This window comes from Rhineura floridana, chromosome 6 (assembly GCF_030035675.1).
Source record: "Rhineura floridana isolate rRhiFlo1 chromosome 6, rRhiFlo1.hap2, whole genome shotgun sequence".
Lineage (NCBI taxonomy): Eukaryota > Metazoa > Chordata > Lepidosauria > Squamata > Rhineuridae > Rhineura > Rhineura floridana.
This window is the reverse complement of record NC_084485.1, coordinates 77,673,443-77,911,755: the sequence shown is the minus strand read 5'-3', so window position 1 is coordinate 77,911,755 and position 238,313 is coordinate 77,673,443. Positions and strand designations below refer to the sequence as shown.

General features: G+C 42.3%; 6 protein-coding genes across 31 annotated transcripts; 3 read left to right on the top strand and 3 right to left on the bottom strand.

Annotated features, from left to right (window-relative positions):
* Positions 1–15,196: 15,196 nt before the first annotated feature.
* AMIGO1 (adhesion molecule with Ig like domain 1) lies at positions 15,197–24,259 on the top strand. 4 transcript variants are annotated; one of them, XM_061632565.1, is made up of 3 exons: positions 15,197–18,412; positions 21,644–21,741; positions 22,627–24,259. In XM_061632565.1, the coding sequence occupies exon 1, from the start codon at positions 16,469–16,471 to the stop codon at positions 18,044–18,046; it is 1,578 nt and encodes a 525-aa protein (XP_061488549.1). In that variant the 5' UTR covers positions 15,197–16,468; the 3' UTR covers positions 18,047–18,412; positions 21,644–21,741; positions 22,627–24,259. The 4 variants fall into 4 exon arrangements, with proteins under 4 accessions (XP_061488549.1, XP_061488547.1, XP_061488551.1 ...); XM_061632563.1 differs by having other exon boundaries at positions 15,197–19,871; XM_061632567.1 differs by lacking the exon at positions 21,644–21,741.
* A 26,890-nt stretch (positions 24,260–51,149) lies between these two features.
* Positions 51,150–60,745, bottom strand: LOC133387553 (probable transmembrane reductase CYB561D1). Of its 7 annotated transcripts, none has more exons than XM_061632561.1 (3): positions 60,689–60,745; positions 54,114–54,151; positions 51,150–52,240 (listed from the first exon to the last, which is right to left on the bottom strand). In XM_061632561.1, the coding sequence occupies exons 2-3, from the start codon at positions 54,123–54,125 to the stop codon at positions 51,737–51,739; spliced, it is 516 nt and encodes a 171-aa protein (XP_061488545.1). In that variant the 5' UTR covers positions 54,126–54,151; positions 60,689–60,745; the 3' UTR covers positions 51,150–51,736. The 7 variants fall into 7 exon arrangements, with proteins under 7 accessions (XP_061488545.1, XP_061488539.1, XP_061488541.1 ...); XM_061632555.1 differs by lacking the exon at positions 60,689–60,745 and adding an exon at positions 60,479–60,680; XM_061632557.1 differs by lacking the exon at positions 60,689–60,745 and adding an exon at positions 60,415–60,470.
* Positions 60,746–67,000: 6,255 nt separating this feature from the next.
* Positions 67,001–93,515, bottom strand: ATXN7L2 (ataxin 7 like 2). 8 transcript variants are annotated; one of them, XM_061632548.1, is made up of 11 exons: positions 93,270–93,515; positions 89,636–89,704; positions 87,278–87,382; positions 84,820–85,024; positions 83,140–83,438; positions 81,725–81,807; positions 79,589–79,833; positions 78,894–79,086; positions 78,305–78,426; positions 73,266–74,136; positions 67,001–67,144 (listed from the first exon to the last, which is right to left on the bottom strand). In XM_061632548.1, exons 1-11 carry the CDS (start codon positions 93,508–93,510, stop codon positions 67,130–67,132), a joined length of 2,448 nt encoding a protein of 815 aa, XP_061488532.1. In that variant the 5' UTR covers positions 93,511–93,515; the 3' UTR covers positions 67,001–67,129. The 8 variants fall into 8 exon arrangements, with proteins under 8 accessions (XP_061488532.1, XP_061488531.1, XP_061488534.1 ...); XM_061632547.1 differs by having other exon boundaries at positions 73,266–74,139; positions 93,270–93,514; XM_061632550.1 differs by lacking the exon at positions 93,270–93,515 and adding an exon at positions 91,916–92,397 and having other exon boundaries at positions 73,266–74,139.
* Positions 93,516–102,190: 8,675 nt separating this feature from the next.
* Positions 102,191–122,624, bottom strand: SYPL2 (synaptophysin like 2). 5 transcript variants are annotated; one of them, XR_009763512.1, is made up of 7 exons: positions 122,290–122,619; positions 122,012–122,083; positions 117,894–118,018; positions 111,606–111,810; positions 110,747–110,938; positions 108,374–108,940; positions 106,770–106,853 (listed from the first exon to the last, which is right to left on the bottom strand). XR_009763512.1 is itself a non-coding variant. In XM_061632538.1 (6 exons), the coding sequence occupies exons 1-6, from the start codon at positions 122,347–122,349 to the stop codon at positions 106,707–106,709; spliced, it is 801 nt and encodes a 266-aa protein (XP_061488522.1). In that variant the 5' UTR covers positions 122,350–122,624; the 3' UTR covers positions 102,191–106,706. The 5 variants fall into 5 exon arrangements, 4 of the variants coding, with proteins under 4 accessions (XP_061488522.1, XP_061488524.1, XP_061488523.1 ...); XM_061632538.1 differs by lacking the exon at positions 108,374–108,940 and having other exon boundaries at positions 102,191–106,853; positions 122,290–122,624; XM_061632539.1 differs by lacking the exon at positions 106,770–106,853 and having other exon boundaries at positions 107,052–108,940.
* On the top strand, positions 122,624–162,106 carry PSMA5 (proteasome 20S subunit alpha 5). Of its 4 annotated transcripts, none has more exons than XM_061632545.1 (10): positions 122,624–122,712; positions 147,279–147,345; positions 150,144–150,270; positions 151,715–151,782; positions 153,105–153,212; positions 153,321–153,379; positions 156,666–156,768; positions 158,078–158,164; positions 160,291–160,375; positions 161,829–162,106. In XM_061632545.1, the coding sequence occupies exons 3-10, from the start codon at positions 150,222–150,224 to the stop codon at positions 161,882–161,884; spliced, it is 615 nt and encodes a 204-aa protein (XP_061488529.1). In that variant the 5' UTR covers positions 122,624–122,712; positions 147,279–147,345; positions 150,144–150,221; the 3' UTR covers positions 161,885–162,106. The 4 variants fall into 4 exon arrangements, with proteins under 4 accessions (XP_061488529.1, XP_061488526.1, XP_061488527.1 ...); XM_061632542.1 differs by lacking the exon at positions 122,624–122,712 and adding an exon at positions 144,910–145,154; XM_061632544.1 differs by lacking the exon at positions 122,624–122,712 and adding an exon at positions 145,221–145,514.
* A 6,818-nt stretch (positions 162,107–168,924) lies between these two features.
* Positions 168,925–230,178, top strand: SORT1 (sortilin 1). 3 transcript variants are annotated; one of them, XM_061632536.1, is made up of 20 exons: positions 168,925–169,347; positions 197,768–197,827; positions 200,759–200,832; positions 205,864–205,966; positions 207,102–207,266; positions 208,641–208,714; positions 211,369–211,418; positions 212,219–212,346; positions 213,214–213,358; positions 213,877–214,032; positions 217,718–217,824; positions 218,501–218,603; positions 218,826–218,994; positions 219,598–219,788; positions 220,496–220,685; positions 222,416–222,532; positions 223,244–223,352; positions 224,086–224,192; positions 225,511–225,622; positions 225,941–230,178. In XM_061632536.1, the coding sequence occupies exons 1-20, from the start codon at positions 169,168–169,170 to the stop codon at positions 225,953–225,955; spliced, it is 2,355 nt and encodes a 784-aa protein (XP_061488520.1). In that variant the 5' UTR covers positions 168,925–169,167; the 3' UTR covers positions 225,956–230,178. The 3 variants fall into 3 exon arrangements, with proteins under 3 accessions (XP_061488520.1, XP_061488519.1, XP_061488521.1); XM_061632535.1 differs by having other exon boundaries at positions 212,216–212,346; XM_061632537.1 differs by lacking the exon at positions 168,925–169,347 and adding an exon at positions 169,486–169,561 and having other exon boundaries at positions 212,216–212,346.
* The last annotated feature ends 8,135 nt before the right edge of the window (positions 230,179–238,313 follow it).

Sequence of the window (238,313 nt, the reverse complement as noted above, 5' to 3'; positions counted from 1 at the left end):
TGGTTTGTTGAGGGGGGGATGGCCTAAGGAGAGTTCCAAGGGCCAGAAAGGCATGGGGAACCATCTTTCTGCCACCCTCAGGCTACAGTAATATACATCTGAATATAATGGGTATTTTGGTTCTCATAAACAGAGCAAGCATCAGTTTAAATGTTGGCAAGGGCAATAGTTTCTACATACAACAACCCCCATTGCTTATACATGTTATACCTTATACAATGTTCAAAATAAAGAGGCTACTCTTGATAGTCACAAGGGATTGCTGACAATCTCCCATTCTAGCCTCTTCACATAGCCAGAATCTCAGTTGTGCTTAAGGATACACAAAGAAAAATCCCCATTCTAGCTCACATTTGTACTTCCTTCACATTATAGTTCAGAGCACTTCGTCTTCTAATACTCTGGATTCATGTGTTCCTTGCAAAATAATATAAAAACAGCCAACTTTCACATCCCTGCATATTTTGTGTTTTTTGTCACCAGAGGGCAGGGGATTAACCGAGGGAGTAAGTTAGAGAGCAATGTTCTGATTCTTCCTCCAGTAATTTCTGGTCCCTATCAGGGCCGGCGCCAGGGGGTGGCCAGGTTGGGCTATGGCCGAGGGTCCCTGTGGCCCAGAGGGGGCCCTCCTTAGGGTGGGAGGGTAGCGCTCCCATTCTGTGATCCGCAGCAGTGTTGGCTCTCAAGGAATAGGCATGGTGCAGCTACTTTGCAAAACGCCAGAGGGCACCAGGGAGCTTGAACTGAAAAATTGCCTATTTGTTCCAGCATTTAAAGATAATTTAGTAAGTGCCACTAAAATAATGGAGCTTGGAGGTGACAAAGTTTGCCAAGTTTTAGACCAAGAAGAAGTGTGTTGTACTGCAACATTTAAAAATGGACTTTTGCATTTGGAATATTTTGAAACTATGCATGCAAATACAGCCAAAGAAACCAGTCCAGATGCAATTATTACATTCTATGATGTCTAAAATTCTTAAACACATTTTTATAATTTATTATATGGATGGTACACCCAGTGTTGATTAAAAATCTGGTTCTATAATCATCATTCTTTCCATCAGATACATGGTAACTGGAATGCTTCAATTTAGTCTGGCCATGTGCTTTTCTTTCAGCTTGCCTTTGTTAAAAATCAACTCTTTCTCCTGTCTCCCTTCTATGGCAATCTCTTTGAAGGTGATTAGGAGATTTGCATTTGAAGCACCTCTTCCTTTGTTTTTCAGTACCTTGCTGTGGCTTTACTGTAGGCTTTGGGGTATGACTCATCTCTCTATCCTGCCTTTGGTTGCTGTTTCTGCAGTCAGTAAAGTTTGCTTTTTCAGACAGCACTGTCTCTCTAGAGCACTGATTCTGGCTAAGCTTGCATGTCCCATTCTTCTATGCCAAACATGTAAACATCCAGAATCAGATCGAAAATCCACCAGTGGAAACATCTTCTACTATGGAGATTCTGTGATTACCTGGGCAAGTAAGAAACAAGAGACTGTAGCACTCTCTTCCACAGAAGCAGAGTATGTGTCCACTTCTGAAGCAAGCAGACAGCTGACATGGCTACTTGAACTGTTCAAAGATTTAGGCATCTCTATACCTGAGCCTGTCGTGATGCTTGAAGACAACCAAGGATGCATCAGACTCATGGAGTCAGAAGGGGTGAGTTCATGAACCAAGCACATAGACGTGAAGCACCATTTCATTAGATATACCTACCACAGAGGACTACTCAAGATGGAGTATTGTCCAATGGAAGACATGACTGCAGACACTCTGACGAAGGCATTGGGCAAAGCCAGATACTGCAAGCTACGAGACAAGATGAACCTCATGGGCTGAACCAAACACCCTTTCAGAAGGGGTGTTGGAAGTGGGGCAAGAGCAACTCCTGTTTGGGTTCTTTTGTTTGCATTCCAAAGGGAAGATAGAGTTAAGGTCCTCCAGCTGGCTAGGCTTGCCTACCTTTACCTGTGCTGTTCTCTACCTAACTTCCTTCCATTGTAAACTGGTATGTTCAGGGAAGCTTATTTGCCCCTCCTTCCTTTGTCTTCTTCTTCAACTGTCCAAGGAGAGAGGAGACATCTTTGTCTTTGCTCTCTCTCCTGAGCCATGAGGGCAATACCAAAGTCTGGGCATTGTGCCTCCACCTTAGTTAGTTAGTTAGAACTAGGTATGCCTTTCCTATCTACTATGTATTTCTATAAATAAAGTATCTGTTTTATTTTACTGAGTCTTAAGTTTCAGTGATCTAAATACAGGATAAAAGCCTGCTACTTAGGTAAATACACACACTGGCACACACGCATCTCTGACTGCTGACAATCTCTGCATACACAAATTTCCATAACAAGAGGCTTCCCTAAGGGGCTGATGCCCCTGCTGCCATCTTGGTTGATGGTAGGCATGCTCGCAGAGCACACATGTCATTTACAGGAGCAATAGAGATAGGTGGGATACGTGAGGGGTTGCACTCCAGTGCCACGGGCCCAGGGCAGGCTGGTGCCCAAGGGCCTAGGCATGCCTGGTGCCAGCCCTGATCCCTATTAACTTTGCATAATCCATCCTCTAATCCAACTTGCTGAGCTGCACTTTCTCGTTATCTATCATCAGCCTTACACACACACACACACAATGTGCAAGATACCTGTTTTCTTGCCGAAATACAACATACAGGAACAAGGATTCCTGTGTGATGATAATATTTGTTGAAGTATTAAAAGATGCTTTCAAACATAATCCTCCCTATCTTGATATGAACATTGTCATTTTATTTATTTATTTATTTAGAAATTTAATTGCTGTTCTTCACAAAACTCAACCCAAAAGTTTAAAAGTTGTATATCCAGAACATGAATATAAAATACAGTGTTGTAGCCCATACAAGAGGCTACAACATCAAAAGCCCTCCGAAAACCCTCCAAAATTAACAGCCAAATCTGAGAGAAGATAAATGTTTTTGCCTGGCACCTAAAGATAGATAATGATGGTGCCAGGCGTACCTCCCTAAGGAGAGTGTTCCATAAATGAAGGGCTATTACTGAGAAGGTCTGTACTCGTGTTGCTACCCTATCCTTTGCCCTATCAATAGTAATGAAAGTTATTCACACACACTCCAGAAAAAAGATTAATTAAAACCTAAGGGCAAGGGACACATCCTGAAGGATGCCTAACATAAAATTTAGGTTGAAATGTGGATTCCAATGTTTTTGAATTGTGTTTTGAAATGGTGGTTGGAACACTGGCTAAGATCCACCGTCTGGGCCTGCCCTTCTATATAGCCACACAGTAAAAATATCCCCCACATAAGTAAGAATCCAGTTGTGCTGGGGAAGATGGAGCTGAGTCAGAGGAACAAGGATCAAAATGCAGAGTCTTTTCTCAACTCTGTGAAACTGTAGCATTGTCAATAATGGCAATGTATCAGTCCCCTGGAGATGCACAGCAGTTCTTCTCCTATCCCAGCTCTGTGGCAGATCCTCTTGCTCCAGCTGAGTGGTGATCAGGGAGATAATTATCTCACTGTTATTTATTCAGTGCACTAATCAGGAGCCTGCTGATAACATAGCATGCTGAACAACAGGCAGAGTGAGAATCCCAGGGGCTTCCTTTGGTATCCAAACAGCTTAGAAAGCACAGAAATTTAAGGGTCTGGGATTTAAATTTAAGGCTTGGGAGTGGGGGTGAGAGCCAGTGTGCACTCTGAAGATAATGTGCCAGCCCATTCCTAAAGCTTCCCAGATGACACACACGGGTTTAGTCAATATTGATGAATGGCTTTCTCCTCTCAGTTTGTTCTGCTTCACTGAAGGCAAATAGTCTCATTCAGGGCAAGCTTCAGAGAAAGTACCATTTATTAGACTGCAGAGAAGGGTGACCTTGAAAGAGGAGAAGAGATAAAGCTGTGGGAGAAGAGATTAAAGAAAAATAAGGTTTTAGATTAATCACAAGGAAGGGCAAATAGAAATAGAGATACGTGGAGCCCCAAAGTAGGAGGTTCAAGAGAAAGGGAAAGGGGGGCGATGTAAAATGAAATAGACGAAGGAGTTAAAGAGACAGTGAGAGGGAAATATAGAGCTAGGGAAAAGAAAGTTGCAGAAGGGGAAAGGGGAAAAGGGAAAAGGAGGATAATGTGAAAAGATGGAAGGAAAAAGCAGGAGAAGGAACATTGGAGTAGGAGTGAGGAAGCCAAGGAAGAAATTATGGGAGGAAAACTAGAGCCACGCACAGGAAAGAAGGAAACAAAAATCTGAAAAAGAGAGAAGCTGATGTTAACCAGAGTTATACCAAGTCATCTGAGCAGGAAAAAGGCTGCTGGGATGATTCATGCTAGCATTTCTTGACCCAATAAAAGCAATATTAATGGATCCCTTCATACACTTGTGCACCTTGGACCTGTGCTGCGTACCCCACATAAGAAGAGCCTTGCTGGATCAGGCCAAAGACCCATATAGTCCAGCATCCTGTTCTCACAGTATATTTTCCTCCCTCTAATGTTGAACTAAAACTTCAGAAATACTTGCATCTAAAAAGAGGACAGAGATCCAAGGGCAAAAGCAACTTAGTGGGGAAAAGGAGGCAAGACAGACAAGAAAGAAAGATAAAGGCTGTGCACACAAGGGGATTGTTCAGCAGACAGACAGTCAGCTAAAGTCATGTGAATCACTTTATGTGAATGAGCAGCTGTGCTCTTCATGCTCCTGGGATTGCTGTCTGTTCTCAAGTTCCTAACATCTGGTTTCAGATGGTTCCCTGTTCATTCATATGTGTGTGTGCATGCTGCATTATTTATTTGATTTTATTTTTAAAAAGTATATACCACTTGAATGCAAACACCTCTAAGTGGTTTACAAAAAAATTAAAATTATTAACTAAAGTGGTTAAAAACAAGTAATTAAAACATATTTAAAACAAATAAAACAGCTACTAACAAAAAAAATAAAACAGATCAACATCTATCTGTCTGGATAGGTTTGCCTAAACAAAAAAGTTTTAACCTAGGTGCTGAAAGGAATACAGTGAAGACACCTGCCTGATGTCAAGAGGCAAGGAGTTCCAAAGAGCAGGTGTATGGTAATTTAGTATAATTCTTGGTCAGAGTAACAGCATCCCTGCTGTGGAAGTTTCATTGCCTTGATATAAAGTTACCATCCTGCACAGTTTGTATCCATATGTTCTTCCTCCTCCATTACATCACTAGGTTCCAGCATTGTATCAGGAGCATTGTATCAGTGGCATGAAGAACTAAGTAATATCATAACTGCTTATAGAAGAACCTCTAATCAGCCCCTCATCATCTTAGGTACAAGAAAATTGTATTTGTTTATTTACATACAACATTTATATGCTTCCCATTAACAAAGAGTTATTTGGGTGGTTCACATATAAAAGTTAAAACCATGAAGTATTTAAAAAAAAAGCATCAGAATAAAAAGGAAAAGAAGTATTGCAGAGAACTCTGAAACAACTAAAATTAAAAACGAAGAAGGCTGGGACACTTGATACCAAAAAGACAACAAGGTAGATGCCAGGCAAACCTCTCTAGGGATGGCTTTCTACAGCCAGGGTGCCACTAGTGAAATGTCCTGTCCCTAATAGCTGCCTGCCTTACTTCATTTGGCATGGGGACCTAGAGAAAGGGCTTTGACAATCATCTTTAGGTCCATGGAGTTGTATATATGGAGATGATCCTTCAGCTAACCTAGGTCCAAGGGCTTTAAAGGTTAATAGCAGCCAGTTGACAACCAGTCTACGCAATCATGTTGTAGGCCTTCCTGAACTTCTACCACTTCAGAAAGCAAAGAACTGTTCTGAACAATGCATTCCAGTCAGAAACCTGCATTTTACACCAATTCTAATTTCTGAGTAATCTTCCAGGGTAGCCACTTGTCAAACACATTGCAGTAGTCTAATTCAGACCTACTATGGCATAGACCAGCCTTTCCCAACCGGTGTGCCTCCAGATCTTGTTGGACCACAACTCCCATCAGCCTCAGCCATTGGCAATGCTGGCTGAGGCTGATGGGAGTTGTGGTCCAACAACATCTGGAGGCACACTGGTTGGGAAAGGCTGGCATAGACAATGCTTGCCAGGCTATTTTTGTCCAGAAAGAGCTGCCACCAGCACACTACTTTAGTTGGAGAAAAGCACATTGTGCCGCAGATGTTATTTTTGCATCTCTCTAAAATTAAGCCTGGTACTAACAGCACCCCCAAATTGTGAACTTGATCCTTTAGGGGAAATACAACCTCAGCCAGAATAGGTTGAATACCACCTCCTTGATCAGACAAGCCACCCACTAATGGCACCTCCGTCTCATCTGTATTGATCTTCAATTTATTAGCCCTCATCTAGTCCATTATTGACCCCAGTTTAGCATGTCTGTCACCATCACCTGCACTAGATGAAAAGCAGAAGCAAAGGTGGGTATTATCAGGATATTGATGACACCTCACTCCCAAACCGCTGATGACTTCACTCAGATGTTTTATGTAGATGTTAAACAATATTGGGGACAAAACAGAGCCCTATAGGACCCTGTAGTGCAAATGTCATGGGACAGACTAATAGTCCCCCAGTAGCACCACTCAATAGGAATTAAACCTCTGAAGCATAGTACTCCCAATGTCCATTCTGGACAATGGTCTTTGTTAGCATATACCACAAGTAATTTAACTGAATTCAAAAGAAGGCCCACCCTGTGGCATAGGATAATATGTGAACAAGGCCTTGTTTCATCAGAGGAGAAACCAGATGTTGGGACTGGAGAGTCCAGTTAAATGCATGGCAAGGGAAAGTATGGCTTATTGTGGAAAGAACCACTTTCACTTGTTCAGATGACTTCTGGGACAGACACATTTTTAGCCCTTCCAGCCAACAATTCCAAGAACATAGCAAGCCCACGCAGGCAGGTATTAGCAATTACTCCTAATGCAATTAAGTGTTCAGCCTTCTATTGCAGGGTAACCATTTCAATTATCTTTAAGCGTGGTGTTTCATTTAAGATTATTTTATGGTATGCACAGCAGCACCAGTAGGTGGCATGCACACATATGCACATTTATCCATTTAGCAGATTTATCCAGCAGTGGGTCAGCAGAGCACCACCACCTGCTGTCAATCAGATGGTTCAGGCTCTTTTAATTCCTCACTCAGACACTCCATTGCAAAAATCTACAAGGGACAGCAAAGATTAGCAAGGATTTAATACAGGGAATCATCTGTCAACAGATGTCCCTTCTTATTAAAAGATCCTGGGGAGTCCATTGCAGTGATTAGATCAAAGACAATCACCACCTAGTGTGAAGGACAAGCTATGGCACAAACTATGGCGATTTAAATATCCATGCTTTAAGAGTTTGGGAATCTATGGTTCTCAAACCATCCATTGAGATAGGGGGGTGCAACTGGAGATGGAACAACAAAGATTTTGAGAACCTGCTAATAATTTTCCTATTCGGAGGGGGCTTATGCAGAAGTTGAAACAACCCTCAGTATGATTAGGCTTATAATTGTTGTTGTTATGTGCCTTCAAGTCGATTGCGACTTATGGCAACCCTATGAATCAGTGACCTCAGTCAGTAATAGCATCTGTTATAAACCACCCTGTTCAGATCTTGTAAGTTCAGGTCCGTGGCTTCCTTTGTGGAATCAACCCATCTCTTGTTTGGCCTTCCTCTTTTTCTACTCCCTTCTATTTTTCTCAGCATTATGGTCTTTTCTAGTGAATCATGTCTTCTCATTATGTATCCAAAGTATGATAACCTCAGTTTCATCATTTTAGCTTCTAATGATAGTTCTGGTTTAATTTGTTCTAACACCCAATTATTTGTCTTCTTTGCCATCCATGGTATGCGCAAAGCTCTCCTCCAACACCGCAATTCAAATTAGTTGATTTTTCTCTTATCTTTTTTCACTGTCCAACATGCACATCCATACACAGAGATTGGGAATACCATGGTCTGAATGATCCTGACTTTAGTGTTCAGTGATACATCTTTGCATTTGAGGACCTCTTCTAGTTCTCTCATAGCTGCCGTCCCCAGTCCTAGCCTTCTGATTTCTTGACTATTGTCTCCATTTTGGTTGAGGACTGTACTGAGGTATTGATAATCCTTGACAAGTTGAATGTCCTCATTGTCAACTGTAAAGTTACATAAATCTTCTGTTGTCATTACTTTAGTCTTCTTGATGTTCAGCTGTAGTCCTGCTTTTGTGCTTTCCTCTTTAATTTTCATCAATATTCATTTCAAATCATTACTGTTTTCTGCTAGTAGTATGATATTGTCTGCATATCTTAGATTATTGATATCCCTCCCTCCAATTTTCACACCTCCTTTATCTTGGTCCAAACCTGCTTTCCGTATATGTTCTGCATATAGATTAAACAAATAGGGTGATAAAATACACCCTTGTCTCACACCTTTTCCAATAGGGAACCAATTGATTTCTCCATATTCTGTCCTTACAGTAGTCTCTTGTCCAGGGTATAGGCTGTGCATCAGGACAATCAGATGCTGTAGCACCCCCATTTCTTTTACAGCATTCCATAGTTTTTCATGATCTACACAATCAAAGGTTTTGTTGTAATCTATAAAGCACAGGGTGATTTTCTTATGAAATTCCTTGGTCCATTCCATTATCTAACGTATGTTTGCAATATGATCTCTGGTACCTCTTCCCATTCTAAATCCAGCTTGGACGTCTGGCATTTCTCGCTCCATATACGGTAAGAGTCTTTGTTGTAGAATCTTGAGCATTACTTTACTTGCATGGGATATTAAAGCAATAGTTCACTAATTCCCTGGAATCCCCTTTCTTTGGAATTGGGATGTATATTGAACGCTTCCAGTCTGTGGACCATTGTTTTCTTTTCCATATTTGTTGACAGATTTTTGTCAAAATTTAGTCAGATTCAGTCTCAATAACCTGTAGCAAGTCTATTGGTATGCCATCTGTTCCTGGCGATATCTTTCTTCCAAGCATTTTAAGAGCAGCTTTCACTTCACATTCTAAAAATTCTGGTTCTTCATCATACAGTTCCTCCGTGAATGAATCTGTCATCCTTGCATCTCTTTTATATAGTTCTTCAGTGTTCCATCTTCCTTTTATTTTTTCTTGGTCAGATAAAACAAAACATAAACACCCAACATAAAACCGATGTCACCTTACAATAATTGATTTTGAGTTTCAGTGTTTCAAAATAAAATATAATGTAGAAAGAAATTACAATGTACCATTTGTAATTCAGTAATATGAGACCATTGATCAGGGGTCTGATTATTTTTGCAAGGCATTGTAACTGTATTAAGTGAAAGATATATTAAAAAAAACAACCATCCCAAACCCTAGACATTCTGAAACAATTTACCATGAGCGAGATTAGTACTTGTATTCACTGGAAATAGAAATATCAGCACTATAGAGTATTGAGGTAACATATCCCCTTTTAATGTTTTCAGTTGGGGGGGAATTAACAAAAGAAAATTTAAATATGGGCTGATTTGTGCACTGAGTGCCCAATATTTGGAGGGAGGGGCTAGCAGACCTGCTTGACTAGCTCCATTTTGCTATGCCTTCTACCTAATAATACCTGACCTGAGTCCCACATATCTCAGGGACAGCTTCTCCATAAATTGTCCTTCTCTGGTCCTGCTTGATGTATCTGCTGGTCATAAGGTAAGAACTGTAGCAAGAAGCAAGGCCTTTATATCAGTTGCCCCAAAGCAAAAAAATTAACTTTCCCAAGGGCTACTGTTAGAGGCTGGCATAGTTAGGTACCCACTGAGGGCCAGATACAAAGAACGGGCCATAACTACCCCGTGCCTCAACCTCCTGCTGCCATTAGTACCATGGCATTGCTGCTGCTTGTCACTACCAGTCACTCACCTCACCCCTACCCTCTCCTCCCCACAGATGTGTTTACCTGGAGGCAGCCAAGCCAACACTCAGTTCCACAGCACAGTACACAGCTGCCATGTTAGATTTTTCAAGATGCAGTGCCCAACACTGACTTCAGGTATTGCATCTTGGGGGCTCTAAAATGGTAGTCTCCAGACATCGTAGACAGCCAAGCAGCAGCTCACCTCCCATAGTAAGCACAAGCAAGAAAATACATTTGTGAGGAGGTTGTTGGGGTGATATCAATGATTGGCAGCAGCTGCACCATACCACATGGGGCTTCTGATAGCATTGGTGGCAGCAGTACCATGCAGGGCCCCAGGTAAGTGCTGGATAGGGGCCTAAGGGCAGCACCCTGACAAGGATCCACTAAAGTCTGACACCAGTCCTAAAATTCCCCTGAGGTCTATCACTCCCCCACTCTAGTGGCCTTTCAGAGGGCTTGCAAAATGCATTGCTTTCCCTTGGCCTTCAGTTCACCAAGCTAGTATGTTTGCTTTATCCGTGTGCTTTATTTTGTTCTTTGCAGATTTTTATAATTCTTTTATTTTTCTTGTTCATAGTTTTGGACATTTGGAAAAGTGGCCAATAAATTATTTTAACAAATTTATGATAAATCATAACTACTGGTGATGTTTTCACATGTGGTGAAAGGTGCAAGGTAGAACACCTGCTCTTTGCCTAGTAGCACTTGTTCTAAATTCAGCTCAGAAGCTGTGGCAGTGGGAACTGTTATAGTGAAGACCTGTCACTCCCTAGACTGGAATAGGAACTCTTATATGTAATGGTTGAGAGACCACTTCACACATTATGCTTACGTTTTTGCATTTTCAGCATCCACAAATCAAATGAATATTTGACAAGAACATTCCATTTTAAAATAGCTCTCTACTCCTTTCTATACTTCTTAATAATATTTAGCCATGACACATCCCAGTGTGAAAGCCTGGAGAATTGCTCAGTGTGGACAAAAGGCATTCTTAAGAGTTATTTGTGAAAACACCCAGTGAGATAACACTTATCCTCTTTTCTGCTATACAATCCTAATACTTTCAAGAGATGCTAAAGGCTGATTTACACATTACATTACACATCACCTTTACTGCTGTGTGACATCCATGTGTGCCACAGTAGGCAATTCTACCTGAGGCAGGAGGACCATGAATGACACTTGTGATGGCCTTTTGTTGCATGCACTTCGCTCTTCTGCATGTATGCATTAACACATTCTGTACACTGAAAAAAACTAAGGTGAGAAGTAGCCCTTGCAATATACCATACATTTAAAGCATGTGACATCCCCCAAAGAATCCTGGGAACTGTAGTTGTTAAAGGTGCTGGAAATTGTAGCTCTGTGGTATAAACTGCAGTTCCCAGGATTATTTGGGAGAAGCCATGTGCTTTAAATGCCATTTAAATGTATGTGCAGCCACAGTCTTTTAGTCTTGAAGATATCACCCATTGGATTTGCTGATTATGAATAAAAAGTAGGAGAGTAACAAACTAAATTAAATGTAGCCACCACCACCACCCTGTATTGGCTTATACAGTGCTATCAATGTATCCAGGGCTTTATAACTTAAGCAAAAAGAAAAAGACGAGCAAAGTCAAGGAAGCTCTTAGAGGCAAAAAGTCTTCCTTCAAAAAATGGAAGTCTTGTCCGAATGAAGAAAATAAAAAAGAACACAAACTCTGCCAAAAGAAATGCAAGAAGACAATAAGGGATGCTAAAAAAGAATTTGAGGTGCAAATTGCTAAGAACATAAAAACCAACAACAAAAAATTCTATCAATACATTCAAAGCAGGAGACCATCTAGGGAGACGATTGGACCCTTGGATGATAAGGGAGTCAAAGGTGTACTAAAGAACGATAAGGAGATTGCAGAGAAGCTAAATGAATTCTTTGCATCTGTCTTCACAGTGGAAGATATAGGGCAGATCCCTGAACCTGAACTAACATTTGCAGGAAGGGATTCTGAGGAACTGAGACAAATAGTGGTAACGAGAGAGGAAGTTCTAAGCTTAATGGACAATATAAAAACTGACAAATCACCGGGCCCGGATGGCATCCACCCGAGAGTTCTCAGAGAACTCAAAGGTGAAATTGCTGATCTGCTAACTAAAATATGTAACTTGTCCCTCGGGTCCTCCTCCGTGCCTGAGGACTGGAAAGTGGCAAATGTAACGCCAATCTTCAAAAAGGGATCCAGAGGGGATCCCGGAAATTACAGGCCAGTTAGCTTAACTTCTGTCCCTGGAAAACTGGTAGAAAGTATGATTAAAGCTAGATTAACTAAGCACATAGAAGAACAAGCCTTGCTGAAGCAGAGCCAGCATGGCTTCTGCAAGGGAAAGTCCTGTCTCAGTAACCTATTAGAATTCTTTGAGAGTGTCAACAAGCATATAGATAGAGGTGATCCAGGGGACATAGTGTACTTAGACTTTCAAAAAGCGTTTGACAAGGTACCTCACCAAAGGCTTCTGAGGAAGCTTAGCAGTCATGGAATAAGAGGAGAGGTCCTCTTGTGGATAAGAAATTGGTTAAGAAGCAGAAAGCAGAGAGTAGGAATAAACGGACAGTTCTCCCAATGGAGGGCTGTAGAAAGTGGAGTCCCTCAAGGATCGGTATTGGGACCTGTACTTTTCAACTTGTTCATTAATGACCTAGAATTAGGAGTGAGCAGTGAAGTGGCCAAGTTTGCTGATGACACTAAATTGTTCAGGGTTGTTAAAACAAAAAGGGATTGCGAAGAGCTCCAAAAAGACCTCTCCAAACTGAGTGAATGGGCGGAAAAATGGCAAATGCAATTCAATATAAACAAGTGTAAAATTATGCATATTGGAGCAAAAAATCTTAATTTCACATATACGCTCATGGGGTCTGAACTGGCGGTGACCGACCAGGAGAGAGACCTCGGGGTTGTGGTGGACAGCACGATGAAAATGTCGACCCAGTGTGCGGCAGCTGTGAAAAAGGCAAATTCCATGCTAGCAATAATTAGGAAAGGTATTGAAAATAAAACAGCCGATATCATAATGCCGTTGTATAAATCTATGGTGCGGCCGCATTTGGAATACTGTGTACAGTTCTGGTCGCCTCATCTCAAAAAGGATATTATAGAGTTGGAAAAGGTTCAGAAGAGGGCAACCAGAATGATCAAGGGGATGGAGCGACTCCCTTACGAGGAAAGGTTGCAGCATTTGGGGCTTTTTAGTTTAGAGAAAAGGCGGGTCAGAGGAGACATGATAGAAGTGTATAAAATTATGCATGGCATTGAGAAAGTGGATAGAGAAAAGTTCTTCTCCCTCTCTCATAATACTAGAACTCGTGGACATTCAAAGAAGCTGAATGTTGGAAGATTCAGGACAGACAAAAGGAAGTACTTCTTTACTCAGCGCATAGTTAAACTATGGAATTTGCTCCCACAAGATGCAGTAATGGCCACCAGCTTGGACGGCTTTAAAAGAAGATTAGATAAATTCATGGAGGACAGGGCTATCAATGGCTACTAGCCGTGATGGCTGGGCTGTGCCACCCTAGTCAGAGGCAGCATGCTTCTGAAAACCAGTTGCCAGAAGCCTCAGGAGGGGAGAGTGTTCTTGCACTCGGGTCCTGCTTGCGGGCTTCCCCCAGGCACCTGGTTGGCCACTGTGAGAACAGGATGCTGGACTAGATGGGCCACTGGCCTGATCCAGCAGGCTCTTCTTATGTTCTTATGTTCTTATGACAGGTCCCTATTACCCCATGGATCTGGCAGTCTGAGGCTTCACAATGAAAAAAAGAACAGAGGGGCTGGGCAGAAAGGCAAAGGCCAAAAGGGATGAATGTGAATAACTACAGGCACAAGTTCTACTGTGTTTGGAAATGAAGAAATTCTAGCCAATGTAAGGTTTATATTTGAATTGTAAATGTGGGAAATGCAAATCCAATTTAAGCATCACTTGTGAAAAAAGCCTTAACCCTTCCTCTCACCTAATCCCCATGTGTGTCTGTTATAGGAACAAAAAATCCAGGTATATGTTAGAAGTGTATTTTAAACGATTTAGAAGTAGGTGAATAACCAGTTTGGATAGGGTTGCATTTCCCCTTCACAAGCAGACTTACTGCTTAGGGGTGCTCTTGGATCAGGCCCTAGTCCTAGAAGCCAAGTTGTAGTGGTGGCTAGGAAAACCTTCAAGTAGGTGAGCCTGCTGACCCTATTCACAGAGAAACCACATTTGACCTTGGTCATTTATGCTCTAGTCAAGGGATGGGAACCCTGTAGCCCTCCAGATGTTGTTGGACTGCAACTCCCATCATTCCTGGCCACTGACTACACTGGCTGGGGCTGAACACCAGGTTCCCCATCCGTGCTCTATTCACTTCTGGGCTAGATTGCTAGTATGTATTCTATGTAGGGCTATCCTTGAAGGCAGTTCAGAAACTTTATTTGGACCTGTCAGAGGTTTGATGGAGAATGTAGGCTGGAACATTTTTTTTCAAGTGGTGAGAGGTTTCTGGGCTGCTGTTTCCTTTGAATAAAGTCATTGGAGGCTTACTGGAATTTTATATTTGTCTTTGTCTATTTATTAATATTCAAGTTGAGCATAAGTAAAGACTCGCAGCTTAAACAATTCTAGCACTGCATCTCATTAGGTTGGAGAGGGGGGGGTCCAGCTCCTCCAGAGCTCCCCAGAAATCTTACAACTGACCTTTTTTTCAGACGATTGGGGGGTGGGGTTCTATTTATTTGTGCAACTCCACTTTCCTAATACCTTAGATTCGTCCCACAAACCAGAGCAAGATGCCCCAGAGAAAGAAGACTGACCTATCGAAGGTCACATAGGAAATCTGATACCGCGGGAAGCGATCCAAGCAACCCCTTTTAACGGCGCCATCTGTTTGCACTTTTGATTCAACTTTTCCCAGTACTTCTCTAAGTTCTCATCTTTCTCCGTTTCTTCCTTGTAGGTCCATGTTAACAAGACCCTGTGATAAACAAGCAACGATTTGGTTGTGAGGACTATTGCATCGGAGACTTTCTGCGCTCCTTCATCGCCAGTAACGCAATCTGCCGGGTTTTTTTACCGACAGTGGATTCCCCAGCATGTTACTAGTTAAAAACCTTCCACACTTCATTGGTCGGACTGCTTCCCTTCAACCCTATGAACGCGCGCGTTGCCTGCGGCAGCGGCTAATCACTGGTCCGCTCCTTCCTCCCTGCACCACCCCTGCCTCAATAATATAATGGTTATCAAAACAATAAAAACGAGCGATTAAAATAACTGTCGCCTGGTTTCTTTTCTGAAGGAAAGAGAAGTTCTTCCTCCAGCACACTTACAGGGCCTTGGCAAGGCAAGAGCTGGGTGTTCTCCCTCGGCATCTATACCGTGCCTGCCAGGAAGACGTTTCAATTGGACACTGGGGCTCTGCGAACAGCCAAGGAAGGTGGGAGGGCTCGAAGGTAGAGCCAGGGCACTTTGCCAGAAGCCTCTCTTCCCCTTGCTACTCTAGGATACAAATCACCGGCGCTGCCGAATATACAGCTTCTTCTGCGTTGCTGCAGAGAGAGGCGTGTGAGAGAGGGCTGTCGGGCAGCGCCAAGCCCAAGCAACCCATTCCACTGGCTGTCTCGCCGGGCCGGCTTGCTCCTCCTCTGCTGACAGGCTGTGGGTGGGTGTGAGCTTGAGCGTGCCAGGAGCTGGTGTGCAGGAGCATCGCACGCTCCTATTGGACGCGCGCACAAACACGCGCGCACGCAGCCTGCCTGCTTCCCCTGCCTCCCTCCCTCTCTCCCGGCAGCCAGCCTGGCTGAGCCTTTCCTGCTAGCCGAGCCTTTGCTCCACGGTCCGACCCTCCCCGCACAGGAAGCCTGAGGCTCGGCATCCAGCTCCAGGAAAAGCCCCAACAGGGCAGAGCGCTATAGTCGCGGGACGGCCCCTCGTCTGTCTCCACCCGCCCGCCTCTGCCCCCCTCCGTCCCCACGAGTTTGCGGCAGCGGCGACGGGGCAGCGCGAGTTCCATCCATTCAGAGCAGCGGCTGTTTCAGCTTCCTCCGCAGCCCGGTCTGATAGCTTCTTTTGCGGGCCAGAGAGACCCTATGAGAAGCGAGAAGCGAGAGCTCTGTGACCCGACCCGCCGGGATGGGCTGAGCAGGGGAGGAAGAGAGGAGCTTGTTGGCCGGCGAACGAGTGAGTGAGCGGTTGGTTGGTTGGCGCTAGCTCTTGGGGAGGCTGTTGGTGCAATGCAACACCGCGTGGCAGCCTGCAGGGCTTGGCGGACATGCTCAGGAGGGGAGGAGCGGACGTGAAAGCAGGAGCCGCGCTTCGTTTGTCAATGAAAGGTGTCCTTTCCACAGCGGGGCTGCAGGGAGCTGGCGGCAGGAGCTTGGCCTTCGCCTTCCACAGCAGGTGGATCCTGCAGGCGCGGCTCCTGGGATGAGCACAGCAGTCGCCCTGCCTTACTCGCCTGCTCTGCGCCACGTTCCGGCGAGCACTGCTAGGATCGGATCCTGCCCCCCCTTTGGTGCCCTGATGGTTCCCGCCCGTCAGTTTCTCTCTGACAGGGAGGTGACCTTCCCTGGCTGAGTCTTACAATGTGGTTTCAGGATGCCTCAGCGTCCCGTCAGCGTCTGGCGCCGCGGGTAAGGGGTGCTTGGCTCTTGGTGCTGTTGAGTTTTGGCTTTGCCCGAAAAGGCGGGCTGGCTCTGAATTGCCCCAAAGAGTGCGTCTGTGCCAGCAACATCATCAGCTGCTCCAAAGCTGAACTGAAAGTCTTCCCCTCTCATCTTCCTCAGTATGCAGCAGTCCTGGACTTCAGTCATAATGAGCTGAAACGCCTGCGAGCGGAGTGGACTCCTTCCTCACTGCCTCACCTCCACTCCCTGTTCCTCAGCCACAACAGCCTTTCCTTCATCTCCACGGAGGCCTTCAGCAATGTCCCTCACCTCAAGTACTTGGACCTCTCCTCCAACGCCATTGGAGAACTCGGGGAGAACCTCTTCAGTAAACTGAAGGAGCTGGAGGTGCTGCTCCTCTACAGCAACAAGATTTCCAAGATCGAGCGCTCAGCTTTTGAGGAGATGACTAATCTCCAGAAGTTGTACCTGAGCCATAATGAGATTTCCCACTTCCCTCTGGAGCTGCTGCAGAAAGAAGAGACTAAGTTTCCTGAGCTTGCCCTGCTGGACCTTTCTTGCAACAAGATCAAGAAGTTGTTAGTGGATGAGGTGAATGGGCTCCCAGCCTGGGTGAAGAATGGCCTCTATGTTCACGGCAACCCCCTCAGCTGCCACTGTGACCTCTACACCCTCTTCAGCCACTGGCAGCAACGGCAGCTGAGCTCAGCCGTGGACTTTAAGGAGGACCTGAAATGTTGGGATCAGGCAAAGAAAAAAAAAGTTAAAATTTCCAGCCTCAGTGACCCAGAGGTCATGAACTGCAGCAAATTCACAGAGCAAGCCCTGGAAGTCCACCGTGGGGAACAAGTAATTATCAACTGTGACACGAGGCAGCGAGGAGTGACAATCAGAGAATGGCTGACACCCCGAGATGAGCGTGTTTCACAGGAGGAGGAGAACAGCTCCATGACCGTGCTGACAAATGGAAGCCTTCAGATAAAAAACATCAGCGTGGATGATATGGGCCCATATACCTGTTATGCAGTAAGCCAGGTGTTCAACGAGACCCTCTATGTGCATGTCACAGTCCGTAACTACACCCTGCATGGAGCCCCAGACACACTCAATACAGCCTACACCACGCTAGTGGGCTGTATCCTGAGTGTAATTCTTGTGCTCATCTACCTTTACCTGACCCCGTGTCGTTGCTGGTGCTGTGGCAGTGAGAAGAAAGCTAACCAACAAGAGGACAGTATCAACTCCTCAGTGCTCAGCACCACTCCCAATCACAATGCTGAAGTGGCTGGAGGCAAGGAAGGATTAAACCGGCACATGGTGCCAAGCAACGCACAAGGCCAGAATGGCAAATGCAAGCCCAACAGCTCCCCCAAACAGGCAGCTAAAGGGGCCCAGAAGGCAGAGAGGAAAATGTCAGACCCAGATTCTGTCAGCTCGGTCTTTTCAGATACTCCTATTGTCGGAGCCTCACAGAGTGAAGGTGGGAGAGGATGCAACAGGGATAAGGCAGGGGCTGAATTAGTGGGACTACTGTGATCATGATGACTCTGGAAAAGATGAGTGGGAATAGATCCACATCCTTAAGGCATAATGACCTTCTCTGGTACTATTCTCCAATCTGCCACAGTATGTAATAGTGTTGCTTTGCTATTCTCCTCATCAAGCCCAGTGTCGAAAAGCTAACATCCCAACTTGTTCTTGAAGCACAGCCATTCCTGAGCCCTCCGTTTTTTGGAACAATGTGATCTTTCAGCTCCCTCTCATTGGAACTTTGCAAACATCTCACTGAGAAAAGCAGAGGCACAATGGGAACAGACCATCAGACTAACTTTGTTTTCTGTGTCCTGCTATTGCATTTGCATAGTACCCTGGATGGGACTCTCCTCCCAAGAATCTGTGCAGGTATGAATTCCAGAAGAACAGCCCTATTCATCTGTTGCAGCAGAAATGGTAGTGTCACCTTAAAAGTGACAATATTATGGTGGCATAAGCTTTTGTAGGTGGCACCCTGCTTCATCTGATGTACAAAGTGGGCCTAGAAACCATGTTTTAAGTTATCCTTCATGCAAATTAAACCATATTCATCTCCACAGTAGCTCCAGCCACAGCAGTAGCCCCAGTTAGCTATGGCATTGGGGAGGGTGTTACTTTTTAAAAGTGGCTTAATAATATTTTTTATATGTAAAAAAATTGCTACAAACAATTATTTATTTTTACAGAAAACGAGGGTTCCCACCACACCAGGCTTTTCAGGACATAATTCAAAGCACTTTCTAGCAAGTGGGCAGGCCTGTTTTGGAAACCTCTTATGCTTTTATTGGACGATGACAGAAATTAAAAGTGAAATTTTAGAAACACAACGAGAAGGGGGTAGTTACGTAGTCTTCCTTTACTACTCTTGTAAAAAGGAGCAAAACCCAAACATTTTAACCCTCATGGCATCAAACCACAAGAAGGAGCCAACGGTCTAGGGAACCTGTAAGCTGGAATGCCACATCTGCCACCCACACCCACCCTGCTTGCTCCAAAATGCAGACAAGAACATAGCATGGCATGACCCAAATCAGCTGCTTTTCCCTCAGCTGTTTGCTTGGCAGCTTTTAACAATCAGATTCCCATTACTAATTGCAGTCATCTAATTTGTCAAGCCAGTGGTCCAGAGCATAGCTCTTCATCCTTACAGAACTTCAGCGTCTGGAGACTCTGGGAGGCTGTATAAATCTGGGAAATCTCAAAGCAATTTGGCAGCCTCCTCATCCTCTTGAAGGTTTTCTTGTTAGGCTATCTGCTTTAGAATACCAAGCATTTGACAAACTCCAGGTGCTTGGTGGGGAAAAAGAGGCTTCCCAGCATAGCAGCTAAAATGAAGGAGCCACTTTGGTCATATCAGTGATCATGTGTAGGAGCACTTTCAGCTGAAGAGAGGCCTTTCTGGAATGTGCTTGGTCTACATTATTGTATGACTGTTTTACAGTGGGTTTTTAAAAAATCTATTTTGAATTTCTTCCTCTCAGTGGGGTATAGAAGGGACAGAGAGAAGGACTGAACTACATGAGCATTCAAGAAAAGTCTGTATTAAACATCTGTGATTGCTCCAACTGATCTCTTTGTGGGGTACATTATCAGTTCAGCAGTGGTCATTTTCAAGCAATTTCAGTGAGAAGGTCCTTGTGCGAGGCATGTGACTTGCTCCTATGCCCATTCTCCAGGGACTTAACAGAAAAGGATGAACTCCACCTGCTCTGTCCAACTCAGAATGCTCCATTCAAAATGGGTGGCTTGGAGAAGTCGAGATTGCCAAGGAGAGGGTGCTATCAATGGAAAGGCCCTTTTGATATTACCTTGGATTCACACTCCATTGGTAATCACAGTTGATTTATCTGTTGCCTGCAGGGGGAGAGTGGGAAATGAAAGGGGAGAGCTCAGTAGGTCTGGGATGTGGGTGGGTGTGACACAATAAACCATAAGAATGTATTCCACAGAGTTGTGAATGGGTTCAAAACAGCGATAATTCTTAAAGAGCACAACTCTGTGCTATAGCCATATAAACCCTGCTCACAGCCCTGTGGTTCTTTGCCATTAGGGAAACAGCCAAGAACTGTCAGAACTCCAAAGTGAAGACTAAGCCACCTGTGAGAGGCAAATTTTCTCAGTTAACTGGCTAGCACTGGGATTTCCAGTCATTTTCCCTGGCATATTATTAGGAAGCATCAGTCCTCTAAAACAAGCATGCAGTCCAAGTGAGATGCCTATAAGCCAGAAGAGGAAGAAAAAGTAGAGGCTGAGGCATTAAGAACAACAACAAAAGGAATGAGGTGAATGAAACAAATTGCATGGGGGATGGTGAAAGCAGGGAAGGTTTAGTAATAATGGACTAGGATGACTGAATTTTGTAAATCTGGTGGTTGAATTCTGTTTCATGTGGAATCGTGGAGGTTGCTATGTTCTAACCAGCCCCCAGCCCCATTTTCAGATCTTGGAGTAAATCTGCTTTCTAAAAAATTCTAGACACCAGGAGCAAAATTAGAACAATTAGTTAAGAGGAAGGACAGGTCAAAAATTTTCCTATGCAGGTTTACCGAGTGAGGAAATATATCAACTAGACCTATTGATGTAAATACAAAAGAATTGATGATCTTGTACTGGAGCAGTATAGGCTACATATTTATTCATGCCAGGGGATTTAATAGCTGTGGAGCTCTTATATTTCTCTTGGGGGGGTGGGATCATGGACTGTGAGGGTGGGAGAGCTCCCTTTGCTACCTGTTGGCTTAACTGCTGTTTAAGCCCTTTGCTTCTTTGACTGGAAAGAGCCATGCTGCAGATAATAAAAGATTTCATAGATGGCAGTTGTAGCAGAAAGCTGTGGGGAGAAATCCCACATAAATATATATAGGATGAAAGGAGAAAGATTTGCAGCCTGAATGTCTTCAGACCTCCCTGGTCAGCATCTGACTGAAGGCATATGAATACATAATGCAGATGTATCAATATCAGCTCTCTCAGGTGCACAGCATGTATCTGTCAAATTTAATGGGTGGAACATATGAAATTGCCTGGACAAGACCATTTGTCCATCTAACCAAGTATTATCCACTTTGGCCAACAGGGACTCTCCAAGATGTCAGTCAAAGATCTTTCCCAACCATGGTATCTAATATCTATTCGCTAAAGATGCCAGATATTGAACCTGGGACCTTTTGCATGCAAGCATGTATTCTCTTAAACAGCAGCTCAGTGCCCAGTTCTGGTTCAGTGGAGCTGTGTGAGCAGAATGCTAATGTGAGTGGAAATGAGGATGTAATCAGCCAGTAGATGTTTCAGTATGCCCATGTGTGCAAGTATGTATTTGCATTCATGGGTACCTACATTTGTAAACCCATGCTCAGTACACCTTCTAGCTTCTCATGTTATCCTAGAAAAGCTTGTGCTTAAGTTGTGCTAGTGGCAGAACTATCCTCCAGAAGTTTTCTAGGGAAAAAGTACACAAACCAGTAGGATTATCTTTGCATAAACAATTTGACATAGCAAACCCTGAGCATGTTTTAAATCCCGTTTCTCACAGAGTGTGTAACTTTTAAAGAGCCATAAAACCTTTACTCGTTACTAGAGTAAGCCCTCTTGATGTTCCAGGATTCCTCAGTCCACCAAAGAGACTGTGACTATTACTTTAGGAAGCAGAGTAGAGGATTCTGGGATATCCCCATATCATGAAGCAAGATCTTACTTTGGTGAGTTTACTCCTCCACATGGAATTACCCCTGGCAGTGTGAGACAGGGAGCCCAAAACTTTAGGCCCCAGTATATGTAACATGAGCAGGCCATGCTGTGTCATTAACAAGGAATCAATTGAGCAACCTTTGAATTTTTTAAATGGTTATAGGGGAATGTGCAGGAGAGCACTTTGTGATCCTGGGGGAGTGAGGGGTGTCAGGGGTCAGCTTTGTTGGGTACTTGCCAAGGCTCTCACACCAGCAGGGGCCCATTGCTGACTTCCAAGCCTCCTGGCCCTACCTCTCCTCCTCTTTGCTGCATCACTACCTGCTTTCCTATCCACTATGAGCACATTAGCAATGGCTAGAATGAACAGATTGAGGAGTATCCTGCACTGGGCTTACATTCGCCATTGGGGTGGTTGTGTGAATTGAGCCTAGAGGAAGAGAACAGGCAAATGAACAGCAGTGACAATCTTGCTCAAACTCACTGCCCCTGCAACATGGTTGGGAGTAGATAATCTCTGAAAGGCCCAGTGCAATAATCCACTGGGACCGACCCAAACATTACCTGATCTCACTGGAGATAAGTAAGCATGACAAAGAAAGTAATTGGACCATTGACAATTTACTTGTTTCAAAGCAGGTCATCTTAATGCAGATGCAATACTTCCATGCCTTAGGCCTGGATCCAGCACTCCCTCCCATCTCTCCTGTGTTTACATCTGATTTGGTGGTATTTCTGCACCATCCACCCTAATCCTGGAGTGATAGTGCTCACCCAGTAATGTAATTGTGATATATTAAAAAGCATATTTAACCCTGTTCTGTCAGATAGGAACATCAAGATACTGTATCCTAGTAAAATTAGATATGATATTTTCTAACTCTTTGATTTCATAGATGCACTCTTCTTATGCTGTTCGGGGACTGGTTTGGGGTCTTAAGAGTGGAAGAACCCCTCATCCTATTCCCTAATCATTCAAGTCACAACTTGTATCCTTTTTGGTTGAAGCAGTGAAGAAAGGAGCTCTTCTTGCTCCTGTCCCACAGATGAATATTGTGCCTCGTCAACAATTACTAAGGCAACCTTTTTATTCCATCTAAACTCACATAGTCAGAATGGAAGCCACCCACATGGTTTCCCTGTTGTAAACTGATTACTTAAAGGAAGGATCTGCCTGCTGTCCACGTGGTGCACCAGAACATCTCCTCCCTCAGCAAACCACCTGCTTGCGTCTGCTGTCTGTGCAACGTGCCACAGGGTCCCTGCTGAGAATCTAAATATGATTTGAGTTCACATTAAGCTGCCAGGAGAGAACTCTCTTCTTCCCCTTACTGGATACAGCACCCAGATATACATTTAATGGAGGTAAGAATAAGGAATACAGCTAGAAATAGATCTGCTGTGGTTACTGAAGTACTTCCTAGGATCATGACTGAATCTAGTATTTGCTTTTTGTTTAACAGTAGGCAGTGCTTGATGCTAATGGAAAAGAATCCCCTGCACCCTGATTCTTCATCCCAACTTTTAAAAGAGTGTGTGAATGAGTTGCCCCCAGATCCATAATATGCCATACACTCCTGTAGTACAGCAGAAAACAAATAGTCTTTTGCCCATTTAGTTTGACTCTATGGCTTGCTCATTAATGATTGCCATCTCTGAGGGCTTCTAAGGGTCATGTACGTTAGGCTATTTTAAAAGATCCATATATTTAAACAAGATATGCAAATTACCTCTTTTGGTTTTATTTGCTGATTGCTCCTTCTCCCTGCTTCCCACCCTTGCCCCCAGTCAGCTAGCAACATTCCACATGAGCATCTTGAACAAGGGAGTCGATACCTCACAGATGAACACTGCACTTTCAGTTTTGCAGGAGTCAAATGTGCACCTGACCTGTATGATTTGTGCTGTGCACCTGCCCTGAATCTGTCTGCCTTGCTGATAAGGTTAAGTGTAGTGTGTCAGCACAGTGGAAAACTGCACAACACTGCACAATTCTCATTTTAAAAGGAACCATTGGATGTGCTTCCCATTCCTGATGCCTTAGTCGATGCATGAGCATGACAAATGTGCAATGCAGCTGCAAACATGCTTACAGAGGGAAATGAATGGGGAGCCTGGGGCTTAGACAGAATGGTTGGAAGCAGATGGTTTCTTAGAAGATTACTGGAAATTCCTACCACTACCACCTGAAAATCAAGGGAGGACATGTATTTATGCACAGGATAAACAACAGGTACCCTGTTACTGTACCTTTCTGAATCCATACAACAAAGCAAAGATAGCTCCTCAAGCTCCACAAAGAAAGGTTACCCAATGCTTATAGTACAGCATGGCTCCCTCTCTTACTCCCCCATTCTGTGGTTTGCAGGTCAAGCAAAATGTTAATCCAACCTGCATAGGATACATACGTGCTTATCTGTTTCACGCAGAAATAACAATCCCAAAGAGTACCTGGGCTGCATTTCTGTTCGGTAGTCTGTACTCTCCAGCATAGACGTAGTTTAAAATAAAACATGTTTTACAAATATGCACCTGCAGGATCTGTCTCCTTTTTCCATTTTTCATCAGCATGGTTAATAACAGCTTGAGTGTTTTCAAAGTGGGCTCAAATGCCCCAAACGATACAGAAGCAAGCCTTGGCCATGTATTTTCAGTAACCTTTCACCACAAGTAAATGTGGCTAAGATAAGATGTTTCAGGACAAGCTGTGGTTCATGGTGCGGTATGACACTGCAAAGGGAGACTGAGAAAGAACTGCCAGGTTTGGGATTGTTCAGGTTATTCTGCAGAACAATTAATGGTAAAACCATTTCAATTAATGGTAAAACACAAAAGTGCACTCAAAATCCACAGCCTAAGAGGGCTGAAAAGAGTAGAGCTACCGGTATTCATCTAGATAAGGTTCCTGTTCCTTTAGGAACATAGGACGCTGCCTTCTACTGAGTCAGACCCTGGGTCCATCTAGCTCAGTCCTGTCTGCACTGACTGCCAGCAGCTCTCCAGGATTTCAGGCAGGAGTCTCTCCCAGCCATACCTGGGGATGCTGGGGATTGAAACCGGGATTTTCTGCATGTAAGGCAGGTGCTCTACCACTGAGCTACTCTCCTTCCCCCTGCAGCTTTCAAAGCTCTGTAGTGCTCAGGGCGTAAATGGCTGTTGCCTCTCTTGTTGCACTGTTAACTTCACCCACCCTCCTCTCATACGTCTGCTACCTGCTTTGGGCCAAAACCAGAGTCGTCCTTGCCACAAAGACTGTCTGCTGTCTCTGGGTATAGATGTGGCACCCTTAAAGCACATAGGCAGTGAACCAGAGTGTGTTTTATTTTCAGGGTCAAATATGGATCTCATGGCAACTTCTCTCCTGTATATCACACAAGTGCTACACACTGAGCCCCTGCTAGTAAGATGCAGCACTTCACACACCCCAGAAGCATAGTGAATTTGTAAAGCAGTTCTAACGTATCATTCATTGACGGAGCATATGCTTTCCATGCATAAGGTAACAATTCAGTTCACAACATCTCTACATGAAAGTCTGCTGGGAGTGAACTTTGAAATACCTGTTTGAGACCCTTAGGACCGCTACTACTTTTGGTAGTAGAAAGGCAACTGGTAAGGCATCCCCCCTATATCCTTGTATAGTGATATAGCATGCTATTCTCCATCCCCACAGAAAGGTATCATGCATCTGAACACAGCTGAATGCATGGCAAATCTGGGGTTGCTGCCTTTTTTTCTGACAAAGACTCAGTGCCTTTAAGAGGTGCTGTGAGAAGAATTTCAACAGCTCCAATTTACCACATTATTGCACAGCATGCAGCACCTGCTGGTCCCATGCAGCACCTGTTGACATACAGCTGTTAAAGGCATAGAGCCGTGAGCAAAATAAAATATGGCAATCTGAACCTAGGCACAGAGGGCTAAAACTGGATATAATACAAGGCAAAGCAAAATTGTTTCCATTATTCAAAGCATGTAATCCTTTAAGAGCAAAAAGCTCAAGCAGAAAAACACACCTGATCTAAATTGCGAGCAAGGCTCACCCAAGGGGTAGTTGCATTCATTCATGCATGAAAGCATGTTTCGCAGGTGGTCTATTGTGCTCGCCTGGGCTTTCCATCAGTAAGGTACAAACAGCCACTAACGTCTGTTCAGAAAAAGCAGCTCCTTTTCCCAGCTAACAGACCAGATTGAACAGACAGTAAGCTATCTCACTGAAGGAGCTTTCATGGCTGGAGGTTGCCATAGGCCAAGGAGTCGGCACATTTTTAGTTATCTGATTTTCCACAAAATGGGTAAACCTGTACTAAACAAATAAATATATGGGCTGATATTTTGATAACATCATTGTGTGGGGACAGTGCAAAACATGTACATGCATGAGCAGCACCAATTACATAATAAACTCCTATCTGGAACCACTCTAACAGCTCCTTGTTTCCTGTGCTCCCCACCATGGCACCATTTTGGTCACTAGTTGTTCAGAATACCAGACACTATGTCTGTGTTTACCTGCATGTGGATCTGTGAAGATGCTGAATAGATACAGGGCAATAGTCTTCAACCTTTCCAGAACTAGGCCCCATCTTTAATCCAAACATGCATTTGTGGACCCACTTCTTTTTTTTACCATATACTGATATGGTGGTAGCAGTGCTGTTGCAACCCACCATAGGTCAGGCTGTAACCCAGCAGAAGGTCCTAACCTACACCAGCTGAAGACCAATAATACTAATATCTGTTCAACAGATCGACACATTTCTCCCCCAAACACCAGCTAGTCAAAAGAGAGGGGAGCAACCTTATTTTTCTTACATAGCATCTACATTAGACATAGTAGATCAAAACAAGATGAGAGCTCATGAAATTTAAATTAGTTTATATAGGGGTGGGATTCAGATTTAGTTATACTTAAAGTAGATCCACTGAAATTGATGGGACAAATTTGACATTACTAACTTAAGTCCCTTGATTTAAAATGAGTCTACTATAAGCATGATATGTATGTGGATGTGTGTGTATAGGTACTGTTAAGTAGATTGTGCAAATCTCACATTTATGCAAGGGGACTTGAAGCTTAAAAAGCCAGGTTTCTCCTTGGTAAACACTTATGCAGCTGAGCCTAACTTCAATGTCAAAATGTGCTTCACAGTACTAAGATGAAATTGTCTCTCTTTGCAATTCCTCCTTCAGTCATATGCTGACTTGAAAAGTAGCAGCTCATTCTTCAGATCTCAACCCCCAACATTTTTAATTATTGCTTTGTATTGCATTCTTATGTTGCTGTACCCAGCCCTGATGGTTTGCAAGAGGGCAATATATAAATGCTTTTATAAATATTTACCTGTAAAAATCAATATAGATATGCATTTCACACTCAGGTATACTTAGATGTTACTATTACCTGAGTACTCTGTCAGTTAATTCCTTAGCTGCTAGTTTGCATTAAGCAATCTTAAGAGTGCTTTCAGACAACTTGCTTATTGAGCATTTACTTTCATTTGTTTGCACAGAGAGCTTAGATGACGTTGGCTGTTTACGGAGCATTTATTCTGATTTGTTTGCAAGGAGAGTAGATGGTGTTGTGTCAAAGCAAGCATTATCCTACATTTTCCCATCACTTTCCTTATTGCAAAAAGTCTGATATTTTGAGGAAATGGGTTTGTTGTGCAAGACCCTTCAATCAACTATAATTTCACAACCTGAATTTGCCACAATAAGGTTAGTGCCCATTCCCCAAAAATGACAGCCTGAGAGCACCCTAAGCCTTCATGAAAACCAAGAAATAAAGCTCAGAGATTAAAAAAAACAGGTACATGTTGGCTTGGTACAAGCACGCATGAGCACACACCAATGTGATATGTGCATCCACTGACTTTGCAGTGGTGCCAAGCAGGTCCAACAATCTAATGAAAAGGCATCCAAATAGGTGGAGAGGCAGTTCAAATAGCACAAGAAGAAGGTGAAGATTTTGCAGGTATAAACAGATAGGAGGCATATATTTGCACTTAAGTTGGCAGGAAGGTATGAAAATTCCCAGCAATGGGCTGAGTGGCTAGCTGCAAATTGATAGACAAAGACCTTGATAAAAATAGATCACTGTAACATATCCAGTAATAAGATTATATTATTTGTAGACCATTGCTAACTGTTGTACATGCTTGCTGAACATCATGTTCCTGTACCTGTCAAAAGGAGAATGCAGCCTGTTAGTTTGGGGCAGCAGGTCTGGGGATATAATAATAATAATAATAAAATTTTATTTCTGGGTCGCCTATCTGGCCGGGTCAGCGGCCACTCTAGGCGACGTACAATTTAAAATTAAATACAACAATAAAATACAACATAAAAACCAAAACATCAATCTAAAATTAATCGAAAACATCCACAGCTGTAGCAAGATAGAATTAATCTACTCCCGGGATCTTGTAGGCCTGCCTGAATAGCCAGGTCTTCAAGGCTCGACGAAAACTTGGCAGGGAGGGGGTATGGCGAAGATCATAGGGCAAAGAATTCCAGAGGGTGGGGGCCACAATCGAGAAAGCCCTCTCTCTGGTCCGCACCAGCCTAGCTGTTTTTACTGGTGGGACCGAGAGAAGGTCTTGAGTGGCCGATCTTGTTAGGCGGCATATTTGGTGATGTTGGAGGCGCTCCTTTAGATAAACTGGGCCGAAACTGTATAGGGCTTTAAAGGTTAGTACCAACACCTTGAATTGGGCCCGGTAGACAACTGGTAACCAGTGTAGATCTTCTAACACTGGAGTGATATGATCACGACGACGGCTGTTCTTAATCAATCGTGCCGCCGCATTCTGTACCAGCTGTAATTTCCGGATTATTTTCAAGGGTAACCCCACGTAGAGCGCATTACAGTAGTCTAAGCGAGAGGAGACCAGGGCATGTACCACTCGTGGGAGAAGATGGACAGGAAGGTAGGGTCGCATCCTCTGTATTAGATATAATTGATACCAAGCTGCCCGGCTCACTGCCAAGACCTGAGCCTCCATGGACAGCTGGGAGTCAAGAATGACCCCGAGGTTACGGACCTGGTCTTTCAGGGGCAATTTCACCCCATTAAGCACCAGGTCTACATCTCCTAACCTTCCCTTGTCACCCACGAGCAGCACCTCGGTCTTGTCAGGGTTTAGTTTCAGCCTATTGCCTCCCATCCATTCACTTACGGACTCCAGGCACTTGGAAATGGTATCCACAGCCAACTCTGGTGAGGACTTGAACGAGAGATAGAGATGGGTGTCATCTGCATATTGGTGACACCGCAGCCCAAATCTCCTGATGATGGCTCCCAGAGGCTTTACATAGATGTTAAATAGCATGGGGGAGAGGATAGAGCCCTGTGGCACACCACAATTGAGAGGCCAAGGGTCTGAAACCTCCTCCCCCAATGCTACCCGTTGATGCCTGTCTGAGAGATAGGAACGGAACCACCGTAGAACTGCCCCCTATTACCATTCCCTCCAGGCGATCCAAAAGGATACCGTGGTCGACGGTATCGAAAGCCGCTGAGAGATCCAGGAAGATGAGGAATGCATATTCTCCCCTATCCAACGCCCTCCTTAAATCATCCACCAGTGCGACCAAGGCTGTTTCAGTTCCATGTCCAGTCCTGAAACCCGATTGGAACGGATCTAATAATAAATTAATAATAAATTTTATTTCTAGGCCGCCTATCTGGCCGCACAAGCAACCACTCTAGGCGGCGTACAAGATAAAGTAAAATACAACATACAAACTACATAAAAACCCAAGAACTACAATATAAAACGAAACCGAACCCACCCATAGCTAAAACCAATAAAAGAAAGGAAGAAAAAAAAGACAAAAACCCAGGCCACCTCAGCCAGCCGGCTTATGTATCCCTCCAAAGAGGGACAGGTGATGGAAATTAGTCACAGCTGGCTGGGTACCTGGGACCTGGTCCTGCAGGAGGCACGTCTGCCAGGCAGCAGTCCCACTGGGAAGGGTGGTGGAGGTGGTGTTCCAACAGCAGCAGCAACAGCAGGCTCTCCTTCCCTGGGTGACGATGTTCTCCTTCTTCCTGCAGGCACTGGGTCCTAAGTAATCTGCTTCCTCCAAGTATGTCTGTAATTGCTTGGCCACCACTCGTTCGATCACCTTGCCCAAGAATGGTAAATTAGAAACTGGGCGAAAGTTGTTCAACTCTTGGGGATCCAAGGAGGGCTTTTTCAGAAGGGGTTTATTACTGCCTCCTTGAGGGCTGGTGGCATTGCACCTTCTTCAAAAGGAAGCATTCACCACCGCCATGATCCCTTCGCTCAGTTTCTCTTTACAGCTCATAATGAGCCATGTGGGGCAAGGATCAAGCAAACAAGTGGTCGGCCTTACAGTAGAGAACACTTTGTCCACTTCCTCAGAGGGAAGAGGCTGAAACCGATCCCACCTGACCGGATTGCAACTGGCCAACTCTGGCCCACTTCCTGTATCCATGGCATATGGAATCGTGTTCTTCAGGCGCTCAATTTTATCAGCAAAGTGCTTAGCAAATACGTCACAGGAGGCTTTAGAATGTTCCATGGGTTCCTGCGCAACTGGACCGACCAGGCTTCGGACCACTTGGTACAACCTCCTGGGACAACACTCTGCGGACGCAATAGAGGCAGCAAAGAAATCCCTCTTTGCTGCCTTTGTTGCCACTTGGTAGGCCGCTATTGCTGCTCTAACCAGTGTCCGATCGTCCTCGGAGCACGATTTCCGCCACCGGTGCTCTAGTCGTCTCACCTCCTGCCTCAGACTCCGCAACCGAGGTGTGTACCAAGGTGCAATCTGAGTTCTATTCAGGGGGAGAGGACATTTCGGAGCCACCCGGTCTATTGCCCCGGTGATCTCCCTATTCCACTCCGTCACCAGGGTTTCAACCGGGCGACCTTCAGGCAACTCCAAATTCCCCAGCGCATTCAGGAATCCCTTAGGCTGCATCATGCGTCTGGGATGGACCATCCTAATAGGTCCCTGTCCCCTGCGGAGGGTGTGTGGCATTGAGAAGTCCATGTTTACCAGATAGCGATCTGACCATGACACGGGGGTAAAAGAAACAGCCCCCATTTTCAGAGCACTCCCTCCCCCTCCCGAGACAAACACAAGGTCAAGAGTGTCCATTAACCTGGACAGATAGGCGACCAATAAATAAAATTATTATTATTATTATTAAGAGCATGACCGGCTACATGGGTGGGCTCAATATTACTAAGGTGCAGTTCCCAGGAAGTCATGGTTTCCATGAAATCCCAAGGAGCTCCTATGAGAGCCGCCTCGGCGTGCAGGTTAAAATCCCCCAAAACCAATAGGCTGGGGGAAAGGACCCACACGCCCGAGACGACCTTGAGCACCTCGGTCAGGGAGTCTGCTGTGCAGCAGGGTGGGCGGTACACAAGTAGGATCCCTAAACTGCCCTTTGGGCCCAACCTCCAGTACATGCAGTCAACAAACTTGGTCTCGTGGAGAGGTGGTCTGGCAAAAATCAAAGACTCCCGATAAATAACTGCCACTCCCCCTCCCCGCCTACCAACCCTCGGCTGCTGCGCGTACTGGAAACCGGCTGGACACATGGCCTCAAGTACAGGAGCTGAGGCCTCATCCAGCCAGGTTTCCGTGATGCACATCAGGTCTGCATTCTCATCCACGATCATATCGTGGATGAGTGTTGTTTTCTGTACCACAGACCTGGCATTACACAGCAGCAGTCAGAGGTTGGATGGAGTCGTGCATCCCCCAGTTTTCTTCTGGCTATGAACAGGCCCGGAACAGGGAATGGATATTAAGCATCTATCCCTTGTTCCCCTAAACTGGCGTGGCCTGCCACCCACACCTTTCCAACATCTGCCGCCTAGCCTCTTAATACTGTGGCCCCCCACCCTCCCCACCATAGCCCTTCCCGATATGCACATGAGAGGGCAATGCAGTATGGCGATCCTGGTGTTTAGAGAAAGGGCAACAGCCTTCCTATGTCTGAAAGCCTGGCAACAGCAGCTGCCCCTCCAACAAAGGCATTCAAAGAGTCAAGCCTACCGTTTGTTCATTGCTTTAAACTACAAGTGAGTCCCTGCACAAAAATCCCCAGAGCATATAGCTAGGTATTAGAAGGGCTTTAGATCCATCTCCATATTAATGGGGTAACAGTTTTCGGTTAAAGTATTAACACCTACTTGTTCCTCTCTGAGAGCTTTATGCTACTGCTTGGACTTTAAGATGGTCAAACCATGCAGAGATACCTTGTGAATTAAAAAGCATTGACTTCCAAAACCTCAGCCCGTAAAGAGAAATAAGAACTTGCCCTTCAACAGTATGTACTAGAATACAATATTGTACCTATAATTTGCTAAGAAGTCATATGGAGAAGGGGCAGAAGCTTGGCTAGCTCAAGAGACAAACTCAAGTGTCATAAGGCTGCTGCATTAGTGAAGATTCCTCCTGTTAGTGACGTTTTCTGAGTCCCACTACTGATGTTTTTGAGGTGTACTTGTGGGTCACAAGACCTACAAAACCAGAGCAATTCCTGAAATATCACGATGTCAAGAAGCAACAGCATGTGTGCAGTAGTACTGTAGGGGACCAGTTCCTGCTTTGAATCTTCACATTTCACTTTGGAATGCAACTCACCCGACGCATGCACAGACATACACACTTCCACTAGTTGTCTCCAGAAATAAACTTCAAACACTTTTCTCTTCCCAGGGACTTCTCTTGGGTTCTAATTTCTCAGACTCTCCAAGGTCCAAATTCAATGTCACAGAGGAACTTGTGGCTATCACTTACTTGCATCTCTTCCATTTCCCAATAATGTTTAGTAAAAGAAAAACCAGATGTCATCACATTCAGTGTTTCTTCACCCCTTCCAAACAGCAGCCAATGAACTGGAGCAGGGACTGAGAACAATGGTCTGGTTCAGATGCAACAGGAAACCATGGTTTATCACTATGGAAACAAGCCTTGAGTTCATACATTTCCCCATCCTTACTCTTTTAATGCCAAAGAGGAGATTGGAAACTTTTGCTGTCAGTTTAAACAAGCAACATCTTCCCATGTCATGCAAACTCAGCAGTGGTGGTATTTTTAAAACCTATGGTCAGGATCAAACCATGGATTCAGATCCTGGCTCATTCTTCAACCAAAGTTTGAACAAGCCACATTTCCCAAAGTCATGCAGAAGATGGAAAGTGAGGAGTGCTCAAGCCACAGTATGTTTGAACCAGACTACTGATTGCAATAATAGCTGTATTGTGAATATATTTTCATGAGATATTATCAGGGAGATTTGAGGGAAAGACGTGAGGATATTATCTTTTTAGGCCTTAAATCTGGAGTGGGGATGTGTGGCCCTCCAAATCCTGCTAGACCACAGCTCCTGTCAGCCGCAACCAGCATGGCCAATGGCAAGGGTTAATGAAGTTGTAATCCAACAACAGCTGGAGTGTCATGGGTTTCCAGCTCTTACCCTAAACAGTCTAGAGCTCAGGAAATATCCTTACTGGTGTGATCACCACTGTGTAGTTTTAAACAAACCAGTTGTGGAAAGAAGGGTATAACTCCTCGGAATTCCTTCAGATATAAATTCTTCTCCTGTTCACAGGAACTGTTAAGTAGTGACCAGCACCAATTCTCTGCCGCCTCCTTGCTGTGCAGCCTGCAGAAGTGCCTCAGCAAGTAGTCCTTGCTCCCATCCAGAAATGTGCAGCACTTTCTCAAGATGTCAGAGGTACAGGATCTTGCATCCTACTTGTGCTTGACATCCTAATTAACTCTTGGATTTCAGAAGTTCAGTGTAGTCCGAGATGTGAAAAGATGATGTGAAACAGTAACATTTAATCGTGTGAGAATCAATAGAAAGGTTGGTGGGTTTGGAATTCCTTTTTGAGAAAGCTGCCCATGAGATAGACAAATAACCTGTGTGCCCGGAACTCTCTCCCAGAGCCCTTTCCTCGATTCCCATCAAGGTTGTAGCTACAGCTGTGCCGAATATATTTAAAAAAATCTTTTGGGAACAATTTTTGGGCAGGTGGTAAACTATCCCCTCCTGAAATACCATGGAAAGAGGGAATTTTCTCCTTCACAGATGAGCAGGGTTTGGAACTCAGCTATCCCTAGTCCCTTTCACCACCACCACACACAGAAATCAGCAAAGGTGTGAGGGCGGACAATGGACTTGATTGGTATCCACAATTACACACCACCACTTTGGTTCCTACAGATTACTGTAGGGCACATGCTGATATGGAGCAATTTATTCTACTGTCCCTGCAACTGTAGTAACCACATTCCCATAGTCACTTATAATAATTAGGAAACACCACACACTGCAAGCAGGAGTATAATGACTGCACCATATAGAGGGACTATGATGAACTGATGTTCTATAAGAAAATAGATTTTTTGTCTTCCCAATTCTAATTAATCTAGAGGGGCTAAATAAACAAATACATAATTAAATTCTGAGAAACAGTCCGCTTTTAGCTGCACTTCAAGGTAAGATACCCTAACTTTCCTCTGGGTGGCACTGGTGCTCCAAAATCCCCTTCTATAGCAATGTTTTTCAATGGCTATGGATCACCTGGCAAAAATATTGAGCAAGAAAGACTGGTGGGCTTTCAACCAAAAAGAAGAAGAAAGGTATATTCCTGGAAAATAGGCCAGACCATGATACAGACTGGGAAACAAAGCAAGAGCCTGAGGTGGCAAATAGGCTTGCTTAAAGTTTTCCTTGCATTCCTCCCTCCCAAAGGAATAGTGACAAAACCTTCCATTCTCTGTGGCTGGAGAAAAAGACTTCTTACAAAGACACCAACTGGGAGGTGGAGAGAAGAGCCAATAGAGCAGCCAAACACAGGTGAAGCCTCTCAAGGTGAAATAGTGCAAAAACAAAAAACACCACACCCTCCCACCACCACCACCACACACAGAAATCGGCAAAGGTGTGGGGGCGGACAATGGACTTGAGTGGTATCCATAATCACACAAATTTTCCATGAACACACATCTGAGGGACTGGAAAATACCACAGCAAGGCCTTCAGGCTTGTGCCAGAAACAGCCTGATTACCACCAGTCCGCACAACAGCATGTGGCACTTGCCAGTTCCCAGCATTGACCTTAGGCAGTTATTTTTGCCTTGACTTGCATCCTGTCCTCCTATATGGGGCAAATGTGTATTTTGTACCCTGTAAGGCACTTCATGAGAGCCAGTGTGGTGTAGTGGTTAAGGTGTTGGACTACAACCTGGGAGACCAGGGTTCAAATCCCCACATAGCCATGAAGCTCACTGGGTGACCTTGGGCCAGTCACTGCTTCTCAGCCTCATGAAAACCCTATTCATAAGTCGGAATCGACTTGAAGGCAGTACATTTACATTTTAAGGCACTTCATATTTGACCTAACACACACCTCTCTTAGAAGCATAGAGCATTGTTGAAGACACTGGTGAAATCTGTCGGTATGAGAAATAGGAGGAAGGATTCCAAGGACTCCTGTTGGACATTTTATTTATTTATTTATTTATTACATTTATACTCCCACCTTTCTTTTCATGATAGAACCCCAAGGTGGCTTACATATGCTTCCCAAGCGGTCTCCCGTCCAGGCACTGACCGGACCTGACCCTGCTTAGCTTCAGTAGGGTGCTAGCCTCATGTGCCTTCAGACCATAGCCTGGGACCTGGGATTTACAGGATTTTTTAACTGAATAAAATATAGTCAATTGTCTCTCCTCTGCCCAAGGCACAACAACAGTTTAAAAGACAGGAGATCCAGTGCCTGCAAGGGAGGAGGACCATCACCGCCCAGGGAGGGAGAGCCATCTGCCTGCTTTGCTGCTGCTGCTTGGCCAACATCTCTGCTCTCTCCTTCTTGGGCTCCTGCTCTGCACGTGGGCACCTTGCAGGACCAGGCTCCAGGTACTCAGCCAGCTGTGCCTGATACTGTTCCACCTGTCCCTTCTTTGGAGGGGATATGTAAGCCGGCTGGCTGAGGGGGCTTGGGAGACCCACTGCCTGCAAGGGAAGAGGACCATCACCGCCCAGGGAGGGAGAGCCATCTGCCTGCTTTGCTGCTGCTGCTTGGCCAACATCTCTGCTCTCTCCTTCTTGGGCTCCTGCTCTGCACGTGGGCACCTTGCAGGACCAGGCTCCAGGTACTCAGCCAGCTGTGCCTGATACTGTTCCACCTGTCCCTTCTTTGGAGGGGATATATAAGCTGGCTGGCTGAGGGGGCTTGGGAGATCCAGTGCCTGCAAGGGAGGAGGACCATCACCGCCCAGGGAGGGAGAGCCATCTGCCTGCTTTGCTGCTGCTGCTTGGCTGGCGTCTCTGCTCTCTCCTTCTTGGGCTCCTGCTCTGTACGTGGGCACCTTGCAGGACCAGGCCCCAGGTGGCGCTTTTCCCGGGAAGAAGAACGGTTTGAGAGCTGCGTTGGTGCGCATGGAGCACGGGACTGTGGTTGTTGTGTAGACCTGAATGGAATGAGTGGATGTTTGTATGACTGTATGTTGTGAGTGTGTGTGTATTTTTATTTTATTTTATTCTAATTTTATTTTATTATGTGCCTGGGCGGGAGGATAGGGTATTGGGAGGGGGGACCAGAGGGGGCCCCTGTTAGCGTAGTGACGGGTAATGGGAGGTATGGCGTTGTGAGGAGGACATGCCGGTTGAGGGGAACTCGGCCCAGACAATTGGTGGCTGTACCGTGTTCCGGTCCTCCCCACATCCACAGGATTGCTGGTAGTTCTATCAGCCAGCTCTCGGATCTCCAGTTGCTGCTTCTTAATGCCAGATCGGTAAATAATAAAGCTTCCCTCATCCATGATTTAATTGTGGATGAGGCGGCCGATCTGGCGTTTATTACTGAGACATGGGTGAGCGATCTGGGAGGCATTAATCTCTCCCAGCTGTGCCCACCTGGGTACTCGGTTCAGCATCTGGGTAGATCCGAGGGTCGGGGAGGGGGAATCGCTGTGGTCTATAGAAGTTCCATCCCTCTCATTAGGCACCCTATCCAGGTAGCTAATGGTCTGGAGTGTCTCCATATTACGTTGGGTCAGCGAGACAGACTGGGAATACTGTTGGTGTACCGTCCACCCTGCTGCCCAACAGCCTCCCTAACTGAGCTGACAGAGGTGGTCTCGGGTTTGGTGTTGCGATCCCCCAAATTTATGGTATTGGGGGATCTCAACATTCATGCTGAGACCGCTTTGTCTGGGGCGGCTCAGGACTTCATGGCTTCCATGACAGCCATGGGGCTGTCTCAATTTGTTACTGGCCCTACGCATATTTCGGGGCACACTCTAGACTTAATTTTTGCTACTGGAGCAGGGGATGGTGATCTGGGAGTGAGGGATTTTACATCTATTCCTCTGTCATGGACAGATCATCGCCTATTGAGGTGTAGGCTCACAATGTTTTCTCCCCTCTGCAAGGGTGGAGGACCAATTAAGATGGTCCGCCCCCGGAGACTAATGAATCCTGAAGGTTTTCAGAAGGCTCTGGGGAGTTTTCCGGCTGATAAAACTGACGCTCCTGTCGAAACCCTGGTCAATCTGTGGAATACGGAAATGACCCGGGCAGTTGACACGATCGCCCCGGTTCGCCCTCTCCTCTGCAGAGCTCAATTGGCTCCGTGGTTTACCCCGGAGCTAAGAGTGATGAAGCAAGAAAGGAGACGGCTTGAGTGCAAATGGAGACGAACTCCCGATGGCTGTGGTCTTGCACTTGTGAAGATCTCTACCAAGCTCTATGTGAAGGCGGTGAGGGCAGCGAAGAAGCAGTACTTTGCTGCCTCCATTCAGTCATCTTCTAACCGCCCAGCGGAACTTTATAAGGTTGTTCGGGGACTTTTACACTCTGGTCCTCAGAACGCAATAATACCATCAATAGCCCGCTGTAATGAGTTTGCGAGACACTTCCAAGATAAGATCACAAACATCTGCCGGGACCTTGACTCCAATATTGTAGCAGTTGAGCCTAATGAGGTGTCCGGAGCACAGTCCTGTCCTGTTTTATTGGATGAATTTCAGTTGGTTCAGCTCGAGGACGTGGACAAGGTGCTTGGACAGGTGTGGGCGACCACTTCTGCTCTGGATCCTTGCCCCTCGTGGCTAATAAAAGCTAGCAGGAACGGAACAGCCGGATGGGCCAAGGAGGTGATCAATGCCTCTTTACGAGAGGGAGTGGTACCACTCTGCCTGAAACAGGCGGTGGTGAGACCGCTCCTAAAGAAACCCTCCTTGGACCCTGAAAATCTTGACAACTATAGACCGGTAGCAAATGTTCCGTTCCTGGGCAAGGTTTTAGAGCGTGTGGTCGCTCACCAGCTCCAGGCTCTCTTGGATGAAACTGATTATCTGGATCCATGTCAATCGGGCTTTCGGCCGGGGTTTGGTACAGAAACAGCCTTGGTCGCCCTGTATGATGACCTCTGTCGGGAGAAAGACAGAGGGAGTGTAACTCTGTTGGTTCTCCTGGATCTCTCAGCGGCTTTTGATACCATCGACCATGGTATCCTTCTGGGACGTCTTGCGGACTTAGGAGTTGGAGGCACTGCTTGGCGGTGGCTGTGCTCCTACCTCAAGAATCGTCTCCAGAAGTTGGTGCTTGGGGAGCATTACTCGAGTCCCTGGGTACTCCAATATGGGGTCCCACCGGGTTCAGTTCTGTCCCCCATGCTCTTTAATATCTATATGAAGCCGCTGGGCGAGGTCATTAGGAGATTTGGAGTGCGTTTCCAGCAATATGCTGATGATACACAGCTCTACTTCTCCTTTTCATCTTCTTCAGGTGAGGCTGTTAATGTACTAAACCACTGCCTGGCCGCGATAATGGACTGGATGAGAGCTAATAAACTGAGACTCAATCCTGACAAGACTGAGATGCTGTTGGTGGGGGGGCTCTCTGCCCAGATGGTTGATGTCCGACCTGCCCTAGATGGGGTTACACTCCCCCTAAAGGAGCAGGTCCATAGTTTGGGGGTCTTATTAGATCCGCTCCTGTCACTGGAGGCTCAAGTAGCCTCGGTGGCACGGAATGCGTTCTACCAGCTTTGGCTGGTAGCCCAACTACGACCCTATCTGGATAGGGAGAACCTTGCCACAGTTATCCATGCTCTGGTAACCTCTAGTTTGGACTACTGTAATGCACTCTACGTAGGGTTATCTCTGAAGACGGTTCGGAAACTTCAGCTGGTGCAGAATGCTGCGGCCAGAGTTCTTACTGGGACAAAAAAAATTGATCATATAACACCTGTCCTGGCCCAGCTGCACTGGCTACCAATATGTTTCCGGGCCAGATTCAAAGTGTTGGTTCTTACCTATAAAGCCCTTAACGGCATCGGACCGCAATACCTGGTGGAACGCCTCTCCCGCTATGTACCTATCCGGTCGCTGCGCTCGACGTCGAAGGCCCTTCTCCGTGTCCCAACGCATAGGGAGGCACGGAGAACGATAACTAGAGCTAGGGCCTTCTCAGTGGTGGCCCCCAAACTATGGAACGCCCTCCCTGATGAGATACGCCTGGCGCCTTCTTTGTTATCTTTTTGGCGCCAGGTAAAGACCTACCTCTTCGCCCAGGCATTTTAAAAATTTAAAAATTTGAATTTAAAATTGAAAATTTGTAATTATGTTTTATTGTCTATTGTATTTACATCCACTTGTATTTTAACCTGTTTTATTATGCTGTACACCGCCCTGGGAGCTTATTGCTATAGGGCGGTCTAAAAATGTAATAAAATAAATAAATAAATAAATAAATAAATAAATAAAACAAACAGGAATTCATTAAGAAAAGCATTAAATCAACCAGTCCCTGCTCAGAGACTTTAAGAAACTACAAAAAGCCTGGCTAAATAAGACCAAAGGCCCATCTAGTCCAGCATCCTGTTCTCAAAGCGGCCAACCAAATGCCTTCGGGAAGCCTGCAAGCAGGACCTGAGTGCAACACTCCCCACCTATGATTCCCAGCAGCTGGTACTCTGAGGTATACTGCCTCCAACAGTGAAGGAAGAACATAAAACATTGTGGCTAGTAGCTATGGATAGCCTTACTCCATGAATTTGTCTGACCTTCTTTTAAAGTCTCCCTAAATAGACCAGTTATTTTCCCCCATAGCAGCTTGGGATGGGATGGGGAAACCTGCCCACCACCCTTCCCCTCCTCAGGATCCCCACCCCTTCACAGAATTCAGTGACAACCATTGCCCTTCTGCAGGAAAAAGGACATGGCACTGCTTGCTCCCCCTTCTATTGCGCTGGCAGTGTTTGCAGTATGCTAGACAATGGAAGGGGGAGGCTCCAGAGCCTGAAGGGCAGGAGGACCCAGCACACACCAGAATCACAGGCGCCAAAATGGCTTTTTAATAAGATGTGTATGCAGCTCCTCAAATGAGGTGCTTGGATGCTTCCTTGCCATTTGGAACATGCTGTACTTCCCTGTACTTTCAAACACAACCAGCCTTGTCAGCTGTGCCATTTTTCTCCCCCCTCCCAATTTACAGTGATTTGCCAAAGGCCATGCACTGATCCTTGGCACAGGTGAGACATGAACCTAGGCATTCCAGTTCCCTGCTAACAGGCCCTTGGAATGAAAGCTACCTTTGATTCCTTTCAAAAGGCACAATAGTCAAAAAGCTGGGAGAGAGCATCCAGAATGCTCTCCTCTGTACTCTCTATAGAAGAAGAGACAATAAGGAGGCCTTGGACAGGAATTATCTCATTAGGACAGAGAGCAGAGGGGCATCCCATCATAGCCTCAAGCCAAGAAAACGGGATGCCAGGGCCCAGAACTCCATTTGAAAGAAAAGGAAGGCAAAGCACACAAGCAAGTCCCCCCCTCCCCAATTCCTGAATGGGCATGAAAGCGATTCAGGACTTTCCAATGAAATTCCTTCAAGTCCTACTCAGGAGTCTACAGGCTGATGAAAGACAGCCAGGACATACAAGAGAGACTAAAAGATCAAAAGCGCAAGAGGCCTCCTAAGTATTACAGCTTTAATTCAAAGCTAAATGACTGAAAAGAAGTTAATGGGCAAGCACCAGTCACTTATGGGAAAGGCCCTGCTGAGCACCATTGTCTGGCCATCTGTCATTGCTGTATCCACCCAGGGTAACATGCTCAGTTGAATTCCCATCTGACCTCATGCTTCATGAGGCAGCTGCAAGGCAGGCTGATTCCACAGATACTAAGAGAGGGGAAATAGTAGCCCGTTATAGGGGTGCATGTAGGGGAAAATAGAGATCTTTGTGAATGGGTGTGAAGAAATTATCTCCTAAAATATTAAATGGACCCAGTATATTATCCCTCAGTACTTGGCACCCATCTTCAAAGGGTTGTACAAAAACAAAGGCTTTCTCATCTTTTCTGAAAACCTTTAGGACAAACGTAGGTAGGCCTAACTATGGAACATGTTCCACACTTTGGAAGGTGGTGGAAGAAACTATGCAGCATTATTGTAAGCTTTCCACTGCTTCACTCTATTTCAGAGTGAATAAACTGAGCATCAACTAAGAAAGGAAGGAGCGTGGTCTCTACCCAGCACCCTCACACTGGATCATCCACCCAGCAGCAGCCCTATTTCATTAGAACAGGAGTGGGGAACCTCAGGGCTGGGGTCTGAGCAGCACTGACTCCATAATGAAGCACACCTACTTTATTATGCAAATGTGGGCTTCACTCAGCTATATTAATCATATCTGGTGATAAACTGAGACATGGATCTGCACCCTATTTTAAACTTTAAATTGTTTTAACACAGCCACACAAGGTGTATCAAGACATCAATTATGAGCTCGTGTCTTGATCCTTGACTGCCTATTACTCCCCTAAGGCTGAGAAAGTAGTTGGGCAGTTCGCTGCTGTTACTAGAACTCCAGACGAAGATGGAAGACATAGCTAAGTCCTTCAAGAATAAACTAAGCTGGGGGTAGTTCAGCTGCTTGATTTTATTCATTCTACTGACAATATCCCCTCTAGATGGAATATAAACGTGGTGGCTCCTTTCCATAAGAAGGGCGATAGGAATTCACATTTCAGTTCTAGACCTGTTCATTTGACTGACATTCTAGGTAAATTCTGGACCAACAACTTCAGTTCAGTGCAGGTGAGTCAGCTATCAACCACTGCTTTGTCCTTCAGCATCTAATGCACAAACACAAGAATGCCACCTTGTATGCTGCTTTTCTGTCTTAAGGAACCTTTTTGACATTGGTGATAGGAAAAGACTTGGGGAAAACTTACAATGACAAATATAGACTCCTGATAGTTAAAGCTGATTAATTAAACTCTGATATAAGAAGCAATAGGTTTGACGGCTAAGTTTACTCTGTTGATATTTTGACCAATGTCATTCCTGTTAGTTGTAGGTAAAACAAGGTAGAAGTATACCTGCCCTTTTTCTTTTTAGTTTTATAATCATCATAGGAAAACTTAGATCAAAGATCATCCAGCCACCACCACCCCTCATGCTATGGGTAATAAAAAAAAGTTATCCATCTTAGGGTAGAAACACACTCACTGTTCTGCCAGTTCCAGTGGGTTGAGCTGGTGGGATCAGCTCAAGTGCGTTTTTTTAAAATTCAGCTTCAAACAGATTTCACAACGGATCAGCAGATCAACCTGTTGCCCCCCCCAAGGGTGGCCAATAGAAACGCTTTGCTGTAGACAACTAGGGTCTAAGAGTAGAGACACACTTACTGCTCTGCTGGTTCCAGTGCATCTCCATCTCTCTCTTCTGAAAACAAGGGCACAAGACACTAGTCAAACCCCACCCTTTTCCTACAAAACCTGGTAGGAGCAGCTTGAGTGTGTGTTCTTTTTTTAATCCGCTTCAAAGAGATTTTGCAACTGATCGGCACATCAGCCCATTCCCCCTCCTGATGTGGCTAATGGAAACACTTTGATCTGGCAACTAGTGTGTTTGCAGCCTTGATCTATACTGGCAACATTGTCTTCCCTTCTTCAAGTAGGTTAATGTAGGTTGTTTGCCGCTTCGGGCTTTTTTTTTTGCAGCAGAAATTAATTGTGTGCAAATGACAAAACAAAAGTAGATGTTTTGGGACAAAAAGCAGCTATTCACACATGGCAAGTTGACTTACATATGACTGAACATGTTAAGTCGTATTGCTCTCAAGGAGTTCTGTTTACTAATTTTGGTAGCTGGAATACCCCCCTTGACTAAGCCAAGCAATAACTGATCTATTTCTGGTGTCTTGAGATTCTTGAAACAGGTGGGAAGATCTTTGGGAGGAAGCAAGTTTTCTCAGTCTTTGATATTCTGGAATCTAAATAGTATCCCCAAATATTGTATGGAGGGGAAGCTTGAGGTTTACAAACAGGAACTGGAAACTTTCTAAAATAGAACTTATATTCTATAGTTGCAGCTCTAAAGGATATCTCCACAGTTGGATTAAGCGCTTCCATGGGACTTCAAAGGTGTGTGATAAAGGAACACACACACACCTTTCAGATTTCTAAATCAAACTACAATTTCTGTCTGAAGCTAGCTTACCTAAGAGTAGAAACAAACTCAATGTTCTGCTGGTTCCAGCGCATCTCCACCTCTCTTCCCTTTTTACTGTAAAACCTGGTGGGAACAGCTTGAGTGCATTTTTAAAAAAAATCAGCTTCAAAGAGATTTTACAGCTGATCGGTAGATTAGCCCATTCCCCCTCCAGGTGTGGCTAATGGAAACACTTTGTTCTGGCAGCTAGTGTGTTTACAGCCTACAAAACAACTGCATATAAATTCCCCAAACTGATATCAATGGTAGAAAAAAAGCAAAAATCCCACAAACTGACATATGAAAATGTTTGTCTTTTTTTCCCCTGTGAAATTAAGCCCAATGCTGCAAACAGGGGGGGGGAAAGAGGCAATGACAATTTTTTATGCAACAGGATTGGTCCCTTGTATCTCCAAGATGGCTCCATTTTCTCTCATGATAAAAGTTTCACCATGGATTTGAATACTGTTGAATGGAATCTCTGTATGTTTCCATTGGAGAAAGCCTTTACTTTGCCCAAATGCTGGCAGCAGTTCAAGACCAGTGTTAACACGCTTATTTTAAACACTGCAACTGTCTTTGCAGAGAAGGTGTCATTCCCATATTAAAATGTTTAATTGCTTCCTCCCCAAAGTACTGAGATACGTGTTTTCCTAATTGCTGCTGGGACAAGCGCCTTGGTCCAGCCAACAAAAATTATATTTGCTTGTAATACAAGCAAGAGGGCACAAAGGTAATTTTGCCCTGGCGGCAAAAAAAAATCCAAGCTCCTTCACTGCTCATGTTGCAAACAGTAAATTGCACAACTAATTTCCATGTTTTACTGGTACCTGTAACGTTCCTCCCACTGGCACCACTTGTCAGGCTCCCACCCTTGGCTACCAGCAGTCAGAACGTTAGTTTTTATTTTTTCTTTAGCTCACCCTAGCACAGATCTCACAAGATCCAACTGCTAGGAAGCAGCACCAGCCACTCCTTGTTTCACAATATTGCCTTGAGACTTTGCCTTAGCCTCCTTCTGGCTTATTGTTACTTTGTGTCTGGGTGCACTTGCAGGCCACAATCCCCCTGTATCTTTGTGCTAGTAAAGCATACACCCCTGGGTTGCTCCGGATACCTGATGATACACTATCTCTTCACTGCTGCCACCATTTGATACTGTTTCTCCACCTTGGTAAATACCCTGCCCACCCCTCTGGTCTGTGAAAGCCCCAGCCAAGGATCAAGATTTTGGTAAACCAAGAAAATATTTATTTATAAACATCAGGAAATAACAAGATTATGTAAGGTATGTCTAACAAGCGTATGGTTTCATATATTGTGGTACTCTTTATGTTTCTGGTAATATATAATTTGCCTAAATCTCAGCCAAATACAATCCAAGCCTCCCTCAGAACTCTGCCAACCAACTCCCACAAAATAACTCTCCACTCAACCAACCAACTCCCACATCAACCCCTAACTAACTGTCATCCTCTCATTTATACCTTCAGCCATTCAAACACTCAGCCAATCATAATTCAGCATTCTCAAGTTCTAGCCCATGTACTCCCCCCTCTCACTCAATCCATTTACCATATATACCTTAACAAACCTGCACTTACCATATTTACTTTAACAAACCCGCACTTACCATATTTACTTTAACAAAATACAGGGGCATCACAGTACCCCAGCTGCTTCACGGTACATCTGACTTGCATGGACTTTCAGATCTGGAGAAGGCTCTCTCAACACAATTTAGATGGTGTGTCTCACAACAACTACAGTAGGTTACAGCAAAAACAGAAATCCCAATTTCCACGCTGTGAATTATTCCTAGTGGATTTAAAATTCTACCTATAGGAAGCCTTTGCAAATGGCTCCCCCTTGTGGAATTTTTAATTAGAATAATACACTGGGTTGTTCTGCTCCCAGAGATTCAGGAGTTAATATGATTAATACATTCAGTGGCACCTGCACTCTTTATCTGAACATTCAAACAATGCTGCCACCCCTTGTGGCAGTTGAGGAGCACAATATATAATACTGCAGAGGCATGAAATCAGGCATGCATTGTGGAGTAACGTTAATGAGGTGGCAATAACACAATCTGCTATGCATTGACTCTAGCAGATCTGTCTGACACAGAATGCCCCCAATGGTTTGTGAGGGGCAGATGCTGTTTTTCCTAAAGCTGTTTCAGTGTGACTGTCAGTTTCATCAGATTTCATATGCAATCAGTTTTCACCAGCAGAGTCTTTAAATGTGAGCCTAGAAAAATGAAACCACCGTTTAAGCATCTGCACATCCCTACTGGCACATGCAGCTCAGTTAAGGGGGGGTTTCATTTTGGATTTGCTTTAAGGTTCATCAATAAAGAGATGTATTTAGTTTAACACTACTAGTGGATATTTTTGCTCGTGCTACTGAGCGTCCCCTGATCAGCCACATGTAATTTAGGGTAAGCAACTGCAAAGGAAATGCTAGACAAGTCAACAATTACCCAGTGCTGGCTTATGTGTGTTTTTCCCCCTCACCCTATGCAATAATTGGCCCCATGCAAGTAACCAGTCGTTTGTGATCTTCCAACATTCCTTCATGTAATGAAGTGGCACCTCATCACCCTGACGTAAACATCTTCTCAAGTATCTCAAGGAAATAGCTTTATCATCAGCCCAATTTCTATAGATGGGGATATCCACTCCTCCTAACCTTAACAAAAAGCACAAAACTGGTCACTTTCAATAAGAATTCCAAAGGTTCCTCCTCTACGTTTTGGTAGACCCTACCATTCTAGCATCCGGAACAAAACATCTCCCAACATGCCATCTTTGTTCAGATTTTATTTATTTTCCTCTAAACTTAGGGTCTTCCCCCACATATCTATATTTTGCTTTTCCTCATTAATGAGTTTCTCATCCCATACTTCTAGCAATTGGCATCCAGGGATCCCTCTATCCTATTAATTAGGGGGCTTTCCTCTCTTGCGCCCAACCTGGACTCTGCTTTTCCACAGAGCAGCCTTTCCCAAGTTGGTGCCTTCTAGATGTTTTGGACCACAACTCCCACCATTTCTGTTCATTGGTTATGCTGGCTGGAGCTGCTGGGAGTTGCAGGTCCATCTGGAGGGCACCAGGCTGGAAAAGGCAGCACCCCCCCTTCCATCCATACTGCATTCTTTGCATCTTCATATGAAACCCATTCCTTCTTAGAGGCTCCATTGAGATCAGCCATCTTCACTGTGCAACCTATACATGTCTATCAAGATAATGGACTTGCTCCAAGGTTTGTTTAGGATTTCAGTCACAGCTTCAAATACTCACTTGTACAAAGATAGCTGTACTCACATATAACCCTTCCTGTAAACTTGAATGCATACAGATATACACACTTCATGTACACCCACATACCATCTGGATGCCCAAAAGGGTACACATAAGGGCAGAGCTGGTACTGAGTAGGCTTTCATTGTTAAGACAGGTAGTCAACTAATTTGCTTCAGAGCAGTCTCTTGAAATTAAATACAAAACCCACCACAATTACAGGCCAAAAATGCAGAGAGATGGTAGAACATCCTTTCCCGAAGAACAGTCATAACAGCTAAATGAAAGTGTGAAGCAGGGAACTGTAAAGGGAAACATCAGAAGCAAATGTGCAAACCAGAGAGATAGGATTCTTTCTGCTCTAGTTCACCTGTAATCCTTTCGTATTTTAATTAGTGTGTTTCTAAAGGAGTGTAAATTAGGCTTCCAGCTCAAACATCTATAATCAGAAGGGCTACTCCTTTTTCCATTTTCAGAGTCCTGGGGTCTGCACTCTGCAGCCTTCTCAGATGCCTGTGCTTCAATTAAAGGGAAGACATCATGAGGCAACTCCTCCTATGGGGCTTGTTCAGATCAGGAACACAGGCAACTGGAAACTGCAGAGAAATAGATACTGGAAAGACACAGACATACACAACACCCTTGGCTACCTCAGAATGACAAACGAAGCTCAATAGTGCTGAGAATGTGGCAGATAAAATGGAAGCCTCCTTTACAGAGGAAGAAACCTTTTGAGAAATTGGACAGATTTTGTCACAGCACTATCTGCTTACTTCCAACTGCTTACTTGTGCATCTACAAAATATCCTCAGTCAGCTGAAATGCAATCTTTAGCTTTTAATTAGAAATGCAAACAATCTGGAAGAAGTGTGTTACTATTTAAACTGCTAGCCTGAAGCTGGAATACCATCAAAAAGGAAAATATTCAGCCTCTGATTTTCCTCATTTTCTGATTTCTGTGCTAATGTGTCACGAACTTGAAAGCCTCATCACTACTTCATTCACTTACCAGAGCAAGGAAAGCCTCGTCAATTACCCTGCACTCCTGCAGATAACGTCATCACTCATGCTCTGAAAAAAGTCCTGGTGATGAGTTCTACTACGTGTCAATTAGCTGGTGACACAAGTTACAAAACATTGCTGTTTAGTGATGAGAAAATAGGATATCCCTACAACATATATGCAACCATTAAGGGAAGACATCTAGAGCCTATTAAACAAGTGAGAAACAAATCTATTGATTGTGCAAAATATTGATAATGGAATATAACAATATGGTAGCCTTAGAATTTATTAGCTACACTATTCTCTGCATTTTATTTGTCTTGTAAACTTGCATATCAAACATGCATAGAAAACCTATAACCTGTGCCTAAAAATCGAGCTTTGAATGTTATTAAAATTTTCTGTTTCCAGAAAACTGATCAAGTCACCAATTTTTCCATCTATAAACCTGTTGCATGATGTAGACCACCCTGATAAGGTTTCTTCCTGGCTAAACATGTTTACCTACCTAGTCTCATTCAAACTACAAAGAATTCCTCCAGTTGTAAATCCTGGCAGCAAGTACATATATGATTGTGAGTGCTAGTAGTCTAGTGCTCACCTGTGAGACAGGTCAAGAACGCTGAGAAAGCAGGACTGAGGCTGGCTGAACCCTGCCAATGGCTTTTTTGAAAAACAAAAAGTTATTATAGCACATGTGATGGCATGGACAGTTGGCTGTGGATAGCACTAGGTGCTCACACAGAGCAAACTAAAAACTCCAAGGGGATTTTAAAAGCTTTAGTGACCAGTGGGCAAATCCAACAACACTCCTCCTGAGCCTTAGGAGAAAAACTATACAGCTGTAGAACTGGTCTTACCAAACTTTGGGGAACTTTCTTACCAAGCCCCAAGACAGAAGCAAAGGAGATTATAGATGCTCCTACCTAAAGTGTACACTTGGGGTGAGGAAGCTTTTTCAACCCAAGGACTTGCATTCCCTCATTGGGCAACCTTCTGGGGGCCACATGCCAAGGATGGGCAGGGCCAACAGATTCTATTTGTCCAGAAGCTGGTAATCCAACAAATTCAACTTTGATCTTAGTATACCAGATGACAATCCAACCATGCAAAAACAAGCAAACAGTGATTTCTACACACACACTCATCTCTCCATCCAGGGAAGCAAGAGGCACCACAGTTCAAAGACACTTTCCCGCAGCCTGGCAAAAGCACTCAAGGAGGTGTACACCTCCCTTTGACTTCTTTAGCTTATTTTTGAAAGTATTTGAGATCAAAAGGATTTCCTCCTAGATGCCTCAGGTAATCAGTGCAAGTGCTGCAATTTGCACCAAATGCATAAATCATCTGAGGATTTCCCCCCCCCCAAAAAAAGAATGAGAGAAGACGACAACTGCAGGGATCTCCTCCTCCTCCTTCCACAAACAGACTGAATAGGTAAGAGTAGGAGTGAAACCACAAAATGGTTGACCTTTGTTTTTATTGTATTTTAATGTTTTTCCTGTACATTTGTTTTGTTTTGTTTTGAACTTCTTGTAAGCTGCTTTGATGTTTTAAAATGAAATAGCGATATACAAACATGTTTATAAATAAATAGTACATTCAGGATCTCTGAGGTCTTAGACCCCTTACTTTTTTTGGGAGCAGGGTTCCAATATCTCCAGGTTCCTGGAGCATGAAAGGGGAGTATGTTGGCCAGTGAGAAGAGTCTTCTAACATGCTTCCTTGTCCTTTCCCGCTGATTGGAGTGAAAGGAGATGAGTCAGCCACTGAGAAGACCCTTCTCAGTAGCTAACACTGTCCCCTTTCATGCTCATTTACTTCTAGAGATGTCTCCAAGGATCTCATTCTCAGTAAAAAAAAGAGGGAGGAAGGGGTGTGACTGTGACTACCAAGAAGCGACCCTGCACTTCTGAATTTGTGACTATACTACTATATTAAAGAACCTATTTGTACCTTCTGCTTAACATGCGGAGACTGGGGACCCCGCCAACAGATGTGACCCTGCTCCCAACTCCACAAGTTCACTGGAGATACCACGTATTGAACCCGGGACCTTCTGAATGCACGTCATGTGCTCCACCACTGATTTATACAGCTCATCTATCCTGCTTCTTGATTCTAAGCAGGGAGATGTTGCAGTTATACAAAATACTCTGCAGATGCTCAGAGGTACTCAAAATATTACAGCTCTCTATTTATTTACTGACTGATTTGGGGCTCACCACTTAATCCTGCATTTCAGGGTTCTATTGGAGCAGTGTCCTCTAATTAGTATAAACACACATCATCCCTTAGTAGCCTTTTCCAGACAAACAATCCACAGTGATTGGAAGGTGAGTAAATGGCATGTGCTTCTGTGGAGGGAAGAGGTGAGAGACTCACAACGGCAAAATGTTCCTATATCTGGGAAAGATACTGCATCTGCATAAGCCACACATAGGCTTGTCTGGACAAGTAGGGACCCAGCTGTTAGTTTTTGCAGTGTTCCCTCTTATGCACACACACTGCTGAATGCATTACCCATCCTATACAAACCTGAAACTGAATTGTAGGAGCATGGGTACTCTGCTTGAATCAGGCTATGCTTCATAACAGGTGGAAAGGGCACCACTGACCTAAGTCGTCTTGAGACTAAATGAGATGGGCAAGCAGCTGGAGGAAAAACAGTTTCAAAGAGGAAACAAGAAGAAACAGGTGGGAGAACAGAGCACCGTGGAGAGAGTACAGAAGCTGGAAAGGTGAGGAAAAAGTAGTTCAGAAGCAGAAAAACCCAGTGAGCATAGCCCAGGAAATTCCTAGCAGCCAATCATTAGACCTGTCTGGAAGCAACCAAAGTTAGCTTTTTATTATTATTAACTATTTTTATAGCCTGCCTTTTCTCCAAGGAGCTCAAAGCAGCATACCTGTGTAACCAAGGCTCAGGGAATCTGGGAGGTGCACACTGAACCCAGGGAAGCACTTCAGACTTTTTTTTTGGGGGGGGGGAACCCAATTACTTTATTAAACAAACCCCTCACAAACACTGAGGTCTCATAAAAGAAACGGAGTCCTGAATAAAGTCCTGCTGTTTGATCCCTCTGCTTCTGCAGGGCCCTGCCTGTTGCCTCAGTAAATGAGATGAATATGTCTCTTCCCTAACACTTGAGCTGCAGGCTGCCAGATCCCCTGCTCCTCATAGTCATTCTGCCCCATGCTGACTCTACCTTTCTATCTCCCTTTCTTGATTTTCCCCCCCAATCTCCTCCTCAAAGGGCAGCTCCAACTCCCTCTCTACAACCAACCTTTTCCAACTGTCATTCCCCTCTTCCCCATCATTGTAGTGTCCATGGCAACTGTTGCCATGAGGATAACATATAGTTTTGCTCCCCTCCATTTCATCCTCACAACAACTCAGTGAGGTAGGTTGTGGGAGAGATAGTGACTGGCCCACAATCACCCAGAGAACTTTGAGTGGAGGCTTGAATGCAGCTCTCCCAGGCCTCAGTGCAATACTCTAACCACTACACCACACTGGCTCTCTAATCCAGTTTCCTGCTGGATTGCTCAATTGTCCTACCAGAGGAAGTGTTCCTGCTGTTATAGCCTTTGTATTTAGCCAGAAGAAGTTCAGTGTTGTTTTTAGTGGAATATCCATCAGTAGTTCCAAGTTCCGAGGAAAACAGCACTGAAGGAACATTGCCAACAATTCTGGAATACAGCGTATCTAGTTATAGTCTTTTGTTCAGATGTAGATATTCTGCAGGTCTACTGAAGGGTGTGTAAGATTTCAGAATCTAAAAAACATTGCTCAAAGCCCCACTGCTTCTTTAGAACTATTTTACAAGTCTTCAAGCCCCACTGGAGACGCACAGCAAAACAAGCTGGTGATCCTGTTTTCTGTATCAGGAATAGCACCACAGATTCAAGAATGAGGCCCAGCTAAGCACTTGTGTTAACCTGATCAATGAGCTGAAAAACTGAATTGGTGTCTTTCCAGAATGTTGAAGTACATGTATTAGCATGTGCTAGAACTCAAAAAACTAAACAAGGAAATATACTATTTTGACAAATCAAGTCATAGTACACTCAACAGAGAGCAAAAGAAGCAGGTGTGGACAGGATGCCAAACCCAGCTGTAATAAATACTAAAAAGAGGGGAAAAAATGGGAATGAGATCTTTACTCCTGAGGGTTCCAATGAGACCCAAACTCAAACATATTGTCTCTTCTTTGGCAAACGAGTTCTAGTAATCTGGTTCATGATAACCAAAGCTGGACAGAAAGGCAACACCAGGCAGAAATACCAAGCCACCCCTTTAATTTGGGCTTGAAACCAGTCAGAGTAAAGGCCCAGTACCACAGTAAAGGTGGCTAGCAGATAAACTGTTAGTCCATATGTCACATGGTAAAGCTGGAGGCGAGCCACTGACGAGATCCTCAGCAGCTGTGGAAAGCGAAGGCAAAATCCAAACAAAACCTGCCCACAAGTGGCCAGAAACGTCAGGAGACCCAGAATGCTATGCCAGGAGACAAAGTGGGGAAGCTCACTCCGGTTCTTGCTGGAGACAATGAAGGCCAAGCCCAGTGTTGCAGCCACAAGGGCCAGTGTTTGGGCAGTCCAGTGCAGTTGCACTTTCACTTTGTGGGAGCAGGAGCAGAAGAGAAAGCCCTCTGGCGAGAAGATCAGGATGGCTTCAGTCAGGCAAAGGCAGAACTGGGAATAGAGGAACCCATTAGCAACACGGCACTTAATGTCATCTTGCCTCTTAAATAATCTTGGGCTGTACTTGAAAACAACAAACGCAGCCAAAGCCTTAGAACCGGTTATGAGGTATACATCCTACACATCTGGTTTCCCTCTTATTAGGCATTCGGGGGGGGGATAACCTGCTTTCCCCCCAGGATACTTTTTCTGCATTTCTGGTTGTGCACTATGCTGAATCTGAAGTGCAGACAATGTCATATAGACCTGCCTTTATCAATGATCATCCTTGAACAGCTGAAGTTTCCAGGATTTTTTTTTCTTAAGGAGAAAGTTTGAAACACAAACCAGGAGTTGCATATACAAACCCTCTGCAATTATGGTCTTTATGTGAAACCCAAACATTATTGGTTCCTTGCTAAGAGCAAAAAGTTCACAGGCCAGCTTTAATACAGGGCGGCACTTTCATTCTTGGCAACAATAGGCTTCTTTGACTCTTCAGATGCAGCATAATCTGCTGAAGCAAAACTCAAGGGGCCAAGCTGGGAAGTGCATTTTGCAACAAAAGAAAGTGCATGCAACAGACTAGCTTCTGAGACCCTATATGACTCCAGTCTGGGGTTTATTTATAAAACAATTTTTATCCCACTTTTTTCTTCCAATAAAGCCCCCAAGATAAAAAATATATACACATATAATACACAAAAATTAGATACATAAAAATTTAATATTATGAGTACAAGTACAGAGACTATCTGCCAGTGAAATAATAGAGGCAATCATAGGCTATCAACAGCTAATCACTTTTTCTGGAGAATGGGAGCTGCTTCTTTCCTTCTTTTTTTTGCTCTACAGTGGTGCTACTGGTGTCACCATCGTACAAATGTAAGGCAGCGGGGAGATGGAAGAAAAGCCTTGGCAGGCATGTGTGCCTTTTGCTGGAGGAGAGGCATCCCTGCAGATGCCCTCTCTATAGCACTGGAATGCACATTCATATTCTTTAAAAATACTTTTGTAAAAAGGTCTTGAGGTGGCACATGGAAAGCTTTGCAGAGGTTTTTTTTCTTTTTAAAAAGCACAATTACCAATCAACAACAGCAGGTAAGTGTTTGTCCTTCATAGGACCAAAAGAAATGTTACTGTGAAAACAACCTCTGCAACTTACCTTTATTCTGCTTGACAGCTCAACACAATATAACCTAATCACCCCAACATTTACTTATATACATAGCACATACTCCATAACCATGCAAAGAAAAAAGTGACTCATGCTCAGAAGTTAAAAAGACTACTACAAAAGAGACCTAGGAGTTGGGGAGGGGAACATGAGGGGAGTAATACCGACCAAACTATTTCATTGCAAACATGTGAAAATCTTAAAAGTATCAAACAAACAAAAAACCAGAAACGGGGAACCTGTGGCCAGCTGGACTCCCAACAGTACAGACCCAACCAGCATGTCCAGTGGTCAGGGATGGTGGAAGTTGTAGTCTAGCAACATCTGGTAGGTCCCAGGTTACCCATTTCTTCCCTAAAGAAAACCTCACCAAGCATGGGCGTATGAGAGAAGAAGCATGTGGTCATATCACTGCATTTCTCCAATACATGCCTGGATTACTGGAACATTGAAAACCCACGTCTGTTTAGAAGTGCTTCTGCAGAACATCTGAGGTTTCAGCAAGTACCTCCTGATTCACTTGTCTGAAAGATGCACTACAGGGGAAACAATTTTGTACTCCCAGCTGCAAAAGGAGGATAGATGCACTTCCACTTCTCTAAAAGGCAAGTGTCTGTACACATCCCAAGGCTTTATACTATATTATCCATAGGCAACCCCCCCCGACAATATTCCTGTGATACACTGAATAAGCAGAGAATAACTTACTGCTATTGACATGAATGCAGGGTGCCAGGAAAATAAACCTGTAAGGAACAGAAAAAACAGTTAACCAAAGCAGTGTTGTTGCTATCTAAAAATAAAAATGGCTTCAGTCACTGATTTGAAGGTAGTATCTCATCAAACTTGGAAGCTTAATCTATGATAAACCTGTGGCTGCAGTCAAAGAGGCAGCCCAATACAAGCAGGCAGAACTTTCCCATTCTGTAGGTGGTGACAGAATTCCCATTGTCTGCTGAATACAGGGCTCTTTCCTATCAGTAACAGCCTGGGTATTCTCTAAAACTGGAGAGAAATGGGTGATGATGTAACAATATATGCTATGGTTTAAATTTTATTTGTGGCAATGCCCTTCTCCAAAGGCTCTGCGCCATATTTGGCTAAATTCTTATGGTAATGGAAGCCTGTGCAATGATTCCCGCTTGTGCAACAGGACTTCCTCCCCACCCCAATCTGCTCCGGAGAGTGAGGAGTACTCCTAGAACAGTATGTGGGGGGAGGAGAGGGGAGATTGCTCACTTGGACAAGTAGAAATGCTTGTGCTGATAGAACAAACTCCTTAGTGCTATGTTGCTTGATGCAACCCTCTATGTTTAACATTAAATATTAATTTGCATGTATATACAATTTGTTTCAAGAATGTTGAGGAGTTTTGAATTTTTTTTGGCAAGGGGGGAGATGTTGGTAGGCTTCTTTAAGCAGATGTCTTGGAGAATATGAAACCCTGGGGAAGACCAAAGGGTCTTGCATTGTGCTGCATTCCTGTCTCCTTAAAAGCAGGGGGGAAACCCCTCTCGTCTATGCTGCCTCTACAAACATTTCTTTTTGCCTTTTAGCAAACTCTTACCACATTTTCAATATTCTTTTCAAAAGCTTGAGAGCAACCATCTTGGCATTTGTATGTTGTTTTAAGGCAGCAGAAGTCAATGTACTCAGGCCTCTAAAATGCAACTACACACTGCATGAATGTGTTACTATGGGCCTGGAAAGTTTGCTGAGAATTGAGAGTTCCGTGGGATTTACTCCCCTGCCATCATGCTTAGGATAGGTGAAACTGACCACAGGGGATGGGGGGAAGGGCAGAGGAGAGGAGGGGGTTGGGAGCAGGCAGGAGGCGGAGGAGAGGAGGAGGGCAGGTTTGAGCATTTGCACGCTTATTGAGTTCAGTGGGATTTACTCCCATGCAATCATGGTTAGGATAGGTAAAACTGACCATGGGGAGGAGGGGAGGGCTGGAGTGGACAGCGGAGAAGGGAGAGTGAAGAGGGGAAAGGTAGGTCTGATCATCTGCATGCTTACTGAGTTCAATGGGATTTACTCCCATGCGATTATGCTTAAGATAGGTAAAACTGACCATGGGGGGGAGGATGGGAGGGGGAGGAGGGGCAAAGGAAGGGGGAGGGGAGGGGCAAAATGGAGGTGATGGGAGGGAGGAGAAGTGGAGGGCAGGTCTGATCACTTGCATGCTTTTTGAGTTCATTGAGATTTACTCCCCTGCAATCACACTTAAGATAAGCGAAATTGACCTGGGGGAGGAGCAGGGAGGGGAGGAAGAGGGCAGACAGGGGAGGGGAGGAGATTGGGTGGGTGGGCACTGGGCAGAGGGGAAGCCCCTTTCCTTTCCAAAGGAAAACACTGTGAACAGTATCATTGTTTTTCAGCATTTCCCCCAACTTTTTATTCTACAGCAGGCACATGTAGCCTCCAGTCCAATAAGCTGTCCCTGGCCACATCCACATCAGACCTTTATTTCACTTTAGACAGTCGTGGCTTATCCCAAAGAATCCTGGGCAGTGTAGTTAGTGAAGGGTGCTGACAGTTGCTGGGAGACACTCTGTTCCTCTCACAGACCTTCAATCAGAGTGTCTGACTGTTAAACCAGTCTGGCCACTGGAGCTCTGTCAGTGGAATAAGAGTCTCCTTTCAGCACCCTGCACAAACTACACTTCCCAGGATTCTTTGGGGGAAGCCAGGACTGTCTCAAGTGAAATAAAGGTCTGGTGTGGGTATGGCTCTCTGATTAGCCAAGCCAAACAGTTGTGAATCTGGCTTTTAGGAACACTGACAGTTGGTTCTTACTGAGCATGCCCAGCCTTAGCATTGAGTTCAATGCAAAATTTCTTAAATTAATTAAAAATCAGCCAGGCATGTTTTTAACTTTTAAACAGCAGAAGATGAAGGCCAGAGTGTGGGGCAAAGTCAGTAACAAGATTACATGTACTCTGTGAACATGGCTGATTTTTAATTAATTTCAACAAATTATGAGAACTCTGACAGAAAGAAGTCCAAAAGGGCTCTGTTTCCCCCCTCTTTTTACACTTTAAACTCTTGATTCTCTCTGACTATTTTGTGTAACCGTGAAAATTTAGAGGGTTGTTAAGCAAGTGTTTCTGTGTTCAGGACTATAAGTTTTGTAAGGTGTTGTTTTGAAATGAGCTTATTGGAAGCATCAGAACGGCATGGGGTATTTTCAATTTAACATTGAGGAATGCAAAAAATCCATGCTAGCTATAATATACAGCCACTCTCGTGGTTGTATTAAAAAATTGGTTTGCTAGAGGACAAAATGGAACTATTTGTATCTCAGCTCTGTTGCTCCAATTTTACATTTAATTTCCTACATTCCCTCAATTCCTCAACATCCATTCCTTACAACAAATAGAGTTCAATTCTTCAGACAAGTCTAGAGATTGAAAGCCTAATATCACATGACCAACCTGCTCACAGTCAGGCACCTTCTCATCCTGTCTGTATGTCAAACAGGAAAGGCTTGCCTTAATTGTCTACCATATTACAAACCACGATTCTGCTCATCACTGCACGCCTTCCAAACAAAGGTTAAATTGTGGGGTGTGAAATTGTGCCTTACACAGCTTGTTACAAATGATCCAGATGATATTTTTTTGCCATAGCCTGGGCCAACCAAATCACGATTTATTAGATGTTCCTCAATAAATAGTCAGTAGTGGCAAATAAACTTTTCTGATAGGCAGCTTATCCACCACTACTGATCTCACCATGCCAAAAGCAGCCCACAAGGGAGCACAAAATGCACATTTAATTTGTGCAGGATGAGAGTGAGACTCAACAGGCCTAGCCAGAACTCTGTATCAGTGGAATATGTGTCCTTGAAGATACCCAAGAATGCTTTGTGACAGTCAGGGATTCTGTGGCAGGAGTGCACAACTTCCTAAAAAGTCAATTGAATGTGGAAAGGGTTCTCCAAGCTTACGAAATGTTAGAACTTCTACTCTATAGTAAATGGATTCACCTGCTCTCCCCACATTTGTGTTCTATTAAGTTTAAGACTAGGGTTAGAAAGAAGGTGTTGCAATTCAAAAGCTTGACAGAGGATTTTTCATAATGAAAGGCTTTCTCTTCTGAGCAGGCCTCAATTATTCCATTCTAGTTTTCAGCTGGTGTACATTCAGGAGAAACAATCATCCTAAAATACAGCACTAGTCACTCAAACCCAGTACAAACTGCATTATGTGTGTTAATAACATCAAACACAAGCCAGCACCACAGATGCCCCTGTTGATTTCTGTTGAAGAGTCAGGCATCTGCTTAATTTCACTGAAATCTCTTACTTTAAAAGTGTTTAACTATGGCTGAATCATGCCCAGTTAGAAAAAGCATTTTTTTAAAAAAGCTTAAACTGAAAGCTGTTCTAAACAATGTAGCACAGACACAATAGGACTGCCAGATCAAAATTTCAGGAATAAGTGATTCCAGAGATCTGGTGTATCTGCCCTGTAAAGTTCACTGAAGCTGTTGGATTCTGAAATAAGAAACATTCATTATGTACTATAGAGCTGTCATGTTCTAAAATAAGACTTCCAGCAGCCATAACTGAAGATAAAAACCATTCCAGACTTGACTAGAAAGGACTCACAAGAACACCCACACTGGCTATTAATAAATTACAAAAGACAGCATAGGGTTTAAATGGTTGCAGAAAACTAGGCAGACTATAATGCTGTGTTAAAATATATAGAAACAAGCTTGACTAGCTGTACTGCACTACGTAAATGTGCCTGGCAGAGTAGAAAGCTTGAAAATACCACCCTACCCAGTATTTTAACTTTCCATTGAAATAAATGGTACTAAATTGCTCTGTTAAATACTTAAATCCAACACAGGGTTAGTCGTTCTTTTCCCTCCTAGAACATGTATATCAACTCCTTACCCTCTTACATGGTTGCACAATGCAAAGTCTCAACTAGCTTTTGCACCCACTTGAAAAAATTGTAAACTCCTATTTTCCCATACAGAAAAAAACATGCAAAAACATGTGTAAGCTGTCATATGCAACAGTTGAGTACATTACTTTTCCCGGCATCTATAATACCACACCTTTGACTTCTTGGTACAAGTACACAACAAACAATGAAAAGATGCACATATTATTTGTCACACATGCAAATCAACATGGGGTTTGTACAATTTTACCTACACAAAATTTTTACATAGGTTAGTAACATTTGAAAAAACTCCATGAAGTGGCTTAGTAAAGTTTAACAGAGTTGGAAAATGCTCTTTAATCCCACAGTTTTAGAGCTCATCAGAGAAAGCGATAGGGATACTCTGAAGCAAGCTTTGTTGGGATTTTGTTTCAGTAAACTACTAGATAATGCTCAATTTAGAGTTATCTATGCATTATTAAAATACAGATACAGTTAAGTCTCTGGAGAAGACTTGTGTCGGGGTCATGTGTCCATTCAGAAGTGTAACATCACAAATGGAACAAAGATAAGGTCCTACTCCTTAATTACTACTACAGATATGCCAGTGTTGTATGCACATTTGTTTAATGCTATTTTGGTGGTGATGGGTCTCGTTTTGATTGCATGAGGAGGCATCCTGTTCAACATCCTTCAGCCACCATGTTATATCACTTGTTCTCTATTCATTATAGCATTAGTTATCAATCACTAGTTTTTACAAAGATTAGAATCCCCACCACGAGTATAGAATGGAACGGAAAGGAAAACCCATGCTTTTACACTGCTTAAGCTCCCAGACTGAGAGAACACAGTGCTTAAGGGCACCCAAAGTGTTACATGCTCAAGAGAATGTTCCATACTAGAGGACTTAGGGCACAGTCACCTGAAAGGCAGCAGTCCTGTTTTAAAAAAACATTTTCTCCCCAGAGAAAACATACTGCATGCATCTACATAACCAGATACAGTCTTTCTAGATTTCCATGTGGCTATCATCTTCTGAGCTTCATCTTCAGGAATGCTTTCTTTCCATTTCACAATTCACAATTTGCTTATATTGTGAAATACAATAGCTTTTTTTAACTCCTCAAAAAGAGGCTGCAGCTTCCTTACAATCCAAGTATGAAATGGGATAAAGTATACTTTAATTGCACAGCTATATGCAATTTTCTAGCCTTACCAGCCATTTGCATCATCCACTCTTAATGTGCAGCTGAAAGAAACACAAGCTAAAATAGGAGGCAGGAGAAAAGGAATGAACTCTGAATTATCAGAGGGGCTCACAGGGAGGCCTCTTGCCCCCCCCCCATTTTGCACACTACTACCTTTGTTTTTGCACTGAAGCACAAGGTTTTAGTATCCCATAATAACCCTTTAAAAAGCTTTCCCTAGAACCTTGTAGCTTACCCAATAATTCACTTCCCTTTTCTGCATCTTGCACTTACTAGATTCAAGATTGTTTCATTGCTTTTATGCCATCTGCTACCACTGCCTTCCCCGATAGCACCCTCCCAATGCGAATCATCAGCCATCATAGCAAATAGGTGGGAGCTGTAGTCCACTAACATATGGAGGGCACCATGTTGAGGAAGGCCATCTGCCTTGAAACTCGTGCAAAAAGGTAGGTCATAAACCAATAAATAAGATGCTTGCTCACCTACAGTAAGTTACCATGCCTCAGGCACTATATTCGGAATGCTCCCTCCCAATGCAAAAGAAGAATAACCCACTGATTTGTGTTAACAGCTGTTAAAAACAGAAGGGTTGTATCCAATCAAATTTTTACTCAGAGTAGACCCATTAAAATTAATGCACCCAAGTCAGTCACGTCCATTAATTTCAAAGGGTCTATTGTGAGCAGGACCAAAACTGGATGTGGCGGTTTCAGCATAACTGATCTGTATAACAAAAGGCTAACTTTGTTGAAAGCGAGCAATGGTGTCCAGCGGTGGAGCTCACCAGGTACCCTAAAAACGTGGCCTGGGGCAACGGCCTCCCCTCTGTCCTAAAAGGAGCATCCTGGGCAAGGGGAGGAGCCCTGCGGGGCCCTTTCTTGGGACCATCACCTCTCCTCCGTCCCGTCAGGTCGCCTTGGGGAGGAAAGGGGAAGGGAGAGACCATGTCACTCACTAGTACCAGGCCTGGAAAGCAGCAGCAGGACAGCCGTCAGGCCCAACGCCGCTAGGTGCGCCAGGAGCCCGCAGCCGCGCCGCAGCCAGCGAAGTGCGCGCAGCTCCGCACTTGCAGGGGCCTCCGGCATGACAAAAAGCTCCTCCTCCTCAAACTGTTGCTATCAGAGGGAGAAGGAATAGACGGGGTGTGATTTGCGGCTTCACACACCTGTCGGGAAGGGGTGGAGCCCGGGCCGCGGCGGGGGAGGGCGGGGCTCGGCGGCAGCTGAAGGGGGGCAAATACGCAGGGAAGGAGACTCGAAGGAAGAACCGCTGTGGACGCGGCGTTCATTTAATTCCGCCCATTTCACCTTGGGGGCGGTCAGACGAGCTGGCTCTCCTTCTTTAGTAGGGCTAGAAATGCCTTCAACTAGACATCAACGGGGCTTAAGGCCGGAGCCCCGAGTTAGTCTGTGCGGAGTTCTGTCTCCGCTCCCTACTTCTGGATAACTACACAAGTGGCTCTATCCACTCCCCTACGGTTTTCGGGGTAGAGGATGGGATTTTTAAGCAGGGCCATCTCCAGAATACCTCACATTAGGAATTTAAGCACCTGTGTTACCGTGGGGAGAAAAAGGGGTCTCCTGCTGCAGGGCCACTTCTAACGGCCTATTTGATTTGCATTCAGACTAATTTGGTTGCACAAAGGCTGCTGGTAGGCTAGAAGACACTGGCTGTTTCATCAGCATATGTATCCTGATTTGTTTGTGGAGAGGTTAGACGCGATGTGGTGTTAGGTATGTACTGCCTTCAAGTCGATTCATACTTATGGCGACCCTATGAATAGGGTTTTCATGAGGCTGAGAGGCAGTGACTGGCCCAAGGTCACCCAGTGAGCTTCATGGCTGTGTGGGGAATCGAACCCTGGTCTCCCAGGTTGTAGTTCAACACTCTAACCACTACACACTGGAAGGGGCAAGTAGATGGCACTGTGCATAGAAGTTAGAGGTGGCAGGGAGGAAAAGAAGGTATGTATGTTTTACGTCTCCCAAGATGTTGTCCTGGCTCTATTGATACCTTCTGAACATTTATCCTCATTTGCTTACACCAAAGTTTGCGGGGATATTGGATGATGTTGGCTATTCAAGGAGCAGTCATTCTGTTTGTGGGGAGGTTAGACGACATTGCATCAAGCAAATGTAATCTCACATTTTCCAGTGCAGTTTCCTGTCACTATTTATAGTGCAGTCTGGATTTTTTTTTATGGGGGGAGTGGGTTTGTTGCACAAATGCTCCAAATCAACTTTAATTGCACAGCCTAAATGTATGTGAACCAGTTGCACCTGAAAACAGCACCACCATTTGGGATAAGGAAAGTGTCAGGAAATTGTATCAGAGTGTCGTATTACACTGGAGAGTGTGGGATAACCTTACATTCCTGCAAACAAATGAAAATGAATGCTCAATAAGCATGACTAGGATTGGGCTGTTAATGTGATGTGTACTTTACAGTCATATAACTTCCCAGTTCATATATGTAAGCAGCGGCATGAGTGTCCACTTGAAATGCAACCACATTGAGGCTATTCCAGGTACAAGCAATTTTTATTTATTTATTTATTTATTTAATTGCACTTTTAAACCGCACTATAGCAACAAGCTCTCAGGGCGGTATACAATTTCAGCCAGTTTTAGCATTTTCCGCTACACAATCACAACCAGATTTTTAAAAAAACTTTATGCTGCTTTGGTAGCAAATGTTAGTGTGGGTAGGTGTAGCCTTAGGCTGAATTTGCCAGATGGAGCAATCTCTGGTCTACCCACGTGGCAGTATGTATGAAGTGAGCCCCTTCAAGCCTGTCCTGCAGAGCAGCCCACTACTGTTTTTATTTATTTTAGTTTAACAAGAGTTTTAAATTGCTTAATCAGTGTGTGTGTGTGTATGTGTATTTATATATATATAAATAACACATTTTGAAGATATTGGAGAGAACCAAGCGCATTTCCAGACAGAGGTCTATTGTGGGATCAGTGCTGCTCATGCACACTAGTTTTTTGCGCTGTCCGCGTAAGATTGCCATCATCAAAATGCCAGTGGGTACTTTTTAAATGTTTTAACATTTAATCTGGATTTCCTCGTACCATGGAAAATTTGTTAAGTAAAAATAATGTGTTAGATATCTACAATTACTGAAGATGTGAAAACTCATTAGCACATTTTTTGGGACAGCAGGCAGTTTTTCTTTATGTGGTGATTCAGAGGGTGGTCTCTCAACATATCCTAACATCCATTTGCTCCTCATTGGAGCACAACCTAGCCATTTTGTTTCTGATGGCCTAAACAATACAGGTTGCATATTTAAGCCAATTGGTGCGTGCTGAAGGCACAAGGGAATTTCAGCAACCCAGTTCTGAGGAGCCATTATCTCAATATCTAAGCACATGTGGGGATTACCCTGGAGACCATAATCATAGGACTTGTAAGTTCTGTGTATTAATAAAAAAGAAAAATGATGTTGTCCCTCAGTCTAGACCACCAAAAGTACAACCTTCCATTTTCCTCATGTCAAAATAGAAGGGGCTAGTAATGTTTGTTCTTGTGCACAAGAAAAGTAAATTGATGTTGTAAATTGATGTTTCTGTGAGTTTTTTCAGGTGTGCACAAGTATAGAAATAATCTGTATGCATATAGTAGAGGGTAAGGGAGTAGTGGTTGAGGGGGAAATGGCACAGAAACAGTCCATCAAGGGTTGCCACTAGTATGGAGAGAGAGTGGAATACCTATGAAAAATCGTAAGACTAATAAATGTTGTGTGTGGATTGTGTGCCAATTGCGCACATAGAAAAATTAGATCTGAATTAGATCATTTGTGACATAAAGTCTTTGTCTGGAAGCACCATGAGGCTTAATGGCACAAATCCATGGAAGAACCAATGCACATTTTCTTTTGTAGACTCAAAATATAACAGGTACCAGATATACCTGCAGTGTTAGCTACTGTGAATGGCACATGAAAATGTAAATGGCTGGATTTCACTCGCAACAAATACTGAAGCGTGAATCTGATTCTTTGCCAGTCACCATTTTCATGTTTATTACAGGGTAAGTGACCATTTAAACATGTGCCATTTGCAACTGACAACACCACACATTATTTTGCTCTTTAAACAAAGCTTGTACCAGAATTAAAAATACAAAGTATGATTCAGCTTTAAATTAACAGCAGGGAAAATACACCGAGACAATGCAAGAGGCCTGCTTTACAAAACCAGTGGGTGTATTGTGTGGTCAATGCAGTTTGTCATGTAATGGAAGCTGCAACCCTAACCGTATTTATCTAAGAACAAAAATGCATAAGATCTTGTTATTTTCTCCTCCATGCTATGGGAGAATACAGATAAGTGACCATGGTGTGGATGTAGCCCTAGGTTCCTCAGTGTGATGCATGTGGGCACCACAACACCCTCAGACATCTCCCTTGGGACTCATCAAGGACACCTGCCCCTCCCTATTTTTATTTTTAAATTTAGCTGTTTTGGTTTGGGGGTGATGACTGCATTTTTAAAATATGGGTTTTATTTTATTTGTTGGGGGGTGAATATCACCAGTTTTTCTTCTATGAAATGGGTATTTGTGTTGTCTGAATATGCCCCTGGCCTCAAAAAGATTGGTGTTCCCTGATGTAATCACTTAAACGTGTTGGGTTATATGTATTGTGCTGCCACATGGTTAGAACTGTGTAACACTTCTGCACCTGATTAGGGAAGCAGGAGACTGGTATGGTTCTTCTACTAATGTAGGAAGGCAATACAGATGACCAGCTTTCTAAGCGCTCATAAACACACTTAAGCCACCACTTGGTAAGCTGTCATATGCTCTGGCCTGGCAAGTGACAAGGAGACTCTTACTACACTTTTGCACATGATCAGAAATCCTGTGGCCCTCCAGATGTTGCTGGACTACAGCTCCCATCATCCCTGACCATTGACATTGCTGGGTGGGCTGATCAGGGCTGTGGAGTCGGAGTTGTGGAGTCGGAAGCAATTTTGGGTGGAGTTGGAGTTGGTAGAAATGTACCGACTCTGACTTTGGCTTCAAAATAAATTTTGTTTGACAAATTTTTTAAAATATGAATTCAAAATGTCAAAGAAGCTTCCCATGAAGTCAGCTGTAGTTGAGCATTTCACCATAACTCAAGATGGAAAACATTTTGTGTGTCAGTATATGACACAGGACCCAGATGAAGACAAATGCTGTGATGCCAAGATCAGCGTATATTCAGGCAGCGATAAAAATGCTCCTATGAGAGCTTCCAATTTAAAAAGACATTTACAGCCCTTTCCAGGGCTGTGGAGTTGGAAGCAATTTTGGGTGGAGTCGGACAGTAGAAAAATAGAGGAGTCGGAGTTGAAGGTTTGGCGTACTGACTCCACAGCCCTGGGGCTGATAGGAGCTGCTGTAGTCCAACTATTCAGCTGCACCTCTTAGCTCCCCATCTTTGGGCTGGGGGCAAATGGCTGCTTGGCCACAGCAATTGCCCTGTGTCTTGCCCATACTCCATGGTGTTCTACAGTGCCCTACAACAGGCAGGCACCAACTGAAATGCTGCAGAGGCATGCAATAGCAATCGCTCCTCAATCAGTTTATGGGCAGGACTCCACTCCGATTCATCAGCTCATGTCACTTTAGAAGCCATCAAACAGCATGCAGAAGCAGCAGCCGCAGCCAGAGCCCACTAATGCCAACAGTGCAGTGAAGGTGCTTAAGTATTACCTCAAGCGAGTTCCCTCAGTCCTTGATGGTTTTCCCCACCTTTTTAAAACCTCAAGCTCATTACCAGCAGCTGTACAGTTGTCCTCTCCTCTCAGAGAGGCAGAGCAGGCATACAGGAGGAAGACGGCTGCTCTCAGCTTTTACACACTGAAGGGGTGGGAGGGAAAGGAGAGCTGCTTCCTCAGGGGTAGAAATAGGCTAACGGTACTACTGAGGCCTACTCTGTGTAGTAAAAAACATGCCAACAGTACTACTGGCAAATGGAGGCGGGGGCTAATTGCCTCCTAATGGAGTGTGAGAAGAAGCAGCCCCTTGTGATGGTGATTAGGATGGATGTTGGCATTCTGTAATGAACAGCTTTGCAAGTTTGCCATCTTGAATAAACAGCTCAGATCTCTCCTTTGGTGGAAGCTGGAGGTCCCAGGCTATGGTCTGAAGGCACATAAGGCCAGCTCTCTGCTGAAGCTAAGCAGGGTCAGATGTGGTCAGTGCCTGGATGGGAGACCGCATGGGAACCATATATGTATGCTGCCTTGGGTTTCTATCATGGAAAGAAAGGCGGGGTATAAACGTAATGAATGAATGACACCTCAGCCTCCAGTGCAATTTTAATTTTTGTTGCATTTGCACTATAGGCAACAGCTGTCTCGAGCATGACTTGGCGGAAAGGCAAGATACACATTTAACAAAATAAAATACTACAAGCTCTTTCAAAGCTAAGAGGTGGAACAAAAGATGCAATTTCATCCTCTAAAGTATTGTTCTTAACCATGGGTCCCCAGACGTTGTTGGGCTACAACTCCCATCATCCTTGGCCATTGGCTAAACTGGCTGGAGTTGATGGGAGCTGTAGACTGACAACATCTGGGGACCCGAAGTTGAAGAACAGTGCTCTAAAGCAACTATATGCTGTGCACACCTTCTAGTGCGATAGTAGGGATTCTGCTTCTCTCTCTTCTAGCCTTAAGGGGTGAGGAACCTTTTTCAGCCCAAGGGTTCCCTTCTGGGCCTGTGGTGGGCAAGGCCAGAGGCAAAAGTGGGTGCAACAATGAATGTAAATGTTACCCTTGTACAGTAGGCTAGTTTTGATATATCCACACCTCTCTCAGTTTTCCATTCAGGGAAGCAAGAGGCATGATCAGAGTTCAACGCCAAGCAAAAACGCTCAATAAAGGTGCAAAAGCAGGACATTGTAGGAAGTGTGGCTGGGGGCTAGGGAAGAGTCCTGAGGGCCAGACAGAGAGACTGAAAGGCTGCATTTGGCCCCCTGGCCTGAGGTTCCCCACTCCTGCTATAGAGCGAGTAGGACTTAAAGGCCAAATGAGAGACAGGGAGAGCCACTGTACAAAGCCATAGTGAAGTAGCAAGGAAAGGCAGCCCAGGTGAATGGATCAGGGGAGTAGGCAATCGCCACACGGGAATATTTGCAAAGCTGTGTTAATACCCAGCAACATCCCTGAGCAGATGCGAAGATTTTGACACTGCCTCACAAACCCTTTCAGTTTGGGGCTCCCCCTCTTCGCCATCCCCTGGAACACCCATTTCTCTCTGAACACTACACGCTGTCAGGAAACACTTGTTTAAAAAATCCCAATTTCATTATGGTAAATGAAATGGCTTCTGGCCATTCCATCTGCAACCAAATTTACAAGCTGTGAACTGGTTTCAATTCTATCAGTTTTTCCTGTGTTCAGTTTTTCTCTCCTCCCTGCCCCCTCAACCCCCTTTGTTAAATTAAGCACAAAAAGAAGAGTAGGAGTCTTGAGGTATTTTCAAGGGTTTTTTTCTTTAAAAAAATACTATAAAGTTATAAAAAAAAGCAAAGAGACTTTGAATCGGGCCCGGGGCAGAGTTCTCAAAGGGTTGGCTCCTTCTGCAGAACGCAGGCACTTGCTGTTAATGCGCTTTTGACTGTAAAAGAGAAGAGAGAGGGTGTCAATGCAAAGGATGACAGTTTATGTAGCACCAGTCACAGAAAAGTGTCTATTACAGCCAGTGCTGCAACCAGAACCTATCTGAAGTTACAAAGAGCAGCAGCCATGCTCATAACTTAATTAGAAGGATACTTACATGGCAACCTTTTATTAATCAGAAATGGACTTTGTATGGAATTGTGTGGCACCATGTAAGCTACGTTCTGCCTCAGTATGCTGCTGAATGCCAGTGGCTGGGGATCACAAGTGGGGAGAGCACTGTTGCACTCAGGTCCTGCCTGCAGACTTCCCATAGGCATCTGGTTGGCCATTATGACAATAGGATGCTGGACTAGATGTGCCACTGGCCTGATCTGGCAGGGCTCGTCTTGTGTTCTTAAACAAGAATCTGTGTATGCAGGCTTGGATGTGCCAAATTTCTAAAAAAAGAACTTGAATATTACACTTCCCTGGATAAAGTGAACAGATGGTGCCATCCTATGGTAAATAGTGTATTTCTCTCTGCTGCCCCTCCTTAGAGATATACAGTGATCTGCAAGAGCCAGGGTGGTGTAATGATTAGGGTGTTGGTCTTGGGAGACCAGGCTTCAAATCCCCATTCAGCCATGAAGCTCACTGTGCGACTTTGGACCAGTCACTGCCTCTCAGCCTAACCTACCTCACAAGGTTGTTGTGAAGATCAAATGGGGAGGGGAGAACCATATGTGCCACCTTGAGCTTGTTGGAGGAAAAGTGGGATATAAATGAAGTATAATAAAAGAATGAACCAAAGCAGAGCCCCATTATACACTGGCACACAAATTAGTTTCCATAGCTTCTCCCCATGTGGCTGCATAAAACCTAGTGAGCAGTGCCTGATGTGTAAAAGCAGTATACCACCTTAAACAATCATGGCTTTCCCCAAATAATTCTGGGAACAGTAGTCTGTTAAGGGTGCCAAGAGTAGTTAGGAAACCTCTACTCCCCTCACAGACCCCAATTCCCATCATCCCTGACCATTGGGCAGACTGGCTGGGGCTGATGGGAGTTGGAGTCAGGGCTGTGGAGTTGAAAGCAATTTTGGGTGGAATCGGAGTCGGTAGAAATGTACCAACTCTGACTCCGGCTTCAAAATAAAAACTTTCATAGGAATTTAGGAAAGTTTTCTTGTTCAGAAATTTTAATCAAATAAATATATTTTATGTTTTATCAATCTAGCCTGATGATTCACGTGGTGGTGATGAAATGCCTTGTGCTACCATTTTACTACAGTACATTTGTTATTACTAGTTAATATACATTTGCCATTTATGAAGGAGTCGGAGTCAGACAGTAGAAAAATAGAGGAGTCGGAGTCAAAGGTTTGGCGTACCGACTCCAAAGCCCTGATTGGAGTCCAATAACATCTGGAAGGCTACAGGGTTAGTCACCGTAATCTATCAGCAGTTATCAGTTATAAGAGCTCAGTGGAAACTCCATTTCAGGGGCACTTTCTTGCTGGGTGCTAAATGCTGAGGATGACCACCTTGATCATGCCTACTAGTCGTCATAGCTATATACTACCTCCAGGCCTCTGAATTCTATTCATTGAGGAACAAGTACAGGAAAATGCTGGTGTGCTCATATCTTGCTTGTGGGCTTCTCAGAGGCACCTGGTTGGTCACTGTGAGAATAGTGTCAGACTAGATTGGCCTTAGGTCTAATTCGACAGGGCTCTTCTGTTCTTGTGAGTTTTATTAAAAGGATCTTTTTAAAATGTTCTAGTAAATAATAAATTACTTCTTTTTAAAAAAGTAGCCCAAATGGTAGCAATGGTCAGCAGCCAGGTATGTTTGTTTTAATAGAATGTCTCAGCAGGGGACAAATGTCTCTTCCACACAATAATGCACTTTGAGCATTTTTCACTGTAATACTTAGTTTATAAATTATTTTTTTTTAATTTTGAGAAAAACACCACACACAACTCCCAATAATAATTAACACTGCAATCCAAATCCTGCCTGAGGAAAAGTGGAGCACTCATGCTGGCAGGGACAGAAGGTGGGAGAGGCAAATTGATGGATCAGCTCAGTCCCTCCCCTGGAACACCCCGTTTCAGGACTTTCCATAGGGTGCTGCCAGCAGGAGTCCCATTGGCCACACTCTGTCTGCATACATGTTGTGTAGGCAGACCAGGGAGTTCCATGCTGGCAAAGTGAAGCTGGCAACATGGAAACATTTTAATATTACACATTATAATCCCTCCCCCCCCCTCTGCCTCTCCCTCCCTCCCCCCCCCTCTCTCTGGTCTGCAAGCATTACTTTGCATTTCCCCTCTCTGCCCTGCAGTTTCAGTTACGGACATTTGTGCGAACTGGTCCCTCCGAGCAAATCCCAACTTCCCTATTATAATCAACATATCTCTTCCTTAAACATTTCTCCTCCATGTTAGGAGTGCTCTGGCTGGCCTCCACTTTGGTTCATACAGGGTTGAAGGGGTGGCAAAGCCCCAGAGTGTTCTGGACTATAGTTCCCACCCCACACTCTGTTTTCTGACTCGTTGTGCCTTCCTAAGTACTGTGAGATGAGGACAAGCAGCAAGGACCATCTTTTGGGACTTTCAGAGGAATGTGCAGACCCTGAATTAAATGTTACCTCATTTCTTGGCCAATTTCCCTCACGCCCAGCAGAATAATCCCATTATTCAAAGACAGCATTAGAAAGCAGAACTAGTTTTTCTGAGTGTCAGCAAGAAATATATACACAACATGAGATCTCACCTCATACCCAGACCTCTTTATTTGTAAGAGGGAAAGTGGATTTAAGAGGTGGGTTTGAGACCCAAGATGGTGACCTAAGCTCCAACACGCATAACTACGCTCTCAAGGAACACAGCATAGGACTACAGGCTAAAGATTGTGAAGGGAGTCTGTGTCTCAGTGCCAACCTTGAGGCAAAGAGATTGCTTCCTGTTTTTTGGTCAGAGCTCCTTCACATCACTTCAGCTGTATTTCATTGCCCACTCCCTGGGCCTAGAATAGGTAATCTCTGCTACCTATTATTTCTTATAGCAGTAGGGGCCTTTTATCTCTTTAATTTACAGTAACAAATGGAATGGTATAGTAATGATCAATGCTGCCACAAATTTAATCATATTTCTATGAAACAATCTTAGGCATATGTTTTACTACATGAAAGAAGCATGGGATAATTGCTTAGACAGGTTTGTTAGAAATGTAGTAAGTACCACTATAATTAATACCCCAAAGCTAACACTCATTGTTAGGAAAGCTTATCTTTAAATTTTGTTTTTCATTCCTTACTACACCACCACATTTGAATCAAAATAGCCTCAAACATACATATACGCATGCATGCAAACATTCCCTGTAGCCTTAGCTCTCAGACCCACAGATGAAAATTGGACCCATCAAGCCATCAGTTCAAGATTTAATTGACTGATCCACTGAATAAAGCTTCTTCCCCCCCCCACACACACAATAATAAATATGCAGCTTTTTACCAAATTCTTCCAAGCTACACAGGAAGTGGACTGGACTGTGAAAGACCAACCAAAATGGTGTTTGCATTTTGACCAATTTGTAGGGCAGTACAATATCTCAGAGAGGAGTTCAGGTCTCCTGCTCCCCTGGTGCATTCACTATAGCTGCCCAATATCCCTGCTTTTTAAAGTTTGATAGAATAGCTGTGGGCTATAGGTATGTTCTTAAACCGTAAGGTTTTTTGCCTATTAGTGAATTTCCCTGCTTTTTAATCCAGGAGGTAAGAAATGGGATCCTGTCCAAGTTTGCTGAGAATGGATGGATCATTTGCATGGAAGGGGATGGGGAATGAGGGGCAAAGGAAGGGGGAGGGATGGGGCAAGAGGAGGGGATAGGAGGAAGGAGAAGGGAGGGTGGGTTTGATCATTTGCATATTTTTTTAGTTCAGTGGGATCTATTTCTATGCAGTCATGTTTGAAAATGAAAATGGACTGCCTTCAAGTCAATCCCCACCTATTACGACCCTTTGAATAGGGTTTTCATGGTAAACGGTATTCAGAGGTGATTTCACCATTGCCTTCCTCTGAGGCTAAGAGGCAGTGACTGGCCCAAGGTCACCCAGTCAGCTTCATGGCTGTGTGTGGATTCAAACCTTGGTCTCCCAGGTTGTAGTCCAACACTGACCCAGGGAAGGGGCAGGGAGTGGGACGGGAGGAGATTGGGTGGGTGGGCACTGGGCAGAAGGGAAGCCCCTTTCCTTTCCAAAGGAAAACATTGTAAACAGAATCATTCTTTTTCAGCCTTTCCCCCAACTTTTTATTCTACAGCAGACACATGTAGCCTCTCACCCAAATTTAAACCAAAGCTTTCCCTGGCCACATCCACACCAGGCCTTTATTTCACTTTGGACAGTCATGGCTTCTCTCAAAGAATCCTGGGAAGTGTAGTTAGTGAAGGGTGCTGAGAGTTGCTAGGAGACGCCCTGTTCCCCTCACAGACCTTCAATCAGAGTGGCTGACTGTTAAACCATTCTCTCAGGGGAATAGGAGTCTCTTAGCACCCTTCACAAACTACACTTCCCAGGATTCTTTGAGGGAAGCCATGACTGTCTCACATGAAATCAAAGTCTGGTGTGGGTGTGGCCCCCTGATTAGCCAAGCCCAGCAGCTGTGAGGCTTTTAGAACTCTGACAGTTGGTTCTTCCTGAGCATGCTCCGCGTCATCATTGGGTCCCAGCCAAAATTTCTTAAATTAATTAAAAATCAGCCAGGCATTTTAAAAACTTTTAAACTGCAGCAGATGAAGGTCAGAGTATGGGGCAACGTCAGTATTAGGATTACAGGTACTCTGTGAACACGGCTGATTTTTAATGAATTTCAACAGATCATGAAAACTCTCAGAGAAAAAAGTCCAAAAGGGCTCTGAGGTTTTTTTCTCTCTTTTTACACTTTGAACTGTCTATTCTCTCTGACTGTTTTGTGTATTGCCATGAAAATTGACAGGGTTGTTAAGCAAGGGTTTCTGAGTTCAGAACTGTAAGTTTTGTAACGTGTTGTTTTGAAATGAGCTTATGGGAAGCATCAAAATGGCATGAGGGGATATTTTCAATTTAACATTGCGGAATGTGAAAAATCCCCGCTGGCTATAGTATACAGCCACTCCCGTGGCTGTATAATATAGGCATCCCCCACTCTTGTTCCTTGGCAACTGGACTTCAGAGGCAGGATATGGTATATAGCCATCATGAGCAAGCCATTGCTAGCCTTCTCCTCTATGAGTTTGTCTGAAGCCCTTTTATAGCTTCAAAGCTGGTAGCCATCACATCTTGAGGAACTTAATTCCACAGTTCAGCTAAGCACTGTGTGAAGTGCTTCCTTTTGCGCTTCCTGAATCTCCTGCCATTCACCTTCATTGGAGAAGGTTCTAGTATTGTATGAGAAAGCAAGAGAGAGAAAACCTCCTCCTTATCCACTTTCATCACACAATGCATAATGTTATAACCTTTCCTCATCAGGTGCCTTGTTCATTTTGGTCACCTTCCCCCACCCCGTTTTCCAGTTCTACAACATCCTCTTTGAAATGTGACAATCAGAAGTGTACACAGTACTCACACCACAGATCTGCATAAAGATATTATAATATTGGCAGTTTTATTTTCAATCCCTTTCCTTGTGAACCCTAACAAGGAATTTGACTTTTTCCACACAGCTGCTGCACATTGGGTTGACATTTTCACTGAACTATCGGCCACAGACCCTCCATAAGGATGATGTTTCTCTGGTGCTCTCCTTTGTTGCAAAACTCTGCCACAGCACTACAAAAGGGAGCACGACTAACCGAGCCACCAAACACTATTTTCAGTGTTGTCTCTTGAACACTCAGAAACTTCTCATACAGGCTGTAACTAAGGTGGTGGTGTGTGTGTGTGTGCATGCATTGCTAAAACTCTAAAATGTGGATATATTAGCTTTTTTTGGCATTATATGCCATGTCATGGAAGGTCACAATTACGAAGTAAACACTTCAATGTAGACTTTGTGGCACAATGCTCGTGAGGGAGAAAACACAACCAACACAATCCTTTGTTGGTGGGAGAAAAAAAGTAAACCACTCACTCCGGACGCACAAGGAACATACCTTCATTGTGTTCTGCTTCTCCTCAAAGCCCAGAGAGACCACTGGCTTCTTTCTTCGGACAGAGACTCCCAAGTCTGATGAGGAAGAGGAAGGCAAAGGCGAGGGATTGTGCTTGGCCTTCACCGGCCTACAGTAGGTGGCTGTATTCTTGCGTCTCTTGGCCTCCTCATCCGAGATGCAATTGGCTTGCAATGCTTTTGGCCCATTCAGTGAGGAGCCCCGGTTCTCCAGTTGTGAAGCTTTGACTGGGATGTGGCTGGGAGCCCTGCAGTCCAGATGGCTGACCCTCTTGATTCTGGCTCCTGCAGAAACTGTTCCATTCAGGGAAAGAGTAGAGGAAGAGATCACGGAAGGCTTGGCCTTGGCAGAGGGGTGGGAGACCTGGCAGCCAACTGCCTTGCTCTTGCCCAGGTCTAGGAAACAGGTCTGTTTATACGGTGGGCTAGCAGGGGCACTGGGAGACTGCTTGCGCTTCCGGGCCAAGGACTCCGGCTCCATGCTGCCAGCCATCTCCTTGGCTTTGGAGGACTTGCTGGCCTTGGTCAAAGGCAACTTGCTGAACGACGGTGAAGGGGTGTTGGCTGGGAGTGGGGAGGTGATGGACTGACTCCCACCCGTGCAGTCTGACTGGCTACAGGCGGCTGCAGCATGGGGCGAAACCACTGCATAGTTCATACTGTGGTGGTTGCGGCTGTCCCTGGATGCCACGGTGGCTGAAGCCGCACAAGACACAGAGGTCCTGCCTGGGATGCTGTGGGGTAGGCTGCAAACCAGGGAGGAACTGCTGTTCTGAGAAGTGCTGGATGAGGAGAAGCCCAGAAGCACAGGGGATGGTGTGGAGAGAATCTGATGATCAGCAGCTGGAGGAATCCTTCTGGTTGGGCCAATAAAAGAGGGGGGAGGACGACAGGAAGAGTTAAGAAAAGCTGACTTTCAAAGAAACCCCCCTACCAACATTCAGTTTTACATTTTTTGCCCTTCATATTGGATCCTAACCAGACCTCATGGGCTCTCTTGGTTTTTCAGATTTCTGATATGACATGGCACCCTGATGTTCCCAGACTTTTCAGATCCAAAGCTGTGCTCTTTGCCCTAGATTGCTGTCAAATTTCAAATCCCTTGCATTAATGCTTGTGCACGCACACACACAGCCACCACCCAACCTCTTGTTTCTCTCTGTCAGAAGTTGAACCTGACTGTTCTTTTTCCTTTGTTCAGATGAGCGTACCATCCATGAAGGAAGCAGTATTAAATCCTGTACTCCAGTGCCACCTACTGGAGAAAGTGAGACAAAGCCTCAACAAAAGAGCAGGGACTAATAGGTCAGCCGAAGGAAAAAAATGTTTCTACCGACAACAGTGTACAGAGTGATTGATAGGAAAGCTGCAGAATGAGAATGTAACTGCATGCTCTCCTCCTTTTACCCTAGTGCTTATGCATCTATATTTTACATTTATTTGTACACGTTTTTTTAGACATTAATTTTGGCTCCAATCCTACTTTTTTGGGGAGTAAGTCTCAATGAACCCAGCATGGCTTATGTCTGAGTAAACAACCATAGGATTTGGCTGTTGGGGTCTTTTTAGACACATACACACACAACTGCATGATAAAAATGCAGTTGTTTCTCATTGGTTGCCAAGGATCCAGATGTCTCTTCTCCAAATACCACTTCTGTCGAAGAGATAAGAAATGGAAAAATGCAGCAAACACACAGTGTTCTGTTGCTTCCATTGCCCTAGCCAGTCCTGTGTGGAATGCAGTTGGGAGAATGATGAACTCTTATCACTGGGATGACAAACTTCACACAAGCCTTCCCTCCATTACCATGACAAACAGAAAAGCCCGAGTGTGCTTTTAAAACTCCTTAAGAGACCAAGTGCTCTTCTGCTGTAGCCCTAAAGCAAGGGAAAAGGGAAGGGCTAGTAAGCTCAGTGGCAGAACACATGGTTTGAAAGCAGAAGGTCCCATAGAATCATAGAGTTGGAAGGGGTCTATAAGGCCATCGAGTCCAACCTCCTGCTCAATCCAACTTAAAGCATACCCAACAGGTGCCTGTCCAGCTGTCTCTTGAATGCCTCCAGTGTTGGAGAGCCCACCACCTCCCTGGGTAATTGGTTCCATTGTGATACTGCTCTAACAGGAAGTTTTCCCTGATGTTCAGTCAAAAGTTGGCTTCCTCCAACTTGAGCCCATTATTCTGTGTCCTGCAAACGAGAAGAGATCCTGGCCCTCCTCTGTGTGACAATCTTTCAAGAGTGCTGTCGTATCTTCCCTCAGTCTTCTCTTCTCAAGGTTAAACATGCCCAGTTCTTTCAGTCTTTCCTCATAGGGCATTGTTTCCAGTCCCCTGGTCATCCTCATTCAATCCCCAGCATCTCCACATGTGCTTGGGAAACACCCCTGGCTGAAACCCTGAAGAACTGCTCATTGTCAGTGTAGAATCCAATACTAAGCTAGATCAACCCGGCAGTCAGATATAAGACAGCTTCCTCTGTTACTTTGTTCATCAATAGCGCCCATATAAGCACAACAGAGGAACACTGTATGTCAAGGATGCCGCCCTGGGCTCCTACTGGGAGAAAGGGTGGAATATAAATCTAATAAATAAATAAACTGGATCCTCACCTCTCCTGCCCCCACTCCCACGGGGCTGCCCACCTGTCAATCATCTGATGTATAAATTATTAGGTGATCCATTTTCATTTGAGATTAAGCTCTGCAGGCACAAGCATGCTGGGCACAGTGCTTTGAAGTCCCAACAATCAGCTGGTTGTCGTGGCCTTAAAGTGCTGCTGCACATGACTTTGTGCAAGCCTCAATGATCACCTGGTTGTCAGGACCTGCAAATAGCTGCGTGTGGGGCATTGCACAAGGCTTTACCAGTGGTGCCAATCAGTGGTGCCTGCAACCCCGTTTGACCAAGCTGCATCTTTACCTGCTCCACAGCTGCTGTCAAGTGTAGGGCTAGCAAGTGTGGCTTGATCAAAACGGCCTTGCAGGCCAAGTGGGAAGGCCTAGAGGGCCTAACTAGGCCTGCAGGCCAGAGGTCCCCCACCGTTGCTATAGATATTACCTAGAAGCATCCAGGCTTTAGAATGTTATCTCCAGAGAGGCTTGCCTGGCACACACTCTGATGCTACTCTGGCACCAGGAAAAACCCAATTTATTTTCCCAGGTTTTAAATCTGGTTGATTAATTTTATTCTCCTATATTATTTTTATGGTGAAATATGGATTTGATATTTTTAGTTTTTTATAAAAATGTACTACGCATTTTATTGTTTTATTATAAGCCACCCTGATGTGATGGAAAGACAGGGTAAAAAAGGAAGAAGCAGCTCTCGAATTTCTGAAGATATAGGCTGTGTACACATCATACATTTAAAACACATTATTTCACCCAAAGTATCCTGGAAACTGTCATTTGTTAATAATGCTGTGAATTTTAGCTTCGTGAGGGGTAAACTATAGTTCCCAGGATTCCGGGGGGGGGGGGGGATAACATGCTTTAAATGTATGGTGTGTATGCAGCCTTAGAACTATGGCAGGCAATTCCACAACGGGAGCAATTTTCGAATACAGGAATGGGGAACCCTATGGCCTTTTAGTTGTTGCTGGATTCCATAACTCCTATCAGCACCAGACAGCACAGTTAATGGTCAGGATTTATGCGAGTATGAATCCAATGGTATCTAGAGGGCCACAGGCTCCCCATCCTTGTTCTTACAAGAAGAGGGGGGGAAACTGAGATACAGTAAACAGATTATGCAAATGGGTATAGCACAAAACAAAAAGCCAACGACATATCACTTCTCAAGTAAACACTATGCTTTATAGCATCTATTCTAAATATATTTAGACCTCATTGCCACCCTGCCCTGCTAAGCAGCAGCGATGTTGGTGTCAGGAGGGCAGCCACATGGCAATGCCCCACTGCCTGCTTCTGTTTTAAAGGTGGTCATACAGACACCTAAAGAGAAAAAGCAGGGCTGAGTCAAAACAGCACGGGGAAGCATTCAGGATACATGTTAACCCTAGCAAACAGTGTCCCATGGGAGAACTGCAAAAAAAGGGTACAACTGTTTGCAGTGCAGCAGCTTTTCTCTCTGAATTGGCTTTAGGACATTGTGGCATTATCACACGGGTATGATCCCTGATCACACTGCCAACAAGAAGAAAAAAATTGCACTGAAGCAGCCAAATGGGGGAGTAAACAGGTACAAAAAGAATATTTGGGTTTGGGGAAAAATTCTGGATCCCAGAAAGCCTCCTCTTTAAATAGAAATAGCTGCTTTGCTTATGTTCCAGGTAACCCTAATAGCAGCAGTAGTTACCTCTTGGTGCAGAAACCTAGGGGTAACATACTGTATGCACAACCTCTCAATGTTTCTGGAGTTCAATTCCTCCCCTGTAGTCAAACATGCAGCAAAGAGTAGGAGCAGGTGCTGTTAAAACATTCTCTTTTTCAACATATGTTTGAGACCACACAATATTCTGTTCCAAGAATGACATCAAACAGAGATAGTGGTCTGATTTGCACATAACACTAAGCCATAAGCCATAATAAGTTTATGCTATGGTTTGTTTAACAAACCACAAGTTATCAAGGAGTTGTCCCATGGATGTTCAAATAAACTTGTTTCTCTGAAGTTTGTTCTGTTTTCCAGCTTGCTTCTGCCTAGCGGTCTTTGTAGCCTGGTGAGTGCCTGGGGTGGGGTGGGAGGCAAACAAACTATGGGCGCACAGTAACACCAAACCAAGGTTTGTAAGCCAATAACAAACCCTGGCTTCAGACTGTGGCTTGTTGGCAGTAAAACAAACCAGAGTTAAGTTGCTGGGCAGGGTATGGATGATCAAACCAACCATGGTTTAATAAACCGAAGTTTCATAGACTATGGCTTAGTTTTAAGAGCAAATCAGGGTAATATTGTGATCTTCCAGCACATATGCACATGCATATCCTCAACTGGGGCCAAGGAAATTTACACAACCCATTTCATCACAGAATTTGCTCTATTTTTTCCTACGATAACTTACTTCCACATGTGTGAGCTGAGATGTTTCTCCAACATGGAACTGAGTGCAGAACAGAACCGATCCAGCCGTCGACTGAATACGTAACATCCAGGACTCACCAACCTGCTTCCAAAAGTGCAGAACTGTTGGGGGAAGATGGAAGCAGGGACAAAGCATTAGAAATACCAAATCATGCAAACAGAATGTCATGCAACCTTATGCAAGTGGAGATGGGATGCCAATACCAAGGAAGTTGTTCATTCTACCCACTTCATCTCCTGGGGGTTTAAAAACATTATCACACATATAAAGCATTGGATCCAGATTACTTCAGTCACATTTGGGTTTCATTGAAATCAATAGAACAAGTGAAACTAGCTTAAGCCTGGATTGAACTCATAGTCAAGTAGAAGAAGAAATGTTTTGCATATGTACATTCCCAGCTTCAGCCCTGGTATATCAAGTAAAGGGATCTCAAGATTGGGAGAGAAATTATTCCAGGAGTCTTGGAAAGCTGCTACTGGAGTAGATGTCACTGGACTAGATGGACCAATCACCTGACATGACACGAAGGCAGCTTCATATATTCAAGGGTCCAACTGACACTTACTGCATGAGGGCGTGGCGACCGTGTTGCATAATGGCAATCCATCTTGCGGGCTTCATCCACTGCGTCATCCTCACTCTCCTCACTCGAAACCCGGCCAGTGTTCTTGGGCACTGGAAAAGGGTAAAGCCCATGGTCGATTTCGCTAGAGGTGGTAGGCAGGTCATCAGGCTCACTCTCGGAGGAAACCCTAGACCTAAATGCAGTAGAGGAAGATAAGGACCTCTGCAAGTACAGACTTTCTTGAATCTTTTGTAGAGATATTATTGGGTCCCCTATTAGGACATATACACTGCAAGCAGCCTTGTATCTAGTGTTGCTTGAGAGAATTCCCCAAAGCCCCCAAATCAGTGCAGTTTTAAAGGTTCAGTCCACCATCTTGGTTCAAAATGGTATCCAACTCTATTCAAACATAGACAAAAAACCTCCTCCTTGGTCTCAAGAACCATCAAGCAACATTTGGTTACGATATCTTAAGAAGTGTCCAAATGCATAGTAAACAAACAACTTTCCAAAATATATAGCTAGGTACCAAGTATCTGTGGACAAAGCACACCTCTGCAAAGTCACAAAAGGAGTACCACTATTTTTGAGATCCTGCTCATATTTACAGTTGAGCCAGGAATCTCCCAATATTGCAATTTTGATTCAAGTGTTAATTCACAAACTACATGGTCAACTTCCTTCCCCTGCTTTACCTGGAAAGTGCAGAGTGGGAGTAGGGTTGCTTTATTCGGCAAGGAGAAGCATTGTGCAGGACCAGTGATGGCTGTGCGAGTACAGAGGAATCTTGCAAGAGTCGTTCAGAAGCTGCTTCCTTCCTCACTGGGCTCTTATCTTTGGGGGACTCCCCTTTCCTGCCACTGGCCTTCAGCTCAGCCACTAAGACATCAAAGTCCTTTGCACGCCCCTGCACCTCACGCCGCTGATGGACAGAATGGATCTGAGGCACAGGCAGGAGAGATTGGTTAGATTCATCAGCTGACAAGCCTGTCCGCCGCTGGACTTCACAAAACCTGCCCGTGGATATGTGACAAGAGCATGACAAAACCAACCGCCTCAGAGAGGAAGTTCATTTTCAAGCCTTTTTCATGAGAAAACAAGCTCTGATAGGGAATAAAGGAGATTTGCACATGGGGGTGGCTTTCAAATAAGGAATGCCCTACATGAAAACTAAGATGATATAGGCCTGTGAGAAGACTCTCTGACGCTGTCAGTCACTGAAGGCTTTAATAAATCTGAGTGGTTGGCTCTCAGACAAGTACCAGATGGACAATCAGGCAGAAAACAGCCACTTATACAAATATTGTATTGGATCTTAAACAGGCCCACTTGGAATAAAACCAACTTATCATTAGAAGACCACTGATTATCTAAAAGGCTAACGTTTCTTGCAGTGGCTGCAGCAAAAGCACCCTGCGAAATGATCCACTGTTGTCATGGGGTAAGTTCATATGTTGTGTTTGGCTTGCATACATAGGCTTCACTGTCCAGACTGCAACTTTTGTTATGCCTGGGTTTTGCTAGTAATATTTCATTATGGCATGTAGCTTGAACCATCAACATGCTATCCATCTACAGTTAATTCCCCTTTGCCTAAAGCAAGTATCCTGAGTATTTGGAACAGCGATCCCTAGTTCCCATTCTTCACTTGGGTGTGTGCTGGGAGCTGGCTGTGAACAAGATTGTGAACCCTGGACGTGCCTAATCTTGTTAGAATTTAGAAGCAAAGCAGGGTTGGGTCTGGTTAGTACTTGGATGGGAGGCCGCCTGGGAATACTGGGGGCTATAGGCACAGCTGGTTGTAAGAACACAAAGCTTCCTATCTGGAGCCTTAAAGCTACCTCAGAGCAGCTTAACTTGAAGCTTTGCATGGTCACCCACCCGCAGATGATGCCTGGCTCCTTTTTAGAGAGAGACTAGAGGAACAATCTCCTAAGGCAAGTTCTCTGGAATAAGCCTCATTGCAATGAAAAGAAGCCCTGCAAGAGCATCCTCATGGTGTTGCACAACTCTCGTTTATTTAATGGGCCTGGACAGAAGAGCATTTCAGTAGGTTATTATGCCCTAGATGAACCTTCCCCAACTTGGTGCTGTCCAGCTGTTGTTGGACCCTCAACTTCCATGAGCCCTAGCCAGTACAGTCAATGATTGGGGATGGTGGGAGCTGTATGCCAGCAATATCCAGAGGGACACAGGTTCCCCACCCCTGGTTTATAGGAAAATATTTTTCCCTTGAACTTTACAATAGAGGATAGGGTGACAACTTTTTCTTTTCTTTTCAAAAAGCTTGGCCCTGCTCCTATGTACTTAACAGCAGCCTGACACACAGCTATGAAACAGGTAGCCAGTAGGTAAACCAAAGCTACGCCATATTGCAGCACATGCTAATCTTGTTGCAAACAAAGGAGAATTCTTTCATCAGCAGTTTCTTTCCAAGGATTCAAACAGTCTTAAAAGGAGGATGGATGACCAACAGAGTTCAGGAACCTGAATAACGTTTGTAGATCAACATCAACACCCTGAGCTGAGGCTATGTTTGGAGCATGGACTGGCTAAGGAGAAAAGCCCACCACACCCTTGAAAACTGTGGACACTCCAGTAAGGCGTGTTTAACAGCGAGGGGAACACCATAAAGCATGCACATGGGAGGGGCTGCTATTGAATAGATGAAGCATTTCCTTGCTGGTGGGAAACCTTTGCCTACCAAAGCTCCATTTGCGAGGTGGTTGTTAAAGCAAAGCAGTGCAAGCAGAAGCTGGTAAGAACTCCTGCTCGATTTGAACGCCTCTTTTGCCCCCCCCATCTCAATTTCTTCACATGCCGTATCATACCTTGCAGGTCAGTAGCCGAGTGCAAACCTTCTTGGTTTCAGGGTTCACCACCCCACACTGCCTGTTCAAGTCGCATTCTTTCCCTGTTGGGGGCAAAACACAGAATTATGACGCAAACAGAATAACACACACACATTCCCCCATGGCTTCTGGGGCCAGATTTCATGCCTTCCCTTTAGAGTGCCTTGGCTTCGCTTTCATCCTTTAAGGCAGCCCTTATTCAAATGTTCTATATTTCAAGAAACACTTGACACTTGCTATCAGAACAGTGCAAGTATATTAAATGCATTTATGTAGATCTGGACCTGGGGGCCTTGGATCCAGGACCTTGAAAACCAGGAATCAAATCCCTACTCAGTCACGATGAAGCTCACTGGGTGGCCCTGGTCCAGTCCTTGTCTCTCAGCCTAACTCACCTTACAGGGTTGTCATGATGAGATAATGGGAAGGGGGCAAACCATGGGCACCACCATGAGCTCCTTGGAGGAAAGGTGGCATATATATGCAATAATAAATGAATAAATAAGAAAAAGTAATGTTGTCCAATGCTATTTCCTTTTCTGCTGTATTGCTTTAATATTCTGGGGCAGCCTATGCAGAGTTGTGTCTTTAGGGACCACTACTTAGATTTGGGTGGCATGGGTCTCATTCAGCATTTATTGTGCTTATAACTTTGGGGTTATAAAACAAAAAAAGGAGATGGCAGGAAACCCTTGCCTGCCTCCCTAGCTCAAGTGAGACCCAAGTTACGAATTGTGTGAAGCATTCCCCTTGGCGACCAAGTGCACACACCTGATCAGAAGACAGTTTTAACACACTGGCTATGCATGCCCAGTTTCAGTTCCAAATTGTTTGGGATATACAGCCTCTTCCCTTTGACAGAGGATGCCAATCAAAAAGCTAGTACCTATACCTGGACAGGGTCTATCAAACTGGTAGCCTGGCTTTCCCCTACCCCCCCCACACACACTACCACGAAGGCACATAGTAGTCCACCCAACCTTGCCTTGGCCCAGAAGGGAGATCAACCCAAAGTGTGCTCCAGCTAAATAATCCAGGGACATGAGTTTGGTGCACTTCAGAATCATTGCTCCAGAATTACAGCAGATGTTCTATCCTGATCCTCAAATGCTTATCAGGGGAGTAATCTGCCTTTTCTCCCAACTGAGGCTTAAAACAACCTGTATTTTGGAATGGGGAATGCTTAAGCACTACTCCTGATGACACTGCTTTTTCCAGAATTTGGCAAATGACATAATGCCGTGCACAGAAATGCTACCAAGCCATTTTGTGATATCAAAAGCTTGGAAGGCACCATTATGAAAGGGAATGAAGCAACCAACCCCTAAACCCTTTGCCTACAGACTATGCTGCCTTTGGCTACAAGATTATAGGGCAAGGGACAGAGAACTCACGTGACATCTTCTTCAGAGATTTCACAGCACCAGGCTCCTTCTCTCCCAAAACAGGTGCATTGTCCAGTTTCCTGCCCAAGCCATCAGCAGATATGACTGAGTTGCCACCTGCTTTGGCTGACGTGAGGGATTCTTTTGGTGATGCCACTGAGGGGGACTTGCCCAGGAACTCTTTTGAGCTAGCAAAAGGCTGTCTGGGGATGGCAGAGTCAGAAGGTTTTGGGGGGGCCTTGATTCCATCGCTGTCTGATTTTGGAAGGCTGGAGATCTTCTCTAGGTTCACGACAGGCACAAACAAACTGGGGAAGAAAAGAGGAGAGCCTGAAGTCAGAAACAAAAGAATTCAGGATCTCCCATTTCAACTGACCAAGGCCACTCTCTCTTTTCCACTGCACTGGGTCCTCTCTAATCCACATTTCCAGACAAAAGCACTTTTACAGTCCAACAAGGCAGCTAAGGCTCCAGACATACAGACATACCCTGAACCTGCCCGGCTCCTCTACTAACAGTGTCTGTAGGTATGTTAGAAGGAGCTAGGCTGGTGCTCCAAACGTGAACACTGGACCCTCAAGAGGCCATCCAAACAGAAAGGACACAGAAGAGTTAAAAAGGAGAGAGAATGACAAGAAAATATTAGGCAAAGTTCCTATGTGCAGCAACACAGGAATCTGGGAAAAGTGAAAAGCAGTAATGGATGGATGGATCTCGCAGGTCTTCCTAGTGAGAGTCAACAACAAGCTCCCTGCTCAGCTCCAGCCATCAGCTATAAACCAAGGTGAACAAAGCAGCTCCTGAAGTGTCTTCACATAATTTCCCACTAACACACCAGTGAGTATGCACCATTTGTGGGCAAAAAAGGCTTGCTTGATCTTCAGTGTAGCCTTTACACGAGGCTTACCCCACGGTGGTGGCCATCTGTCCTCACAAGTCTCCAGAAATTGGTTACAGTTACCATGGTAGCAGGATCCAGACCCAACCATTAAAGAAACTGGTAAGTTTGCTTAATTTTGCATTGCTTTCTTCAACAAGTCTAAAGGTATGAATTGACTAAAAGACTGAGATCATAAAAACCATGAGATCAGTGTATTCCTTATCTTATTTTTCAGATTTTAATTGTTAAATTTCTGTTTCTTACTGTGATTTTTACTGAAGTTGAAGAAGGAAAGGCAAGATACACAAAGATAAGTAAATGAAATCAAATAATCAGATGCAGCTTCTCAAAAGCCAATCATCCCCAAAATATAACTTTATAGTAGTAAGATCTATTCAGACCCGTCTCTGGCAGTTAGGACCACATATGTGCCCACACACAAAAAAAACCCCCTCCATCTTATTAATTACTTCCAACTATTGCCACAGGCCTAGCAATCTAGAGGTCCATTGAGCCCTTATTTTTCTATACAGAGAACAAAAAGTAAAACATAATGCATGAACTATCCCTAGAACTGCATGTAGGTTCCCTATGCCATCTCATAAAATGGTGAACTAGCTGCACCCCGTGTTCTGAAGGGCATCCTTTTCCCAACTTTCCCCTCCATCCTCCAGTAAGCATAGCATTGGGATGCTTCCCCAAAAGCATGGGAATAAGATTCCATACAGCCCAAGGAGGACTGGTTGGGCTCTCCTCTGTATCCTAAAGTTAAGAAAGATCCCTTGCCAACAAACACAACCCCTCTTTACCAGAGGTTGTCCTTTGACATCTTGTCTGTCCTCTCAGGCGTGTGCTGGGCTTGACTATAGGAGCTCTGGGATTTCTCCCGCCAGGACTTGGTGGATCCATGACTTCCGCTGGGAAGGGACCGCCCATTGACTGCATGGCACTTCTGTAAATGTGAAGAGGACTGCATCCGGCCGTAGAGTTTCGTGGGAGGTCCATGTCGTCTCTCTAAGCAGGAATTAAGATGTTGTTACCAAAAAGCTTGCAACTGGCCAGCTGGTGCAGAAATCTGTATGGCAGCCTTCATACTGCAAATGGCAAGAAATGGCCTTGAATACAGACACGGGTAGCTTCAATAGCAACACAGTAATCTGGGAGGGAGGCATTTCTCCTTTAAGCACATTTCCCTTTCCATCTCCAGCCCTTGTCATTCTGTATTTGTGCACCTGCTGCCCACAAATGTTTTGTGGATCCCAATTCTCCTTCATCAGTCATGGACAAAATATTGCAGCAGCAGCAACAAAAATCTACCCAGGGACAAAAATACTCCAAGGACCAACAACAAATCCTGATGCGTTGCCTGATTTGGTCTGCCCTGCACAACATCCAACTTCAATTTCACTTCTGGAACACAGCATATCCATCAAGTCAGAATAGTTAATGCAAAAGAACCCAATTTGTGGATTTTATATTAAATCAAGTATATTAGAGTTTAGTGTCACTTATTTAAATACTGTTAAATGTCAAACTATCAATCCTCCCCAGCAGGTTTCATGTGCAATGCTCCAAAAAACCCATCTTGTTATGAGAAAACTGTATCAAGACCTCTTTCAACATTGGAAACTTGTTTAACCAGTTAGTGACAGCATCCAGAACAGAACTTAGAACTAACTCCATAAGCACACTCTTCAGCTCTCCAATTTACCAAGTCCTGTCTTTCTGAACTAACCCCTTCTACTCTACGTAACAGAACTGTGATAGGTGAGATCCAAAAACACATCATCCCAAGACCAGTCCCAGTCTTATGCCAGTGTCAGAAGACAGCCAAGGAGCTATTCTCTCATATACCTCTTTTCCACTTAAGAGAGGCCATAAACTGTTCATAGCCAATCACCAGGATATGGACATTGGCTTCATACAGGGCAATCAGTACCAGCTGGAAAGTAAATCTGTTTTCTCTCAGCTGTCACCACCAGCAACATATGTGTGTTGTTATTCTGTTCCTCAAGGCATGATTCATAAAGCCCAAAGGAAGTTATAGGGATAAATAAAATAAATACAGTTTGTTCATATCCAACTATCCATGATGGAATTCAAGGTGGTATAGCTAGGGTTCCCATCCAGGTACTGACCAGGCCTAGACCTGCTTGGCTTCAGCAAGGCTGCTGCATCATGCACCTTCAGACCATGTGCTGGGACAACAATGCCAGCCTGCCTTCCCTTCTGCAGGCTCTTTGCCAAAAGGCCAGACTATACGTTGCCCACGGGGCAAGTTGCTAACGTAGTCCAACTCTAGCTCCTCCACTCTCTTCGCTTCTGCTCAGCAGCCCCTTTTGAAGGTAGGCGGATGGCCTGTGATAATCCCAGTGAAATTATGACTTCCCTCAAGGGCACCAAGCCAAAGGAAAACGTCTGGATACAGACAAATTATTCACAGATGGTTGCTCAAAGAGACTCCCTACATGAGATTTCCTTAGTTGCATTTTGAGATCTCATGTGGAGAAGCAGCTAGAAAATGGTCGGACATCTCTTATAGCCATCTCTATAAGGACTGAATTGTACTTTGGGAGCGGGAGAAGGGGAGGAGAGAAGTGAGCCACCCAGATCAGACAACTAGGCCACTTAGACTAGACATTTTCAACCTCAATGGCAGTGGTTCTCAGGCAGAGAGGTCTTTCTCATTTCTGCTGCTCAATAACCTTTAAGCACAGTCTTCCCAAACTTGGTGCCCTCCAGATATTTTGGACTAAAACTCCCATACATTCAGACGGCACCACATTGGGGAAGGCTGTACCAAGCAGAGATTCACTTTGTGAACTTCTGCCATCTGCAAAGCACAACCTTTGCCACCCAGTTACGGCTCCTCTCCTATTGGGATGTACATTCCCACAGTTCATGGGTCTCACCATTCACATGTTAAACACGTGCACAACTCTGACCATTTTCTAGCCGCCTCCCTACAGTCCTCTCCAAAATGCGAGTAGCAAAGACGTGACTTCGGAAGTGACCCTAACATGTTAAGAATTTTGTCTTTTTGTCTTGCGGGCTGCTGCCTTCCCAGCAGTTTCCTCACTCACTGAAAAGAAATTCAAGGGAAGAGGTGTTCCTCCCCCCAGTTTTCAGGAGGAAGACAGAAAAGGGCCTTTCACACAGGCACCACCCACTGGGCTGGTGCCTGAGGCAGCAGCAAGCAGCCCTCATTCACAGCTCTCCCTTGAGAGGCCACAGACATTCAATTGGCATTTTGGCTGCCTAGCTTACCGCAGTGCTTCTGAAAGGCTTGAGGTTTGACCACTTGGCCACAGTGATTACACACCACCAGGTAGAACTCATCATGAGCTGGGCAGTGACCAAAGATAGACATGTCTGAAAGGACAAGAGAGGTGAGTGATGAGAGCGTGCCCTGGGAGGAGCCCCACACAACCTTGTCAGTTCTTCAGGCTAAGAAACACTTTCAATAAAATATTTTTTTTAAAAAATCCACAACTTAGTCTGACAAAAGATGAAAACAAAAGGGATAGCCTGTGCTGGTAGTGCAGCTTAAAAAGGCAGAGAACAGGGATCAGAGCTGAGAAGCACAAGTTGTTCCTGCTGTGCACACTTTCAAGCTCAGTTTTACAAATTTAAACTGGGAATAAGTTGCCAAGCTATCTGATGGCAAGATCAAGGAGACCCTGATGGTACATTGTTCATTCATAATGCTGAAAAGAGTTGCTTATACAGTCAGGTCATTGCTGCATCTAACCAAAGTGCTCTCTGCTCTGGCTGGCTACTCAAGATCCTTCAAGCAGAGATGCAAGGAGTTTAATCTGTAGGATATTATTCAGCTAATGGAGCACACTGATCTGAATTGGGGGAACCACTTGATTGGCAGTCCAGCACTCCAGTACTACTGAGCTACATACTCAAAGATACACAAAGTTATTTTACATGTGACTTATGTTAAGGTTTATCTTCACAAATGGCTGTCTAGTTCAGAGAACAACCACTGGGTGATGCAGCCTTCCACATCCAGCCTGCTGGTTCAAGGACAGCCCACTTCTGTCAGACCCCAGACATGGGTTCATGCTTTAACAAACAAAAAGGCATCAGAACAATCGGTGATCCTTTGGCGATGGGGCCATCACATGCTGTCCTAAGCTCTCCAACTTTGTCAGGAGGCAGCCCCACCTCCTAGCACAGCTGGGGTGGCAGAAAAGGAAAACAAAGAGATACAGACAGGCTGGGAAGCAATGAAAAAAGACCTAGGGCAGCAGGGCAGAGGAGGAGGAGAGCTATCTGAGTGTAGGGAGGGGCAAGGCTCAACTAACTACAGTCTGTCTGAGGGCTTAAGTGAGTAGGAGCGAGTGCAAAAAAAGCAGGACGAAAGCACAGTAAAACCTCATCTGAAAATTCTGTCTTGGGAGCTCAGTGAGAAGGACAGGTGGCAGCTCATATTTCCACAGGCTCTACTAAAAAAGTATAGGGAGGTCACGTGAAGCGGGTACAGTGACTGATTTGATTTAGGAAAAATACAGATTGCTGTACAGAGGTGGTCAAGAGACTTCAAATCCTGATATCCTTGCAGAAGTCAACCTTTCTTGCCTTCTGCCACAAGTAGGACTTCCATATGAATCTCCACCCTGCCCCCACCCCCAAAATGAGATCTGGCTTAAATGAGAACACGCAAAGGGAGAGGGGAGATCTTCTGATCTCTTCATTGTGTGTGGCCAGATGGTGGCTCAGGGCATATTTTCCTAACAATCATTCATAAAGAGACTGTACTGGGGAAAGTAAGTACACCTTTACCCTTCTTACTATACTTCTAATGGCCTTTTAGCTTGGACCCCTCAAACTTCATGTTACCAAAAATCATGGATAGAACTACAGCAGGAGGATCTTCAAAACAAATAAAACATATATGTTGAGGTTTTACAGCTTTTGATTACCCAAAATTTCTTGCTAAATTCCTAAAATGAATTGTATGGCTAGCAGGAGGGCTGCAGAGGGCCATGACAGGACTCCACACGAAGCTCACAAACCCATCTATATGCCACGTAAGATATAATTTATTCAAGCCTCAGCTGGGCAGTGTATTAACTTCCTAATGCACTAAGGGAAACTATGTCCACTACACTCCAAGACAAGGGCAAGGCTCCACACTCTGGTAAGGAATAGCCAGACCAGCTCTTAGCTAGAACATCAGCTGTCACTGGTATGTGGAAATGCAGCTATCAGATGGGCAACTCCTGCCATGGCTACCATCCAATGCGTAGCAAGGCAGAGAATGCCATCCATCAGACCACGGAGGGACTGCTCTTCCCTTTACAACCAACCTCACGGCATGGACTAAGCGCAGCTGGCCAACATAGTGCACCACACTGCATTACAACTGTCACTCAGCATCACCATGGACCCATCACTGTGGCACTGACAAGAGGAACGCTTCTTTTTAGTGGAAATGTGATGTCCGTTTGGTCCCAGATAAGGGTCACTTGATGTGTGAGAATGCAGAGACTGCCACTCCAGACAGACAATCCCAGCTGCCCTTGCACTTCCCACTTCTGCAGAGCATTCAGTAAACACAGAGCATGGGTCTCTACAACTCAAGTCAGACTAGAAGGGTCAGTCCGTTCTTACCTTCTTTAATGAGGGTCATTGCATCCAGCTTCTTGCTGCCATTCCTACCACTTTCTTCCGGCTCAGACCCTAACAGATTAAAAAAAGAAAAGAAAAAAATCAGCAACACTAATAATCCTTTGCAGATCCATCATCCACCAAAGCTGTTGAAAACCAATGACATCTAGACACATTAAGATGAATCATTTCCCCCCTTACAGCATGATTCTAAGTACACTTACATAGAAGCAATTGAAGCTGAATGTGATGAGACTTATTAGGGAGTAAGCATGCTTAGGATTGCAGTCACAATAGGCTTACAATATCATTGAAAAGAGCTCAAGAAAAGCATCTATTCCATTCACACCTTCCTCAAACTTGCCATGCAGTAGATGTGGTAGGTCCCCCCCCTTTGAAATCCCAAAACATCCCATACAGCATGTGTGACCCTGACCCCTCATTGAAAATTTTTGCTACATTTGTATCCTCACCCTTCTTTCTAATGGGCTTTGAGGAGGTATATGTGGGGGTTATCTTATTTTATCCTCACAACAACCCTGTGAAAAAGGTTAGGCCAAGCATGCAACTTGCCCAAGGTCACTCAATGGATTTCATAGGGGAGCAGATTAACAACCATCACTTTCATAGCATTAAAACTGCACGTCTTAAAGTTGCCAAGAGAGGATCCCTAAGAATCAGCTCAGCTAACATGGCAGATGTTCCAGACAGAGCTACTGCAAATATACAGTAGTGGACTGAATCTCAGACTCCACTGCCTGCTGCTTCAGCAGAATTGCTGTGCCAATCTGTTATCAATCAAAAGGTGTTTGGAAGACAATGACAAGCACACAGCATCATCAGTCAACTCTTTTGCAAAATACAAAGATGTGGTTAAAAGAGAGAAATGTAGCACACTCAACTCCACTTAAGAGTAGCCACTTAAAAACTCCTTTTTTTTCATTTCAAAGGGTGGTGTTGAAATATGCATAACCCACCAGAGTTCTGTGCAAGCGCATGTGCATGTGCATGCAAAAGGGAGTACACCTGCATGACAGTTCTCTCTGTTCAATACATCTTTTGTATAATGTTCTCTGTTCTACTAGCTGGGAACTCAACCCTTAAAAGAAAAAAACAAGATGGACTTCAACATGGAATTCCTAAATGTTGAGTTAAATAGACAGCACTGGTTTTCAACTTCAGAAATCAAACCTTTGCCAATGCCAAATTATCACTGGTGTTATGATCTAAACCAGAATACTTTGCCTTGGAAGCATGTTAACATTTATAAGATTTGCATTACAACAGGAACATTTTCTTATTATGCTGTGTGTGCATGTGGAAGCAAATGCCTAGAGTGATGCAACTTGTAACCTAATCCCAACATGTATATAATAAATCAAACACATGGTTTTCAGAGCTAATATTTTCCCTACCTCAGCCTTCACCAGCCTGATACCCTCCAGATGTTTTGGACTACAACTCCGATCAGCCTCAGAAAGCACACCTGATGAGAGTTGTAGTCCAAAACATAAGGGGGGCACCAGGTTGGTGAAGGCTGTCCTAATTCTTTTGATCTGGACATCTATTTTAAGCACAGAGATACTCATGAAATGCCCACAAACTCCTTGTGATGCAGATCAAATACTACAAATGGGGTGGGGCTACAGCATGAGGGGCTGATCTGTCTCCAAACTAACAGCATGAGAGCAAGTAGCAGAGCTGGTCCCCAAAGTCCTGACTCCTCTACTTTAACTATGACATGATACTCCACTTGCATCTAATAGATTTCACACCACATGGTGCCCTCACAAAGACAAGATGTACCTGTTACAATGTATCAACTGTTTCAGCATCAAAATACAGTACAAGATGGAAATCCAAAATAGCTGATTTTAAAAAAAATTGCATTGACACCAAGAGCAGGAGCATTAATCTCTCTCTCTTTCTCAAAAAACAAAACGAACAACTAACCAGATTAAAATGCACACCATAATCCCATACCACATCCTGTCGGGGCCAGGGTGGAAACTAAGCAAGCTTTCCTCATCTATGAAATCCTAACAATTCCATATCTATAAGTGAGAAATGAATAAAAACAATAAATTCAGACTGCAATTGGAAAGCTGTTTGCAAAGGGAAATTTACAACCTGCTTCTAAATCCCTGAAAACACAGGAGTCATTATGCAAACTCTGTTGGTGCTGGAAGTAGATTAAGAAACATATGAAGCACTAACTATATCAAGTGCAAGGGGGAGATAATGGAGGGGGAAGGGAGAAGCTCAACAATAGTTGAATCTCACCGCCCCTTTTGGAGTCTGCCATCAGGCTGCACTTGAGAAAGTCAAACATTCAAGGGAGGTGCTCCTGAATGATTTCTAGGATTCCAAGGACAAAAATCACAAGGGGCAAATCCATCCATCCACCATTTTCATTCATGTATACCCCCTCTCTTAGTAAAAGGGGCAAACAGAGCAAGGAACAAAACAGAATAGGGGAGGAGGAGCATAGGGATGCTGAATCAGGATATAAGGGGAGGAAGAATATGTAGGGGGGGTTGAGAAAATGGGAAATTTAGGAGCCAGGTCAACAGTGCAAAAAGAACTTGGTATATATGACAGAACAGAAGATATAAGGAACGCGAAGCAGATGGATGGGTGGGGACCAGTTTCAAAGGCCTAGGCAAAGATCCTAATGGCAATGGAACAACTTCAAAAAGAGGAAATCCAGAAATGCAGCACAGCTGGGGAAGCACAGCAAAGGGTGAATTGCTGAACACACTTCAAAAGGAATCAGTTGAGAACAAGGAGAATGGGAAGTAAAGATCAAGACCAATGGGAAAATGTAGGTGGTCAGAGTTTAAAGGGCAAGTGTGAGAATTTGGGGGAGGAAAAAAAAGTGGTCAGGGGTCATCCAGAAGAAGATCAAGAGGGGTCAGGGATTTCACACTACCCAGTAAATCACAGAAAATCAAGAATGCTTGCTGTCTGCAATGGCATCTCAAAAGCATGGAATATCATGTGCATTTTTTGGAGAAAATTGAAAAAAGTGAGCATGTGGAGATCAGAAAGAAAGAAGAGTGTCCAGGTGAAATGGAGGCAGTCAACATGGGCTCACGGTTCACATAAAGTCAAGGCACAAATGCTAGGAAACCTGGTGAGATCACTGTATAATGATAAATAAATAATAAATACAGCATTCACATAGCGTGCCTCAGAGACAATTATGGGCTCGAAGACAGAAGAGATCAGAAGTCCAAGGAATCTTGTGAATAGGGCTTAATAAACGATCCTCATGGAATAAGGGATCAAAGGGGGAAGGAGAATCACATAGGAGCTGGATTATGTTTGGAATCCACTAGGGACAAAAATCCTGACTTGATCACGATATGCACCCTGGTTAAATTAGGCTCGGAAGGGAATCCAACCAAGGGAATCGGGGGATCCTAGGAAACCCGATTAAGCAGAAGGAAGAATCTATCTGGCTCGAAACCAGACAGCGCTAGGACCCGGCGGCTCCTTTGTTTGGGGCGGGCGGGATGAGGGAGGGGGAGAGGGAGGGAGGAAGCTCGACGGCGGCGGCAGCAGAAACGGCGACGGAGAGTTCCCTGTTTCCCCCCGCCGCCTCCAAGTCAACGAGGAGGGCAGGCGCGCTCACCTGTCTCGGCAGTGGGTGGCCCAGCTCTCTCCACCCAGGCACTCCAGCTCTGGCCCGCGAAGTCATCGAGATTCGGCAGCCGCCGATCCACAGCAGCCATTGCTGCTGCTGCTACCACCGCCGCGCGTCCACGCACCGCCATCACCACACGAGAACGCGCAGCCCTCCCCGCTGGCGACGACCTCAAGCGCAGGCGCGCTGTGCTTCGTGCACCACGGGAAACGTAGTTCTCCGAACCCATGGCGCTTTCACTCTGCGCATGCCAAGGAAATGCGATGGGCGCGAGAGTGGCGTGTTCGAATTCTTTCCTGTCTTTCTCTCCCTTTCCACCCCCTCCACCGCCAGCCATTTTAACAGTATTTGGGGAGAAAACGCCCTGTGTTGATGACCCACCTTCTGACCTGCGCTGGGGTCGTATCCCAAGAAATACATGAGAAAAGCCAAATGGCTGAGGCTTAAGAGTCCATGTAGCCTAGCATTGTTTTCCGAACTGGCAGCCAAATCCCTCCAGGGTATGAAGGCAACAGTCCTCCCCGCCATCCCCCGCTCCTGACTCCAACAACAGGTATACTGCATATGAATATGAAGGTTCCACTCGCTGTTGACAGATAGCCAATATCAGATTTCTACTGAGATAATCAAATTTCTTTTAATGTCATCTAAGCAAATAGCCATCCCTACATCGTGTGGCAGTACATTCCATGTATTAATTATGCATTGTGAAAAGTACTTTCCTTTTGTCTGGCCTGAACCAAATCTAATGCCAACCAATGTTATTCAGCAACTGCAACCTCTAACACTAAGAACTTTACAGCCCTGCTGGATCAGACCAAAGGCCCATCTAGTCCAGCATTCTGTTCTCACACTGGCTAACCACATGCCAATGGGAAGCCCACAGGCGCAATAAGAGCCTACTTGTGATTCCCAGCAGCTAGTATGCAGAGGCATACCACCCCCAACACAGGAGACAGCATAATGGCTAGTAGCCACTGGTGGTTTTCTCCTCCAGGAATTTGTCTAGCCTACTTTTGAAGCTTTCCAAGTTGATGACCATCACTATCTCTTGTGAAACAGGAAGTGAATTCTATAGTTTTAATTATGTACTGTGTGAAGAAGTATCTGAGGGAGAAAATCTCTCAATCCACTTTCTCTGCATCATGTATAACATTATAAACATGTCCCTCCATCATTTTTTTTCTAAACCAGAGCCCCAAGCATTAGAGTCTTCATGAATATTATGGCCAACCACTTTGTCATTTTCATTGACTGTTTCTGCACCTAGCCTAGCTCTAGGATTTACTTTTTGAGATGGAGCCACCAGAATTGTACACTATTCCAAATACAGCCACATCATAGCTGGCTGCTTCATTTTCAGTCCTTCCCCCAATAATTCTGAGCCTAAAATATGTTTCCTCCCCCCAACACTGAGTTGACAGCATGGAGCTTCCTACCATGACCCCATGATGTTTTCAGTTAGGCATGGCCAGTTCAGACCCCATCAGTGTATACCTGACTTTAGGAATGTGCCCCAACATCATTCTCTTTACACTTACTCAACATTGAACCTCATTTGCCATTTTTTTATTCATTCAATTTGGAGAGATCCTCTTGAAGCTCTTTGCAGTACATTTACATTTTACCCATCCTGAATAATTTGGTGTCTTCTACTAGTCTGGTCACCTGACTGCTCACCCCAACTCCAGAAATCTCACTGCTCGTTTCCCTCCATTGTGAGAGCTGTCCATTGGCTCTTCACTGCTTCATGTTCTTTAACTAGTTACTAATGCATAAAAGGACCCATCCTTTCATCCCATGACTACTAAGTTTACTCAGCCACCTTTGGCAAGGAACATTTGTCAAAAACCTAAAATTCCAGACAAGGAGTCCCAGGAAGGCAGGGGGGATGGGCACAAGGTGGATTACCTTGGGGCCAAGCCACACCTCAGGGGTCATAACACAATATTCTCTTGCTGCCTTCAAGTAATTTAGGACCCATAGAGCTTTTTCCTTTCTCTATAGAACCCCTAGGAGGGGGGAAAGGGATGTTGGTTGGATTCTGGAAAGTTGGTAGTGACTGGTGAGAGTCTGAAAACTACCAATTTCCTCCAGCCCTTGAATGTGTCAACGACTGCTGTCTGTGTGCATTCACCACGGAAGGCTTGTTGACCACAGTGAGACTTAACTTTCACATAAATATTAACAGGAATCCTATAGCCATAAAAATGCCTTGCTTTTCACACCGGGAAAGTAAAAAATATGTAAAATCTATGCAGTTCCCTCACACACACCATGCTGGGGGCATGTGCTGCTGTCATTGGTGCCACACAGTACATGCTACTGTAGAAGTCCCTGCACAGAGCAAGACAGCTCATCTAGAACAGGTAACTACTGGAAACTAGAGAGGTGTGCATATGTGTGGAAAGACAAGCAAAAGGCCTTATAAATCTTGGGTCATTACTAACATCCCAACCCTAAGTACATTTGCTCTGAAGTAAGTATTATGCATTTAAATGGCGCTTACTTCAACATGAATTATGTGGAATTGCACTGCAGTCTTAGCATGTCTGCCAAGCAAGGTGTGAGTGTGTTGGAATTCCTGTTCCTCCTTATCCAATGGTTAGAGGAGGAAATGCTGTAGAGAAACAGGTCAGGCATTCTATTCCTGAGAGCACTAGACCAGCTCAGATGGTCTGGATATTCTGCCACGGTGACAGAAGGCTCCCACAGTTTTGGAAAGAATTGCAAGCCAGGGAGCCTTTTGCATCCCTGAAAGCTTTTCTGCTGTTCCACAGACCCCCCTCCTTCATGTGTAGATCAATATCTTGCGTGCCAGCCAGCTTCCTCCAATCCAGCCTGCACAATGAATTCATCCATCACTTTGCTCTTTTCCTAATGAATATTTTCTCCCTTGTAAGGGTTGTTGCTAAAGTCTCTGCACGGCAATATTTCTCCTTCAAGATGTCACTCTGCTTAGCAGGCTGTGGTGGAGTTTAATAACGGCCCGGTGCGACTGCTGCTTGGTGAAATTTTCCTCTTCCACATCTATGCTCCTGCACCCCTTCAGTGCCCTTATCAACTGATATTTCAAATAATAATTACAGTACATCTCCCCTGTGAGATTTTCTGCTGTTAAGAGGATATAATGAATCCAGAGAAACTCCAAAACAATGTGAATGCCAGAATTACACTATATGGCAGGCTTTCTTTCCTGTATGCCTTGGTTGAGCTATGGAGCCAAGATAGAAGGAGCTGCTCTAGATTTTTATCCCTATCTTATTAAGACTGTATATAGTTCTGTATTTTGTGTTGCCTCACGAAATTCAAAAGACAATGCTGCTTGGTACAGATGTCTTATTTCATTTACCTTAAGTGAAAGGGCTGGCCTAAGACAGTTTGCTGGATGAGGCAAAACAGCAAGTGGCACATACACCCCTCAAGTCAAGATGCATAGTACCTTAGGCTGGTCAAGTTACTGGGGCACCTGAAGCAGAAAATGCCACAAGTACATCTCCCCCTCCCTGGCAGTAAAAATATAGTAATAATGGATTACCAACAACTTAGTGCCTTTTGATAACAATTTTTATTCCTTTTGATTACACCCACATTCTAACAGTAGGGCTGACCTGCAGTTAGGCCTCTTAAACAGGAGCGGGAGGGTTATGCGAGTTGCGTAGGACACACTCCAGCTGTCAACCCCACATCCAGAAAGAACAAACTGTTGAAAGCCAATCCTAAAACAAATCTACACAGTAAACAGAAGCCACATACCCCTCAGATTCCTGAGCTGTGAATTCATAAAAGCTAGAGATTTGGGGTTCTTTTGTTTAGATCACTAACAAATAAAAAAGATCGCCCTCTTTAGTTATGAATGGAATAGAGAAGGTTGGAATCCTCCCCTTTGGCAGTAGATTCAGAGTAGACTCACAGAATGCATAACAACCTTGTGGAATTTATTGCCACAAGATACAGTGATAGCCTTAATAGGGAATTACATAAATTCATAAAGGATAGGTGTCCATGAATGATATTCACTAATAGGCAAAAAACTTTGCGGTTTAAGAACATACCTATAGCCAACAGATATTTCTATCAAACTTTAAAAAGCAGGGAAATTGGGCAGCTATAGCGAATGCACCAGGGGAGCAGGAGACCTGAACTTCTCTCTGAGATATTGGACTGCCCTACAAATTGGTCAAAATGCAAACACAATTTGGGTTGGTCTTTCACAGTCCAATCCACTTCCTGTGCAGCTTGGAAGAATTTGGTAACATTTGTCCCACCTTTTTATTCTACAGCAGGCACATGTAGCCTCCCACCCAATAAGCTGTCCCTGGCCACATCCACACCAGACCTTTATTTCACTTTAGGCAGTCATGGCTTCTCCCAAAGAATCCTGGGAAGCGTGGTTAGTGAAGGGTGCTGAGAGTTGCTAGGAGATGCCCTGTTCCCCTCACAGACCTTCAATCAGAGGAGCTGACTGTTAAACCACTCTGGCCACTGGAACTCTGTCAGGGGAATAGGAGTCTCCTCTCAGCTCCCTTCACAAACTACACTTCCCAGGATTCTTTGGGGGAAGCCATGACTGTCTCAAGTGGAATAAAAGTCTGGTGTGGGTGTGGCCCCAATTAGGCAAGCCCAGCAGCTGTGAGTCTGGTTTTTAGAACACTGACAGTTGGTTCTTACTGAGCATGCCTGACATAATTGAGTTCAATGCAAAATTTCTGAATTAAAATTAGCCAGGCATGTTTTTAACTTTTAAAGGGCAGAAGATGACAGTCAGAGTACGGGACAAGGTCAGTAATAGGATTAAAGGTACTCTGTGGACATGGCTGATTTTTAATTAATTTCAACAGATTATGAGAACTTGACAGAAAAAAGTCCAAAAAGGGTCTTTCCCCCCCTTTCTCTTTTTACACTTTGAACTCTCGATTTTCTCTGACTGTTTTGTGTATCACCATGAAAATTTAGAGGGTTGTTAAGCAAGCATTTCTGAGTTCAGGACTATAAGTTTTGTAAGGTTTTGTTTTGAAATGGGCTTATGGGAAGGATCAGAGTGGCATGGGGGGTATTTTCAATTTAACATTGCGGAATCCATGCTGACTATAGTATACAGCCACTCTCATGGTATAATAAAGCACCAACAGTAAATGGAGCCTCCAAGTTCAGAGGCAGTTTACCTCTGTATAGGAGTGCCCAGAGAGAACAGTTGAATTTCATCCTCTGGCCACAGGCTTGCTTCATGCAAGCATTTGAAGAGCCACTGATGGCAAAAGAATGCTGGAGCAGATAATCCTTTGAGCTGATCTAGCAAGACTCTTCATCTGTTCTTATGTGGCATCCTGTGATGGGGGACAGGCATCTACCCACACAATAGGATAGGCTAGATTAGATAGCTGCAATGCAATTTACATGAAGACAGTCTGAAACATAAGAGCCTTGCAGGATCAGACCAAAGGCCCACTAGTCTGGCAGTTTGTCCTCACATTGGGCAGCTCGATATACTGAGGTCCTGCCTGCAGACTTCCCATAGGCAACGGCACTCTCCCCACTTGTGATTCCCAGCAACTTGTATTCAGAGACATATTGACTCTAACAGTGGAGGTAGAACACAACCAGATTAACTACTAACTACTGATAGCATTATCCTCCATGAATCTGTGTATTCTTTTTTAAAGCCATTTAAGTTGATGGCCATCAATACATCTGGGAGTGAATCTCACAGTTTTAACTATCTGCTGTTTGATAATATGTGCCACATGCTATCTAGAGTATCTCAAGAATCACTTGAGGCTCTTTCCTAACTCCCTCTAGTGTCAAATGCATCATGGATGGACAAAAGGGATAGAGCCTTTTTGGAATAGCTTCCCAAGACAGGCCTGCCTGGCTTCATCACCGTCTACTTTTCAGCAAGCTTTCTGGGATGCTTTTAAACAAGATTTGACGTTTTTTGTGCTTCTTGTTTTTCATTTTTAGTGATGGGTTTTATTATTATTTTAATATATTATAATTTAATTATTAGTTGCTCTGATTATTTCTCATAGAAAGTCAGGGTATAAATATTAGAAATAAATATTATAAATGCAAAAGAGAAATTTCAGGACAACTAGAGAGTTTCCTAGCATGTCAAAAGACAAAGTTCATGCCTGGAATTATTAGGAAAGGGACTGACATTGGAATTAAACTGCTAATGATTTAATGTCTTTATACAAATCTGTCCTGCAGCTATACTTGGAATTCTGTGTACTATTCTGGTCACTCCTTCTCAAAAAGTGAAACCCCCCTTCATAGAGCTGGAAAATAACAAAAATGAAAATTCTCCAGATAATTTATTATAGAAAACGATAACTTAGGCTGCAGTCCTTTACACACTTATCTGGGTGAATATAAGCCTTACAGAACATTAGGACTTAACAGTGCAATTGTAGCCATTTCTACTCAGAAGTAACTGGCATAACAGAAGCTTACAGAATACTGCATTGCCTGGAAAAAGTGAAGCAAGGTATTTTTCTCCTCTTGTAGAACTCAGGGTCAACCAATGAACATGGCAGTAGATTTAGGACAAACAAAAGGAAGTACAGTGCACAATTAATTTTTGGAATTTGCTGCCACAGAATATGATTTATAAAGTTTATAAAGCTGTAAAAGGGGATTAAACACATTCATGGAAGAGAGATCTGTTAGTCATGATAAGTGGGTCCTATAAAAAAAAACACTGCAGGTATAAAGTGCTCCTGCTCTGGGTTCCAGCAAACCATGCCTGTGCTCAGAATACAGTAGGACCCCGCTTTTCGGCAGCCTGCTTATATAGCGGGTAAAATTAGAGTAAGGCCCCACTCATATAGCGCTTGTTCCGCTTTTATGGCATTTTTTGGGCGTGGGGCGCCATTTTATTGAAGGAGTTCTGCTTTTCGGCGGGTTTTGCTTTTAGGCAGGGGTCTGGAATATAACCTGCCATATGAGTGGGGCCCTACTGTATTCCATTCCCCTCCCCAGTTTTCTACCTCTCCCACACTCTAACACACATGCAGCACTCTGTGGTCACCAACCATACACAATATCTCATTGGACTGGTGGGGGGGGGGCTTCTCTGCCACCGCTTAGGGCTTACCCTAAAGTTTTTTGTGCTTCTGCATACCTTGGGTGTTTCTCCAAGAGTGCCAATATCACTCTCTTGTGACTGGATAGTACCACTATGGCTACATTTGGAGAACGTGTTCAATATTAGTATGTGCTCAATGAGAAACTCCCTAGTATAGCTGACTGCAGTGGGGTTCAGTGTCTGCACTGATCAGCTCATTTAAAGCTCCCAATTGTTCCTTTGTAGTCACCTCTGTACCTGCCCCACACCTGGCATTACATAAGATGTCAGGTATGGGCCAGATGGGCTTGATTTGTAAGGAAGAGCCACACTGGCGCCTGTGCTAGGCCTAATTAGCCTGCGGGATGGCAATGTAGATCAGACTAGAGGCAGAATGCCACTGAGTAAGAGTTGCTACCAGGAGAGGGCAAGAACTTTCATCCCTTGTTTACAGGCTTCACAGAGGCATCTTGCAGGCAACTGTGGGAAGCAAGATACTGGACTAGTAAATGGACCTTTGGTCTGCTCCGGCAGGATTATTCTGTTCTTTATGTCATGTAGAGAACACAGCATTATCGAAACCATATTGTAGAGAGACTGATAACAAAAGGTAAAGTATAAGTGATACCTTTTTGAAAGGATACTATCTTAATTAGTTTTTTATGGGTCTTCCCTCAGAATAGATTCTGCTACTTTCTGGTCCTAATCTACTATAGAAAGGGAAGTTATAAATCTATTTATTTATTTGATTTATATCCCACCCTTCCTCCCAATACGAGGTACAGAGCTATCATACGCAGTACCTTGTGTAGGCAGGGGCTCCCAAACTGTCATCTACGGACAACCACTGGTTTGCAGCATGTCTGTAGATTTGTGTTTGAAGATGAGAGATGGCACATCCATCATATTAAATATTCATATGGGGTTTTAACTATTTTATTGCTTCTTTTATTTCTTGTATTTTATTGTATACAAGAAATAATAGTAATAAAAATACAATTAAAAACCATACAAGATCAACTACAGTGCCTTACAACTGCTACAACAGGCAGAAAAATCATTGCACTGGGACCCTCTATAGTTTTTAAGCAGTCTGTGAGAAAAGTTTGGAACCACTGCCTTAAGCAATGAAAAAACAGGAAGCCACTCCCCTTTGTTTTGTTGCTCAACTTTTTGATTTCCCAATACTTCTACTTTAGTTTGCGTTTTAAAATACTAACACATCTTACTCACTACTGTTGACACAAGCTCAAACTGCCCAAGGTTTGAGGCAGGGACCACACAGTTATAAATCCACCAAGGAAAGCGAGTTATATTTTTTTTAATGAATACAGCCTTAATGTCTTAAGCTCATAGAAAAGAATATGGTAGTGATCTCCTGTCCCTTCTTCCTTTTTTCCTGCTCCTTCTTTATGAAGCATGACATACAGTTGTAGCATATTGTAAACTGTATATTGTATAACAGCTAGAAACCAACAGAAATGAAAGCACAAACAAGATATCCAATAAGGAATGCTCAAGAATCAGATTTGGTGTTACAGGGGTTCCTCGTCAGGACTCAGAATTTTTTTCTATGTGTTGATCAAATCTGGATCCTGCTCCTTGAAGCAGCTCAGGGTGATAATAATGCTCTAAATATTCTAGAGCAAAATGGACATGTCAACATATTCACTATTTAAGGCAACGATGATACCTTCAAAGGCCATTGTCAATTTACATGAGGAAAAGCATCTTGTTCCTTTGATGCTGGCAGCTATATAAACAAAGCCTCATATTAATGCTCTAAATATTAAAAAATATATATCCAGCATCTTAAAAGTACCACATATTTAAGATCACAACATTTGAAAAACCTGTAGTTCTTTTTATTTGCCTTCTTCCTTTTGGGTGCGGCAAGTACATACACACACATCAAGATCTTCTTTACAGGCTTTAAAACAACAAACCACACAATTTTATATTAAAACAGCAATCACCAAAAGCTCAAGCTCTCAGTATTGTTTAAAACAAACACTAGTGCTGAGCATTATTTTTCAGGTTAACAGTTAATATTTGGGGTCGAGGTAATGGGACAGATTGTAAGTGAGCATCCTTAGAAATACACCTCCAAAAAACAGCTCCGCTCTCACAAATAAATAACTTGATAATACACACATTCAGTCAAATCAATTCTTTAATAGAATGTCCATATATAAACATTCGAAACTGGCTAAAAATTGTGTCAATTAAAAAATCAAAATAAACAAGAGTCTCTGTTCAGAAGATCTTATACTTTAACCTAAAGTCTCCATTATTCTAAAACCTCGGAAGAGCAACAAAACTATCTTTTGCTAATTATGGATGAGCTCTCATGACAGTATATTGAAAATGAAGACTTGTATGCCGTATAATAGCAGCTAACGAAGACAGGAGTTCATACGTTACAGGACCAGGTTGTCATCTAAGACTGAATTTGGGATTGTTTGATTTATGAATTATTGTTGCAACAATCGTTTAACATGTGGATTTTTTTCAGTGACTTGATAAGGTTTATCAGTTACAATAACATGTTTGCATATGGATATTATATTTAAAACGATTAGACTGAATTTCTATAATTTCAATCTTTTGTGTACACTGTACAAATAATGTGCCCCCCCCCCTTCAAAGAGCAATGTTGCTCTGAACCAGAACTGTTTATAAAATTGAATTGGGAATCTGAGCAGGGAAACCTGGGCTGAAGGCCCAGGTCAGTTTATGAATGCAACTAAATGGACTATGACATGATCATATTCTAACCTTAGTTACCACATGAGAATGGAGCTGACCCAATACAATCAATATCAGAATGCATTTCTTGTCAATGTGCCAATGAGACTCTTTGTGTTCTCATAATTCAGTAACTGTTCCCCTTGGCATCACGAAAGCAGAATTAGCCTGGGTAGGGTAGATTTCCAAATTTCTCTGGAAAGCAACAGGAGATAGAGAACTCAACAGAACACAACATTGTCTAAACCATATTGCAGGGAGACTAGTAACATCCATGATGCTCATTTATACCACAAGTAAAACGAATTTGTTATCTGCAGTAGCATCTGTAAAATCCTTTGGAATCCTGAAAATCTCTTCTCAAAAAACAAGCAGGTTTCTAGTCTTCATAATAGAGAATGACTTAAGAGTGGTTATGGCTCCGCTGATGGGTCACAAACCAAAGGAAAACTGGTTGCGGTTTTCACATAATCTTTCTGCAAACTTTCTTGCTCCTCTTTGTGGACATATTATTTGCCAATTGCTCTGAATCCCTATTTCTCCCCTTTCCCATTCTTTATTTAGCAAGGGCGGGGGAATGAGCCAATCAAATAGATTTGCCTATTTCAGTGAATCAACATTATTTATTCACTTCAGTGTTTTTAGGAATTTTCTGATTGACTTTATTTTGTGGAAAATCAGAGTAGTGTATTGCAGAATGTGAACATATGGGTTCAAATCCCCCATTCACCCATGAAGGTCACTGGATGACCTTTCCCTAGTCTTTCCTTCTCTCACCCTACTCTGTGTCACAGGGTTCTTGTCACAGGAAAAATGATAATAGCTTTCACCCCATGTACAGTTCCATTACTAAGGAAGAGCAGGATACAAAGCTGTGACTTCCTGTTTATTCATCTCTCTTATGAAGTTCTGTTGGTTTTAGGAAATACCTGGTTTTTTGACCGCTAGGATCATCTCAACATAATTATAAGTACAAAAAGAAACTGAGCTTTTAGCTGAATGTAGACTATTTATCCAGAGCAACAGGAGCTTTATGTCTTTACTACTACTCCAGTACTAGGCCTGCTTCAGCATTGTCATGGAAGACTTTCAGGCCATACCAATCAGGAAGCCAGACAAAAACTTTACCGTCCCTCTTGAAGCAAGAACAAAACCCACAGGAAACCAATTCCTACTCTACAGAGACACAAATAAGTCCAGTGCCACCTAGTGGCTACACCATATGACACTATTCACACAACAATTACATTAATATAAAGAGGGCAGGGAAAATACCTTGCTGCAAGTCAAAAGCTAGTAGGCTGCTGCAATCAACTTCTAGTGTATTCAGTTTCACTCCTAAGAAAATTGGCATTTTTTTTCTTCCTACAGTAGATAGCTCTCCTCCATGTCCCATACAAAAACAAACCCTTCAACATTCAAGTTCCCCAAATGCTTTAGACATGGGGAAAGTGTGCATGTATTATTTATTGTGGATTCTACTAAAAAAGCATCTCTTTCAGTCACACATGTATCTATTGCATCTGTCTAATACGGCTCACATTTCTAGGGATTGCTGACCTCTGTCGGCCATTCCACTATGTAACTTGGAGTCCTCCTCATCCTCCCCTACTAAACTAGTTTGACCATACAGGGACACAGAAAGTTAATGGATTGTATCCAACTTAATCACTGTGTGAGCAGGACGACTTCCGTAAGCACAGCAGAACCTCTCCCCCAAATCTGCTCTGCGGGTTCTCCCAACCCTATAGAGCAGATTTGGGAGTGGTGTGGGAGACACATAGGGGAGAAAAGGGAGGGGAAGTTCCACTGCACTCATGGAAGTTCTTCCATTCATACAATGATTTAGTTGGATCCAACTCAGTGTCCACACCATAAGGCAACGGTTGGTCTAAAATATCACTTCCAAGTCTTTATATAAACTAGTTATTGCCTGTTGTCTGCACATAGCCTTAGAAAATTAGAAACTATTCCACAAAAAGATGAAGTTTCAGTGCATTTCCCCCTTACATTTCTATTTCACCTTTCTTCCATCATGAAACCCAAGGAAATATACAAGTGGTTCCTAGGTGGTCTTCTATGCAGTCACTGACCAGATCTAGGCCTTCATACCACATTATAGGATATTATGTTGGTATACTATGCCAGCTGTGGATGGTACAGTAGAAACAAGGACTCCAAAATCTGTTCATGCCAGTTGATGCTGTGCTGAGGATAGCAAGTTTTTTAACTGTATTTTATGAACTGGGCTGCAAAACAGATCAAAGTGGAAACAGTGGGCAAGCACAAAGAAAACCTGCCCAAAGCCAGCTCTCTCTCAGAGCAAACTCTCCAGACATTATATTAAAACCATAACAACAATCAGCAGAAAGAGAAGAACATGCAACATGCTGCCACTAGAGGAAGAAGTGATTGAGAGAGCTGGGAGACTAGGCCCAGGAGCATTCAGTATTGGGATGCTGGCCTCTACTTCCCATAGAAATAGTGGCTTTTTCAGGACAGGATAGGGCATGCAGATTTTCTGCATACCTCTCTCTAAGCATCACTAACCACACCATTTCTCACACTGAGAACTTGTACAGATGCCAGGCCTGGACTCTCCTCTCATCCTACTCAAAACAAGTTTGAAAAAAAGGAGGGGGATTCTTAGGCCACAAAATACAAAGCAAGTACAGTCTGAGATTGGCCCTTCCCCTTCTTTCTATTACAAGTTCTGCTGGTCCCATCATCTGCTTGAAGTCTGTCTTGTGGAGCTCCATCACAGAGGAGGGATGTGTCATAACTAATATGCAGTTTGAAGTCTGAGTTAGTCATACAGGATGTGGTTTCAGTGCATCGGGTATATCCAAAAAGTAGAAAACCAACAAGGGTGTGAAACATCCTGCACCTGCTGCCTGTTCAGCTGTTCTCAACAGGCCTCTCATTTGCTGTGCATAGGTGAAATGCCAAATGTAATTCTACTAGGCTAAACTATGTATTATTTCTCTTATACATAGATTCATACAAAAATTCAGAGAGAAGCAAACTCACAGGAACTTGGGCCATGTGGCAAATGTTTTGCATGATCAATGGTATACAATTGCCATTTCTTGTTCAGGACCCATTACTGCCAATTGGATAACACTCCCACAGCCATTTATTCCTGCTTCTAATATCCGTTTACAAAGAACATTTCCAATGTTTGAAGCAGCATTGTTCAGGCTTTGCCATGGCTTACACACAGCTGGTATGAACTGGCAGCACTCAATATCAATTAATACCAGCTGAGGACCTCAGACAAACCTTTAAGAAATTAGAAAACATAAGACACAGGAGGAATTAGCCATGTATACAAGAAATCCAGCTGGGGAGATATGGAGGGTTGATCGCCTTTCTCAGGTTTCAATAATGTTTGTACTTTCAAGTGCTTCAGATTCTAGCACAGCACCCACTGTAATCGTCAGTCATGGAACACACTACCATGCAAGAAGTTGCTTCCAATGATGGAGTAGTATTTGGCCAGAGACATGGTGTGTATGTGGTGGTGTGTGTGCGGGCGTGTGTTTAAATCACCGGGAGAAGTCTTTCTAGAAAATAGTTGGACTGAAAACTGGAGGAAGACCTCTTTCCTACTAACTAGGCAGTTTTCTTTTTGTATTATACCAGTCCTCATGTTGCAAGAAAATCTGGACATTGCAGCACCACAAGGGATGATCGTATGCTTCATTCTTTGTGGTTTCACTGCAGACGTGCCACAGGATTCCATAAAGGCTCTTGTTCTGTAATGTTGGAGCAATTGCAATAATTAAACTACAGGGAGAAAAGGGAAGTTCACAAAAAATACAAAGAGGGTCTGCTTAACATAAAGGTCCCACACCTAATAAAGCACCATTAACATTTCTCCTTCTGTAAGAGAAAATTACTCTCTCTGAGTGGGAAGGAGAAAAAGGAAATAAGAGGACCAAGACCAGACAAGGTCCCATGTGAAAAGTTTAATTCAGCAGAGCAAGAACTTAACCCCAACCTGCTGCACCCCACAACCTCCCAAACAGCTAATTTCCACCATCTAAGATTTAGACACATGGAAGCACAGGGATTTAAGAATTTGGGGTGCTTCTTTTCTGTTTTCTCACAAGTTTCAGAAAATAGGTAACTAGAAGAGTTTAGAGTAAACTCAGGGTCAGGCTCTAGCCCCTTGTTTGTGTAAATTGCATGATCAATATAAGGAAGAAAAAGTGACAGCTGTCTTCTGAAACGACCTGCTTCATATAAGCAATAACAAGTGTTTCTGTGATTTTTTAAAAGATATCCAGAAAGATGTCAGATTTAACACTATCCTAAACTGGTGGTCCTATCATGTGCCAGAGGGACTTCCAGGGATACTGGAAACTTCCTTAAAGATTTCCATGTTCACTTGGTGGGCCTGGGATGCCTCAGGCCTCCATCAAATGTTCCTGACAAAAATCTACTGCCAGCTGTCTACTGCCACAATGGAGTTAAAAGGGATGTTGGAGATGATAGTGGCATAGATGCATTCAGTAACCCACAATCCACATCACAAACTTTACAGTTCAGCAGTTCCTGTTACCATGGGGTTCAGAGGCCAGAACTAAGGTTATTAACCAGAAAGATTCTAAACAAACAACACATGTTGTACAGAATCCCATTCTTCCCCTGCATGTTTGCCAGCCAGGAAATGAATGTCCTAAGCCTCTCGGGCCCAAGTTTTATAACCAACTATCCTAAAAGCTGAGCCAAATTTGTCTAGGTTTGCATATTTAAAAGTAAAACAAAAACCAGGAAGGCGCTGAAACAGATGTCTAGGGTTTTCATCTGGGAGTGACAGAAAACCTCCATCAATGCCATTTCTATATAGTGAAGGGTTTATCTCCACTACATGCATAAAACACAGTGTAAGAAAACGGAGACCAAAACCTACAAAACAGCTCACACTGGCAGGGGTCAGCAATTGTGGCTCAATGTACTCTTAGCATACATCTGTGCATGACCAGAGAGAAAAGAAGAGAGCCACCAAATCTTTGTCATACAAGGGTGAACTAGCCACCTGCTGGCAAACAGCAGCCCCTGCTTTCATCCAACTGAGTTTAAAGGAAGCAGAGAGATGTTTAGCACATTCATACTCCATAAGCAGCACAGAGAAACATACCACCCTCCTTCCTTCCTTCGTATCAAAGTAAAAATACTCCCTTTGCATTTCTCCTTTATTTTGCTGCTAAGCCAGGTATCATATTGCTGTTTTCTGCTTTTATTTTGGCTGCAGAGTAGAAGCTATACTTACTCTCAAAGGTGCCTAGATGTCCCAGGTTCTGTAGCACTAATGTCTTTGTTATCTCTATGTTCTTATTCAACTCTACCTGCTTTTCTCATTATAAAGTGGTCAAAAGCAGCTGTGAAGAAACAATGCCACACACCCTAGGACTCACAGCCAAAGTTACAATGTACAACGTACATTTATAAAAAAATCCAAATGAAGAAGAGTTTTCTTGTAACCATATACAGTGTGTGTATCTAGAACCACAAGAGGACCTCTGATTTCAGTCGAAGGAAGGCGTTCCAAAATAGTCAAGAGAGGGAAGCCAGTATGACTATTGGACAGCAGCAAAGACGGCAGAGAAGACACACTTTCTGCCCTGCTGTGAAATGGGATGGCATGTATGTGAGACAAGTCACTGTTCTTGACAGGGGAAGAAGAGGCTTCAGGAATGGGGGGGGTTCCTTATTGCTTATCAACAGCTCCTTGTTCAGCAGAGCTTTCTTTGTTGGTGGTCTGTGCGTGCCAAGGGGTCTCTTTAAAAACAAACCAGCAGTTTCCAGCCCACAGTATAAAGTTGACAAAACCAAACAGCTGAGAAAGAAAGAGAGAAGTGCACAGTTAATGCAAAAGCACTTGTAGCGAAGATCTCTCAGCAGGCTGTGTACTAGGGGTGTGCAGTTGCTCTGTGCTGGGGCCAAATAATGTGTTGATTAGGAGCAATTTTAGCTCTTCCCCAGGCAAACTGTGATATCAACAAAATGCCCCAAGTTGTATCAGGACCCTATGAAGCCTCGTGTCAGCTCTGCTTTTCTGTACTCTCTACTTTACTGTGTGCTCGATACCTATGTTTTTCTGTCTCTGTTTCTGAACTCTAGGTTCATGGGCTTTGCAAGAAATGAGGTCGTCTAAATGTGGCCTGTAGAGCACTGAGGAGCTATGGATTTTTGTTGTTGTTAAAGCACTGTTATGGAAGTTTTTTTAAGAAGCTAAAAGCGTCATTAATTTTTTAAAAAAATAGTCCACTGAACTTCTTGGGGAAAAAATCCTCTGACGCTCCTCAGCACTCCATAGATAGTATTAAGAACAGCCCCACATTGTGAAGCTAATAGATTTTTTAAAAAATACATACAGGCAAGAATATACACCACTCAGCCACCTCTTAATTATTTTAAGGTCTGAAAAAGCAAGAGCCAAACCCCAGCTCCACCTCTACAATATGAAATAGCTATGGTGTTTTAGTTTGCCTAATCAATGCATCGCCCTAATATGGATTATGGAGGAAACTGAATCCCTGTTGCTTCCCCCCACAAAAGTCCCTGGACTGCAATTTAGCAACCTTAATCCACTCTGGAATGGCTCCTGTGCTGTCATCTGCTTTTTGCCAAAAAGGGAGAAAGTTTATAGCCATTTTTAGATTTCCCATCTAAAATGGGGAACACAGAGCAGCTTGCAACCTGAATCACAGACTGAAGTGGACAGAGAAACTCAGAACAGATCAGAATTTTTAAAAAAGAGATACAGACACAAAGTGAATCATAGAATAGTAGAATTGGAAGGGGCCTATAAAGCCATCGACTCTAACCCTCTACTCAATGTAGGAATCCAAGTTAAAACATATCCAACAAGTGGCTGTGCAGCTGCCTTTGAGACCCCATGCACTTTCCTGGTAAGTTGATAAAAAACAGTAAAAAGGTGAAATTTCCACCAGTTTTCAGTAAATATTTGTGGGCAGTGGTGACCAGCGATTCTCATCCACATTTGTGACTGCAAGGACTAAGTTGAGGCTGATAATCTATTAAAAATCAGTAGATACCCTGTCTCTGCTCTTCAGCTGCTGAAGCCTGTAGTTAGGTCATCACTAACAGTGCAATCCAATACATATCTACAAAGTAAGCTCCACTGGGTTCAATGGGACTTACTCCAAGTGTGTATTGGGTTGCAGCCTAAGTTGAATATATTATAGGAGCAGCTATACTCCATCATGCATGTAGTTTAAAAGATTTAGGTGCTTTCTACTCAATACATGCAAAGACACCGTTCTTCACAGGCGAACAGATGGAAAAGGGCAAGACTTTTGAAATAAGTACTTAAGAAATAAAGATACCAACTGCATTTTTTTTAAAGTTGAAATTCAAATAGCTTTCTATTGTTAAGGAGCTGTTTGTAAGGCAAGCGTACATTATAGTCAATAGCTGAAAAGACAGAACCTACATCACTACATTTAGCTTTAGACCAACTGAGGAGCTTCATGGAACTTAAAAACCTGTATATAGCATATCTCAAGTATGAAATGAAACCAACTAAGCTCTATTAAAATCAATGGAGCCAGACCCACTGGGTCCAATGCAGTTGAAACCCCACTGTTTTTTCACCAAAACGACACAATCTTGCTCTTACCACAGAGATGTTGGCCAGGCCCATAGAAGGTGTGGCCCCAGCATTGCATATAGCAGTTTTGTGTTGACACACTGACATGGCAGCAATCAGGTTAGAAGGTCGTGTAGCACCTTTCACATCAGACAGGCCCTTGCCCCAAGCTGAAAATGCCACTAACCAGAAAAAGGTAAATGAGACGGTCACACAGAAATCCTGGAGAGAAAAAACAGACAAAAACAAAATTGCTCCATCTCAGAGAACAGACTGCTCTCCCTATTCCACCCAAAAGTCACAAGCGTTGAAGGCTCTCAATGCTGAGCCATTGTTCCATCTAATTTCTCGGGTCCTTTATATGATGTTGTTCCAGAATATCTATGCCCAATTCTCCACAGCCACCCAATATACTCTGAAAGGATCTACAAGGGATAAGAGGCCATCATAATTCAAATGGCTACATCCATCCCCAAAGGGGAAAGAATTTAGTGACAGCTTTCGTATGCATAGTTTTCATCTAGTCTTTGCTGTTTAGAACAAAGTGCTCCTCCTACTAAAAAAAAGTCCAGATATTTCACTCTAAAATGAGGGATGACCAAGACAAGAGTTTGTATACATTAAATAGTTGGGCAGAAACAGGAATTTCAGTAGGCACAGCTTGTCATGTCACAGTGCTGTAGGGCAAGACTTGCACATCAGGCACAGTCCAGATCCACTCAACACATAATTTTCTCATGGTCCTCTTGACCAACTCTGGACTTCCCAAGCAGAATATAATATAATATTTGGACAGAGAATAGTCTTTAATTCCAGAAGCATTTTAGAAACTGGTTCTCTTGGATTTAGTTCCTGCATCAAAGAGCAGAGAACCAAACTGAAATCTTACCACAAAAGGTAGCTTCTTATTCTCTTTGTAGAATGAGTGAAATCTTAGATATACTGCAAGAGCTGCCATGGCATACAGGAAAGAAAAGACACCCAAGGTCACAAAGAATTCAGCAGGTGCTGAAAAGTCTCCCATGAGATGCAGCACCCTTTTAGCAGTAGATCCTTGAATACAGTCTGGCATATCAAATGGAACCTTGTACAACCTGGTGAAGGTGAAAAGGAAAGAGAAAGAAACAATGTAGTACAGTTTAAATATCTGGTACAAGGGAATTAAGCCACAAGCCACCTCTGACAAATGGGGATGAGATTGGAGACAGTAGTTTTAAGCAAGTTAGAAGTTGTTTGAGTAAGGTATTGCTTCCCATTATGAACAAACATTTCTTTTCTCCCTCTTAGGTCAGACAAATTGTGCAGGCTTTTTGAAAGAGCACAAAAACCTTGCAGCACCTGTTTATCAGATTAAAGTGGGATGAATGTATATACTAAACAGCAAACAAATACTTTTTTATTAGTCTTCCTACATTTACATCCCACCTTTCTTCCAAAGAGCTCAAAGTGGTGTACATGCTTCTCCTCCTCCTCCATTTTATCCTCACAACTCTGTGAGGTAAGTTAGGCTGAGAGATTATGTCTGGCCAAAGCAAGCTTCATGGCTGAGTCAGGATTTGAACCCTGGTCTCCCAGGTCCTAGTCCAACACTCTAACTACTATACTACACTAACTCTTCAAACTGCCTCCAGCTCTCTGGGAAAACACACCTCAAAACAAAAACTATCTGTTTCCAGCCTCTCTGAGATGGACTTGCATCACTCTTTCTACTTGATATCTGGGTCTCCTCAGCAAAATCTTATCTTGGGGCCTGACGACAGGTGATGCCTTCCCTATCCAGCTTGCTATGATAGCACCTCTCGCCTTTACCCTGAAGGAGCAATCATCTTTGGCACTGACACAGCTTTGAAAAGATGCATGTGTGGGAGAGATTATTTTACATGACCTGCACAAGACCTTTCCTTGAAAGAGAGAAAAGTAGTATCTCCCTGTTTTAATTACATACCCAAGCTCTGGAATATAGGCAGTGTAGATTTCTTTAAGACTTCCTACAGTATGGTATTTGACCAACTTCCTACCAAAGCTGACAGCTGGTGGAAATGTCTATGAAAGACACCTCCTTCCTGGAAACTTGCTGGGACTGCTCAGGCTGCTACTATTCAGCAGGATCAGGGTGTGTGTTTTTTCCACCTTACACTGCCAGCTTTCCAAAGCAATTACTTTGCTGGTACACATAATTGCAGCTTTCATTTTATGGAGAAAATTGTTTTTTTTTACTAGGGGTTCATACAAGTGTAACATAAATATACATAGCCCTCTGCAAGGTGACCAAATATATCAAGTGGATATAGACACTAGAGAAATATATTCGCTATTTGGATATTTTTTTGGTCACTAAAAAGAGCTATTAGAGCTCTCCACCTAGCTGCTATCAGGTGGTATAACACTAGTGGTTCTCTACATAGCCACCAGACTTTCCCCACATGTGCCATTTGAACCAGGCTGGCATTGAAGCCTGAAGCTCTTTAGCTTGAGCCACCAGCAGCAGCTTCCAACATAAACTATGTTTAATGACATTAGAATAAGGAGATTTCCCTTCAATTGCATTCAAGAACTATAAAGTAAATTTGCCTACATGCAGCAGATCAAATCCTTTGTAGGTTATGTGAAGCTGTACCACTGATTTTAATAAGCAGAGTCTACAGAAACCATCGGAAAATTCAGCAGGTAGAAAAAGCCAGCTACGCTTCCATGGAAAAATGAAAACTTATTACATGGCTGAAACAGAAGAATTAAACATTTCCAATTCTGTCCAAACACTAGCTTTTTTGTTGAACATGCCTCTGAGAAAAGTTTCAAGGGAGATATTCTTAAGCTCATGGGCTATAGTTTAAGCAAGGAATCTAAGGACTTGCTGGACAGTAATTTAACCATCAACACCAAACTGTATTGGACTCCCTGCAATGGAGGCACGACCGTGATGGAAGAGGTCTGTATCCCCCACAACCAAGAGGTTGCAGAGTATTGTAATTTACCAAAATACACATTACCTGTCCATGCCCTTACATAATGTAAAAGTCATGCAGCAAGAAGAGCTCAGAAAATGAGACCAAATACCTCCTTCATTTAAAGATCTGCTATTCCTTCTTCTGGTAGGAAGGGCAGGATATAATTGTAATTAATAATGATGATGATGAGCTTCTCAATTCATACACAATACAATTAATTATTTTAAGGGAATATTCACCAGATATTTTGTTCTGTGTTGCCACTGCTAGAACAACTATCAACCTTTCCAATTTGTTCGCCTTCTTCTCAAAGGCATTTCAATACACTTCACAGACATGCCTGTATTTATAGCTATCAGATGTTGGCAGGGAGGCAAAGATGCACAGAGATATAATCATGCTCACATCTTTCATACGCTGAGTACAAGATTGATTTCATTCTAACTTTGGCCTTGTTTCTACTCATCCAACAAGTCTTGTGGTGGATCCCTAACATACAAAGGCTTTCCATTGTTGCTTTCTTATTTTCCAAGAAAGGTAATTGCCCAATTTAGCATGTCAAAAGGACCTATGAATTCCCCCACTCCCCACAATCTAATCCAGTTTCTTGATTTTAGCAGTGGCAAGTGTTGAAAGTGGCAAACATTTGCCTACAGTATAGTGCACTAAGCCTCACCACAACCTCAACTAGGATTTAGCAGAGAATATAGATAAAGATTAGTGGTGGGTGGGAAAGAGGAGAGAGCACAGCAATATGGAACTTCTAACATATTTGACTAGTTTATATGCTTCTCAACAAATGATATATGACAGATGACAGATGTGTCAGGTCAGTTGCTGCTTTCAAGTTTGCTATTACGGAGATATTCTGTCCTCCCAAAACAAATCACAAAGCATTCAGAATTCACAGGTATACTGCTGTCCAGACATAAGCTTTCCCTATGGTATGGCAGCAGTGACCTTGAAGGCAGGTGTTTATGTGCTGTGTGTGTGTAAAAAAGAGTAAATGACAGTCTGTGCAGGGTTTTTGTTTTAGATTAGTTCAGAAGACAAATTCATGCTAGACTCTGGTCTGCTATTCTGACTAGCAGTTATCAGAGTACAGGGACTGCACTGTCTATCAGGTGTACTGATTCAGTTGACATTTACCAAACTCTCCACTGGTAATGCTCTTAAAAAGCTCTGTTATTAGTATTTTAACCACACTAAATGTATATTACTGCTCTGCCTCTCAGCTTTAAATGATCCCCTCAGTACTATTTGAAATATAATATAACACATTCATACAAACAAACAGAACAGAGGGAAATCAAACTCTGTTGAAACAGCAGACATGGCTCCAGGTAAATCAGAAGTCCATGGCCAATGGAATCCTCCAAGAAGTGTTGTGTTGGGAAGGGAGGTGACAACAGAATCAAATCCCTTCATGCTGTCTTTGATGGCATTGCAGAAGCAAAGTTGCCTCCAAACAAGGAGCACCAGGAACCTGTCCATTTTAAATAGTTACACTTGGACAAGCTGGAGAAGGCAATGCTTGCCTGAGGGAAAATACCTGGTGCAGATGGACTCCTCTAAGAGGTTCTGGTATCTTGAGAAAGTGGGGGTACCTACTTTAAAAAGAGAACTGAAAATATATGTCCAACAAGAAATCAAGGGAAGCTTAAACAGGCAACAATTTTACATATTGCCCAGAAGCTAAAACATCCAGATTAGTAGCCTTCACCCATGCGGTTCTCTGTACACCAAAAATTGCATGTCAACACATTTTCTAACTTATCTTGCATGTGTTAAGAATTTTCTCAAGCTGGCTCTCTATGCCTTGTATTAGAAACATTTATCTTCATTGCTAACATGGCTGAGAACATATTTTGTCAAAAGCATATGTCCAGAAAAGGGAACATCAAATACACAAGCATATGATAGCCTCAGCTAAAATGCTTGCAAATATCAGTTGAGCCCTATGTATCCAAGGGTGCCTTCTTCCCCCATGCCCCATTAGGAACATGGGAAGCTGCCTTATACTAAGTCAGACCATCGGTCCATCTAGCTCAGTATTGTCTACAGACTGGCAGCAGCTCTCCAGGGTTTCAGGCAGGGGTCTCTTGCAGCCTGACCTGGAGATGCTAGGGACTGAACCTGGCAACTTTTACATGCAAAGCAGATGCTCTACTACTGAACTACGATCCTTTCCCCATTAAGACAGCAAAGTTCAACAGTATCTTTGTCATTGCAGTATCTGTTTAGCTTATGATGCTTTCACAGGCTTGCATAGCCAAAGATGTCAGAAAAGCTGACAGCTCCTTTGTCTGGTTCTCCTAAATGGTTCATTTAAAAACAAAAAAACCACATTTGAACTTGCAAGAAACTGATGTGATGCATTCTGTAACTACCTGCATTCTGCACACGTTTACTTTCTTCACCTTTCAGGGATCCAGTGGTCACTTTTTTTTGCTGGTTTCTGAACAACAGTTCAATAATAGGTCATATTAAGACAAACGTATATACTATTTCATTGTGGTTGCTGCTGTTTTATTAATTAGTTATTTATTGTTACTAAATGTGTTGTTTTAATTCATTTATATTTTAGGAGTTGTAAGCTGCCTGAATATTCTTGAATCATGAGTGGTATGTAAATGGTTTTTGTTAATTAAGTAATGAATTATATTACCTTGCTGAATTATATTCCTCTGCGAGAACAACCCTAAAACCTTTTTGTGCTATCACATTTGGGTAGTTTAGTTTAGTAAAAAAAGTAAGCGGGGGTGGGGGAAACAAGTCAGAGGCGTATACAATTATGAATGGTGTAGAGATATAGTTTTTTCTCCCTGCCTCACAATACTAGAACAAAAGAGCTACTTGCTTGGGCACAGTCACAACAATAGCCTCCTGGCAGTGGCACTGCCTCGGTGTACCAGGAGGAACAAGGCTGCAGTGAAGTTAGGTTATGTGGACATACCGGCACAGCCAATCGAGCACTTCCTTTGGCCATGTGTCCTCACAACCCTGACCTCACTGACACCTCATTTCTCCCAGTAGGTGGCAGCGATGCCACTGCCAAGCAGGCTATTGCTGTGGCTCTGCCTCACCAGGCAAGCTGCTCCTGCTAGAACCAGGGGTCATGAAACCGAGATTCAGTACAGACCAAAGGAAGTAGGAAGTACATCTTCACATAGTGCATAGTTAAAACTATGAGATACACAAGATGTGGCAATGATCACCAACTTAGATAGCTTTGAAAGGGGGTTAGGCAAATGCATGGAGCATAAAGCTATCAATCTGTACAAGTAATGATGGCTATATACTGCCTCCAGTATCAGACCTGGGGATCATGAGTGTACAAGGGCAATTGTGCTCATGTCCTGCTTGGGGGCTTCCCATAAGGATCTGGGTCACTGAGAGAACAGATTGCTGGATCAGACCACATCTAGTCCAGCAGAGGTCATCTTATGTAGGAAGGACCCAAATTAACTATGTAACTAGTTGCATACAACCAAGGGGACTTTGGGCTTCTGTTTCTTGATCAGTAGCCCCACATGCTGCAAAGCAAAACAGGTGAGTTGTTCAAGGGAAGCAAGGGAAAAATCCTGCTAAGCATGAACAAGCCCTTTTGATATGCCTGAACAGGCTCTCTGGATCTCAGTCAATACAAGGAAGATTCTAGCAGTCACTCCAATAAACTGTGTAATTCTCTCATCCCAAAAATTCGATCTATTTGAATTAATAATGAAAACCTGCAGGATTTTCTATAGAAACGTCTTGAAAAGATAGCCTGCAATAATGAGCACCTAGAAACACAGGGTTGTATTCAGCGTAGCACTAAGTAGAATGTTCTGTCAGCTCAATGATTTTTCCTTGGCGCAATGGAATGTTCTCCCCCTCTCCTTGTCCCACATGCCCCCTAAATTTGTGGCAGGGTTTTCTCCAACTCTCTAGAGAAAATTTAGGGACAGTACAGGGGGAGGGGGAAAATCTCCTTACATCAATTGAAGTTGTTTCGCTAGCACAAGGATTTAGTTGAATACCACCCACAGAATTTAAAGTTGGGATATCTTGTACAACCCCCTGTTCAGTGCAGGAATCTTGCAACTAAGTTTCTTTCTTTTTTAAGGAAGATTTGTCAACACATGAACATAAAGGGCTAGAAAGAGAATCATAGCCACCATATTAGCTACAATATCCAGATTCACATAATATCTCCTAAATCAGCGCTCAGTAAGACTACCATTTACCTGAAAGGATATCCAAACTGCACAGTGATAGCAGTTGTCTCTTTAGGTTCTGCACTGCATTTCACAGTAGCCCCTGTTTCTGCACTGAATGAACCACAGGCTCCAAAGGCAAATATGGCAAACAGCTGGAGGAAAAAGCAAAGAGTTTAGAATTAAATCTGTTCCAGTTGGCAACAAGCAATGGTACAGACACTCCATGCAGGACAACAGATCTGGCTTCAGCTACTATGAACTATCCAAGATCTCAAAAATCACAATCACTCAGGTTTATCATGTGAAACATAATGGTCCAACATTGCATCAGTAAGATCAGCTTGTATGCAAACCACAATAGCAATGCCACAATGCACATCCATGTCAAGTGATGTGCAAATCCAACAGATTAATTCAAGGGAAAAAGGGGGAAAACCCTAATGAATCACTATTTTATCTTTAATAGAACACCACACGAGAAAATTAAAAATAATTTCTTTTAAAAAATCTTGCTATCTGGATAGGGAGGCCAGAATTGTTACAGAGCAGTGACTATCTCTCTGCTACAATGAGAGTATCAAATAAAAAGTCAATCTGGAACTGCAGAAAACCAGGTTGTGCTAGGGCCCTTAGATATAACAACTACTGTTTGAAGGCAAATGCATCTCATGAGTTTATTCAGCTCTCCGGTTCTCTAGTACAACAGTGGAAATTGATCAGCATAAAAAATAAAAAGCAATTTGGCCCAAGTTCATAAGCACCTGTATACCAAAGAACAGTTCTACATTGTAATGGTTTTTGTTCTCCGTACCAATGACCAAGAGCTACATATAATCAATCCAAAAGTAAAAGCCAATGCATTACAAAATAGATGTTTGAAATGTAAAGCTTTCCTAAATTAGGATTATTCCAGTTTAGTATATCATGCCGACCAAGAATATACATGCACTGAGATCAGTATTTTGTTTTCCCCTTACGCCCAAGTCAAGTATCTTTACATACCAATACAGGGACCATATAAAACTGTGAATAGACCTCTTAAGCTGGTTCAGCATTATGGCAACAGCAGAGTCAGTACTTGCACCAGTTTTGATATATCAGTGCTGCATTATGATGCTGAGGTGGTACCAATGTATAGCAAGACAATAGGTTCAGCAACAGCTCCACTGATGGGATCAAAACTGTTAGAAACACTGCACGTAGCATTCCTGACAATCAAATGCTCAAATGTGAAAGTTCGCACTGGCAGGCAAGGGATATAGCTTTAGTGCAATCACTGTTTGCATCACTATAGTCAAAGAACTTCAAAACTGGGCTATCCAAATACAAATGCAAGAGAAAAAAACTATAAGAACGGTGCAGAGAAATGAGGTAGTGGCCATGGCTGCAGCTGGTCATACCTGGGACTATGATGGAAACAAAAAATTAAAAAATTAAAAGTACAATGAGATTTTAATAGATGATTACTCCACAAGGGACCAGCTGTTTCTCATGATCACAATCTGTTTCTCCACTTGTCGCTGCTCCCTCAGAAGCCAGCAGGCCTGATCTAGTGAGTCTTGTTCAGAGACAATTTCAAAAAGCCAGAACTCTGCCGTCCTGCATTGTTGGCAGAAGTGTAACAAAGCATCAAGCTAAAAACTTCTTCCTACAGTCTGTTCATTAGCCAGTCATGTCAACTGACTCACGCCTCATGAGCTATGCAATCTTGTCTACACGGGGTTTGCATTTATTTAGTAGTTCATGATAGCACTCACTGAAATAGGCGGGGTTGGGGAGCCAAGATCAAGCTGCAAGCACCATTAACTGAGCTTTACAAAGTGAGGAGCAACAGTCCAAGTGCTGACCACCTGGTGCAGATATACATTTGAACTAAGCAAATTTAGAGCCAGATCTGTAGAACTGTGGAGGGAAATAGGGACTGGACTGAAAGGTAAAGGTATTAAAGATATGGGCCCTGTTTCTACTGATATTCTGACCTTTGTTTTCCAAGTCAATAAAGTGTTAGGTAGAGCTGGAAAAGTTACTTTTTTAAACTACAGCTCCCATCAGCCCCAGTCAGCATGGCCACTGGATTGGGCTGATGGGAGTTGTAGTTCAAAAAAAGTAACTTTTCCAAGCTCTGGTGTTAGGACACACAAGAAAGAGTTTTTATGTAGGATGGAAAATGCTGCATTAGAACAAAACGCTGTTTTCATACCATCACAATAGATGGCCTAGACAAGCCATGCATAAGGGCAAATGCTTCCACACTCATAAGAAAGCATGCAAAAAAGTTTGTAACCTGGCATCAGAAATTTGAAACTGCTTATTTTCTTTTACCATGCTCCTTCACAGTAACTATTTTTGTTATTATTGCTCAAGCATCATAATCTGATGCAACCAAAGCTATATATTTTATTCAAGGAGTTCAAGACCCATTTCAAGACTCTGAGTCTATCAGGTTTGCATTTCCTTTACTTTTTATTTTAAAAGGCCACCAGTGGATGCTTCTCTTTATTAAGACATACATAAACATTAGGCCTATGCCCCAAAATGAAAAACTCTTAGAACTGATTCTTACAACCAATTTGTCACAAAGAGGAGCCTAGGCTATAGCTACTTAGTGTGCTATATTGCTGGCCTGACAAAAATATAACAGAATGTGAAATGTAATCTGTTACTTATAGGTAGCAAAAGAGCCATATGCACAAAAACTGAGGTGAATGCAGAAAATAACCAAATAGGCAAATAATATGGCACATCTGTGAAGGCATGAACAATCTAATGATGCTTCACAGAAAGCCATTGCCAATGTGTTGACATTAGTCTTTTATGTCATTGTTCAGATGACCCACTGCTTTAATCAGCCAATCCATTCACAAGGTCCCATGAGTTAAAAGTGGGTCTTGATGCATCTGTATTAGAGTATTGTCCTAAAGCAAGGCTGGGAGCCTATAACCTACCAGATGTCATTGGACTCCAACTTGCATTAGCCCCAGCCAGCTTGGCCAATTGTCAGGGAAGACAGAAGGTGTAGCCCAACACCTTCTGGAGGGCAATATGTTCCCCATTGCTGCCCTAAAGCAATGCAGCATGTGGTGTCAGAACCATGCTGGCAGAAGCTGATGGAAGTTGCAGTCCAAACTATCTAGAGGGCAGCAGGTTGGCAAAGGCTGTCTTATGCTATTCAATATTTGTGACGTGTCCACACTGAACTTAAACCTATCCAAGACTGCACGATCATATGAAATAAATGTCAGCTCAGTGCTATTTTGTTATCATGAACCATGTGTGGCTTTGATTCTTCTTAGGAAGTACTGCAAAACTGCACAAATCAAAGTCACCATGCAGATGTTCCTGGAGGGATGCTATCTGCTTTTGGTTCCAAAAAAACTGTCATGTTGTAATAACATGGTATTTAGCGAAAGTAAACACAGGTACAATGTGTTACTACTCTGCTGAAGGGCTAACTTTATCCAGTACAGATGCTGGGTCTTTTCTTTTTTGTAGCAAGAATAAGGACTAGCGCCCTTGTAAGACTACGTTCAGGTCTAAATAAGTCTCATTAATTTCTGGTTCTTGCATTCCTGTTCTGCAATGGAGAGAAATTTGGGCATTTTCATGGCAACCAATTACTTCCTAGAGAAATGCACAGAAAGATTGGTTCCGGAGCCCCTCCACAGTTGGGCTCTGAGCTGGGAACTAAATAAATCCAGGGCTTCTAATCTCCCCTTGGGAAGCCTGAGAAGAGAGAATTTGTGAGCTCAGGGACAAGTTAAGGCGCGGTATGTGCAGGATCAGAGCTCCAGAAAGGTTAAACCCGCCCGAGTGAAATGTGAGCGCTGCTAACGGCAGCTCCCATACATACCCCAGTTCATGAATCCAGACTCCTTGCACGTAGAAGGGCTGCCTTAGAGGGCAGGCACGCAGGCACTCCGGCATTCCCTCCCCACCCCCCAGTCTGCTCCTGCACGCCGCCCCGCTTCACAGCTCGCTCCCATTCCCCCGCCACCATGTAGCCCCTTTCTTTTCTGCAACTTCTCATCTCCAAGGGCAGCTTCGGTTCACTGCTGGGCAGAAGTGTCATTTTTCTCCTTCTCTCTCTCCCCCCCCCCTTCTCAAAGAGAAAGAGCCTTAAAAGTTGCACGAGAGGACAAACTTACCCACTGCAACACCTTAATGAATCCCAGGGGCTCCTCCAGGAGGCCCCAACGCAGCCCCCAAAGCAGCTGGGCCTGGCGAGGAAAGCAAAAGGGGAGGGAGAAACAAGGGCAAGGGGTTCAGGTCAGCCAGGAGAGGAAGCAAAAAAAAAAAGAAAGAAAAGAGGGAGGGGTGGAGAATTGGGAAGGGGCGTCAGAAAACAGAAAGAACGAACACCGCGTGGAGGGAAGAAGAAATGCCGGGAGACAATGAGTGGAACTAGCGGAGAAAGGGGCCCTACCGCCGGGCTTCGGGACTCCTGGTCCCTCGCCGCCGCCGTCTGGGTGCTGGGCTCCGACATTCTCGGATGGGAGCTGCGGGTCAGTATGTCTCCGATTGCGAAGAGCGCAACTTCCTTGCTTCTCCGCAGCGTGGACGGAGAAGTAGTCCAGGCTAGGCAAGCCGAAGTCGGGGCTCCGAGGACAAGGAGGGCGGCGGCTGCTCCCTCCTCCGCGGAGCTGCGGAGAAAAAAGCCCCGTCGAAACTCCTGTCAAACTCGCAAGGGAAAGTGAGCACGTCACGTGGCGGCAAACTGAAGAGCTCGCGCACATGGATCTTGCCTCAGCGAGCTGAGGGCGGCGCCTCCTGGCCCGCGGCTCCGCCTCCTGCTCGAAGGGGCGGGCAGCAAACCACATGAAACGTCGTTTGTGTTGGTCGATGTACGGTATGTTGGTTTGATTTCAGTGGAGGCCACTATGCTCTCTGATTTACAGGCAGCGCAATCCTAACTTTGTCTATTTGCTGTAGATGTAAACCCTACTGAATTCAGTGGGGTTTACGCTCAGGTAAATGGAGTTAGGATTGCAGCCTCAACGCGGAAACGGAGAGAGCACCATACCTTGATGGCGTGTAGTGAATTTTGAAATCCTGAACATTTTAGTATTTAAAAAAAATCTAAATGCATGTTAAAAATTAACATTGTATACTTTTAAACAAACATTTTATTATTTTGCTGTTGTATGTCTCAAAACCAAAAAATTATATATATATTTTAAAAACCACACTTGTTTGATGGGAAATAGAACCATGTAGGTGGCTCACTCACTTTGTTTGCTTCCTCAGGTGCTAGGTTTCCCTTGTTCATTTTAAAGCATCTCAAGAGTGCTAGCCCCTGTTGTTGCTTGACAGATCTAATAAATATTTAATTGTATTGTACTCCCCCCAGGCCAGTGAGATCCAAAGGGAAGAAGAATGGACTTGGAAGCGTTGAGTATTCTTGATCATCTCTGTACCAGAGTAGATTCACCCCATTCTCTCTCATTTATAAAGTATTATTAGTGTGCATAGTGCTTCACAGATAATAGATCCCTGCCCTGAGGAACTTACAATCTAAAAATCTTCTCTTTTCCCACCCACAATCCACAACTAGTTCCCATTGGAGGCTAGCTGTATGAGTTCAGCAAGTCTTTTGCCAGTTTTAATTTTTCTCTCTGCTGCTTTCTTGTTTTTGTATGTTTTGTATTTGTTTTGTGTTGTGCATCACCCTGAAACCTTTATGATAAAAAACTATATTAAAATGTCTTAAATAAAGAAAACAGGTCTGTCTTCATACTGAACCATTCATAAGACTTGAATCCTCATGGATCTCCATCTCTCAAAGTGACTGTAAAGTCATTGTGGCTTCAATCCTATGTGGATTAATGTGGAAGAAACTCCCACTGTACACAGTAAAACTTATTTCTGGGCTCCTACTGGAAGGGTGGGATATCTGTCTGTCTGTCTGTCTGTCTGTCTATCTATCTATCTATCTATCTATCTGCGTGGGATTGTGTATTGTTTAAAAATGTGTACAAGTTCATTGTCAGTCACTTCATATAGGGTGAACTGTCCTGGCACCCCCACTTGTTGGAATGCAGTAAGAGTTTGGTGTTAAGTATTTGTGTCTGGATTCCTAAAGTGAGATATGTGCTAGGATTCAAGAAAAAGTTAGCAATGTGCTCAAGTTCTTAGGAGTGGTCTGGACAGTGGAGACAGGCTGTTTTTGTAAAGTGTCCTGGTTTGTGTCCAAAGTGTCCTTTCTACATAATTCCCTTCATCAGAGTTCTTCCTTGTGAGCTCTCTTGAGTACAAGATGCGGAGCCACAGAGATATATCCCTATGCTGCATGCCGTATCATCTGAGTTACAGACTCCTTGTGTGAAGTTTATATACTGGTGGGATGTACTGTGATTTCGATGTGAGTTACACCAGATCCTATGCTCTGTCATGGCAATAAGGGCAGGGCAGCTGAAGTCAAGGGGAGGGTTATTTTTTGCTCCTGGTCCTGGGTTGTTAACTGGGAACTGGACGCATTGGAGGAGGACAGGAGACAGCATTAAGTATGCTCCTTCCCTGTACCACCCCTGTCATGTCCATGGTTCCACAAAACCGGTGTGGCTTTTTTGCCAGCAAGACAACTCCACCTGTGATGTGCCTTCAATGTATTTGTCATGGCAGTAGCATATTTTGAGTTCTGTTGGAAAAGTAAGGCTTCTACTAGCCTGGGGATCTTGAGTAAAGGATTGTGTCCTAAGGTGGCCTTCAGCAATAAACAATCGGTTAAGAAGTCAAAGTCAAACAATATTCAACTTCTAATGAAGATTAAAAGATTGTTTGCAGAAAAATACTGTAGCTTGTTTCCTAAATTCTGAGAAACTCCAAAAGACCAGAGCCACAACTGTGAAGGCCCTGTTCTTTGCCTTTGCTGTGGCAGCTTCACAGAGGGTTAGTGCCTCATGGCCTCACCTGATGATTAGCAGGAGGGCTTGTATGTGGAGAGGTATTCCTCTGTTCCACATTGGACCAATGTAATGTTGGACCTAGGCCATTCAAGGCTTTAAAGGTTAAAACCAGCAGCTTGAATTTTGACAAGAAGCTAATTTATAGCTCACACAATTACCACAAAAATAAATGTTATATGGCCATCATTATGTCGTATTCCAGTTAAAAATTAGCTGGTACATTTTGTGCCAGTTGCAGGACCATAGCTCAGTCTGCTTTGCATGCAGAAGGTCCCAGGTTCAAGCCCTGCCATCTACAGGAAGGACTGGGAAATGCTTCTGTCTGAAACCCTGGGGAACTGCCGCTAGTCGCTGTAGTGTAGACAATACTGGGCTAGATGGACTAATAGTCTGACTCAGTATAAGGCAACTTTTTGTGTTCCTAAAAACTTTGGAAGAAGTCTCATGTACCCAATTTCATGATATCTGTGCAATCCCCTTGCTCACAGCAATCATAACAACAAATATGCTAATTGGAGGAAATATTTAATTTTCCCTAGGAAAACATTGAATGCTGGGGAAATAGGTTGCATCCAACAAAGTGTTACTCAGAACAGACCCACTGAAATTAATGCACCAAAGTTGGTAATGTCATTCATTTCAATGGGTCTACTTTGAGTGTGTCTAACATTCAATACAACACCCTGCAATAAAAGATTTTTCAGAAGAGTGAGCGTGTTAGTCTTTAGCAGGAAAAATAACAAAGTATATTGAGGCACTTTAAATACTAAAAAAATGAATATGGCATAAGTTGTTGTGGACTACAGTCCACTGCAACTCATTAAATGGATACTAATCCATACTAAATTATGCCATACTACTATGCCATACTAAATTTGTCAATCTTTGGATAAGGTGTTACAAGACTTGAAGGGTTGTATCGAATTAAATCATTCTATTTAAATAGAATGACTTCAGCCTGCGAAAGGGCACTCCCCCTCCCTCTCCTCCCCTGTGCGCCCCTGCACCCTCCCAAATCTGCTCTGGGGGTTCCTCCAACCTTTGGGAGCAGATTTGGTGGGCTGCAGGGGTCACATACAGGGGCAAGTGAGGAAGAGGAAGTTCTGTTGCATGAGCCAAAGTCTTTCTGCTTCCACAATGACTTTGTGGGATTAAACCCAATGTTGTTTCTCCTGCAATAAGAATGTAACTTTGCAGGAAAAGTGACTGGTGTCCCACCAAAGGGACTTCTCAGCTGTATCACCTGACTTCTGAACTCCCTCCCAAGGAAAAACTGCAAAGTCCACTGTTGGATAGTACCTTTATTAGGACCAACCAAAAAGTCTCAAAAAATGTGACAAGCTTTCAAGGTCATCAGAACTCTTCTACATGCAAGATGTTCCACAAAGCATGCTCAGCCAGAGAGGTGTGTGTGTGTTTTCTTAGTCCCATTATCCCTTACCTTGTGTAACATCTTGCCTGATTGGGAGTTCTGGAGAACTTGAAAGCTTGCCATATTTTGGTGACTTTTTCATTGGCCCTAATAACAGGTTTTACCTAACTGTGGATGTCTTATGGGCAGACATGGTTACCGTTGCCTTTTATCCCTAAGGGAGGCATAACCTGGCAATGACTCCAGTGTCTTTTTATTTGCCTGGGCCTTTTAGATACTGCATTCTACAATATTATAATTTGCTATTTTATTTCTGCTGCTGCTACTTTCAAAAGTTATTATTGTTGGAGTTTTTTGTATTTATTGTATTTGTGTTGTTAATGTTATTCTGAGCCACTCTTCTATATAAAAATAAACAAATAAACTTTTGACAGATATGTGGGCCCTGCACGTAGATGGGAAGATAATGCAAATTTATAGTTGTGATTAAGCTATGAGCAGTATGACATTAAAATATCTTATCAAGATGGATGGGAATGTGCTTTACTCACACCATACTGGTAGAGATCTCATGCATAGAATGCACATCTGGATGCACATCTGCATCTTCTCTGTGTGTTCAGCATTTTACATCCTATTTCTTATCCAGTGTTAAGCACTGCACTTCTAGTTTCTTATCCAGCATCAGGAATTATATACATAGCCCAAATTGCTAGATGTGAGCATTCAACTGAAGACTCGTGCACATGGCATCAGCTGTTTATGTGGATCCTGAGCCAGCAAGGGGAACAGCGTGCCTGAAGCCTACTTCCGTGCACGGATTTCCTTCGCTTGCACGAGATGGCTTATTTAGCCACAACTAGTTTTCTTTAAACTACTAGTCCCATATCACTGGATAGAGAACTGTGGCAGCTATCTTCTCCTAGCACAACTGAAAAGGTGATAATGTCACTGTGACATATCTCCCCTGCAGGTAATGCTTTTTAAATAAAAGTGTAATACCTAGGCATTTAGGTTTCTTATGTGTATGGAATCTGTACCCACTGACATTTGGCAGGCATGATATCTTCTGTCTGTCTAAGGCTGTGACCTTTTCTTCCTAGCAGGCCTCCTGAGCATTAACAATTGTCTAGAGCTTACTAGTAAAATGAAATTCTGGGAATATTTGGGGAGTGAGATGTTGTGTGACAAAATACATAATGCATGGCACCTACAATATGTGTTCCAAGAATTTTGATATTTAGATTCTCATAATTCTGCAGAGCATGCTGCCAGATTCACAATAATGCTATGAATCTTTGTTCATTTAAAAAACAAGTATTTCCCCTCCCAAATACAAGGTTTTTTGGGAGGCTTTAAAAAAAGTTAGAATCTAAAATTCTAGCATAGGAAACCCAAACTTTAGCTACTGAGCCCCATCTCAGCTTATACAACTTGGTAAATTTTGCAAAACCTTATCACAGAGCAGCATGTATGAGAATGAAGCTACCAGAGCTGTCTTGTCATTTAGCAGGAGCCAATCAGGCTGCTAGTCTGGTCTCTCTCCAAATGGAGTTAATTATTTTCTCCCTGGTACCAGCTCACATCATTCTATTAATAAAACAGCAACTTCCAAACAGGATTTGATTGGTTAGTTTGTTTTGCCCTCCTTTTCAGAGGTTCTAAGCTGATGCTAGTTGGAGCTATGGTTTGCAGTCCACTCTTGTAAAAATGAAACCTTAGTTTTCAAATTGTGCTGTTAAAAATGAGACATCCAGTCTGGGATTGTTCAGTGTTAGAATACAGAGTGCTCACATTTCATTCACTGATGGATACTTATTAGATTGAGAAAATTGTGGCATTTCATCTTGTTAAGATAAGTAAAGCCAGAGGAAGCACTGAGTCAGTGGTGGGGAGACATCAGAAAAGAACATAAGAACATAAGAAGAGCCTGCTGGATCAGGCCAGTGGCCCATCTAGTCCAGCATCCTGTTCTCACAGTGGCCAACCAGGTGCCTGGGGGAAACCCGCAAGCAGGACCCGAGTGCAAGAACACTCTCCCCTCCTGAGGCTTCCGGCAACTGGTTTTCAGAAGCATGCTGCCTCTGACTACGGTGGCAGAGCACAGCCATCAAGACTAGTAGCCATTGATAGCCCTGTCCTCCATGAATTTGTCTAATCTTCTTTTAAAGCCGTCCAAGCTGGTGGCCATTACTGCATCTTGTGGGAGCAAATTCCATAGTTTAACTATGCGCTGAGTAAAGAAGTACTTCCTTTTGTCTGTCCTGAATCTTCCAACATTCAGCTTCTTTGAATGTCCACGAGTTCTAGTATTATGAGAGAGGGAGAAGAACTTTTCTCTATCCACTTTCTCAATGCCATGCATAATTTTATACACTTCTATCATGTCTCCTCTGACCCGCCTTTTCTCTAAACTAAAAAGCCCCAAATGCTGCAACCTTTCCTCGTAAGGGAGTCGCTCCATCCCCTTGATCATTCTGGTTGCCCTCTTCTGAACCTTTTCCAACTCTATAATATCCTTTTTGAGATGAGGCGACCAGAACTGTACACAGTATTCCAAATGCGGCCGCACCATAGATTTATAATATCAGGGTTACTGTAATTTAGTTATTTCTGTAGCTGGCTTTAAATAAAGGCATGATACAGGAAGTTGCTATCAGTCTCCCAGTGGAACTTTGAAAATAAAGAACAGTTACTACTAATGAACAGGGCAGGCTTTTCTACACAATTCTTATTTAGGCCTTCTGCAAAGCCACTGCAAAGCCCTCAATTTCCTGTCATAACTGACAGAGCAACAGACATGGTCAAGCTGAGACCATTTGACTTTAAATGAAGTGCTCCAATCCACACATTTCCTTGTAGCAGGGTCTAGGCAAGAGTGTCCACAGAAATATTTTTTTTTGGGGGGGAGGTATATAAATGGTTGCTATAGGTTATTGGCAACCCACTCCACCCACAGTTACATTTAGAATTCCCCTGTGGACAGCCTTGGGGTTAGAGTAGCCACATTAGCAAGATCACTCATGGTAAAAACACCTTGCTTGCCTGCAGTTCCCCAAGAACTGCACTCAGTTACCTACAGATTTCCAAGATACATAATTAGCTTCAGCTAGAGCAGTGGTTCTCAAACCTTTCTGGTTTGTTTCGCACTGTAAAACATATAAAACTTTCTGGCACACTTCATTTACAAAATTAAAAATATATTAATATATTTTAAACTATGCATAAAAATAAACTACAGAAAACTATCCTATACAAATGGGTTTCTTCTCATATTTAAAATATACTTTCATGTTTTGAGGCACACCTAGCCACCTCTTAGGGCGCACCAGTGTGCCTGGGCACACCGTTTGAGAATCACTGAGCTAGAGGCTTGATTCACATGTCACATTAAAATCATAGTTAATATAAACTATAGTTTAATTTGAACTTGCTAGTGCACACTGCTGAAATCACAGATGCTTTAGTACTAGGCTGCTCCTACTGGGAAACAAGCCATAGTCTGGCTTGTTGTGTTGTCTAAAGTCAGGCTCATGGCTTGCCAAGAACAAACCTTGAAAGGGCTATTGCCGGCCTGAGAGAACTGTTGGGACAACCCCACCTTCCCAGGGGTTACTTAACACCTCTGTGTTGTGAAGGAAGTTCAGATCAGGGAGTTAGTGCCATTATTTATTTTTATTTTATTTATTTATTATTTATATTTATTGCCTGTCCTTCACCAGCAGGTCCAAGGGTGGGTTACAAAATCTAAAATGCAATATTAAAAAGAATTAAAACACATTTCAATCATAAGAATAGGAAGGGTTCTGAAAACATTCATCTCAGGAGCTGAAGGCTAGTGTAAAGAGTTATGTCTTTAGCATTCGCCAAAACTGGATAGCAAAGGTGCCAGATGCACCTCTGTAGGGAAGGAATTCTGCAACTTAGGGGCTGCCACAAAGAAAGCTGAGAAGTTGGCCTAAAAACATTTGTACTATTTGTTTATGTTAATATTATATGTGGTAAACAGTCTTGGGGGCCTTGGCAGAAAGGCAGCATATAAATGCAGTAAATAATTAATTAATAAACTTGTCATTGGACATGGAACTGTTCTGGATCAATCTGCATGAACGTGAAGCAACTACTCAGCACCAAAGGAATAGCAACTCAGTGTTTATCAAGGAATAAGTGTTCTCATACATTGTCATCAGCTGAAAATGGCTCCATGCTTGATGTGAGATCTTACTATTCCATAAATCTCTTTACCAATACAGAATCGAGACAAAGCTATCGACTGTAACCTCCTGGGAACCATCTTTATACACATTTTTGCTTTTCAGGCAACTAGAAACTTTTTTAAAAGTTTACTATTATGCTAGGCATTAGAGCTGCAAATTCTAAGCCACTTTGCCAAGAGTGAGAACATCATCTAATACAACATCTAACAGTAAAATTGTCTTCAGTTCAGAAAATGTTGGCTGAATATATCTAGCACTTTAAATTGATAACAATGCTCCCATTTACTCATGCATTCTGTTCCATTTTAATTCACCCATCTTTACTTGACTGGTTATTTTCATTACCTTATTTTTCCTATCATTTGTGTTTCATGCTGTGGTGAAATTGTGCATATGCTGTACTTCCTTGCAAGACTCAGAGTCAGTGTGATGTGTAGTGGATAATAAGATACTGGATTTGGCCAAGGAAGACTTATCTGTAAATACTTACTCACACATGAAACATACTAGATAAGCTTTGCATAGTCACACCCCCCCCCAACTTTGCAAGGTTATTGTGTGGATGATAACAGGGAGGGGGGATCTCACGCGTGCTAACCTGTGCTCATTGGAGAGAGGACAAGATATAAATCTAATATGAGGAACAGGACAGCTGTTTCATTCCACTCCTGCCAGCTTTTCTCTCCAGGAGGGCAGGAGTTTTCACACCCTAGTGCAGAAGGGTTTGCAGAAGTAGTTTGCATATGGTACTGGTCAATATTTACCACTGTCAAGTGCAAATGCTACTGTGGCAGGGTATTCACAGTGATGACTGTGATGTTACATTCATGTAAAACACTAGCATAGCACAAGCACAGCTGGGCTATGGAACAGAACAATGACAAAGTGGTTGGAGCAGATATGAGAACTGCAGCAATTTCAGAATCCAACTCAGCGGTCTAGTTCAAATGTCATAGTAAACCACAGCTAGCAGTTTACTATGAACAGAGATATTGCTTCTCCTTCTTTTCTCCTCCAGCACAAACAAGAGCAAAACTCACAATACCTGGCTTAGTGTTATGTCTGAACTGGGTACATAATTAGAGACTGTGGTCTGTTTTGCTCAAATGGTGACTGTTAAACCAAGTAGAATCCTTGAGTTCATATCATGATTTGTCTGGAGTGAACAACTACGCTCTCTGGTTCGGATGTAACACTAAGTCAGCGATTGTCATTTGTTGGTCTGGCTTGTGGTAGGGGCGGAGTGAAGAGAGAACCTTCTGTGTGTTCACAGTAAACCACTATTGTGGATAACTGTGATGTGTGAATAGTTTCCTTTTTTTGCTCTGCCTCGCTATTTTCTCCCTTTCATCAACTCCCAACCCCTTTGTTTTGAAAGACTTTCACTTCAACTTTATTTATCCTTCTTCAGAATCACTTAACCCCATCTCTTCAGATGTCTACTAGTTTCAAGTGACTATTTATGGCCTTTCAAGAACTGACCACATGGCAGCACTAATCATACGGCAAGTGGGTCGTCTGTAGGCTCAGTCCATTTATCACCACCAATGGTTGTATGAACATGGTAATAGTTACATCACAATGGGCAGATGACCAGCTCATCACACACCGAGCATTATCACATAGTGAGTTTTTAAGTGGCTACTATCACACCATAAATAGTTGTCTGAAACCTCTTCCAAGTTTTTAAACATACCTCTCATCCATACCAACTACATGTTGTTTTTATTTGCTGCACCGTTTCAATCCCTGCTTGCTTTATTCTAGGTTGGCCAACTATCCTATTTTACAGAGGACAGTCTTCTATTTGAAGGGCTGTCTAGTCAAATCAGACTGAAAAATAACCCTAGAAAGAGAGAGGATGGGCCTTGAAGTTACTCATCAACAGTTAGCACCTGGACAACAAACCAAGTAGGCACACAAGTCACCTAGTCACAGTCTTCCCTCTATGGTGAGATGCATTGCATTTCTATTTAAATTATTGTAATCGTTTCTAAATTTTCATCTATACATATAAATTAGCCTATGCACATTTTATGCAAATCTGTGTCCTATTTTGTCCTTTGTCCTGCATTTCTTCTTTTTTCTCCTACATTTACACCCCACCTTTCTCTCATCATAGAACCCAAGGTGGCATGCGTGTGGTTCCCAGACGGTCTTCCATCCAGTCACTGACCAGATCCAGATCTGCTTAGCTTCAGCAAGGTTGTGGCCTCTTGTCTCTTCAGACCATTGCCTTTCTTTCTTTCTATATTTCTTTCTTTCTGATGTATAAGTGGCCTCCCTACTTTATTCCCAGATGTTGCTCTTCTGCAGTTTCCCTCGCCAACCCTTAGGAACTCACATTTTGTCCTCTCTGGCTTGGCTGCTCATTCCAACAGGTGAAAGTGATAGCCTCCATCTTAGTCTCATGCACCATCAAGGCACCGCTGTCTCCTTGTGGAGGTCCAGGGACTCTCACTGCTCTCCCAACTCCAGGACGATACTCCATCTTCACAGCTGGGCAAGGACACATCACATCCAAGCTACCTTTTCAGAGTGTCATCTCTAGAAGCCGGGCCTGTTCCCAGATGCAGATTTAGGCCTAATGTCCACATGAAACCTGGTTAAGGCCCCAAATCCACACTACCATCTACCACAGACTGAACCTGGAACAGGCCTTACTTAGTGGGAGGAGTTTCCTTTGGGGTAGTCTTCTTGCCATATAGGAGGAGTTTCCTTTGGGGGTAGACTTCTTGCCAAATATGATGTAGTGCTACTACCATAATTACTCCAGCTTCAGAGGAGGCTCAATTAACAGTGGTCAAGCTATCCCAATCCAGAAATGGCTACAGCTATCTTAGCCAGAGCTGGTGAAAGGCACTCCTAGCCAAGGAGATCACCTGGGCCTCTAGCAACAAAGATGGATCCAGGTCCAGAGCACCCTCAGACTACAGACCTGCTTTTTCAGAAGGAGTACAACCCCATCCAAAGCAGGCCATTGACTAATTATCCAAACTCAGGAACCTCCAAACCACAGCACTTCCGTCTTACTAGGATTCAGATTCAGTTTATTGGCTCTCATCCAACCCACCACTGAGTCCAGCCACTGGTCCAGAGCTTGCATGTCCTCTCCTGATTCAGAAGTTACAGAGAAATAGAGCTGGGTATCATTAGCGTACTGCTGACACCTCTTCCCAGATCTCCTGATGATGGCTCCCATGGGCTTCATATAGATGTTAAACAGCATGGGGGACAGGATGGTACCCTGCAGCACCCCACAGCACAAGTGCCAGGGGGTGAAAGACAATAATCCAATGCTAGTCTCTGATGATGGATGGGGCTTTTAGCAGGGCCCATCCAGACTAGAGTTTTATTGTGGGTGTATTCTGCAACATGGCATTGACACCATAAAAATGCATTAGTGATGTATTTATTCTGCTTGAGTTTGTTCTGTGATGCTTACTCAGTGCTACCACACTATTGCTGTCCAGAGGAGCTATAGCACAACAAATGCGAGGCAAAAATAAATCAGAACATTTGCGGTATACAAAGTTATGGGATTTCAGCAGGAAATTGCAGAATATGCACTGACTGGAAATGAGCAATGTGAGATTTCCAAAACTTTTGCAGACACAAACAATATTGAAAGCAAGATTGTGTATGATTCTCCCAATAGCATCATGAGCACAAATAATCATGAATGTGCAATGGAGGGGCTCTCAGTCATTATGGACCCACCAGTGAGCATGGGGCCGAGACTAATTTTTTGGTTTGTGTATGTGAGGTACAGAGAAAAACTCTTTGAGGAGCTGGATTGTAGTTATCAAGGGAGAAACAGGTCTGAGTATTAGAGCTGAATGGAAGAAGGATCCTTAGAGAGACTCCTAATACATGTTGCTTGCTTCTGGTAGAACTGATGCTGCTTTATAGTCTATATTTTATTATTTTACTTCTTTGTAAGCCACTTTGGGTCCATTCTTGATGGAGAAAAGTGATATATAAGCTGTTAACATTAAAATAAAATAGTGTGTTGGGCTGCTGGGCTGTTCCTTCATTTGCTGTTTGTATTTATAGACAGGGGTGTAGTTGTACAGGCTCTCAGGGGGTCTTAGACCCTTTATTTTTTGGGGAGCAAGGTCCCAGCAGGGTCCCTATGTCTCCAGCATCCTACAAGTCAATCAGCATGAAAGGGGAATGTGTTAGCCACTGAGAAGAGTCTTCTAACATACTTCCTTGTCCTTTCCTGTGGATTGGAGCCAATCAGAGTAAAAGGAGGCGAGTCAAACACTGAGAAGACTCTTCTCAGTAGCTAACATTCTCCTATTTCATGCTTATTGGTTCCTAGGCATTATCAAGGATCTCATTCTCAACCCCACAGCACGAAGGGACCCTGCATTTCTGAATTTGCCACTACACTACTGTTTATAGACAACTGGATGCAATGCCAGTGTCAGGTTTTGTGGAACCCTTGGGCAAAATGCTCTCATTGAAACCTTCCTCATCCTTGCCGTGGTCATCACTGCCCTCTCCCTCTGGAATCCAGTCTGCACTATTGTCCAGAAGGAGAGGACCCGACTGCTATTCCTTTCTTTTACCCTATCACTGCTTACATGCTTGGACAGGGCAGGTGAAGTGGCAGAGCCATCAAGGAGGAACATGAGCAGGGTCAGAGAGCTGATAGCAGGTCTCCTGCTGATGTGTGGGCCTCAGCAAGTGTCCAATGATACCAGTCCCTGGTGTTCTCTCATCCAAAAGTGAGTAAAACCTGTTAAATGCTGCCCCTGCAATTTCTTACTGCTCAGGAAAGTGGTGTGTGTATATGTGTAATAATATAAACAAAATACAGTTTCATTGTAGAACAGAATAGACAGGATATAATAGTGAAACTGTTCAAACACTTCTTACAAAGTGGGCAGTTTGTGATTGAGACAGCAGCGATCACATTCCTGACACAATCACTCTCTTAGGACAGCTGTGAACCACAAGCCCTTTAAGCTCAACAACTTGAATCTGTCTGTTTAAATGATATGCTAAAGTTCACAGGATCTAGACAGTCAGTGCTATTGCATTAAGTAAATTGGAATTTTGCACTGTTGGTATAGATTCTCAAATATAATACATAACAAAAGGTCAGAAAAAGTGAATCCACAGATGTCAGTGAGAGTATATTTGACCTGAGTAAATATTCTAGAGTACAATATGTTAAGGAATCCTCATGAAAAATAAATGTTTGAGGCTAGGTTGTGTAAAAAGGGATTTATTTTTAAAAGTACATTCAAGAAGTGAAATAGGTTTGCAGAAGAGTCCTGTATTACCTTTATTTATTGTGGAACAAGGTTGTTTTTTGGGGGGGGCTGCTGTGTTTTTTAAAGGACAGGATAACTGTAGCATCAATTGGAGTTGTACCATCTATATTTTTCAAGTTGCTCAGTTTCTTCTTGATTATGTTCCTCCCTTCCCTAAAATCCTGAGGTACAATTAAAATTGCTTGTTTTATTGAACAACAACAACCCAAGAAGGAAATGAAAGCTGCTGTTTTGTTTAGCAAGGGAAAGCAGGTGTCTGCTAGCATGTTTAGCAGAATGATAGACCAGAGTCCTAGATTCTGTTCCATTTTGGGCTCCTGTTTACTTATTTGTAACACAAGGAAACAAACAGCAACTTTGAAAGATAATGGTGTGATTTATAGTGCAATCTTATTATATATCTATTCAGAAGCTGTAAGCTCAATGGGACTTAGTTTCAGGTAAGTTTATAAAGGATCACAGCCTTAAACTCATATCCTTCTGTGCTCAAAGATTCCATGTACAGAGAGAGTATGTCTATGTATAGCTATTTCTAGGTCAGTTGCTGCACTGCCTCAGAACTGGGTAGTGTGCTTAGATTCTGATTAATTTCCAGGAAGTGTGACAATCCTACCCTGACTTTATCCCAGGAAACTTAGTACAAGACAAAGTCAGTTACATATATTTATCACTCCCATATGTTTCCTAGGACTTCACTTCTTTCTGCAAATGGTGCTGGTGTTTTTGGCATCTTCTTCATACAGTAAATTAAATGTTTGGCAGACGCACTGGACAGCATAGGGTTTTATTATAGGCTTGTATGTAATGCAACCTGAAACCCACATGTGAGCCTCCTTCTCTTGAATCGCTATTTAAGCTTTGGACTTGACACCTCCAGCATATTTCCTTATGTGATAGAACAGAGTCCTCCAGCTCTGCTCCACTTATGGCTGGCTCAGCATTCCCCCTATATTTAGGGAACTTGGGCCATTAAATTAATGCTTGGCATTAAAAATAGGATATCTTAACATTTTTAACTGGTGGCTAGTCATTTTGAAATGTCCTTTGCAAAAATGATAAAATTTTACTGAAGTAAATGCTATCACATGCCTTGTTCTGGAAGGTATGCCTAGCTTACTAGAGGCTTCTGTACTATAAGCAAGATCTGGATTATTGTAACTATGAAACTGAAGATGATGGCTGGGTTTCAAGAGAGGGTAATCAGTGGAAAGGGATGCACCAGAAAAGGTTTTGTTCTCTTGCTGTGTAACTTCAGAGAGACAAAGGAAGGAGTCTTTGACTGTACTCACTCATGACTGGGAGTCTCATTGAACTACTAAGTAGCCATGCATAGCACAGCCTACAAAGCAGTAATTTTCAAATAGTAGCTTGAGATCCCATAATGGATCAATGGTAGATTGCCCACAGGGCAGGTTGCCAACAGCAGAACACGGTGACACAAGAAACTAAGGGAGCAGTTAATGTTATAAGACTGAATAGATGTGTTCCAAACAGAGACAAAAAGCCATTTGTGAGTTTCTATTACGTCAGTATGTTTCTACACTTCCACATGGTGAAGTGTGTACCTTTAAGATCAGTATAGTCCTCAGCATGAGGGATTCCCAGAGACATAATTGGCAAGACGCTGGACGAAATGGACCTCTGGTCTGGTGTAGCAGGGCTCTTTTTCTGTTCTTAACATGTAAGTCTCACTGTGTTCTGCAGAGCTTACTTTTGCATGTGTGTGTACATAGGACAGCAGCTGGAATGTATATTTATATAGATTATTTCTGATTTAAAACACTTGGGTTTGCTTTGGTTAAAAGAAAGGGGGTGGTGCACAAGGCATAGCACTAACAGAATAGGGACGGGGAAACATATCAGGCACCATGGTAAAACTTGGACCACTGGCATGTTTCCTAATCAATGCACCATCACAGCAACTGGTCATAAAAAGGAAGTGCATGTACTTTACTCCTGCAAGAAGTTGTATCTGGAGATCAAGAAACAGATTTGTTGAGTCAGATGACTTGAGTCAGATGACTTCCATATATAATTCTCTGGAACTCTCTTTTTTGAGCAAGCTGTTTTGAGTATTTAATCTAGAGTCACTTTGCCATTTGGGCTCCATAGTGGTGTCTCACGGCATCCCTGTTCTACGCTATCCAAATTACTGAACTGTTATCGAGGCAAAGAAGCCACTTCTTTAGCAGGGGCAGATTTAACCATGGCTGCCACTACATGCCTTAATACCAGCCTCCCCACAACCCACCACCTTTCAATTTAAATTAGCAGCACAGGTGTCAAGGTATGTGGAATTTACAATTTGCCATTACCAGTGAAGACAGCAACTTGAATTACAGGAATGTTTATAGGTGGTGTTGGGAGAGCCGTTTTGGCATGTGTGGAGATTTTGTATGGCAAACGGTAGCACTTGAGAAAGGACTTCCATGGTTTATGGTGAGTTAGGCGCAGCCAGAGCATGTTCAGGCCAGGCCAAAGAATGGAGGCTAGGGATGGATGGATCTGTCAGTTTCAGTTCTCCACTTTTCTGCAACAATTTGTGATTTTAAAAAAATCCTCATGAATTCTCCAGCATTTTACTGAGAATTTCTTCTAATAAACACATTTCTGTATGCAGTTTTGACTAGTGTACACTTTTTTGCAAGTAATTTCTCTTAGTGTAATGCCTTTTGAATGTTATTTTCATGAATAGATTCATTTTCATGCACTTCCCCTAATATATGAATTTTTGTAAATATTGGTTGGTTGGTGACCTGATTTGCAAATGTCAGTAAGTGTGAATTTTGAAGGATGGCCGTGTTTCGGTTCTCATATTGTTTTGGAAAGTGCAAATTTGATAAATTCAGCTTTAAATCAAACTGAATTGAATTTCTTGTCCATCCCTAATGGAGGCTAATGATGAGTGAGTGCAGTTAAGAACAAAAGAACATAAGAAGAGCCTGCTGGATCAGGCCAGTGGCCCATCTAGTCCAGCATCCTGTTCTCACAGTGGCCAACCAGGTGCCTGGGGGAAGCCCGCAAGCAGGACCCGAGTGCAAGAACACTCTCCCCTCCTGAGGCTTCCGGCAACTGGTTTTCAGAAGCAGAGATTGGAAAAGTTACTTTTTTGAACTACAACTCCCATCAGCCCCAGCCAGCATGGCCACTGGATTGGGCTGATGGGAGTTGTAGTTCAAAAAAGTAATTTTTCCAAGCTCTGATGACTAGGGTGGCAGAGCACAGCCATCACGGCTAGTAGCCATTGATAGCCCTGTCCTCCATGAATTTGTCTAATCTTCTTTTAAAGCCATTCAAAGTGGTGGCCATTACTGCATCTTGTGGGAGCAAATTCCATAGTTTAACTATGTGCTGGGTAAAGAAGTACTTCCTTTTGTCTGTCCTGAATCTTCCAACATTCAGCTTCTTTGAATGTCCACGAGTTCTAGTATTATGAGAGAGGGAGAAGAACTTTTCTCTATCCGCTTTCTCAATGCCATGCATAATTTTATACACTTCTATCATGTCTCCTCTGACCCGCCTTTTCTCTAAACTAAAAAGCCCCAAATGCTGCAACCTTTCCTCGTAAGGGAGTCGCTCCATCCCCTTGATCATTCTGGTTGCCCTCTTCTGAACCTTTTCCAATTCTATAATATCCTTTTTGAGATGAGGCAACCAGAACTGTACACAGTATTCCAAATGCGGCCGCACCATAGATTTATACAACAGCATTATGATATCGGCTGTTTTATTTTCAATACCTTTCCTAATTATCCCTAGCATGGAATTTGCCTTTTTCACAGCTGCCGCACACTGGGTCGACATTTTCATCGTGCTGTCCACTACAACCCCGAGGTCTCTCTCCTGGTCGGTCACCGCCAGTTCAGACCCCATGAGCGTATATATGAAATTAAGATTTTTTGCTCCAATATGCATAATTTTACACTTGTTTATATTGAATTGCATTTGCCATTTTTCCGCCCATTCACTCAGTTTGGAGAGGTCTTTTTGGAGCTCTTCGCAATCCCTTTTTGTTTTAACAACCCTGAACAATTTAGTATTGTCAGGAAACTTGGCCACTTCACGCTCAGTCCTAATTCTAGGTCACTAATGAACAAGTTGAAAAGTACAGGTCCCAATACCGATCCTTGAGGTAAGTAAGTAAAATTTATTAACGAGCCATTGATCCATACACGATATCATACATTAACCATATTAATTTACAGATCCAAGAATATTTGTTTAAAAGGTCACTCCAATGTTAAAAAAAAAAAAAAATTGTTACGAGCTCTGAACAAATGTACTTCTTACTGAGATTGCTGCTACTGCAAATTTTGCTACTTCCACAGTAATTTCTTCCTTATAATCTGATAATAGGTAATTTACCTGTAGGTGTTCTGAGTTTGATTTTCGATAATTTAAAAGAGGTACTATTAAAAGCGATCGCAGATGTTCATAAATAGGGCAGTGTAGCAGAACATGGATATTAGTTTCGACTTCCCCTTTTCCACATGGGCATAGGCGTTCTCCATACGGAATCTTATTGTAACGTCCCTCTAATACCTTTGATGGAAGAACATTCATTCTTAGCCAAATAAATGCTTTTCTATATTTTGGTATGTTTAAATTATTTAAATAGGGCATGGGGATAAAATACTTAGCATTGTGTCTGTATTTCCTTGCTTGTTCTAAATGGATTTGGTAATCAACATCTCTAATCCGTTGTTTAATATTTATCCTAGCAGTCTCACTACCCATCTGTGTTAAAGTTTGTTTTGAGAAGCCGAGATATTAGATTTTGTTAACGATAGCAGAGTTCCAAGTAGAGTTGAAATTATCTGTTAGTATATGAGGAGCTAGTCCTTGAGGTTCCAGGGTTAATTTTATCCAATAATTGATCTTCAATGACCAAATTATTGATTCTATGGACTGAACCCCCATTTCTAATCTTATTACACTGTTCGGGACACATGAAGGTATTGCCAGAATAGATCGTATGAAGGAAGTCTGCACTACTTCTAACTCTGGGAATTTATCTCTTGTTGTTGCTTGCATGCCGTAAATAAGCTGAGGGATTATTTTAGCTTGGAATACTTTAATGGCAGGAATAATCAATTGGCTCCATTAGTATAATAAAACTTTAACAATGCTTTAGATGTTTTCTTTGCATTTATTGTAACTGATTTTATGTGATAGCTATGGCTACCTGATGATTGGAAAGTGAATCCCAAATATTTGAATTAATTCACTTGGTCAATTGATCTCCCATTTAGTATCCATTGGTATTTTGTTCTTTTATTGCTAAACAGCATTACCTTAGTTTTTTGGTAGTTTATGTCCAGACGTTCTGACTGGCAATACTGGGCTATACCTCTTAATAATTTCTTTAGCCCTATTGGAGTCTTTGATAATAAGGTCAAATCATCGGCATATAAAAGGGCATTTCTTGGGGCATTATGCTGCTTTCAAGTCAATGTATGCCACACAGAAAAGACCCCCTTTTCTATGCACGTATTTATCAATGATATGCTGTAACACTAATATGTGATCCAAAACAGATCTTTTTGGTCTAAATCCTGCTTGTTCTTGACTCAGTATATCTATTTGTTCTACCCAAGTAATCAATTTGTTAAATAGGTGGGCAGCATATAGCTTACTAATAACATTTAACAGGCTAATTGGTCTATAATTTTCTGGGTCTCCCGGCGAACCTTTCTTAAAGATGGGCACTACTGTCGCCATTCCCCAATCATCTGGTACTATCATCGTTGAATCAATATAGGATAATAATGATGCTAATACAGGGGCCCACCATTCAGCATTATTTTTATAAACTTCGGAGGGAACATTATCTGGGCCAGGTGCTTTATTAGGTTTTAGATTCTTGATCAGTTCAAATATTTCCTCCTGTGATACTGGTGTCCATTTTGGAAGTACATTCAGTAGTGAGTATTCATATATCCCCTCTTCTTCTGGGCTATGGTATAATTTTGTAAAATGCTTCTCCCATACTTTTGATGGAATGTTACAATTAAAGTGGGAGTGTGATTTCGGCCAATAAGATCCTTGAGGGACTCCACTTTCTACAGCCCTCCATTGGGAGAACTGTCCGTTTATTCCTACTCTCTGCTTTCTGCTTCTTAACCAATTCCTTATCCACAAGAGGACCTCTCCTCTTATTCCATGACTGCTAAGCTTCCTCAGAAGTCTTTGGTGAGGTACCTTGTCAAACGCTTTTTGAAAGTCTAAGTACACTATGCTCACTGGATCACCTCTATCTATATGCTTGTTGACACTCTCAAAGAATTCTAATAGGTTACTGAGACAGGACTTTCCCTTGCAGAAGCCATGCTGGCTCTGCTTCAGCAAGGCTTGTTCTTCTATGTGCTTAGTTAATCTAGCTTTAATAATACTTTCTACCAGTTTTCCAGGGACAGAAGTTAAGCAAACTGGCCTGTAATTTCCGGGATCCCCTCTGGATCCCTTTTTGAATATTGGCATTACATTTGCCACTTTCCAGTCCTCAGGCACGGAGGAGGACCTGAGGGACAAGTTACATATTTTAGTTAGCAGATCAGCAATTTCACCTTTGAGTTCTTTGAGAACTCTCGGGTGGATGCCATCCAGACCTGGTGATTTGTCAGTTTTTATATTGTCCATTAAGCCTAGAACTTCCTCTCTCGTTACCACTATTTGTCTCAGTTCCTCAGAATCCCTTCCTGCAAATGTTAGTTCAGGTTCAGGGATCTGTCCTATATCTTCCAGTGTGAAGACAGATGCAAAGAATTCATTTAGCTTCTCTGCATTCTCCTTATCGTTCTTTAGTACACCTTTGACTCCCTTATCATCCAAGGGTCCAATCGCCTCCCTAGATGGTCTCCTGCTTTTAATGTATTTATAGAATTTTTTGTTGTTGGTTTTTATGTTCTTAGCAATGTGCTCCTCAAATTCTTTTTTAGCATCCCTTATTGTCTTCTTGCATTTCTTTTGCCAGAGTTTGTGTTCTTTTTCATTTTCTTCATTCGGACAAGACTTCCATTTTCTGAAGGAAGACTTTTTGCCTCTAAGAGCTTCCTTGCCTTTGCTCATTAACCATGCTGGCATCTTCTTGGCCCTGGCGGTACCTTTTCTGATCTGCGGTATGCACTCCAGTTGCGCTTCTAATATAGTGCTTTTAAACAACTTCCAAGCATTTTTGAATGATGTGACCCTCTAGACTTTGTTTTTCAGCTTTCGTTTTACCAATCCCCTCATTTTTGTGAAGTTTCCTCTTTTGAAGTCAAATGTGACCGTGTTGGATTTTCTTGGCAATTGGCCAGTTACATGTATGTTCAATTTAATAGCACTATGGTCACTGCTCCCAATCGGTTCAACAACACTTACATCTTGCACCAGGTCCCGGTCCCCACTGAGGATTAAATCCAGGGTTGCTGTCCCTCTGGTCGGTTCCATGACCAACTAGTCTAGGGAATAGTCATTTAGAATATCTAGAAATTTTGCTTCTTTGTCATGACTGGAACACATATGCAGCCAGTCTATGTCTGGGTAGTTGAAGTCACCCATTACTACCACATTTCCTAGTTTGGATACTTCCTCAATTTCATATCTCATCTCCAGGTCTCCCTGAGCATTTTGATCAGGGGGACGATAGATCGTTCCCAGTATTAAATGCCTCCTGGGGCATGGTATCACCACCCACAACGATTCTGTGGAGGAGTCCGCCTCTTTGGGGGTTTCGAGCTTGCTGGATTCAATGCCTTCTTTCACGTATAGAGCGACTCCACCACCAATACGTCCTTCCCTGTCCTTCTGATATAGTTTATATCCAGGGATAACCGTATCCCACTGGTTTTCTCCATTCCACCAGGTCTCCGTTATGCTCACTATATCAATGCTCTTCTCTAAGACCAAGCACTCCAGTTCTCCCATCTTGGTTCGCAGGCTCCTAGCATTAGCGTACAGGCACTTGTAAGCAGTGTCTCTCTTCAAGTGTCTTTGGCACTTGTGGTTTGGCCTGTGGTAATTTTGCCCTTCTGAATGTATATCCTGTGCCCCTGCTCTCACAATGCCTACTTCTAGGCCTACCCCTTTTAAAATTTCATCATTTCTTTGGTTTTTATCCCAGGGTGGAGGTTTATTCTGAACCGGACCTTTCTCAGCTCCTGTCGGGTTTCCCCCCTCAGTCAGTTTAAAAGCTGCTCTGCCACCTTTTTAATTTTAAGTGCCAGCAGTCTGGTTCCATTCTGGTTCAAGTGCAGCTAGCAGCCAACAGCATATGGAAGGATGGCACATAGGGATAAGATGGTCAGGGGCATTTTAAAGTCAGTCCTTTGTTCTACTACTGGTCTTCTCTACCACACCCATCAAATCTGGAGATTTTTCAATGAACTATGGGGCTGGCCCTTGAATTGGACACTCATGCTCTAGACTAGAGAGTACACCTTCTTTGATTCCCAAGTATTCTCCCTTTCTGATGCCCACCCTTTACTCTGGTATTTTTGCCTTGCCTTTCAGCCTGTTCATCCTGCTATCTGTCGACCAAACCACCAACTACTGCTTGCCCCTTTATTATGACTGCTTCCTGACATGCTTCATACACAGAGCTGTGGATCCTTCAGCTGCACACAGTCCCAGAATCACAATGAATCCGAGTATGCTATTATAGCTGGGCAGATGTGCATGGGGGGGCATCCAGGGTTGGTAGACTATCTCAGTGTGACACAACATCTGAATAAGTAGAATACATGGATATAGTCCCAGTTTCACTCGTAGGCATCTTAAGCTAAAAGACATTAGAAAGCAGGGTTGGGATTGGGAAACACCTCCGGCTGGAAATCGAGAGATTAGTTGTATTGCTATTTTATGGTATATTTGCATTTTTACTTATTTGTTAATCGTTCTGGGACTTTTTCTGTAAAAAGCGATCAATTAAATTCATCATCGCGCGCCTTTGCAAGACGAAATTGACAGTTCTAAGATGGATGAATTTATTGATTTCCCTCAACACAAGGTAGTTTGTGTTGACTGGATATATTGTGTATATTAATACTTTCCCGAAAAAGAGCGATCCGTGCCACACTAGAGTTGCGATAGGGCTAATCAATCCAATACTGCCCGCTTCGCCTTCCTTCACCGCTCTTATTGCGCCTCCCCATCTGCTCCGACTTCTTGTTCTTTGATTTTTCCCCATCTGGCGAATACAAGGAAGGGCGGGCCTTAGACCATGGCAACTATTACCCAATCAACGGTTGGTACGAGTATTCCCAGGACCAATTGCACGATGGCATTGTAAGATCCCGCTTCAGAGCAGTATTGGTCAGTAAGACGCAGCGTGAACTGCGTGGAGTCCGACGCATGCGAGGTGCATAGTGGGTTGTGAAACCGGGTGCTGTGCTGACAGGGCCGCAGCCATCCCCGACCTAGAGTGGGGACTCGAAGTCAGACCTGCAGATTCCGCCCCTCGTGTGCATTCTTTTTTTTCCCAGTGCTGCCACCAACAACATGTTTCTCACTCGCTCTGAGTACGACAGGTGAGTGTGGACAGGATAAAAGGGAGCGCGGCCTGTTCTTGGTCGGGGGCTGAGTCACTGCGGGCGGCCTGTTAGTCTGATTCAATCAGCAGATCCCTGCGGAAGGGGATAAAGGCGCCTTCTCTCTCCTCCTCCTCCTCACCTTCTTCTGGTGTAAGGATCCTTAGACGAAGGAGTGCAAGTGCCCTCTATCTTGCTTGAGAGACTGAATCGCTTTGGCGTGACTTCCTGCAGAAAGTCTTGAGAAATGTTAAATAACGTACCTGGTGTAAAGAGGTGATCACAGAAGGTGTTTATAGGCTTCTGCTGCAAATCTTTTGCATCATCATGGTCGCTTGGAGGCGAGTCCAGCTGAAATTGGTGAGGTTTGAGTAGAGGTAGTTAGGCTTCTCATCTTGTGCCGCTCAGCAGAAGCCAATCGAAGCACTAAGTCACAGGCTGAGTAAAACAGCACCCTTCTCCTTTTCTGGCAATCTGTGTTTCCTTTTTCCCCAGCCAGGTGGAAGACAATCTGGTTTATGAAAGCAAAATTGGAACAGTCTGTTTTCTGAGAGTAATATAGTGGCCACTTGAATAAGAGAATGAATGATTCTTTAAGCTCATTAAGCACAACTTTTAAATTATTTTTTCCTTACAATGTAGGCCAATCACAACAAGTCTGTAGTTCCTGTGTGTGTGTTTCCAGAGCTCCAGTTTGCCTTAAATATGCATGTGCATTGACTGGCAAAAAAACACATGAGTTATGAAAGGGCTTGTGTTTCTTTAGTTATTTGCTATTTATGTATTTACCAGTTAACCTGGTATTTTATTGCTGGCAAAGCTTTAAATTGTTCCAGGCCATCACAGACAGAGCTCAAGTATATTGTGAAAGGTAGTATTGTGTTATCTGAAGTACTGTATAGGCAAGGCCTCAGCAAGTTTCCTTAGTCATAGTGATGAGTCTTCAAGCTTTTGCTTTTGTTTTCAGTTACACTGAATTGAACAAATCTTCTGAATGATTCATCACACTCAATCAACTGAAGCTAAACAACGCTTCAGTACTGACTATACCAACCTAGAATTGTCTATGTATATAAAGCGATAAATAGTAAAATTAACTTTTGAAGAAAGTTTCAAATGAACTTGTAGCATCCTAGATAACATTAATAATAAAAATAACTACCAATTGAACATTGCCAAGTACTTAGGGAATGACGCTGTCAAGATCCTATTTGTAGGTACACTTTAAAAAGTTGCATCATACATTTAGTTTTAGCTAATGTTTTGCTGTATTTTAAGACTCTCAGTTGCTAAATGCTGGCCTAGGCCAGCTTCATAGTTGTTTCTGGAAAATAGGCTGGGCTTGACAAATCTGTAGGATGAAATTAGTTGGAAGGCACTTCAGCTACTCACTGTGTTTCTGAGGGATGTTAATGGACTCTAGTTTTAGTGCTGATGGGGTAGTTCTGTACCCAGAATATTTGTGTTTATAGAAATCATAACTGACTTTATAGGATTCACATTGCAGTTAAAACCCACACAGGTTGGTTTTTTTGGTAGATGCATAAACATGGTTGTAGCTTTTTTTCCACAACAAAATGATTATCTAGAATGTAAAGTATGAAGTGTTCCTCAAGCTGTATAGGATATCAACACTGCTGTGGTATCTTCTTAGAAAACCTTCCTGTGGAATTTGTATCAGATTCTTACTGAGGAATTAATAGGGATGTACTTCCTCCCCCCATCTGCCATTGTTTATTTTATTATGTGAGGTGACTAGCCACTTTCTTAATCAAAACTAATCAGCAGTGATGGGTTTGTAAACTGTGGTGCAAGCATCAACACATATAGTGCATTATTTTGTTAACAACAAAATAAAATTTCACTAGATGTAGATTTGTAATTGAGTAACAGATAGTGCTGAGTAACAGATATGCACCTATACACCTGCCCATTGATGGAAAGAAACATGCCTAGTTCTTGTCTCTTATTTACAGGGCTTGGCACCATTTAGTTCTTTTAAGTAAACTTCCTGACACTGCCAAGTTCTTGTTTTTTTTAAGGCTGTGATCCTAGGAACACCTAGCTCTGAGTTAGTACACTTAGGATTATGCTATGAATTTGACTTTTTTCTTTCAATTGTAGGGGTGTGAACACTTTTTCTCCAGAGGGAAGATTATTCCAGGTGGAATATGCCATTGAAGCTATAAAGGTACAATAAGCATTTGAGTCTATTCTGTAAATAAGAGTGGGTTCAGATTGAGGTGTACAATTTGAACAATATTATCCGAACCTTGTGCTACTTGTTTGGAGCACAGAAGTTGAAATAGCACAGACTATGAGCAGCCATGATTGTTCTTTTTTTTTTCTTGTTGTGCCTTACCTGGTATTCTTTAATAGCATTCAGCTGTATATGACAAGAATTTTTGTAAGAGTTAATGACATTAAGACTGTCATTTCATACATATCCAAGAAGGAAACAAATCTCATTTAACTCAGTGGAGCTTATTTCCAAGTGGATATGCATAGGGATAGCACTGTATGTCAAATAATCGAGTTAATGCCTGTGCACCTTTGATGTAACTATTTCTGTACACAATATATCTGAATTAAATGGGTACTTTTTTCTACCATGCTTTGCATGCAACTCTGTAAAAAAATTAATTAGTAATTAATGTCGCTTCTGTGAGCTGAAGAGCAGATAGAATCAAACTTGCTTTATCTGAGCTTGATATGGTAACTGTAGCTATTCTGGGTCCCTTAGTTCCTGCAGTGGTGGACTGGGAATTTTGTGCTCTGGGCCTTGGACTCAGTACATTATTTTTGTGAGGGTGTATTAAATCAGGACACTGCATTTGTACAGGTTAAGTATTCCACTTTTAATCTTAAATATACCCCCATGATTAAAGAGGATTGATTATGGTAGTGACAGCTTGAGCCTTTGAGAGTCCAGCAGGGCTCCCTGCAGCCAGATCAAGTGTTAGTCTTTGCAATCCACTTGCCTTCAAACACTGTTCTCAGTTCATTACTATAGAACAATATTGCCTGAGTGTTTTTTATTGTGCTATTTTGCAGTTAGGACAGAGAACTTAATTTGTCATATCAATAGGGAGCTTATCTCAGATAAGCCACTGTTTTCTATCTTACTTAAACATATTTGTATAAAATATTGCATTGTTTGATGTAATTATAATCTCTTGGAGTAAGCTTAATGACCAGTACACATTTACTTTTTTCGGTGAATGGTTAAATATAGTTGTGAGAACTGGGTGCCTGTCTTGGAGCCATTTCTGTGATGGTGAATGTACACCTTGGAACACTGCAACAGTTGGAATCTTGGCTCACCTGTTAAGTTGGTTGTATGAGTAGATGGCTCTTGTGGAAACTTTGGGTTGTATCCTACAAAGTCGTCATATTAGCACAAGGACTTCCACTTGCACAACAGAACCTCCCTGCACACACTGCAGAGCGTTGAGAGGGAACCCCCAGAACAGATTTGGAGGATGTGCAGGGGGAGGAGAGGGAGGGGAAGTGCTGTTGCACAAGTGGAAGTCCTTGCACTAATGCAACAACTTTGTTGGATACAACTCTTTGACATTTTTTATTACACTTGCCATGGTGGCTGTGCCAATGCTGTATGGCTAGTGAAATGAGGGATGAGCCTTCCTCATGGATTTAAAGCAGCAGAGGTGGGTGATTATTATCCTGACAGTGGTGTGGTGATTCCTGACTCCTCCCTAGTTTGCCTCGGAGCAGGAAACCTGCAAGCTTTCCATTTGCTTTTTGTGCAAGGCACCCCCCCCCCAAGTGCCAAAGTTACCACACTTCCTACCTGCCTTTCCCAAAGTGGGAAGCTTGCTTGTAAACACTCAGGCATTTCCACCCAGCACCATCGAAGCTCCACAAAGGTAAGGAGAAGGAACCACGTGGGTACAATTGTTTGGCTTGGTAAGCAAGGCCGGTTAAAAATTGTGTGTTCCTGCTATGTGTTAAGAGAGGAGGTTTGTTTCTCTCTCTATGCATGGGAGAATGCTAAGCATTATTTGAAGATTTAAAGAACTTTATGAAAGCATATGCACGATAATAAGTATTTGAACCATTGTTTCATATTTATAATGCTTGACTTCAGAAAATGCACTTTTGCCCATGAGTAAATATCTCTTTAAAAAAGGCACAATTTTTTAAAACAAAGCATTGATTTTTGTCCACCATGGGGAAAAAGATTGTCAAACAAAGGCTGAACTAGACCTAGTTTTCATATAGTGTGTTCAAACTCATATAATTTGTCCTCCAGCTAATAGCCATTTGGTTGGACTTAAGCTGTTAATGGAGTTAGCTTGTTTGTGGATACAGCAGTACAAGTTACTTCTCAGTTACTTTTTGAAATTGCAAGGTGTCATGTTCAAACTTCTTCTGAAGTGTAAAGTGTAAAATCATAAGTCAAGAAATAATTTGTGATCTGAAAAGGGATATTACTAAATAAGGGGCACTATCAGACTACTGTTAACAGAGATTTGCTTCTTACTTTCTTGTAACTGCTCTATTTAAAGTTTTTTGGAAGATGGTATAACAAGGCTGTTCATAACAACACATTAAAATACAATAAATACAGGAGCAACAAAGTCTCAATAAACTAAACACCATGCTATAAATGGCTACCAAAGACCTGGGAGAAATTTTTACGAAATGCTGAAAACAAAGAATAGTAGGCACTTGCCTTATCTCACAGAGGAGGTTGCATCATAGGCTGGACACCACAAAAGAAAAAGCCCTCCTCCTGTTGTCACTTGATGCACCTCCACAGGCTGAAGTTCTACCAGGAGTTCATCATTTGAAGATCTTACTGCCTGGAGAGGCCTATATTTGTAGATAAAGCAGGTATATAATTTCTTCTGATATATTGGTTCTGATTATCACAGTGATGTAGATTAAGCTATATAGACCAGATACACTAAATATCAAAGGTGGCTGTTGTTGGTTATGTTTTCATCTTTCATTTTTTTAAAAAAGCTTGGTTCCACAGCAATTGGAATTCAAACATCAGAAGGGGTTTGCCTGGCTGTGGAGAAGAGGATCACCTCTCCACTTATGGAACCCAGCAGTATTGAGAAAATTGTAGAAATAGATTCTCATATAGGTAAGACTAATGAAATCTTACAAATTTATACAGTAAAATGTATAGTGTAATTGCAGCATGTACACTAATAAAAGCTTTCCTCTGCAGGTCTTAATGAGAAATTATCCTGTAATGCACACTACAGGATTATGTGCAGACTTTATTTGGTGGGGAATTAATCTTTAATAGTGACCAGTAGTCACTGGTTTTCCAGGCTCTAGGCCAGCAGGACATAGTTTCAGAAGTAGGAAGCAGCAGCTGTAACTTGCTTCTGGTTGACCTCACTGGTGAAAGCTTGTCCCCAAAATTAGATCTTGGAGGGCAGGGAATTGTAATGTAAACGCTTGATCCACAGCCAGCTTCTGTGTTGGAAGGTCACTGATTGGATCACTAATGTTAGCCTGTTCTCTGAGCTGGAGACAGTTTCTTGCATAGGCATGCACAGACCCCAATTGAAAACTTTGGCTTAATCTTGAAGACTTTATTTTCTGTATATCTTCCTTTCCTTGTATTTAACACTAATATAATTTTGTCAGTATTGACTTTCCCTAGTGCAGTATTAATATTTCCTTGTTCATAGGCAGAAGACTTTGTTTAGGCTGTCTTTGTGATTTTTATCAACTCTGAACATGTAATATTAGTATTTTGAAATTCCTTGTAACAAAACGATGACTAGCACACTACTCTGTAGAATCTATATTTGTGATGATTTACTTCTAGCACACCTTCCTCATGGACATGGAATGAACTCTATGTTTAAAATGGGCTGTGTCTTGCTCCTGAGGGGCTCCTGAGTTTTAAAAAACTTAAATGCCCCTTTATTGTTAGGAAGCTGAAACATTCCATGTAGAGTGTGGTTTGCCATCATAGGGTGGTATTCAACTAGCATGTCCCATCAGCGCAAGGATTTCCGACTCTCTCCCCCTATGTGCACCTTGCTCTGTCCCCAAATCTGCTCCAGAGGGTTGGGGGAACCCCTAGAACAGATTCAGTGGGTGCGGTGGGAGGATAGGGGGAGAACTTTACACAAGCCGAAATCCATGTGCTGGTGAAACATTCATGTAGCGCCACATTGGATTCAACCCTCAATCTCTTACTTTTCTTCTGTTAGCTAATCCAGAAAAAATAGGCAGTGCCAATCCAGGAGCCTTGGTCTCTTGTTCAGATTCCAGAAGCATGGAAAAAAATGTTGATTGAAGCATGTGGGAGCGATGAAGGGGCTAGTTTACATGCTGCTTTGCTCTGTGATAATTCCTTACACCAGTATCGGAATTACAGGTTTTTGCAGGATGGCATTTCACTGTATAATTGGTTTGTTTTCTTTTATCTGTTTACCTTTGAGCGATAACCTTTGTATGGTGTAGGGACTGTATGTCTCTTGGGAAATTGAAACATTTTTAACTCATTGGAAATTGGGCCAACAGCTGATTGATGATTAATGCTTGTGTATCTCATCTCTTTCCAGGCTGTGCAATGAGTGGTTTAATAGCTGATGCAAAGACATTAATTGACAAAGCAAGGGTTGAGACACAGGTAACATTTAAGTGCTGATCTATGTTGAGTCTCTCCCTGCTTCCCTCCTACTCTTTTTGTTAATGTTGGTCATTTTCTACCAAAAGAAATACATCAATAGAGCTTAATAGAGAGTAATTTGAAGCTCCGTCCAGATCTAAAGAATAAGCAAAACTCAAGATTGCTTTGGAAAGGTCAGAATAGGGTTCACTTGTTCTTCCTAGATTAATATCTGTTTATTTTATTTACCTTGAATATTAGAAAAGCCTGAGATGTAACAGAGTACCTTCTCGTGTTTTTAGAAAAATCATATTCAAGCTGTAGGAAGTAGGTGCCCTCTGAAGCAAATCATCATTACTTCTTGTCCTCTTTGTAACTTTGAGGATTCTGCTCATTAGGGGAGTATGTTTTAAATGGAATAATTTGTTCCAGTCAGTGTACTCCATAATTTTTCTAGGCTAGCTGTGTAAAGCCTTTTTTTGGAGTTCAAGAAAATTGACAGGCTTTAAGTTCCCCTAACTGCATAGGAGCCACTCTTCTGTGAGTGGCTTCTGTGTGACTAGAATAATGTTTAAATGATCTAACTACAGGATGCTGGGATTGGGTCATTTTAAGCCCCAGCCTATATGGGAGCTGCTTTTGGAAAAGTGGCTCCTTGTGGCTAGAGAGACATTTAAAAGAATCGTAAGTATGTATTGGAAATGTTGTGGAGTATCTCATCATGGTCAAATGGTTGGACTATATATGATACATAGCTGTTGTAACAGGAATGGCCAACAGGTGGCCCATGAACCACATTTAAGTTTTTGCCCCAATTCCTTATGGCTTTGTCATGGCATCACAAAGAAATTGGCATGTGAAATTTTTATGTGGTTCTTCCTACCTGTCAAGCACCCCTACCAATATGGAGGTAATCTCATTTTGCTCTGGCAGGGGTGTCTGTCAACTCAGAGATGGTACATCATAGATAGCCTTTGACTTGCACATGTTCTATGGGGAAAGGGACTGTCTAGACCAAAAGCCAGTATGTGAGGCCTCAAGTAGTGCATAATGGGAAAAGGTGCCCCCACAGCACCCTGAAGTGTCCTCCCAGGATTGGGGCTGGAGAGCCTTCCAGGTTTTTCAGCTTTGCGGGCTGATGTGCTGAGCCCTCTTTGGCCAAGCTGCTTGCATAGTTGTTGGCCCAGCCTATCTAGTCCTTCAAGCTGAAGACATCGGCTGCTACTCAATAGCAGTAAGTCTTTATTTGGTTTGTTCTCTCTGTGTGTGTGTGCGCGCACGCACTCGCACATTCTTATGAAAAGGGGTGCAAAGATCAAGCTGCTCTTTTTTGTTTGTTTTAGAATCATTGGTTTACATACAATGAAATCATGACCGTAGAGAGTGTGACACAGGCAGTGTCAAACTTAGCTTTACAGTTTGGGGAAGAAGATGCTGATCCAGGTGCTATGGTGAGTAGGTGCTTGTGCAAATTATAGTCCAAATTTATATATTTGGAAGTTGATTTAATCTGTTTATTTAGCCATTAAAGTCTTGATCCTTCTGTGATTATGTTCCAGTCAAGACCATTTGGTGTGGCGCTGCTCTTTGGAGGAGTCGATGAAAAGGGACCTCAGCTGTAAGTTGCCCTTTGCTTCTTCACTCTGTTCTGTGTATGTCAAGTGTAGAGTGTCTACCTGAAATCCACTTTGTTAGAGAATGGGACCACCTTAGAACTCTGCAAAAACCTGCAGGCTGTACTGGTAAATAAGTAGTGAGACATTGGATTGATGATGTTAATTGATTCAGAATATTGCAGCAGCATCCCAGCCCTATTACACTAGCATCTGTCACAATAACTAAAGTTTGAGTAGTGGCAAAATGCTTACTATCCAGCACAGAAATTATAAACTGCAATATTGTGGACACAGAGTTGGATACTACTTGCCTGTAAGTTGTTCTAAAGATTGTTTTTATTCAGTGTAGAACCAACTATAATGTTATAACCGAAGTATTTCTGATACAGCGCAGTAACTTGTTATGGTGGAAGTGCGATTGACAGGCAACGTATTTGTCACAGTCAATTTTGGCTACCATATGCCAGTGTGGTGTAGTGGTTAAGGTGTTGGATTACGACCTGGGAGACCAGGGTTCGAATCCCCACATAGCCATAAAGCTCACTGGGTGACCTTGAGCCAGTCACTGCCTCTCAGCCTCATGAAAACCCTATTCATAGGGTCGCCATAAGTCGGAATCGACTTGAAGGCAGTACACACACATGCCATTGTAGATATGCCTTTTAAGTTTGGGGTGTAAGGCAAGCCCATTTTCTTTTTGGAGATTTGTGCTCACAGCTTCCTAGGTGACACTGTTTATTCAGAATGTGACACTTGCATAAATCCCAAATGTTTGAACATGTAAAAGTTCAGATTGAATAGGGGAGTGTGCAAATAATCTTTTCATATGGACTAGCAGAGCTGCTAGTAATATAATATCTGTAGTCTGCTGTGGCATTCCTTAGGTGGGGTTAGGAGAGGACTTGTAACCAGAAGCTCTGTATACTTCAAAGCTCCAAGCTCTCTTTAAAGGAGCAACAAGCGTTCCTGAATCTTGTGTGAGTGAGAGAGTGGGGAAACTGAAGGGCTACATGAACCAAAACATTGAGTTAGGGGGGAGGTTTGCAACCTAAACTTGCAGGAAAGTTCATTGAAACCTTTTTTTCATTAAAGCCAATATGCACCTCTCTCAAGCCTGCACTCAAGGATATTTGCATATGCAAAGCAATATTGCTAGTAATACTTGTAAATATCATGAAAGAAATATATAAAATAATTATAATTTCAGATTCTCTTTCACTAGTCCCGTTAAGCAGACATCTCAGTACTTCTATATTTTCTTTCATCAATCAGTTTGTTTGCTGATAGTCTTTCTATTAGTGCAAGAAACACAAATAATGCCTTGTATAAGCAAAATACACTTGAGGAGCACATGCCAAAATAGTTACCTATTTGGTTTGTAATAAAACTTGCATTTTTTGCAGTCTTGTCTCTCCCCCATCCACCCCCATTCTCTTTGTCATCCTTTGCCTCATTCCCCATCACAATAAGCACTATTAGCATTATATTTTATGCCAGGTCTTTCTTTGGGGGTCAAGATGCCATTTCTGTTCTTGTTTTTTAATTGTGTAAGGATCATGAACTGTTAAAGTCAATAGTCCATTTTGTCAGCTGCTAAAATGGAATGAATTATTTCAGGAATATAAGGGCAGTTGTTTGGATTTTGAAATCGCCTCCATGAAATTTCAATTTTTTTCTCCCATTGAGTTTTATAATGAGAGAGACTCCATAGTCCCTAAGGAAACGTTAGTCCACACAATTAATCATTGATTTAGTTCTTGTTCTGCCACTTCATGTTCTGTCCGTCACTTCATTTAACTTGTTTGGGGACATCCACTGAGGCCTTTCATGAATATCCAGGAAGTTTAAAATGTTCACCCATGGGTTTGTTAGTATTGTTGTTCTTTTTCTGGATATCTGGTCTTTCTTCCTTTTAAACAGGAACCAGTCTGGCTTATGTAGATTGTTTCTGTACTCTTGACAAGATTTTATATAACTGTTCATAGAACTCTGGCTGCATTAGAACCTTGAATGTTGCAAATAATTGCAGGAGCCAAGATCTGTAACTTCCTTTTCATTATAAAACCTGATGGAGGAGAGAGAAAGGTATCATTTCAAGATGAAACTTTCCCTAAGGCAGCTCCTTTAATGCTCATATGCCACTGCTGTTTATTCAATTTCAGCATCTGATTTAGTCCTATGAAAGCTCATACTCTTAAGTTACGTCTGTGATTGATTATTCAAAAAAGGAATGACTTTATAGCACCTTAAAAAATAACTTGATTCTGAACCTGAAGATGGCATTTAGTGTGTGCATTTATTTCCAATACATGCATTTGACATAAGGGATGAGAACCTGGGTTCCCTGGCATTTTCTCCAGATACATGTGGTTGGATCCAAAATATCCCATATGTGATCAGAACGCATTTCGCTCACCTGTTTATATGTGACATGCTGATTTGGAGACCTCCCCAACCCTGAGGAGTGGCTATTTGCAGGAGGATGAAGTGCTGGAACAGGGCCAGTAAAACCCAATTTATGTGCAGAACACCATACTATATTTTCTAGATCCAAGTAATTTAACATAGATTATATAATTGTAATGATTTAACACTTTGGCTGCTATGCACACACATAACTGGTTTGCACATAACACTAAACTATAAGGCTATTTGAGCCCAGGTAAAGCCTTGGGCTGAAGCATTCTTCTTTCCTCCTGCTGAATGGCCAGGAAGAGGAATAAACTAGAATTCTGTTTCACTTTCCCTTACTCCTCACTTGTTTTGTACAAATGAGGAGGCATGGTATAAAATCAACCCTAAAACTATAGGGTTTTTAACAGAGCTTGGAAAAGTTACTTTTTTGAACTACAACTCCCATCAGGCCAATCCAGTGGCCATGCTGGCTGGGGATGATGGGAGTCGTAGTTTAAAAAAGTAACTTTTCCAAGCTCTGGTTTTTAATAACCCATTTGAAGTTGGCTTGTTCTAAGGTTGACTAGAGTTGATTTCCAACCACAATTCCTTGTTCATGCATAGCAAGCCAGAAAGTGAGGAAAGTGAAATTGAATCTTGGTGGGTTCCCCCCTCATCCTGGCCATGTGGGAAGAAGAGGGCTCAAGCCCAAGGTATTGCTCAAGCTCACAGTGACTGGTGCATGTAATGCTACATCACTGTTCCTGCCACAAGAGATCAACCTTGTAGACTCCCCTCTTAATCCTATAACTGTACTGTTTTACTGTATCTCTTTTAGTGAACTTTCTTGTCACATTAATTTTTTGGTCATCCCCATTGTCTCTTCTTGTGTAGGTTTCACATGGACCCTTCTGGGACATTTGTACAGTGTGATGCAAGAGCAATTGGATCAGCTTCAGAAGGAGCACAAAGCTCCTTGCAAGAAGTTTATCACAAGGTAATAGGATGAAATTTGAAAATCATATCCTAGTTTGTTTGTTGGCCCAATAAAATACTCTTTACTATAGTTCCCTGGTGGGAGAACAGAAGTATTGGGGACAAGAATGACAAGAAGAACTGTTTGGTGATTGACACATAGTCCCTAATCTTTTTGTTAAAGTGTCATAAAATAGCTGTTTCATGAGGGAAGCTAGTTTTCAGAACATTGAAATGAAATCTGTGTGCCATTAGATTGGATAGCTGCAATACTTATTGTTAGAGAATGTGTGCTCTGGTCCTTTAAGAACTGAACGCCTGCTGGGAGAGCCAGGTGGGGTCAGTGAGTTGCTCTGCAGAGGAGCTCCTCTGCTTTTAACCAAATAAAAAGTAACAAGTACAAGGAACTCAAGGTTTTGTATAAGTAAGTAAAGATTCCTTATAAGTAGCACAAACAAATGACCAATAGTAATAAGCAATTGCAAAAAAACCCCCCAAACCCTGTTCCAGTTGTCTTCACTGAAGCAGTGAGGAGATGCGTCCAAAGAGAATCAGACTTCAGTTCCACCTTCTGGTACTTGCTGTAATGGAAGTGCAGCTGGTGGGGTATTGCTTTGCAGAGCTGAGGACCACCAGTGTCCTCAGCTGAGTGAGGGAATGAAGTAGTCACAAGAGGGTGCCCAGCACTTATCTAGCCCAGCATAGTCTCCTTCTGACATTTCCTGGGTAGTGGTGGTTGCTACTCCAGTATGAGAAAACAAAGTCTTTTTGAAGCCCTCACTTGCATTCCAATGAGAGAGAGACCTCTTTTATCAGCTTCTGTTAACCTACTGCCTTGTAACTCTAATTAGGGTAGCATTCCAAAGTGGAAGCAGCTGCTGTCTCCAGAGCTGCAGTAAGGTGAGCCTTGGAGCTCCTACATTTCCCTTCTCTGTGGATACAAAGACTAAGTTTTAGACTTGGACATAAAAGGAAAGCAATAAAGCAAAATAATATCAGGTTTGAGCTGTAGTGCACTATTTTTAATAACTGAAGTCTACTTCTTTCAGTTATAAAGTTATTTTCATAATAGTGAGTTGTAGCTATGTATGGACAAAAAGTTCTATGAATATTTCTCAAACAAAGGATTAGCAACTATTTCTATTCATCTCTTCACTTTACACTGCTGTGTAGAGCAGTGATTCTATTTAACCATTCATATACACTTTTACCAGAAAAAGCAGGCAAATTTTGCACGCAAATGGCTTACTAATGGAGACAGTCTCTACATGGAGATTAAAGCAGTCGTCATGTGTGCACCAACCCTTAACTTTCTTAACTTCTCTTTACAGTCAATGACACTGAAAGAAGCAATCAAGTCATCCCTTATCATTCTAAAACAGGTTATGGAAGAAAAACTGAATGCAACTAACATTGAGGTGTGTATTTTACTCTCTTGGTAAAGGCTAGTGTTTCCCACCAATAACCAGAGTATGGGAGTGGCAATCCTGTACACACTTACCTGGGAGTAAGTCCCATTGAACCCAATTGAACTTACTTCTGAGTAGACACGTATTGGATTGCAACCTCAGTCCCTTAGCTAAGGCCTGGTTCTTCATAGTTCTGCATATCTTTACATCTTTGAAAATCTCATACGTACCATAGTTGGTTTGATAGTTAGGCTCTTCTTTAGCGCTGAAGAGGCTTTAGTCCTGGCATCTTCTTGCTCAAATGGTAACAGCCATAACTTCATTCCCAACTTTTTACCATCTTGGTACCTTTTGAGAGGCTCTTTAGAGTTGGTAATGCCTTGGTGTTTTTCTCCATTTCTAAAACTGAAATTTATAGTCACTTGAGATCATTGAAAGCCCTGATTAAACTGTTGTGGGCTTCTGGAAATGCATTTTTGGGTTGCTTTTTTGAAAGTACAACAGACCTCAGAAGATAGTTAAGGTCTTCTGCAAAACTCCACTGCTGCAGTTTCTATAGTGAGGACTTCTAGCAAAAGTCTAATACTGTCCAGGGAACATGCCTGTTTGTTATCATGGCTTTTTCTTTGAAAAAGAGGTTTCCCTTGCTCAGCAGAACTTTCTTGGCACATGTTAGATGGAATGAAAATTGCATTACTTTCAGGGCTTTCTATGTTAAGATCTGGAGCAATGTCAGATCGCTTAATGCATCTCTGTACCAAGGAGCAAATTCTGTGTGAAATGAGGGGAAATCTTCAGGCTGAGAAGCAAGAGGTATGATTTGGGATGCATGATCCAGAGAACTCTATAGGCATAGAAATCTAAATGTGAAAGTTTCTCCACCTGAAGACATTCATGCTAAGATGTAGATGCTGGAAGGCAGGGTAGGGGAAAGCCATGCAACAGCAGAGGCGGAGACACAGCACTTTTTACACACTTTGCCCCTTTATGTGAGTAATGTGTTATGGTGGTTCCTAAGTTTCTAGCATTATAAGAGGGGGTGAAAAACTTACCTATTCATTGTATCTGCACTATGCAGATGTTTAAAGTCTCGGCCTCCCCCCACCCCTTTAGTATTTTTTATTCTCTAAATTAAAAAGTCCCAAATGTGTTAACTTTTCCTCATAAAGAAGGTGATCCTTATGTGTAACTTGGATAGGAGCAGCTACTATCCAAGTGACGCATAAGGAGCACCTTCTTTGTTTTTAAAGGTAGTTTTGTGGACTAGAACGTTATTTCAGTTACTCACAAATTACTTAAAAAAATTAAGTATAGTGTTACAAGTGTGAATTAGAAGTCATGGGCAAATCAAGATTTGAACCAGAATTAACTAGACATGTCACTGTCTGTTCCTCTCCAGAATATGAATTACAGTTGTTATTACATTATTTTCTGCCACCATGTCCAGATGGGGGAAGGCCATAGCTCACTAGTAGAACATCTGCTTTGCATGCAGATGATACCAGGCTCAATCCCCAGGTCACCAGGTGGGGCTGGGAATGTCTATCTGAATTTCTGGAGAGCTGCTGCCAGTCAGTGTAGACAGTACTGAGTTAGATGGACCAATGGCTTGACTCAGTAATAAGGCAGCTTGCTATGTTCCTAGATAGTTTTTAAGAGCAGCTTGCAAATCATCTAAAATCAAGAGACGTTAATATAATAAAATCTTAATAGCAATAATTAAGATTGCAACCTAATCAAATTACTAAACCTTTGAAATGGAAACCAGTAATAATACTGATTAAAATATAATCTCTCAGCTGTCAAGCATACACTATTTTTTAAAAAAAATTCAGATCCAGCAGTACACAGATTGCACACCTGAATAATAAGAGAAGTGTGGCCTCCATCCAGAACAGGGGAGCTAACAACTCCCAGATAAGCCAGTACCCCTCCCCTCATTAGCATATTCATCTTGTCTCGGTGGTACTTCAGCTTATTTGCCATAGTCCAGTGCCTCACCACCTTCAGGCAAACAGAACATGCACATCCTAAGATGGCTTCACTGAAAGAGAGAAACAGCTGGGTGTTGTTGGGATTCTCATGACATTATACCCCAAATTCTCCCAGCAGTTTTCTTATAATTTTTTAAAAAGCATAGAGACAGGATTGGGCCCTACAGGACCCTAAAACACCAGAACAAGAGGATCTCAACATCATCTTCTGGAATCCTTCCACCAGGTAGGAGCAGAACCACGACAAAATCATTTTTCCAACTCCCTGCTTATGCAAGTGACCACAAAGGATATCATCGCTGATAGCTTTGAAAGCTACTGATTGTCCAAGTAAATTAACAACTTCACATTTGCTCTTTCTGTCTTTCAGCATAGGTTGTCTTCAAGACTGGTCAAGGCAGTTTCTGTTGCAAAACTGGGCTTGAAATTAGTTAATAATAACAGTTAATTGGTTTCAGCCAGAATTGGAGTTACACCACCATCACTCATCTTCAAAGGGTTATTGGAGGCTTGTTAGTAATTATTTCTATAGCACTTAAATGGAGCACGGCACAGAAGTAAAAAATGTTATCTTCCCACAGCCATCCAATTTTATAATTCATTTTAAAAATGAGCATGCTTCTTTGTGCAATTACTGAGATAATGGGTTGTATTCAACAAAGTCCTACTCAGAGTAGATCCACTGAAATTAATGAACCCAAGTTAGTCATGTCTATTCACTTCAATGGGTCTACTCTGAGTAGAACTAGTATAGAATACTGCCCAATGTGCTTAAAGTGCTCCACATACTATATACATATTAGGCAGTGGTGGCATTATAAAAAAGCTGTGTGTTTCATCTTCATTGTTTGTCTTCTGTGCCATCTGGCCTACCAGTATTTGGAAACTTTCGGTTGTATCCATCACTGTTGTTCTGCTTGTGCAACAGACTTCCACTTGTGCAGTAGGACTCCTCCCCCCCATTCCCCTGCACCCCCTTGCATCCTACAAATGTGCTCCAGAGGTTTGGAGGACCCTCTAGAGCAGATTGGAGGGGCATACAGAGAAGAGAGGGAGAGGAAGTCCTGTTGCACAAACAGAACTCATGCACACAGCATAGATCACACCCCTTTGATAACACAACCAAACAAAGCCCATCTGATTTGTTTACATGTGTGTAAAAAAATAGGAGCCAAGCTCTTCAGTCTCTTGATTATGCTTTGGTTGATACATTCTTAAGGAACTGCACCGTCTTTGTGTGCTGGAGATCACTGCCTCTCCTTTAAGATGATGATGGTGAGTGTGAACCAGGTGCTCTATGTGAGCACCCAGTTGTGTGGAAGTTCAGTTCACATGATGCTTCCCCCCTCTGTTTTGAGGGGAGAGGAGTTACAAAGACTAGATTCAAATGACCTTTGAGAAATGGGTTGAAGAATAAAATTATGTTCACCCTAAGAAAGAAGAAGCTGAATCCAAGCATGTTGGTTCTGCCTCTACCATATACAAATATATATTATATTACAAGTTTCAGATAGCTTTTTCAGGAATTTGATTTGTGTTAGGCTGGAATAGTCCACGAGCCAAAAGAGTTAGACAGTCCAATAGTGACACCTGTTTCATGTGCAGTGATCTGTCTGCTGTATCTAGTGCTCTTCCTAATGTGTATAGGCATATGTAACCCTCTTTCTCTGTCCTTGCAGCTTGCAACAGTGCAACCTGGAAAGAAATTCCATATGTACACAAAAGAAGAACTTGAAGATGTCATCAAAGATATTTGATGAGGGAGAGAACCTCTCCAAATGCCTCATTCCCTGATCACAGCAAACTGACTCTTCAGTTTTTTTCCAGTGCCCGTAACTTTATTTCAGCAGCACGTATGGCTGCTCTTAAACAAGGCTCAAAGATTTTTTTACAGTTTCTGTACATAAAAAAGATCTTCAACAAGAGGAAACTAGAATAAATCATTTTGTTACTCTTATGCCGCCATTTCTTCTATAATAAAAGTTCTGGGGTTGTAGGAACAGTTCACATTCATGCTGGGCCAAAATAGACATATCAGGGGGACAAAAAGAGGGTGGAAGTGCAATTTCCCAATACACATTCAGGGCTCCCTTCTCCGGCGCCTGACTTTCAGAGTCAGACTCTCGGCCACTTCATTTGGCTGCTGCTGCTTCAACTCCATTTTTTAAAAATCAAATCAGCTTTCATCCTAGCAACAGTGACCAACATCACTGATCAGAGCAGTGAGCCATTGTGAGTAAGGTATGCTTTCGTGGCACATTTTAGCTCTGCCACCTTGTGCCTTTTTCACACTGAAAGATTGCATCTGAGCATGCGGCAGAGTTAAACTATTACATCTATGATCATTTATACTGTCCACTCCAGTTAAGACTGCTGTATGGTACATTATTTATGTGGGGCAATTGTTTGTGCCTGGTGTTTTTCTAATCTAATTTTACTAACTGTGCTTGAGCTATCATCCTTTTCTTGGCAGCATTGGTAGTAATCAAACTCTCAGACCTGTTGTGGCCTTCAAAAGCGCTTCTGGAGTTCCCATTTCTTGACATCCAAATGGTACAGCTCCCTCGTGTGGAACATATTAACTTAACAAGTTAACAAAATTCAGTTGTTAGTGAATTGATCTAGTCTTTCACTTAGCTTAATTATCAAGAGCCTTTTGTAGTTAAATTAAAACAACCAGATTTGAATCTTTTTTTGGGGGGGGGGCGGTGTTGTATATTCCCATGGAAGAAGATATATTTCTGTTCTAGATAAGAAATGAATTTTAGCCAAGCAGGCCTGCTGATTTCATATTTAAAAATTTCAGTTAGCAAGCTACTTGCTTTTTAGATATTTGATACAATGGCCAGTTGGCTTTATTTTCACTTTAGGACAGAAGCACATAATCAATAACTTTGTTATATCCTTCACATCTGATGAGTATCAGTAGCCTACTGATATACTGGTGATCAAATATTTCTAATAACTGAAGGCTAGAGTAATCTCTCAAAACAGTTGTGAGAGCAGATAATCGGTACAATGGGAAACAGCAGGATGTACTCATTCAGAAAAGCTAAGAATTTAAAAGATTGGCTGGCAATTTTGCATAGCAATCATTAGTGCTTATAAAAAAAATTTTAATCAGAGTTGTAATCTGGTTCTGAACGCAGTGCTATAAAGGTTAACACAGAAATGGCAGTGTTTGCTCTCATAGGCTATGCTTTGGCTAAGCAGGTTAATGGGTATAATGAGCAAGAAGCAGAAAAATGGTTGGCCTGCAGTAGGCTAGGTAATGACTTATAAGTGGCTAGTTTATTTGTGCCTTGTGTGTATCTATAAGAATGGATATATCACAGGATAAGCTTGAATGGGTGCATCAAATTTATTTGGAAGAAAGATGTGGAAGAAATAAATCATTGAAATTTGACACTAGATAAATTGATTTTGTGCATTCTACAATTACAAATGTGTGTTTTTCATGTCCCTTATCACAGATTTTAGAGCTTTTTCAGAATTTAGAACTGCTCATTTTTATCTAGCTTTTGCTCAGTTTGTGCACAAATGAAAACTGTCCCTGGCACTTAAGACAAAGGCTTTTTATATTCTGTGTTAAGCACAGTTACTGGTACCAGCTACCATGTGATGATGCCATGATTTGTCTCAAATCAAAAAACAAGACTTTGTTCTCATATCTCATTTAAGGACCAGAAGTGAATCTATTTTTGTCTACTGCAGACAAACTCATAAGTTGAATCTTAAAAAGTATGCTTCTCTCTTAGTCCATGAGAGACACTGGGAATAATTTGTACCATAGCTGTAGGCATGCTTTTACTTTTTATTCCTGTCTTCCACATTTCAGATACAAACTAAGATGGGCAAATAAAATATGAGGAACTCGCCAATCTTTGAAACAATTAGTTTGTCCTTGCTGTTTACAAGATCAAATATTAGACTCCTTAACTTAAGATCTAAATCACATTTTTTAAAATACCTACAAGATGCTGCACTTTTCCATGGTGCTTTCCTTCATTTTCCTGCATCAATGGGTTGATTACTTAATACAATATAACATGTACTAATCTATCTGCAGGATCTGTGTCACTATATGCTCCAATGCTCATGGAACACTGTCTTCCTTGAGGTTTTTTGCACCTATTTACAGTATATAACTATTTTAGCAATTTATCAGTCCTTCATATTCAACAGCCATAGGAGTGTCTCAAAACACCTGTGCCAACCTCTGTTTCCTATGGTGGATTTTAAATTTGCTTGCTTGTTCCAATGTGTATATTTTGTGGTCATCTCTTATAACAAACACATCTGTACAAATTCAAATAAGGGCATAATCAGATCAGCAGCTGGCTTTTGCATCAGCTGTTGTCAAAAGCTACCAAAATATCTTGGATATCCTCCTTTATATTGCCAGACTATTGTTCTTTTTAGTGTTTTTAACTTTTTTGCAAAACGAGAATTTCTAAACATTTTGCCCTTGTGCATCTCCTACAATTATTTCAAAGTACTAATTTTTACCAAAATTGCATACCTGTAGGCATTATGACCTTAGATGCTATGGAACTGTGTTTCAAAGTGGCCATCCTACAAAAAGTGAAGTAAAAAAACACACACACCACAATCAAAGTGGCAATTCTAAATAGTTGTCCATGGATACCTGACCAACCCAAACACTTCATCCTTGTAAACATTACTGTCTGTGGCCCACAACAGACAGTAATTTGCGTTTCTCTGCATTTGAGTACTTTCCTTGAAAGCTGTCCCTGAACTGTAATGTCACATGGAGTTGCATTGCCTTTTCTAGAATGCTGGCAACTATTTCCAGAGATAAACTTTATTCTTTTCCAGTTTCTTACTTAGCTCTGGTAATACTGCTTTTCAGACCTTTTAAAAAACTTTTTTTAAAATAGCCACTTTCTAAGTTCCTAACTGTTCTGGATTATTATATTTAAGTAACGTTAATATTTTCTTTCAACTCAGGATTACGCAAGGCAGCTTAGTTAAAACAGTACAGTACAATAATACTGCAGCTGTACAGTTTTTAACCTTTCCAATACATTACATCCTTTCCCCTCTTAAGACTGCTTTTGGTGAGCTGCTGAGCAATAGTAGTTTGTTTTGATTCTGTGCTTCTTTCTCACCCTCCCTGCCCCTCTTGTAACTGCAGGACTTTTTATTGTCCAGAGCGAGCCAGGTGCAGCAGCTGTATTGATACTACAATAAATTACTGAATTGCACAAATAGTTCAGAAGAGCTACTGTAGTTGCTGGATTCAAAGTGATGACCTAGAAGGCTGTAGATTTATCCTAGGATGCAATGCTTTATTAGATTGATTAGTACAGAGATGTGTTGCATGTTGTGTGAACCTAAAGATTATTTATTCAAACTTATAAACGTCGCTTAGCATGTCAGTGTCTTACAGAAAAGTATTTTGCTTTTGTTCAGACATTCATACTTGAGTCCCATGAGCTAACAATTTATATGCTTTGCAATGCATAAAAGTGTGGCTGTATTTGTTGTTAGACTGGTCAATTTAGGTGTTATTTAAGTGACCAAACGTTCAGTCGTAAACTTGAAGTATAAGAGTCCTTGGGAGCTTTGAGAGTCTTAAACTTTAGCCCTGTACATGCTACATGGAAATCAGCCTTAGCCACCCCTGCCTTTAAACTGAATCTAACTTTGATCCTCCAGAATTGAGAATTGTTGGACTGCAACTCATAATATCTGAAAGATTGTCTTACCGCTTATATACGCAGTCGATCACTGCACTCTGCAGGTGAGGAGGGCCTCCTGCAGATACCATCTTATCAGGAGGTCCATCCTGCATAACATAGGAAGTGGACCTTTAGCATTGTGGCACCTACCCTTTGGAATTCCCTCCCCTTAAATATTAGACAGGTGCCATCTCTCATCTTTTTGGCGCCTACTGAAGACCTTCCTCTTTCAACAAGCTTTTTAAGTAGAGACTTTATCCCAGTCTGCATCTTTGTTGGAATTGCTTTTTAAGATGTTTTTAAAAGTTTTTTTTAAAGATGATTTAAAGATGTTTTGTTTTAATATATTTTAAAGTCTGTTAAGATATTTTAGAGCGTTTTTAGTTTTTTTGTTTGCTGCCCTGGGCTCCTATTGGGAGGAAGGGCATGATATACATTTAATATATAATAATAATCTCTGATCATTAGCCATGGTGGTAGGGTTCATGGGAGTTGTAGTCCAACATCATCTGAAAGGCCATAGGTTCCCCATTCCTGGTTTAAGGTTTTATTACTACTTTATATAAACCGCTTAGACATTTTGTTGTATTAAGCCGAATAAACATGAATTTGATTAAGCATGGGTTCATATTTAACTGTGACTCACTTCTGCTATGTTGATACTCTAGCTTCTTGAGGTAGTCTCTCCCACTCCTAATACAACTCTGATACTCAACTGTTGTTTTCAGTTGCTCGAGGCAACAGGAGAGGAAGACAATACCCACTTGGCGGTGTCCTGGTGCACCCAGAGAAAAACTTTTCTGATGAGTAAAACCGTTTCTTTTTTGTCCATGATACTGTGTAATATTTGTACACTATGTGTAATACTGTACTTACATTATTTCAGCAGCTTGTGGTTCTTCTTGTGGGCTGGTACTAACTCTTCTCCCCCATGATTTCATGTTGCAATGTTTCATTACATGCTAGCTTCCTGCTCACATTTTCAGGCCTGTATTACCTTTCTAGTTACATTATGACACTTGTAAAACCATTGCTTGCTAGGCTGGCTGCAGGGTCCCTCGATCTCCAGTTGTGTGGAGCAGAGGAGGGTGAAAGAGTTGATGGACTCTCTTCTTTCTCAGGATATCCAGCTACTTGGCAGCCCTCTACTTCCATACCTAAAAACATAGGGCTAGAACTAGCGATTGATTCAATAAAGACATTTCATGGAGTCTGTGTATTGACTTCCTATGTAACTTTAGTTTGATATCTTGCTCTCCAGGCAATTGTCAGTTACTCTTTTTGATCTGAGGATTTTTCCTTTCTGACAAATATCCTTAAGTGTTGCTTTTTCTAACCTCATCATTTGTATGTAACATTAAAACTTCCTTTTTGCCTTTAGTTTGAATTAGGATGAGTGTGCATGAGCAAGCCAAAATAAGCTCTGTTTATTTCAAAAGAAGATTTAAGCAAGTGCATACTTTTCCACTTTAATCAATGTGCTTAACTGTGTTTTGATTGTGACTTAGATGTGTTGGAAGCTTACCAATACTATTGTCCTGAAGATCAGTCTCTAGTTCTGTAAAGTCACTATTTAAGGTACATTTTGTACTTGGTTGTAGAAAATACATGTATATTGTATACCATTGCTTTTCTTTAAAGAACGCATAAGTAGGTGCTTGCCAGTCATGATCCTTTCATGATGGCAGCTTTCAAGTACTTTGATGCATCTCTGAATTTTGTTAGCAGGTCACACTATACTTCCCTCTTCAGAAGAAAAAAACCTTCAGTATTGTGAGTAGTATAAGGAACATAATGTGCCCGTTTGTGTTGCTAGTTAGCAAAATGCCATGATTGCTGGCACTACGACAATGAGGAATGAAGACAGAATAAATCATTAATGGATCCTTTGCTCTCTTCCAACACTAGTGATTCTGACATTTAGTCAAGCCATTTCTGCAGTGCTGTGTACAGGAAAAAGAGGTAGAAAGGGTGTTTATATAACATGAATAACCCTGTGACTGGTTTTCTTACTGTGGGATTATGCTTCAGTCACATTGTTGAGAGGATGTTAAAAAGTTAAGCATCATGGAGGAACTTGATATCTTGCTTCTAGAGCAGCAAGCAACATTAACCCACTATTAAAAAGTAAGTTAAAATGCTGGTGAGGGGAACACTGACAGTGTGATCCATTCAATTTCAGTGAATGGGACTTACTCCCAAGTAAATGGATATAGGATTGCGGCCCATGTATTTGGATATTAGAAAGGAGCTGAGCAACCTTTCTCTTTGCATGCTTTTGTTTTTATTCAGAATATTGTCAAGACTCAAAGGGGTGAAATAGACAGGAGCCATGTAAAAACTGCAACATTGGAATGGCAGACTTAGAGATAGCCCAGTCTTTACTGTGATTTAACTGCTGCTTTGTTTTTAATGTAGTGTTTTCAGATAAGTAGAGTGTTCACCTGAAAGCAAAGGAGGATCTATGCTAATTCAAACCAAATATGGTAAGGAATGACCCCCTAATAAGAGTCAGAGATCCCAATTGAAATAAACACTTCAAATGTAAAGGCAGTATTTTATGAAGGCCAGCAGGTGTCCAGACAGCGAGATGACAACTGCACAGGAGGACTTCAAACCTAGATTAGCCCCCACAGCCTTGCCGCCTAATGAATTATTTACAAAAGAACTTTCTGCTTACCCAATTAAACGGGTAAGCGTTGCAACAAATATGTGAAAATTAGAAATAGAGGGAGCCTGCCTAACTTATTCAACCGTTAACCTCCAACCAAACGCTACTTTGAGCCATTCCAGGATCCCAACCGTATACTAGGACGAAAGCAGCATTTAGTTGCCACCAATTAAAAAAAAGCTCGGTGCCACCCTCTTCTAGCCAATCGGAGGATAGACGCGAGGAGGATAAGGTTACTTTGAGGTGCTGTAAGGGGAGACGCTTGTAGGCAGCCAGCCAATGGGCAAGGTGCTCTTCAAAGTGGGGTGATGCTTCCCAGCTAGAGAATTTAGAGGAGGAGGCTGGTGTAGGAGTAGCCTATGACTATTAGGAGGTGGGACAGGTTGGCTGCTGTGCTGCAATTGGCAACCCTGTCAACCACTTAGAAAATAGAGGCTGGGGTCGTTGCACGAATGGGAAAGAAGCTGTCAGAAAAGGCTGGCTGGGGTTTGAAGGGAGATCAGATTGTCATCTCTTGCAGCCAATGATTTCGGCATACCTGAGCGGCGTAGCCCAATCGAGGAGTTAGTGGGTGGGACAGCGGGTGAGCAGTCTCCGAGCTCTGAGGAGAGATTTCTGTGGTGCTGCTTGCTGGCGGAGGCGATGGAACCGTTTGGCTTGGTACGCGCTGTGATCCTTTTGCTGTTAGCGGTTCCGCTGTATGGTCGCGAACTCCGGTTCGAAGCGGGGGCATTGAGGGTCCGGCGAACTGAATCCGAGGCAGGATGCGGCCCGCGAGACGGCGGCTTTGATTTAGAGGTGCTGAGCAACAACACGCACAAGGTGAGAGAGGGAGCGGGTCCTTCGTACTGTGGTAGGGCGCTCGGGATTGGAGTGCTGGTAAACGGAGGTACCGGCACGCTCAGATATGGTTGGGTGGTTATGCTGTCGGGTGGATACCTGAGGGTAGGTCTGGGACAGAACTTGGTGCAGCAGGTACGAGGGAGAAAGAGACGGACAGATCTGAGACAATGCCGAGCTTGACCTCTTTTAACGTGTGAGCTAAGCCTTAGAACCTGTGCAGTAACATTAAAGTCATTGAACATGTGCAGAGTGCATTTTGCTAACTGCTGTGTAATTTCTCTGGGATTAGGGGGCAGGACTTCCAGGCCAGGGGACAATATTGCCCAAGTAGGTTTGAACCCTGATACTTCTCGAAGAAATTAAACGTTGGACAACGCAACCCTAAAAAGCTTGTTTTGAGCGGAGAGTATGTTTGGAAAGACGTACCTGTAGAAGACAGCGAATAGAATGGCTAGGTAGTTCAGTAAAGACGAGAGAGACGGATGGGTAGATACGTGTATGTTTTTTTCCATGGGGCAAATAGCACCTTTGCGGCAGGACAGATGAAAGCACACCTAAATTGAGAAAAGGTGTTAGAGGGAATGGGTTAACCGTCTCCTGCCCCAGCACCACTTTCCCAATCAAATTTAGCAATCCCAGAACTGTTTTGAGGCTTAAAAATGTGGAAGATTCTGATCACTGGTCTGCTCTGTGACTGTCCCATTTAGTTTGGCCCTGAGAGCATTTTATTTATTCATATTGTGGGGCCTTTGTAGCTGTGATTCATTGACATTCATAAGCTATAGACTAGTTTACATCACCCTTTGAGCACACTGGGTTCTTCATCAGCCAGTGTTTTTTGTATTAACAGCTGATATATGCTATGTTCAGTATACAGAATTGACATTTATGTGATGTGACCAGTTGATTGAACAGTAGCATATCTGGAAGTCAGTAGAGGTTAACACCAACCCCCCCAGCCCCCACTAGCTGCTGTACATATAGATCGGTTGTTCGGATTGGAACTTTTTCTAAATAAGTTCAACTCCAGTTGATTCTGTACCAAGTGTTCATTGGATGTGCTGCAAAAATCTGCCTCCATTGAGTGTTAGTTGTGATGCCTAGTTTACATGGATTCCCTTAAGAAAAATGAGTTCTGCTTGCTAGTCTGCATTTAGTAATTGCATGAGTCAGGACATACTGATGAAAAAACAGTTCACCAGAATCTATCTGGCATGACCTTAATGTACGACGTAACCAGTATTTACTGTGCTGCTAAAAAACTACTGAAAGTATATTTAGGGTTGGCATGGTAAATGCACTTTAAATTGTGAATTGAGCTTACGCTGAAACACACAGCTGCTTCACCAAGTGGTGAACACTGCATAAATCCACTCATACAACACTCTTAGTGTGGGAATTGGTCATTTGAATTGCCTCTGTCTAGGAGGATTTTTTTTTTTTAATTGTACTTGTATACCGCCCCATAGCCAAAGCTCTATGGGCGGTTTACAGGAATGGTGGTATAGGACACAAAACTGAACTAAATAATATGGCTTAGTTGCCCTCCTCCCAAGTGTAATGAATATGGCAGGAGTTGCATTCTCTCTATCATATCAACCTGTTCTGATTGGAATCTGTGATGTCTGGATGGAATAGTAATGTGTGTTCCCTTGTCATGTGTCTCAAAGGGAGAGTGTTGCTCTGCTAGTACTAATCCCTGCCAGCCAGCTGCTCTCAGAGTTTATTGGTGGTTTGGGTTGTTATTAACTCAGACATATTTCCTCATCCTTTTAACTCATCTTTTCTTACTGCAAGAATCCATAGAATCTTCAAGCTAATTGTACAACCCTTTCATTAACGAAGAATGCAGCTCTTTATTATTATTTTTCCTGATCTCATTCCTTTCTTATGCATCTTTGTTTATTTCTTATTGGACGATTATTCATTTCTTAAAATTGAATTCTGATAAAACTGAGCTTCTGCTTACTATCTCTCATTTTTCTACTTCACATTTTCTTTTCTAAGTAGGTCTGCTATTTCTTATATCCCTTAAACTCATTATTTTGGGGCTACATTGGAGTTTTCATTTCTCCCCTAGTATACATTCAGCTGCTAAATCTTGTGGCTTTCATCTTTGTGATATTTATAAAATTCACCTTTTTCTGTGTCTTGATGCAACTAATAATCTTGTTTGTGTTCTCGTTATCTTTTGCTTTGATTGTTGCAGCATCTTTTTGCTCTCAAACTACCTAAGGTTCAACCAAAATCTATCCTCCTGTACATTCAACCCATTAGAGCTAATCCTGCCCTCTGGAGCAGCAGTGAATGAGCCTTTGGCCTCTACTATGACGTTCAGTGCTATCATGTCTCCTCTGTCTTCTCTTTTCCAGACTAAACCTACCTAGTTCCTTCAACCTTTCCTCATAGGACTTGTTTTCTTTACTCTGCTTACCATCTTTGTTGCCCTACTCGGAGCCCATTTCAATGGGTCTACATCCTTCCTAAAGTGTGGAGCCTAGAACCAGGCACAGTACTCAGGCTAGGGTCTTAGCACAGAATAAATGGAAGTATTTCTTGGGCCAGAATGCAGAGTCCCAAACCTTTTCTTTCTTTCCATGCCGCAAGCTTTATACTTCTCAAGAAGCAAGTCTTAAGGCATTATATTTCTGAGTTTTCCTTCTTTCCTCACATCTTTACTCCAGCCAGCTTGTTTGGCTCTGAACTGATGATCATATTGATGATTGTGGTGAATTGTTTGTAAGTTCTCCAGAAACTTGCACCTGGGTATATTGGGATGCTTCAATCACGGAAAATACAGAGTGTTTCATAAGCATATCAGAGAAATTGGAGTTTTGTTGTAGTAATTTGCTGTGGGAAAGCCAGATAGGTTTTCCTGCTTTTCTCATATTCTGTTCTTTTTGAGTAAGATCATTTTGACAGTGCATATTTCTTGCCCAGTGGATTTCTCATAGCTTAGCTCTTCAACTGAAGTATATTGCTACTGAGAGGAGAAAGCTCTGGCACAAGGCCACATTTCCTTTGCATGGACCAGGTATATCTTCTCTAGCTGCTATGTATTGGTTTGTATAGTTTTAACCAATACTGCATGAACAAGCTAAAGCTGTGGAAGAAGTAATAAACTACTATATCAGAGGGGAAATGCTTATGATAATGATATAATGAAATAAAAAGATTAAGAAGATGCTGCTGGATTTGGTAAACCTAAAAATCTAATCTGTCCTGATAATTTCCTGTTTGCAGTTGTTTTACTCTGTGCTGTGCACTCTTCTCCATTTCCGCAGCAGCTTAATGCTTTAGGTTGCAATCCAATACATGTCTACTCAGAAATAAGCTCCATTAGGTTCAATGGGACTTACTCTCAGGTAAGTGTGTATTGGATTGCAGCCTTACTCTTTTTTCTTTTCTACAAGTGAAAACATTTGATACTGTCAATGGAATGCAGTAAAAAAAATAGTGTCATCCTCTGTAAATTTGTGAAGAAGTGTGCCTAATACCAACTGATGTCAGCTTTCTTATTATGTAGAATTTGGTGTTTTCATTTTGGTGTTCCTCCCTGTATTTTTTTATCCACCTCTTTTGCTTATCTTTTTTTATATTACCATACTTGCATAAAAAGGTAAAGGTGTCTCCGCACTTATAGTGCGAGTCGTTTCTGACTCTTAGGGTGACGTCTTGCGACATTTACTCAGCAGACCGTATATATGGGGTGGGATTGCCAGTTCCTTCCCCGGCCTTTCTTTACCCCCCAGCATATGCTGGGTACTCATTTTACCAACCACGGATGGATGGAAGGCTGAGTGGACCTCGACCCCTTTTACCAGAGATTCAACTTCCTCCTTCCATTGGAATCGAACTAGGTATATGTAAAATTATCTTAACTCTTAACAGCTCTGATGGTGTTACATTTTCCCAGCATCAGAATCCTATAAACAGGAAGACACTTTTTAATTGAATAAATAAACAGATGAACAAAGGAAAAAAGCAATTTAAACAATTTATAAAAAATAAAAATTACAGTTGATTTATTTAAAGCAGCATAATTATATTTTTATCTAAGTATCCATTTACCAAGTAGAATGAGAAGAATGCCGTGATGTAGTTACTTTACAGATATTTATGGTTACTTGTATGGGTTTTTAAAAATTATTGTACATTGCGCTAAGCTTCTTTTGCAGGAAGGGTGTTTTATAAGTCATCTGAAAACTGAGCTAAATTAGTGCATCATCAGAATATCAAGTGCTAATACTGCTGGCTTATATCTAATCCAAAATAGTAGAAATAATGTCCAGTTTTCAGCAAGACACTTTCCAAGAGGTTATCATTATATGTATTCACAGCTGATTTGAAGTAGGAAAGTTTCAAAGCAAGTGAAACTTCTGCTCTGTACTTCTGGTTGACTGAATCACCAAAAAGTCCTCTCTGTTTATCTCTTTTTAATAAAACAGAGATAGCAGGGAAAGGGGAATGAATAAGCCTAGTTGCATAAGTGGACATCCATTTGTTAGATTTGCAATGTTGGATCTTGCCTGATGAGTTTGCACTCAAAATGCTTTCTTTACAATGAGTAGGCTATTTGTTGCTTGAACTCACCGTTTATACAGAAAGATCCTAGACTGATTTGTTGACTGACATATGTTTAGGATAGTTTACATTTTTAAAATGCTTCTCGATTGATATGAATTCTCCTGAAACTTTAGGTTGCAATGGAAATCCCACAGTCCTGTCAGCTGTGTTTTCACTTACTTCTGTTTTTCAGCCACACCACACCAAGATGAAACCTGCATTCTCCCATCCTGTCCTCCCCTGCTCCCTGTATCTCTTGTGCCAGAATGTAAGAACAGGATTGGGTTGAGTGTTCAGTGCTTCTTTAATGTGTTGTGCCTTCAGTAGAATCTTGCAGTGTGGAAACTAGTATTTGTTACCTAATGTGCATCACACTGAAATTCTTAGAAACATTCATTAAACCAATATTTTTTGACAATCTTAGCTGATGAAGTAATCCATCTCTCTTAGACCTAGAAAATGCCTGGATACCTTGCTTCCCAGTCTGCAAAGTTTTTTTTAAAAGTGCAAAGCTTCTATGAGGCTTGATTCTGCAATAGACAAGTGTCTTAAGAACTTGGTATTTCAGCACAAGCAATAATGTGTAAATGTTTGTGTTTGGTGTCTGTTTTGTCATCGTTATCTGTGATAGTATAGAATGATGGTGCCTGGACACTAGAGAGCCAGTCTTGGCTCCGATACTTTCCTTATGGGCTTTTGCACGTTTAAAAGGAATGAAATTCAAAGGCTGATGTCTCATTCAGGCCTCTGGCTTCTGGTTTGGATCAAGCAACTTACTAGTGTATTCTCCCTGTTGCTGGGAACCTTTCCTCATGCAGGTGCATTAGAGTTGAAACTCCCATCACAATTATAGCTTCTAAGTGTGGGATCAATTCTGTTATGTTCCTTCTTCACTGGATTTGGAGCTCTAACATTTGTTTTTCGGGATTCCTCCCCCTCCACCTCCTCAGTTGATTGGATCTGATTTAGTTTGTTAATTTGTAGATATCACGACACAGTGAGACACGGTGAGACCAGAGTTCAATTTCGGAGCCCCCCTCGTAATTCTCGTCTCCGCTTTTATTTTACCTCCGCTTGGAGGCGTGGATTATTTTCTCTCCATAAACAGCCTATGACCTTTAACTATTGTATAACATCACGTACATACATAGTACAACAGCATTATCTACGTGGCAATATGCAGGCAGTTATTTAACCACTACAGATGTCAGTATCGTTTACAGCCATAAAGTTAACCACATCCTGTTTTTCCACTGGTCAGATCGCAATGTCTTGAGAGATAGTGTACTGAGAACAGCAGCGTGGTTTGCCAACGTATGCTGTTCATTCAGTCCACCCCACATCTCCCCCTTTTTTATTTTTTAGCAAAAAGTAATTACTACGTAATGGTCGCGGAGCAACAGGTGTACACGTCTGGAAAAGGTATTGTAAAAAACAGCATAAGCCTATACTTAAAATGAGTAAAAGAATAGCATATCTAAGAATCTGACTTAGCCATCCAGTGGGCAGCCAACTCCAAAGCCACTGCCACCAAGTTGTAGGGGCGTCCTGCAAAATGTTATTAGCTAGATCCTTCAAGTTTTTTACCTGTGTTCTGATTTCAAAACTGTTGTCAGTTAAATTAAAACAGCACATATTCTTTATAGTTTCGCACCCCAACTGATGTTGTAATAGCAGGTAATCTATAGCTGCACGATTATCCAAGATAGCTTGTCTTAATATACCCTGCTCTTCATTTAACAAAGCAATGGCTCGAGAGGTGGCATTTATCATCTTAACATAATTACAGGCTAATTTATGTAATTGATTGCTGTTACTTACTGCCAATGCAGGAAGTCCAACAAGGGAGATGGCTAGTGATACACTTTCTGCTTTATTAAGCAATTCCACCTTGTCATTACAATCAGCCGGCATGGCAACAGCTTCTCTTTTCCTACGTTGGGCTAGCAACTCCCTTTTATGAAGGAAAATGGGAACCAGTCGACTCAGGCAACAGATGGTATCAGAAATATTAGCGGGAACATAATTAAAAGTGGTTTCTCCACATGTCCAAAACCATCCACCTGGTAAAGGAATGTGTCCGTACATACTGGATATGTTAATGTGCTGTGTACAATTCCATGTGGGTCTCCCAACCTTTAGACATCCCTTCTGCACCTTATGTTGACTACAATTAACCATCCGAGCACACGTATTATTAATGGAATTTGCAACATGTGATGTAAATAATTGAAAAGCATTAACAGGCAGCTGGAAGGTTGGAGTTCCCCAATTCGAAACAGTATGATATTTAATCTCTGAAGTATTCATGAACCGCCCAAGTCCTGTAATGTTCCCAATATCCCCAGGTGCTTTGCATACGGGTATTAAACATGTTCCCAACATACCCATTTCCTGTACATGTTCAGTCATGCAAAAGTCACTCACATTTGTCATTCTTGCTAACTGAACCCAGATATTGTGTTGAAACCGCATCCCCAACTCCTGCCCCAACCTGTCAGCCCCGGCGCTTCCTAAAATCCAACAAATGCAAAGTACAAAAATAGAATTTGTATTTAAAGACGCAATTAAAGCAAGAATGGTATTCTCAGTTGTCTTGTCCACCCCGGCTTGTTCCATTGCTTTTTCTGCTTGTGTTGCTAAGTTCTTTATTTGGCCCCAAGTCACGGGAGGTTGCGGAACATTCCGACCACGCTTCCTGGAAGACATCCCAGTATCCTGAAGTTGCAGAGAAAAATTAGGGATGGGATTCTTAAGATTATCGTGCCAGGACATCGTCTTTCCAGGGCCGGATACACCTAGCAGGTACCCACACAGGACCGTCAGGCGTAGACACAGCCGCGTAACCTCGACCCCACGTTATAAGCGGAACTGGGCCTTTCCACTCTGGATTTGGTAGTTGCCGAAACTGCACCCGCGGGGCAGGTAGAGACTCCGACTGCTGAAAATGCCGCTGCGCTCGAGTAGAAAAGGAAAAATGAGTATTGGGAGATTGAGACAAATTTAAATGATTAATGGTAAACAACACTTGTGCCAGCCACTCCTCTTTGGTGGCCAATCCCAGTGGTACTCCTCCTTTTTGTTTTTGTTTAAGCAAATGCTCTTTAAGGGTACGATTGGTACGTTCGACGACAGCTTGACCTGTAGAATTATAAGGAATACCAAACAAATGTGTAATGGACCACTTAGTGCAAAACTGTGCAAATTGCTGTGAAACATATGCAGGACCATTATCAGTTTTTATCGTCTGAGGTTGGCCCATGATGGCAATAGAACGAATGACATGATTAATAACATTCTTAGTTTTTTCCCCTTTCTGAGGAGTTACCCATATGTATCCGGAATATGTATCTACTGTAACATGCAAATACTTCCATGGGGAGAAAGTAGGAAAATGTGTAACATCCATTTGCCACAACTGGTTAACTATGAGACCTCGTGGGTTCACTCCTGGTTCTGGGGATAGAGTTAACTGTGTGCATTGGGGACATTGTTGAATAATGGCAGAGGCTTCCTGGGCAGTAAGATGGAATTGCTTCTGGAGTGCTTTAGCATTTTGATGATGAAGGGCATGACTTTCTATGGGTGTGCAAAGGAGGGCACGAAGAGCCTGATCAGCATATTGATTACCTTCTGTTAACAATCCTGGGAAAGGTTGATGACTGCGAATATGAAATATAGCAAATCGACAAGACCGAGTATGTATGAGTTTTTGAAGTGTAAGCATAAGAGCAAGTAGATTAGTGTCCAGCATGGGAGAGACATAACTACCGGGTAATGCAAGTACAACATTCTTAACATAAAGACTATCGGTAATAATGTTAACCTCCTGATCTGCAAAAGTCAACAGCGCCATACTAACAGCGGCCAACTCAGATCTCTGAGCGGAAGTTTGGGGTAAGGTGAAAATTGTCTTCCAAACCCCCTGCTCGTGCCATGCAACAACCCCTCTAGTTGGACTGCCATCAGTATAGACCGTGACCGCAGGTAAGGGTTGTAAACTGATTACAGATTGAAACTGGATAGGAATTTTTTGTGTAATTTGAAGCCGTGGATCTGATGAGGAACGACATGAAATTGTGCCCAAATAAGAGACTAAAGCCCATTGAAGGTCATCAGAAAGCGCAACAGCATTTTCCCATGTGTAAAGTTTAAGAGGCAACGAAATTTCAACCGGATCGATACCTAATAATTGCCTTGATCGTAATCGTGCTTTTTGGATTATTTCTGCTGCTTGCATTGGCAAAGTTGTGATAGATGACTTTGGTGTATGGGCTAAGTAAAGCCACTCTATTATATGTGTAGCATTGGAGCCTGACTCCTGAGTGATTGCAGCAAAAAGTTGGCTTCCATCAAATAAAACAAATAAAATCAGTGGTTTATTCAATATTTGTCGATCCACCCAAATAGCTTTTAACGTTGTAGAAACTAATTCTAGGGATTGCCTTGCCTGTTCCGTTAAAGTAATAATATCTGCAGGTTGACGTCCTTGTTTTAAACATTCAAATAAAGGCCCCATGTCTTGAGTGGTAAGTTTACAATATGGTCGAATCCAATTAATAGAACCCAAGAATTGTTGTAGTTCTACATAAGTTGGCTTCATTGACAAAGTAAGACAGGGCAATACAGGAGTGGAGTAGGATTGCATTAATTTATGTCCTAAATACAGAAATGGTTCTTTGAGTTGTACCTTTTCAGGGGCAATCTGCAACCCTGACTGTGACAAATGATCAGTAAGGTGTTGTTGCCACATAGATGGGAGGGTTCTCCCAGCCACCAAGATGTCATCCATATAATGGTAGACCAATAATGTAGGGTATTGAGCCCGAAAGGGTCGCAGGGCCATGTCTACAAACTGTTGACATAGGGTTGGACTATTTAACATGCCCTGAGGTAGCACTTTCCATTGATATCGTTGCGCAGGGCCAGAGTTATTATATACGGGAACAGTAAACGCAAATTTCGGTGCGTCTTGCGCTTGTAACGGTATTGTGAAAAAGCAATCTTTCAGGTCTATAATAGCTAAGGAATAGTCATATGGAATTAAATTTGGATTAGGCGTCCCACATTGTAGCGGACCCATGGGCACAATTAATTTATTTATTTCTCGTAAATCATGTAAGAGCCTCCACTTTCCAGATTTCTTTTTAATCACAAACACTGGGGTGTTATAAGGGCTATTACTTTCTGCTATATGATCAGCTTCCAGTTGCTCCTTTACCAGTTGGTGCAGAGCTTCTAATTTTTCTTTGGGTAAGGGCCATTGTTCTACCCAAATGGGTATGTCTGTCTTCCATTGTAAAGGAAGAGCTGCCTTTTGTTGGCTAATCATTAATAACAATGGTGGTCTGGAATTGCTCCAGTAAATCCCTTCCCCACAGATTTACTGAAATGTCCAAAATACAAGGGCGAATGTGGGCTATACGATCACCATCAAGAGCAACAACTTGTATCCAATCCTTACTCCGTTTTGAATCCTGAGCTCCGCCCACTCCCCACACAGAAGGGGCCACTTCTACTGGCCAAGAGGATGGCCAGTTATGTTCAGCAATTACTGTGACATCTGCCCCAGAATCTATAATACCTTCAAAAATAACATTGTTTAAACAATACTTACGAACCGGTTTCTCCCTGGTCACTTCTGCCAGTACTGCAGCTACCTGTGGATGGAAAGGATTACCTGAAATACTCACACTCGGCGATTTCGTCCTTGTAGATCCGAATCCACCAGTACGTTTTTGGGAGGAAGTGTTCGATGTGAAAAGACGATATGGCAATAACAATAGTTGCGCAAAAGAATCTCCCTTCTTCAACTGAAGGGGAAGGTGACTCCAATACTGAATATAAATAATTCCCTGATAATCAGAATCAATAACACCAGGTACCACCATTATATTATTCTTGGAAGCAGAGGATCGCGGTAGTACAAGGCCTACGGTGCCTTCTGGTAAAGGGCCAGTGAGTGTGGTAGGCATTAAAAGAACTGCTCCAGGCAAAGGAACATCTTTTGACTCTGCATGTATTAAATCAATTCCAGCGCTTCCTTGAGTAGCAGGGGTGGGTACACTTCCTTGAGATTCGGGGCTGGAAGCCTGCCCCAAGTTCAGTTTCCCTCAATAGGACGGGAAGACACATTGGTATTGGTAGTGGGAGCTGAACGACACTGATTAGCCCAATGATAACCCTTTTTACATTTCGGACAGATTTTCTTTGGCCGGTTTGTAACAGTGCCCCCACCTTTAAATGCTCCTCCGCCAGGAGCCCGACATTCCCTTCTGAAATGACCAGGCTTTTGACAATTAAAACAATTGCCTGTAGGTTTGTTACCCTGACTTAATGCCCCAGCTAACAATGTCATGGCATGAACATGTGTACCTACCTCTGCACAAGCTTGAATCATGTCTCCCAATTCATATTGCGGTCTATGAATAATGTTTTTCAAAATCTTTTTACAGTCTGTGTTAGAATTCTCGTAAGCTAATTTTAACAATAATTCCCCTTGTGCCTGAGGGTTATCAACCTGCCGTGTCAGAGCCTCTTTCAAACGGTCAACAAACTGAAAATAGGGCTCTGTTGCTTGCTGCCGTACATTCGTAAAAGAACGTAAGGGTTCTTTCCCAGCAGGCACCTTTTTAAATGCTTTCTGTATACACTCAGCAGTTCGATGAAATGCGGCTTCAGGCAATACCCCTTGTTGTGCTATGGTAGCAAAATTACCTGACCCATAAATTTGCTCGGGAATGATATTAGCATCCCCAGCTGCTATAGCAGCATGTCTAAATTCTTGGTCCCAAACTACATATTGCGAAGGAGTCAAAATCATCCTAAAGAGATCCTTCCAATCTTGAGGGATCATGTTATATCCAGTAGCTACTCCTTCCAACATCCCTTGTACATAATTAGCCGTAATCCCATATTCTCTTACTGCCTTATTTATTTCTCTAATAACAGAAAACGGAAGAGCTGTCCAAGTTGCTATGCGATTATTAGCATTATTAGGATCTGGCTGATATGTAACGGGAAAAGCTGAAATTGTACCCTCCCAGTCTCCCATTTCTTCCATAGATAATAATCCTGAGGCTGCAGCCTGAGCTATGGCTGCTTTAACCTTCCCAGTAACCTGTTCTTGTTGGACTGGAGGGCTATATGGAGGAGCATTTACAAATTTCTCAATATCCTTTTCAGGTGTAGGTAAAGAAAGTTGGGGATAAAGAGGAGTTTTCTGGTCAGAATTGGCAAACAGCGATGTCTCTTTTATCCCTAAATGACTAATGGCCTCAGCACACTTTTGCCATAATAAGAGATGGTGAATAGGTGCTCTTGGTTCTTCATGTAATTTTCTCCCTATCTTTATCCAATCTGACTGACGTAGTGATCCTTGCTCTGGATACCATGGACATTGACATTGAATTGTTTTTAACAATGATTCAATGTGAGAACGACTTATAAAAGCTGAGGTATCCTGTTTTAAAATTTTTTGTAGCTCTTGTGCATGAACCTTCTGCTGAGCTGACAATTCCCCCCCCATACTCACGAATGGGAGCTGTACGCTGAGGTGCACCGTTGGCTGATCCTGCCAGTGGGTACGAGGGTGTTTGTTCTGAATCACGTCGGGGTCACCAGATGTAGATATCACGACACAGTGAGACACGGTGAGACCAGAGTTCAATTTCGGAGCCCCCCTCGTAATTCTCGTCTCCGCTTTTATTTTACCTCCGCTTGGAGGCGTGGATTATTTTCTCTCCATAAACAGCCTATGACCTTTAACTATTGTATAACATCACGTACATACATAGTACAACAGCATTATCTACGTGGCAATATGCAGGCAGTTATTTAACCACTACAGATGTCAGTATCGTTTACAGCCATAAAGTTAACCACATCCTGTTTTTCCACTGGTCAGATCGCAATGTCTTGAGAGATAGTGTACTGAGAACAGCAGCGTGGTTTGCCAACGTATGCTGTTCATTCAGTCCACCCCACATTAATTCACTTAAACTTAGTAACCAGAAATAAAAAAACATATTTATGAGCTGAATAAACTGCCCTTTCCGATAGCCCTAAGTACTGAAATATTAGATAAAGTGCATTTGATATGGTTTAAATGTTATGTTCAATAAATTCAATGTTTTACTTGAAAATTACTTTTTAAAATACTTGTAATAATAATTCAATAACATGCATTTAAACCATTTTAACCTTGTTTACATTTTATTTGTTTAATGCAGATAGTAAAAACTGTTAACATGCTATTATATTTATTTCCTAGGTATAATAATCTAATTTTCAACTGTAAAAAAACTGTGCAGTTTGACTGGTATTTTTTCTATTAATTATTTTACTAATTCATTTTATGAAACAGTTGCATCTTTTTCATTTAAAAACTTCTGTTGGAAAAATATAGCAGTGGAAAATTTGTCACCCACATCTCTGATTTGGAGCAGAGTTTTTTTTTTAGTGCAATGTCTGCCCAGGAAGACAGCTAGGTGTACCAGATCCTGCTGTTCCTTACATGAAATCGTTTCTCAGGTCACTGCTATGACTGTTCCTTTAATCCCATATTGCTATTTGGGTAAAAACACATCTCTTTCTCACTAGGAATCCTGTTTAGCGCCCCCTGTTTTGTAACATGTATGCTTATGCATGGCATGCATGCACAAAAACGTAAATTACAGTCTTGGGGATTTTGCTAGCTCCTGCTAAGGTATGGGATCCTCAAATATTTAATCTTGCAAACCTTTTATTCCAGGCCTTATACAATACCTCTTGTTCACTTTCAGGAGAATACTAAAATTTAAGATAAAAGTTGCTTATCACATTTATAGAATGTCCCATGATACTATAGCATATGTTTGACACAATAACCTTAGTATAAATCTCACTGATATAACCTAAAATGATCCTTCTGGCATGCTCATCAGTAGAAGCCCTGCCAATTCCCCAGTTCCAAGCAGCTCATTTTGCTGTATGGCATGATTATTGAAATATAATTGCCAGTCCCTGTTCCTAATAATAATGTTGCTGTGCTGGGAATGCTATATTTGAAGATCCCTTATAAGCTAAGATGCTGAGAGTAGATGATCTCCAACTATGACATACTCAGAGGAGACCCATTAAAATAATGACTTAGTTGGATACCAAGTACTGTGGGCCTTGTGTGGAAACATAAAACAGTCAGCTTTGATCTATGGTGGGGAGCTAATTTCTTCATCTGAAAATCTTTCCATTGGCTTTTTTTCACTGTGTGTTAGTAAAACCAACATCCTTTTTACATAAATGCTTCTCTGAATGACAGGAAGAATCAATCTAATACATATGCTAAACTTTCCAAAGTCTTGTTGACAATAACGATGGAAACCATGGGTTCCCCATAGGCATCTGGTTGGCCACTGTAAGATCAGGATGCTGGACTAGATGGGCCACTGGCCTGATCCAGCAGGCTCTTCTTATGTTCTTATTTTTCCTGAAATGTGAGGTGGACGTATAAGGGGTTCTTTGGAAACACAGCATTTGTTATACTTGACCCTAAAGTTATTTTTTAATAAAAACTATACTAAAATGTAAACAAATTTTCTGTATTTTCCTGGATCCCTGAAGAATCATACCATACTATGAAGTTGAAGCTGATTTAATAGCTAACCTGGAAAATCTAGTGTGTAAATTCTATCAAAAGTTTTGTATTAATGGTCCAGGTTGTGCCACCTTGCAGTCTGTTCAAGTAAAAGAAATGTGTGGGATATCCTGAACTAATTCCATGTTTGCCACTGTAGTTGTCATTTGTCAGCCATGTTGTTCTGTTGCTGTTCCCCCCTCTTGATTTTCGGTAAGTTAACTTTGCTTTTATTTTTTTCATGATCTGAAAATCTGGTAGGTGATAACTGGTCAGCTTGTTCTCAGCACAATTCACTGTGGCTTTTTGTGTTAACTAAGTTTTAAAGAGTGTTCTTTTTTGGTGACTTCTGTGCCTCTGCCACATTTTATTGTAAACTAGAAAAGATTAAAAGCAAAATTAGGATGGTAATGTACAACTAATGCCTCTGGCAATGCAGTGGAATGGAAAAAATATTGACAGCCTGGGGACATCCTTTTTAGCCCTTGAGAGACCATGTCTCTACAGATGTGGGGTTCACTTATATTAAACTGTTCCATGGGCTCCAGGAGAAGAATTTTCAGCCACTTTGCTCCTCTCTGGTCCTCTTTACTGCAGCCTTGTGCTGAGGTAAGCCAGTACTTTTGGTTCAGCATGTGATCAGAACCAGGACTTGTGGTTAAATTCTCTCGCTAACCACGAGTTGTAGTCAAGGTTTGGTTGTGGCTTACAATCTTGTGCAATCTAGACCATAATGAAGGAGCAGTAGATGTTTGTCCCGCTTTTGCAGGCAGTCTACAAAATACTACGTTAAATTTGAATTGTGGCAAGCTGTCCCTAGTCTCAGCTTTTTTGCTGATTATTTGCATGGCACTTATGTATCCTTTTCCACTGGATGCTGCAGAGGCATTTTACTTGCCTTTTTTTTAATGAAATGAGATATGAAACTGGTTTGGTGCATTTTGTAGACCTGTCCTGATATACTGCTTGATTCTCCAGTGGTATATGGCATTTCAGAAAAACAACTGGCGATGCTTGCTGTATCATAAACTAAGTGAGGCACTTGAGCCTGGATGCCGTATAAGTACATATCTGGTGCAAGGCAGCTGATAAGAATGGAGACCTCATGTTCAGCCTTCCATTTTGGGGGATGTACCCTCCAGAGCAGCCTTTCCCAACCAGTGTGCCTCCAGATGCTGTTGGACCACAACTCCCATCAGCCTCAGCCAGCATTGCCAATGGTCAGGAAAGATGGGAATTGTGGTCCAACAACATCTGGAGGCACACTGGTTGGGAAAGGCTGCTCCAGAGCTTTACAAGAACTACTTTGTTTACTGTCACTGGTATTGAACTGCTTAGGGCAGTTACATGTTATGATTGCTGTGAAAAGCTCCAGTACAGTATTTCCTGCTGCAAATCCATGCAGTGTGGAAGCAATCTATGCATAATGCATATTTTTAGATGCGTGTGTATTTGGTACAAGACATGCATGTTGTCAATCACACACGTACACATGCCTTGAAAGCCTGATTGGGCCAGGCTTCCAAGATGCATTTTGACTCCAAAAGCTAACAGCATGGAACATTTTTCCTGTCATGTCATTTATACTTGTGTTAATGCTCCTGGAAAAACTGTTCTGTTCTATAACTGCAATATGTAAGCATAGCTAAGGGGAACCCCCATTTTTTTAATCCAACATACTGCATATGCGTGCAGGGCTTTTCATTTTGTTCTGTAAAATGGAACATTCACACATCATTACAGAAGAGAATAAGAAAGCCATATGCAGTTCATGGAGCTCTGTGCATGTATGCATTAGAATCTAAAGATTAGAGCGACTGCCTTGTCCCATATTTTAAAAAAGCCAACATGGAAAGCAGAAGAAAATGACAAATAGTCAGTGTCTAGAGGTGACGGCCATGAGCAGGAATTTTCACTGCATGTACATATGCTGGTGGCTTTTAAAATGAAATAGTCCCCATATATGCCACCCTGAGCTCCTTGGAAGATACAAAAGAGTGAGGGATATTTAGGAATGCTTAAATATGTGAAGCAACCTTGGTTCTCCTGGTACAATTACACAACCATTGTATCCAACCTAACTTCAGCTTTAATGCAATTGTAAGCCATGAAGGTTTCACCTTTAGTAAGATGGGCAGTGTCCGTGGATTCTGGCTGGGAAAGCTGGACAGACCAGTTCTTCTGGATTCGAGCTAGTTTCTGGGAGTGCTGAACTTCCTTGTCTGATATTCAGCAATTAAATAGGTATCCAATTTGCTGTAGAAGAAACAGGGCAGAAGTTGCCTTAGCAAATGTTTCCTCAACAACTGTTTGGTAATTAATAGTAATGTGGGAGCGGGAGGGGCTGAAGGAGAGAATTGGTGGATGGGAGGGAAATGCTATATCCTTAACTTCCCTAGAAATTCTCTTTCTCCCCACCTCCCATGCTGGGCTTACTTCTGGACCTGGAACTAGTTGAGGCACAGGGAAGAGTTGGGTGGGGAAGGGTTAAGTATCTCCTTTGCCTCCATGTTGCATTATGAGGCAAATACAGGGTTGGGGGTCCCATGATTGCCTCTGAATGTGTAGTTATGTTCACAGTTGACTAAACGGAAAGCTACACTTTGTCTAAAATAATTCCATTTTTTTTGCTGGTCTGGGCAAGAAAACATAACTGGACACACCAAGATGATCACTAAATATTTGCAGAAGAAGGGGAGAGGGTTGTTCTGTGTGATCTCTGTGCAGTCCCACATATGGCTTTGGTGCCTGTACCCAGCTAAAGTATGGAATCTTCTAGAACAGGAATGGGGAGGGGAATCTGTGGCCCTCCAGATCTTGTTGGACTGCAACATATCCCTGACCATTGGCCAGGCTGGCCAGGGCTGATGGGAACTGTAGTCCAACATCATTTGCAGGGTCATAGATTCCCTTTTCCTGTTCTAAGGCTAGGTGATAAAGGTTTCTGGTGGGAGCCCTGCCCGCAGGGCACATATTCAGAGGGACCGTGGCCCCTGTCTTCCCATGTGGTTCCTTCTTGACTGCTGCTGCAGCTGCACTGGATGAAACTTTCTTTCTTTTTCTTCAGAGGAAAGTGAAAAGTTAGGTTCTTATTCCGCTCTCTCTCTCTTCAGTCTACTTTGACTTTCATTTCTTTTGGTGTTTCTCTGTCCTGACTCATATTTCCAATTGTGTTGACAGGACTGCTTAGGTGCAGTTATTGATAAAATGAGAGTGCTGCATTTGTGACAATGGACACAATTGCTGCTTTACCTTAGTGAGGGGCATATAGTAACACCTTCCTCCTTTGTCAAAGGTTCATGAGGCAGGCACCTTGAAACAGATCCCTCCTGTCTTCGTATGATCTTATGGTAGCTGGTTCTTCTGATGGTGAATGCTGAGGTTCATGTTATCAGAACTCCACTGCTATGTGTCTCAGCTACATCTCAGACCTGTCACTCTTGTTACTGACAGCTGAATCCACCTTGGTGGACCTTAGAGCTGTTGCAAGTGCCATGGTAGTCTCCCTTAGTCAAGACACCATCCAATGTGGAGGTTCACCCACTCTCTTCATTGTGGCTGGGGCCAGCTTGGTATTGCCTGATTTGGTACCAACATCTCTCCCAAAACTTGCTGTGCAGGCAGTTGCTACAATGCTTAGTTAGTATCTGACTCATCAGGGCGAGAGTCCAAGTGCACACCTCAGTATAGATACCAGCCCAGGAATTCAAGGTGAATTTTCCCCAGTGCTCAACAAATACTTTGATTTATCAAGCATATCAGGCATGAGCAGCCAATGCTAAGTTGTCATTCTTGTCACTGAAGGCATGACCTCCCCCCCCCCAAAAAAGGCAGAGGGTCTAGAATGTTGTCTTAGAACCAGCATCCCTAGAGAAAGCTTCTACTCAGTCTTCTGCTGTGCTCAGACTATTATGGATGGGAGTGGGACTAGCCTAGGTTTTGGGAGGTGGCTGGGCTGATAATTTTAATTGTAAGAGGTTTAGGTGTGAGCACTAGAGAAGGTGGGCACATACAGTCTCCAAAGAGAAAAAGGGATAAAATAAAATAGTTTTTTAAACTGGCAAGGTATTCAAAATGAGTAAAGAAATTTAGAAGATGGTTTGAAATGATGCTATAGGCATCATTTTGTAGGATGCCATGATAGTAACATAACCACCATCTTTGCAGCAAACCCCACCCCCACTGAGGGTGCTAAGATAGGCATCCACAGTATAGTCATTTGAGTACGGCTGAAAAATAATTCCTCCAAAAGAGAAAAGGTTGCTCAACCAGTGATACCTGGCTGGTTAAATGATAAATGCACGTATGAAATCTGTGTCTGGAAAGACTCCATGGTCCTTGAAACACTGTGAAGTTGAGCTGCTAATGGCCCTGCTCTGTGATTTTTGTGGTGATTGGCAAAATAAAGTGCTAAGTTGTGATTTTCCTCTCTCACTGAATGTAAATGAGTTATTGACAGTATGTGTAAGGAATCTGAGTAAACAAGATTCTTTGAATGTCTGTTGTAGATCTGAATTCTCTAGCTACTCTTCTAATTTGTCATTATTATTGTATTTTGCATTTGCCAGCCTCTCTTGTATAGGTAATCCTTCACTGTCGTTGCTGTGATTAGGGTGCAGTATTTATGTAGCTCAGCACCTATAATCTACATTTTGGTGTGGTATCTCATTTGAGTTAGTATTTGAAATTTTTAATATTGCAAGGCCTGTTGTAATGGTTGGTTCCACTGGTTTGCTTGGGAGTTACCACTTGATGAAGTGAGGAACTGAGATGTCAATCCTGCCTACACTGGGGAACAAATTAATATTTCATAGTTGTGGGTCACTGCTGTCACTTGGCTATTCAGCATACTATCTGTTCTTGCAAGTACCATGATGGGTGATGTTGTATTAAAATACAATTTAATTCCTGGAGTATATAATCTCACAAATTAGCCTTGCTAAGGAAGAAGTGATGATATTATAAAACCAGATGAGAGTATTGGCTTAATGCAACTGAATTCAGACAAATAATTTTTCAACTGCATTGGAAGTTTATTATTGAGAAGAAGCAGGCAGAAATAGCATAAGAATAACAAACTAAAGTTTTGCTTAAATTCGGGTTAGTTTTAGATGTCTTTAAACCTGAAAACATTATTCCTTGGTTACAAAACTGTATCCCCACACTTCTAAGACCTGGGCAAATGAGTGCTGAGCAATATATAGAATATATACTATTATTTTACCTGAGACTTCTAATTCTTTTTTAACACACTGAGTTAATCAGTTCTAGCTGTTTATAACAGCTGTAAATCATTTCCTATCTTTAATCATTACAATTAATTTTTGTTTGTTTAATTATTCCCAGTATTTCCTTGGAAGCCTATTAAGATGAGTATGTTGAGTATATTTCCATAACTTTGCATCCATGTGGAATGTTTTCATGAGCATGTGATGAGGCAATCTTTATCCTAGATATTAACAAGAACCTGTTTCCTAAGTCTTGATTGTACATGACCTGTAATGCAGACAGTGAGATGTGAATTGTGCTTCATGTGTCTTCCATCACTATCCCAGGCTAATTTGCTGGCTTCCAGAAATGCATGAGCAGAAGCCTGCTGAATTTGTTGCCAGAACTGGAGATTCCTAGATTACTTAAGTATCTGTCTGTCATTGCCAATATCATTAGCCCCAAAGCTCTTTGGGATAAAATTTGTAACTTTTTTTAAGGGGCTATGCATCTCATCTTTTATGGGAACATATGGATTTGACAAGTATTGTAAATATAATTTGAGAGACCTCATATGTCTTTAACTGCCCAATTGAATTTTAACCTTTGAAACTTAGGCCTCCTCAACTTGCTTTTGATCCTTGCCAACAAGACTGATAAAACTATCTGCCTTTTTACTGTTAGAGTGCATGCCACTACACTTCCTGATAACATATAGTTGTAGGGTCAGATAATAGCTGTTGTGAAATTCAGCAAGTGCTCTACAATGTGCTCAATCAGCTGCTGCCCCTCTATAATTAAGTCTGACAGCAGCTTGTTTTTCTAGGATTGTGGTGGAATGCCACTGATTGCCTCCAGACTGTCATTATTTTGCAAGAGAGATTCAATTACATACCTGCAAATTTAGGTTTGTGCAGTCAAAGTACACTAAAGTACTCTGGTACAACAAACCCACTTAAAAAAATGAACTTTTCATTATAAGGAAAGTAATGGGAATATGCTCTAGAAAGTATGGAATAATGATCAGTTGATGGGAAGTAATATAACTTCCACACAAACAAATCAGGGTAAAATCTGAATAAATAATGTGTTATATAATGTGCACACCAACAAATTACAAGGAATGTTCACTAGCAGTCATTGTATAATCTCTGTGCAGGCTTTGTTCAACCAAATCTGTATAATGATCAATGAACAGGTTGTCTGGAAGCAACCACTACTACGTATAGGTTACCTATTTTGAAGTCTGTATCAGACTTCAAAATCAGACTTCACAAATCTAGTGTACCAGCTTTGACACACTGTTATGCAAGCTTCTGGACTATCTGGTCAATGCCCACTTAGAACATAGGTTCCTGGAACATAAAAGCCTACTGCCAAATGTCCAGTGCAATGTCTGCACACATTCTCCTATTGATCACCTAATTGAGTTGAACCTCTGGTTCACAAAGCCTTCCTAAGAGAAGATGTTGTGTCAGTTGTGTGTTTCTACTTTAAAAAGACTCCTGACACTTTCTGGAAATGTGGACTCCTTGGTAATTGTTATAATTTAGACTGAAGCAATTTACCCATATTTGTGGAGAACATTCTTAAAAAGCCATGCACTGAAGATTCACATCAATATGATCTGTTCTAGATCTTTTGAGCAGGAGAAAAGTGCCCCTAAAGACAGAATTCTCAGATTATGATGGTTGTATCGCTGCCTTTTGCAATTATTGACTGTATATATGTAGTTTACTTTCAAATACATTGCTAGTCCTCTGGGATGCAGTTTAGATTACTGTATACCTAACTGCATATTGGTAACTTTTTTCCAGCTAAGATAGTAAGCCAGAGGTTTGGTTTACACCCTGATCTGGAGCTGAAATTAAGCCACAGACATCCCAGAAGTTTCAGTAATTAAGTTCTTAAGAGTTGTTCTGGACAAGAAATTGCCATTTCTACTACACATAAAGTCACTGAAGTTGAAATGCAGAAAGCCAGCAGTAGTTGGAGAGAGTTTTTTCCTGTCTCCATGGAGAGCAGATAGGATGTCTGATGCTGCAAATTTAGAGGGTGTTGATCCCATATATTTTGTATAAGGGGACTTTTGAGTTACTGCCTGGATACTCCTGCTGCTCATAAAGTATCTAATTCTAGCTCCCTGCATCCTACTCACTCATAATAGAGTCTAGTTACTGTAAAATTTCAGTAGCCATATCAAGCAGACCAGGATAATCTCACCTATGTTCTTCTGATTTTTTTAATATGATGATCGAAATATGTGTCACTTAGCTAATAATTTCTCATTAAAACAGGACATAACCCAAAAGGTAAACTGTGTTAATCTATCATAGCAAAACAAAAGGAATTTATTAGATATTGTGAAGTGCCCTGGAAATTTTTGATTAAGGGCAGTACAGAAATATTTTAAATGAATATTATACAAATTCAGTTTTCTTGGATTAACATGTTTACTTTTTGAATTTATGAAAGTTATTCTTGTATTAGAAACAGCCCTTTAAACTGGAGTGATAAATTTCAGGCATTTAATTTGAAAGTTTTGATAGACATGCAATTCTCAATTTGTCAGAAGAGAACTAGACTTGTACAGGTGTTAGGGCCATTGCAGCAAAGGCAAACATCCCAGTTTCTTCTCCTGAATGTACACATGGTGATGGAAATTAAATGTGAAACTATTATAGGGTAACATGGGTGATTACTGTTGCTCGTAACATCAGTCAAGAGAGTCACTATTGATGTCCCATAAGAAAGTGCTCTAATTCATGTCAATACATGTCTATTTTATCTTCATCCTTCTCTTTTGTTCCAATTCTTTCACTAAAAGCTCTTTCCTAGTTTGCCTCTGCTGCTGATCCTTAATTTTAACTCTGTTAGTAGTTTGACATTTCTCAGCATAACTAAACACATCTCTGAACCAAACAGGGTTTCGAGTCATTCAGGAAGAGCATTGGCATTGCCCCTTCCGTGTCTTTACTGAAGGAGTGGTTTATACACAAATAGATCTTAGCAGCCTCTCCCTTCTTCAGACTAGTTACTAATTACAGTTGGGTTTCCATAGCTAAACAGGGTAATCTAACCCCCTAGCATTTTACAATCAGTTTCTCACTCAGTTCTACTTTCATAGCTGATAACAGTTTCTTTGTTTTCCTCTTTCTTCTGTTGCTATTTGTGTGGAGCATAGGATGCAGTTTTTTGTAACCTCCTCCTGTACTTTGGCATTGAAATAATTTCATAAGCCACAAGGAAGTCTTGCGTATAGCTGGGCCTGGACCTACAAGTGGGGTCTGATTGAGGTGTTATGTTTTGTAGGTGTAATGTTTTGGGAATTTTTCAGCCTTGCTGAATTTTGTGCATGGCCCTTCACTGTTGGGAGAAAGTGATGAATGAATTGCTATACAGTCTAGCGATATGAAGGCTCAGGGGAAAATAAAAGAAGAATGGCCTTTTTCTCCTCCCCCCCCCAGGCCTGAAATAGAAATGGGGGTGGGGTTGAAAACATCATTCTGAAAGATGTGTGAAATATTTTGAAAATAAGTGTTTGAAATCAGGTCTGTGGAGTCGGTATGTCAAACCTTCAACTCTGACTCCTCTATTTTTCTACTGTCCGACTCCTTCATAAATGGCAAATGTATATTAATTTTTCTACTGTCTGACTCCGACTCTGACTCCTTCATAAATGGCAAATGTATATTAATGTATTAATATTAATAAATTAATATTAAAATTAAAATATTAATTTTAATTTGAAGTCGGAGTCAGTACATTTCTACCGACTCTGACTCCGACTCCATCCAAAATTGCTTCCGACTCCACAGCCCTGTTTGAAATAACGGATTGCATCTAAAGGTTCTCTTGCTTCAGAGGAAGGAGAAACTGCACATCTCTTGGACTGAAGATTCAAAGAAAGTAGATAACATTGCTACTGTGTGACCTGATTTGGATCTGAGGTTTGAGGGAAATAATCTCAAATGCTGCAGAATATGGAACATCTTCAAGCATTTTGTCCATTGGGAAGTTCTATCAAGTGCATTGATTCTACAACCTTCTTTTTGTTTACTACCATGTTGATGGTTTCTGTTTTCAACTTTTTTTTGTTTTTTCCTGCCCTATTTTATTGGCAAAACCTAAGATACACTTAGGCTGCAGTCCTGCTCATTTACTTGGTTGCAGACTCCCTTGAACACAGAGGGATGTACTTTTAAGTAAGCCTATGTAGGCTTGCACTATAAAGCACTGCAGGGTGCAGCAACTTGTCTTCCATTTCTAACACTGCTTATCCTTGCAACTATTGTATTAATAAAACAAAATAAATATATTTGTTTTTAAATTTCATAAGTATAGCAAATAGTACAAATTTGCATGCTAATTTATGCTTACTATTTTAAGAACATAAACTAGATTAATATAATTTTAAGTTTCATAAGAAAGCAATGCATATATTTAATTTCCTCCAGGAAATCCCACGACAGTTTTTTCCCTTCCATGACTTAAGTTTCCAAAAACTACACAGGCTAGTACTGTCTTTATTTTACTACATTGGGACCATTTACATGTCATGGTAAACCATAGTCTGAAACAAAGTAGGACTTACTGTGAATAAGCAGCCTGCTGGTATGCACTACTCAAATTGTCCCTCCTCTTCCCTTTACCAAGCCAGGGGGCAACAAGCCACAACAGTGGCTTGGTATTACACGTGAACCAGTGTTCTTGGTTTGTTTCCACACAAACCATTGAGAGGAAGCCAAGGCTTGTTTGTTTCAGATGGAGGCTTACCATAATAGGCAAATGAGGCCATTTTCTTTCTAGCAACCCAGTTTGTCCCCAGAAAGAATGGGGGTTTATATTGGATCTCCACCTACAGCCATACTACCCTGAACACATCTGATCTTGGAAGCTAAGCAGGGTCAGGCCTGGTTAGTACTTGGATGAGAGGCTGCCTGGGAATACTGGGTGCCATAAGGCAATGGTAAACCACCTCTAAATACGTCTTGCCATGAAAACCCTATGAATATATCCAAAAAAGACTCATAGGGTCTCCATAAGTCGTAATCAACTTGAAGGCATATAACAACAACAATAATGAATCTCCAGGGAGATGCATCCCACTGAATTCGTTACTTTGTTCTTCTGATAAAAGGGAAGTGGTATGTGTATGGTTAAAACTCATACCCAGTTGTGACTTCTTCCTGGAATAAAACAGCTGAACAACCCCATGAGCTGAGGTTCTGCATCACACTGTTCTTCTCCAACATGCATATTAATATCTAAGTTGTAAACACAACATTTGTAGTAGCCATAAATGTGACAGGAATATCATTTGGTTTCTTGATTCCCACTGGCTTTTTATTTGGTACCAAAAAATTATACAGCAAAAACCTTGTATTAAAGTATTGTTCATTAAAGTAATAGTTCAAGTCTTTTGAAAAACCTTAGTATTACTCATTACCACTGTGCTAAGTGTTTCAAAATAATTCTGTCAGTGCAGGAGGAATAGGATCTTGCCAGTTTATAGTGATGAATAACTTAGCTAAGAATTTAACAGCAGCTGCTAAGTGATGCTGTTCCTGAAGTTCAGAATATTTCATATGTCCCAGTAAATATTTAAACTGGTTGCAAGGCAAGCTGTAACTTCACTTCCAGTTTTATTTGTGTAAAACTTGAGCATGTGGCCCTAGGGAAAGCATTTCTGAAAACACCCTATGGCCTGCAGTAGTTCTTGTCCCTTCTCCTTTTCCCTGGGAGTAAACAATTGCAACTGGATTCCTGAGGATGAAACAGTTCATCTTGTTTCTAAACAATGTGGCCTGCAAACCAGGGCTGTGGAGTCGGTACGCCAAACCTTCGACTCCGACTCCTCTATTTTTCTACTGTCCAACTCCGACTCCTTCATAAATGGCAAATGTATATTAACTAGTAATAACAAATGTACTGTAGTAAAATGGTAGCACAAGGCATTTCATCACCACCATGTGAATCCAGAGCTTGGAAAAGTTACTTTTTTAAACTACAACTCCCATCAGCTCCAGGGATTGGGCTCGTGGGAGTTGTAGTTCAAAAAAGTAAATTTTCCAAGCTCTGGATTCACGTGGTGGTGATGAAATGCCTTGTGCTACCGTTTTACTACAGTACATTTGTTATTACTAGTTAATATACATTTGCCATTTATGAAGGAGTCGGAGTCGGTACATTTCTACCAACTCTGACTCCACCCAAAATTGCTTCCAACTCCACAGCCCTGCTGCAAACATAGCATTTCTAGCACATTTCTTTATTGGTGTTTTGTGTTTTGGCAGCTTTCCCAGCTCTATACTGATACTGGAAGTACTAGTATGTATTATCATAGTTACACTTACACCTGGGTATTCTTGTTTTGATGAGGCAAGGCTTGGTCAACCAGCCTACTAAGAACACAAGAAGAACCTGCACAATAAGGCCAGTGGCCCCTCTAGTCCAGCATCCTGTTCTCACTGTTGGCCGTGGGAAACCTACAAGCAGGACTAAGTGCAGAGAGCACTCTCCCCTCCTGTGGTTTCCAGCAGTGTCTGAACTGGGACATTTTGGGCACAGGTGCTTGTTGAGGTGCAGCATTTGCAATACTATATAAACAGCTTGAATTTGAGGTGACCTTTAAAATTCTAAGGTGGGATCATCTATGTAGCCCTTTGTTTTGCACTAATAACTATATTTCGTCCTGTGCTAACATTTGACACACATCTCTAAGCAAGCGACAGCGTGGTTAGTGTATGTGTTTGGAATCATAATAGTGTCTTCGGTTCCACAGTGCAAGATAATTGTGACTGAGACACCACAAAGCAGGTGTTGGCAACTTGACACAGTTTCAAGGAATGGGAATTGAATGGGAACTTGGGCTTAAAGTAATGTTATGTGTGGTTTTGTGATTTCTTCCCTCTGTGTCTGGTAGTGGTGGGTTTTTGAACCCAAAGCTGCATCTGAGTAGAGAGTTCAGCTGCTTAACTGGTTTTCAGCTCAAAACTGTCCTCTCCAAGCTGCTTTTTCACCCATTAGGCATGCAGAAAGAAAACTATGGGGACTCTTTCCCTTTTTATTCTCTGGCTGAAAAAGCAGTTTGGAGAAAGTTGATCTCAAGGAAAAAGGACAGGAGTGGGAAGGGTTAAGCAGCACACACATCTTCTGCTCAGACAGGCAGGCTGCTTTAGTTTTTAAAACAAATAAACCAGGGACAAAAGAATTTCAACTTGGCATACCATGTAGTTTGAGCCTCAGTTACATTATGACCAAAGGGTGCTGTTAACTCTTTAATCTGTCACAAGTGCTTCATAAGTAATAGGGATGGAAAGATCTGTCTGTTTCGGTTCTCTCAGTTTCTCATTTTTCCAATGTTAAATTCAGTTCTTTAAATTTCTACAGCGATCTGCAATTTTTTAAAAAACAAAAATCCTCATGAAAATTCTCAACCATTTCAGTGCGAATTTCTCCAAATAAACACATTTTTGCAAGCCATCTCTCATCATTTCATGCCTTTTTGCATGTTATTTTCACTCATGTATTCATTTTTATGTACACTTTCCCTTAATATATTCATTTTTGTAAATGTTTAGTTGACGAACTGCACCCCAAAATTCGAAGGATGGTTGTGTTTTAGTTCTCATTGTTTTGGAAATTGCAAAAATGATAAATTCTGCTTGAAATGCAAACTGAATCGAAATCTCACCCATCCCTAATGAGTAAATTTAGTTAAGCCTGGGGGATAGATAGAAGATAGATAAGCCATTTTTTGAACAAAACAAACCTGGAGTAATGTTTCAATTGCAGTGGCATATGCCTGAGTTTAACATGGTTTTCAGATATGTTTGACCATTTTTGCAAAGTAAAAGACAGGTGTGAGAAGAAATGACATTTTACTAGGGTAACAGACCTAATTGATGAGCATTTCACCCACCACTTGAATTTTCCTGAGGTGCTGGATGTCTCCAGGTATCCAGCAATATTATGTGATAGAGGAAGGGTGTTAAAGCTTTAAAATTATCACATGGTCTTCTCCAAGAGCTGTTGAGACTTCTTGTTGTGGTGTGACTTAGAACACAGGCTGTAAACACACTAGTGGTCAGATCAAACCGTTTCCGTTAGCTGCACCTGGAGGGAGAACAGGTTGATCTGCCAATCCGTTGTGAAATGACTTTGACGCTGAATTAAAAAAGAAAGCACTTAAGCAGCTCCCATCAGGTTTTACAGTAAAAAGGGACAGGGTTTGATTACTGCTGTGTGCCCCCCATTTTCTGAAGAGAGCCGTGAGTGGCAGAACAGTGAGCGTGTTTCTTTGCTCAGGGTCCTGGTTTAGCAATGACATGCTCGTAGTGTAGAATAAATTATGCTTGCACATTGACAGCAATGAAAGGAAACTAAACTTGTAGTAACAGATGCTGAAAGTAACTGGTGTGTAGCTTGTTTTGCTTTTAGAATAATGAGCTGTTATGGTAGAAAAGTAACCAAAGTGATCAAAAGCTGGTGATGAACACACTCGGTGATTTGGTTTGAGGAAACCTATACAAAACTATCCCAGCTCTATCACGGAGATCAACCAGAGGAGCGCTTGTCCCCATATTACAGAGGCCCAACTAACTTCAGCTTAACGTTGGGCACTTAGGTTTTGCCAGTGCCATGCCGTGGAATGTTCTTCCAGCAGAGATCTGGCAGGCCTCCTTGCTTTTGATTTTCAGGTATTTCTTGAAGCCTTTTTTTTATACTGACAGGCCTGTGCAGCTGTTTGAAGCGTTTTGGCTGGCCAGTCATTTGAATGATGGCTTTGCACCGTTTTTAATGTTTTATGTTTTACTGCTGTGCACCTCTCTGATGTTACAATATATAAATGGTGGTATGTAAATACTTATATAAATAAATACAATATAATTGTGTAGATATTTGTGTCCAGAAACTGCTTGCTACTACCATTGGAGCTACAGGGAAATTGCTTTCTGGCATTGGATGAAAGATCAGAGGATTGAATTATATTTCTAATTGCTTTTACAGCGTGTCTTCAATGATCTCAGTGGCTCAGTTTCCCTATCCTGGATTGGCGACAGCACTGGAGTAAGTAATACAGATAGGCTGGACAGATTTTAAAATATTAATTCAAAAGGAACAGAAGTGCAGTACTTGAAATAATTCCTCCCAATGCATGACTCAGTACTCTATTGGATGCTTTTGCTGTAATATTCCCACACAGAAAAGCGAGGTTATTCCTTTCTGATAGGTCATGAGGAATGACTCTCTTCAGTTGTAGGTGTTGCAAGCCGTTTAGCTTCTTCTTTTTTAGCTATTACCATCCTACTTATGGCCAAAGAAGATGAGACGCAGTGTAGGTGTTGTGTATACTGGGTGACTCACTCTGGGTTTGGTAAGAAGTGTTTAACTGCCCATCTAGACTTGAGGTAAGAATTGCCTCAGCATTGAGGCCTTGTTGGAGAGGAGGAAATACTTGCCACCTCTTTCTTCACATCTGGCACAGAGAAATGTATCTCTCTGAAAGTGTAAGCAGCAGCCAGAGTTTTTTTTTGAGGGGGGTAGCATAGAGCCAAGTTCCAGGCATGCTGAAGGGTTGCTAGAGAACCATTATTGGTATTGATGCTCTCTGCTTCCTATTCTTCTTATCCTGCAGCCTATTGGAATAGCTGATGCCAGGTGACAGTTGAGGGAGGAGGAAAGCTGATACAGCAGGGGCCTCAGCTGAGCTGATGGAGTGGCCCAGCTTTCCACCACTCACTCCTGCCACATTTTAAAAAAACACTAAAGAATTTATCAGAAAACTTCCTCTTTTGGTTAGAGTCTTGTTGTTCCTGCTTCTTAAATAGTGGCAAACAGTGCAATCCTCACCATAGCCACTCAGAATCATTCCATAGTAGATTTGGAAGGGGCCTGTAAGGCCGTCAAATCCAGCCCTATGTTCAGTGCAGGAATCCAGGAATCTGAGCGAAGGAAGTTGTACTGAATTTAATAGGACTTACTCCCAGATAAGTAGGGTTAGGATTGCAGCCTTAGAGAAATATGGCAAGAGCAAGAAAAAATGGAAATCTGAATCTAATTTTATGATAATTTGTGATATTTCTGTGTACACGTATGGCCTGTTTGGTTGATAAGCAATAAAATTTGATTTGATCACTTGTGATAATTACAATATATGTGATAATTCCAAATGCTATGATAATTACAAATATATGATAAAATATTTAGCAGGTCGCTGATATACAAAAGGATTATGGTACAATTTTGGGCGACAGTAGCAGCTTATATTTAATATTAAATATATTAATCTTTCTCAAGTGAGAGAAATTAGCTATTAACTGAGAAACCTCTCTCAGGCCAGTTATTGTACCAGGGATTAAGTGAGTTATTCTCTCTTAGAGGAAAAAGGCACCTTGCCACTTTAGGATAGCATGTCAAAGCACGGTGACTGGATTAAGAAGTTGCTTTTTCAAACAAAGTAAAAGAGCCTGTAAAATTAGACAAAGCATTTTTTAAATGTACAAAATCTCTTCCAGTGTATTCAATTGACTGTGAGCCCCTCTTGGGGGAGGGACATGTTAAAGGATCCTTGATTTATGGGTTCCATGTTGATTCATGGGTTCCATGGGAGATTATGCCCAACCATGAGTCTTACCATGAGAATTACCAGCACAACCAGAAGGAGTGCAGTAAGTTTGACTTTAATGAGGCTTTAGCCTTTGCTACTGACTCGCACTCCCTTTTTCCAGGTTCCACAAGCTCAAATCTTCATACATGGAGTTACCACAACCATACGTTCTGTTCAAGGGCTTCTGACTGCATTCTCACTTTATTGGGGAACACTCCTGGGACTGGTGCTGTAGAATCCCTGAGCTCCACTGTTTCCCCATATCCGTGGTGGTGTGAGACTAGGATCTGATTCCCTTCAGAGCCTGTAGCTTTCCAGTAGCCCCTTTCTCTGAGGAATGGGGCTTGGGAAGGGATAGGTCCAGAGATCCTCTGCCTGACTTCTTTCAGGATACTCTAGGGTTACCCCCTATGGGTCAGTCCGACAGTATTCTTGCCCCAAAAGGTTTGGAAGGTCAAGGAAGCCTCTTCTCCAAGCCTCTTGTACCTCCAAATTGGCAGAGGTAGAAGCTCCAGGAGATCCTAGGGTTAGCAGCTTCTCAGGTCTCTGCTCCTTCCCCACCAAACCTCCCTGTCTGACTGCTAGCTCTGGGCTATTTATACTCAGCAGCTGCAGGAGACCTTCATCAGCTCCAGGCATTAGCAGCTGCTCTCTGCCATCTCTTGGCTTGGCTGGTGGAGAAGCTTCCCTCTACAGAAGTTGATTGGGACCTTTTTAAAGAGGTCGTGCTGGTAAGAGCCCTTTGGCCCAAGGCGATTCCTTGTGGACCTTCACACGACCTTTTTAAGTTCTACAACACAAATCCACTGTATGAATAACCATGTTTCTGGATTTTTTTTAAAAGTGTGTTGTGGTCTGTACTTGTGTCAAAATGGGCATGCCACCAGTCCAACACGCCAACCCCTCCTTCCAAATTAAAAAAAAACACCCTTGCATTGACTCAGCCATATACCACCAAATATGATACAGCAGGGCTCCACTCATATGGCAGGTTAGGTTCCAGACCCCTGCTGAAAAGCAAAAACTGCCGAAAAGTGGATCAGCTGTAGTGCGGGGGTCTGGAACCTAACCCGTTTATCGCACCAGAGGAGGAGAAGATCAGATCTTCTCCTCCTCGGGCATGATCAGCTCGAGCGGGAGTCTGATCTTCCCCTCCTCTGGCACAATCAGCTGGAGTGCGGGGAGCTCCAGCCCCCCCTCCAGCTGATCGCCCCGCTGGTGCCATATTAGCGGAACGCCAAAAAGTGGGGTGCTGAGAAGCGGGGCCTTACTGTAATATGAATTAGCCCTTACTGGGATGGGACAGTTACTTGGCCTTAGACAGTGTGCATGCCAGCTGCTGTCATTTCAGATTATTGCTTAACAGGCCTTTTCTCTCTCTCTCTCACCAGGTTATTCTTGTGTTGACCACATTTCAGATACCTCTGGTAATCATGAGTTTTGGGCAGTCTAAACTCTACAGAAGGTGAGGGCTTCATTGTTGTCATATCTGAATCGAAATGAACATTCTGATGAAGCCAACAGTTTGCTGCCAATTCCCATATATGAGGATTTGTGAGCAACCTCACATTGCTGTGTATAGGTTGGGGGCAGAGCTTCTGAACTGGTGACAGAGCATTGGCAAAGCCAGTGATGAGCAGTAGGGTGACTGGGTGGGCAGAGTTGGTTCCTGAGGGCCAGAGGGTATCTTGTCTTGGGACAGTCCAACACCATGACATGAAGAACACTACAAGCTGACCAAAGATCCATAGTGTGTTGCAGCACCAATTGCGGAGGGAAGCTGTACTGTTTTAACAATAGGTCATGTACCAAGTGGCATGTTCTAGACCAGAAGCAGCATGTCTTTGGGTTTGTTCACGCTTATTCTTGCCTTCCCAACAATGGATATACTACTTATTCTTCCCTGAAATATTCATGTATTGACCCAGATTCCTTTACTATCTAACTCACTTGAAGTCACTGTAAGTAAGCCAGCCTCCTCTCCATGCCTCTTGGAAATCCTATAGGAGTAAGTCTCCTTATTATCTTACTGCCTCTACTGCTTCCTGTGAGGACAGAGCCCCAGTGCACCACACCCCATACACTCACTTTCTTAAGGTGTGGTTGCTTGCCGGGAAGAAGCAAGAGACAATGACTGAGATCTTTCCTTGTTTTTTTTGGTGTGGCTGATCTTCCCTTTTTCAGCAGCTAGGGTAAATAAGTTTCACCAAAGAGAGCGAGTTTTAAGCACCATTTATTTATTTATTACATTTATACCCCGCCTTTCTTTCCATGCGAGAAACCCAAGGCGGCTTACATTCGGTTCCCAGGCGGTCTCCCATCCAGGCACTGGCCAGACCTGACCCTGCTTAGCTTCAGCAGGGTGCTGCCCCCATGTGCCTTTAGACCATAGCCTGGGATCAATTCCCTTTGGCAAGGAGTTGCACTTGCTAAGGGTGAGTGTGCAGTGGTGGTGCTCTCTTTGCCAGGAACATAGGGAAAGGCAAGGGTCAGCTGAGCAGTTCAGGTCCACTCCAGATTTTTCTGCTGCTTTGGACAGCTGGTGAGAGCAGGCTTGCTTCCAACTTCAGGATTCCAAATAGGCAAAGGGAGGCTGGCTTTGCATGTGGTCATACATTAAGGATCGTTCACATGTTCAAAGTATGGCAAACTTAAAACAGTTCTCACCCTTTGTTCTCAGTCTGGAAGAGGGTTAGGCACTCTTTGCCTTGCACAGGTCTGTAACTCAAGGTTTCCCACAGCATGAGGGACTGGCTGCAAGAGTAGGCAGAAGACATTGCCAGTAAATGTTAGTCTTGCAGGAGGCCAAAACCTTGGCTGGATACATTTGGAATCTCTTGCCTCAACTCTTAAGGCTAGTTTGTACAATATAGTTACCACATACAGCCACTTTAAACAAACCAGTTTCACACTGTAGAAGTCCCTCTCTTGGCGTGCTCACCTGGCCTTGCCTTTATTATCCTTTAGATGCCAGACAAAGTCCGTCCTGCCCTCTTGGGTGTTCAGTAGTACATGATCTCTTTGATGAAAAGTGTTTCCTCCTTAGATTGAATGCTGTTTTATGGATTTTTATTTACTTGCTATTAACAAAAAAGCAAGTGCTCTTTGTGGAGGTGCTCCCCTGTAATAAATGGTTGCCACTATCAGCTCCATTGATTCCCTGGCTTCGAAGCTGGGGGTGCTTTAGGGATATTGTGATTACGGATGGAAAGATCTGATTATTTTGGTTCTCTCAGCTTCTCCTTTTTCCAAAATCCTCATGAAAATTCTCTAGCATTTTAGTGCAAATTTCTCCTAATACACACATTTTTGTAGGCGGTTTTGACTGTTGCACATCTTTCTGCAAGCTATTTCTCCTAATATAATGCATTTTTATAGATTTTCACTCATATTCATTGTTATGCACATTTCTCCTTAATATATGCATTTTTGTCAACATTGGTTGGTTAGAGAACTGCATCTCAAAATTTGAAAAGTGCAAATTTCAAAGAATGGCTCTGTTTCAGTTCCCATATTATTTTGGAACATATGAATTTGATAGATTTGGCTTGAAATGTGAACTGAATAGAATTTCTGTCCTCACCCCTAATTATTGATATTAATTGATTGATTGATTGATTGATAGATATCCCACCCTTCCTCTCAGCAGGAGCCCAAGGCGGCAAACAAGAGCACTAAAAACACTTTAAGACATCATAAAAACAGACTTTAAAATACATTAAAAAGAAAACATCTTAAAATATTTTTAAAGGCTTTCAAGACATCTTTAAAAAAAGGTTAAAAACATTGTTTTTTTAAAAAAAATATTTAAAAACATATTAAAAAACAATTCCAACACAGACTGGGATAAGGTCCCAACTTAAAAGGCTTGTTGAAAGAGGAAGGTCTTCAATAGGCGCCGAAAAGATAACAGAGATGGCACCAAATATTGAAGGGGAGGGAATTCCACAAGGTAGGTGCCACCAGAACGGACCGCTTGATAAGATGGTATCTGCAGGAGGCCTTCACCTGCAGAGCTCAGTGATCAACTGGGTATATAAGGGATAAGACGGTATTTCAGGTATCCTGGTCCCGAGCTGTATAGGGCTTTGTACGCCAAAACTAGAACCTTGAACTTGGCCCAGTAGCAAATAGGTAGCCAGTGCAATTCTTTCAGCAGAGGGGTGACATGTTGGCGATACCCTGCCCCAGTGAGCAGTCTTGCCGCTGCATTTTGCACCAGCTGCAGCTTCCAAACCAACCTCAAGGGCAGCCCCACATAGAGCGCATTACAGTAATGCAGCCTGGAGGTTACCAGTGCGTGGACAACAGTGGTCAGGCTATCCTGGTCCAGAAATGGCCACAGCTGTCTTACGTGCCGCAGCTGGTAAAAGGCACTCCTAGCCACTGAGGTCGCCTGGGCCTCTAGCGACAAAGATGGATCCAGGAGCACACCCAGACTACAGACCTGCTCTTTCAGAGGGAGTAGGCAACTGTTCCAAAGCAGGCAACTATCCAATTATCTGAACTCGGGAACCACCAACCCACAGCACCTCCATCTGGCTAGGATTCAGATGCAGTTTATTGACCCTCATCCAGCCCACCACCAAGTCCAGGCAGTGGTCCAGGGCTTGCACGGCCTCTCCTGATTCAAGTTACACTTGCAAATACACTATTTATTGCTAGCCCAGTTCCAGTCCTATTGTTTCTGTTTAACTTTTGTGGAAGTAGCCAGGGAGCTGTAAGCATGAGCACTTATTCCTGGGGAGATGCTCCTTGAACTTTGATTTGCAGGCCAAGTGCAAGCTTCCAGTTCATGAAATTTTATTAAGACATTAAATATAAGGTGAATGGATGAAGTAACGGGTTACATTAAAAAATAAAGCATAAGCAGCAGTGTTCTAGCTAATTGAAGATTGGCATAGTCTTAAGGTCATTTTAGTACTAACAAGCAAAGGCTCTCCAGATGTCATGCTTTGTTGCTGGGAGGGGGTAGCTTTCCCCATCAAAGATTTAAAAAGCTCCAAATAACAGAGTTCCACTCTCTGTGAAGGAGCAGGTATGCAGTTTGGGAGTATTCGTAGATCCATCACTGTCACTGGAGGCAAAGGTGTCTTCAGCAGCTATGAGTGTCTTTTTCCAGCTTTGGCTAGTACACCAGCTATGGCTGTTCCCGGACAGGGATAGCTTGGCCGCAGAGGTGCAGGCCTTTAACATTTAGATGGGACTATTGCTGTGCACTCTCTGTGGGGCTACCCATGAGGTTGGTTTGGAAATTGCAGCTAGTGGAGAATACTGCAGCCCGGGTTTTGGCCAGAACAGCTCTGCACCACCATATTTCACCGATGCGAAAGCCCTATACTGACTGTCAGTGCGTTACTGAGCTAGGTTCGAGGTATTGCTGTCAGTGTGCAAAGCCATAAATGGCTTATGACAAGGTTACCTGACGGACTGTCTTGTCTTTATGCACCAGCCAGATCATGGTGATCATCTGGAGAAGCCCTCCTGGCTGTTCCACGGTTATCTCATAGCCATTTAACTTCTATGCAAACCAAGGCTTTTAGTGTAGCAGTGCTAGGAAATTTGAAGCACTGTTCCTATGGAAATCAGACAGGCACCTACAATCCTGATATTGCATTGCCTGCTGAAAATGTGCTTGTTTCACTAAGCATTTTTAGATAATTAATCTGATTCGGTGTTTGTCATTTATCTTATCTTGTATGATTTTATAGCTTTATGATATTTTAATGATTTTATACATAACCTTGATATTTTTATGAATTGGCAATGTATAAATCTTATTTTATTGGCTGAGTTAGAAAAGGCAGCAGAGTAATGATTAACACTTCAGAAGCCACTGGCCAATGAGCTGAGTCGCACGTAGGAGGATGCCTGGAAATGGGTAATTAAGCTAGCAATTGCTTCTTCAACATAAGATATAGAGGGAGATAGGTGGTTTTTTTCCTGCTAGATACTAACTGTGGATTTAAGAAGGTGTTTTAAAGAATACAGTATCTCTGTGGTAGTATGCGTTGAGGATTACAGCTGAGCAGGTTCTTTTGGGTTGACTAAGGGGATTCTGAACACCAGCTCATTTTTTTTAATCTGTTACTTCATTTGTGGTTTCTTTAAGTGTATGTTAGTATCTACCTAAAAAATAATATTTATTCATAAAGATGGGATATGAATTCTTAAATGTAGTGGCTGTTTTACATGAACATGTGTGCAAGGTTATTTTCTCCATGATGCTAGTTTCTTTGGATGTTTGTGCTGGAGTACACAAGTTCTCCACCTCATGATGTACTATAAACACAGACCCACTACATGATTGAAACAAACCATGCAAGGGCTGCTTAAGTGATCCCCACTGGGTGCCCATAAAATGTTTTGGTTCCCCCATCATCTATTTCGTGTGTACAGTTGCTTTAAGAGGATGCAAAGACAAATGGCTGCCTCTATTATATTCTCCTGTATTGAGGAGTGTTTACACTAACTATGTCTTTTTCTTGCACTATAGTGAAGACTATGGGAAAACATTCACAGACATTACAGATCTCATCAACAACACTTTCATCAGAACAGAATTTGGAATGGCTATTGGACCAGAAAATTCAGGGAAGGTAGGATGTGCCTGCTAATACAATTTGTGAGGCTGTTTGTTAACCCTGTCCTTCGTTTTAAATGTGGAAGATAGTCATAAGGTGAAGAGCCTTGAAAAGGCTGCATTTTAATTTAGCTTAATACCAAGGGCAGACTTGAGGCCTTGCTAGAGCTGTGCCTTTGGATGTAATTGGGCTTTATTCCTAGTTGTCCAGCTGACCACTGCCTGACAAGTCTAAAGTGTGGCACGATATGGTCCAGGGGTCCATATTATATCTCTGCAATAGAGATTTTTGCCACAAAATCTCTACTTACCTGCCTCCCCACCCTACTTTCCACTGACCTGCTATATGACCTTGAAACATAGCATCCTGCTTGATGCTTCTCACTTGTAAATTGGAGCTATTGCCTGCTTTTTCCAATTTACCTGATTGTTGATTAAATTAAACTGTTATAGTAGCTACACAATCATCAGTGTTCTGGGCATGATTGTGTGAATTTCATAAAGTCCACTTGTTAGAGCTGGTCAGTTTCCTTGGCAAAACATGTTCCTTTAAAATATCATCTCTGCTTCCCTTTCTTTCTGTACTTTCTGTAGTGCACTCTGATGATTCTGTAGTGCACTCTGAGTAGGTTGCAAAGTACACATCTATGTTTCCAGTATTCCAGTGAGTGGTGGTGGTTTATAGGGTTTCTGCTTTTTTCTGACTCATTAGTTTGCTGCCAAAACAGAAGTAATGTTTACACCAACAGTACTGAGTTTCATCCTGGTCACTAGCGTTTCTCTTGGACTTTATGGATATGGCTTTCTTCCTCCATTGCCTCCAGAGGGATGTGAGCAGGGATGTTACATTCTTTTAGACTGCCTTAAAAAAGTTAGTGGAGTGCAGCTAAGCACTGGTATCCTAGTGAAGCAGCCCCTTTTCACTTATTTGCATAGCAAACTTGCACACGGGGCAGCGTTAAGTGAGAATTTCTGTTCCACTCAGGTTTTTTTGTTGTGTTTCTTTTTCTGGTGGGTCCCTGATTTGCCCTCTTCAAAACTGCACTATTTCAAATAGTGTGGTCATAGCTTCTGGCGACATCTGTATTTATGATAGATTAGTAGCATAGATGTGTTGAAGGGAGGACCCTTTTCTTTATCATTCTGTCTAGGTGATACTGACAGGTGACAGAGCTGGACCATACCATACAGGAAGGATCTTCAGATCATCTGATTTTGCTAAGAACTTTGTATTGACAGATATTCCGTTCCATCCTTCAACTCAAATAATTTATCACCCCCAGAATTCTGATTTGTTGTTGGCCCTCAGTATTGAGGTAAGTATTGTATTTTGAGAAGAACATGACCCATCTGCTTATTTCTTCACTGGTAATTTAGGCACTGAATACAGGCTCCAAGAAGCCATTTAGGATCCCTCCAGACATCCTTTTTATGATGATTTCGTCTCTTGATGATAATGGGGTGGTTATATGCAATCCCATTTTCAATACTATTTGTGTCTCATTTCCAGTCAGTGCATGTGCCTCAACTCCCTGCTGAAATCCTGTAAATTTTTATACCACAAATGTTCCAGTTTATTTTTGTCCCACTTTTGATGTGCTATAGTGCAAGAGTGCCAGTAATACAGTAACATTGGGGAAGCATTGCAGAACAACTAATAAAGTGGAATGGTATGTGAACAGCCTGGTATAAATCCACCACTAACGCAGTATTGTTGCACCAATGACATGTTGCAGAATTCATCTGCAAAACAACTCTAGCCTGGAGGGTCCCTTTATGTGTGGGGAAGGGCTTGGCTCTTGAGTGACTGTGGTAATGACTGGCAGCATCATAGTTTCTATCTCTAATTGATATAGCAGGAGTAGAGTCGTATTGTGAGCTTTGCCCTCAGCATTGTTCTACAATGTAAGTGTGGGATATAATATCTTAAATAACACATTGCTTTGGCAGCATAAAGTTCTTTTCTAAAAGTTCTGCAAGATGCTATGTAATGCTGCTGAAACAAACCTCTTTAAGAAATATAGTTTAACTCAGTGGCAAAATTAAAGTATGGAAGCTTCATCTGTTCAAGAAAGCTGTGCCCAGACTGTTAACTGAAGCTGGTTATGAGGAGCAAGTGTCTCCTTTTATCCCAGCAGCTTCATTGGCTTCTGTTCTGTTTATGGGCTCAATTCAAAGTGTTGGTTATAGACTTTAAAGTCCTAAATGGGGGTTTGAAACTAGGATATTTAAAGCATTATCTTCTCTTATATGAGACTGCCCACTCTTTGAAAAGGTTCTCTTCCATGTCCCACCAACATCTGAGTTGTGTTTGGCTGGACACAAGGGAGCCTTCTCTGTGGCCACACCTGCACTTTGGCACTCTTTTCCAAGGGAGGCCCATCTCAGCCCTTCTCTGATGGTGAACCACTACTGGGCAAAGACATTTATTTTCTGGCATAAATTTGGCAGGCCAAGTTGTTAATTTTAATCTCCCTGATACGTTAACTGAAGTGTGTTTTCTGTTGCCTCTTCCCCCCCCCCCGGTCTTGCTGATTATTTCACATGTTATTTTTTTAATATGTTGATTGAATTGTAAGCCACCTTGAGCCTTTTTAATGGAAAGCTGGACTTTTTTTTTTGTACTATTTTTGCCTTGAACTTGAAAGTGATACATCGGATAATGAATAATCCTTTCTTAATGTTTTCAGGGCAGCCTATGGATATCTAAAACATTTGGTGAGAAATGGAAAGAAATCCACAAAGATGTTTGCTTGGCCAAATGGTGAGCAGCTGAAAAACAAACATGCTCTCCAGGGAGAGTTTGTAGTTTAATGTTCTCTTGATTGCACTAGAGCTGGCTGTTTGCAAAACAGAAAGTTAACTGTCTTTGGAATAAAATTCTTGGTTCTTAAAACTCATTTGAAAGGTTCACTTGTCATGTTTGTAGTATATGCTTGTGGGGGGGGGGAGTCACTGTAATGCCTTCTGCATATACTGACATTTTTGCTATTGGTACACTTTTGTGTATGCAGCAAGTGCTCTATATAAAAGGGCAACTTTGTAGCCATATGTTAAAATTTTGCTTCTCTGTATTATTTTCTTCTTTGGGATTCCAAGGCTGTTCGGTGAGTAGCAGCAACAGCTTGGCAGCACAGCATATACTTTCTGTATAGAAGGTCCCAGGTTTCATCCCTGATATTTCCAGTTAAAGGCTGTGCATCAGCAGGATAGGGAAAGACCTGTCCATAAGACCATGGGAAACTGCTGCCAACTACAGTAAACAACGCTAGGCCATGTGGTCTAGCTTATCTATAAGAAAACTTCTTACAATAAAATAGCTATAAGGATTTGCGGTTAATATCGAATGCCAGTGATGTGGGGTGGAAATTTTCCAAACTGGAAATTTTTCTGGTGCTTTCATTTTTCTGTGGAAAAAAATCTGTTTTCATCAGTATCAATAAATAGATGCCAATTGCAAATACAATATTAGGCAAGCTTGGCAGTTTCAAAGTGTTTAGTTTTGTTTACTAAATACAAGTAAAATAAACATGCTATGTTGCTTTAGTGCATCAGAACATTTTCCAATCCAAACCAGAAGATTACCCTATGCAAATTAGCCTAATTTGCGTAGGATTTACCCCCGGAAAACCCAACTCTCTGTTGAATGCTGGCACTGCGCCTTGCATATGAATGTCATACAGTCCAAATCTCTTCTACTTGATATATTTCTAACTAGAGGCCACTGTAATGTTCCTCCCACTGGAAGGCTCCCACCCATGGTTACCAGCAGTCAGAATCACACTTTTTTTTTCTTTAGCTCACCCTAGCACAGATCTCACAAGATCCCACTGCTAGGCAGCACCACCAGTCACTCCCTGTAAACAATACTGCCAGAGACTTCACCTTAGTCTCCCTGTGGCTTGTTACTTTGTGTCGGGGGGTGCTCTTGCTGTCCACAACCCCCTTGTATCTTTGTCTATAAAGCATACAATCCTGGGTTGCTCTGGATACTTGATGATGTTACAGTATCTCCCTTCACCGCTGTCACCATATATTTGATACTGTTTCCCTCCAGCCTTGGTAATTACCCTGCCCTCCCTTCTGGTCTGTGCATCCCCAGCCAAGGATCAGGCTTTTGGTAAACCAACTAAAGTATTTATTTGATAACACCAGGAAATAACAAGATTACTTTAGGAATGTTCAACAAGCGTATGGTTTCATATAGTGTCACTCTTTATGTTTCCAGTCATATATATTCTGCCTAAATACCAGCCAAATATAATCCAACCCACAACCAACTCCAATCCACACTCCACAACCAATCGCCAACAACTCCCCCACAAAACAGAACCCTGAACCAACTGTCATCCTCTCATTTATACCTTCAGCCACTCAAACACTCAGCCAATCATCATACAGCATTCTCCAGCATTCCAGCCCATGTACTCCCCCCTCTCACCCAGTCACTTACCATATATCACTTAATAAACCCACACTTATCATATTTACAGATATTAAAATACAGGGACATTACAGCCACAAACTGACTTGGCTTACTAGCCAGTCATTACTTGTGGTAGCCAGCAAGCCCCTCTTGCAGGTCCTCTGGGATGCACAGAGAACTTGCAGGAGGAAAGGGGTTAGGTCTCTTGCTTCATGCTGAGCTTTGAAAGAAAAAAAGTAATGTACTTCTTCCTCACTTGTCCAAAACCCAGTGTAAAGTGAGGGTCCGACCTTCCCTGAATCTTCTGAGCATGCTAGAGGACTGTGCAGTGGGGAAGGGTCTTGTGTGTCAGATCTGGCACAGTGAAGGATGCCCCTCCCCCCCAAGTTTTCCAATTCACAGAGGACTTGCGGAGAAGATCTGTGTGCTGGGTATCCATGTCGGTAGGGGCTGGGTGGCAGAGAGAAGTTGCCAGTAGCAGCCTGATGACTGACTTCACAGTCTCCTAGGCAGAAATATGTGCTTTGCTGTTCAAAAACAGCCATTATGGAGGACGGGATGGCATCTCGGTTTTGAAGAGAACAGAATCACCAAGTTTTCAGCTGAATAACTGACTAGTCACCAGAATACATGAGTTGTCTCCTTACAGAATCTAGGAGCTATCTGCCACTCCTACAATTAGCAAGTGTCTTGTGCTTATTTATTTATTGTCAAAAGAGTGTTGGTTACATTCACCCAGGAAAGATTGCTATGTTTAATATTTTTGGCATGATATATTTTTCTGCACTCTTTGCAAAACAAGATCCCCACTTTGAAAACAATGAGATCTAATATGGTATGTTCTGTGACAACTCGGGAGTCTCTACAAAATCTGTTCTGCAGTGTATCTCCTCATTCCCTGTTGCAAATTGCTGAACTTCTAATTGTTCAGTTAGCCAGCTTTCTTGCGTCCAGCACTATAAACAGTGTGCTTTCTCTTTAACTTTTTCTAGGGGATCTGGCATAGCCATCTTCTTCACCACATTTCTGAATGGCTCTTGTAGTAAGTATTTCCAATTACAGTGAATAATTATGATGTATGTTAGTTGTTTAACATCTCACTTGTTGTCATTCTGTTTCTGAAGATGGTTTAGAGTGCTGGTGCTCACCTTTTTAAAAAACGTTAAACAGCTTGAAACCACAGTATCTGAAGAACCACCTCTTCACATGAACATGCTCAAATAACACAGTCCATCAGAGGCTTTTATTGATAGTTTTTACTAATTGTTCTGATGGTGTAGCTCTGTTTTTGATTTTAGATTTCTGTTCTGTTATTTTGTGTTTTATTTTGTGTTTTGATCCTGTTTTATTATTATTGTGAACCATCCTTGGAGTTACACTAAACTGAATTTGAGAACAAGATCAGCACTCTGCAGGCTAGCTAGCACCATTAATGGGTCTACCATAGCCCTGCTGTAGATAATCATCTCTTTTGAAGCTTTCTTTTCATTTATTCCATACCCCATACATGCATTACTCACATGAAGAGTGAATCACATGAAGTGGTTGCAGAGCCATGCCCCCACAGTTATGGGGCTGCGTTCTCCCTTACATCTACATATTGAGCATGAATGCTTGCAGAAGAGTAGCCTATGCAATTACACTTGTCCTTTGCAAAGTTCCATGCTCAGTGCATGAGGGGGTGGAGGAGGTAGGAGGCTACAGGATCATGGGGATGGAGTCAGTGGTATGGTCTTATAGCTCATTCAGTGCATGGAGCCCCTTTTCTGTTCATATATCATGAAAGGGGCTTATCTGTCTCTTATTGGAGCAATGTTAATAAACTACTTCTTCCTCAAGAAGCTGACCTTGGTTTACTTGAGCTGAAGAGAACCAAAGACTTTGGGAAGACATTCAAGACTATAGGAAGCAAAATCTACTCCTTTGGCCTAGGTGGGCGCTTCCTCTTTGCATCTGTGATGACAGAAAAGGTAAGAAACACATTCTTCTCCATTTCTATAGGACCCATGATTTTAGCTTACAATAAGTGTTTTTTCCCATAATGGAACGCAAGGGAGCCAGCGTTTGAGGAATGTTGACCCATATTAGTTCTTTTTAACAGGAGTGGCTGACATTTTCAGTCTTGGGGCCATTTTCACCCTTGGCCAGCCCTGCAGCGGTGCCATGCCATCTATGGAAGTACCCAGAAGTGGGTGTGGCCAGTCCATGCTCTCTCACACATGTGTGCGCAGAGTACATGTTCCATGCAGATCAGCTGAAAAGGGGGATTATTGCCCTCTCCATGCTCACTAAATGATCAGTCAGTTATTTGCTTTCCCACCTGGGTGCTGGGCTGTTTGTCATAAATTTATGTTTGTCATAATCTCAATAAACGTGATACAAACATGAAAGCAACTTGTTTGTTAAAATAATTCATCTTACCATAATAATGAATAGTGTTTTCATGACATGCCTTTATATAACAAAGAATGTTGTTTTTATTAAAGAATCTCTACAAACATGTCTTAATAGTACTTTCAATAATAGAGTAACCCTTTGAGAGAAACTTCCCTGAAACAGAGAGGGATTTTTTTTTTTTTGGCTGAATTAGCCAGTGAATAGGTTTAAAAATGTTTTAACTCTTTTATGAAGATAACAGTTCAGAATATAGTGAGGAAGAGCCCCCACAACTCCTACCCCAATATACGGTATCATGACAGTGAATAGACTTAGCCTGTATAGTATCATGACTTCTTAGTATGTTTTCTCACTGTTTCTCTCATGGAATATCCTCCTGTATGAACATCAGTAGCATCTAGGAGGTACTCGATAAATAATCCTATCCTTGCCTACCCTAGGGCAATACAAGGCGAATCCATGTGTCACTGGATCAAGGTGAAACCTGGAACATGGCACAACTTCCTTCAGTTGGTCAAGAACAGTTTTACTCTATCTTGGCAGCTAATGATGACATGGTGTTCATGCATGTAGATGAGCCTGGAGGTGAGAGAAGGCAGGAAGTTTGGTGTGGTGTGTACATAAAACCCTTAAATAAATCTGAATTTCAACTTGCACTTGATTTGGGTTGCAAAACCTCATGCAACTCGGAGGAGAACCATCTCTTAAAATGTGAAGTTGAACAGTATAGAATATGGGTACCTGTGGTTAATCCTAGAAATTACAAATTCAGCCTTTTTTAAAAAAAAAAGTTCGTTCAGCCTTAAAGCATTTGAATCATGCACTTGTTGAACAGACTGCTAGAAAATCTTCAGATCATCACTATGGAAAGGACAGTTGTAGAATGTACACACACTTGACATCCTTGTGACCCCCCTTCCCCTTATAGTTTGTCCTCATTTAGTTCTTCATCCAATTTGGGTTGCTCTGAAATTGACATAGGCATAGGTCTGCTAGCTTTCTATACCCAGTAACCCCAAACGTAATGGTACATATTGATAAGGTTGTTCTGTAGTGATTGTTTGGAACAAACCACCCCCTGCAATCTGTTGTTTTTCTTGCAGATACTGGGTATGGCACAATTTACACCTCTGATGATCAAGGCATTGTATATTCCAAGTCCTTAGAACGGCATCTCTACACCACCACTGGGGGAGAAACTGACTTCACCAATGTGACCTCCTTGCGAGGCATCTACATCACCAGTGTGCTCTCCGAGGGTGAGTGCTTACTCTCCGCATGGCATCATGGTGACAGAAGGATTCCAGACTGACTGAACTGAAACAAAAAATCTGCTAAGAAAGTAGTCAAAGCCATTCAGTGAGATGGAATTGAGGCTTCTCTGGGGGTTAGCAGAATCAGCTGGGGAATTCATAATGCCTATGTTTGCTAATTTGTTGGAAATAGCTTATTTTGAAGCTGGGTTTTCTCATGGGTATTTAGACTGAGAGAAGCAATAATGTTATGTTCACATTTTATCTAGGGCATGTTCACTTAGCTTGCAGTGCTGGTCCCAGTTATGATTTTATGAAACCCATAGGAATAATTAACAGGGATTTGTTCCTGTGATATGTCTGTTAATGCCCCATCCTGTAGGGGAGGGAAGGGGAACATGTGGCTGTTCAGATGTTAAATTCTTATCATCCCCAGCAAGCATGGCCAATAGGCACAGATGATGTAAGCTGTGGTCCAGCAACATCTGGAGAGCCGCAAGTTTCCCATCCCTGCTAGAGAGTTATTTGGTTTCAGCTCAAGCTGAATTTCTCTAGACAGTTTACATACAGTAGGAACTGTGATGTAAGGCTGGCAGTTCCACTCTTCCTATAGATGAGAATCATGGCTGGCTTACTTAAAACAGAAAGATGACACATCTGCACAGGAATTGGAGTTTTAATGTCAAACTGTAACTACTGGAAAAGCTGTCGCTGAGAGAAGGGATAATAATAAAATAATAATAATAATAATAGTTTAATTTTTGTGTCGCCTATCTGGCCAAGGCCACTCTAGGCGACGTACACAATTAAATTCCAGTAAAATACAATTTAAAATACAATTTAAAATACATAGCATGATGATGTGACATTGTTTTTAAGTCATTTAGATGCAGCAGACTGTGCTGGTCTTGTTTCTGTTCCTACCTGTTGTGCCGGCCAGTGAATGACTGGTGCCAGCTTGGCTCAGGACATACGCACATTCGTACAGTATAATATCCAGTCTCTGAGAAAATAATCCCTGTATAGACATGTCCTTAGAAACTATGTATTTGTGAGAACTGCGTATATCTTCAATTTAAGTGTCTATGTACTCTTCTAAGTTTGGCCATGTGGTTGCTGCAGCCCTTCATGAACAGTTTGTCTGTGCTCTAGAAAGATCCATTCTGTTGCCTTTTTAAAATAGTAATGGAAAGCTACTTTTCTTGGAAGAAATTTTGATGCTTCTGTTTTGAGGGTAAAGTTATTTTTGCTTATCTACATTTCCCCCTAACCATTTTCATTTTTTTTTTTACAATAATTTTTATTCAAATTTTCATAAAACAAACAAAACAAAATCATAAAACATTCAAAGACAAAAAACAAAACAAAACAAAAATGATTAAACAAAAAAATAAAATGTTGACTTCCCATTTGTCGCAGATCAGTTATAGGTCTACAATATATAACAATCCTGTCTCTTAAATTATATTATAAAATCACTTTCCTCCAGTAGTTATCTTAATTAATCATCAAATCTCATAAACATTACTTTATTCTTTCCACAAAAAGTCAGACAGGTTTCAATTCTTTAAGAAATATATCTATCAATTTTTCTCCAAATAAACATGTCGATTAATCCATCTCGTTAATAATAATAATAATCTTATTGTCATAACCATAGTCCAAATAAACATATTGATTAATCCATCTCATCAAAATCTGTTAGGTCCAATAATTTCAATAGCCATTATTCCATTATCCATATTAATTCCATCTTCCATCTTCAATAGTCCTGTTAAGTCCAGTAATTTCAGTGTCCAATCTTCCATTATCAGTATTCCATAATAATCTTGCTGTCATAGCCATAGTCATATAATAAGAGTCTGATGGGAATTTCCTCTATCCCAAATATTTTCTTGCCATTGATTCTGAATAAGTTGCTGAAATATTGTTGAAAAGTCATATCTCTGTTCTTCTTTTTTACAAAATGCACTGGCTCATCTCTTGAGAGTTTTTCCATTGTCACATGGCTGCAGTTAATTCCATAGATTTTCTCTATATCAAGCTCCATCACGTCATTCCAGTCCAGAAGATTATCCAAGCCATTGATAACTTTATCTCTAATATCTTCATTAATTTCTTCAGAGATAACGTTAAATTCCAAACAGTAGATTTTATTTCTAATATCCATAAACTCCAGATCTTTCTCCAATTCCACATTTGTTCCAATCTCCAGGGCTTGTATCTTCCCTTTATTTTTTCTTTTCTCATCTCTGATCTCATTCTCCTCTCTCACAGGATCCCCTATTTCTTTAAGCTCCTGCGTCATTTTGCTCAGTTCAATTTTCAGCTCCTTACTGCCCTGTCGCAGGGTTTGTTTCGTTATCTCAATCTCATCCATTATTTTCTGAAACATAATTACTTCCAGATTCTCAGCCACTTTCTTGATTGCCATTTTTAAAACCACGAAAACAAAACAAAACAAAAATAAAGAAGAACCACTTCTTATTTCAGCAACAATTGGGTTAATATTCCAGGCTTGATGACATCACAGTATAAACAGAGCAGCCTGCCTTATCTCTCTATGTTCAAGAATACAAAACAAATTTAGTTCCCAGCGTCAAAACAGTTAGTGGCGTCGTGAAGAAGCAGATTCGTCAAAATAAAATAGACCAAAAAGAGAATAGTCCCAGACAATATAATGTTCCAAAGTTCATATTTTTTATTTTTTTCTCCTCGGAATAGAAATCCCTCTTCTGTTTATATCTTTAGAATGCACTTCCAGGACAGCTTTTTGCAATAGAAACAGAGATAAGCTGTTAATTTCGTGAATAACAGAGAAGAGTTATAGCTCACCCAGAAGTTCTTTAAAGCTGATTCATTTGACAAATCTCTTTTTGCTGTAACAATTTAAACCAAGTAAAAAAAAGAATAGAAAGAAGGGTGCTTGCCTGTTAGTCCGTTTTCTCTTTGAAGAAAAGATAAACGTGTCGCATTAATCAGATAGAGCTTGTTCGGAAGTCCGTCCGGCATTGCTGGCTGGACCTTTTCTCATAAATTAATGAAATCCAGTCTTCCCAACGAAAACAGGCTTTTGAGGTTGATCTCTACGTTTCTCCCTGCCCGGGAGAAATTTCATCAGTCAAAAAAAAAATGTTCTGACTGATTTATATCTGAATAAGCTTCTTCTGAGGCGGGAGCCCGTCTCAAAAGCAGGCACAAGCGAAGTCACCCTTCCCGGAAGTCTCCCCCTAATCATTTTCAGATGGTGTTTTCTACTTAAACCTCACTAAATTGTGTTTCTCAGTAATGCATCTAAACCCTCACAAACTTTTGGCTTTATCAGTAGGATAGTTTTCTACGTTGTTTTTTTCTTTGAGAAGTACAACAGTACTGATTGCTTTCAGTCTGGGAGAGTGGTAATAAAAATGTGCTTTATATGTCTATGTCTACTCAGACATATAACTATGTCTACTCAGAAGTAAGTCCTGTTGAATTCAGTGGGCCTTACTCCCAGGTAGTAAAGATTGCAACCTTACTCAGTTTTATAAGAGTTCGGTCCTCTTCTGCAAGATTCCTTGTCTTTTTGAATCTTGGAATGTTGCCTGCTACATGTCCTGGAAATAAAACAAGTTTTTAATCATGAGAGTAAGTATGTTGCATAGAATTAATTGCACAAAGACAAATATTTGTGTTTTCCCTCTTCAATCAGATAATTCCATTCAGTCTGTGATTACCTTTGATCAAGGAGGGGAGTGGGTGCACTTGAAGAAACCTGAAAATGCTAAATGTGACTCGACTGCCAAAAATAAGGAAAAGGTTTGTATGTTTATATATTGGCAGAAATCAAGTGTAGGAAAATATTGTCAGGTTATAGTTCTTAAGCTACTTGTTTGGAAGTTGGTTTTACTTACTAGGAAGCCTATTTTCTTACTAGGAAACCTGTGTTTATGGCTCATGCGTAAAGTTAGGGTGTGGTGGTACAGGGTCATTGGAAATTAAATTTGGATGCCAAATTTACAGGTTTTAAAATAGCATTAATCTTATTAGATGATGTGGCCTTTGGAAACGTTCATTAGTGGTGCCACCTCACCCTGACCGGGTAGTGTATCAAACTTGCTATAAAGATAGTAAAGCATATATTTTTAGGGATATTTTGCAAAAGGAATGAAATGCCCAACAAACGTTTTATAGTGAGCTGAGCCCAATCTGGGCAACAGAAAACAGTTTGCAGTTCAGTCTTGGGTTCTTTTAAAAAAAAAAACAACTGAAGGGAATGGGCATATGTGTGGAGGAAGCTGCCTTGGACCATACACTACTCTGAACACAGTGCGTTGACTGATGTTCAATCGGCCTTGGATTTGCACCAGTAAAAATTCTTCATAGCGACTGGTTTGTTGAGACTCAAACAGTTTTAGTAGCTTTGCTTTTAATGAGGCCAAATCTGTTAATACTTCAGCATTTTTCTCTTACTGGGTTTGTCTCATATTTACAGTGCAGCCTTCACATCCACGCGTCCTACAGCATCTCCCAGAAGCTGAATGTACCAATGGCACCTCTGTCTGAACCCAATGCTGTTGGAATTGTCATTGCTCATGGTAATGAATTAACCTTATGCACATATAATATGAAGTAAAATGATTGGCGGAGGCTGTGGCTTTACTTGTGATCTTCCACTGGCTTCAGTATTCTACAGACCTAATCTGCATGCTGTTTCCCCCCTCCCATCTGCTTAGTAAGAGTGGGTGAACTTTGGAAGGAATACACATGGTAGGCCTCCATGAAAAAACTATAGTGTACTTATATCCATTGTGTTGCAGGAAGTGTTGGGGATGCCATTTCAATAATAAACCCAGATGTTTACATTTCGGATGATGGTGGCTATACCTGGGCACGGATGCTTGAAGGACCCCATCACTATGCCATCTTGGATTCTGGGGGCATCATCGTGGCCATTGAGCAAACTGATCATCCTGTCAATGTGATTAAGTATGCAAGAGCTTAATTTTGTTAATATTCGTATGGTGGGAGGACAAGAAAAGTTCATTGCCCACTACATGACACCCACATCACTAGCTACCACTGTTTTAAGAACTATCCCTGTAGAACAAAATCAAGAAAGAAACTGGGTTGCTCTTAGTTTAGAAGGTGTGAAAGGAGCAAGACCAGCCTTACCATGAAGCAGTTCCTTGAGACAAAATACTTCAGAAGAACCACCAATTTCTATCCCCATGTTGTCATTTTTAAAAACAAGCTCTAGTCCAGAACATGGGACTCAGTTTGACATAAATATACTGGAACTCCAGCTAGGAAAAAAACAAAAACAAAAGAGCAGGCAGAAGAGGGATTTATGCACTCCTTGTCTGTCACTTCTCCATTGCAAATCATCTTTTCCAGTAACTGATTTGCTAAGAAGTGGCACCCAAAATGTTGATATGTAAACTGGCATGTAGCTCAGCCTAATATTCCCTTCACTTGTTTTGCATCCTCAGTATTTTAAAGTGGCTTCCAAAACCTTCATGAGGATTTCTAGTGCTGTACATGAACCACAGCGATAATTCTAAACCTTATTCCTAATCTTGCATGTTTTAGGTTCTCAACAGATGAAGGACAGTGCTGGCACAACTATGTTTTCAGTAAGGAACAAATAACATTTACTGGCTTGGCATCAGAGCCAGGAGCAAAATCAATGAATGTTAGTATCTGGGGATTTAGAGAGAACTTCCTGTCTCGCCAGTGGATCTCATATACTATTGACTTTAATGATCTTCTCAACAGGGACTGTGAGTAGTCTTTCTTTCCTTATAATATGTAAGCATGTTAGCAGGCTGCTTGCCTTCAAATTGACTTTACTGTCTCTGCAAATCAAAATAGTGTGATGCAACTGGAGCATTTTCAATAGGTTTAAGAATGTACAGATCACTTTTTTGAGCTGCCTCTGTATGAATAAAAACAAAACCTAATTCAGTTAATCCAGAGATGGGCAAGCTCTTTCAAGTTTGTCTCAGATTAATTTGGAAATTACCCAAACTCTTGGAGGGTGGGGACGGGAAGCAGAAGAACTCATTTCCAAGAATAACTTTGGCTTGAAGAAGTTATTCAATGTAAGAAAAATTGCCTGTCCATCTTCACTGTTCTGTTCCCTCCACAAAAGCCATTTCCCTCAATCCTCGCTTCTCAAAGCGCACTCCCTCTTCCCTTTCCTTATCTTTAATTAGCAGCAGAGAATGGGGGAAAATTTCTTCCTTTCTCCCTCTTCGTTCCTGTGATGCTGTGGGTAACAGTGTGGCTGGGCACAGAGGACCACAGGAGGTGGTGTTCTCCTAAGGGCTGCTGCCTTTGGGAGAACTACAGGGCAGCTGCCTTGTATTCCACTGCATACCTGTCCCAGTTCTGTAGGTGATTGCATCACAGAATCCTGCAGGAATGACCATAGAATTTTAGTAGTTTTGGACCATCTCAGGAATCCTGGTTGTTATTCCCTCCTTAGGTGAGGAGAAGGACTACACAAAGTGGTTGGCTCACTCCAGCAATCCCAGTAACCCTGCAGATGGCTGCATATTGGGCTACAAGGAGGAATTCCTACGCCTTCGCAAGTCATCTGTCTGTCACAATGGCCGTGACTACGTAGTGACCAAGCAACCATCTGTCTGCACTTGCACATTAGGTGACTTCCTTTGGTATGTTTGGGGAGCTGCTCCCATCTTTTCTTTCCATAACTATGTTTTTAGTGTTCTGAAATGGCCTGAAGAGTATAAACTCTGGGCTACAGAGATCTCTGAGCTGCTGCGAGTGCACACAAGGCATTGGCTTTTAAAAACACTGTCTTAAAACTTTGGTTCACCTCCACCACTTGAGTGGTTTTAAAAAGTAACCATCCAAGATCCAGCCCAGCACTATTCGAAAGCACACCTATTGCAAAAAGTTGCTTGAACTGTGGTTGTCTTAAGTATCATCAGGGGTGTAGTCGTCCAGGGACTCGGGGGTCTTGCACCCTTTACTTTTTGGGGAGCATCCTACAAGCTAATCAGCATGAAAGGGGAGCGTATTAGCCACTGAGAAGAACCTTCTAACATGCTTCCTTGTCCTTTCCTGCTGATTCGAACCAATCAGAGTGAAAGATGAGTCAGCCACTGAGAAGACTCTTCTCAGTAGCTAACACTCTCTTCTTTCATGCTGATTGGCTCCTAGGATGTCTGTTGTTGTGGAAGAAGGCATTCACAAGGATTTCGTTCTCAACCCAATAGCAAAACAAAACAAAAGGATGGAAGGGGCGCGACTATCATGAAAGGACCCTGCACTTCTGAGTTTGCCACTACACTGCTGAGTATCATGGACACAGAGGCCACTTCCAGACTGTCACTATTTTGCTGTTAAGATTTAATTTCATACCAATAAATTTAGGTTGTGCAGTTAAAGTGAATTTGGTGCTGTTGCGCTGCTTCCAGAACCAGCACCACCAACCACCCCTCTCCCAGGGGTTTATAGCCCAGCAGCACTTTCTGGGATGCCCATGTGACTGCACATAGTTACATGGGTACTCCAGGCAGTTTTGTCAAGGTAAAAGGTAGTATGAGCTCTGCAGTACCGCAAGTGAGTGCAGTGCTTTTTGTTTACACAACCTTTTAAAGAGGAAAACAAGATCCTTTGGCAACCTTGTACAGTTAAATAAGATAGGTGTTGCCCACACCCTCCTCAGAATTGTTTTATGAACTTTGCACTGCAGTGATGACAGCTGCAGAAAATAGCTCCTCGGTTCACAAAAGGGTGAATGGCCCTGCAAAACTGGAGAACTCGTTTCAGCCTGGGGCCAGTTTTTGAATGCTGGGGAGAGAACAATGTGGAGTCCTCACAGTAGACTTCAAGACAGTTCCAAAGCCAGCAATAAGACCTGTGTTAGAGGCTTGTCGTGATTCTCTTTGAGAAGGCTCTAGAAGAGCTCAGTACAGAATATTATTGGTTTTAATGTTGGCACTGGACCTGCTTTCTGTTCAGGGCCATGTTCACTTTTATGGATGTGAACATTGTGTTTTAGCAAATTAGATAGCTAATTCTTGGTAGGAAGTAATTAAGGGTGGCAAGCCTGTGGCTGCCTTATTTATTTCTTTGCTTTTGCTGCCTCTTTACCTTTGAAAAGCTCCAGTTCGCTCTCTGGTGCAGTGCCATTGTTAGAAGATCTTAGAAGAGACAGGAATCAGGAAGGTATTCTAAGGCCTTTCTTATTTTTTCTAAAGTCTTCTAACAATGGCACTGCATCAGAAGTAGAAGTGGTGATTTTATTTATTTAACAAAATTTAATTGTCCATTAAAAACTCTGAGCAGGTCCTTTTAGGTGCAGTAATAATGAAGTGATACATGAACTGATGAGTTGTTAATGTCTGTTTTTGTGCTCTTGGATATTGTGATGCAGTGATTTTGGCTACTTCCGCCCAGAAAACCAGTCGGAGTGTGTGGAGCAGCCAGAGCTGAAAGGTCATGACCTGGAGTTTTGTTTATATGGGAAGAGAGAGCGATTAAAGACCAGCGGGTAATTTTTTAAGATTGTATGTGAGTTGCTATCTTTAGTCAGTGACCAGATATTGTTGGTGATGGAGCTGGGTTGGTCCTATGTGTATTTATGTTTAATAAAATAAATATATGTAGCCTATTGGGGAAGAGGGCTATCTTTCAGTGTCTTACAATACTCTGTAAAATTATTTTCTCTCTGAACATACTGTATATCTGGAACAGTAAGGATCTCCCTTGAAATCAAAGGTTGCCTCTTGCTATTGTGACCATGGCAATATATCTCCAGTAGAAGTAGTCTAGATATTTGTAATATATTTAAGGCAATTCATTCTTTAGTCTGAATGGGGAAAAGATAGTTCTCTAGATAGAAATGTCTTGGCTTATACATTCTGTGGACTAGAGAAGCACTACTGCTTAAATGTTTGGAGAGTTGGGACCATAATGTGAGCATTTATTGTTTAAGCCATCTTGTGTTCATCTGACTTCCATGTTTTCTTGGAGGCCATTGCAGCTCTATAGACTTGTCATAGATACTCCTTTAGGTGGCTCATCCCTGGATGGCTTGTTGGGACTGTTTGAGAGGTGATTAGAGGTTAGACAGCCTGGCAAGGATGAAACCATGTTCTCAACCTCCCGCTAATGTTTGGACATGAAGAATATTTGTTGGCTTGGGAAGCTGTCACTCATAAGAGCTTCCCAGTAGCCTACTGAGACTTTTGTTGAATTTCAGATATCGGAAAATCCCAGGAGACAAATGTGTTGATGGGGAAAATCCCAACCGTGAAGAGACCGATCTGAAAAAAAAATGCACTAGCAACTACCTGACCTCAAGCCAGTTGGTAGGTTTTTTAAAAAATGCTAGAAGTATTGTAAGGGGCAAGAAGAGAGAGAAAGGAAGGAAGGGCAACCTTTTTTCTGTGGAAGACACAGAACATTTCCTTGGGGGTAATTTGTCACAGAGGCCACCTGCTGGCAGTGGGTGAGCCAAAGCCATTGGTGGGTGGAGTCCCTTTCTCTCTCTGAAACCCCATCTCGCTCCCTGCCCCAGTATGCCTGAGGGACAGATCACTCTTGCCAAGGGTCTGAAATGATGGCTTGCAGAGGTTCACATGAAATTAAGTCGAGGGCTGCAGGCAGCTGTAAGGTTACAGGTTGCCCACATCTAACTAAGAGCCATCTAACCACTGTAAAAAGAGGACTTGAAAAACTGCCCATTGATAGTTAATATTTGAGAGAATTTTTTTCTTAAAATTCCCTGCAAGCATTAACCTTAGCTCTGTTCAGGCAGTAGATGAATGAACTTTCTAAACTGACTGATGAAGCTGTGATTACCATTCTCAGCTAATGAATCCAATTGCAGAGGCCTTCACCCTTCCAAAATAAGCAGATTCATTCTGTCTTCCCAAATCTTCATAGCACTGCTGTGTTCCACGCAGGGAAAGAGAGTAAAACTGTGAGGTATGGAGACCTTGAGATATGCTAGGAGGATGATTGTAGAAATGGCTTAGTAAGTGTAGTGATCTGATACTTTGTCATATAAATTTAATACCTCTTTCTGCTTTCTTTCTACAGTCTACTTCTTCCAGTTCTACTCCAGTCATCCTGGCTGTAATAGGCTTGATGCTTGCCACTGCTGTAGCTGGAGTAGTCGTCATTAAGAAATATGTTTGTGGAGGAAGGTGAGGTTTGAGAATGGGTTGTACGATCTTTATTTATTTATTTACTTACATACTATTATTTAGGTATTTTTGTGCTGCTTTTCAGGGCCAGAGGCCGTCCCAACACAGCTCAGAATTAAAAGTGTAAAACCAATTAAAAACTAACAGTAGCCATCCAATATAATGCATAGATAAAACAGCAGCAGTTACTATTAAATCAGCAACCTTATTCAGTTAAAAGCAGATTGGAATAGCCAAGTCTGTACGCCCCATTTAAAACCAGCCAAAGAGGGCGCCAAATACACTTCCGGAAAAGGTCCTGTGTCTTGTCTCTGCCAGTTTGATAGATGTTAGTGGTGGGCCTATAAGCAGGATCTCTGTGGCTGATCTTGAAGCCCAAACAGGTTCATATAGGTGCGGGCAATCCTTCAAATAACCTAGTCCCAAACATTTAGGGTTTTAAAGGTAACCACCAGTGCTTTAGATTGGACCTGAAAATAGTAAAGACAGTACAGAATAGGCATTATATCTCTGACCGCTTGACCTTTACAAAACACTGGGCAGCTGAATTCTGTACTAACTGACACTTCTAAACTGTCTTTAAAATCCATGTACAACACATTACAATAATCTAATCTAAATGTAATCAGGGCATGAATGACTGTGGTCCCGCTGACAAATAGACTCAATAAAAGTAATGCCTGGCAACTAATGTCTTGTGTGCCTTCATAGATAGCTCCAAGTCCAGAGGACCACCAAACTGCTAACTTGGTCCTAAGGGGAGTGCAACCATGGTCACATACTCCATCCAGATCAGCAGGTTATCCCCACTCCCCGTACCTCTGTCTTACCTGAATTAATTCAGCTTGTTTACCCTCAGGTCCTGCTTTTGAGCATCCCATAGGCATCTGGTTGGCCACTGAGATGCTGCATTAGATGGGCTATATTGGCCTGATCCAGCAGGCTTTTCTGTTATTCTTACCCATCCATCCCAAAACTGCCTCTAGTCAGCTGTTCCACAGCTTCTGTAGGAGGTAAAGCTGCATGTCATCTGCATACTGATGACACTTTAGCCCCAAACTCCTGATAGCTTCATGCAGCACTGCTGCACTGTAACAGTTCTTTATCTTATATAGGTTCTTAATCTACCTAATTGTGGTAAATGCTGAATGTCGTAGACTAGGGAAAATAGCCAGATAAATGACATAGCAGTAGCAGCAACTCATATAAAGACCTTCTAAACATCTCTGGACTTTATATATACCTTTGTTTGAAGAACATTGATCTGCTTTGGCCAAAGATGCAACAGCGATTTCATTTGTGTTTGTCATGCCCCTAGGTTTCTGGTTCACCGATATTCTGTCCTGCAACAGCATGCGGAAGCAAATGGCTTTGAAGGAGTTGACACACCAGATGCCAGTAAAACTGGTTACCATGATGATTCTGACGAGGCAAGTGATTGTGACTTGATGAGTATGTGTGTGCACTGTGCATCTTACTAAGTAGTATTTGTTTGCTTAGACAGAGAAAGCTGAACTCCCAGCATGTGTTTCGGGGCTTATGACAGTTAGAAACGGCAATAACTATATGTATCTAAACTGCCTTGGTATTTCTTTTTGAAATGAAAGGCAGTATATAAATTCCTTTAATAATAATGTGTGATGATGATGTCTCTGTGGGGCTATGTGGGTTACATTTGTTGCAGTTCTGTGAAGAATCTTGATCCTGAAATGTTAACAAGAAGAATGATCTCTTTCTTTTCTGTCTAGGACCTTCTGGAATAGTGATATTACAGATCTCATTGGAATTGGATACATTTAGGTTTGGATGCTGCTACAGAAAGGCACAAATGCCAACAGTTCATTTTACTCCTGAACTGGATGCCTTTTCCATGTCCAAGGGATTCTGTGTTCCTGTTGCTTCCATCAAACTGTCTAAAACCAACAAGGCTGCAAGAACTACTTTGGGGGAGCAGGGGGAGATACTGCAGCTCTGAATAAGGAAGAAGGGAAAGGTGGTTTGGTTTTTTTAAAAAAAGTAATTTTGTTTTAATCGGTTTTCTTTTTCCAGCTCTTAAAGGACAACTAAATAGGAATGTGAAAGCAACATTTCACTAAATATTAGCATTAATAGGTACAACATACTACGCTGCTATAAGAAGGCTCCAGATTCCCACATGGGGGACATGTTCCATTCCAATACAGTGATGACACTGTTTTGAAACTCCTGCAGTGTGGCCAGCACTTCACCTAGCAAGCAGGACAATGAGGTGCTGTGGCACGAACTGAGAGAGCTAACCAGCATCCCAAAGGCCATGTGCCAAAATGAGGTTGCTAGTGTCATCAAGTGGGTAAATGTGCAAAGCAGAGAATATTCCAAGGCTAGAAGCAACTCGGTGGACGGGCTCTACGAATCCAAGGAACTAAACTGTGAAATTAGCATGTGTGCTGCCATAAATCTAAAAACAAACAAACCACCTTTGTGTGGGTAAGAGATTAATTTTATTTAATTGTAGGACTAAGCGTACCAATAGTCTAGAAATAAGACTTGTTTCAAATGTTATGATTTCTTGAAGTAGTAGAAATTAAGTGCTTTAAATCAGATCTTGAAGGAAAGTATCATTTCTCTACAGGCGGCACCATGATGTTCAATGTTTCTGTTTTTCATTATGCTCCTGTTTTCTTGAAAGCAATAGATCAGTGGTTGCAACCCACACTCCACTTTGCTAATGTGCATTTACCGACTTCTGTTTAACCATAAAGGTAGACTACTACATTGCACACATGGTGAAATCATAACTATTTCTTAATAATTTTCACTTCACGAGAGTACTGTGAAGTGAATCTTGATATAGTTATTTAAAAGTTCCTTGAACTCTGTAGCTAAAAGTTGGTCTGCTGGGATGTCAGTTGGCAATGGAAGCATCCCAGTGTAATATCTGTTGGAGTAAGAACAGAGGGGTTCTTGCTAAAGGGACACCATGGAAACACAAAGAATTGAACCAGTATGTGGCATAGGTAGTGTTTGACTCCATTGCCATTAAGGGACTGGGATGTTTGGAGAAGCACAACTGAACTGAAAGACCATTATAACATTCAGTAATTTATTTGGATACATTTTGGCCCTCAGTGGTAGTCTTTATGCTTCTCTTAGGATTTGGTTCTGTTCCAACACAGATGAGTGACTAGTCACATTTTGTGCAAGTCAAAATAATAGGAATACTTTGTATCTGCACAAAGTAGGAATTTTCCTGGGCATAATTTTTTAGCTATACTTTTTAGTTATTGGAGATCTTGCTATCCTTTCATTGAACACCACATGCAGTAGAAAGTGTGGTTGTTCCAGGTTTAATTTTAGATAAGGCTTCATGTAATAAGGGAGTGATGAATGCTTGTTTTTCAATTAGGCTTGGAAAACTGAGCTATTTCCAAAAGAAATCAGAATACAGTTTGGGTTTTTCAGTCCAATTCTAAATTCAGATCTTATGGTGCTCCCAGTGATGATGTCATTGGGAGCATGGCAGGGTCTGAATATCTGCCATCAACCCCTGCAAATACCCATAACCTCGCTATGAACTCCTATACCCTACCTCACCCTGCTTTTATTCCTCCAAGCTTTCCTGTTGGCGAGGTAGCACTAGCATGAAGGTCTCACTGTAGGTTTCAGTATGAGACTCCATTCTGAGTGCCTAGATGGTGCCATAGCATGTATGCTAAGCACAAGGAGCCCTGAGACACACAGTATATTTCCAAGGGTCCCTGGTGTCTGGGATGTTAAAGGACCACCTTCCCCTAAGTAGGCCTGGTAGATCACTAAGATATTCAGAGGAGACCTTGCTAAAAATGCTGCAACCTGCTGAGTGTCATCTGGCAACAGTACAGAAGTTGCCTTTCTTCATAGTGGTGCCTACCCTCTAGAATGTCCCTCCCCCCTCCCATTATTCTGGAGGCACTGACTGTTGGGTGCTTCCGCTGTTTAATAAAAACATATTTGTTTGCACAGGCTTTCCTAGAACACTAGCACTGTGCCCTTCTGCTCTTTTACCTGTGATACTGGTTTAATATGTATTTTACTTTTGAAAACTTCCTTAAGATTTCTTTTAATGTAAGCGGGATAGAAATATTATCAAATAAAAATAAATACAGCCATTGCAACACTGAAGATCCCAGGGAGGGAGGTACAAAAGCTCTGATTGTAATCTGTGTAGATTACAAATTTGTGGGAGAGGTTAGGAAATTGAGGGGTTTTTTTTAATAAGGAGACAAGCATTACAAGGTGGGCAAGTTTTGTGTTCTTCCAAACTAGGTAGTTACTGATTTCAGCAACATCACTAGTTATAACCTCACTTCTGATTCAACATTCATATTCCTGTTGGCAAAAGACCGATTTAGGTGAATTGTCAATTGTCAACCATTTCTGCTTGCCCAATGGTTCAGTCTCCCTTGTCCTGCCCGCATGTGCTGTTCTGGTGGTTCTCCTGATCCTCCGGAGCAGATGTGCGGGGAATGGAGACGGGAGGAAAGTCCCATTGTGCCAGTAGGAGTCCTTTTAGTGGCTTCTGCTAGTGCAGTTAATTAGTTGAATACAACCCAATGCATTTAACCGATCTGAAGCATACAGTTAGCTTGTCTTGTATCAAAATGTAGTTGAATTTGCTAGATATTCGGTGGCTATCAGTTATACTCTAGTGGCTAGAACATGCTAAAGTCTCTGAGCTTTCCAGCTCTCTCTTTGGCAATAATGAGAGTAAGAAACATGAAAGAAAGTGTCTGCCTTAGATTTTTGTCCCTCAGTTATTTTGTCCTCACTGTGCTTTTTGACTGGGCCCTTATTTCCTCCCTCACACCACTGCATCATTTGATTACATCTCAAGAGTGTAGTTGTCTTTCTAGTCACTTGGTATAACTTTTCTTGTTGCTTGTGGAAAGCACCAATGAGAAACGCTCCTAAGTAAAGAGAGATGGTGAGAAGGAATGCTTGTCCCTGGAAAAAAGCTGTAGCTTATTCCTATTATTGTCAATTCTTACTCCATTTTAAATGATTCCACTGATTATTTATGGCTTCCAGGGCAGTACAGAAGCACACTTGACGTGTAAATAAGAATGCTGTTTACAGTTGTAATGTTAAATTCATGATAACTGAACCATGAACTGAAGAGGGCTAAATAATCCTGTATCTTACAGAGATACTTCAAAACTATTGATGTTAACATATCTAAACTTTTTGTCTGCGTCTGCCCAGTGGAGAGCCAAGTTCAGATTGCTTTATTATGCATGTGATGACTGAAACTCCAGATGCTGGGCTGGGAATGTAATGGAAAGCCTGTAATGTAGCTGGTGAAGACCTTACCCAATTCAGTGTGAACGTAATCTGACTACTGACTCTTCCCATTATATGTCCAGCTTTCTACATGCATTAAAGCATTTCTGGAAGGGTAGCAGGGTAAGAGAGTTTATTGCTGGGCACCTGTCCAGTAGGCCTGTGACCTGCTCCATTCCTCCGTTTCTGTTGGTCTCTCCTCAGTTAAGACACTATACATTGCACTTCACTGGCTGATCAGGTGAGAACATTCCAAGGAACTAGAAACCATCCCTGATTCACACACTTGCTGCCCTACACAATGGTAGCCTTCCTCTCCATAGTGTTGAGTATTAGATAACACTACATCTTTGTCACTGCTGTAAGGGTGCTGCTTAAGCTACCAAACAGCCATAGCGATGTTACCATTGCATGTGCTTTGAAGCATTGTTGTCTCCCTGATGTGCCTCTAAGGCAGACCAGACCATGTGCATAATGGCTGTAAAATATAACGAGAAAGCCATAGCTCATACACTCCTCTATACATAATTTCTTAAGATACACAGTCTGAGGCAAGGTACAGAAGAAAAAGGAAGGAGCCATGTATAGAGTTTGTAAATAAGCTTGACTATATTATAAATTTGTACTGGTATTTTTCTGTATATTTGCAATATTTGGGTTAGAAATAAAAACAAAAAATGGACTTTGATGTGGTCTGCCTTTAGCCTTGTGAGCGTGAAACTTATCAGTTTATGGTTTGCAGAACTAAAACATGATAAGGAGCAACTCTGCATCTTTTAGCAACTTTTTTCAGGGCTGCTGCTCAAGACTGGATGAACGTAAGAGGCAGAGTTGTAGTAGTGTCTGCCTGTAGTTTGTAGCACCAGCTTTCCTGCCATAAATATGGAAGGGGAAAGAAGAAGCAACAGGGAAAGACGGATTTACCACCTTACCCATGGCTCCTCTTTACTTTTGGAGCTTCCCTATTGGAGGTGCTATAGTTCTGTTTCCTGTGTGAACAGCCTGTGGTGTTGCTTCTGCATTATAATTGCCCAACTATTTCTAGAGCTTGGAAGTAGTGTGTGTGTTCTGGAAATTTAGATATATCTTTAGGGTGAGCTTTTGAACCTTGCTGAATCTCATCTTCCCTAAGACAATCTATGTTAGTGTGATTGTCTCTTCTGAACTAGTTTCTTGGGGGCAAAGCTAAAGAGTTGCTGTTGACTGTTTTGGTGATAAAACTATTTGGAATCCAGACTCTTCCACAGTCTTAGATGTAATGAGGACTGACCATTAATAATGGGCTCAAAGTTAGCTTCATGTTTTTCTACACAGATAACATAAGAAGTGCCTGCTAGATCAGGCCAAAGGCCCATCTAGTCTGGCATCCTGCTTTCACAGTGGCCAACCAAATGCCTGTGGGAAGCCTACAAGCAGGAACTGAGTGCAAAAACATCTCCCACCCCCCCCAGTTTCCAGCAATTGGTATTCAGAAGCATGCTGCCTCTGACTGTGGAGGGAGAGCATAGCCATCATGACTAGTAGCCATTCATAGCCTTAGTCTATATGCAAAGGCTGCCTGGTACCTTTTTCCCAAGACGCCAGCTTTTCATACCCAGCACAGGGACCTGAACTCATCCAAAAGAAGCACCTTGAGGGCATGGCACATCCTTCATAGAGCTCTTGAGCCTAACCTATTGTTGCACTAGCATGGCAGTTGGTAGCACGCTTTGCACTATGAATGTGTTTGCTGGTACAGCAAGTCTTAGGTTTAAATAACATTCAGTGGTAAACTGGGATCTTGGAATCTGGGCTGCTGCTTTTCAAACAAAAGCAAAGCTGTGGAGGAAGGGGGTCTATTTGCAGTGGTGAAGCATCTGGGGACATTGTTAAATGTTTTCCTGCTTTTTCCCCTAGTCAAGGTTCCTAGATGTGTGTGTACCCCAAATCAAGTGGGGGAAATAGGTGGGCAAGATTGTAAATGCCTCCCACAGCTGCTACTTCTCCCTTGCAAATTATGCCTCCCAGAAGATTCCAGGCCCATATTTGCTGCTTAATGTCCTGTCCCTTTCTTAAGATCCAGCCATACAACCACTCCCCCCCCTTTTTCTGTACGTGCTGTTTTTATTTTATTTTTTGCTCTAACTTTTCTTGTCTGGGGGTTCTTTCTTTCTCCCTCTTCTTTTTGTAGTGTATGCGCAAAATATTTTTTTTCTGCCTGAAACTAGTGCCATATGCGTGTGTGCGCATGCTCGCACACATTATATAACCCCCCCCTTTCCTGGAGAGTGAAACAAACTTGAATACTTAACTAGGAGAAGTTGGCATAACAAGTTTACATTTGCTCAGAACATGCAGTGTGCACATGGGAAAAGAAAAAGGTGTGAGCCACAAAGCCATTCTCTTCCTACTCTTATAAACAAACAGTGAGACCTTCATTAGCATCTCTCCGGTGGTTGGAACAGGTTGTGTCATGTCAGGAGTTGCATACTTTCCCCCTTCACAACATATTCTGTCTACTTGTGTTAAAAAGTGTGTGATTTGAAATATACAGAAATATATCCACGTAAAAGTAAAAGAATAATTGGAGAAAGTCTCCTTTAAAAACCCAGGGGCATAATTCTACATGCTCCTTGGCATGTGCGGTCAAGACTTGGGGAACCATCACAGACATTTCTACAAGCCATGGCCATCAAAAGCTGATCTGCCAGCAAGGCCTCATTGCTTCCAGTGCCCTTCAGGAATGACTGCTGCTTTAGATGGAGAGAAAGTAAGCCTTTGGAGCTCTGAAGTCCAGTGAAGCAGTCTAGCAAGAGGGCAAGAGCACATAGAATTCAGCAGAAGATGTATGCAATTTGCTCCCATACAGTGCACCGATGGCTACCAACTTTAAAAGAGGTTTAGACCAGGGGGTTCCAAACTGGTGCATGGACCATGCTCATGCGTTTCATTCCCTGGGAACCTGCTGCTGGAAGCCGGTGGCTGAGGGCGGCAGAAGGAGCAGCGGCTGAAGCCTGTGGCAGCCTCTGTGGGGAAGACATGGCCTGAGGCAACTGGAGGCAGTCTGAGGGAGCTGACCAGCCCGGAGCCCTGCCAAGAGGGGGGGCAGTGAGGTCAGGGGCTCCTCGGTGACCCAGGGCTGCAGCTGGGCCCAAGGCAAGTGGTGGAAATTCTGCAGCTGGCCCAGCACGAGCAAAGTGTGGCTTTATGTTATGGAATTCAAATTGTAATACAATAAAATACAGTATATAAGAAAAATAAAAGAAACAATAAAAATGCAAGTCAAATCATATAGCGCACAGCACATTACAATTTCTACAGCAGGCAGGAAAATCATTAAGACCCTGAACAGTTTTCAAGTGGTCCATGGGGGACAAAGGTTTGGAAACCATGTTCTAGACAAATTCATGGAGGATAAGGCTATCAATGGCTATGTTGCTTCTAATATGAGAGGCAGTATACCTCTCAAAAAAGTTGCTGGAAAACTGTTGGGAGAGAGCTATTGCATTCATAGAAATCTGTGGCATCTGGTTGGCCACTGTGGGAACAGAATGCTGGACTAGGTGATCTTTGATCTGATCCGGCAGAGCTGCTCTTATAGATGGTGGTGTGCAATCTACAGATCCATAAAACTGGGCTGTATGTATAATAAGAGCTTTCCAACACACACATAACAGATGATTCTGTACGTTACTGTTTATTTTATAACTCACTATCGATAGCAAATGTGAAAACATCAGAGAACAACCTCTTTTTCTCTATATACACTTCTATTTCTTTGTTTGTATATAATGGGTATATGAAAGAATTGTCTTGCAACCTTGGAAGCTACATGCCAGAGGAGAGTTATTAATGCATATGAGACCACTCCAGTAGGAAGTGGTTTGTATAAGACTGCAGGCTGAAAACTGTAATTGCAAGCAATTTCTGAGCAAAAACGGCAGGTTTTTGGGGGTCTTTTTTGTATTCTGAGTTATACTGTCTGACAGAATACAGTTGAGGGAAATATTTTGGGTAAAATATATTTGGAAATGACACAGAAGTTTGAAAGTACGGAGCAAAATTCAAGTAAATTAAAGGGCAGACCTACATTTATCCTTGATATCATGGCAGTTTAGCTAAGAGACAGAGAAATTTTGGGATGAATTATGGTGGTTAGATATTTAATAAAGGTTCCAATCCTGTGCAGATTTACCTTAAATCCCATTTCATACTTCTCAGTAAACATGCATGGAATTAGGATGGGGTGGTGAGGCGGAACCCTCCACATGTTGTTGGACTCCAATTCCCATCAGCCCCTGTCAGCATGGTCAATGGTATGGGGTGATGGGAGCTATAATCCAACACCTGGAGAGCCATAGGCTAGCTAATTGGATTACAACAAGAGACAATAAAGGAAATATTTAGGATAAATTACAGGAAAAACTTGTTACCTCTAGTAACATTTGTAACAAAAGTGTGTCGATGATATAGAGCTCTCATGGGTTTAAGTTTGTTTTTTAAAGGTTGGCAAACAATAAAGCATAATAAATTGGTCCATATTAAAGGAGAAGGGGAATAGGCCTGTAATGCCCCTTCCATCCCCTACTCATTTTCCTATGCTCCAATAATACATGCTTGCTTCCTGTGATCTGCCTGTAGTTTTCTACTTTAAAAGCATGTCTCTTTCAGTGTTTCTTTTTATTTTAAAAGACAGAATATGGACAAGAAGGAGGAATGGAAAATCACTGATGTGGGCTGCAATGGATATGGCTTAGATCACAGCCATATTGAGGCAGATTTTTTACACATGGAAAAAACAAAGAGGTACTGCCCAAAGTATTGTACCTCTTTTCAGCCTACACAATATTCCCTTCTCTTTAAAAGTTGATACTGTTGGATTACCAAATGCCCAATCAGAACTATAACAGTGAGCTCATTGGCTTCTTAGGACCAAGTGTGAATAAACCGTTATTGGAGTTCTAATCCCCAAACCCACACTACCACTTCTATTTGCAATACTTGTTTGTGTTTTAAGCAGTGCTAACTGTCACACTTCTGTCCTATCCTTCCTACAAAGTCATGTGGTTATTCCACCATCTATCTCTCTCTATAAAAAAATACATACCTGAAGCCACTTTGCTCTGAAGATGAACACAATGTTTTTGTATGTCCAGTAAGAAGTTACCCCCCTTCCTATATACCATTAAATAAAATAGAGAACTTAGCGGGGGGGAGTCTCTGTTCAGCCAAAGCCCCTAAGTCTAGGCCTTTTTGCCAATCTGCTCCCCAAGCGGATTATCCCTACACTTTATTCTCATAGTAATTGTTCACTTTCCAGAAGCTAAATTTGCCAGCAGGGGGGGGAAATTGGCTCACTCCATCCCAGGTAAACGGTTGATTTCTGCTCCACTATGATGAGACAAATGATTCTCTCTGACTGAGCCGGCTGCCTCTGCTCAGGTGGAAGAGTGCTGATAGGCAGGTCTTCCTTGGTGGCAGTATCAGCAAGAGAGCATCCTCACCACCTGGTACATGTCAGTTTGCAGAGGTTCTGAAAGGGTGTGAAGACAGAAGGAAAATGCTCCTGACTACTGCATAATTTACCCATCCATTTGTTCTGTTCTAAGCAGTATCCGGTCCAGACATCAGCAGTGAGTACGGCCCTTGATCCTCATATTGTTAAAGCATGAGATGCTAAGGGGATCTGCATTGTAAAGTTACCCTTTTGGATTAATGAACTTGTCCCTCTCTCCTAAACATACTAAGTTTTCCTGAAATCTCTGTAATGTGTTTAGGACTATGGGGTGGTAGAGACTGTGGAACAGAGGTTAGGTCAGATGTGGTGTCCACACTGGGCCACTTTATTTTTTGGGGGGAGGGGTATATTGGGTGCTTTTTTGTCCCAGCCAATGGTAGTATGTTGGGATAGAAAAACTGATCCAAGGAAGCAGACTTAAGTGCCCTTCTTCTGACAAAACAAAACATGACTGTTTTGGGACACTACATGCTACTACCCTGAGGTGCCCTGGAATTTGGCTTGGGGTAGAAAAATGCCTCCATTGTGTTATGCTTTTCAGGGATCTGCGTTGCTGCTGGTGGATTTAAATAAAATGCTGGCTCTTTTCATGTTACAGCTTGGGCCCTTTTCTGCTCAGTTAATAGTTGGCATTTTGTTAGCTCTTCCAAATATTATGCTCCCTTGTGCTTCTCTCAGGCCAAACCATCTGACCAGCTGCTTGGTATGTGGAAGATAGTGTGATTCAGGTTGCTCATACTTCTGTTTAGAATGCCTTGCCCAAGGCTTTGTGTGTGTGTATGACAGTACTCACTGGTGCAGAGCACTGGCACCTCATTTTTTTTCTGCCCATGCCAGCCATTTTGTTGTACTTTTATGAAGGTAAGAGTACCACTGCCATCATCTCATTTTTAACCCCCCCCCAAAAAAACAAACCCAGTGGCCTTGCTCCTTCCTGCTCTCTGCTGGGCACACTGGCTGATAGCAGCAAGTTGTTTATCCACTTCTGTTACGCTGTTAGTAGCTCAAAAGCCAACGATGAGAGGCACTTGATAGTTCCCAAACAGGACGAAATACAATGTTATATTAAGATTTCCCCAAGGGGGAGAGGGGAATGGAATTGTACAAATGAATGTGTGCATTGACCTAGGCCTTGCTCAGTTGTATTGGTGGGGGAGGAAAAAAGATGGCGGCCGGGGGAAGGTACTGTTTTACGAGCTCCGTTTCCAAGTTCATAAATTTGCTTTTTAAGGGCTTCTAGCACCACGAACTTTATCAACTATAATGAATTCCAAACTCCTGTCTCACTTGTGATAAATTTAAAAGCAAATTAGACTCTGGCCTGTTGAAGCAAAATTTAGGTTGCTAGGTAGGATGCTGAAAGCCAGGACCTCCAAGGTGGCTTTCTCTGAAATGCTACCGGTTCCACGTGCAGGACCAGCCAGACAGGCCCAGCTTCGCAGTCTCAATGCGTGGATGAGACGATGGTGTCGGGTGGAAGGGTTTGGATTTGTTAGGCACTGGGGAACTTTTTGGGACAAGCCGGGCCTGTACAAAAGGGACGGGCTCCACTTGAACCAGAATGGAACCAGACTGCTGGCACTTAAAATTAAAAAGGTGGCAGAGCAGCTTTTAAACTGACTGAGGGGGGAAACCCGACAGGAGCTGAGAAAGGTCCGGTTCGGAATAAACCTCCCCCCTGGGATAAAAACCAAAGAAATGATGAAATTTTAAAAGGGGTAGGCCTAGAAGTAGGCATTGTGAGAGCAGGGGCACAGGATATAAATTCAGAAGAGCAAAATTACCACAGGCCAAACCACAAGTGCCAAAGACACTTGAAGAGAGACACTGCTTACAAGTGCCTGTACGCTAATGCTAGGAGCCTGCGAACCAAGATGGGAGAACTGGAGTGCTTGGTCTTAGAGGAGAGCATTGATATAGTGAGCATAACGGAGACCTGGTGGAATGGAGAAAACCAGTGGGATACGGTTATCCCTGGATATAAACTATATCGGAAGGACAGGGAAGGACGTATTGGTGGCGGAGTCGCTCTATACGTGAAAGAAGGCATTGAATCCAGCAAGCTCGAAACCCCAAAAGAGGCAGACTCCTCCACAGAATCGTTGTGGGTGGTGATACCATGCCCCAGGAGGGACTTAATACTGGGAACGATCTATCGTCCCCCTGATCAAAATGCTCAGGGAGACCTGGAGATGCGATATGAAATCGAGGAAGCATCCAAACTAGGAAATGTGGTAGTAATGGGTGACTTCAACTACCCGGACATAGACTGGCTGCATATGTGTTCCAGTCATGACAAAGAAGCAAAGTTTCTAGATATTCTAAATGACTATTCCCTAGACCAGTTGGTCATGGAACCGACCAGAGGGACGGCAACCCTGGACTTAATCCTCAGTGGGGACCGGGACCTGGTGCGAGATGTAAGTGTTGTTGAACCGATTGGGAGCAGTGACCACAGTGCTATTAAATTAAACATACATGTAACTGGCCAATTGCCAAGAAAATCCAACACGGTCACATTTGACTTCAAAAGAGGAAACTTCACAAAAATGAGGGGATTGGTAAAAAGAAAGCTGAAAAACAAAGTCCAGAGGGTCACATCACTCGAAAATGCTTGGAAGTTGTTTAAAAACACTATATTAGAAGCTCAACTGGAGTGCATACCGCAGATCAGAAAAGGTACCGCCAGTGCCAAGAAGATGCCAGCATGGTTAACGAGCAAAGTCAAGGAAGCTCTTAGAGGCAAAAAGTCTTCCTTCAAAAAATGGAAGTCTTGTCCAAATGAAGAAAATAAAAAAGAACACAAACTCTGGCAAAAGAAATGCAAGAAGACAATAAGGGATGCTAAAAAAGAATTTGAGGAGCACATTGCTAAGAACATAAAAACCAACAACAAAAAATTCTATAAATACATTCAAAGCAGGAGACCATCTAGGGAGACAATTGGACCCTTGGATGATAAGGGAGTCAAAGGTGTACTAAAGAACGATAAGGAGATTGCAGAGAAGCTAAATGAATTCTTTGCATCTGTCTTCACAGTGGAAGATATAGGGCAGATCCCTGAACCTGAACTAACATTTGCAGGAAGGGATTCTGAGGAACTGAGACAAATAGTGGTAACGAGAGAGGAAGTTCTAAGCTTAATGGACAATATAAAAACTGACAAATCACCGGGCCCGGATGGCATCCACCCGAGAGTTCTCAAAGAACTCAAATGTGAAATTGCTGATCTGCTAACTAAAATATGTAACTTGTCCCTTGGGTCCTCCTCCGTGCCTGAGGACTGGAAAGTGGCAAATGTAACGCCAATCTTCAAAAAGGGATCC

What these genes read in the sequence shown, in the direction of transcription:
- AMIGO1 (XM_061632567.1), top strand. Translation starts at nt 16,469, where the DNA reads ATGTGGTTTCAGGATGCCTCAGCGTCCCGTCAGCGTCTGGCGCCGCGG.
- LOC133387553 (XM_061632555.1), bottom strand. Translation starts at nt 60,608, where the DNA reads ATGCCGGAGGCCCCTGCAAGTGCGGAGCTGCGCGCACTTCGCTGGCTG. An exon ending in GCTTTCCAGGCCTGGTACTA is followed by an intron (nt 54,152 to 60,478) that starts GTGAGTGACATG and finishes TGTTCCTTACAG; the next exon opens with GTTTATTTTCCTGGCACCCT. An exon ending in CTGCATTCATGTCAATAGCA is followed by an intron (nt 52,241 to 54,113) that starts GTAAGTTATTCT and finishes CTCTATTCCCAG; the next exon opens with TTCTGCCTTTGCCTGACTGA.
- ATXN7L2 (XM_061632547.1), bottom strand. Translation starts at nt 93,510, where the DNA reads ATGGGTTCGGAGAACTACGTTTCCCGTGGTGCACGAAGCACAGCGCGC. An exon ending in AGCCTTTCAGAAGCACTGCG is followed by an intron (nt 85,025 to 87,277) that starts GTAAGCTAGGCA and finishes ATTCCTGCTTAG; the next exon opens with AGAGACGACATGGACCTCCC. An exon ending in ATGTCAAAGGACAACCTCTG is followed by an intron (nt 83,439 to 84,819) that starts GTAAAGAGGGGT and finishes TTTCTTCCCCAG; the next exon opens with TTTGTTTGTGCCTGTCGTGA.
- SYPL2 (XM_061632538.1), bottom strand. Translation starts at nt 122,349, where the DNA reads ATGTCGGAGCCCAGCACCCAGACGGCGGCGGCGAGGGACCAGGAGTCC. An exon ending in CAGTTTGGATATCCTTTCAG is followed by an intron (nt 111,811 to 117,893) that starts GTAAATGGTAGT and finishes CACCTTCACCAG; the next exon opens with GTTGTACAAGGTTCCATTTG. An exon ending in ATAAGAAGCTACCTTTTGTG is followed by an intron (nt 110,939 to 111,605) that starts GTAAGATTTCAG and finishes TTTTCTCTCCAG; the next exon opens with GATTTCTGTGTGACCGTCTC.
- PSMA5 (XM_061632542.1), top strand. Translation starts at nt 145,126, where the DNA reads ATGTTTCTCACTCGCTCTGAGTACGACAG. An exon ending in ATGCTGATCCAGGTGCTATG is followed by an intron (nt 153,213 to 153,320) that starts GTGAGTAGGTGC and finishes ATTATGTTCCAG; the next exon opens with TCAAGACCATTTGGTGTGGC. An exon ending in TGAATGCAACTAACATTGAG is followed by an intron (nt 158,165 to 160,290) that starts GTGTGTATTTTA and finishes TTTTTTAAAAAG; the next exon opens with CATAGAGACAGGATTGGGCC.
- SORT1 (XM_061632535.1), top strand. Translation starts at nt 169,168, where the DNA reads ATGGAACCGTTTGGCTTGGTACGCGCTGTGATCCTTTTGCTGTTAGCG. An exon ending in GGATTGGCGACAGCACTGGA is followed by an intron (nt 197,828 to 200,758) that starts GTAAGTAATACA and finishes CTCTCTCACCAG; the next exon opens with GTTATTCTTGTGTTGACCAC. An exon ending in CATCCTGTCAATGTGATTAA is followed by an intron (nt 218,995 to 219,597) that starts GTATGCAAGAGC and finishes TGCATGTTTTAG; the next exon opens with GTTCTCAACAGATGAAGGAC.